This window comes from Canis lupus, chromosome 21, assembly GCF_011100685.1.
Source record: "Canis lupus familiaris isolate Mischka breed German Shepherd chromosome 21, alternate assembly UU_Cfam_GSD_1.0, whole genome shotgun sequence".
NCBI lineage: Eukaryota > Metazoa > Chordata > Mammalia > Carnivora > Canidae > Canis > Canis lupus.
This window is the reverse complement of record NC_049242.1, coordinates 40,531,555-40,767,152: the sequence shown is the minus strand read 5'-3', so window position 1 is coordinate 40,767,152 and position 235,598 is coordinate 40,531,555. Positions and strand designations below refer to the sequence as shown.

General features: G+C 47.4%; 5 protein-coding genes, 3 long non-coding RNA genes, 1 other non-coding gene and 1 pseudogene across 19 annotated transcripts; 5 read left to right on the top strand and 5 right to left on the bottom strand.

The window, feature by feature from the left end:
- Positions 1-2,518: 2,518 nt before the first annotated feature.
- On the top strand, positions 2,519-47,419 carry USH1C (USH1 protein network component harmonin). The gene is made up of 27 exons (XM_038569185.1): positions 2,519-2,671; positions 9,492-9,559; positions 10,301-10,444; positions 10,525-10,663; positions 15,522-15,630; positions 15,765-15,789; positions 15,990-16,047; positions 16,350-16,444; positions 18,266-18,350; positions 19,326-19,385; positions 19,545-19,601; positions 19,888-20,030; positions 21,114-21,179; positions 21,563-21,687; positions 26,154-26,203; positions 30,046-30,198; positions 31,757-31,873; positions 32,419-32,901; positions 36,181-36,300; positions 37,297-37,347; positions 39,972-40,013; positions 40,500-40,553; positions 40,893-40,992; positions 43,562-43,668; positions 44,416-44,418; positions 45,003-45,058; positions 46,156-47,419. Exons 1-27 carry the CDS (start codon positions 2,636-2,638, stop codon positions 46,274-46,276), a joined length of 2,667 nt encoding a protein of 888 aa, XP_038425113.1. The 5' UTR covers positions 2,519-2,635; the 3' UTR covers positions 46,277-47,419.
- Positions 47,420-65,932: 18,513 nt separating this feature from the next.
- On the top strand, positions 65,933-141,720 carry ABCC8 (ATP binding cassette subfamily C member 8). Of its 7 annotated transcripts, none has more exons than XM_038569180.1 (39): positions 65,933-66,132; positions 67,393-67,534; positions 72,295-72,416; positions 77,723-77,889; positions 79,547-79,789; positions 80,649-80,834; positions 88,099-88,263; positions 91,432-91,587; positions 95,735-95,869; positions 96,212-96,374; positions 105,562-105,602; positions 106,779-106,924; positions 108,684-108,789; positions 108,942-109,058; positions 109,439-109,514; positions 110,206-110,311; positions 118,352-118,402; positions 120,146-120,181; positions 120,883-120,981; positions 122,069-122,153; positions 122,973-123,053; positions 124,753-124,890; positions 126,319-126,444; positions 127,503-127,602; positions 127,835-128,076; positions 128,169-128,335; positions 129,443-129,512; positions 130,022-130,179; positions 132,094-132,186; positions 136,082-136,184; positions 136,702-136,815; positions 137,137-137,257; positions 137,356-137,486; positions 138,636-138,714; positions 138,918-139,026; positions 139,394-139,497; positions 140,264-140,397; positions 140,892-140,954; positions 141,478-141,615. In XM_038569180.1, exons 1-39 carry the CDS (start codon positions 65,985-65,987, stop codon positions 141,613-141,615), a joined length of 4,761 nt encoding a protein of 1,586 aa, XP_038425108.1. In that variant the 5' UTR covers positions 65,933-65,984. The 7 variants fall into 7 exon arrangements, with proteins under 7 accessions (XP_038425108.1, XP_038425106.1, XP_038425112.1 ...); XM_038569178.1 differs by having other exon boundaries at positions 65,985-66,132; positions 80,646-80,834; positions 141,478-141,720; XM_038569184.1 differs by having other exon boundaries at positions 65,985-66,132; positions 118,355-118,384.
- Positions 135,459-137,916, bottom strand: LOC119865021. The gene is made up of 3 exons (XR_005375796.1): positions 137,149-137,916; positions 136,372-136,573; positions 135,459-135,868 (listed from the first exon to the last, which is right to left on the bottom strand). It is a non-coding gene; the product is annotated as an uncharacterized LOC119865021 (long non-coding RNA).
- On the bottom strand, positions 137,973-140,082 carry LOC119865022. The gene is made up of 3 exons (XR_005375797.1): positions 138,896-140,082; positions 138,613-138,685; positions 137,973-138,514 (listed from the first exon to the last, which is right to left on the bottom strand). It is a non-coding gene; the product is annotated as an uncharacterized LOC119865022 (long non-coding RNA).
- LOC119865023 lies at positions 140,157-145,138 on the bottom strand. 2 transcript variants are annotated; one of them, XR_005375799.1, is made up of 5 exons: positions 144,562-145,138; positions 141,722-141,843; positions 141,508-141,593; positions 141,016-141,087; positions 140,157-140,514 (listed from the first exon to the last, which is right to left on the bottom strand). It is a non-coding gene; the product is annotated as an uncharacterized LOC119865023 (long non-coding RNA). The 2 variants fall into 2 exon arrangements; XR_005375798.1 differs by lacking the exon at positions 144,562-145,138 and having other exon boundaries at positions 141,722-142,350.
- Positions 145,139-145,338: 200 nt separating this feature from the next.
- Positions 145,339-148,944, top strand: KCNJ11 (potassium inwardly rectifying channel subfamily J member 11). Its single transcript, XM_038569177.1, has 2 exons — positions 145,339-145,391; positions 146,247-148,944. Exon 2 carries the CDS (start codon positions 146,459-146,461, stop codon positions 147,401-147,403), a length of 945 nt encoding a protein of 314 aa, XP_038425105.1. The 5' UTR covers positions 145,339-145,391; positions 146,247-146,458; the 3' UTR covers positions 147,404-148,944.
- Positions 148,945-153,502: 4,558 nt separating this feature from the next.
- NCR3LG1 (natural killer cell cytotoxicity receptor 3 ligand 1) lies at positions 153,503-173,484 on the bottom strand. 2 transcript variants are annotated; one of them, XM_038569176.1, is made up of 6 exons: positions 173,313-173,484; positions 169,571-169,918; positions 159,157-159,483; positions 158,152-158,200; positions 157,581-157,678; positions 153,503-155,185 (listed from the first exon to the last, which is right to left on the bottom strand). In XM_038569176.1, exons 1-5 carry the CDS (start codon positions 173,404-173,406, stop codon positions 157,588-157,590), a joined length of 909 nt encoding a protein of 302 aa, XP_038425104.1. In that variant the 5' UTR covers positions 173,407-173,484; the 3' UTR covers positions 153,503-155,185; positions 157,581-157,587. The 2 variants fall into 2 exon arrangements, with proteins under 2 accessions (XP_038425104.1, XP_038425103.1); XM_038569175.1 differs by lacking the exon at positions 158,152-158,200 and having other exon boundaries at positions 173,313-173,480.
- On the top strand, positions 160,033-161,487 carry LOC106560159 (annotated as a pseudogene).
- Positions 170,934-171,065, top strand: LOC119865101. The gene has a single exon (XR_005375959.1). It is a non-coding gene; the product is annotated as a small nucleolar RNA SNORA72 (small nucleolar RNA).
- Positions 173,485-179,019: 5,535 nt separating the features above from the next.
- Positions 179,020-234,225, bottom strand: NUCB2 (nucleobindin 2). Of its 3 annotated transcripts, XR_005375795.1 has the most exons (15): positions 234,085-234,225; positions 228,075-228,217; positions 210,138-210,278; positions 209,470-209,577; positions 205,983-206,109; positions 198,244-198,347; positions 197,310-197,495; positions 197,035-197,125; positions 196,393-196,451; positions 196,209-196,301; positions 194,556-194,645; positions 184,787-184,957; positions 184,430-184,511; positions 181,303-184,048; positions 179,020-179,202 (listed from the first exon to the last, which is right to left on the bottom strand). XR_005375795.1 is itself a non-coding variant. In XM_038569172.1 (14 exons), the coding sequence occupies exons 3-14, from the start codon at positions 210,276-210,278 to the stop codon at positions 184,006-184,008; spliced, it is 1,260 nt and encodes a 419-aa protein (XP_038425100.1). In that variant the 5' UTR covers positions 228,075-228,217; positions 234,085-234,225; the 3' UTR covers positions 183,869-184,005. The 3 variants fall into 3 exon arrangements, 2 of the variants coding, with proteins under 2 accessions (XP_038425100.1, XP_038425101.1); XM_038569172.1 differs by lacking the exon at positions 179,020-179,202 and having other exon boundaries at positions 183,869-184,013; XM_038569173.1 differs by lacking the exons at positions 179,020-179,202; positions 181,303-184,048 and having other exon boundaries at positions 184,422-184,511.
- Positions 234,226-235,598: the final 1,373 nt, after the last annotated feature.

Sequence of the window (235,598 nt, the reverse complement as noted above, 5' to 3'; positions counted from 1 at the left end):
CTCGCCTGCAAAGGCCGGGTCACCCTCCGCTCGGCGCCTCGGCTCGCTCTCTGGCCCCGGGCCTCCGCCCCGCCTCCCAGGCGCTTGGCTCCTCCCCGAGCTGGAGCGACTGGATGCCCAGCTGCCCGGCTCCGCCTGTGGCTGCCCCTCCCCAGAGGGGGCCGCATTCAGATCAGTGGGCTCCAAGTACCCCGGGGGAGCAAGGAGGTAGCCAGTGCACCCCGCAGCATCCCTTACTCCTCAAAGATCCCCATCTTAGAAACCTGGGTCTCTGAAGGCCCTTCCGTTGGACACCCACGATGCTTGTGGAAGTCTGGTCTTCCACTCTCCTTTCACAGAGGCCCCGGGGCCTGCCACTCAGTGGGCAGTTGTCAGTGGCAGAACCAAAGCTCAAGCCCGCAGAATCCGGGCCTGTGCTCCCACCACTCACTACTACAGCTTCCTGGGGCTCCAAGTCCCTACTCTACCTCCAGTTTTGAGCACCTCTAGGGAACGGATAGTGACTTAGTCCTCTTTATGTCCAGCACTAGTTCAGGCCCCAGCTGAGAAAATATTGACTGATGATAGAAGTGCGTCACACTTCCATATTACCGCTCCCCTCGAGACCAGACTTTAACAACAACAGCAACAACAAAATGAAAAAATAACCAAAAACAAATGAAAAAACAAAACACCGATTTAATTTTGTGAACAAGATATACTCCCTGTCCAGGAGGAATGTTAATGCTAATGCTAGAACTGTGGGATTAGGAGCCTTGGGAACCTGTGCAGCATTCTCTTGGCCAATAGTTATTGGAACACCAACCAGATGCAAGTCTTGCAGGTGATGATGATGATGGTGGTAGTGATGATGGCAGGTGGTCCCAGGAGACCCCTAGGCAGGGATATAGACTTGGGATGCATTCATTCATCCATTCATTCATCCACTCAACAAATTTATTGAGCATCTATTTCTTACCACACAGTGTTCTGGGAATATAGTGATAAATAAAGCATACAGCCCCTCACAGAGTATTTGAAGCCATGGGCATAGATGAGAGGAAGGGGAGGGAGCTAAGGATGGAAACGTAACAAGCCCTGGTTAGAGAACAGGTGAGGGCAGAGGAAGCTTGAAAAGGAACATTCATAGGAGAGGAAAGCTCTGACTCAGTCCCCACAACCAAGAGGGGAAGCATTTAAAGAAGGAGAGAGTCTATGAGGGTGGTGGTCATGGAAAACGATTGAAGTGGCCCATGGATTGCATCCCCTTTGAAAGGCCATTTGCCACTCTGCCTGGATTCCAACTATGAAATAACAGCCACACGACTTAGTTAAGAGACGCAGAACATCAACAAAGGAAGTTGGAGGGGAACATATTTGAGTGTCTTTCCTGGACCTTTGAAAATCCCACAAGTCTTCCCCTTTTATCTCTGACTTAACTAGTTAATACTAAGGTGAGGACATGGATAATATTTCAAGGTTTTTCTCCAGGAAGGATTTACATCCTAAACTAGGTGACAATTTAGTCCCAATAAAAATAAGTCTGTTGGCAAAACTTCAGATACTAGAGATAAGATGAAAAACAGGAGGGTTTTAGGTGTCCCTGAAGTTACAGTTGTAAGTGGTTCACTATTTTGGGTTGCTGTCCATCTCCCTGTCCCCTGCCCCCTGACATGGTGCAAACACCCCCCCCCCCCCGGGTTAAATCCAGGCACAAGCCCCCTGATCAAAGATCCCCACTCTCTCCCATACGCCCCTTTCTTGACCCCCTCTTTCCTCTCAGTCTGTCCCCGACTTGGTTCATCACTGTCTTTACACTCCAGCACTAGACCTAGGAGTTGAACAAACTGGATGAATTGACTCAAATGAACCAGATGGGATCTGAGCCCTGGGTAAAGGTCAGCAGTAAATCAAGATGTCACTGCCAGGCCCTTCCATGTCTCAGTGAGTGTGTGTGTGTGTGTGTGTGTGTGTGGAGTGGGGTGGGGCTAGGCAGGTGGGAGGGGAAGTCAGTTCCGGAGGGATACGGCTACCCCACTGATTCAGGCCTCTGTGAGCGCTTTAGACCCGGCCCCAAGGAATTCGCAGATCAAAGATTTCCTCCTCCGGGGAATTAGCCCGTGGAGAAGGCCATTATAGAGGGTAGGTCGGCTGAGAGAGGGATGCCCGGCAGGGGGTGAAAGCCTCAGGGGCCGAGCCAATGGCCCGCTATCTGCGGATCCAGGGATTATCCCTACCCACCCTTGTGAGAGTCTCAGGACCTCCTCCTACAAAAAAGTCCCAAGCCTCCTCCCCACGTTTCCCGAGATCCTGTCCCCCAACTGCTTGTGTTTGGAGACCCGTCCGAGGGGAGCGCCGGGCCTCGAGTCCGGCCACCGCCGCCGCCACCACCACACACACCCACGCACTCCAGACCCTTCGCTCGGGGTGTCGGTGGGAGGCGACAAGCTTCAGGACAGGTGTCCCGGGCGTCCCAGCAGCCCCGCCCAGGCCCCGCCCAGGCCCCGCCCACCGCGCCAGGCCCCGCCCACCGCGCCAGGCCCCGCCCCCCCGCTCCCGGGCCCGCGGATCTCCGCTGCGGCTCCTGCCGGCTTGGGGCCTCCGGGCGCCCGAAGGAGCGAGTTGTGCGGGCGACGCGGCTCCGCCTGGCCCAGCCATGGACCGGAAGGTGGCTCGAGAATTCCGGCACAAGGTCAGAGCTGCGAGGGGCCCCTAAAGCGTTCAGGACCCCGGAGTCCTGGCTGGGCGGTGGGGGGATGGACGTGCCCCGCGCTACCCTCCCTTTTCTAGCCCGGCCTCAGGGCTGTGGATGGACTGGGACCCCTGTGGGTGGTTTGGTTTCCAGCAGGGATCCCCAGTAAAATAAGGGAGGGGGCAGGAGGACTCCAGGTGTAGGAACCCGTGAACCGATCTCCAAAAAGTATTCTTTCTCCTTGCGCTTCCGAGGGCTGGGGCTTCTCTGGTGTTGGAATTCCTTCCAGCTTGGCCTGAGACAGGAAGCTTCTCTGAAATGCCCCGTAGTGGGCAAATCCCAGCTCCTAGTGCCCCAAGCTCAGGGCTGTTGGAGCATATGCAGAGGATATGGGACAGTGTCTGAGAGGTGGGGATTGGTCGGAAGGGAAAGTGGTCCTCTGTCTCTGTCCTTTGACCTCAGAAAACGAGCTAGAAGCACTTTAGGGAGCCCCCTCCCCATTTCAGGGCATTTCTTAGGGCCTGAGAAGCAGGTGAGGAACTGGTGCTGACCAGGGGGCAGTGGGAGGAAAGAAGGAAGTACAGAGAGTCAGCCAGAGTCTTCAGACAGAGAGCTACAGCTCCCCTGGTGTGTCCCAATAGGAGACCTCAGGGATGGTCCAGGATTCTCAGAGGCTCTCACTGAAAGCTACTGGATTTCACCCAGGGCATTTCCAGAACTGTTTCCAGAGCTGTGCAGGAGCTACTGAGGCCCTGAAGTGAGAGAGGACCACTGGCAGTAACCCCAGTGGACCTCCCCACCAGGACTCAGAATGCTTCAGAGCTCAAGGGTGAAGCCAGGGGTGTCTAGAGCTACCCACAGGCCCTACCTGAGACGACTGTGTGCCCTGAGGCCCTCACAGAGCCCAGAGGGGCAGTGTCTTTAGACCAAGCCAAACCTCTTCTGAGGCCTGAGGAAGCCGAGCTCTGGTAGGCAAGGTCCGGGTGCTTAACCCTTCTCTCCCCACAGAGAGAGGCCCAGGGGAGCCAGAGTAGCCAGCCAATGTGTGGGCCACGGGAGCTAAGTGCCAGGGGGCAGTCATTCATCTAGTAAGTGTATTTTGAGTACCCACTCTGTGCCAGACCTCCTCTGTGCCCTGGAATTGCTGGCTGCACAGGTGAGAGAGGGACCCTACGCTATGGCTGGGTGCTGAGTGTGGGGGTCGAGGTTTGGTGGAGTACAAAAGGGGAAGCTCTACTGCCATGAGTCTCCTAAAAAAAGAGGCCTTGGGGATTTCTAAGAGTGAGAGATGGCTGGAAGTTCAGCAGGAGTTTGGGGACTGGCAAGTAGCAACCGGAGCACGAGACAGGGTTCACCTGTGCATCCTGTTGCACAGGGACACGAGAAGAGAAATTTCAGCTGCTGAGGACATTTGGTGAGTGTAGGTTTCAGGCAACCCACTTTGAAGGAACCCAACCTCTGTCCCCTCCCCCAAGACTCAGGCTTGAATTTCAGTTTCCTGCCCCTGGGCAGAAAGAAGGTAACATCAGGTCCTCATTGGTTTTTTCCCTATGGGTACTAGTCTTTGCCCCTTTTTGGAGAATTACCCCTGGGGTCCGTGGTGTCTGACTGCACCCTGAGGTTAGCCTCTGTTTTTCTTCTCCAGGCCCTGCAGCCTCCAGCGGGCCTCAGGCCTCTGTATTTCCACTGCTCTGCTCTTCCTCATCACAGGAGTCATTACCTATTAATGTCCCTGTGTGTGCAGGCGGGGCAGACACCAGGCTGGGCAAGGCCCTGGGCTGGACTTTGTGCCCTGCTGCTTCCGAGACAGCAGCAGCCTTCCCCTCCCAGGTTGGAGATCACCTAGGAACTGGGGAGAGAGGACAAAGCGGCAGAGGCTACAGCTGGGGGCACGTAGCCATGCTGGGCGAAATTTACTGCTCCTGCCCATTGCTCTCTAGCTGTCCCTCCTTTGGTGTTGCAGAGCACATTTACCCCTTGGGAATGGCTTATGACCTAAATCTTTAGTTGTTGGAGGTAGCATGAAAAGTGGCATATTGTCATGGAATGTGCTGTGTGGCCTCGAGCAAGTTATTAACCTCTCTGTGCCTCTTTGATTTGTTAAATGAGGATAATAATAATATTTAGCTCATAAAGCCCTTGTGAGTGTTGGAGGAGATCTACATGCACGTAGGGAGTTTAGTGAGTCCTCAACGAATGTCTGCTGTTGTTATTATCTGATGTTAGGCAGAACGGGGTCCAATCTCAACCCTGCCACTCACTGCCAGTGAGACCTTGGGCAAGTCATTTAATCTGGGCTATCGTTTCCTCAGCTGTGAGATGAGGTTCACAGTGCTTACCTCAGGGGGTGATTAGGACTAAGTAGGAATTCAAGGACCAGCTACTCAGGACCTATAAGTAACCCTTTGGTCCACAGCCACCTGGAGATTCCTGCTGAGCACCCTGGTGGATGTGCCAGCAGGCTCCAGGCTGGGGAGGAGAGTCTGTTCCTCTGGGCTTATGCAGTTTCCCCAGGACATCCGGCAGCACTTTCATGCCCTTCCCAGCAACAGCCTTGGGCCAGGATACCAAGGAGAAGGAAGGGCAGCATCAGAGACTAAGGCTCTTCCCTAAAGAACCAGCTTTTCAAAAGAAGGAGGCTGCCCCTCTGCTCACTGCACCTGCAGGTTTCAGGAATTTGGTTACTCATTTGCCCAAAAGGGCTTTATTGCCTAGTTAGCAATCATGCATTTATGGATATCCGTGGTTTACCCTGCCCGAGGCCAGCCAGGCACCTGGGGGTAGAAAGAGGGGATAAATGAGGAGGTCAGAAAGAGCCTCTGCCTTCCAGTGTTTTGCTAATCATACATGCATGCATGTCATAAACGTTGACTGAGCTCCTAATATTATGCCCAGCAGTACTCTAATCATTGAACAATAAAACAGAGTCCCTGGCTCCTTAGTCAGGAAGACAGACAGTTAACAAGTAACCCAATGCAAGTATCATATAATGCAAAGTAGTGATAAATGCTATGAAAAAAAATAAACTGAGATGAGAGGATAGAGAGCAACCAGATGCGTCAGAAAGGTCTCCTTGAATCTAGAAAGAAGTAAGGAAGGAGCCTTGGGGGTGTATTTGAAAGAACATTCCAAGAAGAGGGAACAATAACCTGAGGCAAGTGTCTGCTTGCTGGCTTTAGGAACAGCAGGTGGGATGGTGTTTCTGAGAGGAATTATGGATTGAATAGAGTGTGGTGGGGGCTCAGTAGGCCACGGTCAGGACTTTGGGTTTTGTTCTCCAGCGATGGGAAGGCAGCCATGAGGGGATGGCTTTCCGTTTAAAAGGGGTTGTTCTGAGTGCTGGTAGAGAGGAGACTGAGGGGGCCGGGAGCAGAAGGGGGATAGGAGACAGGAGGTGAGGGCTTGGACTAGCATGAGGAGTGGTGAGACCCAGAAAATTCAGGAGAAGATAGATCTGACAGGCTCTGACGGTGGGTGGCTCTGGGTGTGGAGAGAGGCATTGAGAGGGAGTCTACATTTTGGGAGGAGCGTGCTGATGGGGACAAGAGGGGAGATAGCAGAAACCAAGAGTTCCATTTTGAATGTTTTGAGATGCCTGGTCAACCATTGAGCCAGTAGCTATGGGAGTCTGAAGATGGCGGGAAGAAGTCTATCCTGGAGCCTCAGTGCATCCTTGAAGGATAAGTGATCGTTCAAACCCTGGAGACCAATGAGGTCACTTAGGGACATGATGCAAATGAAGAGAAGGCCCAGGACAGAGCCAGGGCACTCCAACCTTTCGAGGAGAGGAAATGGGGAAGGAACAGCAAATGAGATAGGAGAAGCAGAGAAGGAGGGCATGGTGAGCCATGCTGAGCACTGAGTCAAGTGCCACCAGCTAGCTAGCAGGACACAAGTGTCTTAAAAAGATGAAGAATAATAAAACAGGAAAAGAGCAAACCCAGTACTACCCAGGATGCATGCTCTGAAGGCCTGAGAGGAAGTGTGGCTGGATCCATTCATCCCATCCCATCAACATTTTTGGAGGGCCCACAGTCTGCCAGCTGCTGAGAACATAGAGTCTGTATTCATTTATTCCCACTTAGTTTTATTTGACAAACACTGAGAACTACTATTTGCCAGGCACTGTGTCAAGCACTTAATGATTATTAATTTAAATAATAATAAAAAAACCCCAGTGATTAATCCCTCACAGAAGGATGAAATCCTATGGAGGAGGTATGTTTATACCCATTTTACAGATGAGGAGAATGGAGCACAGAGAAGTACAGACCCAGGTGAGGAAGGGGCTTGTTGGCCTCACCCTGTGCACTCTTCCCGGGCCTGTGTCTGGGCCACACACAGATTAGCAGGGAGACGAGAGGGTAAAGAGAGGTGGAGAAGGCTGCAGAGTGGGTCTGGGGGCACCGAGGAAGAGATGCAGCGTACATTTCAGAACCCTTGAGATCTGAGAGCCCTGGGCACCGTCTGAAGTCCTTTGTCTATATTCACTTATTTAATCCCCACAACAGCCTGAGGAGGGCAGATGTTCATCGAGTGGAACAACATGCATTATTTAATTTGTTCTTGCTCTCTTTCTCGCTCTTTGGCTGGGTGCACACGTGGAGTTGTATTTGCATGAGCTGAATGTTGTTTGCTCCCCCTGTGCAGCTGTCCTGAAGGGGTCAGTCCATAGGGAGGAATGCCAGGGAATGAGGCTGGAAAGGGCCCAAGGCTCAACCCAGAGTTTTTGCCTCAAGGGCCCCAGACAAGGACCCTGAATCCCAATCCCCCTCATACAGACCGGTAGTAGAGGGCCAGTTGAGCATCAGCCCGAGAATGCTGATGCAGGTTGGAGGGGACCTGACACAAGGTGGGCGGGGAAGGAGGGATTGAGTGGTAAAATCTTTGCAGATCGTGGGCTCCTTTAGAGTTTCTTTGCCCCTACCAAGAGCGATCCAAGAAAAGGAATAGCTTTTCTTTTTAAGATTTTATTTATTTATTTCAGAGAGAGCATGCTTGAGAGAGCACAAGAGACAGAGCACAAACTGGGGCTGGGGTGGGGGGGTGGGTAGATGACTGGGGGCTCAATCTCAGGACCCTGGGATCATGACCTGAGCCAAAGGCAGATGCTTAACTGACTGAGCCACCCAGACACCCTGAAAAGGAAAAGCTTTTTAAATCGAATTACAAAAAGAAGATACAGTGTTTTGCACACAGTAGGTGCTCAGTAAATACGTATTAGACAAGTGCATCCAAAAATTCTATCTGCTAAGTGGATACTATGTGGTGGTTAGGAAAAAGGCAAAGGTTTTGGTGTATTAGACAAATGCATACAAAAATCTCTATCTGGATAGAACCAAGTAGATACTCTGTGTGCCTTAGAAAAAAGGCAAAGGTTTTGGAGGCAGCGGTCTTAAGTTGGAGTCTCAGCTCTGTTGCTTTTTCGACCCTTATTTCCTCATCTATCAGATGGGGATGATAATATCCACACACGTCAGAGGTTTGTTCTAAGGTTAAAGATAATTCACGTAAAGCTCCTCAGACACGGTTGGCAGTCAGCAAGCAATAGGACCTGAACGAGCCGACAAGGAGCAGTGCAAGGACTGGCTTCAGGGAGCCCCTGCTCTAGGGCACTTTGTGCCATTCTCTTGCTACCTGGCGCTCAGGGAGGGCCCCTGGCATGCTGTAGTCTGCGGCAGCAGCAGCCCGCAGAGGCGCACAGTGCCCAGTGGTGCCTGCTGAGTGATGAACGCACTCCAGTTGCTCTAGTCTAGAGCCTTCCTTTTATCCTCTTAGCTCAGCCCTGGGTCACCACCTTCCCATCACTCCTCAGCACACATCTGCCACAGCCCTTCTGGATCTGTCCCTCTTAGCTCACTTCCATCTTGTCACAAAAGAGTGGGTCATAGACTCATGCGAGACTGCCCTGCCTCCTCGCACCTGAAGGCTGCCTTCATTTAAGGGGAGTCCAAGCCCACTCTTATAGAGTATTTCCTGACCATGCATAGCTCAGAGCCTCCTCACCCGCCTCCCAGCCTGAGGCCCTTCTTGCCCTCTTACTCAGTCTTAGGCTAAAGAGAGAGAGCCAAGGATATGATGTATAGAGATTCACGCTGCACTGTCCCAGGGAGTGGAATTTGGGGCTCCTCTACCCACCAGGTCCCTTGGGATTGAAGTGCTAATGAAACAGCTCCTGACCTTGACCTTGGAGTCCCAGCCATTGACGTCAGCAAACCTGAAATGATGTAACTTGACTCTCCCCTTGGGGGGGAAGCGGGGGACAGAAGGGACCTGGAGAGGTGAAGGAGTGGTCAGGAGGCTGACTAGTGGACAGAAGTCGGGGCCAACCCAGCTTAGGCCAGGACAGGATGGGGTGGAGTTGCCCCTGGCATTGGTGATACAGGAGGACAGTAGGGTGCTTCCAGAGGGTGGGATGTGCTATCTGAGCGAGTGGCCCAAATCCTTTCTGAAAGCGGTTATCCGGCACTATAGCCACCATCAGGTAAGACGATGGGCTCCTTCCAGACCGGGTTGCTGACACTGGCATTGCCACTCGGGACTGTGCTGTCAAGTGGAGGGTCATGCGTGTGCATCTGACTATGCATCCACCCGGGGGAGAGGTTCAGCCTGGCCACATCTGGATGTGCACAAGTACTCTGGTGGCATCAGGGTGATCTGCATGTGGCTGATGTGTTACTGTCAGAGGACCCTGACTGCCCTCCTCTCGCAGCCCCAGCCCTGTGGACATGCTGAGGAATGGCAGTGGCCTACCCCTCCCCTGGCATCTGCTATGGACGTGCTGGGCCTGGGGTTAGAATTCTCCCCTTGGGTTTTCCAGGTGGATTTTCTGATTGAAAATGATGCAGAGAAGGACTATCTGTATGACGTGCTGCGGATGTATCACCAGTAAGTGTGCGGGGTCCAGCTCCTGTGGACCAGCCGGGTACCTCTGCCTCCGGGAAACTCTGGGCTGGATGTTCTGAGATGGAAGGACCTCTCCCTCCCATCCTGGGGGCTCTGGGAGAGGGGCAGACGCTCAATGCTCCTGGGAATCACATGGACATGCCACGCACTTGCCTTAGCAAATACGTACACAAATACTCAGTGCGGAGCCATTGAAGGGTTTAGAGGAGGGGAGTGACATACATTTAGAAAATATCAGACAGGCATGAGCAGGCCGGCTGACAGCTGGAGAAGTGCAGGCCGAATATGCTGAGGGTCTGAGAGGTGTGAGGAGGAGTCATGGGAGGGATACTGTGAGGGCAGCTTACCTGTAGCGCAGAAGTGGGGACCAGGGTTCGAGAGGGGTCACCAGCATCTCACACGAGTTTTCCCGGCTGGAAAGATCCTGTGCTTTAGAATTAGGCAGAGCTGAGTTTGAATCCTGACTTGAGTTCATCTGTAGACTGGGTTAACAATCCCCACCTGGCCTGTTTCCTTGTGACATTAAATGTGGAATAGTGAAGCTCTCATGAGGCCCCTAGCCCAGAATTAGGGGCTCTGGGCTTTACAGGAGCGTTCTCTCCACTTCCAAGGCCTGGACTCAATGGGTGAGGACCCAGCTGGGGACCAGTTCCTCTGGGGATCCTTGGGTGTCAGAGGCCGTGGCCATGGATGAGGCTCCCTGTGTTCCCCGTGTCTCTGCAGAACCATGGACGTGGCCGTGTTCGTGGGAGACCTGAAGCTGGTCATCAATGAGCCTAGCCGCCTGCCACTATTTGACGCCATCAGACCCCTGATCCCGCTGAAGCACCAGGTGGAGTACGACCAACTGACCCCCCGGCGCTCCAGGTACAGATGGTGCCACCAGGATAGAGGCAGGGGTGGGAGAGGTCACCGGGGAGGGACATCACTGGCTCCTCCCATGGCAGGAAGCTGAAGGAGGTGCGTCTGGACCGTCTGCACCCCGAAGGCCTGGGCCTCAGTGTTCGTGGGGGCCTCGAGTTTGGCTGCGGGCTCTTCATCTCCCACCTCATCAAAGGCGGTCAGGCTGACAGCGTTGGGCTCCAGGTGAGTGAGCAGAGTCCCGCGGAACAAGGGGTCAGGGCCTCGGCCTTGCTGCCTCCCCTCACAATGGGATCGCCTCGCCTTTCTGAGGCATTGGGGGAGGAAGAGGCCCACACATCCTGACAGATTTTCCTCAGGCCCATAGAAATCAGGCTGCGGGCAGCCGCCTGTTTTCTTCAGTCAAGCTGGGAACCTGGCTGCTGCAATCCCCCCCCCCCCTACTTCCCAAAGGAGGAGCGTAGTTACCTCCTGGCACCTGAAGCTCTGGCCGTGTAGCCTTTCACCGGAAGGGAGAAGGAAATCCCACTGTAGTGTGGTGTTTGAGAGCATAGACCCCAGAGCCAGACTGTCCTGGCTTTGCAACTCATGAGCTATGGGACTATGAAGAAATTACTTAACCCCATGCCTCAGTTTTCTCATCTATAAAATGGGGATAACAATAGCATTCCCTACCTCATCGGGTTGTCATGAGGAGACAGTGGATTCATATCCTAAAGTACTAACAAAAGTGCCCAGCACATAGTGTTCGTTAGGTAAGCAGGGAGGGAGATTTAATGAACACCTGTTTTGTGCCAGGTGACGTGCTCACAACTGGTCCTCATGATATCATCCCCATTTTCCAGAGTTAACAGACTTGAGTAAAGTCACAGCCAGGATGTGGCCGAGTCAGGACCTGAACCCAGGTCTCCAGACTGCCAGGCCCAGGGATCTGTCTTCAGCACCCCAGGGTGCCTCTCCCTCGGGGTCCCACACCTCTGTGCATGAGCAGAGATGGGCTGACCTCCAGATCTCGCTCCTGCTGGAGGAGCCCAGAGCTGGGTTTTCGTGCGTCCAGATAGAAGAGACCCTTCCAGCCCCCCCACCTCAAAGCTGCCAGCATGTTTGTTATCAGGCTGCCAAGACAGGGGCTTTGGGGGGCTCAAAGACTTACGGTACAGAAGTGGGAGCGGACAGACATTGCTTTGTTCTAAATCCCTGTCTCACGGCTCGCCAGTGGCGGCTGAAATTTCAGCCACTTCATTACTCTTCTCCTGTGGGGCACATTTTCCAGCCCAGAAACACAGCCAGAGGAAAAAAAAAAAAAAACCATAATGAGCTCCTCTCTCAGCATCGACAGAGGCCCTCTTTTTTTCCAGGGCGAGCTCTCCTACTAGGACAGGCATTTCTCAACGATGCCTATTGGGGCCATCGGGGCATTTTAATGCAACTCAGAAGTCTACCCTCCCACCTGTTTCTCAGGCTTATAAATTATCTTCTCTTTCTTGGGCTGCCGGGCTCATCTGTCCTTTGTGCCCCCGTCCCTCAGATCGTCATTTCATTGTGGCCTTTGCACAAAGGGCCTTTTGCACGGTTCTACGCTGGAGCGAGAGAGAGGAAAGCTGATACAGGTAGCCTGAGCCCCAGGGGCTGTATGGGAATCATTCTGACTGGGGTCCCAAACAGGTTCCTTTTAGGAACAACACAGGGAACCTCACTCATAGGAGCTTGGGGACAACATCCGCATCCATTCACCTGTCTGAGGTTCATGTTTCTGGGAAGATCTCATGCCTGAGATCTGCAGACAGGAGAAGATTCTGGAAGGCAGGGGAGGGACATGTTCAGACACAACCTGGCTAGACTGAAGGACCTGCTGATTTGATCTGTTTTGTCCACCTACTGGATATAGTTTAGATTTTTTTTCAAGTGTGTCTTGTCTGAAGCTTTGCCCTCTGCTCTGCACAGGGCCGCCTACACTGTACCACATGCTCTGCAGTCCCGGGCTAGAGAATGATGCTGTGTGCCTTGGTTGTCCTAGCCGTAAAATGGACAGAGTAATCTCTGCCTTTCCTGAGGGACTTGAGGTCACTTGTGACAGGTGGCAGGAATCCAGAGAGGACAGGATGTAGGGAACTGCAGCCAGGCTTGGCCAGGTGCCCTCCCTCTCTGCTTCTAGATGCCCAAGAGACAAAACTTGTTGTCTGTAGGGGAGACCTGACTTCAAATCCCGGCAACACTGTTTACCAACCGGGTGACCTCAAGCAAATGACTTTTGTTTTTGTTTTTTTTGTTTTTTTTTTTAAGATTTTATTTAGGGGCACCTGGGTGGCTCAGTGGTTGAGCGTCTGCCTGCCTTCGGCTTAGGCTGTGATCCCGGGGTCCTGGGATCGAGTCCCGCATTAGGCTCCCTGCATGGAGCCTGCTTCTCCCTCTGCCTGTGTCTCTGCCTTTTTTTTTATTCATGAAAGAGAGAGAGAGAGAGAGGCAGAGACACAGGCAGAGGGAGAAGCAGGCTCCATGCAGGGAGCCTAATGCGGGACTCGATCCCAGGACCCCGGGATCACAGCCTAAGCCGAAGGCAGGCAGACGCTCAACCACTGAGCCACCCAGGTGCCCTGAGCAAATCATTCTGTTCTCTGATTCTCAGTTTCCTCATTTGATTAACAGAAATAGAGTTGCTGTAAAATGTGGGTACAAGGAGCTAGCCTGGCCGCTCTCCTGACACGAGATGTCCCTAGAAACCTAGAGAGGTCTTTAGCAAGCCCGTCTCTCTGGTGTCTTTTTGAGTCCCTTGCCACTCTCATCAGGCCCCTAAGAGGACTGGGGTGTGTGGAGGTGTGTAAGGGAAACATTGAGGTGATAACATCGAAAAGGTGACTCTGTTGGGATGTTGAGAGGGTGGGAGTTGGCCTAGATGAACCCCTCACAGGCTGCGTGCCTGCCCAGCTCCCAGACCCCACAGAGTCAAGTTGTGTCCCCTACATGTACCAACAGGTCCCCAAAGGGACAGTACATGGGGTGTGAGTTAAGCTGCCGGTTGACTTGGCCTGGCCTCAAGCTGGAGAGGGGCACCCAGGATCCAGTCCCTGTTTTGCAGCTCAGGCTGCGTGACCTTAGATAACATCTTCTCCCTGGGCCACAGTTTCATCTGATAACTGAGGGTCCCTCTAGCCCTGCAGTTATTAAGTGAAGAGCTTCGGGACTGATCCCCAGAGCTAAGGCACCTGGAGGGACCTGCAGCAGCATCCAGCAGGGGATGAGCTCACCACAGCTCTGTATCCAGGGCTGGCCCTGCAGGCCCGTGAGCCCCTGTCTCTCCTGATCCAATGAGGCTTGATGTCCTGCAGAGAGAGCAGGAGTCTTTAGGGCTTGGACCCAACTAATGATAACAATAATGACCATTTATTGATTACTGATGGTATACCAGGTGCTGGCTGGCCTACATGTACAGGTAGGCCAGCACTTCTCGAAGCAACCAGAACATTTCCCCATTTTACAGATGAGAGGAACTGAGGTTCAGAAGGTTCAAGAGACTTGCACAAGGTCCTTTTTCCTCTTCTGGGGACAGCATCCATAGACATTCAGAATGATCCAGCATTTGACACACAGTTGTAGGCCATCCTATAGCACAGCCTTGAACAAAACTAGGCTGCTCTGAACCCCTGCTAATAGAATCATTTACCTTTAGACCAAGAAGAGTAGGAAAGCACCAAACTCTGCATGTGGCATGTGCTCAGGCCAGCTTTGAGGAGTTTGTGCTGTGACACCTACAGTTCTTTTTTTTTAAGATTATTTATTTATTTATTCAAGAGAGCAAGAGAGCATGGGGAAGGAACAGAGGGGGAGGGACAGAGTCCTCACTAGGTGCAGAGCCCGATGTGGGGCTCGATCTCATGACCCTGAGATCATGACCTGAGCTGAAACCAAGAGTCAGACACTTAACCAAGTGCACCATCAGGGTGCCCAGGTACCTAGAGTTCTTAAAAGGTCTAAAATGAAGAAACACAGCAGCAGGGGTTATGGTGGTTCCATGTGTGCTGTGTGTTTGTTGACAGGATCAAGCATGCTTTCCCTATTGAAGAGCAGGAAATCATTGTGAAAGTCTTGAAGGCACAAGCACAGAATCAGAAACCTAAATAAATAATGAAGTTTTTTTTGAGTAATAAAAAAAATAAAAAATAAATAAAAAAAGAATTGCCCAAGACCATTCAGCTAATGAGAATAGAAGCAGGGTTTTGAAGCCAGGACATCTGACACCAAAGCCTTGTGTTTATTCACTGTTCTTTGCTCGCCCAGCATGGGGGTCAGAGGCCAGGGCTGTGGCTGAGTTAAAATGTCCACTGAGCTTCCACAGGGTGGGAAGAAAGAAACTGCATGTGTGTCAGTGATGCGAACTTGAATCAGGAATCATAGAAGTTCCCCGCCCTGACTCACTTACGGCGTTACAGTGATTAACAAAGACTGGGGAGCTTGCTCCTTGGGGCGGGGTGGGGCAAAGGCCAAGGAAGAGCTGCTTGAATCTAGGTGAAGGGGTGTCCTTTGCATGGGTTCCAGATCCTGATGGTGACCCAGTGGGGCAAAAGGGGCCCTGAAGGGGCACCCGGGTGGCTCAGTGGTTGAATGTCTGCCTTTGGCTCAGGTCATGATCCCAGAGTCCTGGGATTGAGTCCCACATCGGGCTCCCCACAGGGAGCCTGCTTCTCCCTCTGCCTGTCTCTCTCTCTCTCTCTCTCTCTCTGTCTCTCATGAATAAATAAATAAAATCTTTAAAAAGGGGGGCACTGAAATGAGGGCACAGAGTCCCGAGTTCTAGTTCCATTCTGCTGCCCACTCTCTGTGCCTTTCACCTCCCGTGTTGGTGCTCCCATCTGCAAAATGGGTCAGAAAGACTGCTTGGAAGTGTCACTACCATGGGATCCTTTAGACTAATGGAGAGTGCGTTGGTTATAACAAAGTACTAGGGTCCATGCCAAGGTTTCTTCTGAGGGAAGGTGTGGTCAGCGTCCCTCTTCCCGGAGAGCAGGCCCAGAGCATCTGGGGCAAGCCTGCCCAGCTGCCTGAGGCCCCCTCAACCTGGTGCCCATTCCCTCCGTCTGTGGCCAAGGTAGGGGATGAGATCGTGCGCATCAACGGATATTCCATCTCCTCCTGCACCCACGAGGAGGTCATCAACCTTATCAGGACCAAGAAGACTGTGTCCATCAAAGTGAGACGTGAGTGAGGCCAGAGGGCAGGGGGCACTCGAGGGGGGCATGGCTAGGGTGGGGTAGGCAGCGGGGTCCCTGGCTCCTGGGGGAGGAAGGGAGGGCATAGGAGCCGTGCTAACTGCCTTGCCTTTCTCCCACAGACATTGGCCTGATTCCTGTGAAGAGGTGAGCAGGACCCTCCTCTGCGATTCTTCCCTGTGGGCGCAGGGTCCTGGGATTGGCTGTGGGGTCCGGCGTCAGCCCGGCCAGCACTGCTTCTGGGCCAGAGGTGGCTGGAGGCTCCAGACGGGCAGATCTGGATTTGGAGCCTGGCTCCTCACACATCTCTCTCTAATGACTGCTCTTCTATTTCCCCTTCCCACCAGCTCTCCTGACGAACCCCTCAAATGGCAGTACGTGGATCAGTTTGTGTCAGAATCCGAGGTAAGGGTCAGGGCCACCTGTGCTGGGGTTTGGATGGGGTTGTCTTCAGGGAAGGGCAGCTAGTCCCAAAGGGAGGGTTGCCCCAGAGATGTGCATTCAGGAGCTTCAGACAGGCTCCGAGGGCATCCAGAAGGTCCCTGAGGGTGCTGGGCCCTCAGCCAGGTCCAGCTGGTGCAGACATACCCCCCAGGGATATATCAGTGAGCAGTCTCATGTGGGGATAGCGGTGCTTGCTCTAAAGGGCTTTGTGAAATCAAGAGCCTCTTGGACACCCAGTGACCCTTATCTCATACTTCCTCCAGGGTGGGCGGAGTACCCTGAGCTTCCCCGGCAGTCGGGAAAACAAGGAGAAGAAGGTCTTCATCAGCCTTGTGGGATCCCGGGGCCTTGGCTGCAGGTAGGTGGCAGGCCTTCCCTGAGGGTCACTCATGACTGAGAGACCCCAGTACACCCCTAAGCCCCTCCCCCTCTCTCACTGCTGCTTCTGAAGAGATGACACTTCTCGGCGCCTGATTTCTGAGCCTCACAACAGCCTTCCAAGGCCAGAGGGACAGTTTTAACAGGCCCATTTTACAGATGACGAAGCTGAAGCCCAAAAGCAGACCCACATTCCTTTGGTGGGCTTCAGTCACTGCAAAAGGAGCCTGTCCGAGTGATGATCTCTGTTACGGTTCCCTGGTCATTTATTACCTTGTGGGCTTCCTTCAGTAGCAGCCAGGGAATTGCAAACAGGCATCAGGCCACGTGGGGTGGCCTTATTAAGCACACAGGTGCCACAGTTATAGATGCAGTTTCCAGCCCCTGCTCTGGCACCTATGAGCTCTAGAACCTTGGACTAGTCGCTTAGCCACTCTGAGCCTAGGATCCCCACAAAACTAGTTGTTGTGAGGACGGAGGAGATCACAGAAGTACCAGCTTCGTGCCTAGTAGGTAGTGAGCAGCTGTTAAACGTCAGCTGTTATTAAGTTTTTCAAATTATTCCCATCCACTCACATTTATTTAACACTTTTCTGCCAAGCATAAGTGGTATAAAGTCCCTCCTTCCTAAGAGATTACAAGATAGAATACAGTGAATGTGGAAGCCAGCCGCTGAAGAGCTACAGCGTAGAGTGGCAAGCGCTCTGCTGGAGTTGTGTTTTGCGTCAGAGATGGCAGATAGATCTCCCGTACTGTGCTATTTCTAATCAATTAGTGGTCGCGGCCTCAAGTACTATGGTTGGCCCTTGAACAACACAAGGGTCAGGGGCGCTGACCCCCTGCATCATCCCAAATCCATGTATAAACTTCTGACTCTCCCCAAATTTCACTAATAGTGTACTGTGGACTGGAAGCCTTACTGATAACATTAACAGTTGCTTAACACATCTTTTGTGTTTTACATATTATAAAAAGAAACTGTTGTTAAGAAAATCATAAGGAAGGGGCACCTGGACGGCTCAGTCAGTTAAGCGCCTGCCTTCGGCTCAGATTGTGATCCTGGGATTCTGGGATTGAGCCCCGCATTGGGCTCCCTGCTCAGCTGGGGAGCCGGCTTCTCTTTCTCCTGCTGCCCTTCCCACTGCTTGTGCTCTTTCTCTCAAATAAATAAATAAAATCTTAAAAAAGAAAATCACGAGGAAGAGAAAATACATTTACAGTGCTATACTGTAAGAAATCCACATATAAGTGGACCCATGCAGTTCTAACCCGTGTTGTTCCAGGGTCACCTGTGCTTTGGAAAGAACTGTAAGGCTGTATCTAGATTTGATAGAAAAGAGTGCTGTGATCGATTAGTGATGCCTGCCACAGGTGTGAGAGGAGGAAATAATGGCACAAATGCCATTCTTAGTGTAGTATCTTAGGAGCGCTGAGGAGGGAGCAGCTAGCTGGGGCTTGGGAGAGACGAAGGAACTTGGTGAGAACCTTGTAGAAGAGATAGCATTTGAGTCTTAAGGAATGAATAGGGAAGTACTAGAAAGAGAGACGAAACGGCATGTGCCATATATTGGGTGAGGGATTGGATAGTGGGAATTACAAATATTTTTTTTGTGGCGGTTGCCACAGGGAAATGAGGCTGGACAGGTGAAGAATGGAGCACCACGGGTGCTGAGCCTCCTGGGTGACCTGGAGCCTCAGGGGCCAGAGCACAGGACATGCAGGCAGAGAGCACAGGACACTGACAATGAACAATGCTGCAGGGATGAGTGGAGCCTCACCTGATTTCCCATCTCTTCCACAGCATTTCCAGTGGGCCCGTCCAGAAACCCGGCATCTTTATCAGCCACGTGAAGCCTGGCTCCCTGTCTGCCGAGGTGGGGTTAGAGGTGAGTGACCCTGGCACGACCCCAGTGGGGTAAGGGGTCAGACGATGATCACACAGCGACAGGGGCACGGGCCTTCCCACACAGCCCTCTCCCAGCAGCCACTGGCTATGATTCCTACCCGCCCCCAAGGAAAGCTTCACATTTGACCTTTCTACAGTCTTCTCCAGCTCCAAAAGCCTTTTCTCCTGAGCTTGGGAATGTAGTAATAATAAAGAATTGATGTTCACTAAGTGTTTCCTGGGTCGGACATTGTTCTAAGTCTTTAAAATTTGCAAGAACTCTGAGAATTAGGTAGTGTCATTATCCTCATTTTACAGATGGAGAAACTGAGACTTGGAGAGAGTATGTGATTTTTCACATCGTGTAATAAGTGATAATAAGATCACGTAATAAGTGTGATAGGGCTGGGATTCAAACCTAGGTGGTCTGAGGCCAGAGCCAGAGCTCTTACTCTCTACTCTGGACAAGTTACCTCCTGTTGCTATGCTTCAGTTTCCTCTCCTATAAAATGGGGGCATAGCCTTCCTTCTAGGGTCATTGTGTGGATTAATTCATTAAGCTAATTAATACATATACTTCAAACAGTGCCTGGCACATAGTAGGTGATTGATGGATGTTACCTGTTATACAATTTATTATCATGGCTCAAAACAGCCTCAGCTATATGAGAAACCAAAGGGCTCCTGTGTCTACAAGCTGATTTATGACATTTTTGAAGCAAATGTCATAAATTAAGCCAAAGGAATGAACCTCTAGTAGTATAATATTTGACCACTGATAAAAGAGACATGAGGTGGATGCACCTTGAGAGGATCCAATCAGAGCTTTCTAACTGCTGTGTTCATCAGGAAGAGTTGAGGTGCAGCCACTTGAAGGCTCAACATCTGACCCTGGCCACCAGGGGAAGCCCTTCGTGCAGATGAGTGGGCTTACAGATAGTGCAAACACGCTGAACCTTCTCCCTTTCTACACCAGGCAGGGGACCAGATTGTCGAAGTCAATGGCATCGACTTCTCCAACCTGGACCACAAGGAGGTGAGAGGTGGGGTGTTCAGCTACTGGTCGTTTTCATGTCTGCCCTCTACTTCTCGTGCCCCTCTCTCCCTGCCGCGGTCTGAGACCATCTGTGCTCTCTAGAGACCTTGACCGCCCTGATCTGTCAGGCTTCAGCCAACCGTCCGCTTGTCCCCCCAGGCCGTGAACGTGCTGAAGAGTAGCCGCAGCCTGACCATCTCCATTGTAGCTGGAGCTGTAAGTCCAGGATGACCCGATAGGGGGCCCTAAACTCTGACCTCCAGCCCCAGCCATTCAGACCCCTGATCTCTGCCACACACTCCCGGGAAAGGCCAGAGGGTCTCTATTCCTAAAGCTCTGAGAGAGCAGAGGGAGAGATCTCTGCCCAGCCAGGAGAAGCTTGCTCAGAGACGGCAGGAGCCACAGTGAAGACAACCTGCATCTTGGTCCCCAGGGCTGTGGCAGTGGGTACCCAGGTTCCTCCCCAGGAGACTGAGTAAGGGGCCTCTTTTCACTCCCTGAGGGCCGGGAGCTGTTCCTGACAGACCGGGAGCGGCTGGAGGAGGCACGGCAGCGTGAGCTGCAGCGGCAGGAGCTTCTCATGCAGAAGCGGCTGGCTATGGAGTCCAACAAGATCCTCCAGGAGCAGCAGGAGATGGAGCGACAGTAAGTGTGGCCAGCCGGGATGCTCCTCCCCGACCCTCCCTGCCCACTGAGTCCTGGGCCAGATTCATCCTGCCCCCCTGAGGCCTGTCTTCAGATCACATGGGTTCAGTGGTGGTCAGTGCAGCCATCCCTTGCTGCCAGACCACCAAGCTCTTCCCTGCAGCTGAGGAGAGCCCCTGACTTCCAAAACCCATGAGTATGGAAGATGAGGATGCTATTAGCACTAAGTAGCTAACATTTGTTGAGTATCAGTCATGTGGCTGGTCTTGTGTCAGGGCCTTGTTCACGTTTTACTTAATTCCTACAATAGCTCGGGAAGATAGATGATATTCACCCATTTTACAGGTGAGGAGACTGAGAGGTCTTAACGCAGAGAGGGTAAACCACTTGTGAACAAAGGCACACATGGCTGAGCTGGGATTCATACCTGTCTGTGGTAATAAGGCCCCTCTTCCTGGAGCTGATCGAGATCATGGACTGAAAGAATAAATGGTGTGAGCCATTCACACACACACACACACACACACACACACACACAGTCAACTCCAGATACATTCTAAGAGTGTAAAAGGAATTTGGGAAAGGAAGGTGAACAGGATCTTCACCTCTTTTCTCCATCACAGAATGAGCCTGGAGAACCAGCCCTGGTGGTACCTCTGCCCATTGCCCTGGCCTTGGCCAGCAGCCCTGACTACATGGGGCCTAGGGTCCTCTTCCTGGAGGACCTCACTCCAGCCAGGCCCTGCCTGTCATCAGTCACTTTATCTAAGTGTTTGGAGGTAGACACATAGAGTGGGGCCTGTGTTGATCTGCCTCCCATCCCTGGCATCACAGAATCTCCACTCAGCAGTGCCAGACAAAACCATACACGGGGCCCAGATTTTGTTGGACCTGTTTCTCCAGCATCCAAATCTGGTCCAGGCATCCTTGGATGGGAGCCTGGAAGAAAGATTTTAAACCTTTCTCAAATCAGGAATTGGCTCCAAGGAAGAGTTAACTTTTCTTGCATAGTCTCCAGCATGCCATCTTGGATGTTCTATGTCTCTTGCATAGACTCCAACATGCCATGAATTTGTGTTTCAGAAGGAAAAAGGAAATTGCCCAGAAGGCAGCAGAGGAGAATGAAAGATACCGGAAGGAGATGGAGCAGTGAGTGCCTGGGTCCCCATGCCTGCACACACGTGTCAGTGTGCAGACATGAGTGTGCTCTCGGGACTGTGGCCCGCCAGAGGCCACCTCCAGGCCCGGTTTGCCTGGCCCTCTTGTCCCCTGGTGGATCACCTTTATCTGTAGCCATTCCATAGTTCTAGTAAAGCCCATCGTGTTAGGGTAACTAGAAAGTGGTCTTGTAATTCCCAGGGTAACATTCACACTCGATGCAGATTACGACGATGAGTACCAGGGACTTTGTTTTCTTCAGCATAGCTAGAGCCACGTGACCTCTTCCCGGGCTGTTTAGGGTTTCCCAGGAGACAGAGGGCGGGCCTGTAAAAATCCTGACCCCAGTCACAGGCATGGGGATCTTATTTCAGGATTGTGGAAGAGGAGGAGAAGTTTAAGAAGCAGTGGGAAGAAGACTGGGGCTCAAAGGAACAGCTGCTCTCACCTAAAACCATCACCGCAGAGGTGCACCCAATACCCCTTCGCAAGCCTAAGTGTACGTATCATGTGCTGCAGGAGGGGGCTTCTTTCTGGGGCCTGGGGTTTGAGGAGTATGTAGAAAGAGATGCTGGTCTTCCTCCACTCACCACCACTTCCCCAGGTGAAGAGTCCGTGGCTCCTTGGGCTGCATCTTCTTCATAGAGGGGCAGCCATCTGCCGGGGCACTGGGATGGGTGGGATCTGTCTGCCCCCCTGTCCCTGGGGGCCTGCTGCCAGGCTCTCGCCCACAACATAGATTTAGGTAGGTGGACCTCTCCCCATGCCTTTGCGCTGCTGACCAGGGAATGGAGAGCTGTGGCAAAAGTGAGCTGCTCATGGGATCATCATCTCAGTTTGCTGGGTGTCATGTCCACATCCCACCTGATTCTGAGTCAGAGCGGGGTGCAACAGCAGCCAGAAAGAGGGGAAATGCTCATGTTGGAGAAAACTCTGGTGGTCCAAGGCTGATGCGTACTGTGGGGAGAGCTTACCTGAAGCGCCCCTGCCACCTGCATCCCTGTGTGTAGGCTATGGTCATATCCCTTCAGGGATGGAGTCAGGAAGAGGACTGAGACCCCTCTGAGACCCAAACTGTGGCCATCCTGGGGCCTCAGCTCCCTCTGCCCTTCACCCCTCCTTTCTTCATCTATCCTGGGTTCTTACCTCCAATTTCAGGCCAGGCCTCCACCACCTGTTCCCCTGTCCACCTGCTCTCAACCCCAACTGGCAGGATGTCTTTTCAAGGGGCAGCTCACACCACCAGAGCAAAGTGGGGGCTCAGTCTTCATGCTTCTCCAGTCGGCTGGTGGTAGGAAGCCAAGTAAGGTAGCTTGGGGGCCATAGTAATCAGGAGTCCAGGATTCCAGATTGAGCCTTACTCTCACTTTACATGACAAAGGGCCAGTTCTACTGCGGCTGATTGTGCTCAGCTGACCTGGGAACCTGTAGATATGGGGTGAATCTATATACTTAAGAACCAAGATTCCCCATCTCTCCTGTGTCACAGCCATTCGGCATCTTGTGATGGGGTCTGGACAACTCTGGCCCCAACTTTGGATCATACCTGAGCCCTAGAGGGACGTCATCTTGCCAACACAGTCCACTTGGGTCAATGAAGAGGTTGGACAGGGCATCTGGGTGGTCCCATTTCACCCTCCCTGGGGCGAGGCAGATACCTGCCAGCACATTCCTTCCTGGCAGCAGGGTATGGTGTCATCTCAGGGTCCTCTCAGAAGGACAAAGCGAGCTCTCATCAGCCTCCCCCCTGACATTTGGTATTAGTTGAGGATGTGGCCAGAGCTAAATTCCTGGTGAATAATCTGTGTTTTAGACAGGGAGCTAATTTGCTCTTATGAGTGAAAGAGGAGCTTCAAAAGGAGAGAAATCGATTTTAATTGCTTCTCATGAAAGTAATCCTAGCCAATTTAGTACCTTTCTAGAAGTTGGGTCTTGGCTTCAGAGCAAACACACCCTCTCAGGAACTATAAAAAATAAAAACCCTTTCTCTAGCTAGCTATTTATTTAGTGCTTTTAAACCAAATCAATCTTCTTGAATAAAGGAGCAAGAACTTTCCCTTTGCTTGAAGATATAAATGTTTTCTGAGGAATGTGCAAAGCATGGGATTAATGCCCCAAGCCTGTCTGCCTGAGCTGGGGCAGCTGCTGCTCCCATCCATCCCCCATATGCACTGGCAATTCCATCTTGTTGAGAAATAAGTCAGGAGATGCAAGAAGGCCTCCGAGCCAGCTCCATTCTTGCCTCTCTCCCCATTCCTGGGAGGCTGGAACAGTCCATGTTGTGCTGGGCCACCAGGGACCAGGCCACTGCTGGCTCCTCCCTGGCCACTCTTTAGCTCTGGGGCCCAGTTAGCCAATAGGTTATACCTGACTCAGGGCTTTGTGCCCGTGAGAGGCAGGGGCACACGTTTTTGAGCAGACAGGAAAGAGTGTGGAGCATCTCTTGGCCTGAAAAAGGAAATCCCTCATCCTAACGATGTGCATGGAACTGGCTGCTCCTCTCACCATCACTGTCCCAGGGGCAATGCCTGCCTCCCCATGGCCAACCCAGCAGAACCCCAACATTCTGCTGACCCAGGACAGATTGTCACAGAGGCCCCAGAAGAGCTCTCTTTACTCAAAGCAGTGAGGGAGAGGGATTAAGGATCCCAAAGTTGAAAGGAGCTTTGGGAGATGAAGAGGTTTAAATAAGATATTTCTAGGCTTTTCTCTCCATCAAGGACCCCGTCAATTAGCCTCTGCCCCCAACAGACCCCAGGGTTTAGAAGTTGAGACTTTTTTCCTATCAAACCATTCAGTAATCATTTGTCTTCCTATTGTTGTATTAAGGAGTCATTCTTGTTTGCAAGAAAGCATCAGTGTTCCACTGTTGAGTAAACACAAATTGAGCTGAAAGCAAAGGAACTTAACTTACAGCCTTTTCATAGGTGAATGGGGAAGTCCTTCTAATTAATATCTGAAATATGAATAAACAGCTCACAGCAGAGCCCTGCACTACCTTCCACAGTCCTAGGGAGGCCAAAGTCCGGGTTGGAAATCATTGGAATGGATGCTTTGCCATTCTCCACGTGATGTCAGAATTCACGTCTCCCCTCTACCCTTTGGAATCACCTCACCTCCTTGGGGTCTCCAACCTGCCCACATAGCTCCAACATCCCCCCGGGGACCCAGAGTTCCCAAGGTGGGAGGGAGCAACCAGTAGGGTCTGTTCTTCCACTGTAAGCACCACTCGCGTATAAGACTCAGATAGTCCCATCCTCTGTCCCTCACATCCCAAGTGTCAACTGAATGCCCTGCAAAAAGCTCCTCACTTGCCTGTCTGATCCAAGGCCCCTGGTTTGTTTGTTTGTTTGTTTGTTTTTTTAAGATTTTGTTTATTTATTCATGAGAGACAGAGAGAGGCAGAGACACAGGCAGAGGGAGAAGCAGGCTCCCTGCGGGGAGCCTGATGTGGGACTCGATCCCAGATCCTGGGATCACCACCTGAGCTGAAGGCAGATGGATGCTCAACACTGAGCCACCCAGGCGTCCCATCCCCATCTTACAGACAGGAACTAAAGCTCCCGGGGTTGCAAGCCCTGCGTGCACCATCGCAGAGCCAGGCCATCTTGCTCGGGGCACCTAAGCCTCGATCCTGCGCCTGACCTCACAGTTTCCAGAGAGGGAGCCGGCTAGAGGTCCTCAGGGGAAGCACCACTGGCCTCCCTGTCTCCTGAGTGCCTGTCGGTTCACCAGCCTCCTCTCTTTTCCTGGGTAGCCGATCAGGGAGTGGAGCCCGAGCTTGAGCCAGCAGACGACCCAGATGGAGGCACGGAGGAGCAGGGAGAGCAGGTTTGCCCCCCCGCTTTGCTTGCTCCCGGCCCGCTGCTCTGCTCCCCTGCGCACCGCCTCCTGCTGGCCCTGCAGACATGCGGCTCTGGGGACCCCCGGCTCTGGGTGGCCTGCGCGACGGCCACCAGGGTACCGTGCGCAGCCCATGCGAGCCCAGCTTCATGCAACACCTCCAGACAGGACCGGGGCCAAGCTGAAACGTCCGCTGATGCGCACCAGAACTGCTGAGGCCGTGGTTCAGATATTTAAGGATTGCCCTGCCGGAGCCCAGGTCCTTCCTTTGCTGCTCTGGCCTCTCCCCCGGACTCCCTAGGTATCCCCAGATCCAGCAAGGAAGTGGGTAGTACTTGGTCCAGCAGAAGGTGTTCGAGATCCTGTTCTAGAACTCAGGCTGGTCAGGGTGGGTGATTCTCTAAGGGATCACTGCCGGCCCAGGGAGTTTGAGGTTCAAGGGGTTTCCCTGTCATGCTGTTGCCTGGGGAAAGCAAGGGGCAGGCGCCCTGGTGATCTGGCCTTAGTAGGGATCTGCTTTTCTGGGGGGGCAGATCTGCCCACTGCCACCTGCGCTGCCTTTCCCAGAGCCAACCCCGGTCATCGCCGCTTCCCTCAACATCGAAAGTGGGGCACGTGGCCCGCACTGTGACACAAGGCAGCTTTGTTCTGCGTGACAGCCGTTCCAGGCACAACCCCAGGCTTTCTTTTGTCTGGGGCCATTCCTTGGACAGAAGGATGAGACAGCAGGCAGGAGAGGCCCCATTCTCTTCCGGCAGGGCCCTGCGTTAGTTAGCAGGCTGCAGCTGTGGCTTGGGAAAAGCTCACCCTCCCGCAAGGGCGGTCTCCGATTTTCTGGCACCGGCTTCTGAAGCCAGCACCCCCCGGGGAGAAGCAGTTGGTGGGGCCTACTAGGGAACCAGGGCCTCTCGCAGGCAGCGCGGGGCCCACCGTGGTACCCCACTGAGGCCAGGGGGGCAGAGGGTCAGCGCTCGGGCGCCGCTTGGCTGTGGGGGTTGCCAGTGCCACTTGTCAGCTCACAGCGCCCCGCGTTCCCTGAGATGCCAACTCCGGGCTGCTGCCTGCGGATGCTCCGGCTGAGCTGAACTGCGTCTCATCTCCTTGTTCTCTGTGTTCTCATAGCCTTTGGGTGGTTTTATCGTTATGATGGCAAGTTCCCGACCATCCGGAAGGTAGGTCGTGAGACTGAGTGCTGTGCCGCTTGCCACAGAGTTTGCTGTGGGTCTTGGCCTTTCCAAGAATCGTTGCTTTTCCTGTCAATCCTAAACGATGCAATCCGGCCTGTTCACTTGGAGGGGGACCCTGTCTGCACCTCCCTGGCCGTCTGACGTCAAATGGCAGGGCGCCGTCACAGAAGCGTTGTGGGGGGAAAGGATTCGTGGGGTGAGAGCTGCCCCAGTACCATCTGGCACCGCCCAGGAGGCACAGGGCAGGGGCAGGGCCACAGCAGGAAGCTTCCACTTTGTTCCTCTTGTCAACTAGAACCAGAGGGCCAAGACCAGAAGCCATGGACAGACAGAGTGAAATATCAGGTTGGGTGTCCACAGCACAGGTTACAAGACCAAGCGTGCCAGACACAGATTGGCTGCCAGGCAGGGATTTGCTGCCTCGAGTTGAGACTAAGAGCCACACCAATCATAACTCCTAGAAATATCTGCATGTGCCAGGGTAATGCATTTTCCTGGTCTCTGGGGCCTTGAATTTTCTCTCTAAACCTTATTACTGTATCTCCAGGCCCCATTAGGCTCTCGTCCTTTTTCTTGCTAAATCACTTTGGCATTTGATTATGAAAACGCCACTGTTAATATCTGTAGATTGGATATTTGAGATGACTTGGCATTTGGAAATCGGGCATCAGCATAAATCTTGGTGAACTAATTTAGGTGTTATCACTCGACTGGGTCTTTCTCACAAAATATTGGCTCCCCAGAAACCAAAGCAGTGCAGCTAGCTGATCTTGATGATTATATAGCTTCTCCCTGCCTGTAAAACGGGAATATCTGATGTTCCAGAAACATCTATCCGCTTCCTCCAACACAGTAAAAAAATAGCCAGCAATACTATTTCTGACAGAGGTTAGCATCTTTACCTAGGCACACAAATCATGATTTATATGACATTGAATCAACTTAGGACAGAGCACCATGGGGGATTTTTTTTTTTTTCTCCCTGCTATGGTCTCAGAAAGGATCCACTCTCATAAGACTGCCTTTTTCATCCTACAGCCTGACTCTGTGGCTTAGGATGTCTCATTGGGTTAGATATCTAATTCTCTATGCACCGTCTCCACTAGAACTCACCTAGAGAGGACAGTGCACGTGCACACACACACACACACACACACACACACGCACACAGGATTTTGCTGGAAAAAAAAGTAATTAAAAGTAGATGGATAGGTAAAATCTTTTCCAGATACTAATAACCAGGCAAATGTAAGAGAACTAGCATCTCCTACACACACACACACACACACCTCCCACAGGAAATCCTGTAACTTAGAAATTGGTGTTGGTAAAGAAGCAGACCTGTTTCCCTCTATTCATTCCTTCAATATACCTGAATAGCTGGTATTTTTGTTTTCATTTCACTTCCAAAAGAGAGAAAGACTGCTTCTAGGTAAAGCAAGAGCACATCCAGCCCATGTGCCTTTCCTCCCAGACCGAAAGGACTATTTGCCATGAATTGAACTGACAGCTTAAACAGACAATAGAATCACATCCCTCGTGCTGGCTCTGAAAATCCATTGTCACTTTCTCTAGAGTCTGTGACACGGGTTGTCTCCCAGCAGCTAGTCCCCAGGTAGTACACGTGGCCATCTACAGCCATGATCACCAATGCACAAAATTTCCCTTATTTGAAAAGATAAAGATTCAATATCTTTTATTCCCAATCTGGCAATAAGTCCCTCTGGGGCCCAAGGTCCCCTGGCCTGTAGCCCCACAGAGTCTGCATCAGAGCCTGAAGGGTGCATGGTTCTGACGAAGCTTCTCACTAAATCATGCAAACCAGCTCTACTAGCAGGAGCCCGCTGTCCCCCAGGGGAGGCGGATTCACACGCAACTGTACACTGGGTGCCAGTATGAGGTCAGTAGACAATGCTATGGAACAATTTAACCGCCTGCTTCAGTAAACAGGTGCTGCTTTCTTGGAAGAGGGACAGAAACTGTCATATCTGCCTGCCCCATCCACGAGCCCTGGCTCTAAAATCTTAGCACTGGTAGTTTTGAGGGGGTTTTGTTGTTAACTCATCGAATGGCCGTTCCTATCATGGTGGGCCCTGCGAGGAGTCATGCCCTTATTCTAGCAAGCTTCCGTTAGGCAGAATGTTTTTTGCCTCCTCTTGGGGGATATTGGGGTCTGATCTATAACACAATGGCAGGGTTCATCCATCAGCTGAGCCAACATGGTAGGCAAGGAACCAAGCAGGACTCTGAGGCAATGAGAATCATTTTCTCAAGGAGTTCATAGACTGCTCTGGGCGTGGGCCTCTATGCCCAAGATGGGAGACCATTTCCAAAGCACGTTGCCTATGCGTGGGAGTAGGGGTTGTGTTTGGGACGGGAGGCAGGATGACTCCTCATAGATCCATAACTGCACCCCCAAGCCTCTCCAGCTGGGGACAAAGTTTGGTGTCTAATGCTGAGCAACTCAATTCCTCATTCCTGCCCTTGGATGCTGGGATGATTCAAGAATCCTGAGAGAAGACTCCCAAAAAAGCTTGTTGGGGGTGGGGGTGAGCTCAGTGAGCAGGCTAATTTCCTCCCCCACCCCAGAGGAATACCCCAGAGTGTTGACTCTCTGCTGTGCCCTCTGCTGAGTGCTAGCTCTGTCCTCTGTGCCATGTGTGATGGGGCTGACCCTCCCTCCTGCCATGCCCCCAGCTGCTGCTAGCTCATCTGGGCACAGGAGAAAATACGTAGGACCTGGAAGACTTAGGTCCACATCCTGGCACCACCACTTGCTAGGTGTTTGACACTTGGCAAGGGACTTCACCTCTCTGAGTCTTGGCTCCCTCATCAAGAGAGTGAGGATGATACCTACATATAAGATAATCAGCATAAATTCCTTGGCACCTAGGCAGTCCTTAAACGTTAATTTTCTTCCTTCCTTACTCCTTGGCTTCCTTGCAACCCCATGGGAGAAGCAGCCAGGAAAGCAGGTTTTATGGGTCCAATGCCAACAGGGAAAAATAAGGAGTCTGTTTGCTTTGCATCTCTGATCCCCAAACCTTTTGAACCCTGAGAGTCTGTATAAGGCAGTTAGGCTATCCTTTTCCCCCTCCTCATCTCCTAGTCCTGTAGTTCCTGACTAATCCTCAGTTCAGGAGCCTAGTTCAGAGGGCCTCTATAGGATGAAATGGTCTGGAGCTTAAGCATCAGAGCAAAATCTGACATCCCTGGCTCTGAACTTTCAGGTCTGAGGCTGACTCCCACCTCTCACAGCTTAGGACAGAGGCTCTCTGCAAATGAGGCCTGCCAGGTCCCCCAGATTTTCTGTAGAATTTCCCAGGATGCATCTCTGTTACCTGAACATGAGACACCTTTCTTTCCAGTTGATGGAGAAGGCATGTACCCAGATACTAGGCCATAAATACTATGTATTTTATTTATATCGTGCTTTCATGTTTATAAAGCTCCTTTATAGATGTTGTTTTATTGGCTCTGATGGCAAGCCTATGGGGAAGGTAGTTCTGTTTTGAAGATGAGGTGAATCAGGCCCAGAGAGGTCAAAGAACTTAGCCAAGGTCACACAGCTAGCTAGTGAACTCATAAGCCAGTTCTTCTGGCTGGCACAAGGCATGTGTCTCCCACTCCACAGTTGGAAGCAGCCTTTTGCCTGCCCTAGACTGGAGGTCCAGTGCCCAGCACAGAGGGGCAGCGCTGGGGGAGGGGCTCACCACAGGGTGGTTTTCTGGCCTTGTCTGTGGACTGAATGCCCTGTTTGCTGTGCTGTGCCAGCCTCAACATGACCTTGTAACCCTTCTCATGTAAACACTGCCACATTTGCTCAGAAAGGAAAGGATAAGAAGAAAACCAAGTATGACAGCCTACAGGAGTTGAGAAAGAATAAGAAGGAACTAGAGTTTGAGCAAAAGCTTTACAAAGAGAAAGAGGAAATGCTGGAAAAGGAGAAACAACTGAAGATAAACCGGCTGGCCCAGGAGGTATGTGTCCTACTTACAGGCCAGGTGAGCATCCCAGGGACACAGTTTGGTTGTTCCCCACCATGCTCCTGGAGGGACCAGCTCGAGTTGTTTTCCCCAAGTGGAGTCCAAGGATGGAGTGAACCCTGCTCAGTCGGGAATGTGGGATCATCCCACCTGCCCAGGGTCATGGAGACTAGCTTCTGGCTTAGGTGTATATTTGGAACAGAGACTAGACTCCTCGCTCAGGTGTGGGTATGAGGCTAGCCTCTCTGCCCAGATTGTCACACTTAGGTTAGCCCCTTACACACCTGGCTAGAGGTTTAGTCTGCCCCCACCATCTCAGCCCCCGCAGAGTATGAGTCCAAGACTAGGCCTGTCCAGCCCAGGTGTGGCTCTGGAGTCTTTCTCCCTACTCAGGGTATGACTCCAAGGCTAACCCCTCTCTCTGCCTAGACTATAGAACTGAAGTTAGCCTTCCAGCCACCTATCATCAGGTCTAGGTCAGGTTGGCCCCTCTACCCAGGTTACGAGTCCAAGGCCAGATTTCTCCAACCTGCCTTGGCTCTGAGAGTATGGGTCTGATGCTCACCCTTTGTATAGGAGTGGTATCTGAGGCTGTTCCACAATTAATCAGGCAATGAGTCTGAAGCTGCTTCCGTCAACATAGGATATATCTGGGGTGCCTGGGTGGTTCAGTTGACTAGGCATCTGCCTTTGGCTTGGGTCATGATCTTGGGGTCCTGGGATCAAGCCCCATGTCGGGATCACTGCTCAGTGGGGAATTTGCTTCTCCCTCTGCCTGTCCCCACCATGCATGCTCTCGCTCGCTCTCTCTCTTACTTTCTCTCAAATAAATCTTTAAAAAAAAAAAAAGGATCTGAGGCTAGGCTTCTTTAACCTGGAAATGTACCTAAGGCTATCCCCTTTAAGACATGACACAAGCAATCATCCAGCATGGGTAATTCCTATTTCCTAGGTGAGTTAGGTGACCTTAACTCCCTAGCTATTAGAGATGTTATTATTGTTCTGCTTCTCTTTAATGCTCCCATGAATCAGAATGCCAAGCTGATTAGATTATAAAACCAGAGTAATCCTGGAAAATGTGAAGTGCATTAGGTCTGCCATTAGGAACGAATAAGCTACAACATTAAAAATAAAATCCAACTTGTACTTCTGAGGACAAGGCAGCCTGGAGGAGGGAAAAAGAGCAAAGTTAAACTTTTGGAATGTGCTAAGAGCCTAAAAAAGGATCATTCGTGGAAAATCACAAGAACCTCAGAGTTTGTGGGGACCCTGGAAGCCTAATCCCAGCTAGGTCCACACAATGCTACAAACGCCTCCTCTGATTTTGCCTACAAGTGCCTTTAGTCACCCTGATCCCCTAGCACCCTCTCCCTCTTGGTTTCCACCTCTTTTGGGGCCCGGTGGAACAAGCCGAGGTCTTTTCTGGGGGGTGGGTGCACCCAACAGTACTTTTAAAAAGAAGTGGTTCTGTGCTACTGATATGAGTGTGCCACCCACATGGGACTCAGGTGTGCCCTCTGTCCTCTCCCTTTGCACTGTCCTTGGGTCCTAGGTGTCTGAGACAGAGCGAGAAGACCTTGAGGAATCGGAAAAGATTCAGTATTGGGTGGAAAGGCTATGTCAGACACGCCTTGAGCAGATTTCCTCTGCTGATAATGAGATTTCAGAGGTAACAGAGCCCTTCTTTCCACATTAAGCCCTCCTGTTGCCTTTAGAATGACCCACTCTGGGGACAGTGGGAGGCAGAGTGGCCACTGGCAAGCTTCATTGTCCAGGGCCACCCCTACCAGCCCTCTCTGCCTTGCTCTCTTGAGGAGGGAGACACATCTATATTTCTGGGCTTATCTCTGGAGTCACCACCAAGTCCTAGCCCATCTGAGATGGTCTGGGTTAGGTGTGTTGTCCTGGAGTAATTGCTAAGAGTGCCCCTTTCACTATCAAGTCTGTTCCAGTTTAGATGATAAACAGTATAGTCACCTTACATATCACCCACATGTGGCATAACTTGGGACCATCCTGCATTTGGGCGCTCCCTCCTGGCCACTTGGTTTGGGCTCACTGGAGCACCCAGGTAACAGAGAAGTGATACCCCATGATTCTGGTTTGTGGGTGGTGGGTCTCCAGCAGCAAAAGAAACAGAAAAGCATTACACTCAATGTATTGTGAAGTGGAGCATGAGTCAGAAAATTACAGAACTTCCTTGTAACCTCCCAGATGACTACGGGGCCCCCGCCTCCCCCACCTTCGGTGTCTCCCCTGGCCCCACCCCTGAGACGCTTCGCAGGCGGGCTGCACCTCCACACCACTGACCTGGATGACATCCCCTTGGACATGTTCTACTATCCTCCCAAGACTCCCTCCGCCTTACCTGTGATGCCCCACCCTCCACCCTCCAACCCATCCCCCAAGATCCCTGCACCCCCTGTCCTTTCATCCTCAGGCCGTGTGAGTGCCTCATCTTCACCCTGGGTGCAACGCACTCCACCCCCCATTCCCATCCCTCCCCCACCATCTATTCCCACCCAAGACCTGACTCCTACCCGCCCGCTACCCTCGGCACTGGAAGAGGCACTGGGCAACCACCCCTTCCGTGCTGGGGACACAGGAAATCCAACAGAGGACTGGGAGGCAAAGAACCACAGTGGCAAGCCCACTAACTCCCCTGTTCCTGAACGGAGCTTCCCACCCACCCCCAAGGTACTGCCCCTGTTCTGCATGCTAGGCTGGGAGGCAGCCCATTTTCCAGGAATGAACTCCCATCCTGCATGTTGTGGCCACCCCGCATGTGTGTGGTTTCTGCTGGTTTTGAAGTACTATCCTGTCTGGTGAATTGCCTGGGATGCTTGTGGTGAGCTACTGGGGATCAATGTCTCTTGGTTTCTCTTTGGTCCTCTTGGCTAGTGTGGGCCGGTAGCATTCTAGTTAGTGCTTGCAAGGCTGTGCCAGTGAATCGCCAGAGCTCTGTGTCACAGCCAGTCACTTAATGATACAAGCTCAAGAAACCGTGAATATGGGAAATGAATCCCCGGGCTAACAGGAGAAAAGGAAGGGAGGAGGAAGCAGTGGAGCAGTGTTAGGCTCCTTAAATGAAGTGATAACACTGTCCGGTGCAGTGTTAAGACATTACAGTGCCATTTTCTATGGAGTTAGCCAATTATATTGGCTTGAAGTATAATACCCAGAAGTTCTGGCCAACTTCCAGCTACAGAAAAAATGAAGACGAAGAGTTCCTAGAAATCTCCCAATTTACTATAAAAAGACGAGGGGGTTTTTTTTCCCTTAGGATGTTAGGAGGCTGAACATTGATCCTTCTCAAAAAGACATACTTCTTATTAATCATTCTTAATCTAAATCCTAAAGGCTGTTTTGGAAAAGGCAATCCCCAAGGAAGAAGATATGGAGCTTTGATCCCATGGAGGGACAAACAAAACACTCTGCTTCGGTAGTCATGGGGCCAGGCTCGTCAGAGTTAAAGGAGCTCATGTCAGCTGAGGGGGCAGTCAATAGTACCTCATCAGTTATTCTTATTAACCTTCCCTGCATGGATTTGAATCCCAGCATGAAGAACAGAATCAGCGTCTCAGAGCATTCAGGAGAGCTTGGGGGAAGGTGGGAATAAAGAAAGTGCCAGGTGCCAACAAGGCTGAGCTTCTGGGGACTCTCAGAGGGACTCCCTCTAGACCTCTGGTGGGTCGAGAGCCTTATAGCTCTAACAGAGAGAAGTCTGTGCGTTCCAGGGATGTCTTGTCCCAAGCCCAGCCAGGAGCAGGTTTACAGGGGGCTGAGATAGCCTGGCCCAGAGGGTCATATCCTTCTTGTGAGTCCCCACACCCCACGCAGATGGGCAGCAGCTTTTCCTCGACAAATTTGATTCAATAGTCATTGATTGAGCACCAGCCTTGGGTCTCTGTGTGAGGGGGAGAAGGGAGCAGTGGAGCAGTGCTGAAGGGGACACAGAGGAAATTGGCACCCCGTGCTTTCCAGGACTTGGCCATCTGAGGGATGAGCAGCTGAGCAGACACGATTCAGCTATAGAATGGCACAGGCCACCTGCTGTGGGAAGGATTCATTCTAACGGGAGGTTGAAGGCACCTCTGCAGAGTAGAGAGCTGATGAGCTGAGCCTTGAAGGATGACAATACATGAAGGATGGGAGGAAGGGCATGGAAGGTGCAGGGAACATAAAGACGGTGAGGAGGAACCACCTGGGTTTGAACCCTGGCTCTACCCCTGGCTGGCTGGATGACTTTGGGCATGCGTGACTTCACCTGTCTGAGCCTGTGGCTCTTCATGCATAAAATGGGAATGTTAATGGCCCCTACCTGTTAGGAGGATCAAATGAGTTAAGCCATGAACTCATTCGAAGTTAATACTTAGGAGAATGGCGGGCACATAGTAGGTGTTCAGCAGACATTAACTATGATCAGTGACAGAACAGGATATAGGAAAATTTGGGTGAAGCTCAAAGATGAGATTGGAGGTAAATTCTGTAGGCTTTTGAGTCAGAATCAAGAATCCAAACAGGGTCCAGCTTTCTCGACTCCTCTAGGAATCACAAAATTCCCACTGTTAGTTCTCTATCAAAGCACAGGAAAGTCTCCTCCCAAAATTCCTCCCACACAAGGGGCCTCTGAAGAACTGGACCCAAATGTATTTGGTGACATCAAAGTCAGGGTTATTCCTGATTTGAGGGCCAGGGGGCTGCTGTTAGGTTAGCTTCATCCTGCCCATGTCAGCACTTTGGTCCTTGTACCACCGATCCTGCCCAACCCTCTCCTTGGGACTTCCTCCAGGAGCCAGAATCCATGTGGGCACATGTCTGCCTCTGCACATCATACCAGCCACCAGCAGGCCTCAGGTGATGGGAACAAACACTTGGTGCTGGCTTGGCACACATGCCTGCCACACCAGATCTGCCAGACAAAGGTTTTCAGGGCCGTATTTACCCCCCAGGCACCGTCCTGTGTGCCCAGCATACTACTAAGTCCTTCATTTATTCATTCAACGTGTTCATTGTGCACCTACGAGATGCCAGACACTACGTCTGGCTCTGGAGAACCACCTCAAAATGGGTAGCCCCGTCCCTGCCCAAACCATCTGGGGAGGACAAGAGATAAGTAAGCAGGAGACTGTCACTTATCTGGGGACAGATGGGGGAACACAGGTGCTGTGATGAGTTGGAGTGGAGAGGAAAACCTCAAAGAGGGCTTTCTGAAGGCAGTGACACCCAAGTTAAGACCTGAGCAGATAAAGTAGAGGGAGGAAAGAGCGTGTGCAAAAATCAAGACAAGAAAGGCTGGCTGAAGTTAGGCAGTGTGAGGAAGGTGAGGAGTGAGACACGGGGCCGCGGGGGAAGGTGGAGGAACTCATGAGGACCTTGTGGGTCAAGCCAAGAAGCTCAGCAGTCAGCGAGGACCCATGAAGAGTCTGGGCAGGGCTGTGATCCGATTCGATTTGTCTTGGCCAAGATGATGGAGCACATTAGAGCAAAGCAGACAGATTGCCTCAGCTCTCCCGGGTGCTGCTCTTACCGGTCCTCACCCCGTGTCCAGAGCCCCCGTGCCCACCCACCAGGGACAGCAGATGCTTTGTGTGCAGTCTGGGGAATGGAACCGTGGCCAGAAGAAATAGCCTTTACGGGGAGAGGAGGCTAGATGGCACCCACGGTCACTGAGAGCGAGCCTTGAAAGCGTATCCTCTGAGTGACAGTGGCTGCTGGCACCCTCGTAACTAGGCTCTGGCTCAAGTCTCTGATTTCTTAGAGCCACCCAGGAGTTTCTGTGGCCTCAGAACACACTGGCCAATGGACTTCTTGTCTCTCCGCTGAGAATCACACCCCGAGCACCTCCAACAGGGTGAATGAACCAGGGGGGCTCACTCATGCCGTGAATTTGCATGTGCGTCCAAGTGCCCTGGTTAGCCTGGGCCACTCCCGCCACGACTTCACACAGGGTTTCTCTTAAACTAACCCTTGTAGACATTTTGCCCAAGCCCTCAGCCTCCACGAGGCCCTGGCGTGTCTACTATCTCCAAACCGGTCATGGTCCACCAGGAGTCCAACTTCATCTACAGGCCAGCTGTGAAATCGGAGGTCCTGGTAAGCGCCCCGGGTCCCCTCCAGAGGAGCAGACTAGAGCTGTCTCCCCCGGCTTCTGCTGCCTCTGGAGGGAGAGTGAGGTGGGATACAGACTCACACTTGGTGCCCGCTCCTAACATCTCCTTGACCAAGAGATGAATCCATGTGGGCACCAAACAGGCTGGAGCTTCCTCTAGAAGTAATAATGGTAACAGCTCAGGTGTATCGTGAGCCTACGTGTGTCAGGATACTGAGGCTTAGAGGGGTAAGTCGGTCGCCCAAGGCAGGGCCACATCTTACCACTGACTCCAGAGTCTTTCAGGCTCCAAAGCTCAAGCTCTTACCTACATTGCCGTCTTACCAAACCTACAGGATTGCACTGGCCCCTGCCCCTGAGGCCTGGCGTGGCATGGCGAGGAACTCTCTCAGATGGGGGACTGGCCAAAGGGGAGCCACTCACTTTCTCCATCTCGCCCCCCACTCCTCACTGGCCTGGGAGTGTGGGGCATGGTCCTGGGGGAGCAGAAGGGTCTTCCTACCCCCAGTCACCTACGGCTGAGGGAGCCGAGACTCTACAACCCCACGTCCCAGAGGTGCCAGGCACGGATTGGCCTCCCACCCACAGTGGGAAGAGAGTCATGCCAGAATTTTTCTTCCCCTTTCAAGGAAACCCTATCCAAATGTCAGGTCAGGACAGCTAAGACACTTATTTTGAGCTTTTGCTGTCCTGTCAGGTCCCCAAAGAGCAAAGTTCATGCCCCTGTGACAACCTGCTGATGCATCCGTGTCGCGTTCTCTGGCTGGTGACAAGGGGTGGTGTCTGCTTGACTAGAACTGGGTGGCTGCTGTATCTGGGGGCGTCGGGCAGGCCTCTGGTGTAAGTCAGGCTGTGTCTATGTGGCGCGGGATGTTGGCAGGGCGGCCCCAGGCTGGCAGGCCCAGGGTCTGGCACCAGAGGGCGGACAAGACCAATTGGTAACGTCCAGCGTGAAACTTTTTTTTTTTTTTTCCTGGCAGCCACAGGAGATGTTGAAGAGGATGGTGGTTTATCAGACAGCGTTCAGACAAGTAAAGCGATACCCGTCGTGTGTCTGTAGTCCTCCCTGCCACCCCTGTCCCTCCCACTCCGACTTCTCTCTGGGAGTGCAGTTGGCTCAGAGGTGGCCCCAGGTGCCATCATCCAGAGCCTCAGGGCAGAGCTGTGTCCCTGTTGCCTGCAGCCAGGAGTTGGGAAGGGTCTCATTTCCTTGGCTTATTAGACCTCATGCCGAAGCCGAGAAAGCAGCAGGATCCCTGGGGGCTCTGCTCTCCTGCTACTGTTTGTTCAAAGAGGAAGGGGGCAGAGGGAACCCGCAGAAGGTCACAGAGGCCGAGATGGGTCCTCGCCCCGGCCCTAAGGAGAGAAGAGAGGGTGGCCCGAGGTGTCTCCCTGCCCCTTGCCTTGTCTTGTCCCCTGGAGGCAGATCACAGTGTTGCCTGGCACGGAACCAGCCAGGGAGGAAGAGGCAGTTCAGATCCTCCACCAGCCTGGGGTGCTCCTGGGCACAAGGATGTAGATGTCCTTCCTGGCCCATGAGTGGTATCAGGCACGCAGCCACTTATCTTCCCACCTCCTGGGGGCTTATGTTCACGGAGCCAGCTACTGGATTGGCTGTCTCACCACTGGTGAAAGAGATCCCAAGACAGAGAAAGATCTTGCAGCCAAGCTCACTGCTAACCCACCACCAGACCGCAGGCTGATTTGACTACAGGTGGAGCAACACGGAGGTGTCAACTTCACAGTGACACATAGGAGTTTGCAAAGGAGCCCAGAACTAGGGGGTGACAGGCGACAGCTAACCCTGTGCCATGCGCTATTTCTAAGTACTTTGTGTATATAAACTCATTTAATTCTTATAGCAGCCCTGGGGGGTCAGTAGATGAGAAACTGAAGCAGAGAGGTTAGGAAATGGACTGATGGTGTCACAGCTACCGTGAGACCCTGGATTTGCATCCAGGAGGTGAGGCTCCTACCCGGTAGGAGGTCAGGCTCCTACCCGGCCACCATCCCACCTGGCAAAGCACTGTGATCATGAGATAGACGTTTAAGGCCATGTTGTTACGGACAGCCCTCCGAGAGAGAGGCTGGAAGTAAGGAGCCCAAGGACCCAGACTGGAAGTCAAAGTCTAGCTCCACTACCCATCGGCTGGGTGACCTTGGGCATGAATGTCACCTTCCTGGGCCTCAGTTTCTCCATCTGTTGGATGGAGGGTTGGGCTCCCTCTTCAAGGCTGACCACCTGCCGTGGCTTATAAGCCTATGTTCACAGGACACGAACACTTGTCATCATGCCCATCCTAAGAGCAGGTTCTCACAGGGAGGGAGAAGAGGAAGCCTATAGCCAGCACTGTCTGGTTTTCTAGAAGTAGTCAGGGCTCTCAGTGAAAGAGCATTAACTCTGTATCCTGCCTCGTGACTTCTGCCCATGGATTTGCTGCATCCCTTCCTCTGTCTGCTGCCCTGATGCCCCTAGACTGACCTGGGAGTGGTCTCTGAACGAGGCCAGCCTCCAAACTCCCAGGCTCCGTGGGGCTGAGCCTGGGCGACAAAGCCTGGATGAGGAGGGAGGGCAGGCGGAGGCCCAGGGAGCCACCTGCTGATGTTCGGTCCTCGTCTTGTGCCCAGAGCTTCGTTGCTGTGTGCTGGGCATAGAGAAGGTGGTGGCCTCCCCCTGCTGCTGACCACAGGCCTCAGGGGACACTTGGTGTGGCCCAGGGAACTGGGTGCTGGGGATGGCTCTACTCAGTCCAGCAGGGCCTAGCTGGGACCCTGCCCCAGGGCCTCTGCTCTGCTCCCACCTGCCCTGGGGGACTAACAGAGGCTTTGTGGCCTAGGACTTGGCAGGCACGCCCCCCCCCCCCCTCCCGGCTCCCGCTGTCTGGTTGGGGTTCCTAGGAGGGCAGCGTGTGCTGGCTCTGCCCTCGCCTTCCTTACCACCTTGTTTCTGCATCCTGGGGATATTGTCCCCGCAGCCCTCACCAAGCCGGGTTCCCTGAGACAAGTCTCCTCCTTCATCCTCCCCCGACTGAGGTTCTGGGAGGCCTCTTACCTCCTAGATAGGTGCTACATTAGGACCAGTGCTGGGTACTGGGTGAGCACGGACGCCCCTGTTCCTCTGGGAGCCCGACATCCCTTTGCACCGCCCACGCCCTGCACCCCAGTCATCTCGCAGCAGGTTCCCCAGGGAGAGCTGCCTCTTGCACAGTGTTGCCCTTCTCCGGGGTCAAAGCACTGGGTGCAGAAAACCAGGCCTTCACCCCCAGAGCCTGGACCTGGCCTCGCACGAGCACTCGGAGGAGCTCAGGTAGGGCCTTCAGGACCCGAGGCTGCAGGCAGATGACAGCTCCGGCAAGGCCGCGGGCCGCTCAGACACCCGGACAGCAGCCGGCGCCCACCCCTGCCTCAACTACCCAGGGCCCGGGCTGGGCTCCGCAGATGCTTGCATAGCTTCCTGCTTCTCCCTGCGCAGGGGGCTCTGGCTCCTGGGGCTTCCAGCCTCCTCCCTGCTTCCCCCTCCAGGCCACACCTGGCCCCCTCCCCTCTCCCCTACATCTGACCCATTCATGCCTTTTTCCTCTGTCCTGAGCTTGTTTCCTGCAGCGACCCTCAGGGAACTCTACTCTGTGCCCTAACACACTCCCTTCGCTTCCAGGATTTCCGGAAATATGAGGAAGGCTTTGACCCCTACTCGATGGTGAGAGATCACTCTCCTCCCCAGGGCAGCAGTCCCGGGAATGTGGGGTCGAGGGGTGTGGTGTGTTCCGTGGTGGGGCAGGTGAGGAGCCCCAGGGAGCCCCAGCTGCTCTTTCCTGCAAAGGCGCCTTTCAAACCACATTCGAGTGTGAAACAGGACTGGAGTGTGTGTTGGGGCGCAGTGAGGGTGTAACAGCGGTCACACTGGCCAAGCACTGACTGTGTACCAGGTGCGTGTGGCTTGCTGGGTGCTTACAGGGCATGTCCTCACCCAGCCCTCACAATATTCTCAGAAAGAATGGATCTGGGATTTCTGTGGTCACCTGTGTGTGTGTGTGTGTCCAGGTGGCCCCTGTGAGGCCTGGGACCCCCAGGTGAAGACCGATGGGTGTGGGGCTGGGAAGGGTCCCCTTGGCCATGTACCCTGTGGGACCCCACCCTCATCCTCCAGGCAGACTCAAAGCTCCACACTGCCTGTTCCCTCTAGTTCACCCCGGAGCAGATCACAGGGAAGGATGTCCGGCTCCTGCGCATTAAGAAGGTACATGGGCACATGGAGGTCAGGCGGCCACCACCCTTCTCTGCCCCAGGCCCCTCCCATCTTGGTGCCCTGCCTCTACTCTGGAGATGACTCCTGAGTGACTCCTCAGGTCCCCACCCATCTACTCTCTCCCCCAAGGATGTCCCCTCCTGTGGTGGGAGCACACACTCAGGCCCCACTTAGTGTCCAGGCTCCCTTCCCTCCCTGATGGCGCTGTCATTGACCCCCATGGCTTCTCCTGCCCTCTTTGTAGCCCTGTCAGGAGGCTCCTGGGTACCCAGGTGTCCACAGGCTGTTGTCGTCTGCTTGGCTCTTGAAGGCCTGTTTTTGTCTAACCAGGAGGGATCGTTAGATCTGGCCCTGGAAGGCGGTGTGGACTCCCCGATCGGGAAGGTGGTCGTCTCGGCTGTGTATGAGGGGGGAGCTGCCGAGCGGCATGGTGAGTGGGGAACCAGCCATGCCCCAGTTTGGGGATGGTGCAGTGGTTGAACAGGGACCCCAGGAAAGCACACGGCTGCCCACTTGGAGTGGACTGACCGACAGTTGCTCAAGAATGCCCCCCATCTGGATCTGCCCATCCACCTGCTGAGCCCACACGTTACCCATGGGCATATGATGGTGCCAGGACTATGGGCGTACAGCCCACCGCACCCCACGCTGCCCTCTGCCCCTCCCCCCCATCCAGGGGTGAAAACATGCTCAGAATTGCCAGATTCCGGCTGTAACAGAGCAGTCTGCTAAGTGCTGACAGACGGCTGGGGGCACGGAGGAAAGTTGTGGGACCTCGAGGGCCCCTAACCCACCAAGGGAAAGGGGGCCACCGGGAAGGCTCCCGACAAGCACCATACCTGAGCTGAGCCATAGAAGATAAGTCAATGTGAGCCTCGTGACGGTGGGCAAGAACTCTCCATGCAAAGGCAGGAGAGAGGGCATGAAACCTTCCCTGTCCTCTAAATAATAAGGGCCGACGGCCGTCAGGAACTCGCCATGTGCCAGGTGTGATTCTAAGCGCCTGCACCTCCTCTGTGTCTAAGGGGTTCACGTGTGCTACTAGGTCACTTAATCCTTGCGACAGCACCAAGAGCAGGTGCTGTTACCACTCTCATCTTACAGCTTAGGACACCGAGGCCGTTCCGGGACCCACAGCCAGTTAGTGGTGGAGGCAGGACCTGAACCCAAGCACTCTGCTCATATTTTGCTTTACTTTTGCCTTAAACCTGCTCACCTGGCGAGACTGTCTGAGACTCCCCATTCGTGGTTTCTTCTTCCAAAGCTAGGAGCCTTTTCAGTATTCTGGGGTCTTTTGTGAGGAAATCAGTGGCCTCGAAGGGGGAGACTTGGGACCCTCAGCTTTCCAGGCCAGAGCAGGAGTCCCATGGTGCCAGGCTGTGGTCGGTCAGTAGGATGGAGGGCAGGTGAGCACCCGAGGCAGGAGGCGGAGTGACAGGGAGTCACCTGGTTGCTGGGCAGCCAGGCTTCTGTGAGCTCCAAAGGCCACAGAACTCGGCTGCCTGTGGCCCCGGTGAGCTCAGGCCTGCCTCTTGCAGCCACACTTTGAGCTGTCGCTTCAGCTGGGGGGCGGGGGGCCACTCAGCTGGCAGCTGCCGTGGCCCAGGGCTGCCCTCCCAGTCCACACCCTCCTCCTCTTCTGTCCTCACTTCACGCCAGTGGAGAGAAAGACACCTGTCAGCTGGGTCTGGCAGGGAAGGAGGACCAGAATACTTTCCCGGGAGCCTCCCCTCCTTTCAAAGCCCCAGCCCAACCACTGCCTTATTGCTCCTGACGCTCCATCCTGAGTCCCTGCAAAAGGAAAAAGTGAGAGTCGCCTCTCCACAGGCCCACGGGCCAGAGGAAACTGCTGTCTACAGTCTGGCCCCACACTGCTTTGGACAAACCAGCAGCTGGTGACATTTTCTCCAAGAGCACACGTGCTTTAAGCCACTGCCACACCATCTTCAGTAACACACACTATGTTCCCGTGGCCTTCCTGCCAGCAAGACTTCTGGGTGATCTGTTTCAACGTAATGTAGAGAATGTGCTGTGGACACCAGAACTAAGAAAAAGTCCTTAAAAAGAACATTTTTTATAAGGTTCTGAAGTTGAAGATGTCTGAGAAACCAAGCACAATCTATGCACTTCTTGGAGGGCCACAATGCATGGTAGCATATTCAAGGCTCTGACAAGTCCTGCAGTGAGTAACTCTGCTTAACTTGTAACTTGGCTTTTCCCGAATTTATTAGACCACAGGTCAGCTTATCCAGGAAGACCTTTAACATCATTCACTTATTCGAGAACTATATCGAATTCCTGTTTTGTGCTAGGTATTATGGTAAGTGCTGTGGGAATGGTGATCAACCAAAGACAAGGTCCCTACTCTCATGGAGCTGAGAATCTGGTGGGAGAGACCATCCATCAACAAATAGATGTAGGATTACAAATTGTGAAAATGCTCTGCAGGAAGAGACTGGGATACTTTGAGGGAACAATAGGAAAGACGTCAAGATTGGACGCAGGTCAGAGCAGTTCCCTCTGAGGAGGAGACGTTTCACCTGAGCCCTACAAGGAAAGAAGAAAGAGACGGGGACAGTTGGCCCAGCTGGAACAGCATGTGAAGGCTCTGGCGTGGGAAAGAGCCTGACGCAGACAGGAACAGCTCACAGAACTAGCTCATGTTTCTGATAACCTCATGGGCCCCTCAGGTCTGCCTCCCTCCGTGATAGCAGAGGCCCATACAAAGGTTAGGGCGGCAATGGTTTGTCACTGGTGTCCTGATTCTATTGAGTCGGGGTGAAGGAGTGTGGACGGGGTGGGTAGGAAATGCCCTTGAGTAACCTGGTGGATTGTTTTCCCCTCATGCCTTCCGAGCCCATCTCAGAATCCAGGAGTCAAGCTCCTGTAGCCCTACAGTGGCCTCCTGTCCACCCCGCCTCCCACCGCCTTTGCCAAGTCCTGGGCCAGGCACGCGTCACATATGGCCCAGGTGACCAGCCAGCCTTATCTTTCTGCAGGTGGCATTGTGAAGGGGGATGAGGTCATGGCGATCAACGGCAAGATCGTGACGGACTACACCCTGGCTGAGGCTGAGGCCACCCTGCAGAAGGCCTGGAGTCAGGGGGTAAGAGCAAACCCCTTCCCGGCCTCCCTCCCCTGCTTGCCTCCCTGCCTTAAACCCTGGCCTCTGCAGCCAGGCCTTACAGTGAGGATGCCCCATCCCAGGGCGGGGATCCAGGGGCCAGGAAATTCTTAGGTGACATCCACATAACCCATCCAGCCAGTGGTCTCAATATGACACGATGGGATTCAGAAAAATAAATGTCAGTTCCTGACTTTGAGTCCAAAAAGCAAGTGGCACAAATATAGACTCCAGAAGACCAGGTATGGCAACCCATGCAAGAAAAAAGACTTAAGGTCTTCTCTAAGTGCACACTGATCAGGAATCAAAAATGCTGTGGCTACTAGAAAGCATTAATAGAACAAGTGCCCAAAATGGAGGAGGGTCTGGTGGTAGTCTGATCTGTGCTCATTAGCCACTTGGGTCAAGGCCACCACATAAGGTCTCCCAGGCTCTGTACTGCACAATCCGAGGGGATACCCTCCTATAGACTACAGTGTGGATAGTGCCCTCTCATGTTGTGCAATGCACAACCTGTGCAACTGTACGCAGGCAGCCGAGCCTGAGGTATTAAGTTCAGTGCCGAGGAAGCTGACCAGATGGGCCTGGGACCCACATGAAGGGATGTGGAGAAGAGAAGACTCACGGGTAACCTGATGACTGTCTTTGATTATCTGAAGGGCTGTATTAGGGTAGAGGGAGCAGAAGTGTTCTCTGTGTTTCTTGAGGGCAGAACTGGATTGGATGGAGGGAGTCCTGGGGTGAGCTTTCAGCTCAGTGTTAGAAGCTATTGCATGGGAGAGGGGCCCAGTGATATTTCACATACTTTTTATTGGGTACACCTAAGCCAAGGGTGGACAATGATAGATAAGCCAAGGATGGCAATGGTGCCATTGAGGGGATTCAAGTGTCAGGGTCAGAAAGCTAAGCCTGAAGTGCACCTAGAGAGTTTGTTACAAATACTATTTCTCAGGACCTACCCCAAATCTCCAGGAGCCAAGTCTGTGAGTCTAGAGTTTTAAGAAATCCCCCAGGTGATTCTGAGGTTGCTCCCTGGCCCTGGTCCACAGATCAACATTTGGGAACTTAGTGTCTTTCAAGGGTCTGTAAATCTTGGTCTCTATGGTTGTGAAGCCCCAGAGACTAGAAGCTTCCCCAGAGCATGGGTCTGCACAATGAGGCCCATCCCCACCAGAAGGACCTCCAGCCCCACCGGGGCCGACCCCCCCAGCCAGCTGATCCTGAACCATGGTGCCCAGGAACGGGTACGGAGCGTCAAGGGAAGCCGTGCCACCAACCCCTGAGCATGTCCCTGAGTCACAGGCTTCTTCCCACAGGACTGGATCGACCTTGTTGTTGCTGTCTGTCCCCCCAAGGAGTACGACGATGAGCTGTAAGTATCTGCAGCACGTGGCCCTCTGCTTCCTCTCTGTCCTCCCCCAGAATCTTGGCCACCTTCTCCCAGACCGCCCTCAGCCCTCACCCAGCCTGAAGGATTGGTCCAAGCACACTGCTTCTCATAGTAATCGATCCTAGGAGCTCCCGGGCCAGAGAAAGCCTAGAATGAAGTCACTGTGTCACAGTGTCAGCATCATCAGGGCCGCCTCCAGGACTGCCTTGTCCGAATTCTTCTGTATATATGGGAAACTGGGGCCCAGAGACGGTCAAGGTCCCCGACCAAGTAAACGATGACGTTGGGACAGACTCGGGAGCTCTGGTTCTCTACCGGGGACTTCATCCCTGCACCATCATCAGCCAGTTCAAACATTCCCGTGTCATGTACTGTCTGGTAGTGCAGTCTGTCGTGCTGCGTCCCTAAGCAGCCAGGACCACAGCTTTGGCCCCATCCTGCAGGGTCTCCAGGGAGCCTTGGGCTGGTGTCCACCCTGCTCTGCGATGCCCTCTGTCTGTCTCTCCGTCTGTTTCATTCTGGTCTCTCTATCTGTATGGGTCTCTCTATCTCATTGCCTCTCTCTCTCTCTCTCTCCCTCCCCTGTCTCTCTGTCCTTTCCCTCTCTCCCTCTCCTGCATCTTCCCCATCAATCTCTCTCTCCTGTCTGCCCTAATCTCCATCCGTCTCCCTCTTCTCTCTTAACCTGCTCTTTTCCTGCTTTCTCGATTCCTGGCCTGAGTGGGTGCTCATCTGTCTTCGTTACCGTATATCCATTTCTCTTCTCTCTCTCTTTCTCTCTGTTGCTCCCTCTGCCTCTCCGGTGTCTGGCCTCCATCCTCATCACCTTCCTGCCACCCACACCCTTATTCCTCACCCCCCACCCCCCGGCTTGCCCGTGCCCACCTGCTTCCTCTGCCCCTCACGGACTGAGTTCTGGGCACAGCTGGGAGAAATCAAGATCTTATAGCAGCTAATTCTGGACCCAGGGCCTAGGCAGGACCCGAGGCAGGGGCAAGTAGAGGGAAAGGTCTGGTGGAGCTCTGCCTGGAAATAACCAAGCCCTGTTTTGTGTTTCCTGCTCTGCTCGGCGTATGTAGCTCTTCTCTTCCCTCTGCAGCCGAAAGCCCCCAGCCGGTCCGAAAGTTCCTTGAAGACCGTGCTCCCGTGCACAGACACGGCTTCCTCCTGCAGCTGGAGCCCAGCAGCCCCCCACGGTGAAGAGGCAGGCGGGCTGCAGGGCCCTGTCTGGCCATGCTGCATGGAGTGGCCGTCTGCTGCCCATGCTGGCAGGTTCTTTGGACTGGTGTCTGGAGGGCTGCACAGGGCACCACCCCGAAAGTGCCATCCAGGCCTGCTGTGGGCCACCCTGGAATTTTGTCCTACTCAAATACCCTCCTGCTCAGGGAAGGCAAGCGGAGCCCAGTCTGTAGCATGCTCGGGACCTGGTGTCCTGACTCACCGCTGCTTTGAGACCTGCCACGGGTCCCATGTGGCACCCATATGAGCAGGACAGAGCATGAGTACCATGGTCTGCTGGGCGCAGACAGTGCCTCAAACCAGCACGACGGGCTGAGTGAGCCCAGGGGAGTACGGCCTGGATCTCCCCCCAGGGGTATCCTCAGCAAAATGTGCCTCCCTTCCCCAGGAGCACCCCCACTCTGGGAGCCCCTGCTCCACCAGGCCCCTGTGCTTGGGCAGAGCCAGGGCAATTAAGAGGCAATGGAGCCTGGTCCAAAGAACCAGGGCTGGCCCATCAGGGTTGTTCGTGTCGTGTTGTGACTTGTCATGGCCTGAGCCCTGCTTGGACCAAGCTGTCCTCTGTGTCCTCTGTGCCTTCTCTCTCCTTTGGCTCCAGCTCCCAGGACAGTGTCCTCTGGGGGACACTGTGCAGCCCAGTTTGGGGATGTGTTTCCCATTCTGTGACAGGGTTATGCTCCTGGACAGAGCTGGCGGGTGGCCATGAACCGGTGTTTGGTGTGCCCTGCAGCCCACAGCTGGCAGTATCTGGGGCAGACCCAAGCCTGAACTTGTTGATTTCTCTGGTACAAGTTTCTCAAAACATTAGGGCCTCATGCTCCCGAGACACTTGACCTGCTATGCCGTGGCTCCCGGCATGGCCTCTCAATGACTCTATGTTTTCTGCCACTTGTCATTTGCTCCTTGGGAGGGACCCCAGACCCCCTGCCTCTGGTCCCCTCCTAGCTCATCCCACGCATCCCTTCTGCCATCCCCAGGCCTCTTGCGTGCTGTGGCTCTGGCTGTTGTGTGGCTGCTTGAGACCTGCTTCGTGCTTCCAGGGAGGGTGTCCCCTGGGCCGAGCGTGTACCCACAAAGCCTGCACGTGTCTGCTCTGTTTCCTCTTCCCCGCAGGACCTTCTTCTAAAGTTCAGAAGGAGAAACCAAATTCACCCCAAGAAGCCGGCGAGGTCTGGACCCACCCTTCTGAACACAAAGCCTGGAACCGGCCTTGAGAGATGCCAGCGTGCGGGCACCCTGGAAACCTACAGCCAGCCCCCAAGGACTTCTGACTCCCATCACCCCCCAAGTAGGGCTGAGGAACACCGCGGGCCACCCCTCTGAAGGCCACCAGGGAGGGAGGAAGTAGGGCCCCTGGGATCCAGACAGTGACTTCTGTCTTCCACTCCTGTGAATTTGGTCTCTCCCAGCCCTGGGATCTCAAGCATTCAAGGGAATTCTCAAGAAATCAAGGGAATTCTCAAGAAATTAAGAGTTCTTCCATGAATTCTTATGGGACCTGACTCCTGGGTCTCTCTCGCCCTCCCTCTCCTCTCACTCCTGCTAATTGCTGCCACAAACCTTCCTCTGAACCCATTAACAAAATAAACTGCTTTCATTTCCAGCTTCCAGGAGTGAGTGTGGATTGGGGCAACAGATTCAAGACTGTCGAATAAAAAAACACAAGGTCGTGGCCCTTATCGAGAGTGGGAAACGGGACCCAGTGCTGGGATCCGGGTCTGACATGAAAGACATGATCAAATGGTCAGGGGCTGGGTTGGGGCAGAGGGCTGGGCAGCCAGAGATGTGCCGGTCTGGGCTTTGTGTCTCCTCAGAGAAGGATGGCAGGAAATGAAGCCATGGGACAGGGCTTTGCTCAGTTCCAGAAAGCACGGTTGAAGGCAGGAGCCCCAGAGAATTACCTCTAAGCATGGGATGCCCCAGATTCACTCACGGACAGCATGACCACAGCTGCTTCTCCTGAGTTCGCCAAGACAGGATGTGTGGGAGGAAGGGAGGGAGGGAAGTGCATGAAAATCCATCCAGTGGGACCTCATGGAAGGAGGCTAGGGCTTGAGGCAGGAGGGTGGAACCCAAGGGGCTGGTGGCTGATAAGTCAAGGCCCTCCTGGTTACAGGACAGATGCTCTCAGGCAAGCTCCAGGGAGGAGAGGAGTCATCAGGGTAGGTGTCTCATGGAACTCCAAGACTGGGAGATGGCACCCCAGGTCTCCTAAGACTTGGAAGTGAGGATGGGTCATGTCCCAGCCAACATAGCTGCTGAGGCAGCCGGGACTGTGGGCGGCGAGTGCTGCTAAATGGGAGGGGCAGAGAGAAAGAGAGAAACTGCTGGACTTTTTGATCTCAGTGGAGACAAAGCCACAATGACCTTCTGCTAGCTGGCTCCCAGAGACAGCAGCCACGCCGAGGAATTCTCCGTGTTTTCTTACCTAGCTCCTAACCTGGCTCTGGAGACAATTCCAAAATGAAGGTAAAAGGAGGGGGCTCCTATTTGTTGACACCTGCCACATGCTGGCACTGGGCTGGACACTGGTGTCTGCTGTTCCAAACTGATGACTGGAACTGGTGCACGCCCCCCCCACACGCACACAAGGAGCCTGGTGGGAACGGCCCCACCCCGATAGCACTGACTGTATGCCAGGTGCTGTTCTAAGCGCTAAGCTCATCTACGCCCCTTAGCTCTACGAGGAAGGTGCCACTGTTACCAACTCCAATTTATTAAGAGAAGATTGAGGCACAAAGAGGTTAAGTGAACTTTGCTAGGTCACAAGTGGAGAAGTAGTGGAGCCAGCACTCAAAAGCCAGGTGCTGGGACACCTGGGTGGCTTGGGGGTTGAGCATCTGCCTTCAGCTTAGGGTGTGATCCTGGGGTCCTGGGATCGAGTCCCACGTCAGGCTCCCTGCATGGAGCCTGTTTCTCCTTCTACCTGTGTCTCTGCCTCTCTCTGTGTCTCTCATGAATGAATGAATAAATAAATAAATAAATAAATAATAAATAAATAATAAATAAATCTTAAAGAAAAAAAAAATCCAGTGCTCTGGCTCCAGGGCCCATCCCCTTCTCCACTATATGCCATATGGGGCAGGGCAACCCTCACTGGAATGTCTTAAGTTCTAGATTGTTGGCAGAACAATTCTCCCACAACTGAAGAACAAATAGTGTTCTGCTGCTCAGTGACGGTTTCCTCCTCTTATGACCTGCAAATACTGCTGTTGAAGCCTTCAGCTTGCTAATGCCTGGAATCTCACCATTTCAAATTCACCTCCAACTATTCTTAGTTATTGGCACCTGAGAGTGAATGCGTTTAGCCGTGCTTATCAAGACTGGATGAGTGACACAATAAAGAGGGCTCTGAGCCCTTGGTTGGAGCAGAAGGGCAGGAAGGTGCACCCCTGGGCAATCAAGGAAATCAGTTCTCATGAATCATTGGAAAGTTGTTCCTGGGGCACCTGAGTGGCTCAGTGGTTGAGCATCTGCCTTTGGCTCAGGTCATGAACCTGGGGTTCTGGGATCGAGGGTCACATCAGGCTCCCTGCATGGAGCCTGCTTCTCCCTCTGCTTGTGTCTCTGCCTCTCTCTATGTGTCTCTCATGAATTAATAAATAAATAAAGTCTTTTTTTTTTTTAAAAAAAAAAAAAGGAAAGTTGTTCCTTGTTGAATCCAAAGTCCATAGGGAGACCTGTCTCCCTGGCATTAACCAGGCACAAACACTGCAGGACTCCCGTGCACTCAGCCTGACCGCTCCTGATGTGGGAAGGTCCAGAGAATGCGTAGGGAGGTGGGGGCCTAAAGCAGCTTCTGACCTTCTGTGGGGGCCATGAGGAGCCCTGCTGAAGCCAGAGTCCACTGAGGGGACTGGCCCAGACATGAGAATCTGCATCAGTGCCCAGACTAAAACCCATCCAGGCCAAGGGCTGCCCCTGTGCTGTCCATTCCGTCCCACATGCATGGCCTTCATGGCTACTTCAATCCCGGGGCCCTAGCCAGCCAGCCAGCTACTAATAACTGATCAAATCTGGTCCACAAAGTGAACCCCGTTTGCCACCTTTGAATCTAACCCTTGTCATTGGGTATTTGGGAAAACAGACCAAGGAGGCAGTGACTTATCCAGGGACCCCTAAGTTGGCGGCAGAGCTTATTTCTATGCACTCTACAGTGGGAAGGAAAAAAAAAAAAAAAAACTAAAAAGGCTGGGAATTCAAGGATGCCTTTCAACTCTGAACTTTTGGCATTTTATCCATCTCCTTGAAGTTGCTTCCCACAGTGAGTCCCTGGGGATGCTGAGCTGGCTTTGAGCTTCTCACCTCTGCATCTGGAAGTCAGAGTAAAAGGGCCAAGTTTACAGCCCCTGTGCTTCCAAGACACCCCCTTTGGGCCTGTGCAGGGCTGGGAAGCTGGTTTTCACCCATTCCAGCCTAATTCCCCAGGCTGAGATTTGGATAAGAATCTGTTTCCAGAGCTAAAAGCCCTTTTCTCCCCCCTGTCCCTGGTATGACCCTTCCCAGCTCCCTGGGGCCTAGACTGGCCGTGCCTCTGTGAGAACCGGAGGGAGCGGGAGTGATGCCCTGGGAAAGGCAGGTGGGGCTGGCATAGGGAGAGGGCAGAGGGCCAGAGAGCCTGCCACAACTGTCCTCCTCAGACCTAGGGTCTGCAGCCCAGGGGCCTAACCACCAGCCTCGGGAGGAATAAGATTGCTCCTAACGTCTAGGTGTTTACTACAGGTCAAGCGCTGTGCTGAACCCTAAGTGTGTAGTGACATTTAATCATTATAAGACGCTACTGGGGCGCCTGGATGGCTCAGTCAGTTAAACATCCGACTCTTAATTTTGTCTCTGGCCACCAGATCGTGATCTCAGGGTTGTGAGACTGAGCCCCACGTTGGACTCCTCGCTGAGCGCAGAGTCTGCTTAAGACTCTCCACCTCCCTCTGCCACTCCTCTACTCGCACTCGCTGGTGCGTTCTCTCAAATAAATAAAAAAAAAGACATTACTGGGGCACCTGGGTGGCTCAGTTGGTTAAGCACCTGCCTTCGGCTCAGGTCATGATCCAGGGTTCTGGGATCGAGTCCCACGTCGGGCTCCCTGTTCAGCGGGGAGCATAATTCTCCGTCTCCTGCTCCCCCTGTTTGTGCTCTCAATCTCTCTCTCAAATAAATAAATAAAATCTTTTTTAAAAAGAGAGAGAGAGAGATTACTAAGAGGTAGACAATGATGTTATCTTCACTGAGGACAGTGAGGCAGCAAGACTTAGACCACGTGCCTGAGGTTAAAAAGATATTAAATAGCAGAGCCAGGATGTGAGCTTGGCTCCGGAAGCCCATTTCACTAACCACCGTGCTATACCCCCTGAGGAGAGAGAAAGGACATACAGAATATGATTGTAGGAGCCTTAGGGAAAACTCCAGCCATAGAATCATTCCTCTGCCTCTGTCTCGTCCCTGCTTCACTGTGTCCCTCACAGTGCAGAGTGACCCAGCCAAACCTGGCTCCGCTTCAGACTCTTCACTGCTGTCCATGCTGTCCTTGGGACAGGCTCCAAACTCCTCTGCCCGGCAGTCAAAGTCCTACCGTACCTGACAATTTTTCCACTCTGGTCTTTTGCCAATCACTTCTTTCACTGCATCCACACTGAACTATGGTTTCCGGAGCTTCCATGCTCTAGCACTTCTCTGTGTCTTTGCATGTTTTTCACTCAAGCATGTCCTCCTCGGGCCTTCATGAACCTCCATGCACCCTTCAAGGCTCAGGTTGACTGTAAAAGGGGAACACTGGGTCTGGCATGGAATGAGAGCTCAGTCAGTGTGGGCTCCTGCCTCCTCTGGAGATGGGCCCTTTGGGTTATAAGTGATGGGAATCCGATTCAAGATGACCGCTTAAATGAAAAATCCAGGAGTATTTGATGTCCTGCGTGGCTGGACCAAGGGTTAAAAGCAGGGACATCAGGAATCTGTTAGGCCATCTGTAATTGTCAGGAGTCTCCAGAGAAACAGAGGGGAAGGGGAGGGTGATTTTTAGAGGAATTGGTGCACGCAATTGTGGGGCTTGGCAAGTCTAAAATCTGCAGGATAGGTCAACAGGCTGGAGACCCAGGGAAGAGTTGATGATGCAGCTCAAGTTCCAAAGCAGTCTGAAGGCAGGATTCACTCTTCCTCGTGGAATATCAGTCTTTCTATGAAGGCCTTCCACTGATTGGGTGAGGCTCACCCACGTTATGGAGGATAATCATTTTTATACAAATTTACGAATTTAAATGTTAATTTCATCTAAAAAATTCCCATACAGCAACATCCAGACATATTGAACCAGACACCTGGGTGCTGTGTGGCCTAGCCAAGTTGACTCATAGAATTACCCATCATGGAGCGCCTGGGTGGCACTCCCTTAAGCATCTGCCTTTGGCTCAGGTCATGATCCCGAGTTCCAGGATTGAGCCCCACGAGGGGCTCCCTGCTCAGCAGGGAGCCTGCCTCTCCCTCTCCCTCTGCTTCTCCCCCTGCTCATGCTCCCTCTCGGTTTCTCTCATTCTCATATAAAGAAAATCTTTTTTTTAAATTACGTATCACACAATCTCTTGTCTTTACCCTCCTCTAATTGGCTACATTCTCAGATGGGTTCCTCCCTTATGATGCCAAGATACCCTCCAGCATTCAGAATGTATTACACCCAACATCAGTGTTGTACTATCCTAGCACATGCCTATCCTAATAGTCTCAGCTACATCCCGAGGTTTCCACTCTGGTTAGCTTGACTTGGTGGTAAGATCTCCCCTGATTGACTAGGCCTGGGTCACATGTTCACTCTGCACCCCTGGGGACTGGGTGAAGAGAAAAAGTGAGATCCAAAAGGAATATTGGGGGACCTTTGGGTGGTTCAGTGGTTGAGCATCTTCCTTTGGCTCAGGTCGTGATCCTGGGATCCTGGATGGAGTCCCACATCGGGCTCCCTGCATGGAGCCTGCTTCTCCCTCTGCTTGTGTCTCTGCCTCTCTCTCTCTCTCTCTCTCTCTCTCTCATGAATAAATAAATAAAATCTTTAAAAAAGGTGGGGAGATATTCAGCTGCTGTTACAGAAGGGGACATAGATCCAGGCAGGCACAAAGTAGTATCCACTAAGGTCCCCCAAACTCCTTCTCTCCCTGTGATCTACTCCAGGAGGAAGGAGTGGTTCAAGAGGCCAGCAGAACCCTCACCAGCTCCTGGCTTCCAGTGCTGACTTCCCAGCCCCCACTTGGGGACAAGAAATGGGGAAAAGAAGGGTCTGCTGTGACCACAGAACTCCTGAAAGCCAAGCAACAGACTCTCACACTTGCTTCCCAAATGTCCTGAGAAGTGGGAACTGTGTTTTATTTTAGCTTTACCTCCCTTCAACTATAAAATGGATATAAATAGTACCTACTCTACAGAATGTTAAGAATCAAAAGGGGAGCACCTGTGGGGCTCAGTCGGTTAAGTGTCTGCCTTCAGCTCAGGTCATGATCCCGGGGTCCTAGGATCAAAGCCCTGCATTGGGCTCCCTGCTTGGCAGGGAGGCCACTTCTCCCTCTCCCTCTGCTTGCCGCTCTCCCTGCTTGTTCTCTCTCTCTAACAAATAAATAAATAAATAAATAAATAAATAAATAAATAAATAAATAAATAAAATCCTAAAAAAAAAAAAAAAGAATAGAAAGGAATATAGATAAGATGCTTAGAAACAGTTTTTGGATTCCAAGTTAACATCAACTTTTTAAAAATCTGGCACAGGTGTGATAGACGAGTGGCTTGGGGCCCATTTCACCTCTCAGAATGGGGCTTCCCAAAGGTGGGTTCCTTGTTCTTTACTCTGCTCCTGGGCCCCTCACACTTACAACTCTAGCAGCTGGGAGAGCTACCCGCCCCCCCCCCCCCCAGGTATGTTAAATGTAGAAAATCCTCCATGCACCTTCCCTTTCTAAGGAAGCAGCACTTACTCTTCCAGCAGGCCACCAGCTGAGTGTGTGTGTGTGTGTGTGTGCGCGCACCTGTGCGCATGTACACAGGTTGGGTTTTCAATATGCATCTTTATTAATTTCATCCTGAGTGTGCACATGAGCTATTCTATAACAGAGATAGATTTCCTATCAATTACCTGACAGTAAATGAAAAGTGCATTTGTGTCCCCTCCTTCTTGGCCCCAGACTTCACCCCAAGGTGATGTGATGAAAACCAGATGGAAAAAATCTCCTACATGAGTGGTGGGACACTCCATAGGCAAGGGATGCAAAGCAAGGGATTTTTTCCCACTTATATACCGGAGAGTTAGCCATGCCCCTGCCTTCCAGAAAAGGAAGGGGAGAAAAACTTATTTCTTTGAGAAGGGATGGAAAGGATCATTCTAAAGGATCATTCTGGAAAGGATGGATAGATGATTCTTCTTCTTCTTCTTCTTCTTCTTCTTCTTCTTCCTCTTCTTCTTTGTGTGTGTGTGTGTGTGTCTTCTCTTTTTTATTTTATTTTTTAATTTTATTCATTTACTTGAGAGAGGTGGTTTTACATTTTACTTGAGAGCAAAAGAGAATGAGCATGAGCAGGGAGGAGCACAGGGAGAAGGAGAAGCTGACTCCCCTCCAAGGAGGGAGCCATAGCAGAGAGAGAGAGAGTACACAAGCTAGGGGGAGGGGCAGAGGCAGAAGGAGGCGAGGCAGGCTCCCTGCTCAGGGGAGGGACGCTTGATCCAGGACCCCGAGATCATGACCTGAGCCCAAGGCAGACAGCCAATAACTGAGCCACCCAGAGGCCCCTGTATCTTCTCTTTAAGATTCAGTTTCCTTGGGATCCCTGGGTGGCGCAGCGGTTTGGTGCCTGCCTTTGGCCCAGGGCGTGATCCTGGAGACCCGGGATCGAATCCCACATCGGGCTCCCAGTGCATGGAGCCTGCTTCTCCCTCTGCCTGTGTCTCTGCCTCTCTCTCTCTCTCTCTGACTATCATAAATAAATTTTAAAAAATAAAAAAAATAAAAAAAAGATTCAGTTTCCTTGACTGTAAAATGAGCAGGTTAACTCAGATGATCTACTAGTTCTGCAAGTAGGTAAGGGTTTGTATCACCCTAGACCTTTGGAATATACACACCTAGGGAGATGGAGCTCTAGTCTTCTGGCACCTTAGGGGTTTAACCTAGGTACCTGGTCCTCCTGGGGAGATAAGAGAAGTTTTATTATCCTTTCTAAAAATTGTGGAAAAATACACATAACATACAATTTACCATTTTAGTCATTTTAAGTGCACGGTTCAGTTATCCAATACGTGCACATTATTGTGCAACTATTGCCATTATCCACTTCCAGAACTCTTCTTTTCTGGTAGACACGAATCTCTGTGCCCATTAAAAAACTCTCCATTCACTCCTCCCTCAGCCCTTGGCAACCACAATTCTACTTTCTGTCTCTGTGAATTCAACTACTCTCGGTGCCTCACATAAGTGGAATCCTACAGTATATGCCTTTTATTTCACTTAGCATAATTTTCTCAAGGTTTACTCCTAGCGTGTGTCAGAATGTCCTTCCTTTTTAAGGCTGTATCCTACTCCATTGTGTGGATACATCACACTTTGCTTATCTGTTCACCTGTCCATGGGTGCTTGAGTTGCTTCCTCATTTGGCTCTTGTTAATAATGCTGCGATGAACAGGAGTGTACAAATATCTCTTTGAGACTATGTTTTCAGTTATTTTGGACATATGCCCACAAGTAGAATCGCTGGATACATCTTATTATCCTTTCGGATAAAAGCAATTATCTGGACAAATGGCTACGGATCTAATTCTCAGGGGTTTGAAGGGCAAAGCACTTCCAGGGAAAGTGAAACAAAAGTTCCCTACCTTTATCTCGTATACACTTGCAAGTGTTGGGAGGGTAGGGCATTTTACAAGAGCACTGAGAAGTTGAAGGAATTGTGTTTCTCCCCAGTCCACACGCTGGTCACAGGTGGGCAGACAACAGAGCATCACTGGCAAGCAATGAAGGCAGTCACCTCAGAGGAAGCAGTTTCATCTCTCTCCCCATGTGCTGCAGAGCTGGCCACTCTGGCCACAGACTCTTCTTCTGTCACGGATGATCCTGAGACCGGGGGAGTCAGCTTAGGCTCTACTGAGCTGGTTTCAAGCCCCATCATTCCCTTGACAGATACCATGGAGCAAAATTCTACCGATGTGGCCCCAAACCCTCAGGACAGTCCATCAGACACCAACCCAGCAGCCACCTCACGCTTGCCGTTGCTAATTCAGGGCTTACAGATGGATTTAGAGAGTAGTTATAAACCCCAGCATTTCATTCTCCTTTTGAAGAAGTGATCTGAAGCTTTTCTCAGATTTTCAAAAGTATCTCTGACCCAAAAGAGGTGAAATCCACTCTCATAAAAGGGTGACAATGAAAATAAAAAACAAAAAGCTTAAAGGCAAGCTGTTAGAAATTTCCAAAAAATTGAACAGTGAGCTCCTTTGGTGTCAGCCCTGTATTCACTACTGTATCTCCAAGCAATTGGTAGGGTGCCTAGCACACAGTTATGTGTCCAATAAAGATATACCAACAAATGAATTAAGAATCTGTCAAAGACAAAGAAAATGCACCTCAATGATGTAATGTAAGTTGATGAGAAAGTTGAATTTAATTTATAGACATCAGGTTTTCACTTAGCTGAGCAAGCACACAGCTGTTATGTTCATGGGTAAACATTACCACTGATTGATTCGTTCGTTCATTCATCCACTTATTTATTCATTGATCAAATATTTATTGAGACTGAGCACCTGCTCTGTGCTAGAACCACATCTACATAAGACTCAGTCTCAGCTCTCAAGCAGCCCCCAGCCCAGTGTGGGAGACAACGGAGAATGAATCCTCACAGCACTGGGTGGTAAAACAATGACTGGGTCCATACAAAAGACTCAAGTGAGGGACCTTTAAGTGGCCCAGCTTGGAGGAGGCTCAGGGAAGGCTTTACCAAGGAAAGAACATTTGAGCCCAGTGCTGAAAGCTGAGAAGCAGGTAGTCAGCGGGTGAGGGAGCCTGTTTTTAGCTTCCATTGCCTGGTGCTGGACACACACAACAGGTGCTCCCTAACTGTGGCTTGTCAAATGAAGAGTGGCCATCTGTAGGAGCAGAATCTATGCTGGGAGCTCCTTAGCTGACAATTCCAGAGCACTAACAATCCAGCCCCCATTATGTTCCATGAGTCTTCTCAATGTGCCCAGGGAGACTCACTGGTTCACTCACTGCATCTGGAAAGTTTTATTCCAGCCTCCCAACAATTATGCACAATTATGCACTGATATCCCTCCCCAGCCAGACAGTCTCCCGGCTTCTTCACCTGTATAGGCTGGGCCATCCCTCAAGACCACCTTAACCCCCAGAGCTTCCTGCAGTCTGCATCTCCAAGGTCGGTCACCTTTTTTAAAAAAAATAAATGTGTTTATCTTGTTTTCCCCAACCAGATTGTAAGCCCCTGAAGATAGGGGCAATCTGTTATTATTCTTTATCAGGAGACAATGTGGTAGAAAGCAATGATTCTCAAATGTTGCATACATCAGAATCACGTAGAAGACTGGCTAAAATAGATTTCTAAACTCTACTTCCAGAATTTCAGATTTAGTAGATTTCTTTCTAACAAATTCCCAGGTGATGCTACTGGTCCGGGGACCATACTTTGAAAACCTTTGGTATGGGAACACGCAAATTCAAGACCCAACTGAACCTGAATTTCGATCTAGGCTACACATCTCCCTGGCTGTGTGACCCAGGGCAAGTCCCTTAGCCTCTCTGAGCCTCAATTCCCCAAGGACACAGTAATACTCACTTTGCAGAGTTACAAGGGAACCCAGGGGGCACCCAATAGATATCTAATAAATGTCTATTAATTTATTGGTTAATTGCCTCAGTTACTTGGGAAAGACCCAAGCATCCATTTTTCAGCCAGGTTATTTCTCCAAATTAGGGGAGCAAGCAACATTCTCCTCCTCAACCCTCTCCCATCAGGGGACTGACCAGCAGAAAAATTTGATTTGATTTCTCCAGCTCCAATGGAAAAGGTGATGCTTCTCTCCAAACCACCGGGCTCAGTTTTTTTAAACAAAACCTCTCCAGGCTCTATCTATCCTTTGCCCAAGCCCCAGATCACTTACATCATTAGATGACTATCTTCTCAAGGGCACACTTGGCTATCCAAAAAGCTTAAAATTAAATATATTCACCAGTTTGAATTTTTAATGTGCTCATTTTAGCTAAAAATAGATTTTGACTACGTGGAGGCATGAGAGGAGTACTTCAGCAATGTTTCCTTCAAGCAGGTAAATGTTAGCTGGTGGCTGTGAGTCTGTCTCATCCCCAACTCTTGGCCAGGTCATTCACTGCCCAAGCACCAGAGAGAAGGGTCTTTCCTCCTCCCTGATGGAATCACAGTGGCAAGCATGCCCCACACAACTTCCGTTTGTGTGCTGCATCTCACCTGTGCACAAGGAAGTCAGCCATATGCATTAAATACAGGCACATGCTCAAGTGGCCAGGTAGAAATAGGGACTGTGGACTTGCTCTGCAGACACCACTGCCGTAGTCCCCATGCAGCCGCCCTGCACCCCCTTCCAACTAGATCACTTCCGACACCCTTTTATTGCCCTCCTTCTTTTTTTTTTTTTAATTTTTATTTATTTATGATAGTCACAGAGAGAGAGAGAGAGAGAGGCAGAGACATAGGCAGAGGGAGAAGCAGGCTCCATGCACCGGGAGCCTGATGTGGGATTCGATCCCGGGTCTCCAGGATCACGCCCTGGGCCAAAGGCAGGCGCCAAACCGCTGCACCACCCAGGGATCCCTATTGCCCTCCTTCTTTACCCAACTCCTACTCCCACCTCACCCACTTCCCAGCAGAATGCTCCAAGTAGGAGCTGGGTTCTGCTATCTAATTTGCTGGGGGTCCTTGGGCAAGTGAGTTTCCTCTATTCTCACCTGTGTAATGAGAAAGTGACCACCTGCCTTAAAGAAGATGACAAGCCAGATAATGCAATAAAGAGTTTGGCACTCTGTTCTGGCCCGCTTACATTTTAGGTAGGAACTCAATCCATTATTAAAAATCAGTAAGTGTTGCAGAATTACTTACAGTAGCCAAGGCATGGAAACAACCTAAGTGTCCACCAAAGTATGAATGGATAGAGAAAATGTGTATATACATAATGGTATAACATTTGGGCATAAAAAAGAGGAAATCCTGCCCTTTGTGACAACCTGGATGAAACTTGAGGCCATCATGCTAAATTGTATAAGTCAGAGAAAGACAAGTGCTGTATGATCTCACTTACCTTTGGAATAAAAAAAAAAAGGAACTCATAGAAATAGAGAACACATTGGTGGTCACCAGAGGTAAGAGGTGGGAGGTGAGGGGTGAGGGGAGTGGGCGAAGGTGGTCAAAAGGTACAAACTGCCAGTTATGAGAAAAATTAGTTTGGGGGATGTAAGGTATAGCACAATGACTGTAGTTAACAGTACTGTGTCGTATATTTGAAAGTTGCTGGGAGAGTAGGTCCTAAAATTCTCATCACAAGGGAAAAAATTATAAGTATATGAGGTAATGGATATTAATTGAACTTACTAAGGTAATCATTTATATATATATGCCTATATATATACACACACACCTATACCTATATATACACAATACTTATATACATATAACTTATATATACACACAATCAACATATATATATAATCCTGCACTTTGTGATTATATATATATACACACACATAACCATTATATACTATATATAATCATTATGTTGCAAATTAAATGTATATAATATTGTGTCAATTATACCTCAATAAAACCGGGTTGGGGGAAAAAAAAAACCGGGTTGGGGAAGGCAGGGGTCAGAAATCAGTGTCTTGGGATTTGGAGCAAGAAGACCTCAGCTGATCTGAAGATGGAAGAACTTGACATGAGGTCTAGTGTGTGCCAGACTTTCTTAGACACATGACCCATGAGGAAGGGATTATCCTTCCTCATTTGTAGTTGAGGATCAGAGAGGCTGACTTGCCTCAGCTCAAGCCTGGTCAGGAGTAGATCTGGGCCCTGAACTTCCCCAGCAGAGTCTGGGTCCAGAAGCCTCTGCTCAGGGGGCAGGAGCTGAGATCCCTCTGGCGGGAGGGGAGGAAGCTGCGCCAGTTTGTCCAGCAGCACTCACCTCACCTGGCCTCAGCCCCAGCTCTGGCAGGGCCTCCAGGCCCAGGCAGCTGAGGCCTGCTGTGCCTGCTAGAGGCACCTGTCAGGGGCCAGGCTGTGCCAGAAAGAAGCGTTGTTTCTGGCTGAGCCCAGATGGCAGTTCTGGGGCAGTGTGGCCTCTGGTGGGGGCAGGGGCAAGCCAGCACACCTCATGGGATCCCTATGCAGCTCAAATGAAGTCAGTCCCATTTGTCACCAATGGAAGTTGTCTCCAAAGCAAATCACTGCAGGGTCATTTGCATGCCCACTTTACCTACCGAAAGAGGCCCCAGTCCGTGGAGTCCCTGGCACTCGAGTCCTCCCGTTCGATGCCAGTGATGGATGCGATGACTGAGCAGTTCCTTGGGTCTCTAATATACAGAAAAGGCAAAATGTGCAGATGGGCAGGGTTCCCCAAAGGTCTGTTCTTTGGGGCCTGCACTCCCTCCTCAGGAGATAAAATCTCAGGTACAGAAGAATCCTCAGCAACCCCAGCATCCCTTTGGAAAGTGGTTAGCAGCACAGTCTCTGAAGCCAAGCATAACTAGACTTAACTCCTATCTTTACCAATTCCCAGCTGTGTGATCTTGGGAAAAGATCCTGTGAGCCTCAGTTTTCTCTGCTAATAGTAACCACTAGGCAATTACTCTGATTTAAAACAGGTAAATTGTGTGGCACATACTAAGCACACTCAACAAATGTTGGTGAAACAAAAGGGGGACTATCTTATTCTCTTTCCTTATCCTCCCCTACCCCACTCGATCTGTCCAGAAAGACATCAGGTTTGAGAATGGTCAGCAGCTTGGGAAGAGAAATGCTTCAGAAGCCCTAAGTGGGTATGCAAGCTGGAAGCAAATGCTGTATTGCTCTGGAAAAAATGAGGAGCATGTTTTTTGGAAAAGCTGTGCAGAAGAACAGAAGAGGAGACATAAGATAGACACAAGGGAGAAGACTTTGGGGGGTGGGTAGAGAAATGATGGAATTTTACAAAGTTTCTTCTGTGAGGTATGCAAATCATTGTTTCCATCTCCCCATGGAAGGTCCAGTAAAGCCTCCTCTTCTACTCCATGCAATGAGGAGCTGGGTCTTTTGGGGGATGCAGTGAGAGAATGAGTTTGACTTTAAGGATATAGAGCAACCAGGCCATACACGGATTTGGTCTTCTGAGTTATGTTACTATAGTGAGTGTGATCCCAAACTTCAGTGGGCAAGAACAAGAACCTCACCAAATTTCTTTTTCAAGCATCCCCCCACTCCCCGCCACTACAGCAGGCAGGCAGAAAATGTTAACATGGGACTTTCTTGAAGTCTCTTTCCCACCTTTCCAGTTATGTGGTGCCAAGAGACTCCGGGAGGCTCCATCCTGTTTCTGCAACGAACGCCCAAGCAAGTATGGCTGAGCTCCCCTGCCTCCTTTAGGCTGCTGGCCCTGCCCTGGGGCAAGGGAACCCTTCTTCAAAATCATCGTGGTATGGATTTTCTAGCAGGGTCTATAGGCTTTGCCTTGCTGGGTAGCTTCTGCTCCTCCTCCTCCCACCCCGATGGAGATGAAAGGGGACATGACTTTTCCCTCCCAGATTCTGGCCATGACAGTTTGTCTATAATTCGATTCTCTCTTTTAGTGATTTTTACCGGCTTCTAAGTTCCCCTGTAGACACAGGCTTTGACACACCTATTGTCTGCTTTCCACTTGGCCCCAGTTTCACAGTCACTTGCCTGGAGTGGGGAGGGTGGGGGCTGGTGGAGAAGACATCTTCTCTGGTCTGTACAGAGACACCTACTTTATTCTCCATACTCGCTGCATAGTATATGGATGATTCCATAATTTTTGTTTGTGTTTGTTTTTAATCAGCTCACGGTTGATTGGGGCTATTGAAAAGATTAATTTCTTGAAATATCACCTCACTCTATTGCATCACCATTATCATCCTGATGACCCCACCTGCCATGGCCACTGACACACTTGATTAGATAAAGACAGGGCACTGGAGCGTCTGGGTGGCTCGGTCAGTTAACTGTGCGACATTTGATTTGGGCTCAGGTCACCATCTCAGGGTCCTGGGATCAAGCTCCCCCTCAGGCTCCATTGTCAGTGGGGAATCTCTTGTGTGTGTGTGTGTCAAATAAATAAGTAAATAAATCTTAAAAAAAAAAAAAAAAAAAAAGGACAGGGCACTATAGCCTGAATAACATTGGGGTTGGAAGGTACTTTTTTGGAAGGTTCTCGCCAAGGCTTCTCCTGAACAAAGGAGGGGAGGGGCCCTGCCTGCGGCCACACCCACCCAATAGATGCGCGGGCGCAAGAATTCAGGTCTCTGAAATCCATCCCAGGTTTCCCATTTTGCCAGGAGAAAGGCTGGGCGTCCTCGAAGGGGAAGACCTGCGCTCAGAGCAGCTCTGTGGGGTCTTTAATATTGAGACTCCTCCTGGAGTCCCCCCGCATCAGAAGCTTGCAGGCTGTTGGAAGTGGGAAAGCATGGACCCAGCGCCTCCCCACAGAGACATGTGTAGCTCTGTGTCTCCTGTTCTAGAAATAAATGGTTTCATGCTACACCGGCTGCTCCACATCTATGCCTTGGACATCTTTTCATGTGTACCGTCTCAGTATTCCACCGTATAAATAATACCATGGGCTTTGCTTGATTTGTTTTAACCAGCCCTCCACTGAGGAACACTCAAATTGTTTCCAAGATTATAATACACGAAGTCCTTCTGGGGCCTCCTAGTAAACTGGACTCCACACTTTCCAAAATAACCCTAGCACCTGCGTGGTGGGCAGTGTGATGAGTGTCCTCTCTATAAAGCTAGGTGCAGGAAGGTGGAATTTGGTCACAGTCACACAGCAGGTTTGTGCTGGAGATGGCAATCGTGATGCCGCATCCAGTCTCCAGAGCTGACACTCTTCGTCTCAGCCCATGATCCCTTAAGTCCTTTACACGTGGCTCCAGCTTGGGTTGAACGTGGCCTTTGGTTTATGTCAAATGGTCCAGAAGAGGAAAGTGTGTGGGTTGTGCCAAGCACTGCATGCCAAATGTCAAGGAAGGGACAGACCACTACATACTATTCATTGACTGAGGGTGTCCCATGTGGGGACCCCCAGAGGATGAAGTAGCCTGGACTATCTTCCTGGTTTACAAAGCTTATTTATACCTGTGATCTCATTTGACTCCTCTGGGGTGTATATTATTATCTTCCTCGTTTAGAAAGGAGGAAATGGATGCACAGAATAGTCACTTGTCCAACATCACACAAGAGCCAGGACTGGGGACTTGTTCTTTAAAAATACATATATTATCACCACTAAAAGGAAAAATAGCATTCCTGAAGGTGTGAAAAACTGAAATTGCAGCTACAAAAATAAAATGGCAGCCTCAGAGAAAGTTTGAAGAAAAAAAACTTGGAACAACAATAAAAACAATTTTTTTTAATCTTGTTAGGTGACCATGGGCACATCATCCCATCTCTGTGAACCATGGTCATCTAGGTCTTACAGAAAGAGAATGGTCGTAATAGTAATAATAACACGGCAACAGTAGCTAACATATACTGCGCTCTGCTCTCATGCAAAAGCCATTTCCATTTCTGAGCTTCCCCTGCAGACTTGCATTCAAACATACATATTTAATATGACTGTACTCGCAGGAAACACACAATTTTGTTTCCTGGTTTTTCACCTGGTATTATCTCATAAGTTTTTCCCACATGGCTACATGGACCTTTTCAGAGGCTGTATCACCCAAATTAATGAACTGCTGCGGGTGTTGGACAATTGCTGCCACCAAGTTTTCACTATTTTGGTGCATACGGGAGGAAACGTCTTGCAGCTTCAGAGACGTTTCAGAAAGTCAGATTATCTGAGGCCTTTGGACCTCTGCTCTCCCCAGGCTGTTCCCCCAACCCCACCTGCCCTTTGCCAGGGTGCTCGGTTCTGCTCTCACCTCTCCCAGAGCCTGAGGCAGAACTGGGGCCTTGCCTGACAGCATCCTATAGAGTCTAGAGGACTCAAAGCGGCCTCAGAATGGACTCTGAGAAGCCAGAAAAGGGCTGAAAAGAGTTTTCCCTTGGTGGCCCCCAGCCCCTCCTGAGAACATGTGTATTTATTCTCCATATCCCTAACTCAGGGAATTCTTCTAAAACCCAACCTAAAATCCCATTTTTCCTCTTTCTTCTTAGGTCCTAAACTTTTTTTGGCCAAGGAGCTGTGAGAATCTTTCAAAGGTATGGGAATGCATTACATTGTCTTCATAATTTCACCAGGTCTTTCATCTCCCCAAGCCTGTTGGTATCAGGTTAAGGATACAGCTGAGGGTGACATTCGCTTTCTCCACCCCCCCTGGCGGCCTCCCTTGCTTTCCCTGGATTTAGTTCCCTAAGTGCCTCTTTTTCAGCCTTGGGCGTGGACCCATTCTACACATTCACCTGACAGTCGCTGGAATGTTTTGTTGTTGTTTTAAGATTCCATTTATTTTTTCATGAGAGAGAGAGAGAGAGAGAGAGAGGCAGAGACACAGGCAGAGGGAGAAGCAGGGTCCCCGCAGGGTCCCCGTGATGCGGAACTGGATCCCAGGTCCCCGGAATCACCACCTGAGCCAAAGGCAGACGCTCAACCCCTGGGTCACCCAAGCGGTCCCGTCGCTCAAATGTTCTAATGTCTAGATGCGCCCTGTGGGAGACGGGTGGGGCGTGAAGGCGCGGATCCGAGGAGCCGGGTTCAGTTGTGCTTCCCCCCGGCCCCCTCCCCCGGGCTGGCGGTGAGACCTCGGGTCAGCCGAGGGACCCCTCTGAGCCTCAACTGCCTCATCAGAACTGGGAGGAACCATCACCTGCGCTTAGCAGCCGTGTCGGTGTTGAGAGATCCCCTTTGCGAAGGCGCTGGATACGCCGTGAAGCACCTGCGAGCGCCCCGCGCGTGGGGCCACTTTTGGAAAATATGCAAAGTGCTCCCCACCCTAATGATCTCCCCTGCTTCCCCCACGCTCGTGGGGGGACAGACGGCTTGCCCCACCCCGCCCCCGCCGGGACCCTCCGATCCCACCGCGGCCCGCGCCAAGCCCAGGGGCGCCCACATCCCAGCCCCGGGCAGCGCCCCTGGGCCCCTCGGACCCTCCTCCCTTCGCCCCCCGGACTGGAGCGTGCGCACCGGCCAGCCTGCCTCCCCGCGGGGCGCAGCACACGCGCGGGGCATTCCAGGCGGCCCCGGCACCTCCGGGCGCGCGGCGGTCACAGCTGGAACCGGGTCCCCGCGGCCCCCCCCCCCCCCCCGGGCAGGTAGGGAGCGAGGGCGGGGGCGGGGCGGGGCCGCGGGGGCGGGGCGGGGCCGGCGGGTGGGCGGGAGGGGCTGCGGGCGGGGGGCGGGCGCCCGGAGGCGGCGGCGGAGGCCGGGAGGCGCGCGGAGCCAGCCGAAGCCGAAGCCGCAGCCGCAGCCGCAGCCGCAGCCGCAGCCGCAGCCGCAGCCGCCCCGGGCCGCGCCGCCATGCCCTTGGCCTTCTGCGGCAGCGAGAACCGCTCGGCCGCCTACCGGGTGGACCAGGGCGTCCTCAACAACGGCTGCTTCGTGGACGCGCTCAACGTGGTGCCGCACGTCTTCCTGCTCTTCATCACCTTCCCCATCCTCTTCATCGGTGAGCGCGCCCGGGGCGGCGGAGGGGAGGGCACCGGCGGGGAGGAGGGGGAGGGGAGGGGAGGAGGGGAGGGGAGGGGAGGGGAGGGGAGGGGAGGGGAGGGGAGGGGAGGAGGGGAGGAGGGGAGGGGAGGAGCGCGCCGCTCGGCTCCCCCCCCCCCCCCCCCCCCCCCCGGCCCGCGCCCGCCGCCCGCTCGGTCCCGGGGTCCCCCGCTGGGTGTGCTAGCCCGCGGTCCCCGCACCTGCCCGTCCCCTCACCTCCCGAGGTGGCCCCCGAATCCGCATCAAATACAGCGGACGCTCCCGGCCCGGGGGACCCCCAAGTTTCCCACCGCGGATCCAGAGGCAGAGGTTTCTGGGGGCGCTGGAGCGGTCGGAGGGGCTCGGGCCGGCGCCCCGCAGCGCTGTGTAGGGAGCCAGGACACCCCCCCAGGCACCCTTCCTGTGCGCTGAAGCTGGGCCCCGCGGAGTGTGCACCTGCTTCCCGGGGCTGAGCCACGCCTGTGGCCGGTCAGTACCTTCCGACGCCCCAGCGGGTCCGGGCGCCCTGGGCGGGGAGAGGCAGGAGCCAGGGACTTGGGTCCCCTTCCGCTGCTACCCCGCCTGAGGCAGCGTCCCTGCCGGAAAGCCCGCTGCAAAGTTGGGCACCACGGTCAGGACCATCCTAGGCGCCCCTTCACTTGGGAGCCCTTCTTCTCTCTTTCAGACCTTGAATTTCCCAGGCTAGCTAGAGCTCTGTCAATTCATATGGTGTGCCCCGCCTCTGTAAAACTTGTTAATTCACGCTAATTAAGATTTTTTTTAAAAAAGCAAATTTTAAAATTCATATACAGCTTTTGGGAAGAAAGGAAAAACTGTCCCAGAATTTAAAAGGGAAGGATGAGAGAGGCGGAGATGCTACTAATTATTGACAAAGACAATCAGATATAGGGAGGGAGCATGTGTAACTTATGCTTATATGTGTATCCAAAATTGTACCAGCATTTACACTTCCATTCTCAAACAAATGGTTTATTTACATGATCATTTGTCATATAAGAGGTCAGCATATAAAATGAGTACTTGCACAGGTGGCCCTGCATGGTTCTAGGCTTCATGCTTGGACATTTAGGTCACATGTACCAGATTCAGGCACTCTCATGCACAGGTGTACAAATGGGTACACTCCCCACTGTGGACCCATACCTAAGCACCCTGCTGGGGTTCATGCACCCCTCCCTGGTGACCCAGGCTTCCCACCTCTTCCTGCCTCTACTTGCAGGATGGGGCAGTCAAAGCTCCAAGGTACACATCCACCATAGCACATGGCTCCACTTCCCTGGGCACAACCTGCGCTGGATCCTGACCTTCATGCTGCTCTTTGTCCTGGTGTGTGAAATCGCGGAGGGCATCCTGTCCGATGGGTGAGTGTCTCAGGAGAGTGGATGGGTCCCAGGGTGCTTCCTGCAAGCTAAAGGAAACCCCAGCTCACCTGCGTTCCATGAGGCAGTAACACCTGCTGATAAATCCAGTAACTGTTTACCTAACATCTCCCATGTGTCAAGCTCTCTGTGCCAGATACTGGATACAAGTGAGACCCAGGCCATGGCCTCAGTGTTGCAGGGTAGAGGGAATATGGATCTGCATGCCAAGACCCCGTGAAACAATCCTAGAGCATCATATAATGCCCCAACTCCATGGGACGTCTGGGTGGCTCAGTGGTTGAGTGTCTACCTTTGGCTCAGAGCCTGATCCCAGGGTGCTGGGATCAAGTTCTATATCAGACTCTCACAAGGAGGCCTACTTCTCCTTCTGCCTATGTCCCTGACTCTCTGTGTCTCTCATGAATAAATAAATAAAATCTTAAAAAAAAAAAAAAAAAAAAAGATTGTCCCAACCCCTGGAGTTACCATCTTGGGAAGAATAAAAATCACTCTTGCTTAAGACCTTTCCTTGCTTCCCAATGTTTCAGGGTCCCAGGTGCTCAGCCTGACATCTGGGGTCCTCACAGCCAGCACCCCTCACTGTCTAGCCTCAGTCCCAAGGCCTCCCCTCCCCTACCTGTCCTCTGGGCCTCCCAGCACACTCCTCACACCGCTGCTACAACACAGATCATACTGTGTTTAGTTTATGTCTAGTTGCAAAACTGTCTCCCCCTGGGTAAGAAAGGCCTCAGAGTTGGATTTTATTCATCTTTGTAATAAGAGCACAAGGCAGGTGACAAAGCTCCATGGACACTTTTTGGCTCTGAAAGAGATTAAACAAAATAGTTGTAAGAGTGAGACCTCTGGGAGGAGAGAGGAAGGAAGGGCGGGCCAAGCTTCATGGTTGAGGGGACTTCTGAGCTGAGTCTGGAAGAGTGACAAGGGTTCTGACAGCAGAGGAGTTTGGAGAGGGAGGCAGGGAGGCAGGGGGAGGAGAAGTAAAGGCATGGGAAGGAAAGCAGGTTGGGGCGGGAGCAAGTGCTTGGAGGCTGAAGCATGAAGCACTTGCAGGGAAGCGCTGGGGGTGGGGGCTTGGAGATGGTATTGGGAGCATCTCTAGGAGGGCTTCGGATGCCAGGCTGTGTCTGGGTTGGATTTTGTCAGCAGTTTGGAACAGAAGAGACGCGTGGTCGGCTCAGTACTAGGCAGTGTCCAGGGCAGGCTGGAGGCAGCAAGAGGATGGAGGTAGAGCACCTAGGAGGTGATTGCCGTAGGCTAGATGAGAGGTAAGTGCAGCCAGGAGTGGTGTGTCAGCAGTGGGGGTGCGGAGGAGGAGGAGGAGATGAAGCCACCATCTCGCAGAAGAAGGCTCCGTGACTGCCCGGGTAAGGGGGTGGTGGAGGGTGGTATTTTGGCTAAAATATCAGAGGTCCAACCACTCTGAGCTGGACAGCAGGGGGATGGGGTCCCCACAGGCTACCTCACCCTCCCGCCCCCAATGTCCCTGCATGCTGACTCCAGCAGTAATCTCTGCGACAACTGCTTGCCTTGGGGCTCCTCCTGGTTATCCAAGTCCCCCAGACCAGCAAGAACACCAGAAGGCATGCTGCCACATAAGTAGCAGGTGACAAATCTACCTCCCACCCCCCACCCCCATCTAGACGCCCCTTCCTAAGCAGCACAAATGCTCCAAAGGGGAAAGATGCCCGTGAGTCCTCGGGCCAGAAATTCTCATTGGGTTATAACTAGTGAGGTGGCAGAGAGGAAAACACCCTGCCTGTGGAGAAGGTAGACTGGGCTCATCTGCTGGCACTTCTACGTACCAGCCAGAGGACTTTGGGGCAGCCACTCAGCCTTTCTGGGTCTTTCTTTCTCTACCTGTGAAATGATCATCATAATCCCTGCCTTGCCCGCTTCACAGGGCCATGGAGGATGAAATTAGAGCACAGATGGAATGCAGAAATGGAATGGCCAGAGCTCTGGGCAGATAGACAGGACATTCCCAGAATGTGGGAGACTGGAATGAATCAGGTCAGGAACTCCCTCCTGCCTGCTGTCAGCAGTCCCTCCTGTGTGGGGCTGCATCTGTATCCCTTATCTCCCCCAGCAGTGCAAACTGCCATTTCCTCCCCAGCGAGCAGGTTGGCTGTTGAACTGGACACTTGACACCTGGTCTTTATTGGCCTCCATCTGTGTGCCCATGCCCCTGGGCAGGCAACCATGAAGAAGGGAGCAGACAGGAAGAGAAGCCACAGATCCTGCCCTGGGGCACCCCCTGTGCCCTGTGGCCTGGGTTTACAGACCCACCTGGAAGTCTAGGTGCAGGAGGCCATGGGGGCTAGTTACAGCAGTGGTCTTCAAACTCTAGCTAAGTTTAGGGTAAGCCCCATTTAGCGATTAAGTAAGGCATCTTAACATTTGTAGGGCTTCCTGTCTTCCTTTGGGTATTATTTTTGTGTGATGCTCCGAATTTAGAACAACCAAAGCAGTGCAAGTTAGAGAGGAAACACTTTTTTTAGCAATATAACTAGAATGTTTTCCTAGATCATCATACACTGGAAAAAACCCATACATAAGACTTTTACCTAATTTCTAACCTAATTTAGTGTGTATTATTCAGCAAAGCAGCCCAAGTCTATTTTGTTAAGTCATGTCATGAAATATTTATTTCAACTATGGGTATTCTTCATCCTATTTAATTATATTAAATATTTATCATTTCTGCCTCCTATTGCAAAAACTGAATTTATTCAAACTTACATCTAATATTTAAGATGTCACTTAAAAATCTGTGAGGCAATAATATAGTTTCTCAGAGACTTATTCCAAGAGATACAAAGGCAGGAGTTTTGAAGACCCCTGCACAGGGTGTTGGCTCTCCCAGTGACCCCACTAGTCACTGATGGCCTGTGCATCCTGTATAAGTCTTTTGCTGAGAATGCCCACCAAGGCTTAAGGAATATCAACATTTATGGCCTCATTTAACAAGATATTTAGAGATCGCCTCTCTAGTCAGTTTGGTGTCTTGGTGATGTCGTCAGGGACCCAGCCTCTTGCCATCTTTCTACATCATCCTCTGTGTGTCTGGCCTATCTTTCCCCATGGTCACAAGACGGCTGCCCAGCTCCAGGTATCACTTAGGGAGGAAGGCAAGGGCAAAGGAGACCAGCTCCCACATGCCTCTTCTTTATGCAGGATATCATCCTCTGCAGACTCTCCTTTGCATCTCATTGGTCAGAATTGAGTTTTATGGCCACCCTTAGACCAATCACTGACAAAGGGGTGTGGGATTGCATGGCTGCTTGAACCAATCACCATCTATTCCCTAGGGTTGGACACACTGCTGCTAGAACAAATGTGTGGTTCTTTTAGCAAACCAGGAGGGGAGCCCATAGTGCCTCTACACCTGTACGCTAGTCCTACTGGACTACTTAGGGCCCCCACATGGCTCTCCTCATGTCCTCCCTCCTTCTCTGTTGAACTCTCCATCCTTCAAAATCCAACCTGGAGCCACCTCCTCTGTGAAGTTTTCCTTGGTTGTCTGCTCACTCCTTGTGCTCTCAGCCTTCAGACCATCTCCAATATCACTTCCCTAGACTGCCTGGGTAGACAGCTCTGAGCATGGTTGCCCCCTCCCTATGCTCAGTTTCTTGAAGGCAGGGATGCTTGGCATGCTAGATAGAAGGAGCAGTGCAAGCCAGGGCATCCTTGGGGCAGGAGATTGCAGGGGGCCTTCTGGGAATGGAGGGGGTCCCAAAAGGCTTCAGCAGGAAGAGCAGGTTGGGCAGTGTTGAAAAAGTGGCTTGAGGCCGTCTCACCTGGACCTTTTGGTCCCCAGCTGATCAGTGTGGATTTTGGCTTCTGTAGGAGGGAGCCGTGGAGGGGCACAGTCAGGCCAGTTAAGGTGAGCTTCCTCACCAATCCTGGGAAAGCCTGACGTCAGAGAGAGCTGGGGCTCCCTACAGATCCTGTCACCAGAGCAGAGTGCACCCACCACCTGGGCCTCTGTGAGTTACACTGGGGAGGGGATGAGCTGATATTGGCCTCCATAACCATCTCAAGGGAGGAAACAAAACCGGCGACCTTGGGCTTGTTACTTAGCCTCTCCACGCCTGTGTTTTCCTCAACTGTAAAATGAGGAGGCTAAGAGGACCAACTTCATGGGATCTCATGATGATTAAGTGAGTTCATATACATCACGCGCTTAGAACAGTGCCTGGCGCAGGGTAAATGCTCGATAAATATTGACTACAGGGCTGTCATTACACCACCTGGGGCCGGGTGTCAGTGCTGACTTATACTGTTCATGTTAAGTGCAGCTGTCCCTGAGAGAGTTAGGGGTGCACAGGCCCCCGTACTGCCCAAGGGACCCCAGGGCAGGAACCCAGCTGTGTTCACTCCCAGGGAAGTGGTTCCAGGCTGGAGGCTCTGCAGCTGTGACTGCTAAGCATGGCTTCCCCATGTCAGGGTCTGTGAGCCTGAACCCAGGGAGAGAAAGCTATGAGTTCCAAAGTGTGGACACTGAGTCCTCATAGCATCACCATGTGGCTTCCTGGACCCCTAACTAATGGACATGTTTGGGGTATGTTTGGGCTGGGCAGAGCTGCCAAGATAAGGAGTGGAGCTGTGCGTATGATCCAGAGACCCTACTGTGTGCTGAGCCCTAAGCACAGAGCCTGAGCTGCTCTTTTGGGGGATTTGGTACATCTACCTCCAATGTCTCTCTCTTTCTCTCTCTCTCTCCCTCTTCCCCATCTCAGGGTGACTGAATCCCGCCATCTCCACCTGTACATGCCAGCCGGGATGGCGTTCATGGCTGCTGTCACCTCCGTGGTCTACTATCACAACATCGAGACCTCCAACTTCCCCAAGCTGCTGATAGGTATAGGGGGCAGGAGGGGGCAGGAGAGCGATAGTTCCCTTCATCCATGCGTCCAGATAATGTTTACTGAGCACTTACTAGGTGCCCAGCACTGTTCTGGGGAGCTAGAGGTTCAGAAGTGGAGAAGAAAAACCCCCACCTTCTGGTGGGAGGAGACGGGCAAGCAAAGACAGTGAATGAAGACATAGGTAGGAACGATGCTATGAAGAAAATAAAGCCAGGCAAGGGTTTGAGAGTGATGGCCATGTTGCTGTCTATATAGGGTGGTCGGGAAAGATCTCTGATAAGAGTGAGCGTGCACATGCTTCAGGGAAGAATCCTCCATGCTTTGGAACAGCAAGTCCAAAGGCCTGTTGGTAGGAACAAATTTGACAAACCGGCCAGTATGGACAAAGCCAGGAAAGAGGAGGAATGGTAGGAGATGAAGTCAGGGGCCAGGAGAGGAACAGGGCAGATCCCTAGGCTTTGGGTGTGAGCCTCTGGGCAAATGATGGTATTAATAACTGAGCATGGATCAGGGTTTGGGGAGTTGGCGGAGGTGGGGGGAGCGGGCTCGGACATGTTGTGTTTGAGACAACCAACTCAAGTGTCAAATGGGCAGTTAGAGAAACGAGTCGGGCATTCGGGGGAGGTCAGGACTGGAGATATACATTCAGAGGTCATGGGCTTGTAGATGGCATCAAAAGCTTGAGCCTGGCTGAGGTCACCTGGAGAGAGAAGAGACTAGACCCCAGGACTAGAGCCTGTGGTTTGTGAACACTTAGAAAGATTCAAGAAGGGGTGCCTCCTTAGACCTTCTGACACTGTATGGCTGGGGTCCCAGGCGGAAACAACAGCAATGAATGTTGATGTTTATTGGGCATGTATGGCGTGCCAGGCTTGCTAAGCTCCTCACGTGCGTTGTCTCACTTGACCTCCACAATCTCCATATCAGTATCACAGCTATCCCCTTTCTACAGATGTGGACACTAGACTCAGAGAGGTTACAAATAATAACAGCAAACATTCATCTACCGCTTGCCGTGTGTCAACCATGCTCCCCAACATTTCACATATATCAGCTCATTTCATCCTTACAACAGCACTCTGAGGTAGATACCATTATCACTTCCCTTTTACACAACAGGAAATTGAAGCTCAGAGGTTAAGTGACTCACACTAGTCTGCCCGACTAGTCAAGAGGCAGAATCAGGGTTAGATCCCCGGAGTCTGGAACCCAAGCAGGCTCTTAACCGCCTCTGAGACTGTGTGTCTAAGGGTCATCAGACTGCTTGGGCCAAAGGTATCAATCTGGAGGTCTATCTAAGGTCAGGGCTGTACATCTGGCTGAGTGGCTGTGGTCAGACTGTATCATTAAGTCAGGCTATGATTTTTAGGAGTCATAACATCTAATTGACATTTGGAGTCTGGAACGCTCTGTGCTAAGCCAGAGACAACATGGTGTCGTGGGTGGGCAGAGGGTATTTCCCAAGCTAATCGGGACGTCTGTCTTCCTGGCTAAGGGGAGAGCTGGGCTCCATCAGGATCATCCGGGTGACCCCCCCCCACCTGGGTGACCCTATCAGAGTGTGGCTGGGGGACTAGGGAGCACCAGCTGAGAGAGAGAGAGAGATGGTAAGTACAGACCTCAGAGAGCCTCCCTCTCCTGAAGCTTCTGAAGCAGCTCCTCTTGTACAGAGAACCCCTTTTTTACCCTCGGGCCTGGCTGCCCAGTGCCCCCTAGAAACATCCTATCCGGGCATATGGCAAGTTCATTTTCTCATTCTCTGGAAAGCACACAATGTTCTTTCTTTAAAGCACAAATTACCCGCCCCCCCCCCCCCCCCCCCCGTAGATAGACCATTCTTTCTCCAGAGAACAAGGACTAACTCCCTCCATTCCCACTTGCTAGAGTTTTGCTCTGCAGCGCCAGAAATTCTAGAACAGGTAAAAGCAGGGAGGTTATACCTCTCTGAGCTCAGGGATTGAGGGCCGTGGGTATTGGGGAAACAGCTGGCCCTCTGAGAAGACTCCCATCTGGTCACAGGTCTGGAGTCCTGCAGAAAGGTGAACCCCACTGCGGCTTACTTTGGCCCACAGAATAACCTTGGTCTTGAGGCTCCAGATGAGATCAAGGAAGTGTTCTGTGAAAACATCACGTTCGAGCTGGGAACTGAAGGAGAGGTGGGACCTAACTGAGAGAAGGGAGAGGAGAATGTTGGAGGCAGAAGGAACAGCATGCGCAAAGGCCCTGAGGCAGGAGAAGCATGCTAGGAAATCCAGAAGAAAACCCGTGGCTAGAATGCAGAGAGCAGAAGAGAAATGAACTTTGAAGCCCGGAGTGGCAGATGGGGACCGTACTAGGTGGGGCCCCCAAGGCCACACCACAAGCATTGATCTTTCTCATGGGCACTGAGGGTTAGAGTGTGTGTATATGTGTGCGTGTAACGTATACATAACATAAAATTTGCCACTTGAACCACTTCTAAATGCACGATTCCATGGCATTGAATACATCCACATTTTTTTGCAACCATCACCACCATCCATCCAAACTACCCATCTCCAAAACTTCGTCTTCCCAGACTGAAACTCTGTGTCCTTCAGACAATAACTCCCTGTTCTCCTCTCTCACCTCCACCCCTAAAAACTACCAATCTACCTTCTCTCTCTATGAACTTGACTACTCTCGGGACCTTGTCTAAGCGGAATCATAGGCGAATTTGTCCTTTTGTGACTGGCTCATTTAACTTAATCGAACACCCTCCAGGTTCACCAGTGTTGTAGCATGTGTCAGACTATCCTTTCTTTTTTAAGGCTTAATAACACTCCACTGTATGGAAATGCCACATTTTGCTTATCCAGTCATCCCTCAGGGGCCCCTTGAGGTCTTGCACTTTTTGGCTCTTGTAAATAATGCTGTTAGGAGCATGGGTGCCTGAGATCATCTTTGATCAGATTATTGCTTCACAGAGGCTAGACTAGAGATGGGCAAGTGAGCGAAGCATGAGAAGGCTCTAAAGGGAGAGCAGGGGAGATGTGAGGGCAGCCCCCGGGGGTTATGATGGTGACCCAGCTCGCCCAGATACTTAGGAGGTAAAGGAGATAGAACGTGGTAATAGGTAGGGTGTGGAGAAGGGGAGGGAAGACACAGGGGTAAGGAGCATTCAGAGCCTGAAACTCGCCAGCAGCCCTCATGTCATACCCCGTCCTTTCTGCTTTCCTCTCGGTCAAGCTCTAAGCTTTGGCTGAGGGCTGCTGTGTCTAGCACAGGGGAAGGGACCCTCGGGCTTAGTCCTGGGCCCACCACTAAGTCCCTGTGTGACCTTGGACATGGCACTCAGGCTCTGAGAGCCTCAGTTTCTGCATCTGGACAGAATACAGAATAGTGAGTCCCTGTCTAATCACAGGGTTGTTATGAAGAGCATCAAACCACATCTGTTAAGGCCCCTCTGAGGCATATTTTCAAGACTGGGCCCCTGTAGGGGACCATCACGAGGGGCCAAAGAGGTTCTGATGCTTGGTTTCGGTCTGGGGGAGTGTAGGTGTGGAAGCAGGGTGATGGACTCCAGCTGTGGGATCCTTGGGACGTGGGAGCCAGACCAAGCTGAGGGGATTATCACCCCAGTCCTGGCCAGAGAGGGGCAATGCACAGAAAGCAGACGCTTCTGCCCTCTATCCTAACGCCCTCACCCAGGGACCCGAGATAGATGACATTCATCCCTCCCGGGGCAAGTTCACCATCTTGGCCTCGTTCCCAGCCCACACTTAGGCTGGGCCAGACCCCCGCTTTGGTCTCCAAGAGATGCCCCGGCATTCATGCAACCAGGCCCACGTAGGGATGGAGGGCAGGGGAGGGTGTCTCCTTCTCTGTGCTCTGACAAGAGAAGAGCCCTAGGGGCTGTAGGCTGCCCTTGTGGGCATCTGGCCCTAGGGAGGGAAGGGGAAGGAGCTGCCCACCTAAAGCTTCTCCTAGAGGAGGACTAGTCATTGCTGCTTGATGTTGTTGCTCGCTGATAGTGGTTTATTGGCCGGTGGTAGTGGTGAGAATTTAGAGATTAGAATCTACTGTTAGCTTCTGATGCTTACGGGCCCAGGTCTGAAATCTGGAGATGATAACATGGATTAACAGCTGACGTCCCAAGAGCACCCACTGCGTGCCAGGCCCACCGTGCTAAATTCTTTCCATGCAGTGCTCACAACAACCTTTGAGGAAGTGCTACCATTATCCCCATTTTGTGGGTGAAGAGACTGAGGACTTTACCCCCAGTCACATGGCTGTTGAAGTACAGGATCTGAGCCCAGGGATATCCGGCTGCCGGGCCCTGCCCTAACCACCGTGCACACTGCCTCACGGAACTGTCACTTACTTGTTCAGATCCCCAGCCCCCCAGGCTCCGTGAGGGCCGTGCTGCTGCATGCTCTGCACTGGCTGCACTCAAGCTCGTGGCGAGCGTAGGCAGGCCACATCCTCCGTGGGGCTCCACTTTCCTCATCTGTAAAATGAAAGAGCAGATTGAAGAACATTTAAGACCTCCCCAGCTCGGGCACGCCTGGGTGGCTCAGCGGGTGAAGCACCTGCCTTCAGTTCAGATCATGATCCCAGGGTCTTGGGATCGAGTCCCACATCGGGCTCCCTGCTCAGCGGGGAGTCTGCTTCTGCTTCTCCCTCTGCCCCTCCCCTCTGCTCATCCTTGCTCTCACTCTCACCCTCTCTCTCTCACACATAAATAAATAAAATATTTTTTTAATCTTTTTTTTTTTTTTTAAGTATATCTTTCCAGCTTGGAAATCCCACAAGGAAACCATTGTAGGATAGAGCCTCCCAGCATGGGCTCCAGTTCTGCCACCTGACTTGATCAGTTAGTTACCTGGGCCTGGCTTCCTTCGTCCTGGGGTGGTGGCAGTTCCTCCCTCACAAGGGTGATTGTAGGGAATAAGGGGAGATAATACTCAGAGCGCTCACTCGGCACAGTGCCTACAACTTCGTTAAACTTAAAAAATAATATATTAATTACCATAAAGGAAAACTTGGCTGACCAGCTTGACTTACAAGATCATTAATGTTTTGAACGTACCTACCATGAACGTGTGAATGTATGCACACCCCCTCAACATGACACACTTACAGATTCACACACACAGCCCTTTGCTCAGAAACGGGCATCCATACCCATGACTTTGGTGTATTCACTCACACACCTCCTCCTGCCTGCTTCTTTTCTCTCCTTCTCTCTCACAGTCTCACACACACGTGAGTGCATACGTGCACCACACACACACACACACACACACATACACATACACACACATCCTTTCGCCTGCAGCCCTGCTAGTCTACTGGACCCTGGCTTTCATCACCAAGACCATCAAGTTCGTCAAGTTCTATGACCACTCCATCAGCTTCTCACAGCTGCGCTTCTGCCTCACGGGGCTGCTGGTGATTCTCTACGGGATGCTGCTCCTGGTGGAGGTCAATGTCATCATGGTGAGGGTAAGCAGGCCACTCCCGGGCCACCCCAGCACTCCCCTCAGGAGACACCTGGGCCGGGGTGGGTCTCCTCCTGATCAATGTCCTGCCCCTGGGTGTGGGCCCCCACCTAGCTGCTTACACAAGCCCTGGAAGGAGGCAGCCTCTTTTAGCGGCCCCCAAAGGGGAGAGGTTTGAGAGGAACGTTCCATCTGGCCCAGCTGCCCTCTACCTCACGCTCCCAGAGGGAATGGAAGTGATAGGATGCATTAGCCAAGGTTGAAGGATTCTGGGTATAAAACCATAGAGAGGGAAAAGAGCTTGGAGTACTGGCTTCTCTGAGCTCTGTTGCTGCTGTTATTTGGGGGGAGAAGAGTTATTTTAATGTGTTCATATGGTTACACATATACCAGAATGACTAAACGTGGATGCATACATGGCTTTTGTCTTGTTTCATTATCATTTTTGCTTACTCCTTTCCCCTCTCTCCTCTCTCCCTACCCTATATTCCTCGGGCCTTTCCCTTCCCTGGGTAACCCAGATTAACAGCCTCATATGTGTCCTTCCACTCTTGGTTTTTATTACTATACCATCTACTTGTATCTATTTAGGGTGCTTTTTTCTCAACACCTATGAGAGTAAAGATTTTTCCTCTCAATATTCATTTTATAAAAATAGGATCATATTATACACAGTTTTGTAGGTCTTGCTTTTCTCACCCAACAGATATCTCTTAGGACTCCCTCTAAGTCTGGTATGGCTAATTTAGTTTTCTTAATGGCTGCATAGTATTCCATCATGTGGATGAGCAATAATTTATTCAAACATTACCCAGTTGATGGGCATTCACTTCACTGCCAAGTTTCTGCCTTCACAAATAATGGTGTATTAAACAGACTTAATATCTTTATGTATTGCTGCTTTTATTTCTGTGGGAGAGAGTCCAAGGAGTGGAGTTGCTAGTTCAAAGGGTCTGTGTATTTTAAATTTCAATCAGTGTTGCAGATCGCCTTCCAGAAAGAAGCAATATAATCTACCAGCAATGAATATAGAAAACCCTCTCCCTGCCTCCAACGAGCAATGGGGCCAGCTTCACTTGGGCGATGAGTGTGAAGTGCTCCTTGAATTTGCATTTCTCTGACATCTCTTTTAGTTGGTGATGTGCAGGGTACAGAGGCCCTACAACATTGCCTGCCTCAACTGACCCTCACAGCCCCCCGCTGGAATGCAAGTACCACCCACCTTTTAGACAAGGAAACATTTTAGAGGAGACCTTGTCTAAAGACACCTTGCTAGTAAGTGGAAGAGACAGGGTTTGAGCTAAGGTTTGCAAGGCTCCATGTTCCAATAACACTACATGAAACATGGTAATGTCCTCAGATCTGTGGTATATGGGATGGTATATGGGAGATTTCTGCTCTTCCCCAATCCAACCTAAACCCAACCCAACCCAGCCAAAGGGATTCAGAGTAAACCTCAATGAAGCATTACATTTTAGGAAGGCCCAGCACTGGTTGCCAAGAGGTGTTGGAGTGATCCTTTTCCTGGGAATAGGCAAGATATGACCCCATATGTTAGAGGTCAAGGATGGGATGTCACAACCCCTGATCTTTTCTGGGGCAAAATGGAGAGGGGTGAGAAGTTGCATTTACCTATCCCCAGTGATCCATGTGTCCCACAGAGATATATCTTCTTCAAGTCACCAAGGGAAGTGAAGCCCCCTGAGGACCTACAGGACTTGGGGGTGCGCTTCCTGCAGCCCTTTGTGAACCTGCTGTCGAAAGGCACCTACTGGTGGATGAATGCTTTCATCAAGACTGCTCACAAGAAGCCCATTGATCTCCGAGCCATTGGGAAGCTACCCATTGCCATGAGGGCTCTCACCAACTACCAGCGGCTCTGTGAGGCCTTCGACACCCAAGCGGTCAGTGGGGGCCCTGCCACACCATCCCCTCCCCTCCCTTCAGTTTAGAGTCTCAGACGGGGACCTCCTCAAACCCCTGGTAGGGCCCACTGAGGGGAAGAGGCTTGCCCTAGGTCACACAGTGAACTGGAGGCAAGTCCAGAAGTAAAGATTCACAGGACAGTCACAGCTAGAATAGCCCTTACGGTTTAGGTCATCTAACACACTCATCGTCTGGATGGGGAAACTGAGACCCTGAGAAAGGAAGTGACTCCCCTGAATTCCCTCATGTCCTAGGTTCTTCCTTCTAGAGTTCAGGGACTGTAAAGGTGGGAATATTTTCACCCATTTTAAAGGAGGGATTTAGTGGCCTGATACTTCCAAGAACCCTATAAGCTGAGCCAGGCAGGAGTCTCCCAATATCACGGCCCAGAGAACAGCCGTGACCTGGCCAGAGCGGGGCCACTGGTAGGTGGCAGAAGCAGTCTCCCAACTCCCAGGCCTGTGTTCCTTCACTGCCTCTGCCCTAGAACAGCAGGGAGACGCTGAAGCAGATGCAATGGTGGGTGGTGATGAAGGACCTTGACACGTGCCACTTCCTCATTATGGTGCTGTGCTCATCACATAGTCCCTGACCCGCTGTGTGACCTTGGTTGATCACCTGGCCTCAGTTTCTCCATCTGGACCATGTTAATAGGGCCTACCTAACTGTGCACTTGGTGATTCAGTGATTTCTTCCTGGAGTTTACCTGTTTGCAGCAAATGTGGCCATTGAGTTTCCCCAGAAAGCAGGAGCCAGGGCCTTCCTGGGAGGGCGGACCCTGCCATGAACAGGCCCTCGGCCCTTCTGACCTGGCCATGGGTTCTCTCTGGGCAGCAGAAGGACTCGCAGAGCACACAGGGGGCCCGGGCCATCTGGCAGGCACTTTGCCATGCCTTCGGGAGACGCCTGGTCCTCAGCAGCACTTTCCGCATCTTGGCCGACCTGCTGGGCTTCGCTGGGCCACTGTGCATCTTCGGGATTGTGGACCACCTTGGGAAGGAGAACCGCGTCTTCCAGCCCAAGGTAGGCACCCCACGGGCAGAACAGAGCACCCTTTGGAAGGTTTTCCCTTGTAGATGAGAATGTGCAGAGGCCAATGTGTGTGCGCTTTGGCTGCACTGGGCCAGCTCCCCTGCCACACACAAAGCCCTTGGCAATATCTCCCTCTAGAAGATGCTCTGCATCCAGTTAACAGGAGGCAAGCTGGTGCCCCAGGAAGATTTATGGTGCCCTGCTGTCTTCATCGTGCCATCACTGCCACAACACCCCTCCCCATTCAGAAATTATAGGAAGTGCATATGTTTACCCAGCATCTAGGGCTTCTATGATTTGTTGGATATGTTGGCTTTAGTTTACATCATCCTAATAGACTCTAAATAACTTTTTATGTTCTCTCTTCTTTACTTCTCTATTTTGGCATCCGAGGTTCTACAGGTCCATCTTAGAGGCTGCTGTTGGGGGTGAGGGGTGGAGGGGAACCTCCATGGGTTTCTCCCCCCAAGTCCAGATTTCACTCAAAGCTCCCCCAGATTTATGAATATGTTAGACTTTTCCATTAAAAATTCTTTTACCAAAGGATTCCATGTATTAAAAATACTTGAAACCCATTGGACCACATGATATCAAATGGCCTTTGCAGCTTTAAAGCTGCTACAGACTGAAATTGGTTGGACAAAAGAGGCAGGAAATCTTTCTGGGGGTTTATTTTCCCTGCTTGGGGCAATAGCATCCACTCTGGGGATGGGGGTGGGGTACTTATTCCTTTATCTGCTTCTTCGCTGCCACTTAGGTTTAGATGGTCAAAAATGGAAAATTTTTCACCTCTAACAAGATTCAGAGTTTTATTTTCCCAGCAGGAATATCGTTATAAACTTTTAACCACAAACAGTCCAAAAATGCTGCTGAGAATTGCTAATTAGGGATCTTCGTTAAGATTTTATGACACTCCCTTGTGTAATGCCATTCCTCTCATTGGCTCTAAGATCGCAGAGAGCATTTAATCCTTGGGGGGTTTATATTAATTTTTTCCAGAGATATAATTAATCAGCTGAGCACTTCTGGTCAGCATTACGAGACACTCCAAGTCTGTTTGTCTGCTTTATTCAGCAAACATTTATTGAACCCTACTGTGTGCCAGGCCTGGGTTGAGCTATGGGAATACCGAGTTATGATGGGGACTATTAACTATAATAACAACCACACGCTGACCACTTAGCCCATGTCTGGCTGCTAGTGGGAGTTATCCATGCCTCACACAACCTTTTAGAGTAAGTACTTTTTAAGTTTTATTTTATTTTATTTTTTTGGTAATAGCCTTATTGGGATATGATTCACATACCATACAATTTACAAGGTAGGTATTTTATCCCCATTTTACAGGTGAGGGGCTTGAGGCACAGAGAAGCTGAGTAGCTTTCCCCTAGGGTTTCTCAGCTACTTTGTGACAGAGTCAGAATCTGAATCCAAGTCTCTCTCACTCCAGAGCATGGGGCACTTACAACATGATGCTAAATTCACTTACTGTTATCAAGCCATCACCTCTGGCTCCAAGGATTGTGAAATCTAATGGAGAAGAGAAATCTAAATAAAAGATGTTTCTGCTGTGTGTTAAATGCCCCTACGAGGTAGTATATACGGGCAACTATGGGAAGAGAGAGACTAGCTCAACCAGTGGTCATGGACAGCTTCCTAAAGGAACAAGGATTTGCATGGGGCCTTGACGTGCGAGCATGAGTTGGCCAAGCTAAGATGGGGATTTCTAGTTCAACAAGAAGGTGAGGACTCTTCTGTGGCTTATTTAGACCTTGACTGCTTTTAAGGCTTTCTCTGGCTTTTTAAGCCTCTGAACTGTATTTGGCCCAAAAAGAGAAAGGAAAGGGCAGCTTCTCTTGTCTACAAGAGTGTTATCTTCAGTTCTAGTCTGACCATAGATGACTCCAGAATATTCTACATCGATAATCCTACAGCAACAAGAGCCCGCTGTTACTATCAGGTGGGAAGCGACGCTGGCCAGAGCCCTTCTCAGCTTGTTCACACCATTGTCTTCTTCCTGTGTTTCCCAGAACTCTGGTGGGGTTCTCCTACAGAGAGCACCGAGGAGGATGTGCCCAAGAGGTACCAAGAGCAACACTTAGAATTCTAGTTCACCTGAACGTTCTCTTTTCTCTATTTATACACCAACCCTGGGATCTACAGTGCTCTCGTTGGAATGCTCTTGTCCTGGTTCCTTGTCAGGACATAAATCCCTGAGACAGATGGCTCTGCCTCAGTGGCAGCAGGCCTTATCAGATTTCATATTTGTTTCCTGTGGCCCAAATGCAATCAGCAAATTAGAGACATTGAAATGAGAGGTGAAAGTAAATATAAGGCTCCAGTGTCAGCAACAAAGAATGCTCAATCATGTGGTTGCCTGGGATATGGCTTAATTCTCATTTGGGTTTCTGGCTCCAGAAAATGGGGGAAAGGGGTCATTTACTGAGATCATTTAGTCCATCCCTCGCCTCCCAGCAGCTCTCACCTAGAGAGAGGGCCTGTTCTGGTCTCTATGAACCCATGAGGAAGCCCACCCTCCCCCCACCACCACCGCCCTCAGCTACATGTTGCAGCAGGAACAACCCTCTCCATGAGAAAGCCTTTCTTTCCGCTCAGCGTCCATCTCTGCTGTCCCAGCCTGCACAGCATTGACTTCATGGTCAGTGGCCGCCCTGTCCTCTCTTCCCTTTCCAGGACACAGTTGGCAAGAATCACACTGCCCTTGGCGTCCGTGAGGACAAACGTTATTTTTTCTCTAATTCCCCGACTCCTGTCCCCTCTGCCACTCCCTAGGGAAAGCTGGGACCCGGGCTGGGTGCAGCCCATGACTTCTCTCTCTCTCTCCAGCCCCCTCTCCCACCTCACCCCTACCCACAATCTGTCACCTGCTGTGGATGCCACTGATCTGGCTGCAGGGTAAGGGAACTGGATCCATTAAAAACTGCCAGCATCTGAGACCTGCCAGCACTGCTCTAGGCTGTCAGCTGAGCAGAGAAAAAGCAGTCTGACTTTGGTCTGAGGGCCAAAGCTTCCAACAGCCTCTACCCTCAGAGGGGAAACAGGTGTAGGTTTTTAAGTGTGTATGTGTTTGTTTCTGAATGAATTCTCATGGGAACTGTTTATAAATCAGTATGTATGTCCTTCGATTTGTCCTGTGTCTCTTGGTTTATCTTTTTTTCCATGAGCATCATCTGTGTCTCAATTAGGGTACACATATCTGTAGCTATCACTGTGGGTGACTGTGTACATTCATATGTGGTTCTGTGGCTCTGTGATGTCAGTGTGTGAGTGGGTCTCTTCATGACAGTGTCCATGTGGCCGCTGTGGCCTGGCATGCCTCCCCTCATCTCACTAGCTTCTCTCAGGCTCCCAAGACTCAGCTCAGATGCCACCTCTTGCAGGAAGACTCCTTCTGGTTGGATTAGATGCCCCTCCTCTGTGCTCCCATAACATCCCGGGGCTTGCATCATCAAACACCCCTTGTCTCTTTCCCGACTCGACCCCAAGTCCCCTGAGACAGGAAGTACATTGCCTGACCTCCTGGTGCCCCACATCCAGATCCATGCCTGAAATTCAGGGGTCACAGAAGAAATGATTCTTCGGGGAATCATAAAGAAGTCACCATCTACTAAGTGCTTGTGCTTACAAGATATTTTTACCTGCATTGTTACACTGAACTCTTACACCAACTCTCTGGCCTCATTTTTCAGTGAGGAAACTGAGGCTCAGGGAGATCGAGGCACTTACAATAAGGACACAGTGGCCAATATATAATGAGTCAGGACTCAAACTCAGCTATGGCTAACCTCTAAGTCCAGGCTTTAATGGATGGATGGAGACATTGATCCATGAGTGGTTAAAGATGGTTGTCATTGTTTTTACCCAAGGACTTCTAGGGCTGGGACCTATGGACAGTTGACTTTCTGGCTCCTACCCAAATAAGAAGCAAAAGCCCATGATCCCTGTCCATTAAGCTCAAGAGAATAAGGGAAGGTGGCCTTTCCAGTCATGCCTCTGGCAAGTAGGAGCAATAGAGGTCAGAACTGTAGAGTCAAGAGTGCTAGGTTCTGATGTCCTACCTATACAATGAACCAGTTCAACTGCAAAATGGGGAAATGTATAACTTCTTTAGAAAGCAGATGGGGGAGGAAGGTCATATGCATTGATTAATTTAAAATATGTATTGAGCACTACTGGGGAAGCCCCTGGAAACAAACACAGTTTATCCCCTGAGAGCTTGTGGAAATGTGAGGCTAGGGCATCTGATCTTCCGAAGCATTAAACTTGCACCAGATGTCACGTTGTAGGTCCTTGGCCTTTCTCTCCAGCCTTCAAGGCTTTGGGCAATGTCTTTGCCCTCACACCCATTTAAAGCTTCCCAGGGCCCGCCTTCCTTGGGCAGTATGCCGGGTCTCTTTGACTAGTCTAATACCTACTTCTTAATAAAAACTTGGCTATTCTGGGCTCCATCTCTTTTAAGGTGTCTCTTTGAAGAGAGATCAAATAATGTCCTAATGACATATCTGCAGGGAGATTTTCATTTTAAGATGTCACAAAATTCTTGATCCAAAGAAATACAGTTTCTGACCCAACAGTGAGTGTGCTTCTGAGGGAAGAGGTCAAGGTTTTGCCTTTAAAGCTGCAAGAAAGGAATTGGTTGCTTCATTACAAATGTATAAATAATGAGTGTATTTAACAAATACCACCCATATTCTAACCAATATATGTGATCAGTTGATTTTTCTAGTGCTCATTCTCTAGCCGTGTGTTTTCTGATCCTTGTGGCTTGTGGCATAGCACATTCCATGCTGCTCAAGAGCTTTTTTTGGGGGGAAAAAAAGAGCTTTCGTGGTGATCAGAGTTCTTGGTGTGTAGTGTTCCCATGAGCATCATAATTTACCCAACTGGGGAAGCCCAGGTGGCTCAGCAGTTTGCACTGCCTTCAGCAGGGTGTGATCCTGGGGACCCGGGATCAAGTCCAGCATCGGGTTCCCTGCATGGAGCCTGCTTCTCCCTCTGCCTGTGTCTCTGCCTCTCTGTCTCTCATGAATAAATAAAATCTTTAAAAAAAATAATTTACCTAACTGTTGCCTATGGTTGCGCATTCCATGGCTTTATGCCTCTCCCCCTGCTGTAACCCAGAGATAGAACACCTTTAGTTCCTGATGTTGAATTATTTCCTTTGGGGTAAGTTCCGGTGATTTGTTTGGTTGCTTTAATGTAATGGACCCCATGCTCCAGAGCTGGGTCTCTGTGGAAGATATAGAACAGAAGAATTCCAAAGTGTGTTCAATAGGACCAGGTTTCCCCAAGCCTGCATGCCTTCGTCTTTGACCCAGAACCAACCGCGTGGCCATGTTTCTGACCCCACGAGCTTGTAGCTGACGATAGAAGACTGGAGGTCGAAGCCAGGTAGACTTAGCTAGTGGATCTAGGATAGTGTTTTGGGCATCACGCAGGTTCACGTTCACATGTTTTGCCTTATCAGCATGTGACCTCGAGCCAGTCAGGTAACCGTGCTGAACTCCATTTTCTCATGCATAAAATTAGGCCCAACCAAAAAAATAAAATAAAATAAAATACAAAATACAAAATACAAAATAAAAAATTAAAAATTAAATTAGGCCCATAATGGTACTCTTCTCATTGGTGTATCATGAAGATGGAGCTCTGCACCTGATAAATATTGTGCTCTGCCCCTTGCTTCCCTGCCAGGTCAGATCTCAACCCCCACAGCCTAATTTTAAGGTCCATTTCCTGCTTCCAGGACCCTCCCAGGCTTCTCCCTCTGCCTTCCCCTCTGGTACTTTGACCAATGAGGCCGAGTCAGGGGCTTCAGGCCTTGGTAGGGCCTTTCTCTATCAGACCTTAATAGTCTCTCTGTGCCTGCTTCCTGCTGTCCCCAAAGAGAAAAGACTCCTGTCCCACGGAGCCAAGGAGAGATGGTTGTTAAGTTCCATGAAACAGTGAGGGCTGGTTTAGAAGGCCCAGTTGGACCAAGAGGCAAGATCTTTTCTACTGTCAGGAGGCCCTGTATCCAGGATCTAGGAATTTCTGACTCTAGGGAAAAAGACTCCTCTTAGAGTTCTGATCCCTTGGGCCTGATCCTGGCCATAGACATGCCCTCAGGCTCCTTCTCATCACTTTGTTCCCACCACCCTTCACCCTACAGCAGCTCCCACATCCTGCAAATAGCTTTCAGAGTTCAGGGCAGGGTCTAAGGAAGGGGAGAGTGCTGTCTTCATGGAAATATTGATGTGGTTCTGCTGGGGAGCAAAGGACTTAATCAGGATCAAAGTTTTCCTAGGAGCTGTTGATGCTGAATTTGGAAACAGACGTGCTGTTGTTTTCTGGTATCTTTAGCAACAGAGTCAAAATGGTTGGGTTTTTTTTCCCCAGTGCTTATCATCGGAGATCTTGCTGGAGGTGTTGCAAGAGGACCTTCAATTTAACAGGAGGACCCTGGAGCCCACAAGGCTGGGGGGCTTCCGAAATCTTCTCAGTCTATCATAGGTGATGAGTTTCCATCTCACCTGGGAGCACTACAGTTTTCCTACTGGTCTTTCCTCCCCAGAAATTTCTACAAGGCAGGCTGTTGGTGAATGTAGGACAAGACCTTAGCTCATTCTGGGTTTTTCTGTAGCAGAGAACACCCATTGTGGAATCTGTTCAAGCAATTCTGGTTTGGGCTGCTCTGTGATTCACTATATTTGTTTTCGTTCCTTTCAGAGTGAGCTCCCCTGGGTCTGGTGGGGCCTATTTGAGCTGGAAGTCATATTTATGGGCATGAGGTTAGAACTGGACCACACTCGGGATCCCTGGCAGCGGTTTGGCGCCTGCCTTTGGCCCAGGGCGCGATCCTGGAGACCCGGGATCGAATCCCACGTCGGGCTCCCAGTGCATGGAGCCTGCTTCTCCCTCTGCCTGTGTCTCTGCCTCTCTCTCTCTCTCTCTGTGTGTGTGACTATCATAAATAAATAAATAAAAAATATTTTTAAAAAATATATTAAAAAAAAAAGAACTGGACCACACTCTGTTCCCTTAAGTAGGATGATGAAGAGGGTATAGGCACCCTCCCTGTGGCTAGAAGAATGTTTAGTTGGATTTATCAGCCTTATATTGCCCTTAGACACAGCTGACAGGCTTGGCAAGCATGGAGGGTCCTATAATAATGGCCATCGTGGCACAGTAACAGGTACTGGTGGCGGCTATTTTTCTGGCAATGACAGCCACTTCTGAATTCTCTTTCCGACAGACGCAGTTTCTCGGGGTTTACTTTGTCTCGTCCCAAGAGTTCCTTGCTAATGCCTACGTCCTAGCTGTGCTTCTCTTCCTTGCCCTCCTACTACAAAGGACGTTTCTGCAAGCATCTTACTACGTTGCCATTGAAACTGGAATTAACTTGAGAGGAGCAATACAGGTACTTGGCTAATTATGTTTTCACTTTGCAATAAAAACCACATTATTCATCCTTGTGGATGACTGTAGGAAAAGTCATTATTCGTTCGCAAGAATAAATCTGCTGTGCCTTTATTTTTTTGTTGCCCTTTAGCAGTGCTTTGAAACAATAACTATTGACAAAGCAGCCTAGGAGAGTGGAAAGTGCCTTGGGCTGGACTCGGAGAGTGTAGGAGTTCCAGCCCTTGTTCTGCTTTGCACTAGGTCTGCGATGTCACCTGCTTGGCCTTGAATGGGATAGACATCACTAACGGGTCACCTCACTCTTTCCTGTTGAATGCATGCACATGCAGACTCAGAATCCTTTTCCAGATTCTGTTCCAAGAGCCTGCCACCAGTCTTCTTTGGGAGAAAAAAAAAAAATGAGTTTGACATACCAGGACTAGATTGCCTCTAGTATCTATCTGAGCTCCTAAATCTTGGGTCATAACAAGGGATACTTACTAGGCCCAGTAAGTCCCTTGGTTCTAGGTCCTTGCTTCTGTTCCTGATAGCTTCCTTCTCAGAGTGGGTTGAAAGGATGATCAAAATCAGGAAGGACTCGGGGCACTTTTTTAAGCAAGGTGGTGATAAGAGTTGTCTAAGCCCTAGTGTTTTCTTTAGAATTTTGGTTCTGCTGCTGGGATGAGGAGACCCAGTGTGACAGTGGTTTAAATAGGATAAAAGTTTGTTTTTCACACCGAGTCAGGGCTGGTAGGGCAGCAGCACACTCATCAGAGACCTTGGTTCCTTCTGGAATGCTGCTCTCATGTGACTTTTGTCTTACAGTTTAAAATGACTATTAAAAATAAATAAATAAATAAATAAATAAATAAATAAATAAATAAATAAATAAATAAATAAAATGACTATTGACATTGTCATTGTTGGGCCTACACTTAAAACAGCAAAAGAAGAAAGGTGGGGCAGTAGGAGGGAATGCTGCTTATTTTAAAATCACAGTGCAGAAGTTGCTCATATCCTCTCCCATCCCATTGATGAGAAATTGGCCACAGGCTATACCTAGAGAGGCTAGAAAGTGTGGTCTTTATTCTTGACAACCATATATGTCCCCCTGGAAATTCTTGTGAAAAGGAAAATGGATACTGGGGGGCAACTAGTAGAATATGCTATACCCAGAAATTCCCGTGAAGTCAGTGGAACACTAGGAAGTTGTGACTAAATCCCAAAGCCACCTCATACTTCTGGACAGAAATGTTCCTCAGAATTAACACTGATCAGTCCTCTGGGAACCAGGATCAGAAACTTTACAGAAAAGTGATTGAGAGGAGAAGGTTATGGCGTAGGCTGGGGACCCTCTCAGGGTCCAAACTCCAGTTATCTTAGTATACAGTCCACGTGAATGGTGCCCCCTACAGTTGTGTAGTGCACAGCCTGTGCAGCTGTACAAGACAATGCTGCCCATCCCCAGTGGTTTTTTTTTACTGAGAAAACAGAGTCGTTTCCTCAGGAATGTCATCATGTGAGAATGATGGAAAGAGCCCAGGAAATCTGAGACCTTTTGAGATTCATAGGGGCTCAAAGCTAGGAGGAACCAGGCTATTCCTCAGTTCAGAAAACCTTTCTGAAAATCCCAGCCTCTACACGGACCCTTCCATTGACGGGCAGGCATATTCTACCATAGATAACAGCGAATTTTGTAGTCAAACAGTTCTATAATTAAATCTTTCTATTTGAAAAAAAAAATCTATTTGTATGTAATAAATTAGACACTGGCCCAGTATTTCCCAATTACTCTAAAAAAGCAAAAAATGGTTGTTAAACGTACTCGTATGTAATTGTTTTAATCAAACGGTCTGAATCCAGGAGAGCTAAATTCAGATGCCATGAAAAGAAAATGCTGGCATTAATTATGGAAACAAGTTAGAAAAACAAATCTTTTTTTCAGAGTTACATTAAAATTATAGATAAGAGTGTATGTCTTCATGAGTTTGAGAATAACCACAGTTCTTGCATGAAAAGTTATTAAGCAAAATTCTTGTAGTAGATATATAATTTTTGACATATGCCAGCTATCAGTTGTGTGTTTCTGTATATCCTGGTCTTTACTGAATAATGCTTTATTTGATAGATTACTCTATGTTCCTACTTCATTACAAACCGGATTTATTATTATCCCCTGAAGACTGATGTCACATAACATGGGCTGTGCATCGATCTGTCAAAAAATGTCATTGCCATTATTTTAAGTGTTACCCATGGTGTATACAAACCCACAGAAAGACGCAGAATGAGTTCATGCTTTGAGCAAACCTGACCTGCAAAAAAGCCTGGGTTTCATGAAAGATGAATTAAGGGAGCTGGGAATCCACCTTACAACGAATGCACACTAGAATTTCATTTAAAAGCAGGCATCCCTAGGGCATTGAAGATGGGAATGCATTTTTCCTTGTTTAAGAGCACACAACCTGAAAATGCCATCTTCCTAGGAGGCATGATCACTGTGCACATAGAGCTTTTGGGTTCAGAGCTCCCTGGGAGCTGTTACCAGGGCTGCTCCCCATCTGCCCTGGAGAGACAGGACAAGACGCTCTGGGTAGCTGGAATCCCAGTGGGGTGGGGCTGATCGACACTTGTGTGTCTCACAGGAGAGCTTCCCAGGCTGACCCCTCATTTTGTTTCAAGGCTCAATTAAGGCAGGACTTGGCCTCTGAGTATACCCCTGCCCCCGGCTGAAGACAGCCGCATTAAAACAGACAGCTGCCCCACTTTATCATTTTTATGGCTCTGAAATGTGTTCTCCATTGGCCTCTGGCAAATCAAGAACACAACTGGATGTGAAGATCTGCTTTTAAGATTTAAGAGCTAATTAAGTCCTGTGCCCCAGGGAGAGGTCTTGCTTTGCTGGGGAAGTCGTTCGCTGGCATGGATTCCTCATTTGAATATTGCCTTTTTTGACCTGCTTGATCTGTAATCAAGGCCCTTTACCTCTCTGAGCCTTAGTTACCTCATCTGTAGGATTGGAACACTAATTTTCTGATTGGCGCCCCCCCCCCCTTATAGAGCTGCTCTGGGGCTCCGTGGAGGATTGTCTGCCTGAGAAGGCACTGGCACATTGTAGACACGTGGCATCTGGGAGAGGGATTAGGATGATGGTGACAAATGTGGAACACTCTTACTCTCATTCCAGACCAAGATTTACAACAAAATCATGCACCTGTCCACCTCCAATCTGTCCATGGGGGAAATGACAGCCGCGCAGATCTGCAACCTGGTTGCCATTGACACCAACCAGCTCATGTGGTTTTTCTTCTTGTGCCCAAACCTCTGGGCTATGCCAGTGCAGGTAAGGGATGCATGTGTGCGGTGGCGGTGGAGGGCACTAAGTTGGAATCTTCTGGTAAATGCCCAGTGACTAGGAGTTCGAGCTCACCATCTTCTACTCCATCTTGGCTTGCACCTTCCACCCCCTTAGAGTCTCCATGGAGCATACTCCTGGCCCCTATACTCTCTCACGCTTGGCAAGTGGTCTAGCCATCGCGCTTATCATTAAAGCTTTAGGAAAGAAGCCAGCCTTAAAAAAAAAATAGATTAATCATATGTGGAACTTTTGCAGACATTAAATGTTATGTTGCTGCAAGTACTTAATTACATCAAAAAGTGTTCATGATGTATGTTTAAGCCAAAAGTTACAAAATAGTATATGAGGTGAGCTTCGCACTACATTGGAATGTATCTATATACACATATTTGCACAGATTCATACAGGAAAAGAACTAGAAGTTCACATGGTGGGATTACAGTAATCTTTATTTTCTTTGTGCATTTCTAAATTCTCCAATAAGCCTGTATTATTTTTGAAAATTAAAACCATGATTACTTCTAAAGCTGAACAACCTTTGGAGCTAGCTTTGAAGGAGGTGCATTCTCCCCCAACCATAGTAGGAGAATCCTCAGCACAGCTTACCTGGCCCCTGTTTCTCATCTGGAGTTTCTGCCACGGAGCCTGTATTTCACTCTGGTGCTCAGACCAGACCCGGAAATCCCAGAATGCCTGGAGGCTCCACAGAGGCCACCTAGTATAGAGGATAGTGTCTGGACTTCAGTGAAACAGGTTGATCCAAATACTTAATGTGTCTGAGCCTCAGTTCCCTCATCTCTGAAATACGCCTGATTCCTACCCTCTGGAGTTGCTGTGACAATTCAACTAGATCATGTAAGCAAAGTACCAAGCAGAATGCCTGGCACAGAGTAGTCACTGAGTAAATATCAGATCCCTCGAAATTGCACACTTAGTGAGTAAGGACTTTCCCAGTCCAGAATCCATTGTTTCTTGGGATGCAAACTGCACAAACCTTAATCTCAAGTGATTTTTATTGGTCGTTCTGACCTGTAAAACTTGTATTTGAAAGACATTAAAGGAAAATAGAAGGAGAGGCTTGCACAGGGAGTCAGCTAGGAGTCTTGATGGAGATATAGGAAAGGGAAGGGAATCTGATGGTCCTTTTTATGGGGACAGCCCTATATGGCATCCCCAATTACCACTTACTCATACCTAGACCCCTGTCCACTCCCTTCTCTGCCAAGATGGATCAGAAGCTACAGAAGCTATAGAAGGGCCTGGACAGTTCATCTAATACAGTAACCAGCCTTTGATCCATAAGAACTTTCTGTGGTGTTCCCCTGAACAGTCTCCTTTCAAAGATTTTGTGCACCAAACCTACTGTATTGCTTAATGTTTATGGAGCTTACGTCATTGTGGACAATACTAATACTAACTAATAACCCTTGCTCCGGGGTCTCTCTCTTGTACAGTTAACCCTCTCCACAACGGGACGCGGTAGTTTCATCCCCACTAATCACTTACCTTTGCTGATTTATCATGAAGTCTCATTTGGTTTTCCATTTTTAACTCCTTAAAGGCTATACTTTTGCCCTGAGTACTTTCACCAGCCCTCAAGACGTGGTGTTAACCACCAACGGTTGACAAGTCCCTTCAGCCTAGTCAGGATGCTCTGGGCAGCCTGGCTGGCCACAGGCCATGGGCCTTTGCTAATACTAAAACTAGCCCAGGCGCTCTCTCCTTGATTTGTAATTTTTTTTTTTTTGATCACATATACTTTTTAAAATAACAGCTTCATTAAGGTACAATTCACCCATTTAAAGTGTATAACTCAGTGGGATTTAGCATATTCGGAGCTGCATAACCGTCATTACAATTTTAGAACATTTCTATCACCCCCGCCCCCCCACCCAGGGAAACTGATACCCATTGGCAGTCACTTGTCATCCCCTCCCCCAGCCCTAGGCAACCTCTGGTCTACACAGACTTTCGAAAATCTAATGAAACCTTCTCAGAAAACAAATGTGCATTCACACATTTGCCTACAATTTCAGGAGCTTTACTGGCCCCCTGAAGCTTATGAACACCATGTTAAGGAACTTGGCAATAGTGGGGACTTCTCTGATTCTTTCTTCATCCCCTGGGCGCTGGAGGCCTGGAGAGGGTGGGCCACACTGTGAACTAGTAGCAACGTTACACCCAGGTGTCTCCTTTCTGTGGTTCCCTAGTGACAGTTCCATGAGGTCTATTTGTTTGTTTTTAAGGAGAGGGTTGCCACCTGGTATTGATCTCTATGTGCCAGGTATCATTCTAGGTGCTTATCACATATATTCATTTAATTTTCAGAGCAGTCTTGCTAAGTGGGCATTAAAATTACCATTTTAAGGATGAAGAAGCTGCAACTCAGAGAGGTTAAGTAGCTTGCCTAAGTTTGCACAGCTAAGTGCTGGGATGCATGCAAACTCAGGCTTGCAGACTCCAGCGACTACCATCTCCCCACTACTATACTACGTCACTTTCCTAACTTGCAAACAGAGGCGAAAATAGCCCTCATATTCTCCACGCTTGCTTCTCATACTCAGAATCCCTGATTTCTGGTATATTCTTCCGAGCGGTCCACTCAGACCCCTGCAGAATAGAGGAATGGACAGAAGAATTTAGGGAGCATCCCAAGGGGTGGGTGGAGGGTGAGAAGGAACCTAGCAGAAACAGCAGCTGTGTCTCCAGGTCCCATTCAGCTGCCGGCGCTTGGAGGCGGTGGGGGTTCAGGCACCCACCCCCAGCAGGTGCCACAGTGGCAACGTAGGGGAGTGCCCTGGGAGCTTCCTTGGTGTCTGGCTCCATCCAAGCTGCTGAACGATGCCCTGATTGCCTCCATATGAGGACAGCTAATGAAAAGACAGGATGCCAGGGGTAATTTTGGATAGGGTGATGCGAGCAGAGCCAGGCAGGAGTAGGAGGTTCTTTATTTTCTAACGCGCTCCTCTGCACCCCTGTGTCAGCATTTCACATGAGTGAAACCCTGGGAGGCAGGTGGTGAAGGGGTCACTTACCAGCCCCTAAGATTATGCTAATACAAGAGTCCTTCTGTGATTAATGGAAATTACGGAGCCGCCCACCCACTCCTCTGTCCTTGAGGTATTGCAAGGAGCTTAGTGCCAGTTTGGTGTGGGGCTCAGGGAGTACAGGGCCAACCCAGGCAGACGGGTTTCTTTTCCAATTAAGGAAGACAACACATCTGCTCCTCTAGAATAAGCCCTGAATTTAGAGCTATTTGCCTTTGAAGGCAACCTGAGAAGTTGTCATCTTGATGCTTCAGGGGCTGGCAAGAGTAATTTACACTTCTCATAAATATTCAGAATCAGGCAGTCATTTGCATAAAGCTAGGAACAGAATAATTCTCTTTTCAGAGAATACTTGCCAGATTCACTAGAAAATTGAAGACACCAGCCTTCATGGACATATGTATATATGTATTATAGCTGATAAAGTGTACATGCCTCTCTAAGAATTATAAAAACCGCTATTTTGATCCAAAGACCACTCTACAGTATGTCACAAATTTAAGAGATCATTTTCATTTTCTTATATTTAGACAATCATTAGTTTATAGAAGACTATTCGTATTTTATTTTTAAAAAGATGCCAGGAAAAAATTTTTTAAAAAAGATGCCAGGAGCCTAAGAATGAAAAGTGAACTCTCAATCCCTGGACTCGTTTTGTCCGGCACAGATGCAACAGTGCCCCTTTGCTCATATGTCACTTTTTTCCCCACATGAGGGAACTGTCAGCCTTGCAGCCAGCCAGCAGAATAAAAGATGCTATTACACTCATTGTGCAACGTCAGCTCTGAGACTCCCCTCTGGAAGGTAGATTTGGAGAGAGTTAATGGCTCAGCAGGCTGGCAGATAAATACAGTTAGTTATCAGCCCAGAAAGCCACTGCTTGTGTGAGACCCCCATCACATTAATACCTCTTCCCAAAATTGCTTTGTCACACCTCCTCCTCTGGGCCCCAGGGACCACTTGAAAACCTGTGTACAAGGCATTTCCCTCCCTAGGGGACTGAGGAAGGGGGGACTTTGCCAACACCCCCTCCCCCAGGGCGGCCACCAAATCAAAGGAAACTCACCCCCATGACCCTCCTTCAGATCATCGTGGGTGTGATTCTCCTCTACTACATCCTCGGAGTCAGTGCCTTAATTGGGGCAGCTGTCATCATCCTACTGGCCCCTGTCCAGTACTTTGTGGCCACCAAGCTCTCCCAGGCCCAGCGGAGCACACTGGTGAGTGAGCATCCTGCATGTGCTCATGCCCCTCTTCCCCATCCTTCCCCCATGCGGCTGTTTGCTCCCTCTCCCTATACATCCTCCCTCTTCCCCCAGGAGCCCCCAAACAGCCACACACACGCACATCCACACTATCATTAACCTTAAGCAGATCCCTTCACTGTCCAGGCCTCAGTTTCTTTGTCTGTGAAAGGGACTGAATGGAGAAGGCAAGGGGCACCCCCATGGGCACAGGAGCTGGGCATTGTCTGCCAAGCAGTGAGGGCATCGCTCCGCTCCTTCCTCTTGGGTGGGATGGAGGCAAAGGAAACCCCTTTCTGACTTGATGACCCCTGGCAGGAGTACTCCAACGAGAGGCTGAAGCAGACCAACGAGATGCTTCGAGGCATCAAGCTGCTCAAGCTGTACGCCTGGGAAAACATCTTTTGCACGCGCGTGGAGATGACCCGCAGGAAGGAGATGACCAGCCTCAGAGCCTTTGCTGTGTACACTTCCATTTCCAGTGAGTCTACCCGGCCGGCCCCATGCACGGCTGCTGATACGCTAGGAGAGGGTGTCAGGGCTTGAGGGGGACAGTGAAGGTGCAGAGGCAGGAGGTGTTGGCAGCATCCCATCCAGGGGAGCCTCACACTGTCTCTTGGAGGGAAGCCCCCAGAAGTCACAGTGTCCTCAGTCACTTACCCAGCAAATGCGTGTCGACAGCCTGCTGTGCGTGGGGCCCTGTCCTGGCCCTCAAGACACAGTGATGACAAAGACAAGGGAAGCCTTTTATACACTATTGAACTGATCTGTCATCAGGAGGCAGGCAATAAGTGCATGAATAGCACCAGTTTTGAATTCTCCGAGGGTGTGGGGACTGCTTTCAGTAAGTCAGATTGAGCTTCCACTCACTGCCCTGGGGCAGCTACAAGGAAGCTTCCATCTAGCTGGGGTGTGAGAAGGAGAAAGCTTCTGAAAAAGCAGAAGTTCAAACCGGAGGTACTCATGAATGTAGGGACTGAATCTGCATTAACCACGTAAGTAGGTTAGGAAACCCCAAGCCCAGAAAATAGAGAAGGGGGGGAAGAAAACTCAAACTGGTAAAACTCCTACAGTCCCAGCAGACACACGTATTAGGAGTACTTTCCAGAGAACATAGAGCTCCAACAGCAAACGCTCCTGTCGAACGATGAGCTAATATAGAAACAAAAATCCACCAGAGGAAAATGTAGCACCCCGAGTTGGAGTCAGCAAATGCAAAACAATAGAATTATTCCCTCAATCCCTGGAAATGATAGAATCGTCTGGAAGAGATAATAAAATAAGCACATTCAAAATAATTAAAGAGCTAAAGGAAAGTGTAAAACCCACAAGGTAAAACAGAAAAGTATCAGGGGGCAAAGAGACAAAAGGACTTCTAAAAACTAAAAATGTAGTTTCTAAATTAGCCAGGTCAGGCCAGGGCTCGTGGAGATCAGTGGGCCGACAGGAGTCCTGGCCCAAGGTGATCTTACAGTTGGTCTCGTGGTTCCGAGGACCCACCGGGTTGTGCTTCCTGCCCGAGTGCATGGTTGGGACGCAGATTGTTGGCAGCAGGAGGGCCTCACGCTGGTGGGCAGGCCTGTCCAGTTTAAGAGCCAGTGTGGTAGGAAGGGCCCAGGCGAAGCCCCTAGAGAGGGGGAGAAAGAAAACAAACAAAAAGGACACAAAAACAACTCAAGTGTAAAGTGTAAATGAATTCACAGAGCTGGAGGGAACGTTTGTGAGTCAAAAGATAGGTCTGAGGACGTTACATAGAATGTGGCCAGGGGACGAGGGGACCTAAGGAACGTGTGTCCTGCCAGTTGGGAGAACCATTCTCCAGATGTGACCTCCACAGGTCACATCTCCACTCTCCAGGGTGGGGCGTCTCCCTGAGGTCACTCCTGAGGCTTAACAGCACGGCTCACACTAGATCCTCTGGAGACTCGTGCTGTGTTCCACAGACGCCTGGACACCTCCGTGGGGTGAGAACTTAGGACACAAAGGGGCACCGTTTTCAGATGATTTTCTCTGAGTGGGGGAGCATTAACCACACTGGGCTCTGAGGGGAGTGGGAAACTGGGGAGGAAGTTAGGGGAGGTGCCCGCTGCTGACCGCCTCCCCCCAGCTCATGCTGGGAAGAAACAGGGGGCAGGGGTCGCCAGGGGTGGGCCAGCCAGTGGGAGGTGTACCCGGCTCCCAGATAAGGTCGTGGAGAATGGGACGGCCACTCGGGTCGTCCGTGTGTTCCTGGTGTTCATATTGCCTACAGAGAGGGTCTGGTGGGGCCAGGTGCCGGCATCCAACCCGCAGTTCCTCACAGGGCAGGGCTTGCTCCGAGCACCCCAAGTGTCCCACCTCCCCGTGTCCATCCAGACCATGGTGGTGCAGCACAGTCAGCAGTGGCCAGGCCATCCGCCATCCGTGGCGCCCGTCGTGGCATCTTTCTGCAGAAAGTCCCGCTAGGGCCTGCTTTTCTCAGAACAGAGGTGTACACATGGCAGGCAGCCTCGGCCTCCTGGGTTCCTCGGCAGGTTCCTGGGTCTCCCTCGACCCCCCGCCCTGACCATGCGGTGTTCGGGGCCTCTGAGCCCCCTCCGGCTGAACACTCCACAGGAGAGGAGGATTGGAAAGGTGTCTGCAGCCCCAGGCCCTCGTCACCCTCCTCTGGGCCGGCTCTGCTGGCCCCTGGGCCTTCTGGTTGTGTGACAGGAACCCAACCCCACACTGTGTATAACCCAGGGGAGGAGACCTGGCTTCAAGACATCTCATCAGTGGGAGCCACTGCTGAGGTGGAGGAGGGTGCCCCCCGCGGCCAGGTGACTTCCTCTCCCTACATGCCTCTCCCTGGCATGACAGGGTGGGGCAGGGCAGGCTCCCCACTGCTGGGTGGGAGACAGAGAAAGGAAGCATCAAGGAAACTGGGGACCTGGGGCCCCCAAGACCCCTGGCAGCAACGTAGGGGCAGCCTCCGGTCGTCTAGATGGGGGCGGCCCAGCTGCCTTGCTCCTAGGAGACGTAAGGCCCGCTTCTCGCATTCCACACTACAAGCTGGGATGTTTGAACGACATTGGGTGACCCCTGGGTCTCGGGCTAGCCCACTGAAGCCTATCTAGTGGGTGTTCTTTGACCCCTGGAGCCTCAGAAGACAAGCCATGCTTTGCAAAGGCCCTGGGGCCAGGAGGACGTGGGGAAAGGCGATGCCATTTGTCGGGGGCTGAGATGACTGCGTTAGGAGTGAGCAGCTCCGGAGCCAAGCAGGGGTCTGCCCAGGGTCCCTCACCCGTCCAGGGCTCGGCGACCTGGAAGGACCAACAGACCAGTCCAGGCTGGCCCCTGGCAGAGGGCAGTGGAGGGAAGGGAAGCACCCTCTGGGCGGGGTGGAAAGTCCGGGCTCTTTGCTCACCGCGTGCCCTTCCTGGGTGGGTCTGTAGTCTGCGTGGGAGGGGAGACAGCGCGGGAGGGGCGCCCCTGGCTTGCAGCTCGAGCTCCATGTGATTCATGGACCTCCTGGGCTTCCCGCCTGCTGCTCCTGTCACCAGGGATCAGGACACAGGCCATTAGGCTTGAGGTAATGGGGCATCGTTCATTCTCTTCCCTGGCGCCAGCCATGGGGTCCTGGCGCCACGGAGGAGCCCCAGAGTCCCTCTTCCTGGGGGGGCCCTGCTCGTGCTGCCTGCTGGGGGCGGGGTTGGGGGGACGGTACCCCTGACACTCTCCCCGCTGCTCTTGCCGTCAGAGCCCGAGCTGGTGCGGGCAGGGCAGGGGGTGACAGGGAAACAGGCGCAGTTTCCCTACCATCAAATCCAGAATCGGAGGAAAAGGGAAGCAGGGCACTCCTGGGAGGTTGAGCGAGCCCAGCCCAGGGGCCCCGCCCTGTACTGAGCACTGCGAGGGCTGCAGGAGACCACGGGGGAGCTCCCCAGTTTCCAGAGCTGCCGTCGGGGAAACACATGGCTGGGCGCGCTGCGCGGTGCGGACCTGCTGGGCGCTGGCTGCTTTGCGGGCCCAAGGGCACCCAGTCCTCACACAGCTTGGGAGCTGTGAGCCCTGCTGCCCCCGATACTGAGGCTCAGGGAGGTGCAGTGACCATCCCAGGGCCTCAGCCAGTGAATGGCAGAGAACAGAGAAGAAGGAAGCCCATATGGGCTGGGAGTTCCAGGAGCGTCACGCCAGAGGCAGCCTGAGCTGGACCTGGCAGGATGGGCAGGATGTTGGTGAGCAGAAAACGGGGAGAAGCTGGAGGCAAGGGCTGGGGCCGCTCCCCTGGCAAGTCAGTTCAATCCTTATTTCCCTGCAGAAGCAGGTGACTCTAGGTGTCTGAGGTGGGCAAGCTTTGCAGGAGTGACCAAGGGGTCAACCAACAGTCATGCTGCCAGTTCACTTTGTCCTTCGTTCAGCATCCATCCCAGAGCCTTCTCTCTGTGCCAGACTCTGCTGGGGCCTTGTGCATTTAAAAAGAGCCAGGTGGGGGTGGCACAGTTGGTTAAACATCTGCCTTTGGCTCAGGTCATGATCCCAGGGTCCTGGGATCAAGCCTCGTGTCAGGCTCCCTGCTTCTCCCTCTCCCTCTGTCCGTCCCCCTGCTTGTCCACTCTCCCTCTGTCAAATAAATATATAAAATCTAAAAAGAGAGAGAGAGAGAGAGAGAGCCAAGCACAATCCTCTCCCTCACAGTCTTGAGGGAGACCATGCCGTGAGCAGTGACGGTGAATGAGGCCAGAGCCAGAGCGTCAGTTCCAGGTGTCCTGCTCTCCTTTGTGGTCCTTACCCGACCCTGGCCTCTTTTGTTTCTCTCATCACTTATCTGATAAATATTTACTGAGCACTCATGACATCCCAGGACCTGTGCCAGGCATCAGGGATGTAGAGCTGAGAGGAAATGGTGGTGCCGTCTGTGCTGCTTTTCAACCCAACGAAGACATCTTCCTCTTCTCCCCCTCCACCAGCCCTGCAAGGCTTCATTTACCCCTATTCTGGTCTGGACCCCATGATGAGTCACTTCACTCTTCCCTCATTGATACCCACAACCTCTTGTTCCTGCCCTGCCAATCTTTTGGTCTAAATCAGCCCCACTGCTGAGTTCCTCAGAGTCTAGTAGAGAGGCCAGACTGTGCTGTGAGTGAGAGGAACAGGAAGGGGTATTCCAGGTGCCCTTAGAGTCCTACCTACCCTAGTCTCTAGGGGTCATGGGTGGCAAGGAAACCTTGTCAGAGATGCCCAATGGGTAACGATCGATGAGTCAGATTAAGAGAAGAATGTTCCAGGCATGAAGGCCTAGAGGTGAGAAGGATGGTGGTGTGTTCAAGACTAGAACATAATCTGCTGAGGACAGAGTAACAAGACCAGATGGTGCAGGACCCTGTGTGCTGTGTTCAGACCCCGGCTTTTCTCCCGAGGCAGGAGAGCCACTGAAAGAGTTGAAGGAAAGGACAGGGGTGTCTGGAGTCTCTTCGAGTGTTCCGTGGTCAGGGGTCTTCCTTCTTCCAGCCGGCCTGAACCACAGGCCAGGCGGGGCCTCCTTGGAGGGATGTAACTGGCCTTGTATCATATCCTGAAAAACAAAAAAACAAACCCCCAAGCCTAACTGTGTCACAATTGGGGATGTAGGGGTGGGCAGGAGGGTGCTGGTGAACCCCATTCGCAGGCCACCCAGCCCCTCCAGGGCCTGGCTATTCTTGGCAAGTCTTGTCCCTACCCTCCTCCACGGAGGCCCTGACTCAGAGCAGCCGGTGTCTCAGGACAAGTTGACCTCCAGATCCGGTCCCCCTTCCTCCTCTGTCTTCAACATCTGTTGAACACAGCGTGTTGCCGATGCCTATCCCGGCTCACTCCGCTCAGGCGGAGAGGTGGCTGAGGGAGAGCCAGGGAGGTGCGTCGGTAAAAGGGTCGGTGACAGCAGGCCCTCCTGCCACGCTTCCTCCACTGCCAGCAGCCCACCTACCTTTCCCTCCCCTCTGTAGACTTCCGACTGACCATCCACCTGAATGGGAAATAGCCACGTGCATTCAAAATACATTTCCCCCTCTGGCAGGTGCACCTGCAGTTAGGCCCAGCCTGGAGCCTGCAGCTCCTCCCCGGCCCTCCATGGAGACAAAGATCAAGTGAACCAGAGGCACAAATGGCTGGCCGTACCTCCCGGACACATGGCCTCTGAAATATTTATGGATGTGGTGGAAATGGATAGCTCCTGGTATTGCAGTTGCAGGCTGGGGCACCCACAAGGCCAGGAGGGCATTCGTTGAGCAAAGCCAGGGGGAGCGGCTGATCGGAGCCCTGCTTTGGTGTCGGTTGATTTGATATTTGCTTTGTCTGGGGGATGGCAGGGGGTGGTTGTGAAAAGCTGACACAACTGTTCACTACTATACCTCCAAGACCTAGCACAACCCCTGGGGCAGAGAAGATCCTCAACAAATACTTGAAGGATACTTGAAAACTATACTTGAAAAAATACTTCGTAAAGGATATTTGGAGAGGCAGCTGTTAAAACAACACATACCTGTATGTCTGTCTACACCATTACAGAGAGACCTTCACTTTCAAAGGTGGCGTGTCAGGCCTGCCTACAGGCAGTTACACTTTGCCATAATGGAACCACACTTCACTTAGAGCTGTTGCACACTACTTCTTGCTCCCTAGCATTACGATTTAAGCACTCTCACGTTCTTCTCCCTCCATTCTACACCCCGACCCAGAGAAAATCAAAATGCGTCAGCCCATCCCATGCCAAAGTTGGAGGGAAATCAGTGGTTAGTCATATTTCCCACCCCTTTGCCACCTTTAACGTCTTACAGGGCTTCATGGGGTTCAGGAAAACAGAGGCAAGGCCTCAGGTTTTCAACTTGTGACAGCTGGGACGCCTCACTGCCTTCCCCCCACCCTCACAAGCATACAGGACTGTCTGCTGAGCTGAGACCCACCAGAGCCTGTAGCATCCCAGGCTCCCTAGTGTCAGATCCTGCCATCGTCAGTTCCAGCCGTGGCCACCCCAGGGCCCAGGAGGGTGGTCTTCAGAGAGGCCTTGAGGACACACAAGCAGCTGGTGATTCTCCCCACCCCCACCAGCCCCCACCCTGAACAGCACCCAGAGTTCCCTGCACAAAGGCTGTCCTTCCAGGAGACGAGAGGGTAGGGGAAACAGAAAATCTCATTTTCATTCGCTAACGTCTGCATACAACAACAGAACAGAGCAGAAATTAATTATATCATATACATTCTCCACACTGCTGCATCAGCGTCGGAAAACTCCTTTTCAAATTTATTTATACCTTGTCTCATTCCTCAAAGGAGTTTCAGGCAGCTACAAGAATAAGGAATAAAATAGGGGAAAAAAAAAAAAAAAACCCACGACCAGAGAAAACATGCAGTAGAACAAAATATCAATTATCACACATTTCTGACTGCAAAATCTCCCCTGGAGTTGATGTACCACATTTACTAAAACAGCCACTTGGCATTGGATGTTGCCAGTTTATTTTGTTTCGGGTGGTTTATTGCTGTGGCTGTGGTTTTGTTTTGCTGTGACAGATAGTACTGCAGCTCACACCATCCCGCTGAGGGCTTTGTGCTTCTCTTGAGCGATCATTCAAGATAAACTCCCAGGAGAGAGATTATAGGATTGGAAGGTCTGAACTTCTGTGTGGCTCTAGCTGACAAAGCACCAGATTGCTTTCTAAGCAGAGTTGTACCAGTTTGCAACCTGACTTCAAGCCGACCCTTGAGCTGGGAGTTGAGCCTCAGATGTGTGGGAGGGGTCTCTGCCTGGGGCAGGGGGCTAGTGGTGGTGCACTTTGGAGGAAGGTGGTGCCTTCTCCTGTTTGGTCATGGATGGGGATGCGCAGGAGAGAAACAGAAGGAGGCTCTTGCCCTGAAGTTGCTGTCTGGAATACCTGGCCCTGGAGGTGATGAGCATGGCTACCCCCGTGTTTACAGCTGCATGGTTGGTGTTGATCAAGGGCCTAGGACTACTGGTATCTCCTCTCCCTCCCTCCCTCTCCTGAGCCCATGATGGCTGTGCTATGTGCTAAGTCCCTGAGCTGGGTCCCTTACACTGTGGGAAAAATGTATAATGTTTGTACTCCCTGCCAGAGACTCTGAGGGAGAGCTGTGGTATTGTGGAAGGTACCTGGAGACCATGGTGCCTTCTCCAGGAAAGGGCAGTTAAAGGTCAGGTATGATATTGGTGTTGATAAAAAGTCTTGTGGTCAGAGAGGTTAGCAGTACCTCCAAGAGCTCCAGCTGGATCTCCTCCAAGACACTGGGAGCTCTCCAATGGCTGAGTCTGCTTTCCTCATCAGATTAGGAATTCCCCAAAAATGGGCCCGAAGTCTTTCCTGTCTGCTAGGGAACCCCCTAGAGGCACGTTCCATGTCTCCCCATCCTAACAGGGGCTTCCTGAGAGCATAGTTCTGTCCCCTTCCTCAGACAAGGACCACCCCCTCCATGGGCAGACGCTATGTTCTTCCACTCACTAGGGGTCCCATGTCTCCAGAATACACTGTCCATGTACTAGCTGGTTCAGGACTTTCGGAGTCAGTGGACAGTCGCTTCTTGGAATGGTGTTGACCATCTGTAATTCTTCAGTGTCTCCAGAGACTTCACCATTCATTAGATAGGGGCCATGTGCACAGGCTGATCTGTTGGCATCTGGCTCCCGGCTCCTGGCTCTTGGCTCATTCTGCTTTAATTTGGGTAATTATACAACCAGACTCCTTGCTGGGCTGGGCTGGGCCGGGCCGGGCCGGATGAACCTCCTGGAAGGAAGGAGCGGGAGATGGGAAGGTGGCAGCTAGCATAGTCATCCCTTACTGCAGGAGGGCTGCTCTCTGGAAGTTAAGGCCTGGGGTCGGGGCTCTCTCCGGCATCTCACCCCTTGGGCCAGAGGAGCATGACCCGTGGAGCAGAGCTATGCTAGTAGCCTAGCAGGTGTGATATGCAGGCAGCATCCAGGACTCACAGAGCCTGTTCTCTACATCATCTCCTCTTACTTTGGAGGAAGCCAGAGTGTGCGAACAAGTAAGTACAAATTTACAAAAACCAGGTGAAGAAACCAAGGCCCGGGAAGGGTAAATGACCTGCCCAAGGTCAGGGACTCTACCCTCGTCTGACTTGAAGTCCAGCTCCCTTTGCTCTGAAGAAGGAGGGGACCCCTTCTGTGCAGGTGCAGCAAAGCACCTGCCCCACCTGGGCATGGACTCTAAGCCTTAGAGCCAAGGGAGACCCCCTTTTAAGCTGTTACGAATCCCCAGCCAGCATGAGTGAGTTTGAAATCCTTCCCAGGAGCCTTGAGAGATTAGGACACCCCTAAGCCTCAGAGAGAAGCTGGCTTGAGGGGGTACGGGGACCAGAGGCAGAGGAAGGGGTAGCAACCTGGTGCCCCCAGACACAGACGCTGCTGACCCCTAGTTGGCCAGAGACAGTCCTCTTTCCGCCACTTCTCTCGCTACTGCGCACAGGGCTTCCTTCACACCGGCCACCTGGAGCAGAATAAAAGCATCGAAGCCTTTGTCTGAAGGCTGGGTCTCAGACGTGGGGGCAAGAGTCCTGAGGGAGGCAGGGTCAGGAGCTGGAGGGGCCGCAGAGCTGGAGAAAGGACTGCCTGGGCCGCACGGCCTCCGGGCTGGCCTGGGCAGCTTCACCTTTAGCCATCTCATGCCTCCCACTAAACTCCCCTTGTGCTTCCTCCACAGTTTTCATGAACACGGCCATCCCCATCGCAGCAGTGCTGATCGTAAGTGGACCCCTGCTGCCTCTCCGGCGGGGGCGGGTGGCAGAGTGGCTGTGGCCAGAGGCCACCCCGGGTCTGGCCTTTCTGCACAAGGGGTTCGGATGAGGCGCTCAGCACTGGGCGCCTCATCCAAAAATAGCGCGACAGATTGCAGATCCGTCCCCGACATCAGGTAGGCAGGGGCCTCCGCCTCTGGGCCTGGAAGACCAGTGGCTTAGGTTTTAAAGAAATCTCACTGTCTTTTAAAAAGAGCTGTCAAACTCTTAAATTATAAAAATAAGACACATTTATCGCAGAAGCATTGGGAAACTCAGAAAAGAAAGGACAAAAAGAATTTAAAACACTCTTGATCCCACTGGCAACGTTGTCAATGTGTTTCTTTCCGGTCTCTTTTTAAGGCACGTAATATGACATCTTTACAAAAATAGGATTGTGCTGTGCATGCTGTTTTGTAACCTGCTTTTTGAAATTTCAGTACGTGGCACAAACAATTCTCCGCGTCATTCAGTAGTACGACAGGAGTTTGTCTAATGCGATTTTGACCCAAGCTGTGTGGGAGTCCAGCAGTGTGGGCCGAGGTGTGCCCCTCCAGAAGGGCCCAGGCCCTCGCCTGCTCAGGGCTCCCACCCGGCTTCTGTGACCGCCACAGTTCTTTAAAAAGATGCATGTGTTTCCCCCCCTCCGGGGCCGGAGTCTCTGAGCTGTGGCGAGTTCACAGCCTGTCAGGCACACTTGGGAATTCACTTTTGACATGATCTGCTGGGCTGGTTCTGGCCTGGCTCGTTGAGGAACTCTGGGTGACAGAGGCTGCTGAGCCACCCAGGTAGCCAGCCAGGTAGCCAGGGGCGGGCACAGACAGGAGGTGGCTTGGGAATGACCAGGGGTACATTTTCCCCGACTGGGGACTGCTGTCTGAGGGGAGCAGAGCTGACCACCCCGAGGGCTCCTCTGGTCGTTCCTGGCAGGGACGGGGCAGGACAGGGAGCAGCGGCCCCAGCCCTCCAGCTCAGAGTCCTGAACTTGCTGGAGACATTTCGAGGAGATGACTAAAGATGATGAAGGGGTCTCTAAGTGAAAGTTCTCCTTGGGTCCCCTGCTCCAGGCCAGGGGCCGAGGGCTGCCAGTGTGGGAGAGGCCCACGCTCCGCGTCACGCATCTCACATGTGCCTCTGTCCATAGACCTTCGTGGGCCACGTCAGCTTCTTCAAAGAGGCCGACTTCTCACCCTCGGTGGCCTTTGCCTCCCTCTCGCTCTTCCACATCCTGGTCACACCACTGTTCCTGCTGTCCAGCGTGGTCCGATCTACAGTCAAAGCTCTAGTCAGGTGAGAGGAGGGTTCAGCAAGGACTCTGGACGGGCAGCTCGTGTGGTGGCACCAGAGCTTGCTCCGGTGACCACTACAACTACAGCTGTTCGGTCATAGACATGCTTCCCTGTTGATCTGGGCCTCTCTGAAGGTGGTCCTAGTTGGCCAGAGGGACATAGCCATGTGTGGCTCCCCTCCATGCCATCCCTGAGAAGGAGTCAGGCAACTGGCTTGCATACCTCCAAGGAGAGGGATTCAATGGCACATGCAAGACAACTCTATAAAAAAAGGAAAAAATTCAGTATTGAGTCAAAATGGGTATCTCCTCATAAATCCTACCCATCAGTACTAGTATCACCCTCCAGAGCCATCCAGGGTGGCTCCCACTGTTCCTCCCCACATGGCAGCCCCTCAGACTTCAGAAGGTATCCACTGAATCTTTGTCTTCCTCAGGCTGAACATCCCCTCTTCTTTCCACGGGTCCCAGAGCCTTCCCGACCCTGGTCAGTAAAGCAGCTTCCCCTAAGTGCCTGCATGTCCTGTTCCCCGATAGCCTGCAGCTCTGGGGGGCCCCCACTACTGGGCTCTAGAGCTGGCCACTCTCCCAGAGACATCACCCCCTTGGGAATGAAAGCCTGAGGGCAGAGGGCTGAGGTTTCGGCTGGGGAGTTCCATACCTGGAGTGTGACGATCTCCTTGACCCTCTGAAGTAGCTCCTTGGAAGCCAGGCCTTGGCCTGCCTCTGGGGAGAGCCGGCTGTGGCATTTCCCTCTGCCAGTGGGACCGCACAGTAACAAATGTGCTCTGTACCCAAGCCTCTTCAACCTTGAGGAAAGTGACACCCCTGTCGCATGAGGCCGTGGCAGGTCCTAGGCAAGCTGGCAAGGAGAAATAATCGTTGGAACAAAGTCCCTGGTGGAAGGAGCAACTCACACGAGGAAGCTCTGGCCAGGGTTCTAGGGTAGGAGGGAGCAGAGCTCCAGCAGGATTGTGGTCAAAGGAGTATATGACTAGGGAGTAGTTCAACCAGGGCTGGGAAACGATGGCTCCCATTTCCAGGCTGGGCTGCGCTGATTCAGTTTAATTGGCCATGGCACCGTGACTTCTAATGACCATCCCTCCTCCCCCACCCCACCCCAGCCCAGGATGTGACTCTGTATAGAAACCGCAGGTTCCAGGATGCTGGCCCAGCTGGAGATCCCTTGTGCTCACCCGGAATCATTTCCATAATCTCACGGTCACCAGGCTATCTGAGTTGGGAATAATGGCAACCTCCCCAGTGGGAAGCGTTTAACACAGTGTTTGGCATGCAGTATGTGCTCAATAATTGTTATTGAGCAATTATTATTGTTAATGACAATAATAATTAATCCAATAATTGGATAATATTGGACATTAATTGGACAATAATCCAAATCCTAACTAACCCTGACACTGACCAACCTTAACTCCAGCAGTAACTGATAAAGCCCAACATCAAAGAACCAACTTTAACATTTACCTAACCCTAAAACTAACCAATCTCACCGTAACCCGGACCCTAACCCAGTCCCGCTGACTGGTCAACTGGAACAAATCCAGAGGACGACTGCCCACCATGGATGCCCTCCAGTCTGGCCCCCTCCAGTCTGGCCCCCTCCAGTGTGGGCTTTGTGGGGACAGCACCACAGGACCCAGAACTTTCTCAGAGCTGCTCTCTCAGGCTGCGCCCTCCTCCCTCTCCCCCTCCCCTCTGCCCCTGGCAAGGGTGAGGGGTGTCTCTGTGCTTCCTCTGCAGCGTGCAGAAGCTGAGCGAGTTCCTGTCCAGTGCAGAGATCCGTGAGGAGCAGTGTGCGCCCCGCGAGCCTGCGCCGCAGGGCCAAGCCAGCAAGTACCAGGCAGTGGTGAGTGCCCGGCTTTCCCCCCTGCCCCTCTCAGTGTTATTCTCTTGTGCCCTGCTGTGTCCTGCCTCAGCCTTTGCTCACAGGAAGGGGGACTCCCTTCCCTACCCCCGTCCCAGCCCTATGGATCCTTACCTCCCCCTGACCATTCCCAGCCCCTTAAGGTCGTGAACCGCAAGCATCCAGCCCGGGAGGACTGTCGGGGCTTCTCGGCCCCGCTGCAGAGGCTGGCCCCCAGTGCAGATGGGGATGCTGACAGCTGCTGTGTCCAGGTGAGTCCGAGACCCTGCACCCCCACACCTGGCTCCCTGGCGCCATTTCCAGGAGGGAGCTCAGCACCAGAGACCTATGTGCTGAGTCCTCTGACCTAGAGGTCACCCTGCCTGCCTGGAGTCCGTGGCAGTCCCCAAACTAGGGACAAGTCTTCCTCTTCCGTTGAATGGGGGAACACGTGATTGTCCTCTTGGAGAGGGTTCCTTGGGCAGGGATCAGCATGAGAAGGCCATGCCCCCACTCCCCTGCCCTAGAAGTGATCCAGGGCCTGAAATCTGTCTTTTGGCTTTCATGGGGGAGGGGAGGCAAGAGACCGGTCACACTGAGAACCCAGCTGCCTCTCTGTTCTCTTCTGGGCGGTGGGGTACCACCAATAAAGATCATTGGAGGCTTCTTCACATGGACCCCTGATGGAATTCCCACACTGTCCAACATCACCATCCGCATCCCCCGAGGTACGGCCGGCTCACCTCTCCAGTCTGGGGGTGCCCCCTCCCCCTGTCCCACTGAGTGAGAGAGAAAAAGAAAAATCAGCACGTATTGAGTACCTGCTCAGTGCTCACCCTTGGTGGATACTCTGGGGTATGAACTCCAGAGAGAGGTGGGCTGCGTCCTCTAGGAGTCCACATGCTAGTGGGAGTGCAGAAGCAAGGACAGGACGAGACAGCGGGACCTTGATGTCCAACCACCTGCCGCAGACATACGGGTGCTTCACAGAAAGAAGAGCAGTCCCGAGTAGCCAGGGAAGGTGCTATGAAAGAGGTGGGGTACCTGAAAATGAGCAGGATCCCTCGGGCCGTGAGGCACAGTGGGCATCCTGGCAGAGGCAATAGTATGAGCAAAGAAAGCATGGAGGTGGGGTGGACATGGGACCCAGAGTGGCCTTTGTTGGGGCCATGAGGAGCTGGGCTCACACTAAGGAGCAAGAGAAAGGAGAAGCAAGGACTTAGGAAGGAGTAGAGGATCACTAGTAGAGGAAGGACCTAGGAAAGTTTCCAGAAGGAAAGGCTCAGAGGGGGATTCCAGGTGGAAGGAAAGCAAATGGGAGTCCCAGGGTTGGGTGTATCTGTCTGTTTGTTTTTCTGGGTGGCAGTCGTTCAGACTCCCTCCTGCCCCAGTCCCATCTGCTGCCCACCCTCCCTGCAGGCCAGCTGACCATGATCGTGGGGCAGGTGGGCTGCGGCAAGTCCTCGCTCCTCCTAGCCACCCTAGGGGAGATGCAGAAGATCTCAGGGGCCGTCTTCTGGAACAGGTACTAAATGCATCCTCAGGGCTCAGTTAGTGGGACGAGCTGCCAGTGGGCAGGTAGGCAGCCTTTCAACATCCTCAGTGGAGGGTGCATCACGCACTTATCCAGTTCTCAATTAATGCTGTTCAATGTTATTCTCATCATCATCATTAGTACTTATTAAACCCTTACTATGTGCCAAGTACTTTGCTAAGTGCTCTGCATGCATTATTTCATTTAATCCTTATGACAACCAGCAAGGTAAGAACTGTCAACAGCTCTTGTTTTATACAGGAGGGTTAAAACTACTTTGCCCTAAGTCACTCTGCTAGTAAGCGGCTGAGCTGGAACTCTAACTCCATTCCGTTTGACTCCAGATCCCGTGCTCACTCAGCTGCACTGCCTCTCTGTGTGGGGAACTGCAACACAAACACTGGTTTCCAGCTTGGTCATCAGCAAAGCCGGCACAGACCATTCAGTGGGTGTTTTGAGGAGCCAGAGATAACCCAGACAAACGTGGGCTTCTGGACAAAGATCACTGTCTTAATTAAAGAGCCAGATCCCCGGGTTGAGTCAATCACGAATCTATTATTTATACCCTCCTACTTCCAAAAATCACTTGAAACCAGTTGATAAAGGATGCATATAAAATAGAAGCTTTTTAAAAAGAAGAAAAGAAATGAAGAGGGTGAGGCTCAGGGGCTCCCCTCCCTGCCAAACCCTCAGCCCAGGGCAAGGGGCACCTGACAGGTATGTAGAGCACTTTTAGGAATAAAGTCTGCAGCCAATCCAGCAGAGGACAAGCTTTCCCTACAATCATTTCTAGGGGGAAATTATCATTCAAGAAGGCAGGTTTTCATAGGCCTGAGTGCAGAACTGAACAGAGAAAAAGACCTCGGGCCCAGTGTCTGAATATCTGTAGGCACCTCCACTTCCTGCTTTTCCAAAATGTCCCTGAATGGTGCATCCAAGAGATGGCAAGTTTCCCTCCTCGGTGGGGCTATGGGCTGGCAGACAAACTCTTTGGGTTTCCCATGACGTCAGTCCCTGGGCTCTTTTTTTTTTTTAGTATTTATTCATGAGAGATGGAGAGAAAGAAGCAGAGACACAGGCAGAGGGAGAAGCAGGCTCCATGCAAGGAGCCCGATGCAGAATTCGATCCTGGGACCCCAGGATCACACCCTGAGCTAAAGGCAGACGCTCAACCACTGAGCCACCCAGGCATCCCTGGACAGAGGGGTCTCTGTCTCCATTCCCCATCTTATTTGGGGGATTTCCCAACATGGCCTGACTGGGAAGGAAGAGCATTAGGTTTGAGGTCCCTTTGTGGGTCCCTTGTACCAACTGTCCCTTAGGGCTCTGAAGGGAGGAGGCCTGGCACATTGGCTGACAGCATGTGTCTGCAAAGGGAAGATGGGATCACGGATCCCAGAGATTGGGGCTGCCCCTGGATTCTGGGGGCTGTGTCCCACTCAGCATGAGTCAAGCCACCTGTGAGCCCTCTCCTTTTGCCCCACTTTCTTCATCTCCTCCCCAGGCCCCAACCTCGGGGTGGGTGGGCTCGAGGATGCCTCACACCAGCATCAGCCCCACTCTGTCCTCTGCAGAGGCAGCAGGCATGCTTGGCAGGGGTTCAGCCCCCACCCCTTCTCTAAGCTTTGCCAACCCTCAGGGTCTGACTACCGCCACCTGTCTCTTTGAGAACCTCTGCACCAGCCCAGGGGATCCAAGGGGACCTCCCTAGGGCAGCTAACGTTGAGCAGCTCTTCTGTGCAAGGCACTGTGCAAGGCACTTTATTACTTCATTGTCCCAGGCAGTCTTCACCAAGCTCTGTGAGGTAGACATCATTAACCCCACTTAATAGATGAGGAAACTGAGGCAAAGCAAGTTAGCCGAGGCCACAGCTCTCAAATGGCAGAGGTAGGGTTTGCACCTAGGTGCTCAAGGCCATGGGCTTCACACTGAGTCCTGAAAGAGAAGGAGTCTAAGAGATGTGTGAGGAAATCGTTAGCCTGGCAGTCCCAAGGCCAGCAGGCCCCATGACCATGGCACCTCCCTACCTCCTCAGCAGAGCCACTGTCCAGGTGCTCACAGCTCTGTCCCCATGACGCTCCCCCTCAACAGGCAGGTGGGCCCCAGCTCCCCGATCGGCTCCAGTCTGGGGAGTGGGGTGGTGATGTAAAGGTCCTCTCACCCCTCCAGGACCCATTTGCCCCTGTCCACCGTGCAACTTCCATCCCAAGCACAGCGAGGCACATCCGGGTAGCCTGCAGCCAACCCTAGAAGTTGCGAGACTTTGTTCACCACTCAGCTCAGGCTCCAGTCTCTCTACCTTGATGTATTCACTCAACCCCTGTTTATTGAGCACCTACTGTGTGCCAGACCCTAGGCACAGCGACAGCAATGCAAAGGTGATTAAGACACGGGCCTTTTATGGGAGGGGAAGGGAGATCAGTGCCATAGTTGAGCGCAGAGGAACAAGGATCTCTGTGGCCAAGAAGGGAAGGCTCACGTGGATGTGGTATTTGGGCCTTGAAGGATGAGCGGGTTTCCTCAGATGAAAGAGGCAAGGGTAGGAGGAGAAGGTGTTCCAGGCAGGGGTACGGCCTGGGCAAAGGCAGGCTGATCAGAACATGATTGTGGTACCTGGAGCACTGAGGGTGTGGGGTGCAGGGGCGGACCACAGGATGGGGGCCTGGCTCGGCTCGGACACCCCTGCATCCTAGGCCCGGGAAATGCATTTTGGCCTGAAGTCTGTACAAGAATCACGCTGGGGATAAAGGAAGGCGGAGGGGAAGGGTCTGTAGAAAGGGAGACAGGAGCTCATTGCGGTGGCTGGGAGAAGGAGTCTGGACACACGCGGCTCAGTTGCCTTCATCTGCCATTTGCCTCTCAAAATCCTGGACGTGTACAAGCTCTGTCTGGTGCACCTGCCCCGAACAATGAGTTAGTGAAGTGCGGGGGCCGTGTGGTGAGGGCCCCCCTCTTACCTGTGAGCTCCCTGCCTCAGACACTGGCCCCAGTCCGCAGGGGGATGAGGCCCTTGCAAAGTGAGCAAGAGCAAAATAGCATCTAACGTGGCAGCCATTCCTGCAGGTCTGCCTCTCTGCAGCCCGAGGCAAGGGTGATGCCAGACTGTTCCAACGTCTCCGTCCACACCACATCCAGGGCCTGGTGACCAGGCAGCCAGAAAGAGTTCCAGGAGGCAGGATGCAGGGAGCTGGGGGATTAGGAGGCACAGAAAGCAGATAGCAGCAGAGCTCTGGAAGCAGGCTGCCTGGGTTCAGATCTGGGCTCTGTGCTTTGGGAAATTCTCCGACCTTTCTGTACCCCTTATTCCCATGGGGTTGATGTGAGGCTTAACCTGGCATGTAGTAAGTGCCCTATAAATATTATCATAAATATTATTCTTTGACAATGTACTTCTATGGCAGGTACAAAATTCCCCTGTTGCTCTTGAATTGCGCTCCAGCCTGTCTCCCAGGAGAGATGGTAGTCAGCCCCGGGGACAGAGGCCATATCTTATTTGTCTCTCTGTATCCACAGTGCCTTTGCTAAATTTGCTAAGTGAATAAACAGGGAACAATTTAACCTTCAAGAGACTGCCACCACAGATGTGTCTTTACATCTCTCTCTTCCTGCACGCCTTTGCCCGGGCTGTTCCCCTAACCCAGAAACCCACCGCACAATTCCCCACCAACGTGTGGAAAGCGGGAACCCTACCCGCGCATGCCTCACGCTGTGTTTTGATTATCTACTGATGTGTCTGTCTCCCCCCATGACACTGGGCTTCTTGACGACAGAACCGAAGGATTATTCTATGTCGTACCCCGAGTGCCCAGCACAGGATGTGTATTTTGTGAACTTCTCCATGTAGACTACAGAGGAGAAGACCTACCTCCAGGGAGTTCACCCAGGGACTCTATCCTGGGTGGATAGAGACACACAGACTGAGCCCCAGGGTGGGCAGGGAGGGTCCAGCAGGTGAAGTCCTGCATTCCAGGCTGGACGTTTACTGCAGCGGCCCCGGGCAGATCCAGCACATTTGCCGTCAGCCCCGGATCTCAGGGAGAACCTCGTGGCTCCCACGCATCCACCTTAATGATAGGTGCCTGCCGGTGCCTGGCTGTCTGCTTCAGAGCACTACCAAGCTGGGAATTTGCAAACTCTCTCTTTAGTATCTGAGAAGAAAACATTTTGATGAAAAGTTAATATTAGCAGATATACTCAAGTGAAATTCTTTCCCTAGAAGTAAGGAATAGGGCCATTAATGACCACAGGAGACCCATTTTAAATGTCCCCAGGGAGCCAACAGGAAGCAATGCCCTGAGGAGAGCACTGGAGTGGGGAGGAAGGTTCCATTTCCTGATGAGGAACTACAAATTAGTCTCCCGGGCGCGCCCTGCTGCCCCTGCTCCCACCATCTGCTGAGGCACCCACGCAGAAACCATTTGTTATTTCTGTCTGTGCCCACTCAGGAGGCCTGGGCCCAGCTTGCCCTGGGTCTGCCTCAGGATGCTGTTGTCTTGTGGGGGTTGGTGTGAAGGTCACCTCCCAAGACCCCTGATTCCCTAGGAGGTGAGAAACAGCCTCCTCTCATGACTGCCTTGTGGTCCCATCTGCCCATGCAGTTCCTGGAGCCTTTGGGGAGTAGGGGTAAAGGGCTCAAGTGACCCCAGGTTTCCTGGAGGAGGCCGGTCAGGTGAGATGGTAAGCAGACAAGACAAGGGGCACTGCATGGAGGTGATAAGCCAGGTGGGGAACCAGATGGTCTCTGGTTGTAGTCCTGAGTCTGCCACTTGCTTGCTGTGTGACCTTGGGCAGGTTATTTTACCTCTCTGAGTTTTAGTTTACTCTTTGGGACAATGAGGAAAACCCTTTCCTCTCTCAGAGACTTGGTGTTAGGACCCAATGACATGAGTTGGAAAGGGCTCTGTGGGTAAAAGGTAACATTTTAAGGTGGCTACAGGCCTTTCAGGGGCAGGATGAAGGGACCACGGGAACCCAAAAGTTCTAATTTTCTCTTCCAACCTGTTTCTACCTTTTCCCTGTTTATTGATTGCTGGGGTCTTAAACGAGTGGTGGGCCCATTCGATTCCTCCTCTGTATGCATCTTGGGGACCAAGCACTGAGCTGAAAGGATGATCCCCCTGTTTTGCAACCCCACGTCCTTGTCTCCAACCAGCTCGAGGCTGTTTGTATATACACTGTCCCAGCATCACTGAGGTTTGTGCCATGACCACAGTTTTATGCAGAAGGAAACAGAGGCTCCCCTAAGGAAAGGGAGTCGCCGAAGATCTCACAAGCAGGAGCAGAGCAGCTCCTCAGGTTACGAACTCCAGAGCCCATATTCTTTCCAGCTCTGCGCTGCCCTGCCTTCCTCCTCTTCCTCTGGCCCCGGCCCCGGAATCCTGTCCCGGCATGGGGTCCTCCCCTCACTTCAGAGTTCATTTTAGTGAAAAAATTTGAAAACCTTCAAAGTTTTTAAAATTTACATTGTTCTCTGATTCTGGAGGGATGACAGTTAAATTAGAAAAGAGGCACGACTATAAAGAAGCTAAAAACCACTTAATATGCCATCACCTAGAAGTTTCCAGTCTCCTTTCTGCACATTTGCAAAGAGTTTGTGGGTCCTTTTCCCCAAAATTTCTACAATGATTTCTTACTCCTACTCCTCGTGGCCCTCATAACCTTCTGACTTCTGTCCCTGTCTGCTTTGCCCTACTGGCGTGTGAGGCCGGTGCTGTGCCCTGCTCCAGTGCGGTGCGCACACGCATGCCTCACTCCTGGCTCGTTGGCGGGAAGGACGTGGGTGGGAGAACCAGGGAGTATTGTCCTTCAGCTCAGTGCTCGGTCCCCAAGGCACAGGCAGAGGAGGGATGCAATGGTCCCAACACATTTAAGACCCCAGGAATCAATGAGAGAAAGTATGCGCCACATGTACCAGTTTGTACTTTTCAGATGGAAACATCTACTACACACAAAGGCCCGGGGAGGCTCATTCTAGGGAGGCTGGGGCGACACTGGGAAAAGGCAAAGATGTACCTGGATTCATACCAGGTACCCAGCTTCCCCTCCCTGACTGTAACACTGGGCATGTCATTGCCAACTCCAAGCCTCAGTTTCCCCTATCTGTAAAACGGGGATGCGAACCCTTCTTTATAGTGTTGGCCTGTGGATGACGTGGTGAATACAAAAACATCTTCACGCTGTTCCGGGCATGAGGACGGCCCCCAGTGAGCGCAAGTCTCTCCCCCTCCCTTCTTCCCAAATCATTAAGATGTCAGTTAATAACCTCCCTTTATTATAAGTCTGTCGTGTGCTAAGCAATGTGAGGGCTGGAAAAGATGCTCTTCCTGCCTTAAAATCCCACTGGAGATAAAAGACTTAGCCAGGAGCTGATTAGAGAGTAAGGTAGTCCATTATAAGGGCTAATTGAGCAGCCCAGACAATGATGCAAACTGAGTTAGGGCCGAGAGCGCTCACTGTGCGCTGAGGTCCTCAGAGAGGCTGCAGATGTGCTTTCTCCCAGATAAATAACAGCCTTTGCAACTCTGGAAGCAGTCAAGGCAGGAAGATTCCAGGGACAAGCTTATCTGTGCTGTGGCCAGAGCTGGAATTTGTAAGCTTTGGCTTTTCATCTGTCTCACGTTACCAGCTGCCCAGAAATGACAGCAATCTGGTGGTTGGAGAACATGAGGTTCGCTGAGGTTGAGAGAATGAGATGAGATCCCAAAAACCAGAGAACAGAAACCGAGGGTACATGTGACTACATATCCATCAGGATCTCCCCTCAGTCCCGCCCCTTGGCAAGACACAGAAGGGACGCATCAGGCTCCTTTCCACTCCTGATTTTGTCCAGCCCAGGGTTTCTGACAAATCACAGTGAAGTAACAATGGTCGTTAAGAGCATGAAGCTTTAGGACCACCCGGGTCGCTCAGTGCTTGAGTGTTTGCCTTCAGCTCAAATCATGATCCTGGGGTCCTGGGATTGAGTCCCGCATCAGGCTCCCCATAGGGAACCCACTTCTCCCTCTGCCTATGTCTCTGCCTCTCTCTGTGTATCTCTCATGAATGAATAAATAAAACCTTCTTTTAAAAAAAGGCATGGAGCTTTAGAGTCAGATAGCTCTATGTTCTCTGCGATTTGTTGGCTGTGTGGCTCTGGGCAAGTTACTTAGCCTCTCTGACCCTCTCTTTCTCTGACTGTAAGGTGGAGACAGTCAAAATCAGCCTCCTTCCTATGATTATTTTAAGTTTAAAAAAGACAATACTATTACGGTGCTTATCACAGTGCTTACAAAAAAGTTCAATATAAATGTTAGCTAGTTTTAGTATGATTAAAGTAAGATCTGTATGAAAATAGAGCCAATTGCTTTTCCCCAAATGTGCATGTCAGAAGCACACATTCTATTGGCAGAAGGTTGACAGGTGGTGTGGGGCAGGAGAAAGAGCACTGGCAAAGTTGGCACCAAAATTCAAGTTGCCTCACTCAGTGTTCTCAATTTTTTTTTTTTACCATAATCCATGGTGTGAAACATATTTTACATCACAGTCCACTACATTCATGCATTGATAGAGGAAAAAACTTCACCAAAAATTACACATCTTAATCACATGCATACTTTCTTCGGGGGGTGGTGGGGGAGGAGTTGCTGTTCACTTACCTCAAACCCAGTAAGTGGGTCCCAATCTACAGTTTGAAAGCACTATATAAATTGATTCTGACCTTGGCAAAGTCACTTTCCGTCTCTGAGCTTTAGTTTTCCAACTGGAAAACCATTGTGATGCTAGCCTCACTGCTGCTCTGAGCCAGTGCCAGGAGCACGGATTTAGCCCTTGCTATTTGGAGGGTGCTCATCTAGGTGCTGTGGGAGGTACAGAGATGAGAAGAGCAGTTTGTGCCCCCCCCAAGGAAGCCATTTGGGGACACTGGGAGGGATGGGAGGGATGGGAGGGACGGGGGTTGCAAAGATTGCTGTTCTCCGAAGACCTCTGTGATGGAGAGAAAGTCAGTGGAGTGAGAAGTAACTGGTGTTGGTTTTTCCCATTTTGTGCCCCAGCAGCCTTCCTGAGGAGACGGGAGAGGACCCCAGGTACAGCCTCGGAACTGGGTTAGAAGTGGGTCCCAACAAAGGGAAGAAGCTGGCGGGCTGGGAGGGCTGGGAGGGTGTGGGGTACGGAGTCCCGATTCCAGGGTGTGCAGCCTACATCGTGTCAGAGGCACAGGGCCTTATCATAAGGCACGCTTTCTCAACAATGGCAAAATCTGGTTCTTAGAGAAAAAACTTAGACATTCTCGTCTGTGGCCCTTCAAAGGGCCATATCACATATAAACAGATATACAGTGTATCTGTGGCTTAAAAATTTCATAGTGAACGGGGGCGCCTGGCTGGGTCAGTCGGTGAAGCATGCGACTCTTGATCTCAGGGTCGTGAGTTCAAGCCCCATGGTGGGCGTGGAGCCTACTTAAAATGATAAATATATACATACATACACACAAGCATACATACATGCATACACATTTCATGGTGGATAGTCAGAAAGTAGCTTCCCGCCTCCCACAGGCTGTGCTAATGGGTATAGAGTTTATTTTGGGGAGGTAATAAAAATGTGGAATTAGTGGTCATGTTTGCACAACCTTGTGACTATACTAAAAACCATTGAATTGGAAAACAAATGTGGCAGGGAAAAGACAATTAGGAAAAAAAAAAAGTGTTTAAAGAGGCCCTAGGGAATGATCCTGAAAAAAAAATGTTGAGAAACAGGCCTCTGAAAGAGGAGATGGATATCGCCCAGGCCGGACAGAAAATTCGGCCTGATTTCTTTATGTTTAGTGTACAGGCCTGAAAAGTCCAAGTGAAACCGATTCACGAGGCTCTGAGACCCTCAGAACCCTCCCTACCCTCACATCCCCCAAGAACATTCGAAACACACTGGAGGTGGTGTGAAGTCGGGACTGGGAGCGATGACTCAACTTTGTAAATACACTTAAGCTCCTGGCCTTCGCTCTGACACCAGAGTGTTTCACTTCCTCGTGTTTTCTCTGCCCTTTCTCCCACCTTGTCCCCAAGTGCCGGGATGTGATGACAGGCCCAGCCTCCCTGGCCTTAGTAACCACGGTTCTTGAGCCAAAAGGCCAACCTCATGGTATGTGACAAGTATGACCGTGCGGATGAGTACAGCGGGACGGAATAGCTGACACCTGAGCCGGTGCAGGCCGTCCAGGGCTCGTGGGCACTGCAGCTGACCACGTCTCTCCCAGCAGATCCCCTGGATTCCACTGCCGTCTTCTGACGGGGCCACACGAGGCTTCAAACCTGGCCTGAGCCCTCTCGGCCCTCTGGCTGCCTCCCCGAGAGCTCCATGGGCTGTAGGTTCCCACACACGAGCTGCCGGCCTGGCCTGACCCCTTCCAGACAGCCCTCCCCGTCCCAGCTGCTTTGACAGCCACATCTGTCTGAGGCCAGTCTGCACCCTTGAGCCCTGATGCAGAGGCTGAGTCTGGAGGAGCCACTTGGTGGCCTTCATACTCCTCTGACACAGGATCCCCCCACACACGCACACAAGCTTACACTGTCGGTGCCCGTCCCTCCTTCTCCCTCTCAGCTGGGGCCCTGGGCCCTCCTCATGCACCCTGCACGTACCGGGGATGCTACCCAGGGTCAGGCAGTGGAGGCTCCCCCAGGACGGCTAAGCCCCTCTCCACACACCTCCGTGCAATATGTGTGGCTGCACCCTTGGTCCCAGGGATGATAAGGCGCACACATGGCGGGTTTGAGGGGGCCCGAATGTCTGTGAAGAAGCTGGTCCATGCGTGGGAGCCCTGAAGCTGTGTCCTTTCTTCCCTGCTGCAGCCCAGAGCGGGAGACAGTGGCTGATTCGGACGTCAGGTACTGTGACCTGGGAACACCTGAGCTCTGGGCAGACTTCCCCGGAGGGGCTCTCAGGCCCAAGGGAGCCACAGAACTCGGAAGGCAGCCCCCTACCCCAGGCCCCAGCCCAGCTGCAGGGAGGAGGCCCAGGAGGGCTCTGTGCTCCGTCAGCTGGTTCAGAAGCCACTGCTGCTTCTGTGCATCAAGCTGCTCCCTTCACACCAGACCATTTTTATCCCCCGCTCCTGGTGTTTGGTCTTCAAAAACCATATCACATTAAATGTGGTTTCCGTGGCTCTGCTTTTTTAAAGAGTTCCACTTGGAACTTTCCACTTGGAACTGGAGAGTTGCCTACTAACATCAAAATCAAGTGGTTTGAGGGCCACTCAGAGAAGAAGGAAATTAGGGGTTGAGTGTTTACTTGGTCTGATCACACTTTGGGCTCCTCCCAGCTCTGGGTGAAGATTCAGGGATAACAGACAACAGGACTGGGACAGGTTGGGTGTGGGGCAGGGCAACATTGAGGTCCTGTCCCCGCTAGGCTGCTAAGACCGGGGCACCTGAGCCGCCCCAAGCCCTGGGGAGGGAGAGGTCACTGCGCCCACCCAGAGCTGACTCCTGCCAAGTGCACCTTCCCAGTCTAAACCATCTGCTTGACAACTGCCTCTGAGAATGAGCCCCTGAGAATGCCTCCCCTACTCCCGCCTGCTTTATTCCAGGAAGAGAGGCCCCGTGGCCTATGCTTCTCAGAAACCATGGCTGCTAAATGCCACTGTGGAGGAGAATATCACCTTTGAGAGTCCCTTCAACAAACAACGGTAAAAGCTTCTCGGAGGGAGACGGCTGGGGGAGGAGGGAGGTTGGTCAAGGGCAGCATTAGCCGGCCCTCCCCAGTGCCCAAGCCCTGCCAGCTGCCCGGCCCCTCCATCGATCACACACACCCACCATTCTGCTCTCCAGGATGCTTATCTGGATTCCAGCCTGTTCCATATGGTGCATCTGGAAATGATCCAGATGTGCCTGGGCATCAGGGCAGTCCAACTCCTGTGGGTATGGTGCGGGTGGGCGGTGGGGGCAGCGTTGTGTGGAAGCTTCGATGCCTTCCCTTGAGGCTAAGGGGAAGGCTGACCCAGCTTCCCACTATTCCCTACCCCCAGCTCAGCAGCTCATGCACTATTTTCCCTTCAATGATAATAATAATTGCTACCATCGATGGAGCTTTTAGGTGCCAGATGCAGTGTCCTGCTCTTTATATGCATGATTTCCTCTGATGCTCACAATAACCCCAGGAGGCAGCTACTATTAGTACCCCCATTTTACAAATGAGGAAACCAAGGCTCAGAAAGGTTAGGTAACTTGCCCAAGGCCACCCAGCCAATAAGTGATAGAAATGGGTCTCAAATCCAAGGCTGCCTGACACCCAATTACATGCCACCAAGACACTCTGATGCCTCCATGCACCCTGGCTGGCACCTGCCCAAGCTAAGAGCTGGCCGGTGAAGTATGAGAGGAGCAGGCTGGGCAAATATTTGATTAGCCATCATCATTACTGCCTAAACCAACCAGCAGTGATTTTCCCTGGCAGTGCCCCAAGTGTGGGCTCCAGCTATAGCTTCTCCCACTGCACAGGAGCCATGGGCCCCTTCTTGTCACTTACGTGGCATATTTGCTACCATCCAATTTCATCTTTCAAATATTTAACTGGCCCCAGGACCCTGTGAGGTGCTGCCCTCAGCTCTTTCAAGCTCACATGGTGTTTGCTTGCACCTAGGCAGAAGGCCATTAAAGCCATTGCTCACCCCGAGCACAGCTGCCCAGAAGTTAATGACCTTCTGCGAGTGGTCAGACCCAACTCTGGCCAGGCTGACCAGCCGTGTCCGCCCCCTCCACTCCCAACCACTCCAGGTACAAAATGGTCATCGAGGCCTGCTCCCTGCAGCCGGACATCGACATCCTACCCCACGGAGACCAGACTCAGATCGGGGAACGGGTTAGTGGCAGCCTCTGTGGGGGGACCTCGAGCTCCCCTGATCCCCACCTGTCACCACCAGGGAGAGCAGGTAACTGGAAAATATGAGAGGGTAAAGGTGGAAGAGCTGCCTGCATTGACATCAAAATGGTCCTGAGCCCCGGGCTGCTGGCCATCCTTGGCAGCTTTGCAACTAGTGCCTTCCTGGGCTGGAGGTGGGTTGGCATCTCCTTCATTCGTGCGGCACGCATATACTAAAGGCTCACCTGACACTGTGGTAGGCCCGGGGCCATAGCCTTCATGTATACTCGCCATGTGGGGCCCTTCCTCCGTAAGCTTAGGCAAATAGAACTCTCCCAAGACTGTCCTCCTTAGGTGTGATTTTAAATCCCTACTCCTCTGTCTTTTTTTAAATATTTTATTTATTTATTCATGAGAGACACAGAGAGAGAGACAGAGACACAAGCAGAGGGAGAAACAGGCTCCCTGTGGGGAGCCGGTGTGGGACTCGATCCCAGGACCCCAGGGTCATGCCCTGAGCCAAAGGCAGATGCTCAACCACTGAGCCACCCAGGTGCCCCCCTACTTCCTCTGTCTTAGTTGTCGTCTGTCAGATGGTCCCCAGCACCAACCTGATGAATCTTCAGACATAAGTGGGGATCACACTCTCCAACTGCTAATGAATTTAGTAAACAAGTTCTTCCTGTCTTCAAGGTGAAGAGGGGCAAAGAGGTGGATAGAGCCAGGCCTCCATCTCAAAGAGCTCACAGCCAAGTAAGGGTCAGGACAGTCTTTTCTGAGGGGTGATGAGAGCACGACCTTTCCTCTCTTTGGTCATAGGGCATCAACCTATCTGGTGGCCAACGCCAGCGAATCAGTGTGGCCCGAGCCCTGTACCAGCACACCAATGTTGTCTTCTTGGTGAGTATATTAGCTGGTATCTCCCTTGGGGCCCTCCCTCCCTCACTGCCTATACACACACACACACACACACACACACACACGCACACGCATGCACACGCACATGCACACCACCCAACAACCTCCCTCTCCAGGAATAAACCTCTCCTGCTAGAGATATTACCTAATCATTGATGGGGAAGCTGAGGCAAGGATAGTGCACATGACCCACTGTGGACATCACACTGAACTCTGGGTAGCTATAAGGGGAAATGAGTAGTAGTTACAGGCCACCTCCCTGTAGGACAGCCCCAAACTATCAAGACTTATTAGTCCCACTATAATCACGGCGGATACGTAGAATGTAGGCTTCCACTTTGCATCCCATGCCCAGAGCAGACATCGCTCAATGATCACAGCAGTGGTAATAGAAAATTCAGCATTATCCATGAACGCAACTCGGCGAAACCCCACATCAAGTTTCCGTGGGCAACTTAACCTGGCCTCAGAATCCTTCTCAACACAGTGCTCCAGATAACCACTAGCAATCAAACATGAGATCAGCTTATTAGCTAACCCTTTCCTATTTCATGCCACATTTTGTGTTAGGTGCTGTGGTTGTCACTGAAGAATTCTGAGAGCCAGCCCTCGGCCTCAAAGATTCAGATTTCTAACTAGGGAGATAGAGCTCACCCACACTCAAGAGCCACAGCCCAGCTGAGTCAGGCTGCGTGGTGCAGTCTATAAGGAGCCTTATCCAAGGAGACAGCTGTGAGGGCTAGAATAGTCAGGGAGAGCTTCCTGGAGGAGGACATTAAAGAGGAGTCAGTTCAACAGAAGGAAAGAGGGAGGCTGTTTGGGTAGGGAGTCAGAAGAAGGAACCTCAGGTCTCTGATCCTGGCTTTCTTCTCCCTCTGCCGCCCCCAATACACATAAATGCTCCCCACTAAACACATTTCAAAATGCAAAGGTTCATCGTCTTTGGTACCACCTGGCATAGCACTTTACAAAGCCCTGGCTTCTTCGTGGTCTTAGATGAGCTTTAAACAACCTTGTTAAGAAGAAATAAAGTGGGTATTTTGGTTTATTTCAGCAAAGTTGTATTAAGCTCCTACTCTGTACCTGGCATGGACATAAGGGGTGTCGGTTCCTGGGGGCCTCACAGAGTGGACATATAACTATCACAACTGGAATTGAGAGGAGGGAAGGCAAGGCATGGAGGTCAAGAAAGGACAGAGGAAGAGCTAGGGTAGAGCGCTGAAGAATGAGTAGGGTTAACCAGGCAGGCAAAAGGAAAAATGGCACTTCAGGCAGAGGAAAGAGCATACATAAAAACCTGGAATGGCAAGTTCCCTGGAAACCTGGAGTACAGGGAACTTGGACTGAACAGATAAGGGAGACCAGAAAGCTAGACTGAGCAGGTCATAGAGGGACTAGATTACCATGCTAAGGAATTTGGACTTCATGGGCAATGGGGAGCTATTGAAGGTTCAGGAGTCAAGAAGTGCCTGTGATTACATCTGCTTGAGAGCAAGAACTAAAAACAGCCTCATTTTAAGATGAGCCGCCTAAAGCCTGGAGAGGTTAAGTGCATTGTCCAAGGCCACACAGCTAACTAGTGTCAGTCCCTGGACCAGAGCTGGGATAACTCTGGTGGGTTTTTTTTTCTCACTCTTAACCCCCTCCCCACACTTGCCCCTACCTTCTCTCCTCTGCCCAGGATGACCCCTTCTCAGCTCTGGATGTCCATCTGAGTGACCACCTGATGCAGGCTGGGATCCTTGAGCTGCTCCAGGACGACAAAAGGACAGTGGTCCTCGTGACCCACAAGCTCCAGTACCTGCCACATGCAGACTGGGTGAGGGGCCACAAGGAGGTCAAGCTATGGAGGGCTGAAGTGGGAGAGGCAGGACAGCTTCAAAGGAGTCAGTGTCTCAGTTGCACTTGCTGAGGGCCACAAAGCCAAAGAGATCCACACTGAATGGTTTCATGCAGGCTGAGTGGCTCAAGCAGATCCTGCACAGGCCAAGGGTTCAGTATCCCCTAGAGCTGCCGACGTTCCCATCCTCACCTGGGGCCCCTGTGGGTACATGCAAGGCTGACACCAAGAAGTCTCAGAACGAAGCAGACACTCAATTCCTACCTTCTGTTTATGGCCCAGTTTGATGGCTCATCCCCCTGGCCTTGGGACTGCCTGTTTGGATGGAAGAGCCATCTTCCCACCCTCTGACCCACCAAGGAAGCATTTAAGTCAGGATCAGATGGAAAAATCTGGAAACAAACAATGCAAGTAGCAGTAGAAACTTCAATATTATCAATAGAGTGCAATTTTGCGAGACTCCACATTAACTGAATTTCTATACTCCTCAATATGTCGACAACAGTTACTTTTTGATTAATTGGAAAGCATTTAAGCTTTAAGTCGGAAACCATGTGACTTTTAAAATCTGGGCCTTGCCTCTGAAAATTGAGGGGCTCCTGGAGCTGCACGCCTGTGCTAAATGGGCCTCAGTCTTCCTTCTACCTATGGTAAAATCCTCCCTCTATTATGAAAAAGGGGTGGGAGGAATCCATATTTTTTTAAAAATCTTATAATAGGTGCAGAAGATCTATGAGTTTCCATGGTGACCTGGGCAGGGCAGTTCCGGACAATCTTTAGTCCAAAGAAGGCAGACAAAGACATGACTGACTTGAAATGTCAGTGATCAAGGCTCCCAGGCATCCTTCCCTACACCCCAGTGTGGGCTGGGTGGGGGGAAAGGAGCGGGGACAGGGCTCTGAATTAATGACGAGTGTCTAGGAGTGCGAAACACTGAGTGTTTCAAATAAAATCAGTTTTTTTGATTTCAAAGAGGCAAGGCCCCACACACTTAGACCAATAGGTACTTTGTCAACCACTGGTGGGAACTACCAGACCTGCGGTCAGGAGGAGCTGAAGGTAGCGTGCATTTAGCTGTTAAGTGTGTGAAAACAGCTGCCCCTGACAGAATCCCGGCAAGGAATCCGACAGCCTGACCAGGGTATACTCATTTGCTCTGCAAACCCCCTTAGCATCCATGGGGCAACCACTGAGAATTACACCCCCAGAAGTACCGAACTCTAAATCCTGACAGTGCATCGGTGAGGGAGGGTAGGCTGTCAGTCCCGGCTCGCAGCAGTGGGAGAGCCAGGGGCCAGGTGTATGGGGGGAGGGGATGGGTGCAGGTCCATCTCAGACTCCTTGGGGAGGGGTGGTGTGGCTGCCACCACCCTTTCCCATCAGCAGGGTCTGTCTCTCCCTTCCCAGATCATCGCGATGAAGGATGGCACCATCCAGAGGGAGGGCACGCTCAAGGACTTCCAGAGGTCTGAGTGCCAGCTCTTTGAGCACTGGAAGACCCTCATGAATCGGCAGGACCAAGAGCTGGAGAAGGTGAGTGTGTCCTAAGGGCCAGGCAGCCAGCCTCTGAGAGGACGGTTCTGTTAGAACTGAACACACAGAGGTCTTCCTAGCCCTCATTGCCCTAAGAAAACCCCTGAAGGACAGATGTGGGGGCTGAGCATGAACCTCCCTGTCGGAGGAGAGCCAGGACCTGTGCCAGCTACTCAGGGCAGAATCAGTGGACACCTTCCCCTTATCCTGAAATAGTCAGAAACCATTTAGTTATAAAGCTTCATGGAAGGAAAAGGCATCAGCTTCAGGTAGAGCTGGATCCAGGTAGTTAAACACTCACGGGGAACCTGTACCGCGCCCTCCCGTGGCTCCGCTCCCCTCAGCCTGGCCTCATTCTCCTGGTGGCAGAAAGAGCTGTCAGCAGCCTGGAGCTCACATTGTCCTGGCTCGACACCTCCACCAGCAAGAGACTGCCTGTCTCATGACAGGCAGCGGACATCCCAAGCTAACTGTCCTTCGTCCACTTTGGTCACATGCCCACCCTGAGTGGCCCTGGGGCCAGGGATGGGGAGCGTGAGATTGGCTGGTGCTGGGTCTCAGCCCTGGAGCCTGAGAGAATGATCAGCCCACCTGAGTCGCAGCGACCCAGCATCGAGGGTCCCTACTCCCACTGGAAGAGTAGGCTATTGTTAGCTGATAAACGGGAAGGAGGAAATTCTGGTAAGACGGGCAGCCCGGGTGGCTCGGCGGTTTAGTGCCGCCTTCAGCCCAGGGCCTGATCCTGGAGACCCGGGATCGAGTCCCACGTCGGGCTCCCTGCATGGAGCCGGCTTCTCCCTCTGCCTGTCTCTCGTGTGTGTGTGTGTGTGTGTGTGTGTGTGTGTGTGTGTGTGTCTGTGTGTGTGTGTGTGTGTGTGTGTGTGTCTCTCATGAATAAATAAACAAAATCCTTAAAAAAAAAATTCTGGTAAGACAAACTTGTGGTCCACTCAGACCCTCCCCCAGAGGTGGCAACCTGGAAACCCGACACTGGTCACTGCCGCCCCCCACACTCTCTTTCTCCCCCTGCACCCTCTGAGGATGTATCTGTCTTTCAGGAGACTGTTGTGGAGAGAAAAGCCACAGAGCCACCTCAGGGCCTGCCCCGGGCCATGTCCTCAAGAGACGGCCTCCTGCAGGATGAGGAAGAGGAGGAAGGTACAGGCAGTGGGATGGGCAGTGAAATCGTGGCCTGAGCTCTGCTTGACCATGGGGGGCAGGCGGCCAAGGCTTGGGGTTCAGGGAAGGTGGTGGGGTAGTGTGACTTCCATTCGAGCCCTTCCCCTCTGTGTGCCTCAGCTTCCCCATCTGTAAGTAGGGATAACGTGCCCCCCGTTCGCCCTCAGAGGGGTGCACAGTGTGAAGCCACGGGGGGTTCTTGCGCCTGCAGAGGAGGCCGCTGAGAGCGAGGAGGAGGACAACCTGTCCTCGGTGCTGCACCAGCGAGCCAAGATCCCGTGGCGAGCCTGTGCCAAGTATTTGTCGTCCGCCGGCATCCTGCTCCTGTCGCTGCTCGTCTTCTCCCAGCTGCTCAAGCACATGGTCCTGGTGGCCATTGACTACTGGCTGGCCAAGTGGACCGACAGCGCCCTGACCCTGAGCCCCGCGGCCAGGAACTGCTCCCTCAGCCAGGTGTGGCCGGCGGCCCCGGGGCAGGGGTCAGGGAGGGGAGGCCTGGGCCGGGGACACCCCCAGGAGCCCGCCTCCTTCTCTGCCCGGCCCAGGAGTGCTCCCTCGACCAGACTGTCTACGCCATGGTGTTCACGGTGCTGTGCAGCCTGGGCATTGTGTTGTGCCTTGTCACGTCGGTCACCGTGGAGTGGACAGGGCTAAAGGTGGCCAAAAGCTTGCACCGCAGCCTGCTGAACCGGATCATCCTGGCTCCCATGAGGTACCCCTCTCCCCCAGGCAGCCTGGGCTGCGGGCAAGTCCCTGTTCTCTGGGCCTCGGCTCTCCCATCTATAAAGTGGAGCTCTGCAACCTCTGTCACAGGCTGCGGGGCGCGGGGCATGTGGCCCCGAGACACGGTGTGTGCCAAGTGCTCTCCTCGGGGCAGAAAGCAGAGGAGAACCAGCATTTACTCAGCCACACACAGTGCTAGGAGTCTCCGTGATCAGCTCATCTAATTGTCACAGCAGCCCTTCAAAGTGAGCGTCTGCAGGCTCCACGTAGATCTCAGTTTCCCTTCCCCAGGCAGGTACCATCTGCCCATCTCCACCCACAGATTCGGCTCTCCCCTTCCCCCCTCAGCCAGCCTGCAGGTTCTGACACTGGAGACACAGGGACATGTTTTGATCTCCTGGAATGGGATGGACACAAATCCCAAAGGCCCCTTGGTGTGAAAGAGTTAGTTTAAGATGGTCCCTGCCCAACCAACTGGCTGACTCAGCTTTAAAGCTCGACAGGCAAACAGGTTACTGGCCTCTTGTCGGTGCCAGGCCTCACCATCTGACTACGCCTTTGCTTTTCAGTCTCATGAGCTCTCTGTGGCCCACAGACATGACCTCAAGGGTAACTTACCCTCTATTTGTCCCAGATCTGTGCTTCTGAAACTCTCTGGTTAGGGTTGGGCCCGTCCTGGATCACAGCCAGAGTAGCCTCACAGGGTCAACCAGCTGACAGGCTGTCCCCAGAGCCCCGTTCCCCCTGGCAGATCGTCCCTCTGGAGAAGACTCTGTGTCCTCAGGACAGCTGCTGAGTGAGTCAGGCTGAGCAAGCAGCTGAGGAAGGTGGCCATGGTCACATGTGGGCTGGAGAGCCAGAGAGGTTAGTGAGGGGCCAGCACCCCTTTGGGCAGCTGCAGGAATTCTCAGGGACACAGACCAGATATCTACAGACTTGCAAAGGCAACCACCCGTAGGAAGCTAGACACGGGGATGACTCCAGAGACACTAAAATCAAAGAAATAAGTACCCTCATTCAATAAACAGGAAGATAATCAAGATAAACAGATGAACAGATAAACAGATGAGTAACCGTTCTTCTGGTTGCATCTTAGGTTTTTTGAGACCACGCCCCTTGGAAGCATCCTGAATAGATTTTCAGCTGACTGTAACACCATCGACCAGGTACACAGCACTGTGACCCATTTCCCCAGTTCAGAGAGAGGCCAGGCCCCTGAGCTTTTCCTCTCTGGTGCTGCCCCCCCCGCCCCACACCTAGTGATCAGAGCCCTGTGGGAGGAACCTAGTGGGCCCCAATCTGATTAAAATGCTGCCTCTGGGCCTGGGGCTTCCCCTGTGAAACCAGCAAGATAAGGCTGAGTGAGGGCAACCACATCCCTTTGGCTTTCATCCAATACCCCCTGGCTCACTCCAGTAGGGTTCCAGCATATTCTGAACCAAGGTGACTGATTTTGTGAAGAACATGCATTTCGATTCAGCTTGTGTTCTTCATTTACCACCGTACTAGATGGCGAGGAAACAAAGTCCTGACTCCTGCTCTCAGGGAGCCTACGGGGTAGCTGGAGCGATAAGACGTGTGCCTGTAATAATGTGAGAGAGCAAAACATGGCAGGGGTAACACCCTGAGGATAAACACCAAAACTCACCTCCTTCTCTCCCCCTCCCTCCGTCAGCACATCCCATCCACGCTGGAATGCCTGAGCCGCTCCACCCTGCTCTGTGTCTCAGCCCTGGCTGTCATCTCCTATGTCACGCCTGTGTTCCTCGTGGCCCTCTTGCCCCTGGCCGTGGTGTGCTACTTCATCCAGAAGTATTTCCGGGTGGCATCCAGGTGACGGCAGCCTTTGCCAGCCTCAGGGGGATGAGGGATGGGAGGTGCTTTGCCATGGGTAGTTCGGTACTCATTGACAGGGTAATTATCAAAAAGTAGTAGAGTCACAATCCCCCTGAAACGGAAAGTAGAAATGAAGGAAAAAGAGAGACTCATTTTCCACCACCCTGATGTAACCATCTGCTGGCACACACGCGTGTGCACACACACACACACACACACTGCCGGTAACATCTGAATTATTTCCTTAGGCGAGATGATCAGGAGTGGAACTGCCAGGTTGGGTGTACGATCACATTCATGCCCTTCATTCATTTTGCTAAAATGCTTCTCAGGGGGGATTGGAGTCCAGTGACCGCTCTGATTGCGGATGCACGAAGTCCAGGGCACCTGATGGGAGGGCTGCTATGGCAACCGTACCTCCCAGCCGAGGGGGCCCGAGCAGGCCCCGAGGCCTTGACCTGAGGGAGCCTTCCACATTCATCACATTCGCCCTCCAGAGCCTCGGGAGCCACACGGGCTTCTTTCCGACTCAGAATTTCCTAAGAACGTTCTCTAGAAGTTCTTTCTGGGAGTGACTCTGTGAAAACTCATAGATTCAAATAATTCTAGGGAAAATCTGAAAGACTCTCTAGACCCCGTGTTTATCGAATTGCCAATTGCAACCTATCAGCGGGGTCACGAAATCAGTATTACAGGCCGCAGCCAGCCTGTTTTTTAAAAATGAAAGTGAACAGGAAATATCAGATGGTATGAACATAGAAACAGTGAGTTTTGCTTCATGAAACCTTTGGGTCGTGGAGAAGGGTGGGTGTGTGGGCGCGCGCATGGACTTATAACATAAAAATGTATTTCTTACTGTAGGTTATAATCAAAAGGTTAAGTACCTTTCCCAAGTGCACAAGGTTGATTAGTAACTAGAGTCAGAATGCTGATTATCAATAAAAACAATTACATTTAGATGCATTTTGACCATGACTACCTTGCCCGAGTACTGGGTAGAGTAGGATCTCCTGGCACCCGCGAGGAGCATGTTGATGTTCACAATCACTGTGGCTTTTTAAACACTGTACAAGCTGTTTTACAAAGTTCATTTCTCCTGCCAGAGAAACCACCCTGTTCCCCTGGCATCCTCTCTGCCCTGGGGACAGTCTGTTCAGGAAAGCTGCTTCCGGCCTTGCACCCCCACACACACTGATGTGCTTGTCACTGTGCAGCTGGGGGGAGCAGGAGCCCTTCTGTTGCCGTGGAAACCTCTGGCCTTTGCCCCTCGAGGAGCTCTTTATTTTTTTTTTTTTAAGATTTTATTTATTTATTCATAGACACAGAGAGAGAGGCAGAGACACAGGCAGAGGGAGAAGCAGGCTCCATGCAGGGAGCCCGATGTGGGACTTGATCCCAGGTCTCCAGGATCACACCCCAGGCTGCAGGCGGCACCAAACCGCTGCGCCACCGGGGCTGCCCCTTGAGGAGCTTTTTAGATACTGGCCTGTGATGTGCCTAAATCAACTGTGGCTCCTGGGGAGGCGACTGAAAGCCCTTGGAGGCTGGCACGACCCGAAGGTCTCCTCTGGGCGCCCTTCGTGTCTCAGGTCCTCTCTCCAGCTGTGTGCAGGGGCAGGCTGCTGACCTGTGGAAGGGAACCCCCAGTGCCTGCCTAGCTGTGCTGCAGAGTGAGGGACAGACACCTGGGGGAGGAGGACAGGGCCCCAGATGACAGTGACGGCACCGGCACGCTGAGGGACAGACACACGGGGTGGGGGGATGGTACCGTGGTCTGCCCACAGGGAGATGCCAAGACTCAGACAGGGGAAGCCATTTGCCCACACAGTGTTTGGGGGGGAAGCTGGGGTTCAGACCCAGGCAGAGCCCCAAGCCTGCCCTCTTACCCTTCTGCTCTGCTCCCTTGCACAGGGACCTGCAGCAGCTGGATGATACCACCCAGCTCCCTCTGCTCTCCCATTTTGCTGAAACTGTAGAAGGTCTCACCACCATCCGGGCCTTCAGGTACCAGATCTACCCCGAGGTGGGGGTGGGTGGGAGTGGGGCCAGGGCCACAGGTCCTGTGACTCAGTTGTCAGGGCTCGGCTTAGGGAGGCCCAGGACACAGGTCTCTCAACCCCTCCTCAGGCCCCAAAGCCCAGAGGGGTCGGGTCCAGTGGGCTCCACTGTATGATCCAGAGAGGAAAATCGCAGCCCTGCAGCCAAGTCCAGAGCCTTTGTGAAGTAAGGAAGGGCATGCAAAGAAATAGGGCTGCAACATAGCCTCACATATCAAATGCTAGAAAGGCTTTTACATCTTGTGGGCCAGCCCTGAGCCCATCTTTTATTGGGAATCTCCAGGGACTCAAACACTGTGCTAAGTGCTTTACATGCCAATCTCATTCATTCTGCACTTCAGTCCAAGGCACTCAGCAAGATTATTCCCATTTTCCAAATAAGGAAATTGAGGCTCAGAGAGACTGTGTAACCTATCTGGCTAAGGTCCTATAAAGCCCAGACTTGAACCTGCCCATTCATTCGATAAGCATTCATGCCAGGCACTAAAAAAACAGAGATGAGTCAGATGAGCCCCTGCCTTGGAAGGATTTACAACCCAGGCTTTGAGTAGCCCTGGAGAACCCCATGTGACAGGCCTTCAGAATACAGACTGTGGGACCATAGAAGGGAGGCATTCACAGAAGGCTTCATGGAGGAGATGCTATGAGAGCTAGCATCAAAGGGTAAATAAAAGTTCACCAAGTTGGAGGAATGCCCCCACCCCCAACTCCAGTGCCCCTGCAGTCCACCCTAAATCATGATGTTGGGCTGGACGGGAGTGTCTGAGGCTGCCTGGGCGGGGTGGGGGCGGGGGGGCTATTGCTCCCTGCCCCAGCTTCTGTCTGATGTCTGATCCCTCCTCCGGCCAAACAGGCCAGAGATCCCTGACTCAGAGAGTTGGGCCTCTGGTCTCTAAACCTTACCCAGAGAGTGATTCCAGGTTATTTTTAGGATGGCACAGCTATGCGGGATGTGACAGTAACCATGCGACACCCAGTCCTGTGTCCAGGAGTAACCCTAGGGCTCAAGGACCAGCCAAGAGGATCCAGGAAGGCTTGCGAATCCTCCCTCCAAGCCCCAAAGCTCTAGGAGAGGTGCCCAGGCCCCTGGAGCAACACTGTGGCCCCATTCACTCCCTGGGGACATCTGTGCCAGTGAAAATGCTCTTAGGGGCCTTGTCTGAGTAAAGCAAAGCAGAGGCCTGCCCTGGCCGTGGCTCTGCTCCCTAGACAGCCCCTGCCCCTGTACAAGCCTGTGCTGTCTTCTTTCCAGAAGCCCCTGGGAACCTGACAGGACCCAAAGGTCTCCTCTGGGCACCCTTCCTGTCTCAAGCCTGCACTGCCCCAGTTCCTTTGACTCCAGGGCCCTTGACGCTCCTGGGCCTGGCCTCTACTCAGTCTTAGCACTGCTCCTCTCACACATGGTGTCCCAGAGGCCTTCAGGCTGGGCCTGGGGCAGAGAGATTGTGACTTTCCTCAAGAGGGCTGGACCCTCTCAGTAGGACCTGAGTGGATGCAGCACCCGCAACAGCCTGTGGTCAGTCGGAGGAACTGCCGCCCAGTGAGGCCTCCCACACCCTGCACTGACACCGTGGGTGACTTTTACATGTGGATGAAGGACTTTTTAGTCATCCCTGGGTGTGTTTAATTCATTAGTTCTTGCCCAGCAGCCTGCCCTGTTGAGAGCTAACTAGCATTTCTCGATTATGCACTTAACACATGCCTGGCAGTGTGCTAAGTGCTGTATGTGTGTTATTGCACTTAATGCTCACAAGAGCCCCATGACATAGATACATTCAGCAGCCACGTTCAACAGATAAGGCTGAGTCACCAGCCTGAGGTCACACATGGTCAGAGCCAGTGCTAGGCTTGGAACCCAGGCCTGTGGGACCGTCTGGTTTCTCTAGGAGGCCCTGCTTTTTTTTTTTTTTTTTAAGATTTTATATATTTATTTATTTATGAGAGACACAGAGAAAGAGGGTGAGACATAAGCAGAGGGAGAAGCAGGCTCCCTGTGGGGAGCCCGATGTGGGACTCGATCCCAGGACCCCAGGATCATGCCCTAAGCTGAAGGCAGATGCTCAACCGCTGAGCCACCCAGGTGTCCCGGAGGTCCTGCTTTTTCCCAGATGTTTCAAGAGTACCCAGCCCTTGACTTAGTGTTTCAGCCCAGGTGGAAACTTACTGTCTCCATTTTACTAATGAGGAAACTGAGTCTCGGTCCTGACACACAGCCAATATGTAAGAATGCTCAGAAGCCACATCTCCCACCACCCTCATGCACACCCACCCCTCAGGCTCTCCTGTCACATACACATGCACAAGCATGTAGATGGCTCCAGCATGCACCCAGTCACACCCTTCAGACTTCGGGCTGCACACTCACCCACAGACACCTCACCCACAGACACACCATCACCGTGGCTGTGCAATCGTATACTCTCTCACACCTTAGAGGCTCCCTTTGCTCTCCTCTTCTCAGACACAGAGGTCAGGCGCAGCGCCTCCACCCAGAAACAATCAAAGCAGAACAAACACCTTCCAAGAATGAAAAGCAAATGCCCAGTAAGACTCATCTTGAGCCTTGAGAGTCCCCAGTTGTTTCCCCTGAGACCAATGCTAGGACAGCTCCCATTCCTTCCTTTGCTCATCATGAAACAAGTGCTCCGCCCCTCCTCTGGACTGGGCCAAGCCAGCCAGGTGTTGGGGCGGGGGGGGGGGGCGGCCAGGGAGAGATGCCAGGAGCCCAGGCTGCTCAGAGAGAAGAAGCAGGTTCATTCAAAGTAACACAAGGAGAACATGGTGAGGGCACAAGGGAAGGAAAGAAGCCTCCAGAATTCCTTCCTCATACAGAGAGATCCCATCTACATTAGAGGGTCATGGAAGGTTCCATTTGTTCAGCAAGTATTTATTGACAGTGCCAGGTGCTACGGATGCCCTGCCGAACAAAACAGCCACGGGTTCCATTCTCACAGGCTTTATGGTCTCATGAGGGAGATAAGCAGCTAGAGAAAAGAACATACATGAACAGAGGTTACAAAGCAAACAGGCTGCAGAGATGGAGAACCATAGGCCGGGAGAGGCCACCCTGAGGAGGTACCATTTAAGGTAAAGCCTGAAGGCTGAGAGGAATCAGCCTTGTGAGGAGCAGAGGAGAAAGCTTCCTGGGCAGAGGGGACAGTATGTACAAAGGCCCTGGGGTGGGAAAGACCTTGGTATTGTCATGAAACTGAAAAGGGGCAAGTAATAAATTACTTTATTGTAACTTCTGTGACTACAAGGCAGTGAGCAAGGCAATTTGTGGCATAGAAGGAGGCTAGGTTGGCAGGAGCCAGCTCACACTGACTCAAGCCATTGATATTCGAAGCAGGGGAGAGATGGAAGGCAATTTATGATTTCCAAAGATTAGGCTGGCTGCTGTGTGCAGAGCAGGCTGTGGGGAGACAGCAGGGGGACCTCCGGGGAGGCTGATGCAGTAGGCCAGGTGAGTTTGTGGGCAGCAAGCAGGAGAGGCAGGCAGACACAGGGCTATTTTGGATGTAGACATAAGAGGTCTTGTACAGGGATTAGACGTGAATCTAGATGATTCCTCGGTTTCTGGTCTGAGCATCCAGGTGGGCAGAGGTGCCCTTTACTGTAATAGGGAGGCCCTGGAGAAAAGAACGGGTCTTGGGGTGAAAGCAGGAGTTTGAAGGAGGTGGGAGTCTTGACAAGTTCGAATTAAGTAGCAAGGAGCCAAGGGCAGTCCAGGGAGGAATGGCACACATAAAGTCACACATGGCACATGCACTGGCTGCTTCTCTGTAAGTAGGGAGAGTCCGGGCACCGTGCGGACCCTCAGACCCTCCCCATCCTCCCTCCAGGTATGAGGCTAGGTTCCAGCAGAAGCTCCTCGAATACACGGACTCCAACAACATCGCCTCCCTGTTCCTCACGGCTGCCAACAGATGGCTAGAAGTCCGCATGGCAAGTGCCACCCGCCCCCAACTCCGGGGCCCCGGGACACAACCAGAGGGCAGGAAGAGAGCACGGAACACCACTTGCCTGTGCGCACAGGGCTGGCACCGAGCCCTCCTGTTTCCCCAGCCCCCCGCGGCCCTCCTTGGGTCTGGCTGCACCCCCTCTTCCCCGTCACCCCCCGGGCCTAGTGTACCTGAGGTGGGCGCCGAGAGCCAGAAGAGCTGTGTGGTTGACTGTGAGGAGCGTGTGTCTGGAGTGGGCCCTGTGACCCGTGTGGGCCAGCTGGTGAGACGCACGTTCAGGCCCACGCAGATGGCTGGGGAGCGGGGGGAGCAGCATAAGCTGCGTGCACACGCTGTCTCCTGGGGCTCCAGCCGTCAAGGCCTCCTGTGCGTCTGACAACGTGTAGGAGTGTGGCTGGGCTGAGCTGCTCCCTGCCCTGAAGGGCCTGACGTGGGCTTGGTGGGTGGGGGCTGTGTGGCTTCAACCCTGGGGGCCCACACTGGCTCGCCTCCCTCCCCAGGAGTACATCGGTGCCTGCGTGGTCCTCATCGCCGCCGTGACCTCCATCTCCAACTCCCTGCACAGGGAGCTCTCTGCTGGCCTGGTGGGCCTGGGCCTTACCTATGCCCTAATGGTGAGTGGCTGCAGACTGGGACAGGGGAGGGCTCAGATACCCGCACTCGGGGAATCTGAGGCACCTCCAGGCCTTCTCCCGAGTGACTGTGAGTCTGATGCAGGAGGGACCATGTGGGTAGGAGAGCTAACCCAGGGCCGGGGCCCCAGACAGATGCTGGGTAAGGATCCACATTCATCGTAACCCCCCCTGTGCCTCCAGGGGGACCCCCCACCCCCATGAAGAGGCAGCAGAAGGCACTGAGGGCTCCTGGCCCTTCAGCTGTAAGAAGAGCCATGCTGGTGGCCGGGCTTGGATCAAGTGCTCCCTGACTCGCCACAGGTCTCCAACTACCTCAACTGGATGGTGAGGAACCTGGCAGACATGGAGATCCAGCTGGGGGCCGTGAAGCGCATCCATGGGCTCCTCAAAACCGAGGCGGAGAGTTACGAGGGGCTGCTGGGTGAGAGGCCCGGATGGGGGGCGTGGTAGGAAAAGGGGGGCCCTCCTGGATGCCAGCTGCCGCCTCTGTCGGCTGGCTGAGCCCCGGTGTGCCCTCAGCACCCTCACTCATCCCGAAGAACTGGCCAGACCAAGGGAAGATCCAGATCCAGAACCTCAGTGTGCGCTATGACAGCTCCCTGAAGCCAGTGCTGAAGCATGTCAACGCCCTCATCTCCCCAGGACAGAAGGTCAGTGTCAGCTCATGCCCACCCAGGGCCTCCAGGCTCCCACCTGGTCAGAACCCCCTCCCCCAGGGCTGGCCCTGGGCCCCTCACACTGACAAGGCTCAGCCCCCCTCTCCTCTACTCCTCCCTGCTCCTTCTGCTGCCCTCACTCACCAAGAGGATGGACACCCCACGCTCCCCCGGTTGAGAGGGCTTTTGTCAGGGCCCCCCTGCAAATGGTCAGGGGCTCTCCCAGGGCACTGCCCCCACCCCTTAGCTTCAGAGCAAGTCCTCAGGACAGACAGCGAGGCCACACTTGTCCTGGGGAGGGAGCCCCTGCCTGGCACTCTGACCCAAATCTGATTGATTCCCTCCTCATCCCCCCCTCTGCTCTGACAAGGCCCCTCTCCTTCTCTTTGTCTCTGCCCCTCTTTTCTTTCTTTCTTTCTTTCTTTTTTTTTTTTTTTTAATTCATGAGAGAGACACAGAGAGAGAGGCAGAGACACAGGCAGAGGGAGAAGCAGGCTCCATGCCGGGAGCCTGATGTGGGACTCGATCCTGGAACTCCAGGATCACGCCCTGGGCCAAAGGCAGGCACTAAACCGCTGAGCCACCCAGGGATCCCCACTGCCCCTCTGTCTTTGTGGCTGTCTGCCTCACTATCTCTGACCTTTAGATGTACCTCTGTCCCTGCCTCGGGCTCCTCCCATCTGTCCCCACCTCTCTTGTCCTTCTGTGTCACCATCTCTATACTAGTCCTGATTGTCATTTCTGTTGGCACCTGTGGGCCGGGAAGCAATGGTGTCAGAGATGACTCCAGTTTAAGATGGGGCTCACAGATCCATCCCTGCCAACCGCACTGAGCCACTCCCAGGCCCTCCATCACACCCGTGCACACAGAGTATGCACCAGTGCCCCCACCTCCCCTGCAGCCACATACCAGGCACAGCAAGACCTACACCCAGGCCCAGGAAAATGGACATCTGTACCCTGCACTTGCTTGCGGGTCCCCGTCGGAGGCTCCTCTGCAGAAAGCAGCCCTGGCCAAAAAGCTGGTCAGAAAGCCAGGACAAGAGACATGCCATGACCTCCAATGCCTGCAAATCCCAGAGCCAACCCCAGAAGATCCCAGCCAGCCCCAGGTACTCACAGTGTGCTTCCTCCTCTCTCCAGATTGGGATCTGCGGCCGCACAGGCAGTGGGAAGTCTTCCTTCTCTCTCGCCTTCTTCCGCATGGTGGACACGTTTGAGGGTGAGTTGTGTGACAACACATGTACCCAGAGCCACCAGATGGGACCTCAGTCCCGGTGTATGGTTAGACGTCATAGGAGGCCCAGCAATCACTGCCTACCCCTGCATCCTCGATGGGACCCATGTTCCCAGGCTGAACCTGTCCCCAGCACCACCAGCTCCCCCACTCCCTAGTGGCCCACCTGGGACACGGTCTCCACACAGGGCGCATCATCATTGACGGCATCGACATCGCCAAACTGCCACTGCATACCCTGCGCTCCCGCCTCTCTATCATCCTGCAGGACCCCGTCCTCTTCAGCGGCACCATCCGGTGAGCCCCACCACTCTGGCAGGCACCCCCCTGGGTCCCAGGCCCAGCCCCTTGGAGCTGGGGTGTAAGGAGGAGCGGCTGGGTGAGGCCAAGAGTGCCCAGCTGGGTACCCCTCCCTGGGTGGGCAGCCCTGGGGCTGACCTGCTCCCTCACGGTGCTGCCTTTGGGCCTTTCTCTTCCCTGTGAGGCCCAGGCAGGCGCTGGTGGAGGTAGCACCACCCTCGGGCTGGGCATGCGTCCTCCACCCATTGCCACCTGCCGCCCCCTTCCAGCCAGCACCCACCCCTCCCCAGGCCATGTTCTTACTCACTGCTCCCCCTGCCAGGCCCTGCTTTTCTCCCTGAGCGGGTTTCCTGTCCCCCTCCAGGTTTAACCTGGACCCGGAGAAGAAGTGCTCGGACAGCACGCTGTGGGAGGCCCTGGAGATCGCCCAGCTGAAGCTGGTGGTGAAGGCGCTGCCTGGAGGCCTGGGTATCTACTCCCGCTGCAGCGGGTGCCCCAGGGCGTCTGGGGGGCTGCGAGGGGAGGCTCACAGCCATGCCCTAGCGTTTACAGTCTAGGGCCCGGCAGGACCCCAGGGACCATTAGTTTTCCCTTTCAGGAGCTCAGGAGCTCAAGTGAACTGTCCCAGGCCATGCGACCGGTCAGTTCAGGGGCTCCCTCCTCCCCGGGCCCCGGGGCAGGGCGTGGGGGGCAGCAGGAGTCACCAGGAGACGCGCTTGCAAGTCCATCCTGCCGCGGCAGCATGTCCAGTCCTGCCCGCGCCGTCCCCCTGCCGCCCAGGTCTGCCCCGAGGAAGGAGACGGCGGGGGAAATCAAGGCCCGGGTCACTCCCCGAGGGTGCAGGGAAGACTGCCCCCACCCCAGAGGACACCCTTGGTGTATTTGCTCCGGCCCCCGGGGCGGTGGGGGCAGGCCAAGCCAGGCCTCAGAGACTCACCCCACCAGGGCCCACACACACGCAGCACATACACACTAGTGCACACACCCACCCACGCGCCCCCAGGACCGCCCAGGTCACGGCGGCGCACACCTGCGGAGGGCGCACTTCTCTTTGTAGTCGACACAGATGGCAGCTGTCCAGCTCTGCACCCCCCCCCCCCCCCCCCCCCGTCCTCATGACACACGCTCGTGTGTTTGCCCCATGCACTTCCTAACAGCCCTAAGCCATGCTGTCTACTAAACTCCCAGTGCCAGATTAACTCAGCCCTGCTCCTCCGCCCGGGGCTGTTCTCAGATGCCATCATCACGGAAGGTGGGGAGAATTTCAGCCAAGGCCAGAGGCAACTGTTCTGCCTGGCTCGGGCCTTCGTGAGGAAGACCAGCATCTTCATCATGGATGAAGCCACGGCCTCCATCGACATGGCCACGGTCAGTCCTGAGCACATCTGTGGGGTGGGGTCTTGGAGAGGGTTTTCAGGGGCTCTTAGGGTGAAATTTGCACCAAGTGGTCCTGAAGCTCCAGTTGTCTTTACCATCAAGGGCCATCTGCAGCAGAAAAGGCAAAGGGCTGGGGGGGACCCTGACTCCAGCTAGTCTCGGGGCACGTTTATAGCACACATACACGCAGGCTGCACACAGACCCACAGAGACCTCACACCCATCACCCGCCACACAGCACAGCCAGACACACTCACAGCACACCTACACGCGCAGAGCTGAGCCCCCGGCAGGCTGAGCCCAGCCCCCGCATGCTAGAACTTGGCTGGTCCTATGGGGACAAGGATCAGACAAAGGAGGAGGGATGGGCTAGGAGTGGGGTCCCATGGGAGCTGGACTGCAACCCTGGGCCCCACATCCCCAAAGCCAGACCAGACCACATCCACTAGGCAGATGAGCCAACAGCTGTTGCTCCCATTTGGCAGGAAAACATCCTCCAGAAGGTGGTAATGACGGCCTTCGCAGACCGCACTGTGGTCACCATCGCGGTAAGGGGCCCCTGTTGGGGTGGGGGGAACACCCAGAGAGAGGGTTGGCCACTGGGCTCACCTGGGCCTGGCAATCAGGAGAAGACCGTGGAGCAACGACGATGCAGAGCAGTCTGGAGGGCTTGCAGGGAACCTGGACGGCAGGCAGCACATGGCGGGGGGGGGGGGGGGGGGGAGTGGAAGGACTTACCCCCCAACTTCCTTCAGAACTCTTCTTTCTCCGGAATCCAAGGCCCGCCCCTGTCCCAAGTGAGCTAGCCTAGGGGTTACTTCTCTATAGGGACTGGCGGTTGGGATGTGAGGCGATCTCTGAGTCTTGAGGCCCAGAGGTGAGGGCAGAGCTGAGACTTGGTAAGGAGAGAGGTGTCACCAGTGGACAGAGGGCTTGGAGTCACAGCCACCCCAGGAAGGGCCACAGGGATGGGACCTCCTATCCACACACCTCTTCCTCCAGACTGCAGGAGGGGCACCCTCAGCTGCCCCTCCCCCCCCCCACCCTGACCAGCACCCCCCTCCCCCCCAGCACCGTGTGCACACCATCCTGAGTGCGGACCTGGTGATTGTCCTGAAGCGCGGCGCCATCCTTGAGTTCGACAAGCCAGAGAAGCTGCTCAGCCGGAAGGACAGCGTCTTCGCCTCCTTCGTGCGTGCAGACAAGTGACTTGCTGGAGCCCAAGTGCCGCCCCTTAGACCACCCTGCCCCCGTCTCCTGCCTGGGCTCTCTAACTGTAAATCACTTATAAATAAAGAGATTGGTTGTTTCCTACCGGAGGCCTCCTCAGGTCTGGTGGGCAGGGACCGGGGTGGCCTGTGGGTCCTGCAGAGCCAGCCTGCCTGGCTTCAGGCACCTTGAGGCTGTGTGAGCATGGGCAGCAGTGTGTTTCCTTCTCTGTGAAATAAGGATTGTAGTATTAGTCTGTTCAGGCGGCCGTAACAAAATAGCAGACACTGAGACTTAAACAAAAATGTTTTCTGACAGATCTGGAGGCTGGAAATCCAAGATCAAGGTGTCATGGGTTTGGTTTCTCCTAAGGACCTAATGAGCTCTTCACAGGCCCTATCTCCAAATACTGTCACACTGGGGAGCTTCAACATAGGAACTTAGGGCTTTAACAAATGGATTTGGGGAGGGGATACAATTTAATCCATAACAGAAGTTATAGCATTTTTGTGATTATCTCATTAGACAAAAGATTATTTCACTTTATTTCTTGGATTAAAATTGTGGGGTGCCCTGGATTAGTGCCGTTTCCATGACAAATGACAAGAACCCAACTCAAAGTGGCTTAAACTGGGGCAGCCTGGGTGGCTCGGTGGTTTAGCGCCTGCCTTCGGCCCAGGGCATGATCCTGGAGACCCGGGATCGAGACCCACATCGGGGTCCCTGCATGGAGCCTGCTTCTCCCTCTGCCTGTGTCTCTGCCTCTCTGTCTCTCTGTGTTCCTCTCATGAATAAATAAATAAAATCCTTAAAAAAAAAAGTAGCTTAAACAAAAACTGGCATTTATTGCCCTGTGTGATGGAGAAGGCCAGGAGGTTATACTACTTCAAGCATGGCTGGATCCAGGCTTTTGACATCAGGGATGTGTTTCCACATCTGGGTTCCATCTTCCTCTGTCTGATGACAAATGGCCACTAGCACCTCCAGCTTATACCCTGCCCCTCTGAAAAAGAGATGTTTTTTCCCAATCGTCCCAGCAAAAGTCTAGGGAACAAATCTCAGTGGACCAATAGACTAACTTCATACCCCTACCTCTGTGTGTCAAAGGGCTGGGATAACACTGACTGGCTAGGCCCGGATCTCATGTCCCCATCTGTGTCCCCCAGGTAGAGGCATTCAGAATGGGAGAAGGGTGGTCTCTCAGAGGGAAGGAAGCACAGTGCATATACCACAAATGAGCCGGGTGGGGGCTGGAGACACTGAGGCCCAGCACTGGGGAAACTAAAACAACAGATATGCTCAGATTCTATCAGCATCGTGAAATAGGAGTGCACACCTCCCTCAGCCAAGAGATGGTGACACTCATTTACATATCGTGTTATTATCACTCACACATTGACTTCAGTACTGGCTGCCCCAGCTATGGGGTGCAAACCCAAAAGTCTTCGTCCTGTGTGCTCTTGGTTGCAATGGGATCAGAGCAATGTAAGGAAAACACACCAGTCACTGGAGAGAGGCCCAACACAGACCTTTTGGATATTACAGGAGCCAGAGGGGATCAGGAACTGAGAGCTCTGTGAGGCCTGGCAGGCTGCCTGGGGGAGGTAAGATTTAAGCTGGGCATGAGAGGGGTGGGAATTGGATAGGCAGAGTAAGAGAAAATGGCCCATGGGGCAGGAGGTGGGGGCATAAGGTCGTAGAGCCTTAAATGCCAGGACAAGGAGTCTGGGATAAGCCTATGAACAAAAGGGAAGTGGAGAAGGTTTTTGAGTGAGAAAGGAACCTGCCAAGTGCAGTATTTGGAGGAGACGAGTATGAGGAGGTAAGGATGGAACAGGGCAGGAGGCTGAGGTCTTTGGGTAAGGGGCTCACCTTTCTAGAAAGGGTGGAACAGGTAATAGCTGAGGCCTCAGGACCTGTGAGGCAGGGTCTTGCCTTTCCAGCTCTAAGGTGCTTCTGGGGGCCTAGCAACCCTCTCCATTGAGGGGCCTCCAAGAGCAGAGCCTGGGAGGGGAGAAGATTCCTGACCCCACCCCCACCTCTCGTCCACCACACCCCAAGGGATCGGAGGGATGTAGCAGGAGCAGAGCAAGGTCCATACTGAAGTCTTGCAGGGATGCCCAAGGCCATTCTGGCCCAAACCCCTCTATAGGACCCCTGATGGCCTGTCAACTTTGACCTGGACACTCCAAAGGTATGGGTTATCTCTAGTTATTAGGACTGACTCTTCCATATGTGAAATCACAGCCTGCCTCTGTTCCACTCAGCGTCTGTACTGGTTCTCTACTTTGGGCCACATAAAATTATTAGTCCATCCCCCTTGGGCCCCTGGAGTTTTTGCAATGGTGCCCAAACTCCCTAGGGAGCTCTCCAAGGCTCCTTTTCTGGTGGCTGGACAGATGTAGTTGCCTCAAAGGTAGCCCTGTCTCCTTGAGCTCCCCACTCTGATCATCCTGTCCTCCCCTCCCAATGCTAGGCACTGCATCTTTGTTAATATAGCCCAAGCTCGCACTTACCCTCAGTAGCGGTGTTTACTCTGCCTGCAGGTGAGTATGAGAAAGGAAAACTCAATATGCAAATCACAGTCTGCCCCCACTCTCGCCTGTATCCCCACCATCCCCATTTTGGTGCCCTGCCTCAAATCCCTACTCCAATAACTGAATAAACATAGGTCAGGGCTACATAAAGATCTGAGCCCCAGAGAGGAAATGGGGCCATTACTGTCACAGCAACAGAGACCTGAGAACCCGGATTCCGCACCTGAGGGCCAAGTCACAGGGCCACCGTAGGCTGGCGTCTGCAGTAGAAGCATCACTCAAGTTCAGGTCGAGAGCTTGAATCCCCCAGTTCCCAAGCCAACCCTAATACAACCCCACAGGACCCACGTGCCTCCCATTACCTAAGGTGTAAGAGACCAGGCTGCAGGTGTAAAACAAGCATCCCTACCTCAAACTCTCTTTAAAATACAGGGGTCTGGGGCACCTGGGTGGCTTATTCGGTTAAGCGTCTGCCTTCAGCTCAGGTCACGATCCTAAGGCCCTGTGACGGGCCGCATCAGCACAGAGCCTGCTTCTTCCTCTCCTTCTGCGGCTCCCCGTTTGTGCTCTTGCTTGCTCTCTCTTGCTCTTTCTCACTCTCCATCAAATAAAATCATAATAAAAAAAAAAAAGAAAGAAAGAAAAATACAGGGGCATAGTCGTGGGATGATTAAGAAGATGCAACCACCACCCCGGGGCTTCTGTGCTCCTACACCTACTAATAAGGCACATTGTTTTCTGGGGAGGGGGTCCGTGGCTTTCGTCAAACTCTCAAAGGATCCATGACTCAGGATTAAGAGCATCCCCGAAGAGAAGGAGCATTCGGTGGAGAAACCTTTAGGCCACCTAAGCAGCTTGGTGACGCAGCTCCCCAGGGCCTCCGTCTGCGGGGCCCCGCGAAGCCCAGTGCGGCAGGGGGGTGCGGGCCCAGCTGGGGATGGGGAGCCGGGAGCAGGAACCAGGCCACCGGCGGCTGCGGTCCAGGCCGCAGGGGGAACCGCTTTGGGCGCCTCGCATCCCGCAGCCCCGAGGCCCGCCCGCGGATCTGGAGCGGAGGTGGGGGGGGGGCGCGGGTGTGGACGCGGGGGGCGGGTGTGGACGCGGGGGGCGGGGCTCGCGCCCGCGCCGCCCCCTCCAGCTCGGGAGCGGGTCGGGCTCCCCCTGGCGGCCCCGGCCCCCGCTCCGCCGCTCCCGGCTCCCGCGCCCCCGCCCTCAATCTCCTGCCCGCAGCCGGCGCAGGTGGGTCTCCGCGGACGCACGGACGGACGCACGGACGGACGGACGGACGGGAGGACGAGCGGCGGGGGCGGCCGGGCGGCGGGAGGGGCGGGGAGGCGGCGGCGGCGGCGGCTTGAGGAGCAGGAGCAGGTGCGGCGGGGGGGGGGGGCGGGACGGAGCGGCGCGCGGGGCGGGGGCGCGGCGCCCACTGGCGACCTGCGTGGGGCGGGCGGGGAGCGGGGGCGCGGGGCCGGGGCCGCGGCTGCGAGGGCGCCGGGCCGGGTCGCGCTGGGGCAGTGCAGTTGGGTGGGGGGGACTGAGCGCGCAGGAGCCCAAGGAGACCGAAAGGACGGGAACCGGCGGGGCATCCGAGCCGCCGCGGGGCGCCAGGGGCAGGGGTTAAGAGGCGGGGCCACACCTGGCGGCCCGCTGGGGGTCGTCGGAGCCGGGGCTGGAGTTTGGGAGGCGCCCGGAGCAGAAGGGGGCGCCGTGTGAGGTCCGGCGAGTTGGGAAGCTCCCAGGGGTTAAGTTCCAGGGCAGAGGAGGAGGCATCGGAGCGGAGGCCCAGGGAAGTCAGCGGAGGAAGGGAGGGAGCTGACATGGAGGGCAGGGCGGGGAGCAGGGGGTAGCGGGCTCGCGGGCACCCGGCGGCTGCGCCCAGGTTGGCAGGCGGCTTTCAAGAAGCGGGGGGCGGGGGGCCAGGGGAGGTGAGGATGCGTCAGGTCGCAGAGGCATCGCAGAAGTGAGGCCGGCACAGACCGAGCGTGGTCCCGGGGCAGGGAACCCCACAGTGAGGCCCAGGTCTTGGTCAGGGGGGTGCCCCCCATGGGGGAAGCCTCTCCCTGGTGGTTGCTGCAGCCATGCTGTCCCGAAAAGGCATCATCCCCGAGGAGTACGTGCTCACGCGGCTGGCCGAGGACCCCGCAGAGCCCCGGTACCGAGCTCGGGAGCGGAGGGCCCGCTTCGTGTCCAAGAACGGCAATTGCAACGTAGCGCACAAGAACATCCGGGAGCAGGGCCGATTCCTGCAGGACGTATTCACCACGCTGGTGGACCTCAAGTGGCCACACACACTGCTCATCTTTACCATGTCCTTCCTGTGCAGCTGGCTGCTCTTTGCCATGGTCTGGTGGCTCATCGCCTTCGCCCACGGTGACCTGGCCCCCGGTGAGGGCACTGCGGTGCCCTGTGTCACCAGCATCCACTCTTTTTCATCCGCCTTCCTTTTCTCCATTGAGGTCCAGGTGACCATTGGCTTTGGCGGGCGCATGGTGACCGAGGAGTGCCCGCTGGCCATCTTGATCCTCATTGTGCAGAACATCGTGGGGCTCATGATCAATGCCATCATGCTGGGCTGCATCTTCATGAAGACGGCCCAGGCCCATCGGCGGGCCGAGACCCTCATCTTCAGCAAGCATGCGGTCATCGCAGTGCGCCACGGCCGCCTCTGCTTCATGCTGCGCGTCGGTGACCTCCGCAAGAGCATGATCATCAGCGCCACCATCCACATGCAGGTGGTGCGCAAGACCACCAGCCCCGAGGGTGAAGTGGTGCCCCTACACCAGGTGGACATCCCCATGGAGAACGGTGTGGGCGGCAACAGCATCTTCCTGGTAGCTCCTCTCATCATCTACCACGTCATTGATGCCAACAGTCCACTCTATGACCTGGCACCCAGCGACCTGCATCACCATCAAGACCTGGAGATCATTGTCATCCTGGAGGGCGTGGTGGAAACCACGGGCATCACTACCCAGGCCCGCACCTCCTACCTGGCCGATGAGATCCTCTGGGGCCAGCGCTTTGTACCCATCGTGGCCGAGGAGGATGGCCGCTACTCTGTGGACTACTCCAAATTTGGCAACACCATCAAAGTGCCCACGCCACTCTGCACGGCCCGCCAGCTTGATGAGGACCGCAGCCTGCTGGACGCCCTGACCCTCGCCTCGGCCCGCGGTCCCCTGCGCAAGCGCAGTGTGGCTGTGGCCAAGGCCAAACCCAAGTTTAGCATCTCTCCGGATTCCCTGTCCTGAGCCATGGTCCCATGGGCCCCCACACTGCTTGTGCGCACAGGGCAGTATGGTATGGTATGTAGAGTGGACGTGGTGTGGGCTCCGTAGCCAGGCCAGGACCGGGTGTGAGGCTGGGCCCTCTTCAGCTCAGCCTCCCCTCCTGCTGTTAGCCCATGGTGTTACAAGGCACTTGTCACTCCTCTATTTCTGGCCTCAGCGGGAGCCTGTACTGGGTTATTTTTGTCTCTGCTCCTCCCAGCCCCAGCTCAGGACTGGCTCACCCTCCTCTCCCCTCCCCAGGCTGGGGAAGCTGTGGGAAGCACTGGACCCTAAAAGTTCGGTCTCCAGCCAGTTCTGCATCCCCATGCTCAGTTGACCACGAGCTGGGCAGGTGGCTGGGGAAGAACAATCCCCAGGTTGGCAATCGGCTGCTCTGTTTCTGTGGCCCCTAAGAGATGGCCAGCCACTCTTGGTCCCTGAAGAAGTGATGACCTCATGGGTGGGCCCTGCCAGCTGGGGAAGGCAGTCACTGAAGGAGCGTGTTCCAGCCGGAGGATTGGAGGTATGCACAGGCTCAGGGAGGAAATGGTGTGCAGACACTCAGCTATGCTGAGCCCTAGTCGGGCACAGGAAAGAGGAGATGGGCCCCTGTGCCCTCGCCCCGTGCCCCGACACTGAGGCTTGGATGGTGAGGGGCTGCTGTGCCTGCCTGCTGCTGTTCCATCCCGGGAGGCGGGGGCGAGCCGGGGCAGACATTGGCATGCCAGGAAGAAGAAGGCTGAGGAGAGGGGGTCCTGGGCCCACCATCCAGACTTGAACTCTGGTTCTGGCTCCCCACCAGAGGCTGTCACTCCGTCTGTCCAGAGCGTGGCTGTGGAGGGTCTTTGGGCTGCTAGAAAAGGAGGTGTTGGAAAGCTCAGGATGGCGGAGGTGAGCAAGGCCCCTGACACAAGGAGGCCGTTGGTCCTCACGGGCCTGACCACAGGCGGGGCTCCTGGAGCGGTGCTGTCACCTGCCCAGGATTCTACTTTCTCTCGTCAATAAAACCTCCCTAAACTCTGGGCAGTTCTTGCTGGGGAAGGAGGAGGCCTACTGCTGGGCAGGGAGGGCACATTCCGAAGGGCACAGACCCTAACTGGGCAGCCAGGGAAAGCTGACCCTTAGCGCCCGATTCAGAGAGACTTTTACCTTTCTGCCTCAGGTAGCCCAGCCCTGCCAGCCTGTCTGGCCATTTCAATTTTGAGGCCCCCATCAGGCTTCTAGCCCTGTGCCCCGGCCTCCATGCCCGGGGATCTGCTGGAAGCCTGGGGTGGTCAGGGCAAGAGGTGCAACACCATATGCATTAGTGTACAGGCATACGTTGGAGATATTTTGCAGGTTTGGTGTCAGACCACCGCCGCGAAACAAATGTGGAGAAAAAGAGTCAAATGAATTTTTTGGTTTCCCACTGCATATAAAAGTCATGTTTACACTCTACTGCAGTCTGTTAAGTGTGCAATAGCATTATGTCTAAAAAAAGCAATGTACCCTACCTTAATTAAAAAATACTTCATTGCTACAAAGTGCTAGCCATCGTCTGAGCCTTCAGTGAGTCATAATCTGTTCGCTAGTGGGCCTTGCGTCGATGTTGGTGGCTGCGGACCCATCAGGGTGGTGGCTGCTGGAGGTGGGGGTGGCTGTGGTAGTTTATATGAATTAGACAACAACAAAGTTGGCCACATCAAGTGACTCTTCCCTTCGCGAACGATCTGTCTGTGGCATGCGATGCTGTGCGATAGCATTTCACCCACTGTAGAACCTCTTTCAAAATTGTGGAGTCAATCCCCGTAAACCCTGCTGCTGCCCTATCAACTAAAGTTTATGTAATATTGTAATTCTTCTGTTGTCATTTCAACCATCTTCATGGCATCTTCACCAGCAGTAGATTCCATCTCAAGAAACCACTTTGTTTGCTCAGCCCTGAGAAGCAACTCCTCATCCTTTCAATTTTTATCCTGAGATTATAGCCATTCCATCACATCTTTGGGTGCTACTTCTAATTCTTGTTCTCTTGCTAATTCCATCACCCTGCAGTTACTTCCTCTACTGAAGTCTTAAACCTTCAATTTGTTAAAAAAAAATAATAATAAATGCAAATCTCAATAAAGCAAAGCATAAGAAAAAGAAGGTTATGGGGCAGCCCTGGTGGCGCAGCGGTTTAGGCGCCGCCTGCAGCCCAGGGCATGGTCCTGGAGACCCGGGATCGAGTCCCTCGTCAGGCTCTCTGTATGATGCCTGCTTCTCCCTCTGCCTGTGTCTCTGCCTCTCTCTCTCTCTGTCTCTATGAATAAATAAATAAAATCTTTAAAAAAAAAAAAAAAAAGGAAGGTTATGCCCGTAGTAACTGGAGTGTAAGCTCTCAAGCCAACTTGGGTTCAGATCCTGATTCTGGCTCTAAGGCCTCGGTCAACAACTTACCTCTCTGGGCCTCAGTTGCCTCATTTATAATGTAGGACTGCTACTAATACACACCTCACAGAATTGTCTTGGGGATAAGTGAAAAACATTTGCAAAAGGCTTAAGTACCTGGTCCGTAGTAAGTGCTCAATAAGTGTTAACTGTTGTGATGCTGCTGAATCAGCCATGATGGGACCAGTGACCACACAAATATTAAGGGAGAAATTGTGCTTTCCCTTGGTGATGAGCTTCTCTGCCCGGTCTTATTTCCTGCACAATGCACCTGCCCAGCTCAGACCCTGATGACACAGTTCTGGCAGCGCCAATTACATGGTCTTCTGGTCTCACGTCACCCCCTACAATCCATCTGCCATGCAGCTCCCAGAGTGGTCTTATTCAAAAGGTTACGATCATCTCCTCCCATGTCAAGTAGCTTCATTAATTCCCCATGGCCTTCTGGGTCCAGGCTAGACCCCGGAGCCAGCCATTTCTACTTTCTGGCCTTACAGTTGAGTTCTCTTGCTAGGACCTTGGGCAACCACCCATCCCCTGGCAGCCTTACTATTCCCCCCTTGCATGTAATATTGACCTTCCAACCTCTGTGCTTTCTTCTGTTATTCCCTTTGCCTGGAATATGCAGGCCTCATCTCTGCCTGTTGAAATCCAAAGAAGTCCAGGCCAAATGATGCCTCCTTGAAGCCTTCCCTGATTCTTCTGAAAAGAGATGGTCTCTTCCCTTCCTCTGTGTTTATGGGCATTCTGCTTTTCCTTGTGGTTGTGACATCACCAAGTCCATGACTCCTTGAGGTCAGGGACTATATTTGATTCAGCACCGTGGCTGGCACAAAGTGCTGAATGAATGAATGAATGAATGATGAATAGTGTATAGGACAACAAGCCAGCATCCCTGTTGCAGATTGAGGACTGCAGTGGGCATCAGCAGGATCAGTGAGTTTGTCCTGGGCTACTTCAGAGGTATGGCTGAAGAGGAAGCTTCCGCTACTGGTCCAGGCTCTAAGCTGCCCCCTCGTGCACCCACAGTCCCCCAACATTGACCAGTTTGTGACTTAGAAGAAGAAGGATAAGAAGCTACTCAGAGTCAGCCCAGAGGTCTGGACACAGTGCCTGGCTCCTGGGACTCAGCTTGGCTGTCCTTAAGACCAGCAGAGGGGCAAGGCTCATGGATGAGAAGCTGCTCAGCAGCACCTTGCTTGGGACCCCATCCAGAGCAACCTTCCTCCACCCCCTCCACCCTAAACCCCTGGTGACAGTGAAGGGACAGAACTGAGGGCTCAGCGCCACCTGCTGGCCACAGAAAAGACCTACTTGATCAGAAAATCAGGGCCACTTGTCCTAGGCTTTCCACTCCCACGAGACCCCCCCCCCCCTCCCCCCCAGCCTTAAGGCTTAGCTCAGGGAGGAGCTAGAAAGTTCCAGGCATGGAGGGAGCTGCTAATCTCAACATAAAAAGGACGCCAAGCCACCCATTTCCTGTAGTGAAACTGAATTGCTAGTCTGGAAAAACTAGCCCACTAGCCATACTGGAAACCTGCCTGGGCCTGATGCCTATGGATTTAGCATGTTGCCAATTACCACAAGGCCCACATGTTACCCATGAAGGTGGCCCTCTGGACTTTCTGCTGGAGAGGACTCACCCAGCTTCTACAGGACCCACTTTCTCTCCCCAGGTGACATCCTTCCAGCTCCTCCCTAACATCCTTCCTGAGGGAGCTTGTGGTAAGGAGAGTAGCTCTGGCTCCCCACAGCACTCTGGGCTCATCTTTGAGGTCTCCTCAGTGTCGGGTATCAGACACCTTGTGTTTTATGAAGACATGAACTCTGCATGTCAAAGTCGTGTTGACCCCAGATCAGGGCAGGTCTAAATCACAAAAGATCTGTTCCAGCTTGAAAGGAGCTGGAAAAAGGTGGAGCCATGGGGTTAAAGTCAGAATCAGGTTCCAGAGAGTGGTTTTGTGGCTCTAGAATCTAGGTTATTGGCATCCTCTCTTCCATGTCCACCTGCCTGGGGCATTGCATAAACCTTCATGGAAAGGGAAGTGCTACCTACACCCTCCCCTACTTCCACTCTGGGCTGACATGAAAGGTAGGCTACCTTGACTGGCCAGCTTGGGCACAAGGAGTACAAACATCTGCCTTTCCCTTGACCTTGTGTCTTCCCAGGCACCAATGCCAGTGAGTGGAAGGGGTGATACTAAGTACATATGCAACTATGCAATTTATTTCCTTCACTGGGAGAAGCAGTGGCGTGCAGGAGTATGGGTCAACAGCACACAAAGCCCTCTTCAGCTCTCCTTCGTCACATGCCTCTACTTCATTAAAGAGTATCATTCTTTGCACCACAGTATGTTTCAAACTCCTCCTCCCCAGACCATCAGCCCTCAAGGTGAAGCAAAACAGACCAGGTAGCCCTGCCTCTGTGGACTCTTTACCTCATTTGATCAATTCCAGTTTTTCTCATGACACCATCATTATTGGAGAAGGGAAGTTGCCTCCGAGAAGCAAGTTCTGGTGGAGACTTTTCTTTGTTGTCAAATTCCTACTGTGTCCTTGATTTCCCATCCATCTTGGAAGTAGAACAGAAATCACCCCATAGTTCTGCCTCTTTTGCACCTTTTCAGGTCACTGAAGGTCTGACCAGCACATTTCTGAGTTTAGTAAACTCTTTGATGCGCTTTCTTTTTTCCTACATCATAGATTTCCTTCTAATCAATCATTCAACATCCCCCACATTTTACATCTAACGTTTTATCTTCCTATAAAGAGACTCCATTGGTCATTTTCCCCCCTAATTTTATTTTTCATTGAATTACTTCATTATTATAATCTCTACAAAATTATTTTAAAATCTCAACTGCCTTACTACCTTTTCCACAAGGCGTCATTCTTTTTGACTCACTCTCTTTCAATAACTGTAGACAGCTTTGGGCTACCTTATTTGTCCCAATAGTTCTATCTGTTGCCCTGTTCTTCCTTCCAGATCTCCATTTTATGAGATTCATTGGCTCCTCAAATGATAAGGACATATTCTTGGAATAGGCACCAACTAAACCGATGCCACAATCCCCAGGGCTGCCACTAAAGCCCACTCTACATCACCCTCAGGTGGGAGCTCAGCTTTGGGGAGTTCTACTGTGGTCAGTCATCTAAGCCAAGTCTTCTGCCTCAGTTATGCCCATGAATGAGCTCACTGTGCCCCTTCTGAGTGACCTAAGAAACTGTTTTCAGGATCATTCCTTCAACTCTCTGTAGAGATGTGAACAAGGCTTCTCTGCTCCACAAAGATGCACATCCCCTGATAACCACTGTACCTTGCCCATGACTAACACCTGGCATGAGGCTCCCCACAGCCCTGTCAACCTCTGGCCTGAATGAGGTGCCTGCTCACATGTGCCATTAGGAATAACATCAGCCACCTTGGTTCAGTTACAGAAAATATGCAATGGCCAAACACGCCAACCAACAGGTCCTCCCCTAAGAACAGACAAGATCTATATAGAGTGAGCCTCTCCTCTAGACCTAAGGATCCAGCTCACCCTTCACACCCCAACCCTGGATCTTCCTTGGCAGTATGGCATATTGATTAAAAATCTAAGCTCTACCGTTTACTAGCCACAAGATCCTAGACACGTCACTCATCTCCTCTCAAAGAATAACTCAGAGATATTAAGTTAAAAGTGCAGATGAATATGTTTATTCACATATTAGCATGGATAGGTCACTCTCATTGAACTAAGAAGCAGAATTTGAAACGGAAACAGGCCACAGTATAGAAATTTAAGTGTTACTTTGGGGGGAAGGGTATAATTGACATACACTATTATATCAGTTTCAGGTGGACATGATTCAAAAGTTGTTATGTATTGCAAAAAAGCACCACAATAAGTATAGTTAACATCTGTCACGATAGTTATAAAAATCTTTTTCTCAAAAGTTTTTGTAAACTAAGATTTACTCTCAGTAACTTTTAAATATGCATTACAGTATTATTAACTATAGGCACCGTGGTGTGTATTATATTCCCATAATTTATTTTATAACCAGAAGTCTGTTCCCTTTTGGCCACCTTCACCCATTTCATCCACCCACTCCACCCCTGGCACCTAGCACTGTGCTGTTAGCTACGGGCTTAGGTTTTTCTTTTTGTTTTTAGCCCACATGTGAGGGCACCTGGGTGACTCAACAGTGCAGCATCTGTCTTTGGCTCAGGTCGTGATTCCAGGGTGGTATGGAGGAGAGTAGCCCTCCAAGTCTCGCAACAGGCTCCAGGCAGGGAGCCTGCTTCTTCCTCTGCCTGTATCTCTGCCTCTCTCTGTGTCCCTCATGAATAAATAACTAACTAATCTTCAAAAAAAGAAGTTTTAGATTCCAAATGTGAGATCATATGGTATTCATCTTTCTCTATTTCATTTAGCATAATACCCTCAAGGTCTATCTGTGGTTGTGCAAATGAGGAGATTTTGTTCTTTTTTTATGGATGAATAATATTCTATTATTATATTTTTCATTATATATGTGTATGGATGGATGTGTATCACATTATATATAATTATACACATACATTATATAATAGATGTTATAGATATACATTATATGTGTATATATATATATATATCACATTTTCTTCATCCATTCATCCATCAATGGACACAAGTTTCTTTATCTTATATATTGTAAATAATGCTTCAATGATCTAAGGGGACATAGATCTTGTATACTTAGTGTTTTCACTTTCTTCAGGTAAATACTCAGAAGTCAAATTGCTGGGTCATTTGGTAGTTCTATTTTTACTTTTTTGAGGAACTTCCCTTCTGTTTGCCATAGTGGCTACTACCAATCTACATTCCCATCAATAGTGCACTAGGGCTCCCTTCTTTCCACATCCTCACCAACACCTGTTGTTTCCTGTCTTTCTGATACTATCCATTCTGATATGTGTGAAGTAGTATCTCATTGTGGTTTTGATTTCCCTGTTGATCAGTAATGTTGAGCACCTTTTCATGAGTCTGTTGTCCATCTGTATGTCTTCTTTGGAAAGTGTTGCTTTCTTTTTCTTGGATAAGACAATTGGCAGGAAGTTATAAAAGAAAATGTCTTGAACAGTCTGCTCTTGGGCAAGCTACCTAAGCCACTGGGAAAAGTAATTTCAGGTACTTATGCATTCGCTGAGAAATCTTTCTGTGTAGGAATTTCCAGTGTTCTTCTATGGTTCCTCCATGTGAATAAGCCATGAATACATCATAATGAAAACACCTCATTATAGTTCTTCAGTCCTTCCCCTATATCATTTTGGATGTTCTGAGGAGAAGCTCTTAAGGTAGAGGATAAGGGATTTTTTTGGCATAGTTCCTGTGAAAGATAAAGGAGAGAGGGTGCATGAGTATGAGGACAAAGCCTTAGACCATGATGTAGGTATCCTATCTGTAAAGGGAGGAAGAAGGGAGGTTTGGGTAGCAAGATCCCCAGACTACAGTGCATGTCTTAGAAAGTCTCAGCCACCCCAGTGGGGAGCTCTAAAACTCCTGCATTTCTCAGCTATTTTCTGGGGCTGTCCAAGGAGAGCATGACATAGGTTCTAGTACTGCAGTGGATCCCTGATGTGCCACAGCTGGAGCATGTTGGTTGAGTATGCTCCATAGCTGGCTCTCTCTCTCTCCAAGGGGTCTCAGCAGCACATCTCCATAGCAACCACACTTTCTAGTTAAAACTCAACTCCCTGAGAAGCTGTATTGGTTAGCCTTCGCTATGTAAAATCCAGCCTAAAATACAGTGGCTTTGGGGGAAAAAAAAAAAGTATGTATTTCTCATGCATTTGAGAGTTGGCTGGACTCTTGGCAGCATTCATGGTTGTTGAATGCTGATGATTTCAGCTAGATTCGCTCACATGTCTGGGAGTTGTGGGCCATCATGTGATCCAGACCAACCTTTCCTAGTACAGCTTAACTTCTGCTGTCACTCAGCCCCCAGCAGGCTCACATGGATGCATCCTCCTCTTAACTAATATCAGAAGCACCAGAGAAAGCAAATGGAAACACAGAAAGTCCCTTGACGCCTAAATTTAGAACAGGCCCTCTTTCCCTTCAGTCTCATTCTACTGGCCAAAGCAAGTCAGGAGATTGAGTCCCGTGTTGGGGGCAGCCCATCGTTGGAAGACACTAGCAAATTGCATGGCAGAGGACATGGATATGAGGAAGGGTGAAGGCCCAAACCATCACATAATCCAGGCTCATCACAAAGGCTTGAGTCTCTTTTTCAATAAGTATCATTGCCAAATGTGAGGTTACCGTGATAGCACCTGAATTATCAGAAGTCAGAGGAATGCAAGAAATAGAATATTCACAAATATCACAAGAGACGTTTGAAAACCACTCTGTATCTAGTTATCTCATTGGCCTAGGTCCCATCAGAAAAATAAATCCCATGAATCAGTTGGCAATTTTTTGATAAACAAGTACCCTTTTCGGACACCTGGGTAGCTCAATGGGTGAGCATCTGCCTTTGGCTCAGGGCATGATCCCGGAGTTCCCAGATCAAGTCCCGCATCAGGCTCCCTGCATGGAGCCTGCTTCTCCCTTTGCCAGTGTCTCTGCCTCTCTCTGTGTGTCTCTCATGATTAATAAATAAAATCTTTAAAAAACCAACCAACAAACAAACAAATAGCCTTTTCTTCTTTTTTTTTTTTTTTTTTTTTTAGCCTTTTCTTCTTAATTAACCGAGTATTGCACTTTTCCTACGGCATTTATAATGATTCTGTCTTGGCTGGTCCATAAATATCTGAGGGTAATTTTATTATGTAGAACCATTTTAACCAACATGTTTACACTGGTCTTTTGGGCCTCTATACTTTGACTTGTTTTATTTGCTTTTTGGGCCATAGTCAAGGATAAACATGTTTGAAAACATGCTTTAGTTGGGAAACACTTAGGGAGGGTTAGAAATCCCTGGCTAGGGCGCCTGGGTGGTTCAGTCGTTGAGCATGTGCCTTTGGCTCAGGTTGTGATCCCAGGGTCCTGGGATTGAGTCCCATATCAGGTTCCCTAAAGGGGAGCCTGCCTATATCTCTGCCTTTCTGTGTGTCTCTCATGAATACATAAATTTTGGGGAAAAAGAAAAAAGAAATCCCTGGTTAAACCAATAAATCTGGTGGCGAGTTACCCCAGCTGTTAACAAAATATGAGAACCTGGGAGAAGGAATTCTGACCTCTGAAGCCATGGTTTCTATGTGTGAGAACAACAGTACAGCCCATACACGGTTCAAAACCCTGGTCTGAACCAATAAGGTCAGGTCTGATACACAGTGAAACTGATATATCACAAAGAGGCAGGGGCTTTATGCTCTCCCCAGAGCCACAAACCACCATGTGGAGATCAGAAAAAAGCTTATCAACACAACATCAGAAAAAGCCACACACCAAAACACACACCACACTTAGAATACCCCAGTATGAATCCTAAGAAGTCTTCAACAGCATCCACTGACAATAATCCCTGAACTCCCAAAGCCAACTCTATATATTTTTTTTTAATTTATTTATGATAGTCACAGAGAGAGAGAGAGAAGGCAGAGACACAGGCAGAGGGAGAAGCAGGCTCCATGCACCGGGAGCCCGACGTGGGATTCGATCCCGGGTCTCCAGGATCGCGCCCTGGGCCAAAGGCAGGCGCCAAACCGCTGCGCCACCCAGGGATCCCCCAAAGCCAACTCTAAAACACAGAGTTTAACCTTTGCTATGGAGCCACTTACCTTTCTCTTAAAAATACATATAACCAGTACAATTACGAAGATTATTACTATAATGCTGATAACAATGTTCTTCCAAACAGAAGTTGTCTTCTCTGTTTCTGCAGGGAGAAAGGGAGAAAACATTAAGAAGAAATTCCTGGCCAGAACCAGAGACCATACAACCACTGCTAGGATCTGTGGCTATATGTCATTCTCCCTGTCCCTGTGACCCTCTGCCACATGTCATGGCACCCTCCATTCCTATCACATACACCTCCATACCAACACACCCCGCGTGTTTAGCACTTGCTAGAATACACTGCAATATCAAACACCACATGCCACACACACAAGCCATGCAATGTTCAAAGCTTCTAAACTACAGCACCATCTAACTGCTATAGAGTGAACGTGTATGCTCCCCCCAAATTCATAGTGAAATCCTAGTGCCCAATGTGATGGTATTAGGAGGTAGGTGGGTGAAACTCTCATGAATGGATTTAGTGCCCTTATAATAGGGGCCCTAAAGAGATTTCTCATCCCTTCCATCACGTGAGGATACAATAAGTCTGTAACCCAAGAGGGTCCTCACCCATCCATGCTGGCATGGCACAATGACCACAAACCTTCAGTCTCTGAAACTGTGAAAGATAAAGTTCTGTTGTTTTTAAGTCACCCAAACTGCAGCAAATTGTTATAGCAACCTTAATGGACTGAAACATATGTATAACCCAGACAAACCCCTCATACCGCACACACAAAGCATATTTCAATTTCATACTCCCCACGCCCTACATATACTCTACACACATCTCTTCACACACCATCCACACGTATTCCTAGCCCTTACTTCCAAGAATAATTCCTCTCTTGCTCCAGGATCATACTAGATACCCAGACCACATCCCCAAGGGCCGCTAGTCCCACCCTGCCTGCTTTACCCCTCTTAGCTCCAGGCCGATGCATTCGACCAGCAGGGTCATACCTACCCAGAACCAGAGCCATGACCATGGAAGCCAAGGTATGAGCTCCATGGACCTCATCCTACCAGCAGGAGGGATTCTATAGTGAGCTGCAGATCTTGAGCTAAGGATCCAATGTGCCTGGGGAAAGTCTTGGGCATCTGCAGGACCACCCTACTATGGCCTCCCCATAATGGGCACAACTCATAAGACAGAACTACTGACGCAGCCTCACCAGCCAACAGTTTGCAGTGGACCTGGGACCTGAGCAGAAGAGTTGCTGGCAGGGCTGAGTCCCTGGTCCCTGACAGACTCTTATCTTCAGGGGACTATCTTTGTAGCTAGTAAGCTTTATACTCTAAGCCATATAGAGCACCCAGATCACATAAACTGCCATGAGCTAACAAGTAGCCCTATTTCCATCTGAAGACTATTGTCACCACTTTCCACCTACTTGACCATCTGCCCTGGCTTAGAGACCTAGTCTGGACTGCTGATTCTGGGGCTGAGCTATGCCAGACCAAGCTTCCTATCTTCCCCACTGTTCGTCTTCCCCTAGACTGCCTGCAAACCAAAGTTTTACATTACCCGACCTCAAGGTGAAGAGCAGGGGAAATATTCAGGAGGCTGCTTACCTGTCACAATCAAGGTGAAGTTGCGGCTCTGGGAGATTGGCAAGGATTCATGCCATACCACACACTGATAGACAGTCATATTGTCTTCCAAAGAGGGCTTCACCATCAAGTAACTAGTGACACTAAACATGCCATCCTCATCTTCGGTGGTACCATTAGTAATGATGCCCTCAGAAACCTCCAGATACTGGGGATCCTTTGGGGTCCACTTTTTCCATGTTATGGTAATATTCTTGGGGTAGAACCTACTTGCCATACACAAAATAAGTTGTTCTTCATTTTCTTTCACCATGGCTTGCTCTGGAGACAAGCTGCTGACGGGGTAAGCTGCCAAGAGAGAGAAGTCGTGTTTCAAGGGGAGGTAGGGACCAGTTTATTACCGTAACAGGGAAAGGAGGAAGGAGGAGAGGAGGGGAGGGGAGGGGAGGGGAGGGGAGCACAGCAAGCCTTCAGGAAGGGTGAGCATACTGAATGGGATTCTGCTTAGGCTAAATATTCTGGGTATGTTGGTTTCAATGTTAGCTGATATGCTGTGGTCCCCTACTCTCACAGCAATTTTATAGAGTAGAGTTTCTTAAGTAGATCCTTTGTGTCATAGACACCTTTGAAAATCTGAGGAAAGCCTTGGAACACTATTGTGGTAGAGACTACTAATGGCCAATTTTCATTCTTCAATGACATATTCAAGATAAAGCTACATCTCTCAACCTCCCTGTAGCCCTGTGAACTTAGGGTCTCGTCGTTTGGATGTAGTCAGAAGTGATGAGAGCAACTTCCAAGAAGTATCCTTAAATAACAAGCGTATCTTAAAGAAAAGGACTGTGCTCTCCTCTCCTCTCCCCCTTCCTCCTTCCTGCAGAATGGCTGGACTAGTACATGACAGCTAGAGATGGAGAAGCCACTTCCAAACACAAGGTGGCAGCTACATGTTGAGAATGGCAAAGTGATAAGATAAAAGGACCCGAGGTCCCCTATGGTCATAGAACTGCCATACCTGCCTTGGATTGGCTACATTTCTGTAAAAGACAACAAACTACCTTTCTAAAAAAGCCATTGTTGACTTCTGGTTTCCCTTCTGACATGTAAAGACCCTGAAAGTCATAACAAGAAAAAAGCTGAGCTGAACAAACTATAATAAACAGGTTCTCTTAAATCCATGAGAGAATTAAGGTATCAGGGCAAACCAGCACCCTGAAAACGAGAGACAGATTGAGAGAATCACAGCCAAGATCATGTCACCTTAAGCAAATGCTAGGACCATAAACCGGTAAAAGCACTTAAGCAGTAACTCTTACAAATTGCTAAAGAAAGAGCATGAACTAGCTTGACAAGAAGAAACTCCTGGGGGCCCAGTCTCATGGGGACCACCACACTTTCATGGGTTTTACTTCCAGGAAACCCACCAGGTTCTAGCAGTGAAGATTCTATAAAAATCCCCTCCTATTTTCAGGGGAGAGGAAAAGTAACTAAAAATATCCCTGGTGCATTAACCACAACAAAGGATGCTTAAGAGAAAAGACTGCCAGAGCCTTCTCTGACCTGGGTAAAGGATGATTAGCCCTAACTCTAGTCCCACTATAGCCTTCAAGTCTCACCTACAAACACTTCTGAAGGTCATAGCCTAAGGGCTCAGGGGACTTCAAGAATAGAGATTTAATGGTAAGATTGTCTGCTTCCCCTTTGCAACCCTTTATCACCACAGCAACAGGGCTCCAGGGTGAGAACAGTGGATGAAAACTGAGAGAGCTGCAAGTCACTGATTCTATTTAAGAGGGAAACAAAGAAAACAGGTAGCCAGCAATGAGGACCAGCCCATTCTTGATGGAAAATCCTTACAAGGAGGCTCTTAAAAAAATGTATCTTGTGTGGAAAATGTGTAGATTATAAGAGAGTACAGCTTTTGTCTCAATTTATCTCTTTATTTACTGGATGCATTTATGGAAAGCAAATAACAAGTCTCTGTGGGAAGAAACAGAAGGAATCATAAAAGCAATTAAGAGAGCTCAAATAATGGGGTTTGTGCCAGTTACATACAAAGATCCCGCATATCTAAAAGACTATAAAGTTTGTAACATCAAGTATCAGGAGTAAATTTTATGTTTTATCATCAATCAGCTTATTCTACAATAAAACGGAGTGGGGAGAGATAAAAGAAGCAAAGAACGAAGACATCAAATAGAATGTGTACATACTAATCCAACTATATACATAATCACTTCAAATGAATGGTCTAAACACATCAATTAAAAGACAAAGACTGGGGGCACCTGGGTGGTTCAGTCAGTTAAACATCTGCCTTTGCCTCAAGTCATGGGATCAAGCCTCACATTGGGCTCCCTGCTCAGGTGGGGCGGCTCCTTTTCCCCCTCCCTTCTCTCCTCCCCTCCACTGGTACTCTCTCTCTTGCTCTCTCTCTCAAATAAATAAATGAAATCTTTAAAAAAATAATAATAATGTCAAAATACATGAGGCAAAACCTGAATGAACTACAAGGAGAAACAGAAAAATCCACAATTATAGTTTGGAGATTTCGACACTCATTTTTCATTAATTGATAAACCAGCAGGCAGAAAAGCAGTAAGAAAATAGTTCAAAGGAACATCACCACCAATCAACTGGATCAAATTAATCAATAGGATACTTTATCCAACAGCAAAATATACATTCTTCCCAAGGTCACATGGAACATTCACTAAGATAAATTGCATTCTAGCTCACAGAATTCATCTAACATTTTTAAAGAATAGAAATCATGCAGAGTATGTTCTCAGACCACAGTAGAGTTAAACTAGATATCAGTAAGCAGAAGAATGGCTGGAAAAATGCCAAATTTCTTGGAGAATAAATCACTTCTATTCTAAATAATATATGGGTCAAAGAAAAAAATCTCAAGAGAAACTTTTAAAATATGTTGAACTAAATGAAATTAAAATGAAAATACCACTTATGAAAATTTGCAGGTGCAACAAAAGAAATGGCTAGAGGGGAATGTATAGCATTTAATACATATTTTAGAAAAGAGGAAAGATATAAAATCAACTACCTTAATAAGCTTCCATCTTCAGAAGTTAGAGGAAGAAGAGCAATTTTATTATTTTTTTAATAAAGATTTTATTTACTTACTCATGAGAGACACAGAGAAAGAGGCAGAGACATAGGCAGAGAGAGAAGCAGGCCGATGTAGGACTCCATCCCGAAACTCTGGGATGACACCCGGAGCCAAAGGCAGACGCCCAACTGCTGAGCCACCCAGGCATCCCAAGAAGAGCAATTTAAACTTAAAATAAGCAGAAGAAAAGAAATTACAAAAATTAGAGCAGGATTCAATGAAGTTGAAGTGAATTGAGAAAATCAATGAAACCAAAAACTGGTGCTCTGAAATGATTACTAAATTGATAAACTTCTAGGTTAAGGAAAAAAAAAAAGTGAGAAGATAGAAATTACTAATATAAATGAAAGAAGGATCACTACTGACACTATGAACAAGAGTAATAAAAGAATATTATGAACAACATTATGCCTACATGTTTGATAAATATGATGGACCAATTCCTTGAAAGACACAAATTACCAAGATTCACACAAGAAAAAATAGATAATTTGAATAGGCCTGCATCTATTAAAGAAATTGAATCAATAAATAATAACCTTCAAAAAAAGAAAGAACCAGGCTCAGATGGTTTCAATAGTGAATTCTACCAAACATTTAAGTTAATTATAATACCAATTTTTTACAATTTCATCTAGCAACTAGAAGCAGAGGGAATATATTCTAACTCTTTCTATGAGCCCAGGAATACACTAATACCAAAACCAGATAAAGGCATTACAAAAAAGGAAAGCTACACACCAATGCCTCTCATTACACTGAATGCAAAAATCCTCACAAAATATTAGCAAATTGAATCTAACAATGTATAAAAATAATTATACACTACAACAAAATTGGATTTATTCCAGATATTCAAGACTGGTTCATTATTCAAAAGTCAATTAATATAATCTGTTACATCGACAGACTACAGAAGAAAAATTTTAAGAGCATATCAATTATGCGGAAAAAGCACTTGGCAAAATCCAACACCCATTCATGTTAAAAACTCTCAGCAAACCAGGAACAAGGGGAACTTTCTCAACTTGAAAAAGGACATCTACAAAAAACCTATAGCTAACATCATACTTAATGGTGAGAAATTAAGGACACGAACAAAGCAAGGGTATCACTTCTAACCAAGCCTATGCAATACTATAATGGAAGCCCTAGCTAGAATAATAGGACAAGAAGAGGAAATAAAAGATACACAAATTAAAAAGGAAGAAATGACACTGTCTTTGTTCTCAGACACATGATTTACATTAAAAAATCCCAAAGACTTGACCAAAAAATATTTAAACTCTACAACTAATAAGTAATTACAACAGATTGTGGGATACAAGGTTAAAAGTTAGTTGCTTTCTGGGGCACCTCGGTGGCTCAGTGGTTGAGCCTCTCTGCCTTTGGCTCAGGTTGTGATCCCGGGGTCCTGGGACGGAGTCCAGCATTGGGCTCCCCGCAGGGAGTCTGCTTCTTTTTATGCCTATGTCTCTGCCTCTCTGTGTCTCTCATGAATAAATAAATAAAACCTTAAAAAAATAAAAAGTCAGTTGCTTTCTAATATCCCAGCAATAAACAACTGGAATTTCAAAATAAAAACCCAATACCAGGGCAGCCCGGGTGGCTCGGCAGTTTAGCACCTGCCTTCAGCCCTGCAGGGAGCCTGCTTTTCCCTCTGCCTGTGTCTCTGCCTCTCTCTGTCTCTCATGAATGAATAAATCTTTAAAAAAATAAAAAATAAAAAAAATAAAAACCCAATACCATTTACATTAGTGTTCCCTTTTCCCCACAAAAAAAGAAATACTTAGGTTTAAATCTAACAAAATAGGTACAGAATCTATATGAAGAAAATTATAAAACTCCAGTGGATGAAATCAAAGATCTAAATGAATGAAATATTCTATGTTCATGGAAAAGAAAAATCAATATTGTTAAGATGTCGATTCTTCCCACCTTGATCTATAGATTCAATGCAATCAAAAGCCCAGAAAGTACTTTGTGGATATTGACAAACTGACTCTCAAGTTTATATGGACAGGCAAAATGCCTAGAATAGCTAACACAATACTGAAGAACAAATTGGAGGACTGACATAACCTGACTTAAAGTCTTACTATAAAGCTACAATAATCAAGACAACATGGTATTGGTGAAAGAATAGACAAATAGACCAAACAGAACAGAAGAGAGAGCCCAGAAATTGACCTACACAAATGTATTCAACTGATCTTTCACAAAAGAGTAAATAAAGGCAATTCAATGCAGAAAAGATAATCTTCAATAAATATGCTGGAATAATTGGACATCCACATGCATAAACTTTGCACACAGAATCTAGACATACTACTTACACTTTTCACAAAAATTAACTCAAAATAGATCACAGACCTAAACATAAAACTATAAAATTTCTAGAAGGATAATATAAGAGAAAAATCTAAGTAGCCCTGAGTTTGGTGATGAGCTTTTATTTTTTTTTCTATTTAAAAAAATTTTTTTTAAATTTTAAGTAGATTCCATGCCCAGCATGGAGCCCAACATGAGGCTTGAACTTATCACCCTGAGATCAAGACCTGAGCAGAGATCAAGAGTTGGACACTAAACCAACTAAGCCACCAGGTGCTCCCCCCCCATGATGACCTTTTAGATACAAGGGCAAAAGCATGATCCATGAAAGAAAAAAATTGGTGAGTTGGACTTTAATTTAGAACTTCTGTTCTGCAAAACACACTGTTAAGAAAATGAAAAAACACAGGCCATATATTGGGAACACACATCTAACACATATCTAATATAGAATTTATATCTAAAATATACAGAAGATTCAAAAATAAGAAAATATATAGAGGACTCTTAAAACTCAACAATAGGAAAACAAAGAATCCAACTGAAAAATGGACAAAAGATCTAAACAAATATCTTTTAAAAGAAGACAACAAAAAAAGCAAATGGAAAGATCCTCAACATTATAGGTCATTAGAGAATTGCAAATTAAAACAACAAATGAGATATCACTACGTACCTATTAGAATGGCTAAAATACAAAAAATTAACAATACCAAATGTTGACAAGGATACAAAACAACAGGAACTCTCATTTATTGCTGGTAGGAATACAAAATGATATAGTCACTCTGGAAGAACTGGTAGTTTCTTACAAGTTGAACACAGTCTTAACATATGATCTAGCAATCACACTCCTACGTACTTACCTAATGGAGATGAGAAATAATATCTAAACAAAACCTGCACCTGAATGTTTATGGGAGCCTTATTCCTAATTGCCAAAAACTGGAAGCAATCAAGATGTTTCTCAATAGGTGAATGGATAAACAAACTAGGTACATCCAAAGATGGAATGTTACTCAGTGATAAAAAGAAATGAGCTATCAAGCCACCAAAAAAAGAGACACAGAGGAGTCTTTTTTAAAAATTAATATATTTATTTATTTTGAGAGAGAAAGAGCACATGTGAGGGGGGCAGAGGGAGTGGGAGAGAATCTTGAGCAGACTCCTCGCTGAACATGGAGCCTGATCTTGATCTCAGGACTTGATCTCAGGACCCTGAGATCATGACCTAAGCCAAAATCAAGAGTCAATCACTTAACCAACTGAGCCATCCAGGCACCCTAAAAACACAAAGGAAACTTAAATGTATATTATTACTAAGTGAAGGAAGCCAGTCTGAAGACTACATACTGGATGATTCCAATTCCAATTATATCACATTCTAGAAAAGGAAAAAATATAGAGATAGCAAAAAAAAATTAGTGGTGCAAGGGGTCCTGAGGGAGAGGCAAATAGGTGAAGCAAAGGCAGTAAGTTGTCTATTCTGTGATACTGTAGTGGTAGATGTATGATATAGATACGTCAAAATCACAGAATTGTAACACAAAGAGTAAACCCTAAGGTATGCAAAATTTTAAAAAAAATTAGGAGTTCAAGGACCCCAACAAAGAGAGAAAAGAAGGTAGACTGTAACAAGCAAATCTAAGTGTACTTCACATGTATGAAACAACCTCACTCCAAGGAACAGAGGAAAAGTGCTGACCCAAGAAACTTGTGAAATAGATGGAGTCTATAAGAACAAAAGCAAAAAGAACTGCAACCAAATAATGTACTCTGGTTGACAAACTTGTTCCTCATGGCAGTAAGGTTAACAATTCAGATATGGCTCCAGATGTATACTGGAATTAAACAATTATGTAAACAGATAGGGGGTGGCAAGAGCCAGGTTTCTCATGGTATGAGTGAGGGTTTGCAGATAAGCAAGGGGAGGAGGCTAGAATGATTCATATGGTAATAGATTAAAGTTAGGGGTAGCATGAAGAATGAATATTGAATTTAATATAGACACAGATGGTTATGAATAGAAATACTTACAGATAAATGCATATGCACAGATTAGTATACAAACACATATTTATTTCTTTGCTCGGTCAGTTCAGAGGGCCTAGAAGCAATGATACCCCAGTGGTAACAAATACCTCTAGTGCCAGATTTTGGTTTCTAATATAATTTTCTAAAGAAAAAAAAAAAAAAAAAAAAGAACCAGGAAGGGGACACCTGGGTGGCTCAGTGGTTAAGCATCTGCCTTCAGCTCAGGGTGTGATCCCGCAGTCCCAGGATCGAATCCCTCATCAGGCTCCCCACAGGGAGCCTGCTTCTATCCTCTGCCTGTGTCTCTGCTTTCTCTCTGTGTCCCTCATGAATAAATAAATAAAATCTTAAAAAAAAAAAATAGAGAACCAGGGAGAATTCCTCAAGTAATTGGCTGACTTTGGGAACAGGACAAGAAACACACAAAATGATCCTTCCTGGAGCATCTTGTAGTGCCAGAAAGTAAGAAAGTGCTTCAAGTAAAACAAAACCCCACAATGATGAGGGTATGTCAAAGAGACACAAGAATCAACTGAAAATACTCTCAATGGCCGAAGCTGGAAGAATGTGAGCAACAACATAAATAAAGTAGCATTAGATTATAACCCAAAGTACAAAATAAATATCCTGAGTCCATCCTAAAATAAGTAAATGATCGAACAAATTAGTAAGTGAGAGAGAAGAGAAAAATCTCTGTGTGGAGGAATTCCAAATAAATTATGTAGCTACTCCTACTCCAATAAAAAAAAATTTTTTTTTTTAAATTATGTAGCTACTCCACCCTAACGGAGGGGTAGCTTAATTCCCCACAGCCTAAATGTGGGCTGCACAGAGTGACTCCCCTTCAAAGTATAGCATGACAAGGAGGGGGAGGAGAATAACTTCCGAGTGGAGAAACAAGGCAAATACTACTAAGCTAAATAATTATGGTCAACGCCAATAGTTATAAATTGTTCAATTAGATGGGATGGGATGAAAATGGCACTTTACCTCTGTGATTTTCCTCCCCCAAAACTATAACTCCAGTGAATTATGAGAACAGCAGCAGAGAAATGCCATTAGAGTGGCATCCTCTGATACACCTGATCACTATTCCTCAGAAGGTCAAATTGTCAAAAATAAGGAAAGTCTGAGAAATTGTCAGAGTCAAGAGGAGCCTAAGGACATATGACAACTAAATGCAGTGTGGTATTCTGGATGCGATCTTGGAACAGAAAAAGAACATTAGATTAAAAGCTAAGGAAATTTGAATAAATCATGAACTTTAATTAATAATAATTATCAATACTGGTTCATTATTTATAACAAATAGACCATACTAGTGCAAGATGTTAATAAAAGAGGAAATGGTGTGCAGACATGGGAGTAATATGAAAATTCTGTACTGTCTTTGCGATTTTTCTGTAAATCTAAAACTATTCTAAAAAATAAAGCCTATTAATTTTTTTTAATACTTTCATTTTGGGGTACCTGGGTGGCTCAGTTGGTTAAGCAGCAGACTCTTGATTTCAGCTCAGATCATGATCTCAGAGTTCTGAGTTCAAGCCCCATGTCTCAGGCTCCACAATCAGCATGGATCTGCCTAAGATTCTCTCTCTTTTTCCTCCCCCTTCTGTCCCTCCCTGCTACCCCACTTGCACTTGCATGTTCTTTCTCTCAAATAAATAAATAACAAAATAAAATATTTTTATCTTAAGCTTCCTATCAGTTGCAGAGGAAATTAATCCTAATTTAACATCCCCATCCCCCAATTTAGTATGTACAAAATATCAAAAAGTCCTAAGTACAATTCTAGGGGGCTCCTAGACATTGTCCCCCTTTTATGGGCTGAATTGTGGCCTCTCAAAATTCCTCTGCTGAAGTCCGCAATCCCTCAGACTGCAACTATATGTGGAATTAGGATCTTTATTCAGGTAATTTCAGTTAAAATGAGGACACTAGGTTGAGGCCTAATCAAATAGGGCTGATGTCCTTGCAAAAAGAAAAGAGTAGGACACGTGCACAGAGGGAAGGATATGTGAAGACACAGGAAGAAGATGGCCATCCATCAGCCAAGCAAAAAGGCCTCAGAAAAAAAAAAAAGAAAAAGAAAAAGAAAAAAAAAAAAAAACAGCTCTACTGATACCTTGATCTCAGACTGCTAGATTCCAGAATTGTGAGAAAATAAATTTCTGTTATTTAAGCCATTCGGTCAGTGGTGTTTTGTTATGGCAACCCTAGCCAACGAATACACCCCCCAAAGCTCATCTACATGTTATCAGACCCATCATAATAAAGAAAAGTAGAGCTCAAAGAGGCATTTGGAGGATAGTGTTGCTGTTGTTACAAGTCTTCACTGGGTACCTACCTCACAGCAGTTCCCAACTGGGCATTTTCATACATTATTTTATGTAATCCTCAGACTATTACAAGAGAGGTATGATTTATCAACCCATTTTGTACAAGGGAAAATTCAGGCCCAAAAATGTTAAATGGCTGGCCCAAACACCCAGTTTAGAAGCAGCAAAGCTAAGACAGGATTCAGATCTATGGAACCAGAGCCCAGCATCTCTCTCCCTTCCCAGCTACCTTTCAAAGATACCTCTACAGTGAACATGCACCGTCCACACACTAAGTGAATTATATCATAATTAATATAGCTATCTTTCACTGACCATTTACAATGGGCCAAGCACTATGCTAAGTGTTACCTGCATTTTTCATAGATTCTTCCCCACAATAAACCCCCTAGGTAAGTATTATTACATTTGTTCAGAACGTGGTTCTATGTGATTAATAACTTGCCCAAAGTTGTCCAACTGTCCATAGAAGCCCAGGACTCAAACTCATGTCTATCCTACAGATTGGCCCATGCTCCAAACCCCTGCTCCATTTGGCCCACAGCTCCACCTCAAGCCTCAGCACCATGGCAACCACAGGGCCCTGCCCCGAGGTACTCACCCACAACCTCCAGGTTGACTGTTCCCACTGCTTTGTAAGGGGTGACCACCACCTCACATCGGTACTCTCCTGCTTCCTTCAGCTGGACGCCTGGCAGCTGGAGGGAGGCATCCCCCCTTTGCAGCCTCCTTTGAGACACGTAGGCTCCAGATCGTAATATCATTTGATGGTCACCAAAAAACTCAAACAGTTTAACTTCCGTTGCAGAGGCCTGATGCTTCCAATACCAGGTAATACCCATTACTGTGATGTCCAGATGGTGGTAACCATGGATTTTGCAGACAATGGTGGCAGTATCATTTAGGAGCACCTTCTGAGTCTTCCCTGCCATCTCCACTTGCAGGAGACCTGTGGCAATAAGAGAACTCAGTTATGGGAGACCCTTGGAAAAAACATAGGCATGTTACTCTCACACGCTGCCACATAATTGGAAGCAAATTCCTTTTTTTTTGTTGGGGAGGGAGTATCTCAGGTACAGGGGCTCTAAGTTCACAGCTCCACATTAATCCATATAAGATCCTTCAAGTTTGTTCAAGATTGTTTTCAATATTCAGTGTTCCTTGCAGTTTCATGGAATTTTACAATTAGTGTATTTATTTCCACCAAGAAATGCTTTGAGATTCTAACAGGAATTGCCGTGAATCTGTAAATTAATTTGGGGAGAATTGCCATCGTAACAATGCTGCCTTTTTTTTTTTTTTTTAAGATTTTATTTATTTATTCATGAGAGACACACTGGGGGGGTGGGGGGAGGCGGGGCAGAGACACAGGCAAAGGGAGAAGCAGGCTCCATGCAGGGAGCCCATTGTGGGACTCGATCCTGGGTCTCCAGGATCAGGCCCTGGGCTGAAGGCGGCACTAAAACACTGAGCCACCCGGGCTGCCACAATGTTGTCTTCTAATCCATGGATGTGTTTTTGGGATGTGCTAAGGATTGAATGTTTGTGTCCCTCCAAAATTCATATGTTGAGGCCTACTGCCCAGTGTGATGGTATTTGGAGGTAGGCCCTTTGGGAGGTAATTAGGTCATGAAGGTAGAACCCTCATGAATGGGATTAGTGTCATTAGAGACATGAGAGAGAGATCTCTTTCTCAGCATTAGGGGATAGAGTAAGAGGGTACTGCTCCACAAGCCAGGAGGAAGCCCCTATCCAGGAACTACTCCACAAGCCAGGAGGAAGCCCCTATCCAGGAACTAAATCAGCACCTAGATCTTGGACTTTCCAGCCTCCAGAACTGTTAGAAATAAATCTGTTGTTTAAGCCACTCACTCTAAGATATTTGTTAGGGTGGCCTAAAAAGACTTAATAAGACAGGATGTTTTCCGATCGCACTTATTTAGATCCTCTTAAATTTTTGTCAACCACGAATATTCTCACTGTTCTGATTTTGTAATAATCAGAGCAGGCTAAACATTTGCTATATTAAGACCATGCATGTGTCCCCAGACTTAGTTCCTTCCCTAGGTCTGGTTTTATCAGTGCTGGTGATAGACCAATTCTGATTTATAAGATGCATCTTATGTAGGAAATGTCTGATTCAAGGCGTCTGATTTTTTTTTGAGAAATGACAGCAAACCTAGTGTAATAACTTTTGAAGATAACCGTTGCTAATTTGATGATTACCGTTGCTAATTTGATGATTATTTAATGGTAATGATGATGATTATTATTTAATGCCATTAAATAAACTGTAATACTTAAAGAAAAAGAAAAAGCTTTACAGTTTTCCGAGTAAAACTGTTGTGCTTCTTTTGTTAAACTCATTCCGCAGTATTTTATTCTTTCTGGTGGTGTCAAAAATCGAATTGTTTCTTAATTTTATTCTGAATTGCTCATTGCCAGTGTACAGAAATACCATTTACCCTTTTTTTTAATATCCATCTCCCTTCCCTAACAGGTTACCATTCTAAGATGTTTAAAGCTTCTGTTTTCGTTCTCTTTAACACTGCCTTGTTTTGTTTCTCAAACTTACGAAAATGGTTTGGAGTTACCTGTCACTGTTTCTGCTCTTCGCAACTGCTTCAAATCCTGTCTCATTGCTGCGTGTACAGCTAGTCCATTGGTAGAAGGTAATGAGAAGTGGGTACAGCTAGTCCACTGGTGGAAGGTAGTGAGTTCTCCACATGCAAACCCACATTTGGCTCATCCCCAGCCCCAGTGATGGACACCCCGCCGGTCTCCTAAATTCCCACATCCCCACCCGTCCACCCAGCACCACTTGGCACATCCCAGTGGACTCTGGCCAATTTATTAAGTCTCAAGTGACATCTTATTATTTTTAACTTCTATTCTATGACCTCTGAATGCAGCTTTCTTTTTTTTTTTTTTCTCATTAAACTTTTGTTTTAATGGGTCTCAAAATTCTGTGACAGATTTTTGGTCAAGTTGTTTCCATTAAAAAGTACTGATTTTAAAAACTAATAACTTAAAACTGCCACACACGCACACACACACAAAAAAACAAATGGTCCACAAAACATTCTCCTTTCCTCCTGAAGGTTTTACGATGCATTGTTATCATTAACCAGTCTTTTACTATTAAACTTAAATGGCCAATTGACACAAACAGTTCTGAGACCCGTTCTTCCACCACTGATTAAGACTGGGGTGGCAGGTATTGGGGATAATATTCATTTAGCCTTCTGAGCTTTCTGAGCAGACTTGGTGACTCTGCCAGCTCCAGCTGCCTTCTTGTCCACTGCTTTGATGACACCCACAGCAACCGTCTGTCTCATGTCACCGAAAGGGCCCAGAGGAGGATAGTCAGAGAAGCTCTCAACACACATAGGTTTGCCAGGAACCGTATCAACAATGGCAGCATCCCCAGATTTCAAGAACTTGGGACCATCCTCCAGCTTCTTTCCAGAACGACGATCTATCTTTTCCTTCAGCTCATGAAACTTGCAAGCAATGTGAACGCGCCCGATCTCGTCTGAATGGAGCTTTCAACTAGCTTCTCACGGAAGGAAGTTAGACACTGTCTCAACAGGAGGCGCAATGTTAAGGCCCTCTCTGCCCTCGGACCATCAACACTTTCTCGCCTGCGATTTCCATTAAGCCCCTCACATACCGGTTAAGAACTGGCAGCGCGTCTAAACGACGCTTCATCTGCCTCGCTGCCTTTCGTTTCCTGTTGGATCCATACAAACCCCTCCGTGTCATTTAGGATAAGCCTCCGCAGACCACTGCCCTTCACCAGCAGGTGGAGGGGGAGCGTTTTCTTGCTTTCTCTCCTACTCGCCCCACCCCCCGCATCCCTATACTTTGCTTTTTTTTTTTTTTTCTAAGATTTTATTTATTTATCAATGAGAGACAGACAGAGAGAGAGAGAGAGAGAGAGAGAGACTGGGGGGCGGGGGGCAGAGGGAGAAGCAGGCTCCCCTCCTTGCTCCCTCCCTGCTCCGGTGCGGGGAGCCCGAGGCAGGGGGCGGAGGCGGGGGGGGGGGCAATTGTAAGAATTACAGGATCAGGCTGGGTGTGAATGAAGACTCAGAGGCAGAGGGCGGAGGCGGGGTGGGGGGAAGCGGGGGGGGGTGGGGGGAAGCGGGGGGGGGCGGAGGCGAGGGGGGCGGCGGGGGGCGCAGAGGGAGAAGCAGGCTCCCCTCCCTGCTCCCTCCCTGCTCCCGTGCGGGGAGCCCGAGGCGGGTCTCGATCCCGGGTCTCGATCCCGGGCACTTCCCAGGCCTCCCCGCCTCGCCGCGCCCCCGGCCCCCCCGCCCCCCCCCCCCCCCCCTGCCTACCTGAGCTGGCCGTCCCGAACCACAGGACCAGGACCAGGAGCGCCGGCAGGAGCAGGAGCGCGGGCAGGAGCAGGAGCGGCGGCCCGTGCGCCATCGCCAGACGAGCGGAGGCCGCGCGCACCAGCCCCAGGCCCCCGGGGCCGCGCCGCGAAGGAAGACACCGGGGCGGGGCGCACCCGGCCAGGCGCGCGTGCAGAGCCCCGAAGTCCGGCCCGGCCCTCGCCGCTCCCCTCGGAAGGGCCGTGCCCCGCCCCGCGCGTGGCAACGCCCGCACCAATCGGAGGTTGCGGGTCCGCCCACGCGTTGCTCCGAGCCCGCCTTCCAGAGGTGGGACCTGGCCTCCCGCGAGAGTGAGTTTGCAAACTGAGGCCGGGAGCCGGGGGGCCCGGGGGTCTCTGCTCTTACCCGGCAAGTGGCGCAGTCGGATGCACCCCCCACCCTCGACGTGGGCTGCGGTCACGATCCCAGAGCCCAGCCAGCAGCCCCCGACCCGCGGCTCCCTGCGGAGCCCGAGCCCGGTTCTCCCCGAGCCCCGCCCCTCCTCACCCCGCGGACGCCGTGGCTCTCTTAAAAAGTAGATCTTTATCTCTCTATATATAGATCTTTAAAGATACATAGAGATAAAGATAAATATCTTTAAAATTCGTTTACATTCTGAAACTAAAAACCAACCTATCTCCTGGACGTTTGGCTCAAACACCAAAAGGCGGCCCTTCCCTTGATGGGATGGACACTGGGTGTTTACTATAGGTTGGCAAATTGAATTTTAATAAAACAATAACATAAATAAAATTTTAAAAAAGGCAGGACACATGGGTGGCTCAGCGGTGGAGAATTGCTGGATCTCCAGCAATTGTAAGAATTACAGGATCAGGCTGGGTGTGAATGAAGACTTAGAGGCACCGTCAGTAACTAAGCAAATGTTGACCTTCTCACCTGCAGAACAGCATGCGAAGTGGAAAGAGCATAAATCTGGGAGGTGAGCAGGGTGGCCACACTGATACCAACTAGCTGCTGAGGGGCCTTCAGAATGTCACAGTTTCTGGTCCGCAGTCTTAACAAGTTAAGAGATCTACAAGGTTAGGTCCAGTCATAGAATTCTAAAATCCTAAATTACAACTCTTCTCAACTGCTACCTCTTCCAGGAAGGCTTAACCTGAGGAGGAGTCCTCTTTGGTATTACTAGCATGATTAAATAACTTCATCCAAAGGAAGTTATCTGTTGAATCCCCATACTTGCCTGGTTAACCACTCTGCAAACCACTGGGATTTTCACTTGTGTGCTATTGAGTTAGGGATAGAAGGGGCTAGAGAGGGAAAGATAAAGGAAAGGCCCAGAATCAGGGTCCTATGAATCCCAAGGAAACAAAGGCAACAAAAATGGACAAGGAAGTAAATCTGGCCTGCTGGCTCCAAATTTTAAGGAATAGCTTCCTTTGACTGCTACAAAGTAATTACAAAGACTCGCCAGACCCAAAAACAGCCATATGCCATTCACTCAAGATGGTACAAAAAACCTCAAGGCCATACACTCCCTGGTTAGGTTCTCAATAAAAGACCAAGCTGATAAGCCCCCAGTGGCAACTCTGTTGGGACCCCTCTCACTTCTGAGAGCTGTGTATCCCCGCTTAATAAACTTCTAGATTTACTCACTCTCCTTTGTTGGTGAGATTCGTTCTTCGACTCCATGAGACAAGTACCTAGCTCTCCTGCTTCACTATCATTGGAAGCAGGAGCTGCATACCAAGAAATGCTGGAAAAGGAATTCCTTTGTTGGTACGTGATCTCTAAGGCCCTCAGACTCTATGGCTCTATAATTGTATTCTGCAAACAACCCATTCTTTCCACATTGCCGAGTTTGTCCTTTTCCCCAGAAAATTGCAACCAATATTTCATATTTTTCTGATTTTACATTTAATATAATTAAAAACAAAGCTATACAAATATGACCAGAATAATATTTTCTGACAAATATTGCACTAGAATTTTTACAATATAAACATCAAAAAACAAATTCAAATATAACAAACTTGTATAAAGTCTCTGTGTCTTTCTGATTAAATCCAGTTATTAAAATCCAGTTATTAATTTATAGTTTACTTAATCCAATTTTCTTAAGAAACCAAAAATAATTAAGTCCAAATACACTTCAGATTAATAAAATTTCTGTCCAAACTCTAAAATTAACAGAACACTCTGGGGCACATATTTATAAAAGGTTACATTTTTAATTCAACATTTAAATTGAAAAAAATTCCACAATCTCTCAAATTTAGCAATAATAAAATAAGTCGTCTTTAAAATAGGATGTATCAACCATCATTATTAAATGTTTTTTAAAACATAATAAATACTGATAATATATGGATTATGCAGCTCTGGTTTCCTTCATGAAAAGGAAAGGCAAAATTTTTTTCACTTTTTAATGCCAGGAGATTATTTTTTTCAGAAGACACAGAATAACTAATGATCTTCCTTCCACATCTCTTTTAGGCACAAGCTTACATATAAATGTACACATATTGCTTCTGAAATATGATCTTTCAATCAGAGGCCATAAAAATTGGTACATAGACACTTTGAAAATTGCAAGGGCTTGTAACCTCCACGTGTACTCAAAGATCCTGGACTAACAGCTTCAAAGAAAGAAACACCTTCACTGAAAGGGGGCTCCTTCCTCCACCTCTGCTACAATACTTGAGCCTCTAGGGCTCTCCCACTCTTAGGCCCCTGAAACTGGATAGAAAAGTACAAGTAGAGCTATCTGGAAGTCACCAGAGCAAACACAAAAGAATGAAACAGTCACTCTGGGCATTAACAGGCTTCAAAGTATCCTTAAAATACTTAGCCTCAAAAAAAAACAAAAACAAAAAAACTTAGCCTCTATTATATTTTATATAAATCTTTTGTAAATTAATCCTGTTTTAATAAAGTCATCTCTACATCTTAATTAGTAATACAACAGGCTCTCTTGGAGAAGAGATGAATAGTTTGGGATTGTGAGGGAAGTGCAGAATTCATTTGAAAGGCCTGGTAATTAACCCCAAAAGCTGATGGCAGTGAAACTTTAAGACAGCTGACAGTGGTGCTAATAACATTCTACATCCCTCAAAGCTCTCTCCCTGGACTCCCTTTCCACAACAGTGGGAAAGTCAATACAAAAGTAGAAAATGGGGGGGGGGATCCCTGGGTGGCTCAGCAGTTTAGCGCCTGCCTTTGGCCCGGGTCGCGATCCTGAGGGCCCGGGATTGAGTCCCGCATCAGGCTCCAGGTATGGAGCCTGCTTCTCCCTCTGCCTGTGTCTCTGCCTCTCTCTCTCTCTCTCTATTGTGAATAAATAAAATCTTTAAAAAAAAAAAAAAAAAGGTAGAAAATGGGAGAATTCCTAGAGGGAAAAGAACTTAATTAAAATTCAGATGGGGTGCCTGGGTGGCCCACCTCTGGGTTTCCAGAGTTCCTGGTCTAGTGGGTCATGATCTCAGGAATTGTGGGATGGAGACAGCTTCGCTCCGTGCTCAGCAGAGTGTCTTCTTGGGGATTCCCACACACACTCTCTCTCTCTAAAATAAATAAATCTTAAACACAAAACTCAGATCATCCAGGCAAAAATAATGAATACAAAAAACTGTGCTACTTCTCTTCTAATCAGAAATTGTGAAACCCATGTCCTAGTCTGTTACAATTAAAAAATTTTTCCCCTTTATTAACAACTGTAAGACAAAGTGTCTGCTGGAATGCAGTGTATTTTTTTTAACTATTATTACTTAAGGAGGGTACAAAAAAAAAAGCTTAAAACTTGGACAAGTGACATTCATCAGAGTCTGAATGCTATGCATTTGCTCCATAAGCTGGTTCACTCTGGAAGAAGAGTTAGGAACTCTAACTCGTGAGTTAGAAATTTTCTTTAGGGTTAGAGTTACTCTCCACAGTGCTCGGAAACCTCTGTAGGAATGACTGCCTGCTTACCTAAATAGCTAACTTGTGCAAATGTGGTTTTCTTTTCCCCAATATCAATCATGAATCTCAATGAAACTTGCTATAAATATCAAAAAGTGAAAATACATACACATCAAAGGAAACAAGAAATGTATATAGAATTAGAACTGAGAGTTCATCAGAAAAAAATTATGATTACCAACTGTAAGATACATTGCTCAATGCTATAGAACAAGAAGATGTTAGGAGTTTTAAACTGCTGTGCTTGACAAACATGCTTCACTACTACCACAAAAATGTTTGAGCAGTAAGAGCCATGGCAAATGTTTTAAAAAGGAAACAGATCTATAAGACACATCACTACACTAATAAGGAAATATTTACAAAGTAGCAATACCAAGAACAGAAAGGGTAAAATTCAAAAGTAGAGCAAACTCAAATCACTTGAACAATTGAAGGGTAATAGTGAATAGTAAACTAGGTAAAACAGTGGTACAAAACAAATATAGAATGGCAAGGCTGTACATGGGTTTCATATTACACACAGGGAATCTAAAATGAAGGCAGGAATTTAGTTAAATGACACATACTCTCATATCCCTAAAAATCTACATTTAAGGTAGACTAAATTGAACAAAAGTAACATTTTTTTTTTATTTTTTAAAGATTTTATTTACTCATAGAGACACACACAGAGAGAGAACGAGAGGCTGAGACACAGGCAGAGGGAGAAGCAGTCTCCACCCAGAGAGCCCGACGTGGGACTCCATCCAGGGTCTCCAGGATCACGCCCTGGGCTGCAGGCGGCGCTAAACCGCTGCGCCACCGGGGCTGCCCCCAAAATAACATTTTAATACAATGATTCATAAGAGAAGGCAAAGAGAACTAGATGGAATCTTACTTCTTCTCTCTCACTTCTAAAGCACTCAGACAAGTCAAAACTTTAACATCATGTGGAAATAAATCATTACCCATTTTTAAATTCCATGGAGCAGCAAAATTATAAGAAACATAAAATAAAGTATTTTAATACTTTAATTATAAGATCCACATTCATAATCTTGGAAATCTTGGAAAATATACTTATTGATAAGGATAAAGCAAAAAGAGATAAGGAAATTTGCACAGCAAAAGTCAAATCTATTGCTTCCAATAGATTATAAAACAAAACAAAATTTGTTTACAAGCATGCACAGCTTTGAAGTTAAATGTAGGGAAAAATACACTGCCAAGGGCTGGATAACAACCAAGCTGGTACATGGCATTCGTTGAGAATATGACTAATACCAATTAAAATGTAAGCTAAAAGGCTCTGCAGGGAAATCTGTAGCCATCTGTAAACATAAAATGCAGGAGTTTTTTCTACATAATTCTATAGGCAATATTGGGGAAAAAATTTAAATTCCTAAAGTTAAATCAAAGGTTTTATTGGTTTTGCTTTTGCTCTGCTTTGCTTTTGTCTCAATAAAGAGGTATTAGTGCTAGTAACCACAAATTCAAATTTTTCAATTTGGTGTCTTTACCACTTGCTGCTACTGTTGTTCTGGCTCAGTTCTTGGATTGTCTAAGAGATGGGTATTAATCCATAGCTAAGTACTCATTTAATAAACTTGAGTAAGTAAAGATTGCAGTCGTGATAATGACATTGTATTAAAAAAAAAAAAAAGCAAGGAAAAGACCGGATTTCCCTCAAATCTCACACCTTGAAAGCAAGTTGTCATTACAGTCTTTCATATCACAGGGAACAAAAAAAGTTCATTTTGCACTTTACTCAATATATCTTAGTCTCTTTAATTAAAGAAAAAAAAAAAAGAAGAACTGAAGTATTAAGTAGAGGCACCAGTGGTTAAAGGTGGAAGTGATTCATCAGGTAATAAAAATCTGACATGAAAACGATGAAGCTCATCATCCAACTCTGGCTCTGTTTCAACTCCTTCTGCATTGTATCGCATGGCTAAAAAACAAAGATTAAATTTTAGGCACTAACCAGAACTAGACTTGTCAAAATTTCTTCCTAAAGAAAATAATTTCTCACACCCTCTTTTATTAGACTATCTTAAAAAACACACATCCTCATTAAACATTAACATTTTCTTTATATTTTTCTTCCTGTGAAAAACAAATGTGCATTTAGGCTTTGGTGATACAAATCTGTTCAAATAGCTAGAAAAGAATGCTGTTATAAACACGTTAGTAAAAAAAAAACAAAAAAAAAAAAACCGTAGAGCCATATCTCAAAGAATTTTTTTACCACTGCTTCTAAACTATAGTTTCTTTTAGCAAGCATCAAATATTCTAGAAGACTATCATCTTTTAAAATCTAATTTTAATTATATATCCCTAAATATACAATGTATATGCTTCATGAAAATTTATATGCAAAACAAAATCCCCAATTACTAATATATACCACTAAGGCAGCTAAACCAAAGACTACTGAATACCAAAAAGTGTTAAGAAGAATGGTCTAGGGTGTCCAGGTGGCTCAGTTGGTTAAGTTTCCGACTCTTGATTTCAGCTCAGATCATGATCTCAAGGTCCTGAGATGGAGCCCCATGGTGGGAAGTCGACTTGAGATTCTCTCCTTCTGCCTCTGTCTCTGCCCCTTCCCACACTCATGTGCTCTCTTTCTCTCTAAAACAAATAAATCTTTTAAAAAAATTTTTTTAAAGGAAGAATGGTATAAATTAAACACAGGACCAATACTTTTTAAAAAAATTTTTTTGGGGGGACCAATACTTTCTACAGAGCTGTAAAGAATACTATTAGCAACTCTGTAAGAAACAGTATTCGCTCATAAATGCCCAATACTCGTAAGAACTGGAATTCCTTAAGTCCATAGATAATCTTGAGCTAACAATTCTTTTTTTAAAAAAAATTGTTTTAAAGGTTTTTATTTATTCATTAGAGAGAGAGAGCACAAGCAGAGGTAGGGACAGAGTGAGTGGGAGAAGCAGACTCCCTGATGCACAGAGAACTCTAGTGACTCCGGGCTTGATCCCAGGACTCAGAGAGCATGACCAGAGCCCAAGGCAGATGCTTAGCCATCTGAGCCACCCAGGTGCTCCCAATTCTTTTTTTAATAATATAATTTATAATAATTTGCTGGAAACTGTGAGACGTGTCTATAGCAATATTTACCTATTATTACTCATGCCAAAAGATCATTTTAAGAAACATCTCTAAATTCTCCACTTATATATATTTTTAAAGATTTTATTTATTCATGAGAGACACAGAGAGAGGCAGAGACACAGGCAGAGGGAGAATCAGGCTCCACGCAGGGAGCCCTACGTGGGACTCCATCCCGGGTCTCCAGGATCACGCCCTGGACAGAAGGTGGCGCCAAACCGCTGAGCCATCTCGAATGCCCTCCACTTATATTTCTAACTGAATATATTTAACATATAACATCACGTAAATGTGTGATGTACAACACGTTATTTTGATACATTTATATATTCTCATATGATCATAATGTATCCATATTTATCATATTGTGTAATCATAGTACAATATTGTCTCCAATCACTTTCTGATTGAGTGAAAAAAAGAGTTTATCCTGGATGAATCCCTGTCTTATCATAGTTTCTTATAGATAGAATCATCAACAAAAGGATATGCCAGACCATTTTTTAATGTTTCCTACAATTTAAACAGTAGGAATAGTAATCCTTCTCCATCTCTAAAGAAACACAGCATTACTCTATTGAGTGATTTTATGTTTTTTTAAAGTTGTATGTAAGCAGAATTTTCCCTGATTGCTACATTTAATTTTAGGATGCATGATTTAAGAAAAAAAAATCTTAGGTATTTTTGGAGTATGCAGTGATTATTTTAAAAATTTGTAAAATGAGGACTAAGAGATTTAAAAATTATTAATGTTAAGAGACACAATGTAAAATTATAAGGTGTTACAACAGATTGGGTCAATTAACAGCTCTAAACATGCCTTCCTGCACTAGAGGTAGTAAAGTTAAATATTATGACTTCCCAACCGCCCTTGTAGCTAGGGTCCCAGATATGACTGGTCCCGTCAATCAGATGCACTCACTTGAGACTTCTGCTCAAAAGCAAGTTACATGGGGAGAGAAGCAGCACAGGAGGTGTCCGCTTTTGCCAAAACAAAACACGGCAGAGGTGGTACAGTTCTAGAGCTGGCAACTGTTCACAGCTTCCTTAATCCAGTAGGCTTCTTGATTTGGCAGATAGCTTCTTGATTGTTCCCAAAGCAGCAGCTTCTTTGGCAGCGCAATCTTGTGATATAGTTCTGATGAGCTCCGCCTAGGTTCTATTTCATCTGCCTTCCCAAAGATTTTGTGAGCTATGTGCACCCCTTAATCAGTCCCCCGTCTGTTTAATAACTAAAGGAGGTTCCATTATCTACAACCAGGATTCCTGACCTATACAGAATTTGGTAGCTAGAAGTAAGGTACAGTTAGTAAAAGGATCTTAAATATGGAGTTAACTTAGTTGAGGAGGTCGGGCTTTGCGCAGTGAGACCTCATGCCAGTAAAGGTTAAGATACTAGAGGAAGTAGTGATAGAACTTCTTCAGAATGCTAGCATGTGTGGGCTGCTTCTAGCCTCTTTCAGCAAAGTCCTACAGGAGAGATGTGAGTCAGGCTAAGGTTAACAAGACTGCACACATGGAAAAGAATATAGCTTTGCTGATGGAATGGCTCTCTACAAAATAAATGGACAAAGTCCCAAATTTAGAACCCTGAAGAACTGAAAAAGTCAGCTGCTACCATATTCCAGACTGAAGACAGTTATAAATAAAGGTTCTGAAGAAGTTGCTAAAGCTTCCTCAACCTTTTTCAAGAACCTTCCCTTAAGAATTTTCTGCCAAGTAATGGGAGCCATCCTAAGGAAAGAGATCAGATCTCAGACTGTTGCCATCCCATCCAAGCCTACACTTTAAAATGGTTCCAAGTAGGTACCATTCCTTTGAGACCCAAGGGGAGAGAGAGAACACAGAAGCCAGCAAGGAAAAGATGTTCTTTGTTAAAAACTGTCCTGACAAGATCTTTGTGGTTACTCATGGTAATAATTGAAAAAGATCAGATAGATACATACTAAGTTTTTAGGGAAACTTTTTGCCAAACAAAATAAAACAAACACAAACACAAACCCGAAACCTAGCCTGTGACAGCCTCTAAGTATCTAAAACAGTCTCCAATGCCCTAAAGCCGACCATAACAGGAAGTAAAGTACTAAAGCTGTCCAGCCCCCAAGACCAGCACACTTTCCAATGCCTAGCAAACATGTCCTTGAAAACTAGTGGGCAATAAAAACTTCCTAGAAGGCAGCAACAAGGGCCCCTGAGGACATTAGACAAGGGAGTTCCTCCCACAAAAGCGAATCAGGTTGCCCACTGTGAAAACCAAGGAATATATTTATAGACGAGCAGAGAGACCTTGCTATTTTTGCCAAGCGGTACTTTGAAGTGTTATGGATCAGTGGCTGCTATTTTCCCCTCTTCTGAAAGGTTGGTTTTATTGCAGTATCCTGTACCTATCCCACCATTATGCATTTGGTACTCATGAGGCAGACACCTTGCTGTTTTAGATAGTGGCAAGGTGTAGATGGCCAGAACATTAGGTGCCACGTCCTAACCTGACAGAGGAGACTATACAAGCATATCATGGCCTTTGAGCTATATGCAATAATGGATTGGATTTGGGGGATTTTCTTTTGCAGCAGGGCAAGTGAGTGTTTTCTATGTTTCCAATGAGTGTAACAGATATATAGGTAGTCAATAAAGCTGTCTGGGTTAAAACTAAAAGCTGCCCACTAAATATGACCCCCTTCTTTAAAGATCCTAACTTTTGGCTGGTCCCAATGCCACATGGATTTCTCAGTTTCTTTAGCTACATGGCCAATGAGATGTAAGTTCAAAGGCTGTGTGGTCCTCCAGGAAGTTGATTCAACTGGGGAAAATTCCTTTTCCTCCCCTTCCCCACTGCCTCCAAAAGCAATCTTGGACAGTGAGAATGAGGTAACTGGAGGATAAAATTCATGCACTCAGGATAACAGAGCAGAGAGGTAGGAACCTCGACACCACCTACCTTTATATAAGAGGGGGAAATTCGTATTTAGTTTGAAACACTGTAATCTTTGGTTTTTCTGTTATATGTAGCAGAACCTGACCTTAAGTAATAGAGTAGGAAGCAAAAACACGAACAAAAAAATGACCTGAAGTGGTAGCAAAAGCTATTCAGTAGAAGAATTTCTAGCAGTTAAGGTTGCTGGAAGTAGGAAGAAATTACCAGGAAACACTGGGGAGAAAAGTGTGGTCTTCTTAGGAGAAGAATTATTAACATCAAAGAGACTTTTATAGAGAGGGGATGATAAGCACCTATAAGAGACTGTCTTCATGAGGAAGTGACAACAATATAAATTTACTTTAAAAGCAATCCAGAGCTTTCTCACTTAAACAGTTAAGGAAGTAAGTTCCATTAAATTATGGCATAATTATGGCTACTTAATTAAATCATTAAAGGAGAGCAAATAAAAAGGAAGAGACGTATGAGAGTGAGAGCAGACACTGAGTTTATATTCTTCCTGGTTCTGGTGGGCTTCAATCCTTCAATATCCATGTCCTTAAAAGATGTGTTCTCATTTACAAAATATCTTCCTTTATTCCATATATGATTTAAAATATTTATTGAGCAGGAAAAAAAGGAAGGGTGGTAAAAAGATGACACAGATGCTGATTTAACAGTTTTCTTCCAAGTTCTGGTGGTCTTCGGACTTTAAATGACTGTTTGAAAAAAAAAATATGCTCTCATTCTGAAGCTTCACAAACACACACACACACACACGTAAATATAAAGCATTTTTAAAATACACTTAGCTAAACATAGATTACAATTAAAAAATCATGTTCTCTGACAATATTAACTGATTAGAAACAATTGTGAATAATGTTGAAATAATTTATTTCACCATAAATGTAGCTATCAAATTACACAGCTTTTGCAATGTGCTGATGCATAGACATCTTAGAAAGTTTTTCATTTTTCTGTAGTACCAGTGGTGCTATTTCTACAAATATATAGAAAATACCATAGGTATTAATGATTTGAAATTATATCTGTAATAAATGTAGATTTCAATTTCTTCAATTTTTTTAATTTCCTCAAACAACAACAACAACAAAAACACAAAGTTACATACGTGGCTCAAACTTCAATTTTCCACCAGGCCCTGATGGAGGAATTTCTTGTTCTAATTTTTTTTGTTCCATCTGCTGTACAACCTATAAATGGGAAAAGAACATCTTAAAAGTAAGTATTCTTTTATTTTCTCGTAACCTTTGACAAATTGCAACAAACTAAGTGAAAATTGTTTTTCTAGAATGAGATATTCAAACCCTAAAATTAGATTAATATTCAACAAAGCAGTTTTAAAAATACTTAAATTTAAAATACTATAGCTAATAGTACATTGAAATATTATATTATAAAAACACTTTGCTTTTAGCTAAGTACCTAAAATTCTTTTTAATGCCACAATCACTTTATAAAATACCACCTGATGATACTCTTGCTTCTGAGCCTCAAGTTGGTCATGCTGACGCTGTAGCTCTTCCTTTTGTTTCTGAAGTTCATCTGCCTTTTTCTTAAGTTCATTTTCTTGTAAAGAGATAAGATTTTCATATTCTTTCAGTTCTTCCTCTGTGAAGAACTGTTGCTGATCCATTGTCTAAAAGAAAAAAAAATAAGGCAAGAATAATCTTGGATACACAACAAGGTTTGATTCAGCCTTAAAATTCTACAATTTAAAAAAAAATCTATAATCAACAAAGTACAAGTGTATCCATAGTACTATACTTTTTCGGTAAGAAAGGGGAAATAAGAAAATACATATTTATGTATTTATTTGAACAAAAGGAAAAACTCAAGGCTACCTAAAGAACAACAAAGAGAACTGGGTAGAAAGGACAGAGAGAATGCCAGGGGGAAAGAAAATCACACTTCTCTGAATACACCTTTTTTGTGCAGGTTTGATTTTTAGAAACATGTCTGTGTTTCACATACTCAAAAAAATATCCAGAAGGATAGGAAAACTCCCCAAATTGAGTATAAACATAAGAAAATAAATTATACTTTTATTTTAAGTGAATAAAACAGAAAGGAGAAAGGAAAAAAAGAACTAACTCAAGAAACTTTTGATTATAGTACTCAGACTATATGCTCAGGCTAAAAACAACGGTGATCAAAAAAAAAAAACAAAAACAAAAAACAACGGTGATCTAAATAATAAATTCTTATTTTGCAGTGTTTAGCAACCTGAAACATGGTACACCCTAGGATTGAGGAAATAAGTGGAATAATACTGTGGAAAATAGGAGTCAGTTTCCATCTGAAATATAGAAAGAGGGAGAAATAGAATGTTGTACTGAAATTGGAGGCATTGAACTGAAATTTAAGGAGGTATCAATGTGAACTCATTATGTTTGTTTGTTTGTTTGTTTAAGATTTTATTTATTTAGGGATCCCTGGGTGGCACAGCGGTTTGGCGCCTGCCTTTGGCCCAGGGTGCGATCCTGGAGACCCAGGATCGAATCCCACGTCAGGCTCCCGGTGCATGGAGCCTGCTTCTCCCTCTGCCTATGTCTCTGCCTCTCTCTCCCTCTCTCTCTGTATGACTATCATAAATAAATTAAAAAAAAAATTTTAGAAAAAAAAAAAGATTTTATTTATTTATTTGAGAGAGAGAGCACAGCGGGAGGGGGGACAGCAGAGGGAGAGGGAGAGGCAGACCTTCCAATGAGCAGGGAGCCCCACATGGGGCTCAATCACAAGACCCTGGGATTATGACCTGAGCCAAAGGTAGATGCCTAACCAATTAAGCCACACAGGAGCCTTAATGAGCTCATTAAGTTTTAATATATATTGATGTCTAAATATATCAAGATGAATATGAATGTAAGTGTATCTGTGTATGTAATACATGCACACACACATATATATACATAATACAAATATAAATATATATATACTCACACTTTTAAATGTTTTTAAATTACCCAACTCTGTTATCTGACAAAGCCAGAAGCAAAGACACTCTGATAGCAAGGAACACATCCAGTGTCTAGATTCTAGTGTGATAACAATCTCCCTAAAAGGAACCAATGCTCCTCAGAAAAATGGCTGATTCCAGAGGTGGGATGGAGAAAGAACAAGATGATCCTTGAACATCTTATTATGCTAAAAAATAAGGAAGTACTCAAAGAATAGGTAACATGCCAAAAGGATACAAAAGCCAGTTTGAGAGCAGCCCAAGTGGCTCAGCAGTTTAGCGCTGCCTTCAGCCCAGGGGGTGGTCCTGGAGACCGAGAATGGAGTCCCACGTCAGGCTCCCTGCATGGAATGGAGCCTGCTTCTCCCTCTGCCTTTCTCTATGTCTCTCATGAATAAATAAATTAAATCTTTAAAAAAAAAAAAAAAAGCCAGTTTGAAGAAATTCTCACTAGCCAAATCTGGGGTGATTTGAACATCAAACTAAATAATGAAAAAAAAATTTAAATAATGATACTAAGGATTAAAGCTTACTGAATAAAATAAGAAGCCATGAACCTACACTCAAACAGAAATGGGGGAAGAGATAACTTTCCCTTGCTGTAGAAAGACAACTAATAAATGAAGAAGGAATAATGAGTAGAAAATCACCATTTGTCAACAGACATTGTAATAATTAATTCTGGCTACGATCATCAATGCATGCTAAAATTAGTAGATAATGAATCTCAAAGTATACCCTCAAAGACTCCCTTTTTTTAAAAAAAAAAACAGTGGTAATGTTGGTAATGTAAATTGGTACAATTCTTTCAAAAAATACTTTCACAAAATATATCAACTGCCCTAAAAAGACTCCCTTGGTCTTGGTAGTGCTACATTGAGAATCTATCTTTTTTTTTTTTTAATTTATTCATGAAAGACACAGAGAGAGAGAGAGAGGGGGGCAGGCACCAAACCACTGAGCCACCCAGGTGTCCCTGAGAATCTATCCTATAAAATAACCCTAAACACATAAAAAGCTTTATATAAAAACATATTTATAGCAGCACTGTCTTTCTAAAACCAATAGTAAAAGAATGGATGTCTAGCCCTGAGAAAACAGTTAAACTACCAAAGTAATTCTTACAAGTAGTATTTAGAAATATTTTTGTATTTAGAAATACCGTTGAGTGATTCTGGCAGTATGGGAGGTTAGACAAGATACTATTTAAATTACAAAAGAGAAAACAGTGAGGAAACCTAGTAGATACCATCTTAACCAAATAATCAAAATTAACATTGCCAGTTATGAGAATAACCAGCAGCATATGCTTCATGATATGATGCTCTCAGCATCACTTTGGTGGTACTCCTACCAAAAGTAGGAATCCTGAGGAAACAGCAGATTGACTCAAACTGAGGGATATTCTACAAAATAATTGGCTTGTATTCCTTTTAAATATGAATGCCATGCGACACAAAGACTCAGGAACTGTTGTAGATTAAAGGAGACTAAGAAAACATTACAACTAAATTCAGATTATGATCCTGGATTTTCTTCTGCTATAAAGGACAGTATTAGGAAAATTAACAAAAATCTCAGTAAAGTCAAGAGACTGGAAAAGAGTATTATGTGTGTAGCCATAAATAATTTTACTGTGATTATGCAAGATAAATCCTTGTTTGCAAAAAATACACACTCAAGTGTTTAAGGTTAAAGCAGCATCAGGTGCAACTTACTCCCCAAAAAATTATGTATGTTATATATAATATACACACATACAGATGAAAAACAGAGAGAAAATAACTACAATAAAATGGGAAATCTGGGGGAAGGGTATTCAGGAATTCCTTGAATATTCTTATAACTTTTTTGTAAATCTAAAATTATGTTAAAATGAAAAATAGTGTAGGGACGCCTGAGTGGCTCAGCGGTTGAGCGCCTGCCTTTGGCTCAGGGCATGATCCCTGAATTCCAGGTTCAAGTCTGACATCGGGCTCCCAGCATGGAGCCTGCTTCTCACTCAGCCCGTGTCTTTGCCTCTCTCTCTGTGTCTCTCATAAATAAATAAAATCTTTTTAAAAATGAAAAATAGTACATAATTGTCTACTGATCTAGTTCACCAGAAGCAATAATGGGAATGCATGTTCAAATACCTTAGCATTCTTCTTCTTCACCAAAGCCCAAAAATATTACAAATATTAGAAAAAAAATGACAAAAAAAGCTGACCTCTTTAACCTCAAACTAAGGTGATACACTGTCGTCCTGGGACTGTGCTCATTTTAGCACCAAAAACTTCCACATCCCATGAAACTCCTAGTCTTGGCTACACTGGGACAGTCAGCTACCCTATCTCAAACTATTTTTTGGACAATTAAAAATCTAATTGAAAAAAAGAGAAAAAAATCTAATTGAAATGGTCATCTTTTATATTTTGTATAGAAAATGACTTTTTTTTTTTCCCCTCTCTTCTGGCTGCTACCTCTCAACTATTCTTTTAAAAATGTGTATGTGGTACTGGGTCACAAATCAGGTCTTAACCAATACCAAAAGATTGGGATTGTCCCCTGCATATTTTCAGACCATAATGCCTTGAAATTAGAACTAAATCACAAGAAGTTTGGAAGGATTTCAAACATGTGGAGGTTAAGGACTATCCTGCTAAAAGACGAAAGGGTCAACCAGGAAATTAGAGAAGAATTAAAAAGATTCATGGAAACTAATGAGAATGAAGATACAACCGTTCAAAATCTTTGGGATACAGCAAAAGCAGTCCTGAGGGGGAAATACATCGCAACACAAGCATCCATCCAAAAACTGGAAAGAACTCAAATACAAAAGCTAACCTTGCACCTAAAGGAGCTGGAGAAAAAATAGCAAATAGATCCTACACCCAGCAGAAGAAGAGAGTTAATAAAGATTCGAGCAGAACTCAATGAAATAGAGACCAGAAGAACTGTGGAACAGATTAATAAAACCAGGAGTTGGTTCTTTGAAAGAATTAATAAGATAGGTAAACCATTAGCCAGCCTCATTAAAAAGAAGAGAGAAAAGACTCAAATTAATAAAATCATGAATGAGAAAGGAGAGATCACCACCAACACCAAGGAAATACAAACAATTTTAAAAACATATTATAAAAAAATAAAAAAATAAATAAAAAATAAAAATAAAAACATATTTATGCTATGTTATTGGCTATATGCCAATAAATTAGGCAATCTAGAAGAGATGGACACAATCCTGGAAAACCACAAACTACCAAAACTGGAACAGGAAGAAATAGAAAACCTGAACAGGCCAATAAACAGGGATGAAATTGAAGCAGTCATCAAAAACCTCCCAAGACACAAAAGTCCAGGGCCAGATGGCTTCCCTGGGGAATTCTATCAAACGCTTAAAGAAGAAACCGTACCTATTCCACTAAAGCTGTTCGGAAAAATAGAAAGAGATGGAATACTTCCAAATTCGTTCTATGAGGCCAACATCACCTTAATTACAAAACCAGACAAAGACCTCACCAAAAAGGAAAATTATAGACCAATATCCCTGCTGAACATGGATGCAAAAATTCTCAACAAGATACTAGCCAATAGGATCCAACAATACAGAGCAGCCCCAGTGGCGCAGTGGTTTAGCGCTGCCTGCGGCCCAGGGCGTGATCCCAGGGACCCCCGGATCGAGTCCTACGTCAGGCTCCCTGCATGGTGCCTGCTTCTCCCTCTGCCTGTGTCTCTGCCTCTCTCTCTCTGTCTGTCTCTATGAATAAATAAATTAAAATCTTTAAAAAAAAAGAAAAAAAGGATCCAACAATACATTAAGAAGATTATTCACAAAAAAAAAAAAGAAGAAGAAGAAGAAGATTATTCACATGATCAAGTGGGATTTATCCCCGGGATGCAAGGCTGGTTCAACACTCGTAAAGCAATCAATGTGATTGATCATATCAGCAAGAGAAAAAACAAGAACCATATGATCCTCCCGATAGATGCAGAGAAAGCATTTGACAAAATACAGCATCCATTCCTGATCAAAACTCTTCAGAGTGTAGGGATAGAGGGAACATTCCTCAGCATCTTAAAAGCCATCTACAAAAAGCCCACAGCAAGTATCATTCTCAATGGGGAAACACTGGGAGCTTTCCCCTAAGATCAGGAACATGACAGAGATGTCCACTCTCACCACTGCTATTCAACATAGTCCTAGAAGTCCTAGCCTCAGCAATCAGGCAACTAAAAGAAATAAAAGGCATTCAAACTGGCAAAGAAGAAGTCAAACTCTCCCTCCTCACAGATGACATGACACTCTACATAGAAAACCCAAAAGACTCCCCCAAAATTACTAGAACTCATACAGCAATTTGGCAGTGTGGCAGGATACAAAATCAATGCCCAGAAGTCAGTGGCATTTCTATACACTAACAATGAGACTGAAGAAAGAGAAATTAAGGAGTCAATCCCATTTATAATTGCACCCCAAAGCATAAGATACCTAGGAATAAACCTAACCAAAGAGGTAAAGGATCTATACCCTAAAAACTATAGAACACTTCTGAAAGAAATTGAGGAAGACACAAAGAGATGGAAAAATATTCCATGCTCATGGATTGGCAGAATTAATATTGTGAAAATGTCAATGCTACCCAGGGCAATTTACACATTTAATGCAATCCCTATCAAAATACCATGGACTTTCTTCAGAGAGTTGGAACAAATTAAGATTTGTGTGGAATCAGAAAAGACCCCAAATAGCCAGGGGAATATTAAAAAAGAAAACCATAGCTGGGGGCATCACAATGCCAGATTTCAGGTTGTACTACAAAGCTGTGGTCATCAAGACAGTGTGGTACTGGCACAAAAACAGACACATAGATCAATGGAACAGAATAGAGAATCCAGAAGTGGACCCTCAACTTCATGGTCAACTAATATTCGACAAAAGAGGAAAGACTATCCACTGGAAAAAAGACAGTCTCTTCAATAAATGGTGCTGGGAAAATTGGACAGCCATGTGCAGAAGAATGAAACTAGACCATTCTCTTACACCAGACACAAAGATAAACTCAAAATGGATGAAAGATCTAAATGTGATTCCATCAAAATCCGAGAGGAGAACACACGCAACACCCTTTTTGAACTTGGACACAGTAACTTCTTGCAAGATACATCCATGAAGGCAAGAGAAACAAAAGCAAAAATGAACTATTGGGACTTCATCAAGGTAAGAAGCTTTTGCACAGCAAAGGATACAGTCAACAAAACTCAAAGACAACCTACAGAATGGGAGAAGATATTTGCAAATGATGTATCAGATAAAGGACTAGTTTCCAAGATCTATAAAGAACTTATTAAACTCAACACAAAGAAACAAACAATCCAATCATGAAATGGGCAAAAGACATGAACAGAAATCTCACAGAGGAAGACATAGACATGGCCAACAAGCACGTGACAACATGCTCTGCATCACTGGCCATCCGGGAAATATAAATCAAAACCACAATGAGATACCACCTCACACCAGTGAGAACAGGGAAAATTAACAAGGCAGGAAACAACCAGTGATGGAGAGGATGTGGAGAAAGGGGAACCCTCTTGCACTGTTGCTGGGAATGTGAACTGGTGCAGCTACTCTGGAAAACTGTGTGGAGGTTCCTCAAAGATTTAAAAATAGATCTTCCCTATGACCCAGCAATTGCACTGCTGGGGATTTACCCCAAAGATACAGATGCAGTGAAATGCCGGGACACCTGCACCCCGATGTTTCTAGCAGCAATGTCCACAATAGGCAAACTGTGGAAGAAACTTCGGTGTCCATCGAAAGATGAATGGATAAAGAAGATGTGGTTTATGTATGTAATGGAATATTACTCCGCCATTAGAAATGACAAATACCCACCATTTGCTTCGACATGGATGGAACTGGAGGGTATTATGCTGAGTGAAATTAGTAAATCGGAGAAGGACAAACATTATATGGTCTAATTCATTTGGGGAATATAAAAAAATAGTGAAAGGGAATAAAGGGGAAAGGAGAAAAAATGAGTGGGAAATATCAGAAAGGGAGACAGAACATGAGAGACTCCTAACTCTGGGAAACGAACAAGGGATGATAGACAAGGAGATGGGCAGGGGATGGGGTGACTGGGTGACGGGCACTGAGGGGGGCACTTGATGGGATGAGCACTGGGTGTTATGCTATATGTTGGCAAATTGAACTCCAATAAAAAATAAATAAATATAAAAAATAAATTTTAAAATTAAAAAATAAAATTTAAATGTATATGTGGGACGCTTGGTGGCTCAGTGGTTGAGCATCTGCCTTCAACTCTAGGTGTGATCCTGGGATTGAATCCCACATCAGGCTCCCTGCAGGGAGCCTGCTTCTCCCTCTATGTCTCTGCCTCTTTCTCTGTGTCTCTTGTGAATAAAGTCTTTAAAAAAATCAAAAATAAAAAAATAAAAATGTATATCTACAGTAAACTATGGAATGAACTGGTATGCCTTTCTGGAGCAATTTGACAAGACATATTTAGAAACTAAAAATATTCATAAACCTTTAGAATAGTTCTTTTTTAAAAATTTATTTATTTATTTATTTATTTATGATAGTCACAGAGAGAGAGAGGCAGAGACACAGGCAGAGGGAGAAGCAGGCTCCATGCACCGGGAGCCCGATATGGGATTCGATCCCGGGTCTCCAGGATCGCGCCCTGGGCCAAAGGCAGGCGTCCAAACCGCTGCACCACCCAGGGATCTATTCTAGGAATTAATCTCAGGAGAGTTACTATCAATGCCCAAAAATGTATGAACAAGTAGAGAGTCATCGTAGTGTTAATTACTACAGTAAAAAAATTAGATTGGGGCAGCCCGGGTGGCTCAGCGGTTGAGTGACTGCCTTTGACCCAGGGCCTGATCCTGGAGACCCGGGATTGAGTCCCACATCGGGCTCTCTGCATGGGGCCTGTTTCTCCCTCTGCCTGTGTCTCTGCCTCTCTCTGTCTCTGTGTCTCTCATGAATAAATAAATAAAATCTTTAAAAAAAAAAATTAGATTGACCCAAATGTCTACACGTGTTCAAATGATTATACAAATTACACTACAATCACATAACTGCATGCTAAGGAGACATTTCTAAACTCTGTTTTTTGAAGAATGGCATCATGAACTATCGTTAACACTTAAAAACACAGAATTTCCCAAACATATAAAGACACTTATATAGTATGAAACCATTTTAATAATATATATGTAGGATGGGGCACCTTGGTGGCTCAGTTGGTTAAGCATCTGACTTTGGCTCAGGTCTTGGTCTTAGGGTCCTGGGATTAAGCCCTGCACATAGGGCTGGACTCCACATTCATCATGGAGTCTGGTTGGCTTTCTCCCTTTCCCTCTGCCTCTCCCACCACTCATGCTCTCTTGCTCTCTCTATCTCTCTCAAATAAATAAAATCTTTAAAAGGATGGATAGATAGATAGGTAGATAGATAGGAGTTTATATGTATATGTAAATTAAAAATGGGATGGGGTGCTTGGGTAGCTCAGTGGGTTAGGCATCTGACTCTTGATTTTGGCTCAGGTCATGACTCAAGGTGGTGAGAAACAGCCCTGCTCAGGCTCCTCTCTGGACATGGAGCCTGCTTAAGATTCTCCCTCTACTTCTGCTCCTTCTCCTCATTCTCTCTCTCTCTCTAAAATAAAATAAAATAAAATAAAATATAAATAAAATAAATTAATTAAAATAAAATAATATAAATTAAAATAAAATAAGATAAAATAAAATAAATTAAAATAAAATAAATTAAAATGACAAAATAAAAGAAATTAAAATAAGATAAATTAAAATAAAATAAAATAAAATAAAAATAACAATGGGACATACACACTACACACTGTATGCTATATATGCATATACTAAAGATACAAACTATTTCCAAATTAGTATAACATAATATATAAATTAAGTTTCTACCTCTGGATGGTAGAATTATAGGTAACTTCTAATTTATTCCTTCAATGTATCTATATTTCTAATTTTCAAGAATGTATGTTATATTACACTTAGAAAAAGTAAAATTTTAAAAAGACTTCTAATTATATGTAATGTGATTACAAATAAGATGTCAGTTGCCACAAGCTTTCCAAAAATCAGGTTCATTATTTTATTGTGACATTTTTTTTGAAAAGCCAAGACAGTAAGGCTCTACATGCAAGCATAATGGGAAATGAAAGTTAAAAGTAGAATGAACTAATGTAGAATTTTTTGAACCATACATCCCATTTCAAGTAGGTATTACCTCCCAGCTATCCGGCTCCAAGAATTCCTTTTTTTCTGTAGCTTTCAAAAACTCATCTAGAGTCACTAATCGGTCTTTGTTAGCATCAACCTGATTTAAAAAAAAAAAATGTATATGTAAGATAAAGTAACTCTCATATTACTAGAAATTCTCTTCTAATAGATGCTACTACACAAATAAACAGCAATTAAGGCTAGTAACATCCACAGAAATGGAGAGGAAGAAAATCGAACACTCAACATTATATTAGAATCAGAAAATAGATATTGCTATCTTCCGTATTATTCAGATTTGAAAATACAGGGAAATATCTATATACCTGATACTGAAAGATTACCAAGCTTGAGTCTGCTGATCTGATTGGATAAACTATTACAATCTTCTTCTCTCAACCACATCATGTATAATCCCAAGAAAAATAACCTTTGCAGAAAGAGGACTGTTTCTGGAGGGTATTATGCTGAGTGAAGTAAGTCAGTCGGAGAAGGACAAACATTATATGTTCTCATTCATTTGGGGAATATAAATAATAGTGAAAGGGAAAATAAGGGAAGGGAGAAGAAATGTGTGGGAAATATCAGAAATATCAGAAAGGGAGACAGAACGTAAAGACTGCTAACTCTGGGAAACGAACTAGGGGTGGTAGAAGGGGAGGAGGGCGGGGGGTGGGAGTGAATGGGTGACGGGCACTGGGTGTTATTCTGTATGTTAGTAAATTGAACACCAATAAAAAAAAATAAATAAATAAATAAATAAATAAAAAAAAAAAGAAAGAGGACTGTTTTAGCCAAGAATAGAGGAGTTTACATTAAAATGCTCCCAATATTTTTTTCTTAAAAACTAACTAAATCAAAATTAAAGCTCACAATCACTCCCAATCCTCCTCAATGGCTCTTACAGCCATTGTTACAAAAGTGAACTCCAAAATGGTAAAAGAAATTCATTTGACACTTGGATGCAAGCAGTCAACAGAAATCCCAATTCATCACCAGTAGCTCAAATATCAGGTAAAAAATCACTGATGCAAAACAGTGGGCTTTAGTTACCAGCTTCTGATGTCTATGACCAAAGTTCCCAGCTTAATAATGTGAATGAGAAATAAATAAGTTGTTATAAACCATTATGGTACTGGATTTTTTGGATTTTCTTAATAAAAATACAGCCTTTTAAAATATCGAATATGGGCTCCCTGGGTGGCACAGCGGTTTGGCGCCTGCCTTTGGCCCAGGGCGCGATCCTGGAGACCCGGGATTGAGTCCCACGTCAGGCATGGAGCCTGCTTCTCCCTCTGCCTGTGTCTCTGCTTCTCTCTCTCTCTCTGTGACTATCATCAATAAATAAAAATTTTAAAAAATAAAAATAAAAATAAAATAAAATATCGAATATTAGACTACATTATTTTTTACTTCTAAAAGACATGAAACAGTATCTTAATCTCTTAAATAAAAACCTTTTAAATTTTAAAATGTTTTAAGGTAGTTACAAAATAATTTTATTTATACTAAGGGAGTCTACTGGATATTCTGGATCAAAAATGCAAAATTCAATTAAATAACTATTCTTTATATTTATTTTCCACTTTCTGATAAGATTTATTGCAAGACTTAAATAATCCATTGAAATAACATATAATCTTAAAGTTTTAAAACATACCTCATTCATTACATGTTCCCTCATTCTAAGCCGTTCTTCCTCCATTTCTACCATATCATCCTCCTCATTTTTGGGGTCATATACTTTTTCCAACTAAAGGGAAAAGTTTAAAACAAACATAAAAGAAAGGAAAATAATAGAAGGAGAAAAGCAAAAACGCTGAACACTGAATGAAGTTATTTACCTCTTTAGTAAACAGGGCTTCTAATTCCTGTTCATCCAGGAAGCCATCGTTATTGACATCTGAAGTTAAAGGTCACAAATACAAAAATTGATTTTAATGCCTTTGAAAATCAATTATTAAAAAACAACTCTTTACAACTGGCTTGCAGAAGTGGTACTAACATGAAGCATCCATATGGTACAGAAAAATGTTTCCTCCTTTATGAAGCCTCAGATCAGTCCAACTCAACACAATTTACTACTTATTTATAATGCATACTAGTTTTTCTAGAAAAATATATCTTAACCAGTTTTTCAAAATATAAAGTGAAACAGTATGCTATAGGAATAAAAGCAAATTTCAATGTTATAGCACAAGAGTTAGATATAACCTAGCTAGTCACAAAAATACCTTCAGTTTACAGAGAAGCTTACAATAAATCATAATGACTAAACAGTAAAATTGGGTAAAAGACACAGCCACTGACTTAAAGTATTTTATGCTGCAGATTAACAATAAAAACTATTATATTACTCTAGAGAAAAATGCCAAACATTTACTATCAATAGGACTCAATAGCACACCTTGGCATAAATCAGTTAAGAATAAGACAACTATAATCTTTCAAACAGCAGACATAAATATTTGTATCAAATCTATTACCATGTAATTTGAAAAATGTCTTGGGGTCAAAGTCATTAGGATCCAATCCATCAGTCTCTTCCCATACCTCTTTTAGTTGATCTTTGCTTCCCTGTGAATCAATTTTTAAAAAATGCTCAAAACAAAATGTAATCTATGTATATAGACTGAAAATAAAATACAAATTTGAGAAACTTTGTAGAATTAAGAATCTAAAGTACTAATAGCTTATGATAAAATTCTGATACAAAGAAGTATCTTCATCTAATTATGTTTCTTAAAGTCATAATTCTTACTGGATGATTAACTTTGGGATGATTTTCATGCTTTTTCCTCATTTCTTCAAATCTAGATTCTTCTTCTTTTCTCTTTTCTTCATTCAGTGTTTTTAAATACTCTCTCCTTTCATGTTCCTTCATCATTTCATATTTTTTAAATTCTTCATGCCGAGTCTTATCATAGTGTTCCAGATCACTTGTGGCCTATAATGTAATATTTAAACTAAATAACAGGAAATATTTGAAAATATAAATAAGGGCTTTCTTGCATACAGCATACTCTAACAGAAGGTAGTACAGGAGGTCCAGAAAGTAGGCATTAAAATAAATTCATAGTTCAGAGCAAGCCTCAACTTTAGAAAGTTCCTCATAAGTAATATATAAATTGATTTTTAAAAGAAGGAAGGGACTGTATCAAATCTGTACAGTACAGAAAACTAGAATGGTTTCTAACGACTTCACTAAACTCCTGGCCAGGCTACAACATCTGGTTGGGTAACTCCATGTTGTACAACATGAGAGGCCTATAAACTCTTATCTAAAATCCCAGAGCCCAGATATGTTCCAGAATGTTCTAGATTGTAGAAAGAGAATATAGCAAATATGCTATATTGTATGATATCCTTTCAGAGTTTATAATCAGATTAGTGCTTCCTCAGCAAAGTCTATGAATATTCACATTATGTAAGCCAAATAAAAACTATGAATAGTCTTACTATAACTGAAGCCAGGTTTCAGCTTTTATAGTGCTTTGGATTTTGGAATTGTGGACAAGGGGTGACAGATTTTTATGTCCATATTATTATCTGTAATAATAAGAATTAACCTATCTCTCTTTAAAAATATTCTTGAGAGTATCTAAAAGTTATATTACCACTTCACTGAATTTACTTCTCAAATGACAAAATCTCAAAGGCACAACAATGACAACACTTTTTGGAATTATTCTCACCGCTTTGATGAGCATATCTAAATCTGTAGATTCAAACTTGTCAGGATTCAGGTGGTTTAGGTGATCAAATTGTTTTAGAAGAGCATGGTGGTCTATGCCTGTATCTGAAAGAAAATGAGTAAACTGTAAATGATAAAGTATTAAAAGCTAGAAACATTAATATAAGTGATACATAAGAACAATTATGTATTCATCTTTATTCCTATAGGATTTTATAAGAATATTCAAAATTTTAGACTAAGCATTCATATTTTCTTTTCATATTGTTATTCTAGGCAAAAGTAATGTCCTTGAATGTAGAAAGGAATACAATATAATATGTACACATTAATATTATCTCTAAAAAGGCTAGTTGATTATCAATATAAATAAAAGTAAAAACTTTATTATTGTAAAACTACCGTATTTCCTACTTTTAATTAGATAAACTAATATATTGCCCTCATCAAAGATCTACATAGAGGGTTGCCTGAATGACTTAGTCAGTTAAGCAGCTGACTCTTGGTTTAGGCCCAGCTCATGATTTCATGGGTGGTGGGATTGAACCCCACATGGAGCAGTTCAGGGTCTACACTCAGTGGGGAGTCTGCTTGAGATTCTCTCATTATGCCACTCTCCCCACCTGTGGGCTCTCTTGCGCTTTCTCTCTCTTAAACAAACAAACAAACATTTTTAGGAAAAAAAAAAAAAAAACCTGGGCAGCTCAGTCTGTTCCCAAGGTCCTGGGATGGAGCCTCACATCGGGTTCCCTGCTCAGCAAGGAGTCTGCTTCTCCCTTTGCCCCTCTGCCCCTCTCCCCCACTCATGCGCAAGCACTCTATCTCAAATAAATAAATAAAATCTTTTAAAAAAAGACCTAAGTAGAATTTTTTTTAATATTTTATTTTTAAGCAAGTGCTACACCCAACATGGGACTTAAACTCACAGCCCCGAGATCAAGAGTCCCATGCTCTTCCACCTGAGCCAGCCAGGTGCCCCCTAAATAGAATTTCTAAAAAGAATTGCTCTAACATTTATGTGAAGGAATTTTTTGTATGTTGCTCCAATGAATCCTTTATGGAACAATAAAATTCTAATTCAGGTAAATTCACTTGGATTAGGACTTATTTTTAAATAAATATCAATTGTTTATCTTTGTGAATAATTGTTTTAAAACAAGCTACAGGGACAGCCCAGGTGGCTCAGGGGTTTAGCACTGCCTGCAGCCCAGGGCCTGATTCTGGAGACCCAGGATCCAGTCCCACATCAGGCTCCCTGCATGGAGCCTGCTTCTCCCTCTGCCTGTGTCTCTGCTTCTTTCTCTCTCTCTGTGTCTCTCATGAATAAATATATAAATAAATAAATCTAGAAAAAAAATAATAAAACTTAAAAAACTTACTATCATTAAAAAAAAAGAAACAGTTTGGGGCACCTGGTTAGCTCAGTTGGTTAAGCCTCTGACTCTTTTTTTTTTTTTTTAATTTGCCTTTTATTTTTTTTATTTATGATAGTCATCAGAGAGAGAGAGGCAGAGGGAGAAGTAGGCTCCTTGCACCAGGAGCCCGACGTGGGATTCGATGCCGGGTCTCCAGGATCCCGCCCCGCGCCAAAGGCAGGCGCTAAACCAGTGCGCCACCCAGGGATCCCAAGCCTCTAACTCTTGATCTGAGCTCAGGTCTTGATCTCAGGGTTGTGAGTTCAAGCCCCACTTTGGGCTCCATGCTGAGCATGGAGCCTACTTAAAAAAAAAAAAAAAAAAAAAACGAACAAAAAACAAGCTGCAGTATATTGTAGTTAAATGGATAAAGTGAGTCTGGACTATTTCAGTTTGATTATAGAGTTGAGTAAAATAGGTACGTGGTGTTGATTTGTTAAAAGAGTTCTCATTTAGGAAAAGGTAATGTACAAATAATGGAATCATGGAAGGCAAGAAAGAAATCTCTGGAAATAGGTAAGAATTAGCATTATCTGTGTGAACTTATTTCTAAAATATGAACATGGGCAGCCCCGGTGGCTCAGCGGTTTAGCGCCGCCTGCAGCCCGGGGCGTGATCCTGGAGACCCTGGATCGAGTCCCATGTCAGGCTCTCTGCATGGAGCCTGCTTCTCTCTGCCTGTGTCTCTGTGTCTCTATGAATAAATAAAGTCTTTAAATATATATATATATATAAAATAAAATATGAACATGTACATATATAGGTACATGCATGTATGTGTATATGCACATACATTTATACATATAAAAATGTATGTATATGTATATATGTTGATATATATAGACATGCATAAATCTCCTATCTCTGTCCAATGAAAAGGCCAATAAGATAATATACTCAAAGAGCCCCTGGGTGGCTTAGTTGGTTAAGCATCTGCCTTTGGTTCAGATCATGATCTCAGGGTGCTGGGATTGAGCCCTGTGTTGGGCTCCCTGCTTAGTAGGGATCTGCTTCTCCCTCTCCCGCTGCCTCTGCCCCTCCCCCATGCTCATGCTCTCCTTTCTCTTTCTCTCTCTCAAATGAATAATAAATAAAATCTCAAAAAAAAAAAAAAAAGAAAGAAAATATATTCCAGAAGTAATGAGCACACCTAGTGCCAGTCTTTGGTCTGTAATATCATTTCCCACTAAAAAGAACCAGGAATCCTTAGAGAAATAGCTCACTCCAGGGCTGGTGCAGGATAGGTACAAAATGAACCTGGAATATTTTGTATACTATTAAGTAAAAAACTGCTAAATTTAGCTAAATTAAGATTTTGCTGAATTCTTTGTATGGCACTGTACAAATTCTACTTATGAAGAAAAGATTTGTTATAAGACCCAGGTCTAAAGGATATGACAATGAAATACATGAAAAGATACTTAACCTCACTCAAAATAAGAGAAATGCATATTAAAACTATACTATTAAAAAAAACTATACTATTATGCTATCTAACAGAATGGTAAAAGTCTTAAAGTTTGAAGATACATACTATTAGCAGAATGTGAGAAATTATTGCTGGTGTATATATTGATACACCTGTGGAGGTGGTAATATCTATCAAAATTACAAACACATATATACAGTTTCTCTGTGGGGAATTTATCCTACAGATAATTTTACATGGATAGATAGTGACGTATATACAAGAGTGCTTGCTAGAAATAACCCAAATACCCATCACCAGAGGCCTAATTAAATAAATTATGGCATATCCATATAATGGAAATCTATGCAGCTATATAAGAAAAATTTTTTTAGTGAAGACAGTCTCTATGCACTAATACAGAAAGATCTTCAAGTATGTTGTTAAAAGAAAAATACAAAGCACAGAATGTGTATTACATGCTACCTTTTGCATAAAAAGATGAAAAATAAGGACTTTTATTTGTATTTGCTTCTGCAAGAATGAAGAAATAGAAGAATCATGTTTGGGGCAGTGGGAACTGATAAGGTACAAAAATATCAGTGCACTTTTGCTATATGCCTTCTATAGTTTCTGGTTTTCAACCATGTGAATATATTACTTACTTTAAAAATTACACCAAAAAATAAAAACAATCCTTTAAGCCTTTCTTCAAATTATCAGAAATTTCAATTCATAAATTCTGACATGAGAAACTATTCCTAAGTTTTCTAAGCATCAGTTTTCTTTAGATAATGAAATTCAGCCCCTATTTGGAATAAAGAAAATATTGGCAAGATTGAAAAGTTGGAGGTTATCTGAGAGGAAAGTAATTTCAAAATACCTTAGTCCCAGACTTAAGGATGAAACTACCTTCTATGTCTGACCATCTGAAGAAGTAGAGTATGTGCTCAGTTTACCTCTCATTGATATCCTTCTTCTCAGGATAATGAGTATTTGGTTGTTTTCTATGTCTACATAAGCATTTCTCCAATATGATCCACTGACCAGAGGCACATGTTTATTTTTTTTAATTTTTTTAAAGACTTTATTTTATTTATTCATAGAGACACACATAGAGAGAGAGAGGGAGGCAGAGACACAGGCAGAGGGAGAAACAGGCACCATGCAGAGAGCCTGACATGGGACTTGATCCAGGGTCTCCAGGATAACTAGCTCCTCAGGTGATTCATATGCAATCTAAAGTTTAAGAACCACTATTCACCAGAGTAAACATTCAGATGTTTATTAATGCCAGTGTCTTGGTCCTGTCACCAAGACACAGGAGCCAGCTTGAAGGGTATCCCACTTGTCAAAACTAGCTTCTTGATTTTGTTTCATAATTAGAAAGGCCATTCTGAGATAATAAAAGAAACCTATGTTGCCATCTAGTGCTTTTATGATATTATTTTCTATACTGATACCTATGTTTCATTTGTCCTTATTCTGATGTAAATGAGTTAGAGCTCTAACTATACTTTTTTCCAAATGGCTACCCAATTGGACTAACATTATCCTTTTTAAAAACCTTTATCCCAGTAATAATGAGATACCACCTCTAATTCAAACTAAACTCTAAATGTATTTACTTTTACTTCTGGTATTTCTATTCAGTTCCACTGGTCTCTCTACTTATATGTCAAAACTATACAGTTCTAATGACTGAGGCTTAGTGACGTATTTTATTTATTTTTTTTTTAAATCTTTTTTTTTTAATTTTTATTTATTTATGATAGTCACAGAGAGAGAGAGAGAGAGAGAGAGAGGCAGAGACACAGGCAGAGGGAGAAGCAGGCTCCATGCACCGGGAGCCTGATGTGGGATTCGATCCCGGGTCTCCAGGATCGCGCCCTGGGCCAAAGGCAGGCGCCAAACCACTGCGCCACCCAGGGATCCCCAGTGACGTATTTTAATAACTAACATAGCTACCTAGTCCTTCATTGTTCATTTTTGAGGCATATAGTTTTTCCTGCTTGTTTCCTTTTTCATGTGAACTTTAAAATTAGCTCGGCTAGCACGAGGGAAAAAAAGTACATATTTTTATTTGGATCATGTTAAATTCATAAATTGACCTAGAGAAAATTGACACATTTATAATGTTGAGTCTCTGTATCAAAAAGATGTTATGTCTTCTCATTTTTTTCAGGTCTACTTTTGCATCCTTCAGGCATATTTTAAAGCTTTTGGTCTATAAGTCTTAACATTTCTTAACAGGGTTATTCTGGGTATTTTATCTTTGTTGGCATTTGTAAACAGTCTTTTCTTCCATTATATCTTGTAACTGGCTGTTATTTGCATATGAGAAATACTGATTTCCGTATATTAAGTTCACCTTGCTGAATTTTCCTGTTGTGTATGCTAAGTGTTTTAGTCAATTATTTTGAGTTTTCCAAGTTTATAATCCTATCACCTGCAAACAGAAATGGTTTTATCAACTCCTTTACATTACTTTACCTCCAATTTTTTTTCATTTATGTAATTGTTTTGGCTAGTGCCTGCAATGCAATGCTAATTAGTAGTGGTGATAGTAGGCATCATTGTCTTATTTCTTATTTTAGTTAGAATACATACTTTTATTTCCCCACTAAGTATGATGTGGCTGAGTTAGACATACCTGATCATGTTACAGAAGTATCTATTGATTACTATCTTATTACTTTTTTAAAATTAAGAGAGGGTGTTAAATTTTATCATTTGTTCCTTTTCTGCAGATAACGATATGGTTGTATGATCTATGAGATTACTTTCTTATCTTCACATTTCAAATATTCTACTTCATAGCTATTTAATCTTCTCATAGTCTAAAATTAAAATAATATGGGAGCATGAATAGGCAGGGCAGAGTGGATTTTTAGGGCAGTGAAACTACTCTGCGTGATACTATAATGGTAAATACAATATCATTATAGATTTGTCCATACCCATAGGTTGTAAAACACCAAGAGTGAACTCTAATGTAAATTTTGGACTTTGGGTGACTGTCATGTGTAAACGTGAGTGCATCAATTGCTACAAATTTACCACTCTGGTGGGTGATGCTAGTAATGAATGATATTATGCATGTTTGAGTGCTGGGGGTATATGGGAAATCTCTGCACCGTCCCTTCAATTTTGCTGTAAACCTTATACTGCTCTAAGAAAATAAAATCTTAATCATTCATTCATTCATTTATTTGAAAGAGAGAGAGGGTGTGCAAGTGGGGGAGTAAGGGTGGGGATAGGGGTAGAAGGAGAGGGAGAGAGAATTGTAAGCAGATTCTGCACTGAGCTCAAGCCCCATATGAAGAAGGGCTCTATCTCACAACCCCAAGATCACAACTTGATTCAAAACGAAGATTTGGGAGCACCTGGTTGGCTTTGGCTAAGAGTCTGCCTTTGGCTCAGGTCATGATCTCAGGGTCGTAGGATTGAGTCCCATATTGGGCTCCCTGCTTGGAGGGACACTGCTTCTCTCTCTCCCTCCTCATGCTCTATCTCTAGCTCTCTCTCTCAAATAAATAAATAAATAAAATCTTTAAAACAACAACAACAACAAAAAACAACCAATCAAGAGTTGGACACTTAACCAACTGTGCCACCCAGGCACCCCAAATCTTAATTTTAAAAAACAGAAGTTTCAAAGATTGATTTTATTTTTTTTTAATTTTTATTTATTTATGATAGGCACACAGTGAGAGAGAGAGGCAGAGACACAGGCAGAGGGAGAAGCAGGCTCCATGCACCGGGAGCCCGACGTGGGATTCGATCCCGGGTCTCCAGGATCGCGCCCTGGGCCAAAGGCAGGCGCTAAACTGCTGCGCCACCCAGGGATCCCTCAAAGATTGATTTTAATTTATCCTTTGTCCTTTGAGTTTCTGATTTCTTTTGGAAGTCATTTCTTTATTTTTTCTCTTGATTTCTATTCATATGATGATTTATAGTATAGATTTCCTAATATTAAATCAATCTTACATTCCTAAAATAAATGTACTTGCTATTATATGGTATACTTTTGAAATACAATAATTTTGGTTTGGCATCAATACATATTACGAGTTTGAAAGCTTGCTTTCTTTTTGTATGCTCTGGAATAGTTTAAATAGCATTGGCAATCTGTTCTTTTTTCTTTTTTTTCCTTAAGATTTCTTTATTTTTACTTGAGAAAGAGAGAGAGGGCAGAGGGAGAGGGATGGAAGAGAATCCCAAGCAGACTCCCCACTGAGCACAGAGCCAAACGTGAGGATCGATCTCATGACCTGCGTTGAAACCAAGAACTGGACACTTAACAAACTGAGACACCCGGATGTCCCGACAATCTGTTCTTTTAATAGTTTAACAGAATTTTTTTTGACACCCTCTGGGCCTGATGTGGTCTTTTTTAGAGCTAGCTCTCTGACAATTTTTCTATTTTACCTATAGAAATTGTTATAATTAGATTTTCTCTCTTTTGGTTTGCTTTGATGTTATTCTTCTTTAATTTTATATTTTTTAAGATTTTATTTATTTATTTATTCATGAGAGATACACAGAGAGAGGCAGAGACATAGGCAGAGAGAAAAGCAGTCTCCCTGCGGGGAGATTGAGCCTGATGCAGGACTCAATCCCAGGACCCCGGAATCACAACTTGAGTCAAAGGCAGACAATCACTGAGCCACCCAGGTACCCCATTCTTTCTCTTTTAAATCAGTGGCCTAATTCATTACTTTTCATTAATATAACAATTTAAGGCTAATCATTTTGATTCTTAGATGAGGCAAATATATTATCTATTTTAAAAATTAAGAGAAGCCAAATCAATACTAACATTAAATTTTGACCAGAAGAACAGGGTATGTGCTAATATGAGATGACCTCAACAACCAAATACTGAAACCTTCCTACTTTTTCTTTATCACTTACCTTGAAGGGAATCCAATTTAGCTTTAATTAGCATTCTTAATCTTGCCACTTCTTGTCTTTTCAGTTCATCAAGTTTTGTCCTCACATGGTGACTTACTAAATCCAGTTCTTTGCTTAGCCTCCCACTCTGTTAATAAAATTAACAAGTTAGTTTTATTTATTATATTCCGTTTTTAGACTAGACACAATATATTAAAATTAGGGTTATGATATAGTGATAAATACTTTTAACTAATTTAGATAAATTTGATATCACAAGAAGCATTTTTTCCAGAAGACATACAGTTTATAACTCTAAAATCAAGATATGCAAAAACCATATACTATGGAAAGACCCCCCAAATGTCCATCAACTGATCAATGGATAAAGAAGATGTTATACATATATAATGGAATATTACTCAGCCATCAAAAAGAATGAAATCTTGCCATTTGCAATGATGTGGATGGAGTTAGAGTGTATTATGCTAAGGGAAATAAGTCAGAGAAAGACATATACCACATGATTTCACTCATATGTGGAATTTAAGAAACAAAACAGATGACTATACAGAAGAGAAAGAGGCAAACCATAAAATGGACTCTTACTACACTGAGGGTGCAGGGGAGGTTGGGGGGATGGGTTAAACAGATGATGGATATTAAGGAGAGTACTTATTGTGAGGCGCACTGGGTCTTACATATGAATGATGAATCACAAAATTCTACACCTGAAACTAATATTACACTGTATGTTAATTGGAATTTATTTTTTTGTTGTTAATTGGAATTTAAATAAAAATTTAGAGAAAGAAAAAATAGAAATAAAAACAATATAATTGAAAGCATAATTAAAGAACAAAGGAAAAACCCAAAAAGTGGTTTGAATTGTAAAATGGTACAGCTACTTCAAAAAACAATTTGGCAGTTCCTCCAAAACTTAAACACAGAATTACCATATGACCCAGCAATTCCATTCTTAGGTATATACCTAAAGAATTGAAACATATGTTCACATAAAAACTTATACCTGAATGTTTATAGCAACATTATTCATACTAGCATAAAAGGTAGAAATAACCAAATGTCATCAGCTGATGAGTTGATAACCAAAATATGGAATATCCATAAAGTGTGATACTGTTCGGCCATAAAAAGAAATGAATATACTAATATAAGCTGCAATACAATGAACCTTGATAAAACATTATGCTAAGTAAAAAAAAAAAAACAAAACAAAAAAACAGACACAAAAGGTCACATATTGTATAATTCCATTATATGGAATGTCTAAAATAGGCAAATCCATAGAAATAGAAAGTAGATCAATGATTGTCAAGGGCTAAGAAGAGGGGAGAAAAGGTGAGTGATGGCTTAATGGGTATACGGTTTCTTTTGGGATAAAATGAAATTGTTTAAAAGTAAGTAGTGGTGATGGTCACATGTAGATATACTAAAACCTACTGAATTATAGGTTTGAAAGGGACAAGTTTTAAGGTATATGAATACTTTAACAAAGTAATTTCAATTACTTAATAATTTCAATAAAGTAATTAAAAAAGAACTTGGTCCCCTTAAGCTTTAGTAATTACATATATTACTTTTCAAAATTCGTCTTTTTTTACGTTGTCTCCTTTGATTACTTTTCTCATAGACGTGTACTTAGATACGTTTCAAAATTTCAGAAACAAAATAGCTAGTAGTTTACTTTTTCTTGTTTATAAATGCATTTGCAATCACAAACTATAAATCTAACTAGCAATCAGACAAACCTTTTAGGACTGAGTCAATGAGGCCCACTGAGGAAGGTAAAGAAAAGAAACCCCCTACAAGGGAGACCAAGAGAGAACATTCAGAGGTAAGAAGAGAACTAGGAGAATATGCTGTTATAGAAGCAAAAAAAAAAAAAAAAAAAAGAAAAAAAGAAAAGAATGGTCATCATCATTAATACAACAATGGTTCTCAAAGTGTGGTCCCCAAGTGGAAGCATTACCACCAACTGGGAACTTTAGAAATTCAAGCTCTAGACTTGCATCTACAATCAGAAAGTCTGTAGGTGGGGCCAAGAATCTGTGCTTCAACAAGCCCTAAAATCTGAAAACCACCGAGATAATATAAAAGAGTCCAATAAGAAGAGAAATAAAAAGTATTCCCTGGATTTGGCAATTAAGAAGTCACTACAGGGATCCCTGGGTGGCGCAGCGGTTTGGTGCCTGCCTTTGGCCCAGGGCGAGATCCTGGAGACCCGGGATCGAATCCCACATCGGGCTCCCTGCATGGAGCCCGCTTCTCCCTCTGCCTGTGTCTCTGCCTCTCTCTCTCTCTCTCTCTATCATGAATAAATAAATAAAATCTTTAAAAAAAAAAAAAAGTCACTACATCCTTCATGAAAGTATACTCAGTGGAGTGATATGGGCAAAGCCATAATCTTTCCAGATGGCAATATTTGGGAAGTGAAGAAATGCAGTATGATTTCCCTTTCAAAATACTTGCTGAAAAGGAAAGGACAAATTCTAACTTTTTTCTCCCAGTTTTTCCTAAGAGTCTTTGTTGAGCTGTTTATAATGATTCTGTCGCCTTGTGTTTTATTGTCTATTTTAATTCTTGTATCTTTTTCATTGAATAACTATTTAACTTACTACATTTTGTCTCCCCCTGCCCCAATAGGGAACAAGAATTGACTGTGAAAGGCAGTTATAAAAGTATTCCCTATATCAAACCAGGATTAAGTTTCTATTGTACTTCCATTATCCACCTTTTTTATCTGTTACCTACAAATAATGTTCTTTTTTTTTTTTTTTTTTTTAAGATTTATTTATTTGAGAGAGACAGAGAGAGAGAGAGCGACCACAAATGGAGAAGGGGAGAAGGAGAGAATCTCAAGACTCCTTCCTGAATCCAGACCCTGCCACAGGGCTCAATTTCAAGACCCAGCGCTCAGGACCTCAGCCAGAACCAAGAGTTAGACACTTAACCAACTGAGCCACCCAGGCACTGCCGCCTCCACATAATGTTCTTAATCCTAACTTAAGTAGATAAGAGACACTGAAAGTTCTATATTAAATATTATTCACCCCAGGAAATTAGTTCCACAGATCAAATTAATTCTTCAATTAGCAATAATCATGCCTCGGATTAATCTCATTGGCTACAATACTAGTAGCCACTGTGCAAAGCTCAAATTAATTCTTCAAAGGAAATGTAAGATTACTCTCAAGACAATTTAGGGAAATTACTGGCAGGATGCTATTACCTCCATCAAGAAAAATGACTTCCCATTGCCCCCTGCTGCTTCATACTGAATTATATGCCCATGCTCTGCGTCTCCAAAATCTACTATAACCTATCATACATTCATCCTAATAAACTTTTTCTAGATAATATTTATTCAGAATAAATTATGGGTTCTTTAAGAGCCTGAAAAGAGTCTCATCTTTGTATTCTCCATATTTAACTCAGTGTCTGGGATGCTCTAATGTTTGTTAAATAATTATTTAATTACATTTACCTTTATTTCCTCTATGTCTGCTTTCTGGAGCTTTTCTCTGAAATGATTATCTGTTTCCAGCACATCAATCACTTGCTTAAGATATTCGTCATAATAAAGTCCAGTATCCTTCAAATTAAGAAACAAACAATAATGTTTCTGAAAGTTTTTCCTTCCCTGCATCTAAAGATCTCAATCCTAAAATAAAAAATAAAAATAAAAAAGACTAGCAAAATGGCTTTGAGACATATCTATTTTGATAGCTGGGACAAAATTAAAAAGCTATATTTCTCAAAGAATTATATATCAGAACCAATATAATGTTTCATTGTTACGTAAAGGTACAAAGTTTTCTATATGACTTAGACAATGAGAACTTAACCAATAATATTAGTTGGTTTTACCCCATTTTCACCGGTCTTTCCTCATCTCTTTTGAATATAATACAATGTTTTCTTGGCTGGTGAGCACTATGTTGGTAATGTATTATGACTAATTCTCCTGTGCATTATTTAATATATGAACTACATTAAATAAACATTGTCTAATATTAAACAAAATATGCTATCCAATATTCTTTTACTGCTATTTCAAAAATAGTTCCTAAAAGTGCAATTTTATAAATAATAAATATTAGCAACATTTGGTTAAAGTTCTTCCCACAAGGTTATCTTCATCATTTCACTTACTGGTGGTTCTATCTTTGCGCTGTCCACAGGTTGAGTTTTTACTTTTGTCTTGTCTATGTCTATAGGCACAGCTTCAAGAGCAGTAAGTATACAGGAAACCAAGAGAAAACAATATTGTAGTAAGATGATCCTCCACCTCATCTGAAATAAAGTTATAATTACAGTAAGGTCCTGGAAAGATGTCTTCAAACAAGAAATTTAATACAACAAAATAGTTCTAGAAAGAGATTAAAAATAGATTGTAGTTTATCAAAATAATGCTTAAAACAGATCACTAAAGAAAATCAGGGGAGAAATGCTTTTCAACTAAAACTAAAAAGAAAAGGAAACAAAAATTTTATTTTTTTAAAGATTTTATATATTTATTTGAGAGAGAGAGCACGTGCATAGGGGAGAGCCAGAGGGAGAAGCAGACTCCCTGCCTCGTAGGGAGCCAGACACCTAACTCATCCTGGGACTCTAAGATCATGACCTGAGCCAAAGGCAGACACTAAACCAACTAAGCCACCTCGGCACCCCAGGAAACAAAATTTTAAAGTTTAAACAACTTATAGTATAAGAAAACATTTAGTTAATTGTAAAAGCTTCAAATAAAAGATGATAACAAGGGTCTCAAAAACTTAAAAAATAAATAATAAATTTTAAAAAAACTTAAAAAATAGCCCAAACTTAAGAAGGGAGAAGAAATACTTTTTTTCAATTAAAATCAAAATACTAGGGAGCCAAAATTGTTTCTAGATATATTTAATTTAGCTTCTACCTAATTTTGAAATAAGCTGCTCTATAAATATAAGTTGATCAAAAGAGACAACTAGATAAAATGTTCTCTTAGCTGTATATGTATTATTTTATCATACCCAGTAGTCATTTGCTAAAATTCTTTTCAGTCAATAACTTTTCAAATAAATAGGTCAATAAAATATCAAGCTTGAAACAAGAGAGGAGGGCAGCTCAGGTGGCTCAGTGGTTTAGTGTCTGCCTTCAGCCCAGGGCATTATCCTGGAGTCCTGGGATCGAGTCCCACATCAGGCTCCCTGCATGGAGCCTGCTTCTCCCTCTGCCTGTGTCTCTGCCTCTCTCTCTGTCTCTCATGAATAAATAAAATATTTTAAAAAATAAAAAATAAAATAAAATAAACAAGAGAGGAACAACAATTGCTATTCCCACAATGGTCTTCAGATTTTGTTTACTCCAACAGTTTTCACTCCATACAAATCTTAGTAACTCTGGAGGATCTACTATAAAAATTAGAAAGAATAAACATCTCATACTTAATTGATTTTATACATATAGACTCATGTTAGGGTCCAAGTTAAGAGTAATGGTCTGACCATCAGTGTGGAATATGCATTATTTAACTCAGAATCTCCCAAACTTAGCTCACCATGGACTTTTGTTTTCAACTGTTTTTATACTTACAACACAATTTGGAAAAGAATGCAGTCTCATTTTTACCACAACCCTAAATTGTAGATAGGGCAGTGACTCATTTTACAGATGAAGAAAATTTTAATTAAAACAATTCATTCACAGAACATGGTCTTGCATTAACAATCACTAGAGCTCATATTTTAGTGCTATTTCTAATGTATCAAATTTTTTAGCATCTCTATTGAAATATAATTCACATGCCATAAAATTGCCCATGTAAGGATTTGTCTATTCTAGAGAGATGCTACTCAATGTTTAATTCTCAAACCTGAAAGATCAAATCACCTGGGAACTTGATTCTCAGGCTGCACCAAGACCTCTGAAATCAGAATCTCTGACTTAAGAAACTTTCCAGGGATCCCTGGGTGGCGCAGCGGTTTGGCACCTGCCTTTGGCCCAGGGCGCGATCCTGGAGACCTGGGATCGAGTCCCACGTCGGGCTTCCGGTGCATGGAGCCTGCTTCTCTCTCTGCCTGTGTCTCTGCCTCTCTCTCTCTCTCTCTCTCTCTCTCTCTCTGTGTGACTATCATGAATAAATAAATAAAATCTTAAAAAAAAAAAAAAAAAGAAAAAGAAACTTTCCAGGTAATGCCCACACACATATGCTCAAGCCCAAGATTCATTCTCCTCTAGGACACTAGTTCTTCAACATGATCATTGTGAGTAAATGTTTTTCAGGATGAAATATTTGGGAGATGATGGCTCCATGAAGCTAAACAAGGTTTTATCATTGCAAGACTTTCAGAACTTGTGATGGGATACTATGTATTATGAATCTTTAATGGAAGGACGATTTGTTTCTCCACAGAAAGTATTCCTACCATGAATCACCTCCTCTTCCTACAATTATTTTTTTATAACTGAAGTTTCTTTCTCATCCACGCTTCATGCCCACTACGGGTGTATATTTTATTTTTGGTTTTTATTTTTGAGATAGAATTTACACATCACAAAACTTACTCTTTTAAAATGTACAATTCAGAGACTTATAGTATATTCACAAGATTGTTCAATTATCACCATGATCTAATTTTTTAGAATATTTTCATCACTCCAAAAAGAACCCTGTACCATTAACTGTCACTCCCCATTCCCTCATTCTTCCAACCCCTGACAATCATTAATCCACTTTCAATCTGTTAAGACTTGCCTACTGTGGACATTTCATATACATGGAATCATAGAACATGCGGCCTTTTGTATCTGGCTTTTTTCATTTAGCGCTCTATTTTCAAGGTCCAATCATGTTGTGAAATGAATCAGTACTTCATTCTTTTGTATGGCTTTTATATATACTACATTTTGTTTATCAATTCATCAGCTGATGGACATTTGGGTTGTTTCTACTTTTTTTGGCTGGTTTGATTAATGCTACTATGAACATTTGTGTTCAAGTTATTGTGTTACTATGTTTTCAGTTCTTTCAGTTATATATCAAGGAGTGGAATTTTTGGGTCAACTTCGTGACTCCATGTTTAAGTTTTTGAGGAATTGTCAAACTATTTACCATAGCACCATTTTACATTCTCATCAGCAATATATGAGGCTTCCAATCTCTCCACATTCTCACCAACATGTGTTATTGTCCATCTTTTTTATTATAGCCAACTTACTAGGCATGAAGTGGTGTCTCGTTTTGATGTTGATTTGCATTTCATTGGTTAAAAGGTGAAGCATTTTAACATGTATTTATTGGCTCTATCTTTACCTTTTTTAAAAAATTAAGTATCACTGAGTTAGCTGATTTTTTTAAAACTCTGAATTGAAATTTTTGTTACCTTTGCAAGTCCTGTGGGTCCCTGCCTATAGGCTGACCAAATGAGCATTAAGAAAGATAATAGTCGGGATCCCTGGGTGGCTCAGCAGTTTAGCGCCTGCCTTTGGCCCAGGGCGCAATCCTGGAGACCTGGGATCGAATCCCACGTCGGGCTCCCGGTGCATGGAGCCTGCTTCTCCCTCTGCCTATGTCTCTGCCTCTCTCTCTGTGTGTGTGTGACTATCATTAAAAAAAAAAAAAAAAAAAAAAAAAAAATTTAAAAATTAAAAAAAAACACTGAAAAAAAAAAGAAAGAAAGATAATAGTCTAGGGGCACCTGGATTATTCAGTGGTTGAACGTCTACCTTTGGCTCAGGGTATGATCCCAGGGTCCTGGAATCAAGTCCCACATCAGGCTCCCTCCAGGGAGCCTGCTTCTCCCTATGCCTATGTCTCTGCCTCTGCCTGTGTCTCTCATGAATAAATAAATAAAAATCTTTAAAAAAAAAAAAAAAAGGATAATAGTCTCAAGTGCAATAATGGCCCCAAAAGCCCAAATTATGACTTAATTTCTCAAGTCAACTTTGATGTCTTCTACACAATTTCTAAAGTTTAATTGAGGGATGCCTGGGTGGCTCAGTGGTTGAGCGTCTGCCTTCAGCTCAGGACGTGATCCTGAAGTCCCAGGATGGAGGCCCACATCGAGCTCCCCACAGGGAGCCTGCTTCTCCCTCTGCCTGTGTCTCTGCTTCTCTCTGTGTGTGTCTCTCTCATGAATAAATTAATTAAATAATTTAAATAAATAAAGTTTAATTGAGTCTCCATGGCTCCTAATAAGGTACACATCTAGTTGGAAAACGAATAAGTGTTGGCATTATTTGAATAGCCTTTCTATATTGTGCATACCGAAAGTCAGCTGAGTGATTTACCTCTGTAACTTCATTTTGAAGACCTCCTTAAGAACTGTGACTAGCCCTGGATATAGTCAATCCAGAGTTTAGAAGAATCTTTCACATAAACTCTTCCCCTCCATGCACAGTACCTCCAACGTCCCTTAGACTCTTCTCCTTTTACTACATAACACATATACACACAGGGAAATTAATAAGCAGTTCTGTCTCAGCAATTGGTAGCTGTCACATATTTTGAAATATGCTTTTTATTTTTTATGTTTTTTATTTTTTAAATTTTTATTTATTTATGATAGTCACATCACAGAGAGAGAGAGAGGCAGAGACATAGGCAGAGGGAGAAGCAGGATCCATGCACCGGGAGCCCGACGTGGGATTCGGTCCCAGGTCTCCAGGATCGCGCCCTGGGCCAAAGGCAGGCGCTAAACCGCTGCGCCACCCAGGGTTCCCGAAATATGCTCTTTTTAAAAATAGTGTCTACATTTACTTCAATATACAATAGAAGTCTGAGATTAATAAAAGTAAATTATAGTTAAATCAAATCTTGGAGGTACAATTCCTTTTGCAATTTGTCTCTTCTTCTCTTACTGTTCTGCTAAGTTTCCCATAAATGATAAGGCAAGTCAAGAGAGGAATATAGGGTTTTTTTTTTAATGATTTTATTTATTTATTCATGAGAGACAGAGAGAGAGGCAGAGACACAGGCAGAGGGAGAAGCAGGCACCCTGCAAATAATCTGATGCAGGACTCCATCCCAGGATCACTACCTGAGCTGAAGACAGATGCTCAACCACTAAGCCACCCAGGTGCCCCAAGAGAGCAATATATTTGTACATATGAATGTGTGTCTGCACACCTGCATGCCCATACACACATCCCAGAGTCTCAAAATAACTAAGTATCAAAAAAGTCTCTGGGTATCTACTCTAATACATTAACTGAGTTTACAGTTCATTAACTTTCATTTGGAATCCAGACTTATTAAAAAATAATAATAGAAACCATCAATAGAGTGTTTACTATGTACTAAGCAGTATGCTTAATTTTTTTTATATTAAGTAATTAATTCTTACAAGCACTCTGTGAAATAAATATTATTACCTTCATTTTAAAATACAGGAAACTGAGACATAGAAGTTAAAAAACCTAATCTGGGTCACAGAGGAGTAAGTCATATAGCAAAGTTTGGGCCTAGGAATGACTAACTCCAAAGCCTATGACTGTTTTTAAGCAGAGGTTCTCAAAGTAGGATCCCTGGGCCAGCAGCAGCAGCATTACCTGGGAGTTTGTTAAAATGCAAATTACCAAGGCTTCCTACTGAGTATGAAAGTATAAACCAGTCATTCACTTTTCATAATCATCCAACATTTATATTCTTTTTTTCAAAAAGAGTGTGGAGCCTAACATGGGACTTCTAAATTGGAGAATTGGGGAGGGAGGGGCATAATCCATTTTCACAGCCTTATAGGTGATTCTGATGCATGCCAACATTTGAAAACATACTGCTTCCCTTTGCTCTATTATTCACAAACCGCTCTCCAAAGAGAAACAAAAGAAATGCTTATCTGAAGAGTAAATTTAGGTCCTCAAGGAACAGAAAAATGGGTGTTATATCTAAGAAGAGTAAGGCAAAATTAAATTTAGATCTACGTTCTAATTCTAGCTACACCATTCACTTGCTATGAGATCATAGGTCAATTAACTTTCCCTGCTTGTTTTCTTATTTTTAAAAATAATGGATTTTTTTAAAGGGGAATTTAACTAGATCTCAGTATTCTTTAAGCTCTTAAATTCTATCACCAGTTTTTTCTTTTTATTACAGAACTTTTTCTGTTGCATCACCAGAAATGATGGGGTGTCTGGGTGGCTCAGTTGGTTAAGCATCTGCCAGCAGCTCAGATCATGATCTCAGGGTCCTGGGATGGAGTCCGCATGAGGCTCTCTGATTAGGGAGGAGTCTGCTTGTCCCTCCCCCTCTGCCTCATCCACCCACACCCACCCCCCACCCTACCCTCTCTCTTAAAAAAACAAACAAACAAAAAACTTAAAAAAGAGAAATGCTAATAAATTTGCTTGCATTCACACGAATTGTATGACATGATTAAGGTATATGATTTATAAGTGCTTTTAAACTAAATATTGCTTATTCAGCCAGTTTAAAATAACATTGGCAGAGCAAGACGATCTAGGTACTGAGATAAAAGAACACAAAAAACACCTACCAAAGAAACTTCCTATCTACGTACAGTAAAAATGAGGTAAAGCCAGAAACATTTAACTCTTTGGATATAGGGTGCCCTCTCACAAAACTTACATCTTGCTTCTGGAAGGAAATTCCTCCTTGATTTCAGGCTTAGAGATTGCCAGACTTGTATTTCATTCATGCTTGATTTATTTTTACTTTTGCAGGAAGGAGATAATGAATTGTGACTGCCATTTCAAAACCAAAAGCAGTTTCTTTTTTCTTTTTTTTCTTTTAAGATTTTATTTATTTATTCATGAGACAGAGAGAGAGGCAGAAACACAGGCAGAGGGAGAAGCAGGCTCCATGAGGGGAGCTCGATGTGGGACTCGATCCCAGGTCTCCAGGATCACACCCTGAGCCGAAAGCAGACACTCAACCACTGAGCCACCCAGGTGTCCCCCAAAAGCAGTTTCAATTTTTGATATTTTAGAGGACAAAGACTGAGATTTCAAGGAGAAATTTGCTTGTTTTCAAATCAAATACAACAGAACTAATTCAAAATAAATACAACTAGTTGCAAAAAAGAAATATACTATATGATTCTATTTATATTTAATGTCCAGAATAAGCAAATCCATAGAGAAAGAAAGTAGATTAATGGTTGTTTAGGACTATGGGGGTGCGGAGAGAGAGAAATGACTGCTAATTTGTATGGAGTTCCTTTTTGGGGTAATAAAAATGTCCTAAAATTAGAGAATAGTGATAGTTGTAAAATCTTGTCAATATACTAAAATCCTACACTTAAAAGTGTGAATTTTGTGATACATTAATCAAATTTCAATTTTTAAAACAATAATGAAAAACAGCAAAAAATGTGTGAGCCTATAAAAAATGTGAACATAAGAAAAAGAACAAATACAATTTACAAACCATCATTAACCTGTAGAAATATGGAAGTATAAACTAGCCATTCACTTTTCATAATCATCCAATATTTATATATATATTTTTTTTTCAAAAAGAGTGTAGAGCCTAATAATGTGGGGCTTGAACTTATGACCCTGAGATCAAGACCTGAGCTGAGATGAAGAGTCAGACACTTAACCAACTGAGCCACCCAGGTGCCCCTCCAATATTTATATTCTTAATGATTTTTTGTCTGCTTAAACTATCATTACTAAAAAGTAAATAAAAATCTTATGGTATGATTTTAGACATCTGTTTTCCTTATAATTCTGTCAATTTTATGTAAATATTTTGAGGCTATGTTATTAAATGTATACAAATGTAAGCATTTCTAGCTTTCTGGTAGCTGTCTTTTATCACATTTGAGTCACTCTTATACCCTAACTTGCCTTAAGGTCTTTATTTGGTAGTACTATAGCTAAACTAGTTTTCTTTTGATTAGTGTGTGGAGATACACACTTTTTAATCCAGACTAATGATCTCTGTCTTATAACTGGAGTATTTTCTCGGTTTATATTTAATCAAATTACTGATAATGTATTTAAGCAATTCCAAAATGCAGTTTCCTGAGTTTAACATCTCAGAGATCAAAGAGTGTTTTTCATTTAATTGAATATTAAAATTATGATTCACCAAGTGGCAATAGCAACATAATCTTTATTGTCTGCACATGAAAATTATCATACCTATTCATACTCCCATTTCTTCAGATTGAGTTTTGACCGTTAGTACTTCAGAAATTGAGTTTAATCGCCATTTTAAATGTCTTTGAAGAGGATTATGATTTGGCATTGAAATAGTTATTTTGTAAGCATAGAAATGATGCAGTTGATATTAGTCATGCAAATATTTGGTGATAAAGGAATAATAGCAACTTTATGCTTTCTCGTAAAGAACTAAGTGCTTTACCTGACTTTAGACAGAAAGATACCACAAGCAGATAAAACTGTGTTATACTTTGTAACTGAGATGCAATAAGATTACCATTGAGTAGCCAAACAATGCAAATGAAGATATTAGAAACTAATTAAGCGTCCAAGAATTTTTTTTAAATTTTATAGAATATGAGACTGATTTGATGGATTCATGCATGGTTAAGACAAATAACAATTTGCATAGCATAGCTATGGAAGCATACCTTCCATGAATTTTGAGGAAAAAAACAAAGTTGAGTTGGTCAATAGAAAATGCTAACAAAATCCTGATGTTCCTTTAAATAGCTTAAAATGGTACACCAATGCTAAAGTCTAACAAGACTGATACCCTGAGAATGAGTTAGAAAGTAGCATATCACTGTAACACTATGCATAAATGTCAATGGCCAAAAGTTGCTGCCATATTAAATTTTGAACTACAAAAAAAATAAATAAATAAATAAATAAATAAATTTTCAACTACAAAATAATTACCCGAAAAATGTTATTGTATGCATACAAGGGTGAGGGAGAAGGGATGGCAGGGGATGGATGATGGCTGAGCTAAAAGAAGGCTGGCTAAATCTGGTTTGAATGTCCAAGAGCTCTCCATAACCTGCTAAGTATTAGTCTAGTTCTTGATACATTGTAAGGCCATGTATTTGAATATTTAAAGAACAGGATGCCTAAAAAGTAACACAACCTGATGTTATTCCTGATACCATGTATAGACCACTGCAATCTTCAGTGTTGCAGTCAACAAACTAGAAGATGTATCTGAAAACTTTCCGTAGTCACCCTCAAGAAAGCACTGGTATCAAAGCTTGCTAAATGAGTGTGAGGGTTAGAAGAAACTGCAGGCAAAGGGACTTGAAGAATTTCCCAGAAGAAAATCACCCTCAGCCTCCATAGCAGAAAGAACAATGTGCAGAAAAACACAGACATTGACAAGTCTGAATCAAGAAAATGTTTCAAAAGAAATCAGATTATAAATATGCAAAAGTCTTAGGAATACTTTAACCACTTTATATATGCCCAAAGTGATGTGAGAAAAATCTCTATGTCTACGTGAATCTAAAAATGCACTTTCATAGGCAGCCTGGGTGGCTCAGCGGTTTAGCGCCGCCTCCAACCCAGGGTGTGATCCTGGAGACCCGGGGTCGAGTCCTGCATCGGGCTCCCTGCATGGAGCCTGCTTCTCCCTCTGCCTGTGTCTCTGCCTCTCTCTCTGTGTGTGTGTATCTCATGAATAAATAAATAAAATCTTTAATAAAAAAAAAAAAGATCTACACGCAAACTTTCAAAAATAAAAATAAAAAAATAATAAATAATAAAAATGCACTTTCAGCAAACAGTAAATGAAGTTGTAAGTGACAAAGCATAGTCTTATAGTTTAATTGTCAGGATTCTTTTCTATGATACATATTGGTATGTCTTAATATCAGTGAAGTCTTTGAGTCAGTGAAATAACTTATCAGGTTTTAAATCTACCATCTTCTTTCAGATTCTCTATTTATCCTGCCTCTTTAATATTTACTTCCTCTCCTTTCTTGCCTTTTTTTTCTTTTTTTTAAAGATTTTATTTATTTATTCATAAGAGGCATAGACACAGTCAGAGGAAGATGCAGGCACTCTGTTGGGAGCCTGATGCGGGACTCAATCCCAGGATCCCGGGATAAGGATCATGATCTGAGCCAAAGGTAGATGCTTAACCACTGAACCACCCAGGTGTCCCGCTTTTTTTCTTTTTTATTAGTGGAGAATTTAAAAAATATTTTTCTCCTTCTAATAGTTTCTAATCTTTTAGTATTTATTCTAGAAATAATTAGGGCAATTAACTTATTCAAATCTAAAGTTTATTAAGACATTTACTTATTTAAAAAAATTTTTTTTAATTCCAGTATAATTCATACCATGTTTTATTAAATTCAGGAGTATAATATAGTGATTCAACAATTCTATGCATTACAAGAAAAAATTCTATGCATTACTTAATGCTCATCATGATCAATGTACTCTTCATCCTCTTTACCTATTTCACCCATCCCCCCACCCACCTCCCCTCTGGTAACTACCAGTTTGTTCTCTATATTTAAGAATCTGTTCTTTTGTTTGGGTTTTTTTTTCTTTCTGTTAAACCATTTACTTTTCAATAAGGGCTCAAGAATATTAACTATTATCAGAACAAAAGAAGTGGAGGGGAGTCTGGGTGGCTCAGCAGTTTAGCATCTGCCTTCGGCTCAGGTCATGATCACAATCCCAGGATCCTGGGATGGAATCCCACGTGGGGCTCTCCCTGGGGAGCCTGCTTCTCCCTCTGCCTATGTCTCTGCCTCTCTCTCTGTGTCCCTTATGAGTAAAATTTTTTTTAATTTTTAATTAAAAAAAGAAGTGGAAAATATTCTAGCATATTAGGTAGAAAAGTAATGACATAAAAATTTCTTTAAATACCAAGATAATGTCAAATGTATTAGATACATGTTTATAGATTTTCATAAACCAGATAATATGCAAAACATCCATACAAAATAAGGACAGATGAAGTATAAGGAGAGGCAATGGGAAGATGGGGAAACTAATCTATTTTTCTTCCAATATCTGCTCAGTGAGAATGGCCTCCTTTGCTTTATCACCTTCTTCTTCCATAAGAAGAGATTGAAGGAAGACCCTGGGTGGAACTGTGCTGAAACAGTAGACTGATCCAACCATCACAGGCAGATAATTTATGCTCTAAAGTTGAATGATCTGAAATTCTAAATCAGATGATGATCTTAAGACTGCATGGAAAGCACTGCACCCAAGGGCATCAGATCCTCAGGCCAAAATACAAAGTAAGCAGAATTCTGAAACCTCTTCTACCATTCCATAGATAGAAAATAGTTTCCAAATCCTAAAAGGAAGCTTACCTCTCTTCTCCTGTCTCCAACAAATCAAAATGTCCATTCATACACACAGGCAGATTTTTAACTATTGATTCATACCAGTAGTTATCCAAATTAAGTTTACATGGGGGGAGTGTGTGTGTGTGTGTGTGTATGTCTGATAGCTTCCTGTTTTGATCACAAAAAGAGATACGCCGGAAATAGTTAAAAAGAATGGTTATGGGTAAGAGGAGTTAAAAGTACAAAAACCGAGAGTAGCTTGTTTCTCTTATCTTGTAGTAGTCTATTCCTCCTTCATCTATCTTTTTCTCCCTCTCTTTTCTTCCTTTTAAATTGAAGTGTATTTTCTTTAATCTATTGTATATATTAATTTAACAACTATTTATTAAGTACCCTCAATGTACCAGACATGTTAGATACAAGGGTAAAAACAAGATAGACATGGCTCTTCCCCTCTAGGCCTTCCAATCTACTGTAGAAGGTTGCCTATCAAATACACAATTGCAATTTGATACTACCCAAAGCAATCTACACATTTAATGCAATCTGCATCAAAATACTACTAACATTTTTCACAGTGCTAGAAGAAACAACTTTACAATTTGTATGGAACCACAAAAGACCACAAATAGCCAAAGCAATTCCAGAAAAGTAAAACAAAACTGGAGGCATCATGACACTGGATTTCTTTCTTTTTTTTTTTTAATTTTTATTTATTTATGATAGTCCCGGGGGGGGGGGGGCAGAGAAACAGGCAGAGGGAGAAGCAGGCTCCATGCACCGGGAGCCCGATGTGGGACTTGATCCCGGGTCTCCAGAATCGCGCCCTGGGCCAAAGGCAGGCGCCGAACCGCTGCGCCACCCAGGGATCCCCCGACACTGGATTTCAAGCTCTATTACAAAGCTGTAGTCAAGAAAGCATGGTCAGCACAAAAACATACACATAGGTCAATGGAACAGAATAGAGAACCCAGAAATGGACCCACCACTCTATGGTCAACTAATCTTGAACAAAGTAGGAAAGAATATCCAATGGATAAAAGACAATCTCTTTAACAAATGGTGTTGAGAAAACTGGACAGCAACATGCAGAAGAATAAAAACTGGACCACTGGGATCCCTGGGTGGTGCAGCGGTTTGGCGCCTGCCTTTGGCCCAGGGCGCGATCCTGGAGACCCAGGATCGAATCCCATATCAGGCTCCCGGTGCATGGAGCCTGCTTCTCCCTCTGCCTGTGTCTCTGCCTCTCTCTCTCTGTGACTATCATAAGTAAATAAATAAAAATAAATAAATAAAAATAAAAAAAAAATAAAAAAAAAAACTGGACCACTTTTTTAAACCATACACAAAAAATAAATTCAAAATGGATGAAAAACCTTAATGTGAAATAGGAAACCATCAAAATCCTAAAGGAGAACACAGGCAGAAATCTCTTTGACCTTGACCATAGCAACTTACTAGACACATCACCATAGGCAAGGGAAACAAAAGCAAAAATTAATTAGCAGGACTTCATCAAGATAAAAGGCTTCTGCACAACAAAGGAAACAATCAACAAAACTAAAAGGCAGCCTATGGAATAGGAAAAGATATTTGCAAGCAACATACCTGCTAAAGGGTTAGTATCCAAAATCTACAAAGAACTTATCAAACTCAACACCCAAAAAGCAAATAAACTAGTTAAGAAATGGGCAAATGACATGAATAGACACTTTTACAAAGAAGACATCCAGATGGCTAAGAGACACATGAAAAGTTGTTCAACACCATTCAGCATCAGGGAAATACAAAATCAAAACTACAATGACCATCTCATTGTCAGATGGCTAAAATTCACAATACAAGAAATAGGTATTGGTGAGGATGCAGAGAAAGGGATTGCACTGTTGGTGGGAATGCAAACTGGTGTAGCCACTCTGGAGAACAGTATGGAGGTGCCTCAAAATGTTAAAAATAGAACTACCCTAAGATCCAGCAATTGTACTACTAGGTATTTACCCAAAGATACAAACACACAGATTCAAAGGGATACATGCACCCCAATGTTTATAGCAGCATTATAAACAATGCCCAAACCATGGAGAAAGCCAAATTTCTATCAATTAATGAATGGATAAAGAAGATGTAGTATATATATGCAGTGGAATAGTAAAAAGAATGAAATCTTATCATTTGTAAGGACACGGATGAAGCTAGAGTGTATTATGCTAAGTGAAATAAGTAGGAGAACAAATACCATATGATCTCATTCATATGCGGAATTTAAGAAAGAAAACAGATGAACATTATGGAAAGGGGAAAAAGACAAAAAGGAGAGAAGGAAATAAGCCATATGAGACTCTTAACAGCGGAGAACAAACAGGGTTGATGGAGAGAGGTGGGGCATGGGCTAGATAGGTGATGGGTATTAAGGAGGGCACTTGTCATGAGGAGCACAGGATCTCGTATGTAAGTGATGAATCACTGAATTCTACTCCAGAAAACCTTAAAGACTCTACCAAAAAGCTATTAGGATTAATGAATTCAGTAAAGATGCAGGATACAAAAGCAATATATAGGAATCTGTTATTTCTATACACTAAGAATAAAGTAGCAGAAAGAGAAATTACAATCCCATTTACAGTTGCATTAAAAAGAATAAAATAGCTAGAAAAAAAATTAATCAAGGAGGGAAAAGAACCATACTCTGAAAACTATAAGACACTGATGAAAGAAACTGAAGACAATGGGATCCCTGGGTGGCGCAGCGGTTTGGCGCCTGCCTTTGGCCCAGGGCGTGATCCTGGGGACCCGGGATCGAATCCCACATCGGGCTCCCGGTGCATGGAGCCTGCTTCTCCCTCTGCCTGTGTCTCTGTCTCTCTCTCTCTCTCTGTGACTATCATAAATAAATAAAAATTAAAAAAAAAAAAAAAAAAAAAAAAAAGAAAAGAAACTGAAGACAACACAAACAAATGGAAAGAGATACCAGTTTTGGATTGGAAGAAATAATATTGTTAAGATGTCCATACTACCCAAAGCAATCTACAGAGTCAGTGCAATCCCTATCAAAATAACAATAGTACTTTTCAGAAAACTGGAACATAATCCTAAAGCTTGTATTAACCCACAAAAGACTCTGAATTGCCAAAGCAATCTTTTCATTTTTCTTTTTTTTTTCTTTTCTTTTTTTTTTTTTAATTTTAGAGAATGATAGAGAGCCAGGGGAAAGGGTAGAAAGAGAGGGAGAGGGAAAATCCCAAGCAGACTCTGAGCTGAGCACAGAGTACCCAGGCACCCCACCAAAGCAATCTTGAGAAGAAGAACAAAGCTGGAAGTATCACAATCCCAGATTTTTATGCTACAGAACAAAGCTACAGTAATCTAAACAGTGTGGTATTGACACAAAAACAGACACATAAATCAGTAGAACAGAACACAGAGCCCAGGAGTGCCTGGGTACCTTAGTCAGTTAGATGGCTGCCTTTGGTTCAGGTCATGATCTCAAGGTCCTGGGATTGATCCCTGCATCAGGCTTCATGCTCAGCGGGGAGTCTGCTTCTCCCTTTCCCTCTGCCCCTTCCCCCTGCTCATGTTTTTTTTTTCTCTCTCTCCCTCTCTCTCAAATAAATAAATAAAATATTTAAGGAAAAAAAAAGGGGGTTGCTGCTGAGTGGCTCAGTGGGTTAAGGGGTCTGCCTTTGGCTCAGGTCATGATCCCAGGGTCCTGGGACCAAACCCTACAACAGGCTCCCTGCTCATAAGGGAGCCTGCTTCTCCCTCTCCTCCTTGTTTGTACACTCTCACCATCTCTGTTATCTGTTTCTCTCTCTCAAATAAATAAAATCAGAAAGAAAGAAAGAAAGAAAGAAAGAAAGAAAGAAAGAAAGAAAGAAAGAAAGAAAGAAAGAAAGAGAAAGAAAGAAAGAAAGAAAGAAAGAAAGAAAAGAAAAGAAAAGAAAAGAAAAGAAAAGAAAAGAAAAGAAAGAAAAGAAAAGAAAGAAAAAGAAAGGAAGAAAGAATACAGAGCCCCAAAATAAACCCACACTCATATGGTCAATTACTTTACCATAGGGGTGCCTGGATGGCTCAGTTAAGCATCTGACCCCTAATTTCAGCTCAGGTTATAGCCTCGGGTCAGGCTTGTGCGGAGCCTACAGACTGCTTAAGATTCTCTCACCCTGGGGTGCCTGGATGGCTCAGTTGGTTGAGCAGCCAACTCTCAGTTTCAGCTCAGGCCATGATCTCAGGGTTGTAAGATAGAGCCCTGCCTGCATCAGGCTCCGTGCTCAGTGGGGAGTCTGCTTGAGATCTTTTATCCCTCTCCCTCTGCTCCTCCCTTGCTTATATGCATGCATTCTCTCTTTCTCTCAAATAAATAAATCTTTTTAAAAAAAAAAAAAAAGATCCCCTCTCTCCTCTCCCTCTGCCCCTACACCCCACTTGCATACTCTCTCTCTTTTAAAAAAATTAATCTATGACAAAGGAGACAATAATATACAATGAGGGAAAGATAGTCTCTTCAATAAATAGTTTTGGTAAAACTGGACAGCTACATGCAAATGAATGAAACTAGACCACTTTCTTATGTCATATTAAAAAATAAATTCAAAATGGATTAAAGACCTATATCTCAGATCTAAAACCATAAAATTCCTAGAAAAAAAAAAACAAGTACTCTTCTTTTGACATCAGCTTTAGTAATATTTTTCTAGACATGTCTCCTTTGGCAAGGGAAGCAAAAGCAAAAATAAACTATTGGGATTTCATCAAATTAAAAAGCTTTTGCACAGTAAAGGAATCCATCAGCAAAATAAAAAGGGAATCTGCTGAATGGGAAAAGATATTTGCAAATGATATACCCAATAAGAAGTTAATATCCAAAATATATAAAAAACTCATGCAACTTGATAGAAAAACAAACAAAAATTCTGATTTAAAAAAGGGCAGAGGACCTGAACAATATTTTTCCAAAGAAGACAGACAGATGGCCAACAGACACCTGAAAAGATGCTCAACATCACTCATCATTAGGGATATACAAATCAAAACTACAATGAGATATCACCTTACACCAATCAGAATAGCTAGTATCCATAAGAAATAACAAGTGGTGACCAAAATGTAAAGAAAAGGGATCCCTTTTGCACTGTCAGTGGGAATGTAAGTTGGTGCATTTAACAGGAGGAAGGTTCCTCAAAAAATTAAAAATAAAAAAGTATATGATCCAGTAATGCCACTGCAGGTATTTACTCAAAAAAAAAAAAAATGAAAACACTAATTGGAAAAGATATATGCACCCCTATGTTTACTGCAGCATTATTTACAATAGTGAAGACATGGAAGCAACCCCAGTGTCCACAGATAGATGAATGGATATAGAAAATGTGGTATAAAAAAAAAAAAGAAAGAAAATGTGGTATATAACATGGAATGTTACTCAGCCATAAAGAAGAGCAAAATCTTGTCATTTGCAACAACAGGGATATACCTAGAGGGTATTATGCTAAGTAAAATAAATCAGACAAAGTCATACCCATATGATTTCACTTTTGTGTGGAATCTAAAAAGCAAAACGAATGAACAAACAAAAACAGATTCTTAAATACAAAGAATAAACTGGTGGTTACCAAATGGAAGAGAAGTGGAGGAATGGGTAAAATAGGTGAAGGGAATTAAGAGATATAAACTTACAGTTAAAAAATAAATAAAATAATAAACATAGTTATAAAATAAATAAAAATAAAAATACAAAAAAATAAGTATGAAAAGTGCAGCACAGGAAATATAGTCAATAATAGGGTAGGAGCACCTGAGTGACTCAGTCGGTTAAGTGTCTGCCTTCAGCTCAGGTCATGATCCTGGGATCCTGGGATTGAGTCCTGCCTCCAGCTCCCTGCTCAGTGTGGAGTCTACTTCTCTCCCTGCCCTTGCTGCCCTCCCTCAAATAAATACTTTAAAAATGGGGACGCCTGGGTGGCTTAGCAGTTAAGCTCCTGCCTTTGGCCCAGGGCATGATCCTAGAGACCAGGGATCGAGTCCCACAAGGGGCTCCCTGCCTGTCTCTGCTTCTCTTCTCTCTGTGTCTATCATGAATAAATAAAATCTTTAAAAATATATACTTTTAAAATAATAATAATAATAATAATAGTGTAATGACTTATATGGTGATAGGTAGTAAGTACCCTTATTAGAGTAAGCACTGAGTAATATATAGAACTGCTAAGTCACTATGTTAGCTATATTTCAATAATAAAAATAACAGTAATAACCAGAACAGATACTTAATAATTATTGACAGGAAAGCTTCTATAATGAATCACGAGATAAAAGTAAAAAAAAAAACACACCATAATCTATTAAAGTTATTTCATTCTGAAGACAATCATCAGAGCAGAGCTGTGTCATTTACCAAAGCTTCTATGAGTGGTTATCACAGCTTATAGATCTGAGATGAAAGAGAAAAAAAAAAAAGATCCATATGATGGCAGAGACTCCTGTTTGCCTGCCAATATCCAAATCTTCCCTTCCTTCTCAGTAACAAAAGCCCAATTTTATTCAGGATAGCTCTGCATCCAGCTACCTTTTCCTGCTTCCCTGGTAACCTGAGCTTTGGTTTGGGCACTCTCCTTAAAGGAAGAGGACCCATCTTCCGTCTTTGCCTTGCTGCCGGGACTTAGCTGTGATGATTAGAACTGGCAACTATCTTGGACTACAAGGACCAGTGCCACATTTTAGGGATGGCAGAGCAAAGAACTGGAAAAAGCTTAGGTCCCTGATAACTTTATGAAGCTATTACACTTATCCTAGACAACCTACTTCAAGAATTATTTTACATGGGAAATTACATATTGTGTGTTTAAGCCACCATTAAATCTGTTTTTATTTTTTGCTTTCTTAACTGATCACTTACCTTCAGATAGATAAAGAATTTGTATCTCCTTTTTACAGATCACGCAACTGAGATCCAGAGAGGTAAGATGATTTGCACAATATCCAATCAGTGAAGAGGTGGGTCTTGGCTCCGAAGTCAATGCTTTTTCACTTAACACTGTTCTAAATATTAAAAAAATGAAATAAAAACAGATTAAATATAAACATAAACTTAGACTTATTGCAGCGGTAATGGCATATGATAGTGTATATATTTGTCACATCCTGTAAACAGAAAAAGTACCAAGTTTTTATGATGTGGAAGGAGACTAAATTATATCAAAATCCAGTGGAGAGGGGAGAGAGAAATATTAAACAGAATCAAAGACCAGAATAAACAAAGATACTGATTTATTATGCCAAGGATTTACTGTACCATTCCCCTTATAAATAAGAATTCATACTGAAAGCTTATTTTCTCAGCAGTAAGATATCAAGATATAGGGTAAGTTTTCCCATTAAATCCTTAACTGAAATTTTTCTTAAAATCCTTAAGTAGAATCTTTCTTTACTCTTACCACTACTTTAAAAAACTAACCTTGGCCCCAGTCCTAGTCACAGAGATCAGTAGTAATAAAGCAAAACAGCTCAAATTTTCTTCTTTGAAACCCTAGTGCCTAACTGTAAAATACAAGGCAGTTGGCTCATGTGCAAACTCACTGGTGAACAAAATGAATTATTTCTAAGAAATCTATAAAGAAAATAAGCAAATTAAATTTCTTCAGATTTTAGGAACACATATTTCTTTCTTTTTATGATATATTTACATAAAATTATCTAAAACAGGAGAGTGATTATACACATTTTCTATGTCAAAAAGGCATATGACTCTTATTAACACAGCATGGTCAAAAATACACAGCAGATTGAATCCTTACCACTCCCATTTACTGGCAAGCTATTTGCCTCTCTGATTCTCAATCTTCCTACCTATAAACTGAACTAATGCTTCTTCATAAGTTTTTGATTGGCTGAAAACAAGAATGAATAAAAGGTAATTAGCACAATGTATGGCTCAGTAAGTATTAATACCCTTCAGTCTTGAAAGTAAAACAGCTGTATAAAATCATGAAATCTGGGACACCTGGGTGGCTCAGCAGTTGAGCATCTGCCTTCAGCTCAGGGAGTGATCCCAGGATCCAGGATCGAGTCCCACATCAGGCTCCTTGCAGGAAGCCTGCTTCTCCCTTTGCCTAGGTCTCTGCCTCTCTCTCTCTCTCTGTGTCATGAATAAATAAATAAAATCTTAAATAAAATAATGAAAATCAGTTCTATAAACACGCAAAGTTACAGAACTAAAAAGCAGTATACCAGTTTGACTACAACCTTTAAATGTCATTTTTGAAAAGGCTGCATTAGAGCTCTCCTACTTGCCACAGCCAAAGTCCTGATGCAGCTGTAGGCCAATGAAAAGAATACATAAAGAGCAATACAATCTCTTCCTCCTTGGGATTTAAAACAAGAGTCCCAGGTTTCTTTCTCCAAGGCACTGCCCTTGGCCAGGAAACCTTGGTTGCTTCTCCTCGTTGTCAATGTCATAATTCTAATAGTGAAAAGGAGTAGGGTGGAGAAAAATAAACAGCTTCTGAGTTTCTCAATGGCAGCAGTGATGAGGGAGACAAGTACCCTGGTACTCCACTCCATTTTTCCCTTAAAAACAAGAGTTCACTACAGGAAAGCAGGATTCAAAATAAAGTGTCACAGGGACACCTGGGTGGCTCAGCGGTTGAGTGTCTGCCTTCAGTTCAGGTCATGATCCCCGGGGTCCTGGGATCGAGTCCCACATCAGGCTCTCTGCAGGGATGCTGCGTCTCCCTCTGCCTATGGCTCTGCCTCTCTCTGTGTGTCTCTCATGAACTAAATAAATAAAACCTTTTAAAAAAATGTCCTCTTCAAAAGAAAGAAAGAATTACATGCATGGCCAGCTGAGCTAGACTCCAATTCTTCCATGTACGAAGACATTAGTATAGATACTGGGGTGCCTGGATGGCTCAGTTGATGGAGCATGCAACTCTTTATCTCAGGGTTGTGAGGCCAAACCTCACCTAGTACATAGAGATTACTTAATTTAAAAAAAAAAAAATGTTTTTTTTTTTGAGAGTCCACAGGAAACCAAGATTCAAACTAAAGTATTAAATATATGACCAGCTGAGCTGGACTCCAAATATAAATATTAATGCCTCTGATGCTCGTATCTGTATAAAAGGACACCAACCAAGAAAACCATCATATTGCCTTTTTTTTTTTTTCAATCTTAATTGGTTGCAGTATCCTTGATAATAGGCTTAGAGACAGTAGATACTGGTTTCTCATCTGTATCACTCAATAAACAAAATTCTTAAAATTACAATGTCTCCATTATTCATATATACTATACTCTGGAAAACTAAAATACAATATGTCAAAAAGCTCTGCCAAATTAAAAAAATAACAAAAAGTTTTTAAAAAGCTCTGCTAAAAATAAAAGCATGCAACTGCTATCTCAATTTCCACTTAGGTTGCTTTAAAATTTTTAAAACAGAATTCTGGGGCCAGCAATTATCTCAGAGAGCAGCCCCGGTGGCGCAGCGGTTTGGCGCCACCTGCAGCCCAGGGTGTGATCCTGGAGACCCGGGATCGAGTCCCACATTGGGCTCCTTGCATGGAGCCTGCTTCTCCCTCTGCCTGTGTCTCTGCCTCTGAGTGTGTGTGTGTGTCTCTCATGAATAAATAAATGGAATCTTTAAGAAAAAAAAAAAAAAGAAATTATCTCAGAGGTGGTTTGGTTCAGATCCAACTTTTACAAAAGGTTATAAGGCATAAGGAAGCTAAGCAACCTGGTCAAAATTATTTGACAGAGCCAGGATTGGAATCCGGCCATAGAATTCTAACCAAGTGTAATTTTCACCATTTCATGGTTTTTGTTTTTGTTTTTAACTTTGCATCGAAAATCAATAAGTATTAAGATGAGATTTTTTCCTTAAATAAATTAATTAAAATTGTTAGGAGCCTATTTTTTAAGTGTATAAACTAATTGCACATACCAAACATAAAAATAACCAATGTCCTCCTTCTAGACCTTTGGATATTCAAAAAGCTAATTGTCTATCATACCGAATACAGTCAACTCAATTACAATACTTAAAAGATTATCTACTTCAAGGATTACTCACAATACATTTTAAAATCCTACATTTGGGGGGCTGTCTGGGTGGCTCAGCGGTTTAGCGCCCCCTTAAGCCCAGGGCTTGATCCTAGAGACCTGGGATGGAGTCCCACATCCGGCTCTGCCTCTCTCTTTCTGATAAATAAATAAATAAATAAAATCTTAAAATCTTACATTTGATTCCTCCAGCTATCCAATACTTAAAAAAGGGTATTTTCCTCAGTCATCAAAAGGGCCCTTAGAAAGTGGAAAACAACTTAACATTATTCTAAATACCAAAATTAACCGGCTGTATCTATAGAGATACACAACATATCCGAAACAAAGAGACGCTGGTATTGATCATGGTACTGATTGTCTATATTAGCAACCATGATCAATAACTAGTGTTTTGGGAATCCCTGGGTGGCTCAGTGGTTTAGCGCCTGCCTTTGGCCCAGGGCGTGATCCTGGAGTCCCGGAATCGAGTCCCACCTCAGACTCCCTGCATGGAGCCTGCTTCTCCCTCTGCTTGTGTCTCTGCCTCTCTCTCTCTCTCTGTGTGTGTGTCTTTCATGAATAAATAAATAAAATCTTAAAAAAATATATCTAGTGTTTTGAAAGGTACCCTCATTGTTTGCATTGTGCATTTCATTTTAACCGGTATTTACAGAGCACAAATCAACTCGGTGAAAGTTGAACAGTAAGTACCAAGGACAAGCAGGGTAAGGGACCTCCGCCCTGGCAAGATAGCTTTAAGATTGCTGGAAGAGAACAGCATGAGTAACCACAAGGAGGAAGAAATAAATTTTTCACTAGAAAGTTAGAGCAGATCATGTAGAGATTAAAGAACAAGATGAGAAACCAAAGTTTCCATGTTCACCCCAATCACAAGAGTAATAGTATTTGAGATTTCTCATCCTGAATTTCTTTTCTTTCTTTCTCTTTTTTTTTTTTTTTTTTGGAATTTTGGGCCTTATTAACTGAGGAATATTTGTTGAGACATTTGTTTGTTCAGCATTTGTTGAACTTGCTGATCAAGTTTTGTAGAACAAGAACCCACATTCAGCTTCAAACAGGGTGAATCCTGAGGTAATTTCTATCAGGGACATGATGCAAGAATCTGGATATTGCCTAATTATTCAACAAAATTCATCAGGAAAGGCCCTAAGAAACAAAATTTTAAATAAATCTAAAGAAGCTATAGGTTATAGAATCCAAATCTATTATACCACTAGTCATACTACCTTTAACATATTCCTTAAAGCAAATGTCTCATCAATTCTTTCAATTCTTACAGAAGTCCAGAATCTCCTTCAAACAAAACTATCAGAAATATTTGCATATTAGATCCCAATCTATTAACCATACTAACCATACTACTTTTAACAAATTCCTTAAAGCACTATCTCAGCATTTTTTTCTATTCTTTCCCTTTCTCAGCATGATTGTTTTTAAATTCAATTTGCCAACATACAACTCTCAACGCTCATGTGTTTATCGATTCTTTATTTTTTTATTTTTTTTTAAGATTTTATTTATTTATTCATGGGAGACAGAGAGAGAGAGGCAGAGACACAGGCAGAGGGACAGAGAGAGAGAGGCAGAGACACAGGCAGAGACACAGGCAGAGACACAGGCCGGGAGCCTGACGTGGGACTCGATCCCAGGTCCCCAGGATCACGCCCCGAGCTGCAGGGGGCACTAAGCCGCTGTGCCACCAGGGCTGCCCTGTTTATCAATTCTTTAGAAAAAGTCCAGAATCTCCTTCAGACAGAATTGACTATCAGAAATATTTGCATTTAATCTCCCTCTTCCCCCCTTTTTAGCCAAGATAATAATAGTAGGTGGTTGACGTTCATGTTCACCCAGGGACTTAATAGCCTTAATAAAAGGCTTAGATGGGAGCACTTACTTACGCAGTTGTGTAAACGTACATTATCCAATTTAAGAGTTTAGTGGACACTCAGCATCTCAAGAGGTTCTGTCTCCCAGAAACCAGAATAATGGTTCAATGGGTCATGTTCGTATTTTCCTCCCCCTTCTTTCTTCCTCTCCCTGTCTCCCTGCTCCTGTCTCTGTCTCGATATTGTAAAATAATTGCCAACCGAGACCACTTCCCAGCACCAACCACAACGAAGTCTACCTCTGTTCGCTGAGTTACCATTTGCGAAATGCAACAAGGAAGTACCGACTCAGAAACAGAAAGAGAAAAAAAAAAAAGAGAGAGAGAGAGAGAAAAGAAACAGAAAATGCTCATTTCACAGCAAGCATTTCTCCCTTAAGGGAAGACAATAGCACACCTGACACGAACTTTCTCTAAGTGACAAGGGTTGCCGGCTTAACCCGGGTGCAGGAGAGCAGGATTCGCAGGCCTAGTTTGGCGGGAGCGCGCGGAGGGAGGTGGTGGGGATGGGGGGGGGGGGTGGTGGGGGTGGTGGGGGGGCGGTGGGTGCATCAGCAGGAAGCCGGTGGGTGCACCCCTCTTCTCAGAGGGCACCTCCCTCACCCCATCCATCGACCTGCCTGCCTAGGCGAGGCTGGACCCTGCTGAGGTCTGGGGGTCTGCACCCACCTAGTGTGCAGGACCCAGACCTGCACGCCTGCACCCCGCCAAGAGCCTTCCACCTCCACCTACCCCGCAAAGAACACCCGGGTGCCCTGCTGCGAGTGGAGTGGGAAAGGGGGGACCCCATGCCTCAGGCTGCAACTGGAAGCGCCCCTCCACCGGCGCCCGCCCACCGTGAGGCTCCCCCTCGCGCTTCTCCCCGCAGGGTAGGGCAGGCGGAGCCCCGAGCCCTATCTCGGGACCCGCCCCAGCCTCCCGCCGCGCTGACCCGCGCCCACCGCCCGCCCCCGGCCTCACCTAGCCGGGGCTCGGCGCTCCGGGCTCAGCCTGCTGCGCGCGCGCAGGGCGGGAACCCGCCTCTCCAGCCCCCCGCCCGCGGTTGCGCTCCGCGCCTCCGCGGCCCGCGCGCTCCCGCCTCTCCGCTGCCGTGGCGACAGTCCCCGCCCCCTCGCCCGCCGCTGATTGGCCCTCGGAGCACCTCGGGCGTTGCCGATTGGCGGGGGCGCAGACGAGGCCGCGCCCGCTGGCGGAGAGACCGGCGGCGTGGAAGCCGAGCGCGGAGGAGCCTGACCCGAGAGAGACGTGGCGCTCGGCGGCGCAGGCGGGGAGGCCGCGCCCCTTCCTTCCCGAGCTTTCGTGCAGAAGCCTGCGAAGCCGAATTGGGGCGGGTGAGGTGCTGACCCCGGATCAGGACGGAGACCCAGGGCTCGCCTCCCCCTTGGCGGCTGGCCTGCGCCGGAGACGGGCTGTCAGGCCCACTTTCGCCTGCAGGCCTCGCTGGAGGTGACACCCCGGCCTCCTCCAGGGCGAGAACCTCTCTCTTACCCGCGTCCTCACCACCCGCGGTTATGCAGGGCCCTAGGCCCCTGAGCTCGATTGCTCTTTATTCCCGGTTCTCTCACCCCGCCCTGCGCACACATCTTTTCTGCTCTGCAGCCTCCCCTCGTAGAACTGAGACATCTACTCCACTCCCCCCACACACACACTTTAAAGGTGGGGAAACTGAGCCTCAAAGATATAAGGAGTTCGTGGTCCGAGGGTTAGAGAAGCTCTTGGAGCCTCGAGGCTGATTGCAAACCATATCTGCCAAATAATAGTACCGCTCTGAGCCTTCGTTTTCTAGTTTGCAAAAAAAAAAAAAAAAAAAAAAAATGGTATCTACCTCTGAGTTGTTAGTGAAGATTAGAGGAGTTTAACGTTGCAGAAAATCAATACAGAACCTGCTGCATATAGGTTAATCATGGTTGCTCCCCTTTACCAGGAAATAAAGGCAGGTAGTAACAGACTGCACCACTTTGGCTCCAATTTGGGGCCAGACTTCCTATGTTGCAAAACCGGATTCAGCTTATACTTACCTAAGCGCTTTGTTCCACAGGTTACTCGTCTGTAAAATGAGGATGATGATCGTACCCTTCTCCCTACAGCGTAAGTTAGTAGAAAAGTGACCGGCACATACTATGTGCTCAATAAATGCTAGCCATTCTTACCTTAGTGGCTGAGCGAGGACGATAATTCAAGTCTAGGAGTTGCAAGACCAGCAAACTTTGCCCTTACACACTCATCATCGGCATGCTTAAAACAGTGCCTCAAACCTTTTTAAGGTTCAGTTAGAGACGCCCATTTTCTTTAAATCAAAATCTTAAACTCTCTCTCTCTCATCACCAAAGTCTTAGAATGTGGTGACTCTGCTTCTGCTGAAGGTTTATAATAGCAGAGGCAAATGTAAGGAAAATAATCATGTTCTGTTCCGATGGATAGATTGAAGAGCAAAAACACTGGAATAAGAAAGAATATGTGAGAGGTTCTGGTGT

Coding starts and splice junctions, on each gene's coding strand:
- ABCC8 (XM_038569178.1), top strand. CDS start 65,985: ATGCCCTTGGCCTTCTGCGGCAGCGAGAACCGCTCGGCCGCCTACCGG. Junction 72,417..77,722: donor CTTCCCCAAGCTGCTGATAG/GTATAGGGGGCA, acceptor TTTCGCCTGCAG/CCCTGCTAGTCTACTGGACC. Junction 132,187..136,081: donor ACCACCATCCGGGCCTTCAG/GTACCAGATCTA, acceptor TCCTCCCTCCAG/GTATGAGGCTAGGTTCCAGC.
- NCR3LG1 (XM_038569175.1), bottom strand. CDS start 173,406: ATGGCGCACGGGCCGCCGCTCCTGCTCCTGCCCGCGCTCCTGCTCCTG. Junction 169,919..173,312: donor GTTCGGGACGGCCAGCTCAG/GTAGGCAGGGGG, acceptor TTATTGCCACAG/GTCTCCTGCAAGTGGAGATG. Junction 159,484..169,570: donor AGTCAACCTGGAGGTTGTGG/GTGAGTACCTCG, acceptor CTCTCTTGGCAG/CTTACCCCGTCAGCAGCTTG.
- KCNJ11 (XM_038569177.1), top strand. CDS start 146,459: ATGTCCTTCCTGTGCAGCTGGCTGCTCTTTGCCATGGTCTGGTGGCTC.
- USH1C (XM_038569185.1), top strand. CDS start 2,636: ATGGACCGGAAGGTGGCTCGAGAATTCCGGCACAAG. Junction 10,445..10,524: donor CTGACCCCCCGGCGCTCCAG/GTACAGATGGTG, acceptor CTCCCATGGCAG/GAAGCTGAAGGAGGTGCGTC. Junction 19,386..19,544: donor CCAACCTGGACCACAAGGAG/GTGAGAGGTGGG, acceptor TTGTCCCCCCAG/GCCGTGAACGTGCTGAAGAG.
- NUCB2 (XM_038569172.1), bottom strand. CDS start 210,278: ATGAGGTGGAGGATCATCTTACTACAATATTGTTTTCTCTTGGTTTCC. Junction 197,496..198,243: donor TAGATATGCTCATCAAAGCG/GTGAGAATAATT, acceptor ATTACATTATAG/GCCACAAGTGATCTGGAACA. Junction 196,302..196,392: donor AAGCCCTGTTTACTAAAGAG/GTAAATAACTTC, acceptor TTTTCCCTTTAG/TTGGAAAAAGTATATGACCC.